General features: G+C 42.2%; 9 protein-coding genes and 1 long non-coding RNA gene across 20 annotated transcripts in view; 5 read left to right on the forward strand and 5 right to left on the reverse strand.

The window, feature by feature from the left end:
• The first annotated feature begins 28,110 nt into the window (after nt 1-28,110).
• On the forward strand, nt 28,111-63,889 carry LOC147163549 (methylated-DNA--protein-cysteine methyltransferase-like). Of its 5 annotated transcripts, XM_086092451.1 has the most exons (6): nt 28,271-28,534; nt 30,485-30,633; nt 46,193-46,356; nt 52,257-52,396; nt 55,699-55,841; nt 63,740-63,889. In XM_086092451.1, the coding sequence occupies exons 1-5, from the start codon at nt 28,514-28,516 to the stop codon at nt 55,813-55,815; spliced, it is 591 nt and encodes a 196-aa protein (XP_085948577.1). In that variant the 5' UTR covers nt 28,271-28,513; the 3' UTR covers nt 55,816-55,841; nt 63,740-63,889. The 5 variants fall into 5 exon arrangements, with proteins under 5 accessions (XP_085948578.1, XP_085948580.1, XP_085948577.1 ...); XM_086092452.1 differs by lacking the exons at nt 28,271-28,534; nt 63,740-63,889 and adding an exon at nt 28,111-28,185 and having other exon boundaries at nt 55,699-56,470; XM_086092454.1 differs by lacking the exons at nt 28,271-28,534; nt 63,740-63,889 and adding an exon at nt 28,120-28,137 and having other exon boundaries at nt 30,488-30,633; nt 55,699-56,470.
• Nucleotides 63,890-63,916: 27 nt separating this feature from the next.
• LOC147163550 (transcription factor COE3) lies at nt 63,917-158,164 on the reverse strand. 4 transcript variants are annotated; one of them, XM_086092446.1, is made up of 16 exons: nt 157,415-158,164; nt 157,087-157,243; nt 156,940-157,003; nt 156,779-156,834; nt 155,245-155,318; nt 149,940-150,008; nt 95,006-95,087; nt 92,603-92,720; nt 87,063-87,196; nt 86,855-86,981; nt 75,980-76,068; nt 69,587-69,652; nt 69,227-69,398; nt 68,701-68,886; nt 66,980-67,147; nt 63,917-65,925 (listed from the first exon to the last, which is right to left on the reverse strand). In XM_086092446.1, exons 1-16 carry the CDS (start codon nt 157,543-157,545, stop codon nt 65,894-65,896), a joined length of 1,725 nt encoding a protein of 574 aa, XP_085948572.1. In that variant the 5' UTR covers nt 157,546-158,164; the 3' UTR covers nt 63,917-65,893. The 4 variants fall into 4 exon arrangements, with proteins under 4 accessions (XP_085948572.1, XP_085948575.1, XP_085948573.1 ...); XM_086092449.1 differs by having other exon boundaries at nt 67,058-67,147; nt 87,063-87,193; nt 157,415-158,163; XM_086092447.1 differs by having other exon boundaries at nt 87,063-87,193; nt 157,415-158,163.
• A 16,524-nt stretch (nt 158,165-174,688) lies between these two features.
• Nucleotides 174,689-181,568, forward strand: LOC147163551 (serine/threonine-protein phosphatase 2A 55 kDa regulatory subunit B delta isoform). The gene is made up of 10 exons (XM_086092951.1): nt 174,689-174,883; nt 175,137-175,211; nt 177,368-177,465; nt 177,565-177,730; nt 177,797-177,909; nt 177,999-178,176; nt 178,255-178,419; nt 178,506-178,675; nt 178,784-178,875; nt 179,847-181,568. Exons 1-10 carry the CDS (start codon nt 174,877-174,879, stop codon nt 180,124-180,126), a joined length of 1,344 nt encoding a protein of 447 aa, XP_085949077.1. The 5' UTR covers nt 174,689-174,876; the 3' UTR covers nt 180,127-181,568.
• Nucleotides 181,569-181,609: 41 nt separating this feature from the next.
• Nucleotides 181,610-185,477, reverse strand: bnip4 (BCL2 interacting protein 4). The gene is made up of 6 exons (XM_086092952.1): nt 185,286-185,477; nt 184,854-185,028; nt 184,715-184,772; nt 184,149-184,252; nt 183,746-183,895; nt 181,610-182,029 (listed from the first exon to the last, which is right to left on the reverse strand). Exons 1-6 carry the CDS (start codon nt 185,326-185,328, stop codon nt 181,987-181,989), a joined length of 573 nt encoding a protein of 190 aa, XP_085949078.1. The 5' UTR covers nt 185,329-185,477; the 3' UTR covers nt 181,610-181,986.
• Nucleotides 185,478-193,175: 7,698 nt separating this feature from the next.
• On the reverse strand, nt 193,176-194,827 carry LOC147163553 (alpha-2A adrenergic receptor-like). The gene is made up of 2 exons (XM_086092538.1): nt 194,646-194,827; nt 193,176-194,513 (listed from the first exon to the last, which is right to left on the reverse strand). The coding sequence occupies exon 2, from the start codon at nt 194,458-194,460 to the stop codon at nt 193,333-193,335; it is 1,128 nt and encodes a 375-aa protein (XP_085948664.1). The 5' UTR covers nt 194,461-194,513; nt 194,646-194,827; the 3' UTR covers nt 193,176-193,332.
• Nucleotides 194,828-195,803: 976 nt separating this feature from the next.
• smndc1 (survival motor neuron domain containing 1) lies at nt 195,804-202,745 on the forward strand. Its single transcript, XM_086092540.1, has 7 exons — nt 195,804-195,960; nt 196,323-196,442; nt 196,979-197,121; nt 197,793-197,957; nt 198,041-198,194; nt 198,964-199,841; nt 201,526-202,745. The coding sequence occupies exons 2-6, from the start codon at nt 196,323-196,325 to the stop codon at nt 199,099-199,101; spliced, it is 720 nt and encodes a 239-aa protein (XP_085948666.1). The 5' UTR covers nt 195,804-195,960; the 3' UTR covers nt 199,102-199,841; nt 201,526-202,745.
• Nucleotides 199,940-207,369, reverse strand: LOC147163555 (max-interacting protein 1-like). The gene is made up of 6 exons (XM_086092539.1): nt 206,939-207,369; nt 205,800-205,905; nt 205,343-205,372; nt 204,218-204,332; nt 201,876-202,047; nt 199,940-201,792 (listed from the first exon to the last, which is right to left on the reverse strand). Exons 1-6 carry the CDS (start codon nt 207,180-207,182, stop codon nt 201,629-201,631), a joined length of 831 nt encoding a protein of 276 aa, XP_085948665.1. The 5' UTR covers nt 207,183-207,369; the 3' UTR covers nt 199,940-201,628.
• On the forward strand, nt 204,189-224,404 carry LOC147163556 (uncharacterized). Its single transcript, XR_015096834.1, has 3 exons — nt 204,189-204,407; nt 204,993-205,173; nt 223,590-224,404. It is a non-coding gene; the product is annotated as an uncharacterized LOC147163556 (long non-coding RNA).
• Nucleotides 211,788-229,587, reverse strand: add3b (adducin 3 (gamma) b). Of its 2 annotated transcripts, none has more exons than XM_086092537.1 (15): nt 229,178-229,587; nt 227,961-228,202; nt 225,968-226,112; nt 223,657-223,808; nt 221,246-221,326; nt 220,485-220,634; nt 220,145-220,288; nt 218,900-218,998; nt 218,571-218,744; nt 217,409-217,675; nt 215,406-215,522; nt 215,246-215,335; nt 215,056-215,179; nt 213,957-214,052; nt 211,788-213,789 (listed from the first exon to the last, which is right to left on the reverse strand). In XM_086092537.1, the coding sequence occupies exons 2-15, from the start codon at nt 228,147-228,149 to the stop codon at nt 213,566-213,568; spliced, it is 2,052 nt and encodes a 683-aa protein (XP_085948663.1). In that variant the 5' UTR covers nt 228,150-228,202; nt 229,178-229,587; the 3' UTR covers nt 211,788-213,565. The 2 variants fall into 2 exon arrangements, with proteins under 2 accessions (XP_085948663.1, XP_085948662.1); XM_086092536.1 differs by having other exon boundaries at nt 229,203-229,586.
• LOC147163558 (VPS10 domain-containing receptor SorCS1-like) overlaps nt 229,458-288,358 on the forward strand; it is a 120,930-nt gene continuing 62,029 nt past the window's right edge. Inside the window, exons 1-2 of one of the 3 annotated variants that reach the window (XM_086092535.1) lie at nt 229,458-229,567; nt 230,173-230,243. Coding sequence is in view for 1 of the 3 variants with exons in the window: in XM_086092532.1 (XP_085948658.1) it covers nt 281,407-281,985 (579 nt within the window). In the remaining 2 variants the exon portion in view is untranslated. Of the gene's footprint in view, nt 229,568-230,172; nt 230,244-281,250; nt 281,986-288,358 lie in introns of those variants that run through there. The other 2 variants (XR_015096833.1, XM_086092532.1) reach the window with 2 other exon arrangements.

A 288,358-nucleotide genomic window follows, 5' to 3' on the forward strand; every position in this document is an offset into this window, starting at 1 on the left:
ATGGAGGGGAGGGGTGGCTTTGGGTGCGTAAGAGTTGGAAGGTGTTAAAAGTAGGAGTGCTGCTGGTGAGTGTGTGAACGTACTGTATGTGTGTGTGTGTGGGTGGGTGGGGGGGGGGGGGGGGCTCTTATTTGGCTGGGTGTAAAAAAATGCCCCTAGGTCTCCTGATGGAAGAGACAGGTATTAGCTCTGAGACCTCCTCAGTCCCAGCTTGCCATTAGTTTCCTCTCCAGCTGCACCAGGATCCGGACTATGAATCTGCCATGCTTGGTCATTCATCAGTTTCACAGTCCGCACCAGCACACACACACACACTTGCACACACTCACACACACACATTCCAATAACAACACTGTGAAATAGTGAGTGAGTGGCGAAGAGACAGAGTGAGAGTGTGTGAGCAAAATAACTCGTCATATCCGCAGACGTGCCGATGTTTACGGCCACGCATGTTGTGGAGCACATGTTGTGGAGTGGCTCGGCCGCTCGTCTCCACCTGATTGTGCACACGTGTGCGCGCAGTGGTCCACAAAAAGAGGCGATGAGACATGATATAAATTAACTCGCGGCGGGCCGTTTCGCACGGTTGAGCTGCTGCCGAGGCTGCTCCCACAGAGTGATGTGGAACTTCCTGGCAAACAGGAAGCATTTTAAATGTTGGTCGGAGAGTTATGGAATTGCCTGTGGAAACATATCGGCCGGGGTCAAATGAAGAGGTCACCACTCTGAGACTTTCCGTGTCAAGGTCTCGTCTCCGCAGACCGGCCGTGTCTTTTTTTTCTTTTCTTTTTTTTTGTGCGCGCGGTTTGTTTTATTTATAATCTTCTGCCTTTTGAGATTGCAGTCACATTTTTTGGGAGATACTGACACTGAAAGTTTTTTTTTCTTACACAGGAGAAATAAAACTGCACTAAAATTGACCTCCACCAAGAGCCAACAAACTTATTGTGCACTTTTATTAAAAGAAAAAACAAACACCTGCTATGGCTTTTTAGCATTATTAACTGAGGAAATAAATAATTAAAATGACTTCAGATTATAGGAAACAAACACAATCTGTTTTCAAGGATTATGTTCAAAACTAAAAATATACACATTTTGTAATTTTGCAGTCGTAAACTGTATGTATGTCCTTGAAGTGAATTCTGCAGCACAATGGTAAATTTTGTTTTATTTTATTTGTATTTTTTTTAATGTGCTCTAGAAATCCATTTAAGTTGGTTTAGATAAGTCACAACTCGCCACTACAAAAATGCAGTAGTAAAGCCATCATTACTGTAAATGTTTGTATGGAAAACATTTCTACGCCATATATATGAAACTATCAAATTAACTGAGCGTGCTTTTTGTGTTAAGAATAATAGCTTTGCGTTTAAAAAGGGAGCAAATCCTTAAGCTGTTATTTCTATCCTCGGAAATGCATTGGGAACGCTGCACATTCGACTCCAAATCAAAACATGATGTAAAATGCATTAGATTTGTTATTCCTTTGCAGAAAGTAAAGAAAAGGGACTGTTTTAAAAAAATACAAGTATGAAAGTCAAACATTTACTTTATAAACTGAAAAGATTTAGTTATCCTGTGAATCACTGGACTAATATTTAGTTTAGCTGAATTGCTATTCCAGCCCGGGACGATATGATATTTTGAATGCAACATGTGGAAACATGTTGACTTTATAATGGTGCAGTGGAACCAGTAAATGGCCTTCCACTGAAGTTCCAACAGGAGACGGAACAGTCTTGAGTTTTTGTAAATGTATTGTTTTTCCATTTCCACCAAGGTTGAAGACATTTTAACAAGAACAACGCACGAGGTCGACTTGCCTTCAACAATCCCGTGTAGGCCATCACAAGTCATCAAAGGGGTGAGTAGTTTAATTTCAGCGGTTTCACCTGCAACTCTAATAGGGACGAGCGCTTTAGAAAATGGAGGCTGTTTGTGTAAGAATGGTAAAATGTTGCAACTTGAAACATTGCCGTCATTATTTCCCATCCGGGGTCTAAGGTATATCTAAATATGTCAGACTTCAAACATAATGGCAAATATTAGGTTTGAATTTAAGGTTCCACTGTATATTATCACTATGACTAAATATTACAATAGGATAGAAACTGCAAAAAAAAAAATCTAATCAAATTAACAAAGAAAATGTTTGTTCCAAAAAGGTACGAAGTGTGCTTGCGTCAAGCTTTTTATTGCCACTCCTAATTAACATTTATTGCACAACTAAACATCAAAAAGAGAATTTCACATTTTGAATTTACCAAACCACATTTCTTTCGAAATTCTGATAGTTTATTGCTAACTCACCCATGATGCAAAATGCCACAGAAAGGCGAAAGAAACTAGCACTGATATTGTGGAGGTTATTAACAACTGATACAAGAATATTACTGTAACTTACTTTGTGGTCTTCTTCTTCATACGTCTTACGTTCCAGACCAACCCCACAGTAAGAGAAATCCACAATAGAGAAATAATGTATTTAAATAATACCATGTCATGGTTTTTTATAGCATTTACGTCGGTGTAAAATTTAGGATGGGAGAGACGTTCAATGATCTATTTCTAATCTCTTCAGCAAAACTGAGGCTGAGCTTGAAATACTTCCTGTTTTCTTACTCTTTTTTTTCTTATTCCAAATTGATGTAGAATTAAAAACAATAGAGTCCCGCCACCCAGTGGCCAAAAGTTGAATTGCACCTCAATATAATGAACAAAGTTAAAGCTGCGGAATGCAGAAAATTTTATTTCGAAATGCTACTGCCACCTGTGGCCAAAAATCTGTACAATTCCTTCTCCACGCACACGAAGCACACATTACATCATATCCGCAGACAGAGGGCGGGAAATTTGAACCCAAACTTTTTGATTATTGGACAGAGGCTTGTAGTAGTAGTACAAAGCTAAAATGTTTATATACAAAATGATAATAATAATCCAAATACATTCACTTTGCAATTAATTATGTTGCTATAGAACGAGCTATAGAGCTATTCATTGATTTGATTTTAATGAGCGCGTTTTGTATAATTCTGCTAGCTAACAAAAACAATAGCAAACATGCATTCATTCATTCATTCATTCATTCATTCATTCATGATGCTCGTATAATGCTTTTCCTCCCCCTCCTCCGCCTCCTCTGAGTGAGTGAAGGCCACAAGCGCTGTCGCGCGGTGTGTATGCTAACTCAAAAGGAAGGACAGGTCGTAGCGATGCGGTCGCTTGGCTTGATGTGACCAGGACACGGCCATGGCAGCGGTGAAAGCCCGCTTGAGCCGTAGTGACACGTCGTCTCCATCCATCTTCAGTCTGAAACATTTTACGCTAACTGACAGAGCGTGGCGCTTGCTTACCCGCCTCCCAGAGGAAATAGTCCAGACTGGTGTCTTTTTGACATGCACTAAAGAGTGAGCAGTCCACAGGTCCAGAGGGGCATTGTGTATTCAGTCCGAGACGAAAGGTTAGATCCTCTGCAAGGAAAAGAGTACTTCGGTATATATTGTTGAAAGTGACAATGACTTTTTTTTTTTTTTATGTATGAGTGTGTGGGTGGGTGGGTGTTATTCAAGCAAATAAACAATTCAGTTGACATTTTTTTTCTTCCAACTTACTGTACATCACCTTTTGCAGTGTTCCCCAAACTTTATTTTTTTTGTTTAGTTTTGCATTCGAACAATCTCATGGCCTAACACAAATGTCACAAAAAGTACACTGAAATAATGATTGTCTCGTAATAACAAAATAAATAAAAAGAAAAACTAAGTGTGAAATCTGGGCCTGTTTAATTGAACGCAAAGTTATGATTCAGTTGGACAAATGATAACAGGTTAATCATACCATCTGCCATCTAATGGAAAAGCGTTTTTTTTCTGCGTGACAATATGCGTCATATATGTCGTAAATAAAAAAAATTCAGACCAATTAAATTAAATTGGATGATTTCCCAGTGGTTGGGAATCACGTATCTCGTGTGTGCAGGTACATAGTCAATATATTCGGTACACCTACACAATCGTGTGACATCCAATACATCGATTCTGACTTTACGATGGTAATAATGCTGAGTGTTGGCTTAAAGTGCAGCGTCATTTGTTAAATAGGTATCGATCTCACCATGTTGAGCAACATTAATAAAAACTTTGTATATGCTTTTTTTTTTTTTTTTTTCTGCATGTACAATATGTATATTTTTACAGCCAAGAGTACTCGTAGTGTGGACAATATTTTCACAAAAGTATTTTTGGGAGCTGGAAATTACACAATAAAGTAGAACAAACCCTGACAAATTTGTAAAGCGATATTAATACGATTTTTATTACATTTTGAGAGTTATTAATAATATTTGTATTACATTTTTACCAATAATACTACAATTGTAATGTTTTAAATATGTTGCAGATTATAATGGTCCACATTATGCCACATAGTATTATTATTATTATTGTGGGCATTTATTTTGGAAGAAAAACTAGATGAAATTGCTATTTTCTTCTCTTAAACAGACAATACAAGCATTTTTTCCCCCACTAGCACCCTTCTTAACATTAATTGAACAATGGCTGTATACTTAAAAATGTGCTTGCTACAAAGACTCTAATAAAATAACATACATTTTTGTGGCGTTCATAGTCCGACACTGTAAAAACCCATAACTGCCCTAGTAGATCAAAACAATACTTGTTTATCTTTGCTTTCATTTAACACCCAAATAAGTCACTTTTAACAAAATCCAATCAATTTAACTCAATATTTGGATAACTGTATAGCCTGTACTTATTATTGCCATTGTAGTCATTCTGCTAATATTTATCTTCCTTTGTTCATACTGCAAGGAGCAAAAAAAAAAAGAAAAACATCTGAAGATGATGCAGTACAACTACTGCAAAGCCCAATAATAAACACATTGTTGCCAATCGGAACTTAGCATCATACATATTATTCATCCTTTTAATCTTGGAGAATTTCTGATGCAATTCTTGCACTGGATCGCATTACATTTGCCAAGAAGTGTGCAGCGGGTGTTAGGGGGTGGGGGGGTGGGTGAGGAGAAAAAAACACCCCCCTAATTTGATAGAAATCAGAATAAATATTCCACGTGAAGACGTAACCTGCGTGCTGACATGCAGAATTTTTGTCAACACTTTGCTTTACACGGCGTATCTCGGTCAGGAAGCAAAAGCGAGGCGGCGGGCGCGTGCGGGTGGGGGGGAGGCAGAAAAGCAGAATTGAGCAGTGGCTGTAGTAATAAATCACAGGATCGCTGGTGACATTCATACAATACGGATACAGTGTTAACTCAATGAGTCGGACAGCCCTAGCCTGTTCCTCCATCCTGACCTTGCCTCCCTGTCGTAATCAATCATGTTGGCACGGCACACACGCTCCTTATTTATTATTACTCTGGACCTGCATGTACAGTAAACAATGAGTAGTATACGTTGGGAAGGCTTGCTATTATAAGGGGAGGTGGGAAAGGTCCAGTGGAATAACCGGGGGGCATGAGTGTCCGGCGTGCTGGTTGAAAGACGAGCGAACAGGACGGCGGGCCAATAAAGGCCAGTGTGGAAATGAACGATACTTAAATCTATAAGGGCCATTGTCACATGTTGAAATTGACTATAAACGCAGTCCTGTTTATGGGCAGCCTTCTTGTGGTTGCTGAGGAACAACTGTTAAAGTCTGTAAAGTGAAAATAAATGTGCCTTGTAAATTTGACACACCACAGGGAAGTGTGGTAATAACAACCGATTGAAAACAATTGCCAAGTGTTTCAAATGAGGCTTCAAAATCATGGAAAATTAAGCTTTTGTTTCTTCTCTCAAATGTTGCGGTCTAAAAGTATGTCCCACTCAATTGTCAACTTTCAAGTAAATACCACTGCTACGACCTCAAAATTGTTGCTACTTACTTAAAGTCTCCGGTGGCTGGAACGTATCCCGCCTGATCATCACGGGGCTTTCCGCGCCACAATGTGAGGTGCTAGCCAGCTAGCTCACGAGCTAAAAGGCTTGGACCTAGCCAAAATAACTCAGTAGCTTGTCCATGTTTTCAGCAATTATCTTCATTTATGTATTTAAGAACAAACCTCTGAATTCACTTCACAGAGTTTTTAAAATGGGTTGTATCAGCGACGTTCAAACATTTTTCACTTAAGGATATATTCAGAAAAATGTAAGAAGTGAACCACTTCTTATTGTATTTGTGAAACATGCTAAAAGCCAATTCAGTATGCTGAAGGTCAACATATGCTACACAGTTTAATGTGACAGAAAAAAAACAACTGTGTAAATCTCAGCTTCGTTTCATTAGCAACAAAGCTAAAAGTTGCTGTTTAACCGCAAGGAGTTTTTTTGCGAGACAAGCCACTGCAAACTTTACAACAAGCTTCGCAACAACCTTCAAACTGTTTATTTCCACTCTGAGTAGAAGTTTATGGTCAAATTAAATATAAAAAAGAGAATTACACGCACAAATTACATAATTTTGCCTCACAAATGTCCGCTATCTTAATGCTAACACACGATGAAAAACACAATAGAAGGGCTAACAAAACTAGCACCGATGTTGTGCCAGTTATCACAGTTTAAGCAACAGATAGGGTGCTATTTTTCACCACTGTGTTTAGTATTACTATATTTTTTTGTGTGTGACATCTTAAAACATTTTGAAAACATTTTTTGTTTTTGTTTTTAAGTGTGATGTATGCTGTGCTCTTATTGAACATTTAGACTTTTCCTCATAACATTTTAATGCAGCCCAGGTTTATTTTATTCTTAAAATACGTAGCACGCCAATTAAAAAAAAAAAAAATCTGCATCGGGCCACAAATGGCCCTCAAAACGGACTTTGTCCACCCCTGTGCTATATGCTGCCTGGATTTCACATTAGCAAACCGTCAGACGTGGTGTCACCTCATAGCATGACTTTTGACTTCCTCCGCCATGCAATTTGACTTGAGTTATTCTCAGGTAGCAGGTGTATATCCGGAGTGACAAACCGCTTTCTTTGTCAAACTAATAGCTTACAAAGTCAGTGTAAATTAACAATGACCTGATGTGAGGGGCTCCCCTAACAGCCTCTGCGAGTCAGCCCAACCTCGCCATGGTATAGTCCCATATGCGGCCCATGCAGGGGGCCTGTCTTGGCAACAAAGCCCGGGCCCCCGCGCGCAGGCGAGGGCCCCTGAACTGCTCATGAAGGATGGCTGGCCACGAGGAGGGCCGAAGGGGAGTCGCTTTTAAAACACATACCATATGCAGCTCGGAAGAGCCTCATTTATCAGCCCGCAGTTTGCTTGGTTTTTACACCTCGGACCCCCCAGCACTCTCTCTCCTCCCCCGAGGGGTTAGTCACCTCCTAACTGAACAGTGCACATGACAGGGCGCTGAGATCTGGCCTTAAGTGCATACCGCATCGCTCTGATTTGTGTCTCTTCCCTGGAATAACAAGGAATTGATTATGGCAGGCATGGCGCTGAGATATAATAATTCCACTTTGAGAATAGTTTTTAGGATTTGATGCGATGATTTTGTGGATATGAAAGTAAAGCTCAGAAGCTATCTTGACTTGAATTTTTCCGCAAATGTGATCTTCATTGCAAATCTGTGACAATCATTCACTCTCATTTAACCCAATGGACAATATAGAGTTGGTCGTGGACAGCTAGTAAAAAATTGCATATATTTTTATTCAGATTTTTTTCAAAACAGTTCTGAGGTGCACCAAGTTCCCACCCTCTAAAATAGTTGGGTCAAAAATGGACCGATCCTCTAATTGACCCAACTTTGAGTCAGGAAATGGGTCTTTTAGTGTAAAATAACTCCTTTTTTAAGATCCTTTACTTGGGTCAAAAAATTGGGTCATTTTGTACAAAACAACCCAGAAAGTTGGGTTAGAGTGCAAAGTGTCAGGAATTGTTACTCACTAGCTACTCTGTATTTGTTTACAGAGCTCAGCCTTTGGCTATTGGATGTCATAGCTAATAATATGCTTTTGGCGGTATGTCATACTCATTTGAAACTGCGTTTAAAAATGTAACATACTGAAGATGTCTTTTCAGAGGCGTTTTTTTAATTTAAAAAAAGCTTTATTGTTAACTTCTATAAAATGGGACTTTGCAACAATAGCACCATGCGGGTTGCACTGTGACAGTATTTGAGAATCACTGCATTTTTTTTCCAGTGTACTATTGTTGTTTTGTATACACAGTGGACATAAAAAGTTTACACAAAAATTTCATAGCCAGATTTTTGTGATATAAAGTAATGAGACCAAGATTAACTTTTTCCACCATGAACGTGACCCACAACCTGAACAACAATTACAAAAATTTAATCTGTTAAAAAACAGAAAATGTGGTCAGCACACAACTACCATTATTTAAAATGATCCCTGATTCACCCCAACTTAAGTTTTGCTGTTCTAGTAGGCTTTCCCTGATTTCTTGATTTGATTTCTACCAGAATCCTGAATATTTTTTGGTAACACGGACTGCTATTTTTAACGGTTCATAATTCCGTCCCTCTGTAACCATCCATCCATTTTCTGTCCAGCTTATCCTGTTGCGGGTTGCGGGGAGCTGAACCTCAGCCCGGATGACTTTGCACTCAAAACAGTTGGGTCAGCATTTTTACTATGGATCAAAAATGGACCAATCCTCTCCTTGGGTCGATTTGACCCAACTTTGAGTCAGGAAATGGCTCATTCAGCGTAAAACAACCCATAAAGTTGGGTCAAATTGACCCATAAAGTAGATTGGTCCATTTTTTATTCATAATTGGGTTACTTTTTACCCAACTCTTTTTAGAGTGTGGTCAGAGGCAGATTACACTTGGACCGCTCGCCTGCCAGACAGACAAACAATTGGAGTAAGTATACATTTCGGAGTCCAGTTAGTTAGTCTCACGATACACTTTTAGTGGTACCAGACATTAAAATGAACAAGTCATTGTAGACAACATAGCGGCCCCTCAGTTTTTCCCATATCTCTCTCTATAATGTCGGACCCAACAAAATAAGTTTTTCTGGTATCCGGCCTATAGTACGTATTTTTAGTACTGTAAAAGAGACAGGTCGTATAAATCGGAAGTTTCCAAAGTCCATCAGGCTCACCTGTCTCTTTTGCCCTTCTGCTGCCCTTCCTGTCCAAGCTCCGCATCACAGTTGGACATCATCTGGCCCGTGAATGGCACATTGTTATGCCGGCTCCTCAGCGGCCGTACGAGCAGATGCCGCGAGCAGCCGCAACGCCGGTCCCCACGCAAACGGCTTCAACGCGGGGCCGTAAATTACATCCCGTGAACACACAAACAACGCCGCGCTCCACTGAGTGTGTGCAGTTTTGAGCACCATTGAAGGTGCAAAGCATATCCCGATGTCGGTTTGAGAGCGGGGCCGGGGGTTTTGTGGCGGCGGGGGGGAAGTGGCCCCGCGGCATGCGACCGTGGCCCAGACGAGCAGATCACACACGGACAGCTGGGCTTTGAACTCCCTACCCCGCCGCTCCCGGGGTCAACAGCTCGGTGGCCGCAAAAGGTCACACGGCAATAAGAGGCCTGACTTCTGGTGAACTGCAGAAACTGTTTTGACTGAGTCCCCGTGGCATCATTGCGAGGCGATACTTTTCGGCAGCGGCGGCAAGTCGTCCAGGACAATACTGCATTACTGTCGGTTTTTCAGGTATCTCTACTGTGCAGGATACCTGTACCAAGGTTATTATAGTTCAGAAAAACGAATGAAATAGCTCAAAATAAATAGAAAAATATTTTCGTTAATGCAATAGAATAAAAACGAAAATGCTTTTAAAAAAAGAAAGCGAGCTGAAACGATTTCTTAACTAAAATTAACCATAATTATAGCAAAAATGTCCTTCATTTTCGTATTAGTCAATTAATATCACACATGAGCTTTTGGAGTTGATTTTAAATGTATTTATTTCAGTATGTCCGTACAGGAAAGTTAAATAGTAGTTTGGCAATTTTAATTTTACTAAAGTTTACTTTACGTTTCCTTTTTTATATTACACTTGACAAATACTTTATGTATTAAAAAACAAAAATTAATTCTAGAACTAAAAAAAAACTAAATTAAGGCGAAACATTTGTAAAACAATACAAATGAACAAACCTGGTCTAAAAATTAACTGAATTTAGAAAACAAAAGTCAAAATGAAATAAAAACTACCGGTAACTAAAATGAAAAATCCAAAACTATTATAATCCATCTAGCAATGTCTCTCATCTGTCCAGAGCATTCAATGCCAGTGCTGACCTATGATCTCACATATAAACTATTTTATTTATTTTTTTTCAGATTTCAGATCCACCCCTCTTGTTGCATCTTCTGATTGGTCGAGCTAAATAATCTTGTGATGTTCTCAATTGGTCACAGAGGAGGACGGATTTCGAACAGTATTAAAAGTTAACTTTCAACTCGAACTTTGCAAGACAAACTGGATGATATGAAGATGGTTTGGCCAACACAACTTCTGGCTAGCTCCTTTTAACTCGGCAATGTATTTCTTCGGCACTTTCAAAGCAGCAACAACTTGCGAGCTCTGACTCGAACAATACAAATACAAATACCAGGTACACTACAGCGCCAGCTATGCAACGCTGAAGTGCAGATGAGGATGGATTGTGTCTATAAATAATAAGAATCACGAGATAGCACAAATATTTACACGTTTTTATCATGTTATTAGCCACATTTTGATTGAACTGTTATATTGTAGTGAATAGGTTTGGAGTTTTTTTTGGGGGGAGGTGATGTATGAAAAAGTAAAGTTATTATAAGTTATAAGTCTATTTTAGACTTTTTAATTCTTTACTTAAGAACATTTCAGTTTTGTACTTGTAACTTTTTAAGTACAGGAAATCTCTACATTTACGCTGACCAGTTGCTTTTTTATTATTATTATTTATTTATTTTTAACAACATATCTGTTTTACTTGACTGCAGAGCGTGAGTACTTTTGCCACCTGTGCTGTTGGGAGGGATCCACCGAAGCAGCAAAGTTTAGCAATAACATTTGCTGTTTGTATGCGGCGCGCGGGAACCGGAAAACGCTGCAAATACCTTCTCGGATTGGGGAATAAGAAAAAGGTCAGTCCATTTAACACAAAACACTTCATTTTAAGACCCGCCGACAGCGCCGGCCTTTATCCGAACAAAACAAGAAGGACTTGCCGAAGTACACAAAATGACTCCATAAATCTGGGATGAGACATAATAAAATATGATTAGCCGCGGTCTTGGGAAATACACGGCTCAAAATCCAATCAAACATATCACCAAAGTGTGTTTGAGGAAGAATCATCCTTGTTGCAACTTGCTACAAACAATATTTACACAGTCAAATCCCATGTCTAGTCAACGGACGCGTTGTGGCTGGCTAAGATATATGGCTTACTTTATTCATAGCTCTTCAATTACAAAAACATGTATTGAGAAAGGGGGTGTTGGGAATAAATTAATAATAAAACCCCTATCTGAACTTCTAATATTTTGCTTGGCGAAGGGAAACGAATTACCCTTTTCAGAACTGATGATGTATTACTAGCGTTTGATCCTTAGAGGTTTGCCCGTGCTCACATTCATTACTTTCAAGTGCTGAGGTGTATCTGCAATTAGAAGCACCTTGCAGTGGATTCCTGACAGTCCTGCAGACTTGAAACACCACATCATAGGATCATCGCGGCATTATACTGCACGAGAGGGGACGGTGTCTCCTTCCAACTGAGGCAAAGACAAGAGTGGAGGGGGGGGGGGGGTAGTTGGCGGGGAGGGGTGCAGCGCCTAATTTAACCATGTGCCCGTAAGTGAGCGGCGCCGGTAAGCAAATGAGGACCTTTCATTAAATCAAAGGTGATTTTTGTTCTGCTAATGGCTGCCCCAAAATCTAGTACAGCGGCAAAACATGTGATCATTCTCGGCGGGGCCCGCCGCACGACTGCAGACCGGTCAGGTCTATTCTTAATACGGTATGCATAATGTAATGAGCGCGCTTGTTTAATTTAATCACACTGAGTGGACCGCGCTAGTATTTCTTTGAAACGACAAAGCCCAGAGTCCGATACAAAAAGCGAATGAATAATACAATCACTCAACCGGCTTGTGGAGTTAATGCACTCGCTGTTTCACAAATGGCTGCTATTTACATGCCGGTGGCGAGCTGTCGGGGCGAGCTCTGACTTCAATTTACAACCTACATTTTCATATTTTTGGATGAAATTATATTCATTAGTTCCCAATAGTCTATTCGCTTCGTTTTGTAGCGTTTCTCGTAGCTGCACTGTTTCCTGTTGATATTTCACTTTTTTGTCCAATCAGATTTCAGACTCAATATGTTGCCAAACTAATCTGGCCAGGACGTTCAGAACAAGTACTGTAAATCAATCCTAGTGAGGATAAGCAGTTCGAAAAATGGATGGATGCCATTTATCCATAGCACACACTCTAAACACTATAATATTTTTTTTGTTAAATGCCCCCCAGTACACCTGACAATTTGGTGACAAAAAAGTAGACGTGAGCTCAGTGTAAAAACGGACTCGTTTTCGTGTTGGGCAAGTTTACTTTTAGGGCGTTTGTGAATTTGGTAGACCGTGCTACACCTTGAGAGGCATATAGGCATATTCTATTACATGCCCTTGACGATTCTAGAAATTTGGTGACCAAAAATTTGAGATAGATTATAGAATATTATATTCCTATATTTACTATAATCGATGTTAGACTACCTAAAACCAGGTCTAAGTTGTGTCGCAGGTGGTGTGACATGACTTTGGTGGATTCTGAACAACGGGGAAGTGTGAGGTGCATCGTATTTCATTCATAAATATGATACCAGGGTAGGAAAAAAAATATTTTTATTAACTTCTTAAAAAATATTTTTAATAGCACACTAATGTGGGGTCAGGTGAGACAGATAATAATCGGTGTGGCATCCACAATGGCCAACTTTAAATCATCCGCAAGTGGAGATCTTCTTGCAGTTCATTTTAAATGTACTACAGAACATTTAATAAACAATAGACAAGGAAGGAAGACAAGAGACTTAAATGCTTTTTGCTCACGAGAACGGACAGAAATGTGCTCAGTTACAATCTCCTACCCGCTCTGAAGCACACTCCGCCGAACCTCCTCTTTTTATTGGGTAGTCCCTGGTTACATAGCCTATTGCTGCTCTAAAGTGTTTGGGGAAGCATGAGTCATTGTGCCGACAATAACGCAGATGTGTGTTTGTTTTTTTAGCGCTGAAAGTTTTAGTCAAACTTAGTTCAACAGCAAAATGTTCCAGCCGCTATCTTGTAATAAGGTCACAATTCCTGTGTTGCAACTGCAGCTTCTGCTCTTCTGCTGCTAAATAAATGCTTTGCAATACATAAGAGTAAACATGGGATAACTTAACAAGAGGGATTGAGGAGAGCCACTTCCATTGTCTAGCAAAATACCAAAAGAAAAGTTAAACTGCACTAGACTTGCATTGGGCATGAAAATAGAGCCTTTTGTCTTGTTTAATAAACTGAAAGTGCAATGGCAACTGCGGCTGTGTCCTCGAATCGGTTGGTTCGAGCAAAACGCGTCAATTTCATAATATCCGTCTTGGGTTACTATGATAAAGCCTATTTTCATTCAGATGTTTTATGTATCTTGTCAATATTTGTAAATATCATTCCCGCACTATTCCAGGTGATGTTCTGAATGTGGCACAGTTGTGTGTTTTTGCATAGTACTGATGGGTTCTATCTATGCCACGTGATAGTTTTACGAGGTCCGATAAATCCCCAGTGAGTGGCCATGTCTTAAATGCACCAGCCGCCACTGGCGCGCTATATTCTTATTGCCCATTTCACCTTTGAATGCTCTCAAAGTCTCCAATGACTTTGGAAATGTCGTTCTCAGAAATCGTTATGGTCCCGAAGTCCTTCGCGGGTCACGCGTGACCGGGGCAGCGGCGGCCGCGGCGGCGCTACACTTCGGAGAAGGCCGGCAAGTTTGGCCAAAAAAACCCGCTGAGCCATTATGTTAAAGTAAACGACAGCACTTCCTAATGCCATTTGGCAGTGCGAGCGCGCGGCAATTAGGGCCTCTCTTAATGCGACGCTGGGAGCATTTCTCCTCAAGGTTAGCGCCTCATTTCCCCACGATGGGTCTGCGGGGCCGCACCAGATGCATTGTGGGAGCTGTGGGGGCTGCGCGTTAGGACAGGTGTCCGCCACCTTGGATATCTCCCCTCGCAGCTGGCACCAGCTGGCACCCCCAGTGCCCCATCCGGACGGTCTGCGCGGAGGAGGAGGAGATGCTAAAGGGGGCTGGGGAGGGGGCGTGTCAAGGGCAGAGCTGCTACAAGCTCACTCACAGGGCACCCACGCCATGACATGACCCGGCCACTAGGGGAGCTGCCAGCAGGAGTAATGTGGTGCAGCCGTGCCCGTTCGGAGACCGGCTCCTGCATCCCTAATGGAGCGGCAATGATGAGGCCCAGCAGTGCCAGAGGGTCAGAGGCAGCTTCTGTGGAGGAGAAGAGGCTGCTTGCTCTCTTCCCACTGGAGAGCAGAGCATGTCATGTCTGACGCCGCTCTCTGTGGGGGCTCACGCGGCAGACTTTTTTCTTTTTTTTTTGCCAAGAGGTAAATGGGAGACGAATCTTTGAATTAGAGAATCACTGGGGTATGTAATGTACATTTGGACATACTCTCTCTTGTCCATTTATAACATACCGAGGGGTCTGGGATATGTACATAGCCAAGCATACGTGCAGCTAAAATGCATGACAAATTGCAATAATTACAAGGGGGTCTTATAAAGTCGAATGCCATGAAGTCGTACCAGACTCGCAAGGTCGAACCATTATCACAAAGCAAATCAACTTTTTTGGATGTGTATTCTTGATGCCACCAAGTCACACAAGGGTACCAGAAGTAGATCAATTTAGATTATTATTTATTTCTTAATAGAATTGTTTTACAGAAAAACATGCTTAAAAAACAACCAAAAACATGCATGAGTGTCCGGCTGTGAGGTGTAACTGACAGCAGCTCCTTGCAAGTGTTCTCATAATTGTATTTGTGTTGGACTGTTTGTCCCGTTCAATAATCGGCTGAAAGTGCATCGGTTACTATGGCTCTCCTTGCCCACATGTGAGGGTATCGTAGTTAGGACCTTGACCAATATGGATTTTTTTTTTGGCTGATGCAGATTACGATATTTGGTAGATTCATCAACCAATTAAAAAAAATATGAATAAAATAAAATAACTTTTTTTTGGCCCCTTAATGGTTAAAACAAAGATATGAATCAGAGGCAGAACATTTGACCGTTTTACGATATTTTGTTCAATAATAATGGCTTAACTTAATAATTAAAATGAATTAATTGTTTTCTTTTTTCTGATTTCTGTCATTATTTTTAGGCGAAAATTAACCATATTTATTTATTTATTTTAGAAAGAAAGAGAGCTAACATATCCCGTATATATAATATTGAATTGGCCAGCCGATTAATTGGTTGGGCCCTAATTGCAAAACCTAACCCTAACCCACTTATTGATCCATATGCTAATGTTTTTTGATTGATTTATTTTTTTTACATTTGTATGTGACATTCAAAAATGGTCTTTATGCAAAGAGACTCCCCTCCAAGGCACACACACCTTTCCCCCAGTGCAAATTATTATATATTTTTTAATAACATATAGCAGTTCACTCCTTTTGAGATTTGTATGTGATTTTTGCAAATGTAAAAAACATTATGACATTTAAGAATTTTAAAAGTAGTACTGTCAAAGTTAAAGCATTAACTAATCAATTAATCACAAAAAATTATCGCATTAATCATGTAGTAACACGCAAATTAATCACACTATTAATAAGATGATCCTTTCGCTGACTGGATGGTTACGCACAGGTTGTGTTTGAGCAATAAACATAACTACATGCTTTAAAGTAAAGCATTTATTAAATGTTTGCGTATGACATTAAGAATATTTGTTCATGTCAAATGATTGCGGTCATTTTATTTCCATTTTAAATGATTAGAAAAAGACAAGGAGGAGCGTGTGCAGTGGATACATTTTTTTTTGAAGACGTCCGCATAACTTTAAATGTCGGAAAAATGAACACATAACAGGTGCTCTTTCAATTTGGCGGGCAAAAAATGTTGATTGGTAAAGCCTTTTTAATTAAGCGATTAATCGTGATGAATCAAAATTCTAAAATGTGATCATTTGACAGCTCTAGTTAAAAAATAAATGAATAGTTTGACTCTGAAATGTATTCATTTAATTACCAATTCATTGGTATTGGAAAACTGCATTCTCTGTTCTCCCTTTTCTTCTGTAGTGAGCCCGCTACGAAGCGGGGATTTACTACAGTGCTGTTGTGTTATACTGTCACTTTTATCCGCTCATCTAAACAAAACGGCCACTTTATAGTGTCACCATAAAAAAAAAACTTGAAGACAATCTGTAACAAAACACGTAAAGCAATTTACACGTCTCTGCTTGTATTTGGTTCTGCATAATTACAGTAGCTTTGACACAACATTAGAGCGGCGTTATTTACTAGCCGTACAATTACGCTCGTTTAGCGCCACATATGTTTTATATGATGTTTACGTCATGTAAGAAGCGTAATGACTAAATTAACATATACAATGCGCCATCTGGAAATAATCACCCAAACGTTGTATTGTGTGTAAACAATATACGGCAAATGTTTGCCTTGGAGGAGCAGGTCAGGTGTCATTTTTTTTAACCGAGATAATGAGAATACTTTTGTACGGGGCTCGCCATGCAAATTGTTATGAATGTAAATGGGAGTTCGGGGGGGGGGGGGAGGTTGAAGAGAAATGACTTCACATGAAAAGCGTGTTATTATTGTTCCGAGCAACAGCGCAGTACACTGGATGTGAGTTAATTCACTTAATATGCCTTTAATGGCGCCAGGGCCCCTCTTTGTATTTGCACGCTGACCATTATCTGAAATCAAGCCTAATGATGGCTCCACTTGATGATAATGACCATTATCACACAGACCACCGTCAGCTCTGCCAAATGATCAAAATGAGCTTGCATTTCTTCACTTGCTTTTTTTTTGTGTGTGTGTGTGTGTGTGTGTGTGTGTGAATTTGTTAGTCATGTAAATTAAAGCCCTTGATGAGCTTCAACTCCCTCCCCACACCCCCCCCCCCCCCTCCTCCTCTGTCTGCTGCTCTTGTTCAGACCTCTTATTGAACTATAACTGCTTTTGAAGTTGTTATCAGCGTATAGCACATCACTGCTGTCCTTATCAGACCTTAATACAGGGATTCTCAACCGCTGTGTTGCTGCACACTAGTGTGCCATGGAAAATTATCTAGTTCAACTTATTTTTTAAATAATAATAATTTACAACGGTGGCACTTTATTTTTAAGGTTATTATTGGAATTACTCAGTTTACTCCTGTACGAGGTGTGTCAAAAAACAAATTATGGATCAAAGATGGACCGATCCACTTTATGGGTCAATTTGACCCGACTTTCTCGGTTGTTTTATACAAAATGACTCTTTTTTTTTTTTAACCCATGTAAAGGATCTGACCCATATTTATGAGTTGTTTTACGATGAAAGAACCATTTCTTGACTCAAAGTTGGTTCAAATCGTCCCAAGTAGAGGATCGGTCCATTTTTCAGTGTGTGAGAAGAGGCAAAAGTTGTGGTACGGTAACGCATCTTCTTGCAATGAACATCTGAAACTTTCTGGCCAAGAAGAACATGGCCGTGCTCGAGCAACCTTAAGAGGGCATAGAGGGGATCCCAGAGGAATCCCTCCAGGAGTGCATGAAGGGGACTCAATGGGAATTACTTTAAAAACTTGTAGTTTTATTTTTTATTTTTTGTGATACCAGTCCTTGAAGTAAATTAGCTGAGATGAATTGAAACATCATTAATCCATTCCAGAGCCCCAATTTTGCTACAACTACTGACTATTTGATTCGATTAAACTGTCAATTATTTTGTCGATGAGTCAGATTTCACAAAAAATAAAATAAAATCATTTTCATCCCTACATTGAAAAACATGACATTATTTCAAATTGGCAATTAATTAAGATTCAGTTATGAGTTTGTTGTGTAACATGTCATAAAATTAACAAAAATGTTGATCATTGTTTTCGAAAGTAAAATATATTTTATTTAGATTGAACAGCAAGGCTACTTTCATGGTGGACCACGGAAATGAGAGAATATTTTTTTAAATTAAACGAGACAAAGTGCAATTTCTGCAGAAATTGCGTGGGAATGCTGTAAAGCTGAATGCTAAGATTTGAATGCATGTGCTTGTGAATTCAATTGAAAGACAAATTACTAAAGTACTCAAATGTTGTCTAAGCGGGGTTTCAACCCAGGTTCTCCACTCTACTTTTTAATCAAGAAAAATAGTACTGTATTTTTAAAACATACCGGAATAAAAGTGAATGTATATAAAGTGTAATTAGTATGCAAGTCATAGCTTCCTGTGAGGATAAACTAAAACATTCCCAAATTTGACACAGATTAAGCCAATTTGATAGTAAATTCAGATGACATCATCATTTCAGTATATATTGTACAGTTTTGATCGGTGGTGCGCTGTGATATTTTTTTTGTTTGCGTGTGCTTTTGCTCACTTCAAGTCGGCAAACATTACCCTAATGGGCGAAAAACACACACGCTCAAATCTCGCTCAGTCTCCTTAGTTAACATGGTCGTCATCTGCAGTGTGTATAGGTAACTGTGAGGCAGTAATAATCATTTGTTATTAACACACGCCGGCTCCCTCTATTTGATGCCACATGAATCTTTTGAAGTGCAGACTGTTGATTACTGTAAATGAGAGCTGTTTCAGGGTGGATTGTGGGTAATTATATGCAGTGCACCCCAGGGAGCAGTGTTGGGCTGGGTGGGGGATGGGGGGCCCAGGGGACAGCGGTTCCACAGGAGAGCGGAGCGCAGACAGAGCAACACATGCTGGGCCGCCGATTCCCAGCATGAAACGAGTCAACAGGCCCGTCTTTTATTTCTAATGCCTGTGATTTACATGAAAGCAACACTGTCACCCAACCGCAACAGAGTGCGCGCCGCCGCTTGAGTGACAGCATTTCCTATTCCACATGTTTTGCGCACGCAGCCAACCTGACTCCCCTCCCCACCGACCTCCCAGAAAAACTCTACTGCGGCAGTGTTAATCGCATTCGCATTTCTGCGCGGTGCAGCTTCTCTCCGTGGTGCAGGTGGAGCGGAAGCAAATTACTGGAAAATGATGATCTCAAATCAAGGGGGGGTGTAGTATACAGGGGGGCTTAATAACAAACGAGAAAGTTTCACATTGTTTAGATGTTTACCAGTACCTAAGCAGTGCCTAATGATTGTAAAAAAAAAAAAAAAAAAAAATTCAAATCACTAATTTATCGCACATTCCATACACAACGTAACTCAATATGCTTCACATTCTGTAATTAAAAGTACAACATTTAAAAGCAGTTACAGAGTCAGCGTTAGTTAATTTTGTGTTCATTTAAAGTTCCTTTAACACCACTCTTCTTCTTTTTTTTATGCGCAATTAATGACCACTTACTTGGAAAGCCTGTACTGGGGGAATTCATTGTCAAATTTTAGCAGTAATAAATGGAATAATACATTTGTTTAAATGTGCAGAATTTCACAAGTTACTTCATGTTAAATATAGATAGCTCTTAATATGAAAAGAAAAATGCACTGAGCTGTCACCGTCTTACAAATGCACTTATGCCATCTAGTGGCAGAAAAATGACCAACACAAATCAATATCACACTCATTTTTTACAGTACAGTACATCAGTTTAATTTTAACAAAATTTTATGATATTATGAAATTACTCTAACAATGACTAAAAGATGCAGCCATATTTCTGTTTAACATTTTTTTTTAATTTTTGTTTAAAAGACTGTAAGTCAAAGTTTTAGCAAGTTAATGACTAATTATAGGGCCAAAACATCAATCTGATATTGTTCATTCTAATACAGATGAAATTATTCCTTGTATTTGTTTTAAAAAATTACACGGAAAGTGGAACTTAAAAAAAAAAAAAAGCATATTAAATTGTGATCACAATATTACGGGGAGAAAAAAAATCACAATGAAATTCTTTTTCAAAATCATTCATATCCCAGTTACAGATAAATCAAAGGTCGACCGAGTATATTTGTCCAAGCTCGGTTTACATGTGAAGGCTGTAAAATAAATAAGTGCATATTATTTCATCGTCTTGATCACTTTGCGTGTGCGCATTCCAAATGAGGATGCAAGGCAAAGAAGCAAAGTTCCCAATCACGCTGGGAGCCCGCAATCTCTTCCTCCTCACTTGAGCTCATTTCTCCACTAATGACTTTGCCCTCTGATGCAAGCCACGGGATCATCAAAGGTCCTTGAAACAAAAAAGGAAATATAGCAATTACTGGGACTTTCATGGGCAAGAAAGAGATTAAAAAGCTCGTTGTTGTACAAGCAAAAAAAAAAAAAAAAGAAACAGGCTGGGTTTCACTATTAAATATATATATTCGGTGGCGCCGTCCTACTCATCCAGGTCTTCCTTTCACTCGTCTTCATTCATTGCAAGATAATAGAATCAAATGTATTATGCATTACTAATCGCGTGATAAAAGCCTGTGGTGCCACTAATGCATGTAGATTCCAAAATGCTGCGCGTGTACAAGAAAAGTCATTGCCTTTTTAACAGTGGCCTGAGGGAGGGGAATTGTCCCTTAGCCTCTATAACCACTGACACAAAAGGTCCCCAAACAATTTCAAATTACTACTTTATTTCTCTCTCTTATATAATCCACCCACATTATTAAATCTGCCACCTTCTGGGACTGTGCTGATACAATATTACAGTGCTAAGATGTTTACATTGGAGACAGCACAGTGCTTCCTTGTTATAAACATGTATGCCCCCAGGACTTGTACAAAAGGCGCATGCATACTACTCGGCCTAAATGAGGCGTAGGTCATTTGCTTTTTAAAAGGGGTCAATATTACCTCCAGCGAAACGGGGGCCAAGGCCAACGCCGACCTGACTGAGCAGAAAATGGCTCCTGATCCTCACAGATGAGCTCTATTATATATTAAACACGCTTGTAAATATTCACTAGTCGGACCATTCAAATGGAAAATATGGTTTAGGTCAAAAGGTCTGTGAAAATGTTGTCTCCCAAGGAAGTCCCCGTAGAATTACAGAGACGGAGATAACAGGGTGGAACACCCAAAGGGGACTGGGAGAGAACATTAAGAGTTGTTTTACATGTTTGACTGCGGGACAGCTATGATAGCGGCGAGATAAATGACGGGCACTTATCATAGTAGACTGACCTGGAGTTATGTACCATGCCTAATGGAATGTTACACTCCCATCAATTACATACGGCCCGGCAGAATTACAATGAATTAGCAGCTTATGAAGCTCTCTAAATAATTCTGTTCAAGCATTTTATTAGCATACAAGATGATATAATTGGCAATATAATATCCGCCGTATTTATTGAAAGGCGCGTGGCGACGTGATTTTTATTAGCGGTTTGTCTCGCTGGCAGGGATCACATGGCCGGGAAATGATTTCATCATGTCGGAGTGCAACGGCGGGACGACGACGACGTTATCTTCTATTTTGGTCTCCCCCGGCCGTATATTTCACGGGGCGGGAACAATGTAGCCTGACAGACATATTCTTTATGAGGGGCTCGTGGTCGCTCTAATTTGACACAGTTGTCAGAGATAAAGCTCCTTAGAGAGCGTGGCCATGCTCTGGGTGCGAATGGGGATTAAATTAACACCCCCACCTTCACATCTTCTGACCCCAATAGTCCAGGATAAAACATATACACGGTGGCTAACTTGAGCATCCGTCTCTCGATGACTACTTTTTTTTTTTTTTTTTTTTATTGCAAAAAGCAAACAAAAGAAAAGCCTCAGCTCAGCTGTTTTATGTCCAGCGCTAAGAAGGTATATTCCCAATAAATCCATAACGTGATGCAATTAAAACGCACCTTTACTGTAAATGTGAAATGTGCTTACACAGTGTAACATTACACCCCCCCCCCCCCCTCCAACCCCTTTTCTATCCCCTTCTTCATGGCAGCTTCCTATCAGATGACCCGAGCGCATAAAATCAAATCAACACTGGAATGGATCATATCAAATTCTAATGAAAACATAATGTGCTCTTAAAATGTGTGTTGGCCCAGCAGCCAGTCATCCAGCAATCACCCCCCCCCCCTCCCCCACCCCTCCCCACCCGCCTCAGATGACGTGATGAATAGGGAACACGGATGGAATATGCATCAAAGTCGAGCTCATGATTTATGTAATAGCAGTCACTTGGACACTGATTAGCTGCTCTGTCAAGCGTGTAATACGAGAGGCACAACCCCTGGTTTATCAGTCATTTATCTGAAGTGCGTCCTGATATTATCACTGGATTCTAATGTCATCATTATGCCGCGCAGCATGTGCGGGCCAGTGTGTCATGGCGTCGGCGACACCGCCTGTCAGGAGTTCAAGCCTCTTCATTTGCAAAAGTGCTCGCGCATTCAGAGTAGCGTGTGTCAACAGGACAAAAAAAGGAACGAAAAAAAAAACAGGGGAGGTAAAAATCACATCAGACATGGAGGGACACAGGCGCGCTAAGTAAGTGGACACTGGAGGCGGACGCGGGAAATGTGCCGCCTCTTTGTGGCCATCAGGCTAATTCTTTGGAGGACCCGGGAAGGAAAAGTGTCCAAGTAAAAGGAAGAAAGTAACATGTTGTGGTTTTACAGGTTGGATTCAGAGGGCATAACGGCTATTGTACACTTGGTAGATGCCACAAAAGCCCCAGATGTGCAGTGTGAGGCCCAGAGAGCCACATTAGCTAATATAACATGGCTAGCTCAAGCTGTCGGGACTTTTTCAAATGGCTTCGACTCTGCCAAGCAAGGCAACATTAGAGCCAGATTTAGTGATGTGCACGTACTTCTATATTCTTTCGATCCAAGTTAGAAAAAGTCTTCTTCTTTTTTTGTCTTCGCACAGATCTGCTCATAAAACCGTAGAAGCTGACAATCGTAAATGTTAAACCTGCTTAATGTCCACGATCACAAATCCTTGTTTGTGATCAACTTTGAATTTGGACTCCACAATTGCGAAATATACACGCATAACGATAATCTGACCAAATTTGAGCTTTTTCCCTCCCTACACCCTACAGTTATGGATTAACAAAAAAATTAATTTAATGGACCGATCCACTTTATGGGTCATTTTGACCCAACTTTCTGTTGTTGTTTTTTTATACATGACCCAATTTGTTTACCCAAGTAAAGGATCTGACCAATAGTTATGAATTGTTTTACACTAAAAGACCCATTTCTTGACTGAAAGTTAGGTCAAATTGACCCAAGTAGAGGATCGGTCCATTTTTTACCCATAATTGGCGATGAGTGTAGCGATTAAAAGCCCGATTATCAGATGTTTCTAAAAGATTAACTGGACCGATTAGTGTCCCTGATCTGTTTGGAAACAGTCAGGGCAAAGAATAATAAAGTATATCATAAAGAGTATTTTCCCTTCCGATCAAAGTCAGCAAATGCTTGCTTGTCAGATGTATTTTGAAGAAAATATCCTGACTGATTATCCTGTGGTTTGGGGTGTATAAGGACTGATTTTTACCCCCCAAGCCTGCTTGGAAAATCGGCACAGCCGACAATCATAAACGTTAACCCCTGTTCAATATTGGTGGTGTCTGATTGGTGCTGGATTTCACATAGTTTCATTTTTCTTTCCTTTGATCCTTCCTCTGGTCTCATGATAACTTCACGACTCTGGCGGGACTCTGAAGTATCCAGTTAAGGTGGAAGGTTTGGGATTTTTAACAGTTTTCAGTTAAATTAAAGAGCACAAACTCGCATGCAATCACAATGTAGCTACCAAGGAAACTAACAGTTCGCCAGCTTCTTCTATTTTTTCTTCTTTGTTTGTTCTCTCCCACAATGCTGCCTCTGACAGGTCAGTCTTGGTATTATGACAAAAATTTGGTTTGGCGCAGAAAACTCGCAATTTGTGTGTAAAGTATTGTGGTGTGCCGTGCTCGTCAATTTGAGTCCACACACGTCACATTTTTTTTATGGAGTCGCTCACATTTTCAACATCTAAAGATCGGTGTGTGTCTTACCCGGCTTTAGGAGTTCAGGAAAAGGGAACAGGACACATGACGGAACTCTGACAATCACACACAGCAGGTTGGACAAAGATGCCAATAAAGCCTTTTTATCAATATATGACACAAAACGCCGGGGGTTGTTATTGTCGCAAACATCTGGCGGCATATGCCAAAAGGAAGCTATAAGTCCGTCAGCACCTGACACAAACAAAAATAGTGAGGGAAACTGTGCAGGAAAAGCAGCTCTGCGAGTCTCAAACAAAAGAGATCAGCACAGACAGGCACCACACCTTGGCAATGATGCGGCTCACAATCAAAGGAACCGTCGTCATCACTGGAGTCCTGTTTTGAAAGGATATCTTAAAAAACCTTTAAATGTGCTCGGTTTACGGAAAACAATCGGAGCCTTTGATATACGGCTTGTTGTCATTCGCACGTACTTATGGCTGTTTGTTACGGCACAAGTTCCTGTCGTGAAAGACAAATGGCCGTTACTGTACAAACAACTTGTTTCATGCGTGGACATGACATGTATTGACCCATCTGCTGTCAAGTAAATATATTATTCCAACAATTCTTTTATTTTCTATTTTCTATACTCTCATCAGTGTCACGGGTGACCTGGTGCCAGTCCAAATTGCAGGCCACTTGGAGACAAATAACTACTCATATTTAGGTTCGGATTGAGCGGCTGTGGCTCAAGAGCGACTAAAGTGACCAGAGGGTCGGCGGTTAAATTCTTAGCTCTGATTAGCTCCAGTCGAAGTGTCCTCAATTGCCTCCAGGTTGGTTCTTAACTGCCTTTCCCGGTTATCTCGCAAGCATTCACATTACGGACATTTTAGAGTCTTTAAGAATCTACTGACATGCCTGTTTTTGTAATGTGGTTCGGAAGCTGAAGTAAACCAGAGCAAGTGAAATTCCACAAAGGAAGTCCGCAGCCGAGATTCAAACCCAGAACATCTCGACTGTGAGGTGGACATGCTAACCGCTATGCTGCCCCAACGTCAAAAGTGAAAAACAATCAATTGCTGTGTGTCAAGAGAGGTGAGTCACAATTGCACTTTTTTAACTGTTTAGCTTAACTCTAATTTCCTCAATCGATTCGATTTCAATTCACAAGGGTTCAGTTCGATTGGATTTAGATTTTTCATGATTCGATTTGCTTCAATTCAATTGATATTAATAATTGTGGAACACCTTAAAAACTACAAATTCCAAATTAAATTTTGCAAAGGCAGTAACTGGTTAAATAATTCAATAATTGTAAATGAAGATTCCGAATGGTCTTAAAGTGCAATAAGTCAGGTATTTCATTAATTTAAGATTATTATTTTTTAATTCATGTGAACAAAAAAATGTCAATAAAACAGTAAGATACAAAAAAATTGCCTTTAAAATTCTATTTTCTTATGAATTTAAGGGGGAAAAAAGAGATATTAAATAAAATAATCGATGGTTTTATGAATCGATATCAGGCTCAAAAAGGAACATTTATTTGATATTGATTATTCGATTTTTTTAAACCTGGTTCTATGCTCATCACGACAATTGTCTTCAACTCTGGCATTATCTGTCAAAAGATGCAAAAACAATTGAAAAAGATGAATTCAAACTTACAAGTTCTGTTTTTGACTTCATAGCATGCGCCTGTAATTGTCCTTACAGCATGTGCAATTTGTCGAGCATTTGAGCTATATGCCTATGTACACGCTCCCCCCCTATTTTATTCTATTTAAAAAAAAAAAATCAAAACTGCTTTAAAAAAAAAAACATGTCTTCATTAAATCTAAAACGGGACATGAATTGTTTCTGCCACATATGGTAATTTTTCCTGGCCACCAAGAAGAGCCGTCCTAATGATTTCAAAAAGTGTGGCTCCCAGGCTCCAGCAGAGGGGGCTGCTTACTGCAATCATATGCTGATTAATTGGGCCTGATTCTCCCCATGCTGGGAACATAAGTTGCGCCACACTGGAGGCTGCATGTTGGTATGCGGCTAAAAGGTCACAGGGCGTCTTGCAGTCACCTTTCAGCAGAGGCGGCCCTTCACATCACCTCTGATGGACATAAAGAAAAGAGCCATTTCCTGATTATCCCTCATCAAGCCTATATCAAACTAGGCTATGTTCATTTTTATTAATTGTGCATGTTGCTCTCTAATTAGCTAATGAGAGACAAAAAAGCTGGGTTTTCGAGCAAGAAAAATGCAAATGGCTCTTAGAAAACTGCACCAAAAAAGTAAATGGCAAGGCTGAGAATCATCCTTCATTGAAATGTCAGAGATAAATGGCTCAAATGTCACATCAATTAAAACGGGGGACAGTTAGTAGTTCATTAAAGAGAGAGCCATATTGCACCGTCGGGTACCGTTGCCAACCCTTACTATCTGGGGCAGACTGGCAGCGGGTCCAGATGGCACAGAAATCCTCACAGATTTCAAAATGGTCTCTGCAGGGGTGGCGTTTTCTCCCCTCCCCTCTACCCACCCTCACCACTGAGATGGGGTGTGGGCCACCGGCCCACGCCGGCCTCCGCATTCCAAACGGAGGCGGCGTGCGGAGAGCTGAAAGAAGACCTGAAATTAAAATAAGGCTGCCGAGGACAAAAGACATTTGGAAACAATGCAAGAATGACTGAAATATGGTGCTGGAGTTAAATGTACGACTGCTCCAGGGGACTGGAGAAAAGTCCGCTCCACTTTAGGCTGCATAAAAACTGCAATAAAACGAGTGTGCGCTGCCTCGTGTGTTGTTTGTAGTGACATGCCAGATTTATTAGTTTGTCGTGCATACATGCATTCACGCGGATATTTTTTATTCACAGGCATTATGCGCAGGACCCCCATAGACCTCGTTGAGGAGCCACGGGAGACAGAGAACTGGATAAATGTCTTTGCTATAAGTGGAAATATAACATGTCGAAAAATGAATACGGATACATGTATAATCGTATTTCTCCTGTAAAACTATCAAGCAAATCAAATATCTAAATCATTACTATTACTTGTCTGCGGTGTGCTGGGACCCCCTGCAAGACGCCAAATCCCAACTTGAGACCCATTAGCCATATTTGATAAGCCTGGTGTTTGTCTCTGACAGGGGAGGAGCTTAGATGTGGATGTTGGCCAATCGTTGTGAGAGGGATGATTTCTGCTTCTTGTGATTGGTGGTCTCTCGTTGCGTTTGGGAAAGCAGGAAGTTATGAGAAAGGAGACAAAAGTGAATTATAAGGAGGTTCAGTGTTATTTGTAGGGGTTTGTCGTGCTGTGTGTATTTCTTCTTCTTTTTTTTTAACCAGCACAATATAGCTCAGTGTTTGGTGGACTCGATGCTGTAGTTTGCATCAAATCGTAGCTTTATGTTTAATTCCCTAATTTCACTGGATGAAACATGAAATGACAATGAAGGTTTTATATTCTATTTTGCATTATTTATCTTTTTATGGGGGAGGGGCTTAGAATAGAGCGGACGGTGTGCCAAACCTCAAAACGTCATTTCGAGTAATTTAAGTCGTTTTAAATTAGTTTAAACATCACAACGTTGAATGGAATAGACTTAGTAGTTTGCGTCAAAAATTGTCTTTGACGCAAGAGGGGCTTAGATGTAACGTTGTCAAATCACTGAGTGGGAGCCGACTTTTGCCTCCTGTGATTGGTGAGCTCCTGCGCGAGCTAAAAAAAAAAAAACTAGCAAAAAAAGGAAGGCAAATGAATGTTAGCCTTCTTGTTCAAGTTTTTTTTAAACAGACATTTGTTTTCATTATTTAATGAAATGGAAGCTGTAGTTTGCGTCAGTGTATTCTTGTACTTTTTTTTACTTTGAGAGGGGAGGGTTAAATGCGATGTTGTCCAATCACTGAGGGGAGCTAACTTTCACCCCCTGTGATTGGTTGACTCTGTCATGCGCGCAGAGAAGCAGGAAGTGCTCGGAAGAAGGCAAGTGTGTTTGTGTTGCATAGATGCTGTATGGACGCTCCTGTCATTGTAAGAGTTTCATTTACTGTGTCAATGTTGCTTTCGAACAAACACGGGTCAATAATTCATGCATTAGGGGATATTGTAGTTTGCTTCAAGTAGCGTTGTAGCGCTACCTCGTTTGAGGTACAACGAGTGTAGCATGTTGTCAGTTTGTGTACGCAAGAAGTTACACCACGTTTGAAGATTCGCCTTTACGTACTGCGCAAACCAGGACACATGTTGCGTTTCCCTACACCGGCTTGTCTCCACGAGTAGCATCATGATGGACGAGACACCGGAACGCCGACGGTGACTTTAAACAACACGCAAGCTGCCTTTTGTTTGCCTTGAAGAGATGGGTGAACAAACAACGCAGGTCTCCTCCTCCGCCGTCGTCGTCTGCTGCGCGCGGCGAGCCGACGTGATGGCTTTATTTTTAATCAGAGCAGACTATTAGCCGGGACATAATTGCCAAAGTCCATTATTCTTTTTTTTCCTTCTTGTTCTGCGGGGTCTATTAGCGGTTTGCTAAATGGCAGGCAGTCTGCTCGGTGCGTATCCAAAGTGCACGCTGTACTACTATTGTTTGGCTCAGAAATGTGCTCGCCTTTATTGTCAGTGCAGGCAAACCCCTTGTGAGATCTGCAAGAAGAAGAGTAGAAACAAGAAAGTTGAAACGCACACACACGGAGTTGTGATCACGTACCATGACAGATGTGTGTGCTTGTGTCAGGGAGGGGGGGTTGTGCAAGTCTCAATGTAATAAGACATTGCCTCTTCTAGTAAAATCACCGATAATGTACATAAATTAGGCTATATGCCACAATTTCCCATGCAGGACCATTAATTAATGCAGAGCTAAACCATAAGAAGGTTCTCTTTTTCTACAACTAATTTGACAGTGTTAACATGCACAATTTAAGCCTAGAATCAGCATTGGTAGACTCCCCCCTAATCAGGGCCCATTAAAGTCCCCCAAGGACCCTAGTACATTTGTTAAAAAATGATGATGTAGCGTACAAGGTGTTCCCAAAATTTTGACATCATTTGAAATATGAATATCTGAGTTACTACATTTTAAACTAACGAATAAAGGGTGGGTTATTTAAAATAAATAAATAAACCAAAACGTGTTTTTGCAGAATTTTCGTTTGACTGTGTTCAAACATATTGTAACTCACAAAATATATTGTCATTGCTCATGAATGTTCTTCAGAGCAAAAGAAAAAGTAAAATATTAAGATAAGATTAGTTCAACATGAAATTAGTTAATTCCCACATCTTATTAAAGCAAGAATTGGCTCTGTTTTTGACAATGAAATGTTTTTGGGAACACACTAAATCGGGATATTGTGTTTTGAAGTTTTTTGTATTATTTATCAATTTGTTCATTTCAGGTAGTCATTTGGACAGGATCAAATACTCACATGGCCCCCAAGCCTGAGGTTCCCCACTCCCCGCTTTAATTAGTCTACTGTCAGAAGGAAGCTGTAATAAAAAAGATAAAACCCAATTTTTCCCAATACTGTCCAATTCCATGTAAATGACAAATCTTCTAAGGTGTAGATTTATGCATGACTAAAATAATAGACTTAAGTTACAGGGATAACGATACAAATATATGTGTTTCCAGGTTTTACAAACTTCCCAAGTAAAGGTTATTGGATGGAAAAGGTCTCCTTGGTTAAAACTCCTTCAAATCAATGTGACCTTTATTTGTCATTACCCCCATCGCTCAAAAAAAAAAAATTCACATATAACGTAGTCAATCATCTCTCGCTTCCCCCTCAAAGTAAAAATAAAAAAGCAACTGCTGTCTGGTTATTGCCAGTATCCATCTCAGTCGTCAGAAAAGCTGCACGTTTTTGCTGTTGTTAAGGGCTGGAAAGCAGAATCCCATTGGAGTTGCACCCCAAGGAACAAATTTAATGCTAGAAAAACATCCCGGCCATCAACCAAAAATGACGGATTGAAAATAATGTCGAGCTATCTTGGGAATCCCCCACCAGACAAGGGAACAGACTGCATTGTTTTTCTCATTTATGTGATATATAGAACAGAAAGAGGGGGAAAAATGGGCGATTTATTGGTTAGATAGGCGTATTCCTTCCCATGCACCAAAGAAATATTGGATTGCAATGTCGGGATCAAGCCACATCATGACATTGTTTGGAGGCGAGGTGCTCAAACATGTAAGCCATCATCCGTTGGGCGGCCCGCTGCGCTTTTTCCGATAGATCACTCAATGCAAATGCGTGTGGGAAATTGCGGGAAGTGGCCACGTGCATATGTCAATGACGTGAGGTGTAAATTGCGCTTCCTTTAGCAGGGCGCCCGCATGAAGAAGCGGAGGGAGAGCCCGTGTGCTCCTGAGACCGTCGCGTTGCTCAGTCCCCTGGGGACCATCCGAGTCGACGCCTGTGACAATGGCGTGCACGCCATCCGGATCCTAATGGATGTCGCACCTGCTGAAAGGTACTGTACAACAGCCGGCCCGCTCACGCCATAAACAAAGGTGTGAAATTTCAGGCAGACAGTATCCACTCGTGTGATGGAGTGGCGCCATCGCTCATCGCGAGCGGGGGGCCTTTTTGTAGATCCCACAAGAAATATCCGGCAAGAAAGTTGGGCAAATATGAGGAGGCGCTAGAAATATGAGGGCCGCTGGAATACGGGCGGCCTGGAAATTGGATTTCCGGCGGCACGCGCGCTTGTGATTTCTTTTTCTTTTTTTTCCCGCTCAGCCTTTGAAATTTCACCCAAGTAACCGGTTTATTACTCACGCGGGAGTCGATTAGAGCGCCGTGTCTGCGGGGGTCGCAAAAGGCCACGCTGGGGAACGCGCGCGTCGGGCCAACGCTCTTCCTGTTTATTTATGTTTCCCAGCAAGTTGAGCGCAGGCACTTTTGGCGCGTGGAGCCACGGTGGCGGCAAACGTAATTGCATTTCACGCCCCGGCCATCCCTCAAAATTGTCAGAATGTCGACAGTCTTACTGGAGCGATTGAGACTGATTAAACCCGGCGCTAATACGTAGTTCTTCCTTATTTCTGCGGGTCCACATCCCGACGTCGCAGATTAGTTGTGATTAGATTGGAATTAAATATCCATGTATCACAGATTCGCATTTGATAACCTTGAATGGTTTGGGAAATTAAACCATTTCCAAATGCACCCAGATAGGAAGTTCTATGTTTAAATTCTAATTTATGGAAACCCATTAATGACCTTGTATATTCTACCTCAACATGTGTTTCCTGGCTGTGTGTGACGGCCTCAAATTCATCAAGCAGTAAAAACATTCCACTTGTTGTTAATGAGTTGAAGTGAGGAGATTAATAATATGGAATTTTGATGATGGGAGATGTCCTATAACCATGCCCGGGCACCTTTCTCCCATCGCTTTGCGAGCAGGCTTTAATTTGTGCGTTCAGGTTCAGTAGGAATATGCAAATGAATTTAATGATTCGCACCACTAGATCATCTCTCGGTTTAATATCGTTTGCGGCGTCGGTCATAAGTGAAGCCCGGATCACGTTCTCAAAGGTGCGAGGGAGAAATTAGGAAAGAAAATGTTTGAGTTTGGACGTGTGGCGAGGAGTCCGCAGTAGCGCCATGGAAAGTGCCATTAAAGAGAAAGTCACATTACAAAAAATGAAAATCTTGCGTTTGTGAAATATGAATTAAGCAGCACAATCCACCTGCTTTTATTTGTCACTTGCCGTCCACTAAAAATGGCGTTACAGTGCCCAAGGCATGGAGTGGACAAACAATTAATTCGCTCCTTGTGGCCGAAGCCAGAGGGCAGCCATCTTGTGTTGCCACTGTTATCGGTACATGTTTTTACACTGATCTGAATATATGACTGGATAGCCGATAGCCCATACCCGCCCGTGCAAGTCGTTGAAGCGACAGGACGGCCATCTTGCGCCTCCCATCTCGCGAGCAGACTACTGTATAAACTATACGGTATAGGTAAAGATAAGACATATGCAGCCCGTAGGCAATTAGTATAGGGTGGGAGGGGGGGGGGGGGGGGGGGAGAGTTGTGGTCACTAGTAAAAAAAAAAGAAAAAAAAGTTAAAAATAAAAATAACATTACGAAAAATAAGTGGACGGTATGTGCTGCTCTGAGTGCTGCTCTGAAGACCCCCTTTATCTTTTTACCGCTAAATTCCTTAGACCCCAATATTAGATTTGGCAGATTCGTCTTTTGTTTAATTACTTTTATAATTCTTTAATAAAAAAAAAAATACAAATTTCCTCCTGTAAACATCATTAAGCATATAATTTATACATGTATTTAAGGCAAGTTCTAAAATGTCCTGTTTAAAACGTCATAAATCATGCTGTTTCTACCAAGTAATGTCTCTAATGTTCTCCTATTTCGAAACTGTAAATGTATAGGATCGTATGGCGAGAAACGTTTCTTGGGAGGAGCAATATGGCGGCTATCCAGTCATGCATTCAGATCAGTGATGTTTTACGCTAGCATGCCGTAACGAGAGCCTCTCAAAGAACGGTTTACATCGGTCATTTAGAGTATATTTATGTCAATATGTTGAATTGTTACTGATAGAGGTTAGGTTTACATTTCGCAGCAAATTTTTTTTTTTCTGGATGGCCTTCGCTTTCATTTCATTGTTGATGCTTCTAACAACACGATGTAGACGAATCTTTTGAGTATCAATCGTAGATATACCTTGTAAGAGAAAATTAATAATCACATTCTTACTGATGAAATTTGCTGGTATGGCTTTTTCCAGACTTATTGGTACAACCATACACCACACACTGTGGCATTTTCGCCATAAGAGACAGCAACTAACGTGAAAAACGCTGTGGAGAAATCAATGTATTCATTAGGCGCACTTAGCGAGTGGCAACGTAAAATGCGCACTACTGGTTTCATAAGCAGCATTGTTAAGGCATTATATATTAGTCTGTGGTCTAGATAAATACAAGATAGCTTGTGAACATCACATGACCAAACCCAGACAACTGGTGAGCCATGATTGGTCGTTGGGCACTGTGATGTCAATTTCAGTCGACAGTGAAATGGCCGCCTACTGAGCTGGATAAAAAACAGCCGGACTTTTCTGCTTAATTCATATTCCGCAAACACAATTTTATTCAGAGCGCCGTATTTCGTAGGAAGTGCTTAGAACATATTGTTGTAAAGAATTTTTTTTTGTCTCGACTTTGCGTTTAAGGCAGGCCTGATAAAGTGACAAAACACAGGCTTACCTATGTAGATCTCACAAAATCCTTCTTGTTGCTTTAATAGTGGGGATCAGCCATTTCCATTGATTTATTTATGACATACTAAACAAGGCTCTTGTCAGCTTTGGATGTGTTGTGTTGCGGGCTTAGCGAGTCAGGCTGATAAATGATCTCGGAGGCCATATTTTGGATAAGGGAAATACATCTTTGCATGGCGAGAAGACAACATGTGAGCGGCGTGCAAGTGTGCTATTCGTTCTCCTCGCTGCCAAATTTGCCCGAGCAGCAGCAGCAGCAGCAGCAGCAGCAGCAGCAAAAGCACCGGTGGCATTGATAGATAGTTATTGATAACCACCATTATAGCCACATAAACGCCCTTGAAGTATTGCTTACGCACCATGACCGTCAGCTCTTTCTAATAGAAACGTCTCAAGCCCCTTTTGCTTCCTAACTGATCTTCGCAACGTTTCCCGAAATCAACCTTTCTCTCTGCCAGTCTTAACGACAGCCCTGAAGGCACCATCACATGAACAAATTCATTACATCTCCAACAACCCCAGTTGGGGCCCCACGTACCAGCCTCCTGCTAACCAGCCTCAAACCCCCCCCCCCCCCCCCCCCCAACCCTTTCTTTTTTTCATGTGTTTTTTAGCATGGCCATACTGACGGAAAATAATACTTCATATTTTGTTTACAGCGTATTACTATTGTATGAAATATAATGCTGCTTGAGTCTTTCACATAGATGTAATACTGAGGAAATCTTATTTTTTTTTATTTATTAGGATGAAAAATGGAGGGGGAAAAAGGCCGGACTCCTGCCCCGAGACATTTTGTGAGCATATTATTTTACAATGCTTTGATCAATTTGTCTGTCAAGCGGGCTGAGATGTGAGGAAGGGTGAGGGGGGCAGACGGCGCTGGTGGGGAGGGGGAAAGCAATTTAGCCTGTGAGGTCCTCAATAGAAATGTACTACAGGAGGCTGTGTATGACATGTTGCATTAGAACCTGAGTAGCCTTTATTGCCTGATAATGTCGCAAGGCAATGCCGATATCAATCACCCTTAAACAGCCTCTGTGATGTGTTTTCGAGAGCAGCAGCGAGGGAAAAAAAATAATGCATGAAACATTTCTTGCAAAATAATTGATTTAATTCCGAGCTCAGGGATTCCTTTTTAACAGCGTAAAAAAAAAAAAATGGTGCTAGAAGCTAAAAACTGTTCGGAACAAGCTCCTATAGAAAACTGTAATTAATTTAACACGGATAAACATTCAGCTTCATTTGCATATAGATATAAACAATATATTTGTGCATCTGAATTCCCAGCACGCTCAGGTCACATGATCTGCCTAAAATCCTGAGTGGCTCCGACCGAAAATGATCATTGTACTTTCCAGGGCCGCAAATCCGCCTTTTCATATACACACGCACACACACCCCTCCTACGACACAAAGCCACATAAATCTGTGTCTGATTTTTCACATTGCTCATTGTCTTTAGTTAATGATTTTCATCTGTTTGTTGTTGCTGTGATAGCGGGGAAATGTACCATATGCTCTGGCAAAAGACAAATGATTAGCAAATGAAATTCCGGACAGCTGTCTGACTGAAAGCGCTCGGTTGATAGCATTCTGCTACCATAATTAGCTTAAGCTTTGGGTTAATTAACTTTCTACCTGGATATGCATAATAATGGCGTTCCGCAGAATGCCAAGCAGCCGCCGGTGTATCAGCGGCGCGGGCTGGCTTTTTATTTTGGATTTCCACAGCATATTTCAATTTCAAGAGGCGATTTAGCTCGGGAGCGTCGTCAAATATTGTAGATTTTCCTCCCCGAGCCAGATAATTCTGAAACAATAGGGGTGTATTATGTGGCAGAAATGCCATTTCTGAATGTAATTAAAGAGGATGAAAGCAATCACGGTTTTTTAAACGCTTTTGTCTCGCGCCAGGCCCTACTTGTTAAAAAATACCCATCAAGAGGAGAAAAGAAGCAGGAGAACCCCCAAGTCCTTCTATAAGAGGCCTTTTGAGACTCAAGTGAAGTACAACAGTAATTAGTCTTTTGTATGAATTTGCCGGCCATGGTCATGATTAGCTAAGCATATGAGAGGACTGCGGGCCTGCATTGCTTTTAAGGAGGAGGGTGTTAAAGTCTATTTATCACCAGTTATCCTCACAGCTTTCCATTATCGCCGGCAACACGGGACGGGGGCCCCGAGAAGCACCTAATTGTTCCGAGGCGGAGTGTTTTTCTGTCAAAGCCGTCACCCCCGCGCGCATTTGGCATTCGTACGCAGCCAGGCGTCCTCCATCCAACGCAGCCCCAATAGCCAAGCTGTCACAACAGCTTTTTACACACTGCCGACGCTGGTGTGAAATATCTGAGGGTGATGCATTTATCGTTTTTTTTTTTTTTTTTTTTTTTCTCACGCGCGCGTGTAGTGTTGTGAATCAATCCCGGTTCACGCTGAATAGCACTATGCTAAATGTGTTCCCTGTTTGGGGCCTGTTTACATGATGTGCTCACACACCGGGAGGAAACATCAACAACGTATGTTTTTTTTTTTTTTTTTTTTTTTTTTTTTTTCTTCCTCTCCATCATTTCTCTCTCGGCCTGTTCATACTTAGCCCGGTGCGTCCTTTTAATCACCCGTAATTGTTATGTCGCCGGCGCCCGAGACCCAACCGTGTCCTAAATAAACTGCTTACATTTGTAACTTAAACTGCTTTGTCATACAAACGGATATCTGCTGAGATCTTGAATGAAACCATCAGACGGCAGGCCGAGGGACTTTTTGACGCGGTCTCCCTAGAAATGGCCATGAATAATTCATCGCGTAATGATATTCAGATCATTTTTGTTCCATTTTTTTCCACCGCGGCCGCCCCGGAATATTGTTTTGCATGTTGTGAAGTGTAGTACTCAGCTGTGTATTCATTAAGGTGCTGCTCCCACTGGCCCCTGGACCCATCTGTGCACTATGTTTATGCCTCGCTCTCCCGGGACCGTCCCAATCAAGCTCCGTGTGCCACTTCCTGTGCAGAGCAGCACCTGTGTAACGCTACCTGTGACGCTCCACGCACAGACGGGCGAGACGCTGACAGAATCCTGCAAATGTTGCGTTTTTTTTTCTCCCAAACGCATCCTCAAGGGTAAAGTCAGGAGGCGCGGCGAGCGAAAGTTCCTGCTAAATGCAGCTCCTCTGCACTTTTTTTTTTTTTTTTGCCTTTCCCCCTGCTGTCGACCGGGAAGTTTTTCCCCGACACGAAGGGGTTGAACTAGTTTGTTTTGCAACTTGATTGGATTCTGTATCTGCAACATGCAGAAGTACGCGGCGCGCGACATACTAAGGCAATATGCAGCGAGATGATTTCGCTCTGACATCTTGGAGAGGAGTACGAGTCAATTATGCCCAAGTGTTGTTCTTGCTTATCTTCCTGCGGCACCAAACAAGGATTTAGTCAAGGATTTAGGGGTGAGGGGGTGGCGGTGGGGATCATGGTAAGCGGTTCACAACAAAACACTCAAAACTCCTGGGAGCGGGCACTGATTTAAAAATAAATTACAGAAGACGAAGCGCTAACACTCAAGGGCCCTCAGCAGTGCTGGCGTACACAGGTGAAGATTAGCCTCCTCGCTAATCAGAGGAACAAGGCAGTAATTTGCTCTGAACACAGACAGTAATTAGGACTTGGTGACACTGGATTCCCATAATGCCTTTGTGCTTGACGTGGTCAAGTTTTGACAGAGGCTATCCATGCAGGGTCACCGTCCCCCTCCCCGCCCCACCTCCCTTCCCCGGTCTCTCGGCCCTCTTCAGCGGAGCCTCTAAAAGGTCCCCGCAGTTACAGGGGATCCCTAATGTACTTTATGCCTCCCTCGCTGGCTCCTTACCATTCGGGTAATTGGAATCTCTTACTGTGGCACTTGAGAATAGGGGCTAAAAATGCGATTTGAAACTGCTCAGTAGTCTGTTGTAGATAAACATTGCTGCTTCGGGCTGCGGATACGCTACATAATGGAGTAAGAGTTAAGGCTGTGGTATTACATGCCTTCACTGACTCCTGTGTCTCGCCAGCTGGGAGAAGGCCTAATTGTTGTGTGCTTTGTTGCCGCCTCTGCACCTGCCGCCGCCACCTTTTTATGCATCGCCTTGAGTCCGTGGTGGTCACTCACTAATAGGAGGAGTTGGATATCTCCAGAGCCGTTTATCCTGCCCTGTTGTTTTTTTTTTTTGTTTGTTTTTTTTGCACACTAAAATAGGAATTGGCGCCCACAGAGAGGGACAACAAGGAAGCATCCTGTCCCGCCTGCCACTCTGAAAGCTCTTGACTCTTAATGCCGCAGTAGCTAGATCGGCATCTGAATGATCCTCAAATGGTTGAACGAGCCGCCTTGAGCAAGTGGCTTACGATTGTATCACAGCTTCTGCTTCGGAGACCATCAGGATCTTGACATTCATAGAGACATGCTGTGTTTTGCAACCCCCCCCCCCCCAAACCCTTCCTGCCTTTTTAGACAGTCATTTTAGGCTTTTTTCATGCTCTCTTGAGTCCTTGACGTCTCCGAGTTAAGTATGTGCTGTTATAAGGCCGGGGAAAATATTGGAGCACGCTTGGCCTTTTCTATTTCATCCTCTGACCCGCCATGTTACCCATGATCGGTGAAGGAGAACCCTGGCAGGCTGTGTCAAAAGTGACAGCCGATCGAGTCAGGATGAGCGCCATCACGCTTCACAGGATGGAGGCATGAGTTCAGAGTTTTTTTTTTCTATCCCCCCTTTTTTTGTGCGGTACACCCATTACACCCTTCGCCAGATTCCTTTCAATTAGAGTTTGTGGCTAACCTGTTTCATTCTGCACTTGATAGAAAAAGTCTGACTGAAGACTTGTGCAAGAAGAGACCCAAAGTACAACTGAGAAAATTGGTAAATTTAAAGTCGACAGCCTTTTTGTCTCTTTTTGTCTCCTTTGATTGTTTCCTCCTGGATGAATAAAATAACCTGCGATATTATACAAATGTGCAATTCATTCTTTATATTAGGAAATAGGCTGCGCTCCAAATGACTCCCACTTTGCGCAGCAATGATTTATGGTAATTGGAAATTGATTGTGACAGGAGCACAATATTAGAAATTTTCTGGAATCACAATCTGCTATCAAGGGAAATATTCTTTTTAGTGCAGTGCATCCTGGCTAGCCCTGAATTATTTGTTATTACCTGTGATGGAGTCAAAATATGATAACTAGCCGCGAGACTTGTATAGATGGAGATATTTTTCTTTGTCTGAAAAAAAATAAGTGTGTGGAGGAGCGCTTTGGAAGCAATTACTGGATGGAGGGGGAAAAAAACAATTCCTTGACCTCAACCACAGGTTGCATGTGGACAAAAAGCCAAAATGAAAAATATACTGTATACAAAATTAAAATAAAATACCCATTTACCAAGGTTGAAAATCAATTCTTACACACCTCCGTATCAAACTCATATTAACTCCCAAGTGTTAACCACTAATGCACAGGTGTCAAACTCGAGGCCCGGGGCCAAATTGTATACCTCTTGAAAAACGTTGATATAATTCAAGCGTTTTAGTTACCAAGTCACACTTTTAAAATAAATGTAATATATTCAAACAAACAGTTTTTATGGGCCACTGATTTCAAAACTAACTATTCATAAAATAGGGACATCATACATTTATTTACATTCGTAACGGCCCTCCGAAGGTCTGTCACGTTTTTAAGCCATCGTACCAGCTCTCCTGCTCGTCCGGGGGAAACGCCTCTCAAATGTCGCTAGCGTACGAGCTCATCTTCATCATCATCATCATCTTCATCATTCTCTGCAACCGGCCTCAAACCATAGACGAATGCCCTCTTGCGGCTCTCAGCTATTTTCAAAGTATGCGGTGAGCTTGGTGGAGCTACAACGATGAATGGCTGAATCCGAAGCTCAGCGGCTACATGCTACAAACACTCAAAGTGCGCATGCGCAGCTATTAACGAGCACGCACGACATCGTTACGGCAGATTGATTGACAGGATCCAGAAATAATCATTAGGATGATCTACCCGGAAGACGCAGCGTCAAAAAATCCTTGAATACACCTTTAACGATTTTGATCACAACTGACCGGCAGCGTGCTAGCAAGTAGCCTCAAACGTAGCATTCTAGTACATCTTCACTGCTTCGTACACATGGTACAAAGTGATGTTACTCAAATGTACTACACCAGTGGCAGTTACTCAAGATCCATATTGTAGTCCCGGCCCAAAATTTGTATGACAGTTAAGGCACCTTTTGAGTATTAAGACATGTCGGAACTGAGTATTTGATCTTTAATGTTCGCGAGTTAGCGTTACCTGGAAAAGCACAATACTGAAACGACAATACTGTAAGACGTGTCAAAAGAAGGCTATAGTTTTCAAGTCAAAAAGACCTAAAGATATCTATGTAAAATATAAATTGTTTAAAAAAATGTGTTCATATATTCTTTTAAGCTCACTTGCAGCACAAAGCAAAAAAAACAAATGACTCAAAAACTCAAGTTGTGGCACGTTTTAATTCAAGATACAGTGCAGCTCAGCACTGATAAATTAAGTGTCTGGTGTTTTTTGGTTGATGTTTTACTTGCAATTAAGACAACCCATAGATGACATCCCCTCATGAGTAGTTTAAAGTCGACAATGTTGTTGTGTTGCCGGGTAATTTATGAGTCACTGAGGAGAGTGGAAATGTTGCCTGCGCCGAACATACATCTCCACTGCCCTCGTGCTCTTTAGAAACAATCCCCCATCGCACCTGGAGGTGACAGACTTCAGCTCCACTCATGTTGTTCCCCCCTTTTATTTATTTATTTGGCTCTTGTTTACCAGCCATAACATGTGCTGCATTGCATTAACTTTTACTACTGTCAATGTTGTATCACTCACGCCTGCACCTTGAAAGCGAGGCGCATCCGTGACGGGAGCGGAGAGACGAGAGAGGGTGGGGCTTTGGGGGAGGGGGGGGGGGGAATTAACCACGGTGACAAGTGTGAAGTGCGAACCGGGGGGGGTCAAAGGTGATGCGCCTTAAGCAAAGGTGCGCTAGCCTTTGTCCGGTAGATTGTAAGGGCCTGCGGGTCCAACAGGAACATTTCCACACACAATATCCCCAAGCTGTCAGTGTGCAGCGGCTGGAACATCCTCTCGCAGAGAGAGAGGGTGTGTGTGTGCGGAGGGATAGAGGATGTTGTGAGGGGGGGGGGGGGGGGGGGTTTACCGAGAGGTGGCCTGGAGATCCTTGCAGGGAGAAAGAGGTGGTGAGGGGGAATGGTGGGTGTCAGGGCAGAGAAGTGAAAGAGCTGGAGTGGGAGGATAGAGAAATGGTGAGGAAGAAGAGGGGAGGGGAGGGGAGGGGAGGGTGGTGGAGGGGATAGAAAAGAGAGACAATGACAAGTAGGGGCTGGCTGGGCACTCACCCATGCCGACAAGAGATTGCCATGAGCCACGGCCATTGTTTGAAAGGGTCTCGGCACAGGACCCCGCTGGCGGGCCTGCGACTTTCCAACTATAAACTGCTGTGTGGTTTATGTAGAAATGAGAGTATTCACACCTCGGACTGTATTTACAGCCGCCGTTCAACGGCACCCGGGAGGCTTTTCATCGCACGGCCACAAACTATACCAGGCGGAGATGCTCAGTCGCAGTCCGCCGCTTAAAGCCTGGCATCACGTGTCAATTACTAGAATGCCACTAGTGGAGCACGGACCTCTGCCAATCAATCCCAATTTGGATCAGCACCAAAACACAGTTGAATCTGCCCTCAAGTCATATTCTTTGTTTGACCCAAATTGTGGGGGAGGACAAATATGCCTGTTAAGTCGCACAAAGAAGTCTACATATGGAGTAATGTAGTTTAGCAAGTTTTACTTTTATGAGACTTTTTTTGTGACATTTATCTCAAAAGCAGTTACGAAGTATGCAGACTACACGTTCAAAGCTGTAAGATGCCCGCGGTGTATTTTCAGTTCACAAACCAGTTTATTAGCTTTTTGGTTTCTTATGTGCTATACTTGAGTGCAAAGTAAGAATATATTAACAAAAACAATACAAAATGCAAATGAGATGCATGCTATGTGTAACAAATTCCTTTTTTTTTTTTTTTTAAGGCCTTTGGTTGGTTGCTTTAATATAACACTGATTAACATCATTTTTAACTTTTGTGACCAGTGAAAATGTGTGAGGTGCTTGTCGTTGCTGTCAGGAATAATCCTCACGTCTCCAAAATCACTACTTTTTCAGGAAATCAAAAAATGCCATCTAGTTTGAGTTACCAGAACATTGTAATGTTAAAGTGTATATTGCTTTTATACACCACTGTGCACCAACATCAACAAAAGACCAGCCCAAAATCATGTTTAATCCATTGCTTAACTCATTCACTCCCAACCATTTTCACTGAAGCAACCCTCTACGCTCCCGGCTGTTTTACTGGATTTTGACAGAATATTTTGTTCTATTACTATAAAAACATAGACCTACCAAAAGAAAGATTAGAGTCTCTTCTTTCATCAGGAAAAAAGTATATTCCTATCTTTTTCCGTTTTGCAGCAAATAGCATTAGAATAGAGCTAAGTTTCATCATTATTACAAACCTGTTGAAAACAATGGGGAAAGGAGCTTTTTTGCAACATAGCCCTGGTTGATCTTTTATACTCTGCTGACACCTTTTGGCCGTTTTTTGTAATAACTACCATTGATTCAAGTGACCTCTTCAGGTCAGAAGCTGCATCAAAGCCTTCTGTGTGCTCGAACATAAAAAAACAAAAAACATCTAAATACGTTTTTGTGACCATGGCAATATTTAAAATATAACTTTGTATACGTTTTTGGGAGCAAATTAGTTAATAAGATAATAAAAATGGCCCAAACACATTGCCGGCCGTCATAATAAGATGCGTTCACTACAACCACCAGCTGAACAAGAAAGACTTTAATTCTTCACAAAAGCAAAATAATGTGATTTGATCAAATTCCCCAAACTCTTTTTCAAGGGTCTTAACGATGAGCAATGCAATAACTAAAACAAGGTCACAAAGCAGTGTAATAGGTGGTAATTAATTTGCAGTCATTTACTGAACCTTGGCTGCTGCCCCGGTCCCTTCCAAACCAAAGTATTGCAGTGATCCATTTTCTAACCAAAACAGGCTCTCTTTAAATTTACATTCACTCATTATTCTCTCTTAAAAAAAAATCCAGACTTTCAATATTGAGGAAGCATATTACTGCAAGTCTCCCGTGAAGTGAGGATGAAGCGGACTTCAGAAACTTCAAATGTCCAAGAGAATTGAAAGATATGAAATTGACCTCATTGTTGCTAACCCATATAGCGATATTATGGTGGTGAGGTGAAGGTTTGATGCTTCCCACAGGGGAAAACGGTATCAAAGAGTCCCGGAAAGGATCGTGTTTGACATAAGAGTATCGGTAGGTACCAAGCTCTGTCATAAGTCTATATTCAGTCATTGGCATTTCATGCTTTAATCAGAATTTAGTCGAGAAAAATGCCCTTTAAATGTTAACCAAAGTTGGAAAGTAAGAATCCCCAATCGCTACTTATTATTTATTTTCTTAATCTGGATCCACACCAAAATTTTAATGATATGTTCTTTGGCCCATGCGCTAACCCTCCACAAAGTTTCTTCGAAATCATTTTGATAGCTTTTGCATAATTCTGCTAACTAACGAACAACAAATGGCATGAAAAAGCCCTCCTGCCTCGCTGAGGTAACAAGATGCTTTGCACATTGTGACCCGCACAAGTGTGAAGACACTTTGGCGAGGAGGAGAAGGGGACGCCGCGCTGTGTGTTTAACAAAGTAAATGTCTATTATTAATACTGTACAGGATAAGCCAATTTTGAAAGGGAGGCACTTAAATGGTGATATTATTTATTTATAAGTGCTGTACACCAGTTAATGGAATTGGCGGCCCGCTTTAAGATCCGCATCACAGCTTGAGGTCCACTTTGCCGTAATGCACAGGCTAAGAGAGGACCTTCCCAGTAGGGTCTTTAAGTGTCAAATATGGGTCAGTCTGCTCACGTTGACCTAGGGGGTGGTCAGCGGCAGAGAGAAATTCAGCTGTTAAGTGATGCCAACTCAACCGTCGGCAAATTCCTCCAAGCGTCTACTCATGCTAAGATGCACGTCCAAGTGCAGCGCTATGCTCGCCAGTGCGGCTCTGGCCCAAAAAAAAAGAGAGAAAAATCCATTTATTCTTGTCATGAACTCTCAACTAGACCCAAGCAGAGTTGAAACTCTTGTTAACGCTGAGCTCTTTAACTTTTTCCTCAAACAGCTGCAAGACTTTTAGCCCCCTCCCCTAGAAATGACTCCCACTTCCTTAATGTTGTTAAACTATTACCACTGTTCCTTTTGGCCTAACAATGTTTTCTTTAATATTTCCATCGTTTTTGCACTTAAGGGTAGGACCACACTAGTTTAAGCATATTTTAATTTCATTTTTTCCCGACACATTATGTCAGAAAAAAACAAAACTGCTCACTGTTAAAATGTTAAAAACAATCTTGCCACATGCAAACACATTTCCAGGCCATCTATTGTATGTCAAAGCAACAAGTAGTGCTATTATCATAATTCGGATGATGAACTATTGCACTTTAATGTCATGTTATTATTACCTTAGCAAATTAATTAGTGGAAAAAAATCTTTAAAACTTTGACATTATTGGCATAGCATAAGTCTGCATGTAATTTATGAATACAACAAAAATAAAGTCATGATGATTGGCTGACTTTAAGAAGTTCTCGTTTTCCCAGTGTGCATATTATTATAATTTTTTTTAATATTTCATCCTGGCTGCAGTGCAGTGTTCCAAAATTATTTGGAGTGACCTAACTGCAGTTTGCATGTAGCCAAAACACATAGAAAGAAAAAGTATCGATTGTAAAAAGGACCTCTGTGTATTTTCAAAAAAATTCCTTTCCCATCTGAGATCAGTAAAATATGTCAAATGTGAGGTTATTTGAGCCATTCACAATCTTTAAGAAATTCATTACTGGAAAATGCCACTGAGACTTTACACCAAAAAAAAGAAGCCAGTCTTAAGGTCTTATCTTTTGTCTTAAGATGAAAGGCCTGGAGACAAAAATGTGCTGTATACAGTTATGTATGTGTGAACATGGTATATGTTGATCTCATCTGTATGTATTTAATGACTAAATACATTTTATGTTAAGTTATTTTAACTATAATTGTGATGAAATAATAAACACAATCTCACGTCGTAATATAACAATGATTTCAGTAAAAAGATGAAATGTTCCTTCACCGTGCTTGGAGTTTTGCAAAATAAGTCTTTCCAGTGACCTAACCGCAGTCTGCATGTGGCCAAAACACATAGAAAAGTATACATTGTTAAAAATACCCATGTGTATTTTTAAAAACAAATTCTTTCCTCACTATGGATCAAACAAAATGTGTCGTATGTGAGGTCATTTGGCCCAAAATCCTGAAGAAAGTCATTCCTGGAAAAGGCACACTGAGTGACGTTTTCAGTCATTTAAACTGTAGTTAGCCTTTGCATGAAAGGCCAAAGACATCTACTGTATGTATGAAAAAAATGCATGTTGTTAAAAAGATCTGTTCTCCAATTTCCAAGTGCCTTCAATGGCTGCAATCAGAATCCCTAAACAGTCACTTTTAGAGAAGGCACAATCAAAAAAAAACTGACTTTAAGAAATGCTATAGGATATAAACCCAGGAGGGCTCTGAGGTCTGCAGACTCGGGTCAATTAGTGGAGCCCAGAGTTTAAAGCAAACATGGCGCAGCAGCTTTTAGCTGTTCTGCTGCATGCAAATGGCATAAGCCGCCAACAGAAACAGAAGTTAAATGTAAAGGCTAAAAATATGCTCCCCCCCATACTTATGATTGAGGTCTTAAAGCATTTTCTCAAATAGATGTTTTCAAATGTTTTTTTCCCCCCTTATATTTCTGTACTTTGGTTTTACATGTATTTGCTTATTTGTTTGTAAATTATTTTGTTGTACTCAATTATGTAAAGCACACTGCGTTACCTTGTGAATGAAATGTGCCTTGCAGCATAAGATTTCGGTGACTTAAATGGTGCATTCAATTTATAATAAAGCCCATAAGATGTGCAAGTATGAGACCCTTTTTTTTTTTGTTAAAAAAACAACAACAACAACAACTGAAGGGCCTGGGTTAATATCTTTGTATTTTTTTAGCCAATCAGAATCTTGAAGAAAGGCAGGAGAAAAAAAAAAACGTTCAGTGACCTACAGTCGATGTGAACGATTCATGGATTAATTGGCAACTAACAGCCCTAGTGTGACTTTACATTTCCGCTGTCAGTCAGACTCTTGAAAAAAGTCATTCCTTGAAAAATTCTAGTAATAATTCAACAGGCTTGGCCAAAACGGAGTTTTCAGTAACCCGTCAATTCCCTCCGGAATAAAGGCCAAAAAAACCACGGATGTATGAAAAACGTATGCTGTTCAAAATATCCGTGTTCCAAGTGACTGCTTTAATGTCTTTACATTTCTCCAGCTTGTTTTTATTCTTTACCTAAAGCAGAGTGACAGAAGAACGGTGTAACTTTGTATTTGAGCATGTCCCCCATAACAACTTACATTTCACTCCGTAAATTATGTCATCCTGCGCCCGCGTGACCCCGCGGGCATCCAGTTACACCCTCGTGGCGTATTTTAGCGCAGGCTCGAGCAGGAATGTCGTATTGTGATTGCTCCTCTGATCCCCCACCTCGTCTCCCCCGCAGGAGCGGCCAGCCCCCCCCGAGCTGCCGCGTGGTCCGCGACGGCCGGGCGGAAACGAGCCCCGAGTTGCGGCGCTGCGTCGAATGGCTCCAGGCGTACTTCGCCGATCCGCGCAGCACTGGGAGTCTCCCGCCGCCCGCCTTTCACCACCCCGCCCTCGGAGCAGGTCTGTCATGGATAAATATTTGCAGAGCCATGGCCGGGATCAGCCTTTCACTCTTAATTGTCAGTTACATCACTTACACTCACTGGCGCTCTGTGTTTATAATGAAGTATTTTATAGCTGCGAGAGAGCGGGAGGGGAAGAACAGAACACAGAGCTGTAACTTGGTTCAGTAATCTGTGGCGGCTCTTACCACGCGTGTTAGTCTTGGCAAGCTTTCCCATGATTCTTGGCACATTCTTTGAAACTGATCGAATTCCACTCTTGACATTTTCAGACAGGAAGCGCCTTTTTTTTCCCTCTTCCCCCACACTCTCTTTTAATGAGAACATGTGAATGGTGGTAAAGTTTGAATGAGCTTATTGTCGGCGCCGGGCAGCCACCTCGGCCCTCGGAATGAGTGCGGCACAAAAAAAAAAAAAAAAAAAGGACAATTAGTGTCCTTTCACGCCGCGCGTGTGTGAATGATGCGGGGCGGCGGGTAAAGACAAAAGTCTTTAATTGTGCTTTTGTCGAGTTGGCAAACAATGCTAGTAGAGATAGTCCGATAAGGTTTTTTCATTATTAGTAGTAAAGGACGCCCGATAACCGATATTTGGAGCCGCATCAAAAAAAATTAAAATACCAACTCCAGCTCTTTTTTATTTTTTTTATTTTAAGCATATGTTTATTGAACAATGTTTAGGGTTTGTAAAATAGTTACAAATCAAACAAAAATTCAGGGATCTTCCCGGGGTAGTAGCATGTCTTCAAAAGTTAAATAAAAACGAAATAGCTCCCTGTTGTTTGCTACAGTAAATAAAGTTTTTTTTAAATTGCAAAATATCTGAAGAATTAAAATTTTACTTATTTTAGTTTTAATTTCAAACAAAGACAGAAGGTGAAAGAGTTCTCAGGGTCAGAGGCATCTATGAAAATGTCAAGGGATGCTGGCTCATTGAGCCATTTTCAGCATTAAAAAGTTAATATGTTGTCCAGAATGAATTTGTTAACGTAATCATTTCTCCTGTACAATTCAATAACTTAAAAAAAAAAAAAATTCCCACTTGAAGAAGACGTCTTGTGCTGAGGAAGTAGGTAACGACCAATCATGGCTCAGTTTGCTGACCAAACTCAAAAAAACAGGTGAGCCATGATTGGTCGTTACCTGCTTCCTCAGCACAGGTGATGTCATCTTCAGTCGACAGCAAGTGGAAAATTTTGTTTTTAAAGGTATTAATTGTGCATGAAAAATAATGAAGTTACCAAATTAATTCTGGACAAAATATAAACTTTTTGCTGCTGAAAATGGCTCAATGAGTCAAGTATTCCTTTAAATAAGTGATTCCCTGATTTTTTTTCTTCCCCTGAACACTTTTTTAAAGAGATCTATTATTGGCCGTATGATTGTACAAGATGGCCGATGGCGATATTCGTCAAAATGTTGAATATCGGCTAAATGCTAGCCGTTCTTGAACCTGGAAAGTTCATAGTGTCGCATTAAAGATTTTCCAAAGCGCTCATTTAGACGGCGAATCACACCTACACACACGGAGAGAAAAAAAGAAATCCCTAATATATGCATTTAACAATTGTGTCTGCCTTCCCCTGCAATCAGGCCTCACTTTCCCTCTAATTTCATGCAGACCCGCAGTGCTTGAGTGATGGCATTTTCAATGAGCAGGTACTCCGCGGAGACCCCCGTATGCAGCTACACAGTCCCACGCTCCCGCAAAGGCAATGCAGAAATACATCAGGACCAATTACGATATCACCTTTCAGTGCGATTCCCTTCGCCACCAAGTGCTTGTGTACCAGCCCCAGGCTCTTTCAAATCGCATCTCATCTCAAGTCTTTGGGGTTTTAATTAAATTTCAGGATAGATGGAATTCTTCATTAGTACCTGATCTGAATAGGTGATTGTGCTGTGTTGCACCTCGCCTCCCTCGCCTGTTGTTTTGGGGCTCGGTAAATACAGGGTTTAGGGCCCGATTGCTCTCAGTAGTGGCAACCACGGGCCATGCGTGTATAAAAATGTTAAATGTTTGCATCAAGAGTATTTGTCTTTTGAGGAAGGACAATGGAGGGATGCGTTGTTGTTTTTTTCTGCTTAATTCATAAATATGAAGCGTTGCGACTCATGCCTGGGAAGCAAATGAGCGAGAGAAGAAATATAAAACAAGTTTAATCAGGTCATTACAGTCTGTGACAAGCAACTTTTGTTTGCTCAGTTATCTTGCGGGAGAGCCTCAATGCGACAGCGCTCTCGCTACACTTGTCATGTAATATTGAGTTGTGACCTTCGCTTGAAGTGTTGCCATGTTTATTTACACGTTTCTGACAAAACAAGCCACTTTTCATATTAGCTGTCACCATATACCTGAGCCGCAGAGGTGACATGAAAGGAGAGCCGAGGTGCCGGTTTTCCGCCGCGTCTTGACTGATTGTCAGACGCAACATCACACGCAAGTTTGGTCCTCTGAGGTACCGGGATGGCGAGTGCGTGCGGGTGTCATTCACGCTCTGTGTGCACACACGTGTGTGTGTGTGTGTGCACCACCTCCAGGAAAACACAGACACTATCGTGGGTTCTTAAAACGATGCATATTCTTATCTCATTAATTATACATCCATATGTAACAGACGAGAGGATCTTAGTCTCGGTAAGCGGCGCAGGGAACGTGCGGAAAGGTGGGGGGGGGGGCTACGGGAGGTTGGTGGTTGGTTGGGGGGGTGGGGGGCTTACAGGGGCGCTCTTCAAAGCCCAGATGACTGCGTTCCTGCAGGAGCCTGAACCTCCCCCTGTGCACAGCGCAGGCCGAGATGAGACACTCACCAGGCCCGGCCCCTGTGATGTGGAGAGGAATTAGGGAAATGAACGTTTTCAGAATATCGAATAATCAGAGAATCATCAGCACCCCGTCAGCCTTCAAACGCGCCGATCCCTCAAGACTCCAGAGACACTTTGACTGGGAGTCAAAGTCTTCCCTCCCATTAGACACAAAGGATAATGAGGTAGCTGCATTTCCACCATTGTCGTTTTTTTTCTTCTTTTTTTGTGTGTGCGCGCGCGCGACGAGGTGACTGTCAGCTAGAAGTCATCGCACTCAATCCATCATTAGCGCGCTTGATGGAATTCACTTTTATTGTGCGTCCTCCCTTCCCTCTTCCAAATTGCTTTCATATCCAAAATAATGAGCAAATCAATCACAGGAGTCGATAACTTCATAATCACCAGATCCCTTCGATCCGACTCGGCCCGCAGCCTGCGCGCTCTATTACCTGGCATCCTGCTAGGTAATGACCTGTGACATAATTATGGGCATGTGTGTAAACTTTTATTTAAACAATTGACATCACTGCACCCCATCTAAAGAGGGTCCTGACCTCAGACGCAGCTGTTTATGAAGTATGGGGCTGAGGGAACCCGCCGCTCTCCGCAGAGTGACCCAAGCGGAGCTTCTGTCACCGACGCCGATGAAGGCGCACACCGCAAAAAGGACAGTAGAAATTTTAAGAAAAAAAAAAAAAAAAGAACATTATAGCTCCAAATAAGCACAAATATCTGCCAACAGAACAAGAAAATGTGACTTGAATTTACCTGTAAGATTTTGACAAATAAGAAAATAATACGAGGCCCCATATCAACCACAGCGGTCCTGAAAATAGTATTTTTAGACTAAAAAACAAGTAAAGTGTCAAGCAGGGATGTAACAAGTCCCATTTTTTTTTTATTGTTTTTGGTATGACCCAGCTAGGGATTGAACCCACAACCTCCCAGTCTCAAGGTAGACGTTCTACTACTATAGAACCACTGAGCTGCTACTGTATTTACTGGAAAGAGGAAAAAATAAGCTTGTTAAATATAACAAAAGAGCCACAAACTGATGATTTTTTTTTACAAGAAAAATAAATGCTTACAATAAAGTTCTACATTGCACTTTTGTTTGGTTGTTTTCACACGTATTTTCCCCATTTATCTTGTTACGAGATTATGCAAAATCTTATCGAAAATTAAATTTATGAAACCCCAGTTCAGGGCCTTTGATGTTGGTTAGTCGTCTTAAAATGTGGAAAATGTTTGTTTTAAGCCTCACACTACTTAAAACTGGCTGTTAACACTCAATGCCAAGACTGCTTGATAAAATAAGATAATTAAGTATCTTAAAATAAATAAATAGAATGATCTTGTCTAACAATCTTAACTTGTCAGAGCAAAATAAGCAAATTTAGGGGAAATTTAACAAATCATATCTTACTTAAAATTTCAGTTTTTGCAGTGCAATTCTTTCACCTCTGGAGGCGTCTCTTCTTCCTGGAAAAGAGGCTGACTGGAATTAGTTGTGAGGGAGGGGGGGGGGGGGGGAAATAATAATGTAAACAACAGCAAGAGCTTGTTGCTGCTTTTGGGCAAAAAGGCCAATTTTGGGTTGTTTGCGGGGAAGCGTCGACGCGGGATTTGTCACCGCTAAAGTCTGGGCAAACTGTCGTCTGCACATCAGTGACAAGGCGATATCAATATGCACATCATGCAGGGCAAAAGTGACTTACTTTTGTGTGGGGGAGTAATGCATAAAAGAAATTTGGGGATGCGGCGACAGGAGTGGTGGTGGTGGTGGGTGTGTGGGGGGGGGGGGGGCGTATCTTCCCTCGTCATAACATTGGCTCTGTCTAAGAGCCCGTCATCTCGTTGACAGCGTGATTATTACCTGAAAAATTATTAAACAGTACCTACGGGCCTTGTTCAAGACAAAGAACTCACATGGGTGCGCATCAATCAAACGTATCCCCTTTAGGTTTTACACTTATTCCCCCCAGTTTAGGCAAATTGCCTTGTTCGCGTGGCTTTGTGTAGCAGAGAGTGACTATGAGGTAGCGAAGGGAGCCTGGGGAGCAAAAGGATGTTCACTCTGTAGAAGTGAGACAGGGGTGTGACATGTTTTCACACAATGCCAATTTAGAGGGATTTCTCCTAGATCACTTGTCATGTGCTCTCTTAGACCATATAAATGAGAGAGAATGGGAGATCACTAATTGAATTTTCATGACTGAGTACACGCGCTTGTGTATACTCGACAAAGTTCACCCCCGCTTGATAACGAGACCATTGTTCCCGCGCCGTGTTCGCTTGCGCGCAAAGTGTTGTTCGCTCGCTACAAAAGCTCGCCGTCGGAGCGTCTCAAGGTTTTTTCAAATACAGCGACTCTCTTTTTTTTTTCCTCCTTTTTTTTTTTTTATCAATCGCAGCCTACACAAACACGCCTCGCTGCCACTGTCTGGTAATCCACGAGAAAAAAAAAAAGAAAAAAAGATAAAGCTACTGCTAAAGTGCTAATGAAATCAGAGCTGTTAATGTGGCCGGTTAAGCTGCGGATGATTTGAAGAATTCTGCCATTTAAGTGGAGATGATATAATGAATCTACTCTGAATAGAAAGCAATTAAAAGGACAAATTGGTCTGATTAACCTCAAAGTCATCCCGCTGCCACAAATGGTATGCAACATTCAAATTATTATTATTAAAAATCTGGAGCAGATTTGCCGTCTTTTTGGCCTCTCTTAATCCTTTTAAATGAAGGAGCCAACTTTTTTAATTTTAGCTGTGACCTTTCAGTGCATAACCTAGATTTTTTTTTTTCTCCTGCCATGGAAATAATTTTCCCACATCAGCTACTGTACCGCATTATTACTGGTGCTAAGGTCAAATGGAGGGACTTCCATGTGTTTAGCTGGGAAGCGGGTGCTTGATGGCAAATTAAACATAGATGAATGTGTCAAACTTTTGATTTGTGTACTTCAATGCAGCTGTCCATGTTGCTGTAAGTGGTTATTTTCCTGCTCATTTCTTGTCAACTCACATTGATTGATGAAATGAGTAAATCAGCTTTTCGTGTTTTTTTTTTTGTTTTTTTCCCTTTCCTGCAGACACGTTCACCAGTCGCGTGCTGCACGTCCTGTTCAGAGACGTGAAAATCGGGGAGACGGTCTCTTACAAGCGCCTGGCTGAGATGGCGGGAAACCCCAGAGCGGCGCGGGCAGTGGGCGGGGCCATGAGAAAGAACCCGGTACGTGTGATTGACGGGTTTGCCGTTCCCACACATTTAGTGTGATTATAGCGAGGATCTGCAATCACTCATTGCGTGTGTGGACAAAGTTACACTTACAAAAGAAAATGAGTGATAGTGAGACATTTTGACTAGAAATTTTAAATGATGAGCCAGTTATAGCCAATAATGAGTAAGTTGATTGATTCGTGTGGTGGTGTGATTAGTGAGACATTAGGTATGATGATGAATAAGATTGAATGTAGTTTTAGTCATATTTGAAGAGCATAGTTGCAATCACACACACACACACCCAATAGGCACAACTGTATTAGATCCTTCAGCTGGTAATTTAACAATATGCTATAGTAACGTGTCTGTTTGTACTCTTTACTGTCTCATAATTTGGAGATGTTTCAAATGTTTTATTTTATGTACTAGCTAAATATATGTTCTCAAAATAAATGGGGGGGTCAGGGGTCATTTGAAATGACTACAGTACAGCTTGGGTACTGAGAAATGGAAAGGGCCACCAGTTTGATACGCGCTTCTGAAATAACAAATTTACTCAAATTACTTTTCATTAAAGGTGCAACAATTAATGGCAACGAATCGATTTTCAAATAAGTCGACTATTTTGAGGAATTTTCCGGATCCTCAGCAAATGTTCTCCGATTTTTGTAGCAGCAGATTGATTGTCTTCGGCAAATATCTGTTTTTTTAAAGGAAGGCAATGATCAACATTTTTGCCTTTTTTCTGACATCTAACAGACCAATTCATGATTTTGAGGAAAGAGATGGAAAGTAAAAGAAAAAAAGTGTTTGTTTTTTCCAGCAAAATCATCAAATAATTGAAAAAATAGACGTATACATCCAATATTAAAATAACCAATAGTCAGAGCCATATTTTTAATGATGTTATTGATTATGAATGACATTCATCTATGCCCTGACCATGATTCCGCTCCATAATCAATGATTTAACAAGGTAGGAAAGAGATAAATATCAATATCCAGCACTTTTATTTACTTTGTTACAAATCTCTGCAAGTGTTTACAATTTCAGATGAATGAAATCACATGTTCCATCACTGGCAAGCTATTTTTATTGCAGGTTTGCGGGCTACTCATGTGGCCCTTGGGGGTTAAGTGCGGCCACCATGTTGGTAACCCCTGATATAAAGTAAAGCTATTCTACATCTTCAACCACCAAAATAAATAAATCAGACCTTTTAAACTCAGCATTTGTAACGGCAATACTGTATATTGGCTCTCATCAGTTTATCTTGTAGCTAAACATTTTTTTGTGGCCATACAACATTTTGTTTTAATGAGCATCCACAGATAAAAACAGTGCAGGAATAAATTCAAAAAGTATTAAAAACTGTAACTCAATACGACACTAGTATTTCCAAGTCTTCCCCTCATGCAGGATGTGTTATTTAACAAGCATCCTGTTGGAAGCCCAGTCCAGGCCAGGCAAAGTAAACGGGCCCCCTCAGAGAACGGCAGACGAGGGAAAAGGAAAAGAAAAAGCCGACCTCCAGCACGATTTTAAGCCCACACCTTTTGTCCCGCGTTACACGCCGGTCTTTTTACCTTTTTTCTCCGTAAATCTCACCGAGGAAGCTCGTCCCCGCACGTCTTTGGGCCGTGTGTGCCAAACGGAGGGCCAGAGGGCAAGTGGCGTGTCTCCTTTTGATCAAACTCTTTGATCAAAGGCCGTTTAGCGGTGCCCGTGTAGCGCTGTGGGCACCGCCGGTTAAGACAGAGAAAATGTCTCGTACACAAATGTAGCCCAGCCACATCTCCTTCCTGTCTTATATTATGTAACTTTTTTTGTACATACTTTATTAGGTACACTAGCCAGTGGCATTGCTTCTGGATGACTGAATAATATTCTCTAGTCATTTTTTTTTATACACACACACACACACACATTCACACACTTCTTCCCCTTTTGCTGAGGGAAGATGGGAGCCTGAGCCCTGAGCCACTGATACTGATCCAGAGTCAGATTGTCAGTGTCAATTACTTGTCAGCAGCGCCGCTCGGCTCGGGCTTCAGCTGCGAAAAGCTCAGTGTGCTCAATCGATCCTCGCCTTCTCCATGGCACTCGTTCCTCACCAGGATTTGAGTATTGATAAAGCCCGGTGTGGAGCATCCTCACACATCCACCGCTAAAGCCCCCACCCCACCCCCAATCAGGAGGCAGATCCGAAGGCCTTGAGGGTACCCTGCTCTCCTTCCAAACCCGGGGAACAATATTGATCTGAATACTGGAGCAGTATTTCTCTGTCTGCAAGGTTAATCTGGGGCTCGGAAAGTTTTATTGCTGTTGATATGGGAGCGGGTTTAATGATGGATCTGAAGCGAAGCGCGAAGCACATCCAACTTTTATATGCAGCGGCAGCCATCAAGTTATGATCAACCAGAAATTACAGCCACGCCGCCGTGACATTTTTTTTTACATGTAACACCAATCAATGGAGGAGCTTTTGACGTGAAATAATTGCCGTGATTCATGGCGAGCGTCGCCGCCGCTCTTGTTGTGAATTTACAATGATCGAAGTCTTTTAGGCTGGCTTGTTTAATCTTTCTCCAGCCATTTAGTTTACAAAGAACCCGGGAACCCCCCCCCCCCCCCCCTGGCAGTCGCCTGCAATAAGTGTAAACGCTCCACCGACTTTCTCTTTTTAATGATCACAGGGTTATCAGATCTTAATGTTGACACCCTCTCGATTGAATATTCATCCTGCTGGTGTTTTTGCCCATAAATTTTTGATTGCTTCTTTGCTTTACGCTTTTAAAGAGTGGGAAAACATTTATCGCCATAGACTGAGCCATCACCCCGAATGCGGGATTGTGCGCGATCAAACCAGACGTTTGTGTTGTGGCACTTTTTTGTTTTTGTTTTACCGCGCTCACAAAATTGCAGATTCACATCGCCGGTTACTTGAAAGTTGCACCGTTTATGCGGTAAATCACAGGCGCTTTCATACATAATACATTTCTACCAGGAAGAGCTTGTCAAAAGGAGCGACTCCTACCCGCCGATGTCGACTTTTTGTTTTCGCGTATTTCCCTGTATTTACACTTCTCAAAATTCAATTCTCTGCAGTGAATTGTTATATCGGGCTGGTTAAAATAAATACCAAAAATAAATAAATAATAAAACAGGAAATATAATTGTACCTTTCCAGAAAAAGATAAGACATCAAAGTGTCTGGGCTTTGCGTGCGGAGATGTGCTTGCACAACATTTGCAAAAGTTGCACGTCCGCTTCCTCGGGGATGAATTCCTCTTTTGTTTGCCCGTGCCAGATTCCGCTCATCATCCCCTGCCACCGAGTCATTTCGAGCAGTGGCCAGAGCGGCCCGTACATGAGCGGCAGGGGCGACCACCTCAAACAATGGCTGCTCGCCCACGAGGAAGGCTGACGCACGACCGACGCCAACTCTATCAAGTATGAAGAGAAAACACACACACGAAAAAAAACACATGCACCAAGTTGAGTGTAAATATTCAATTTAAATTCATTTTTAAAAATCTAAGAATAGAGATGCTTGCATAGTTAATGTGCTCGCGAGTTGTTGCCGAATTAGAATGTGCAAAAATAACTTAAACAGAGAACAGTAGGAATTACAAACATATGCTCCCGTGGGCCTCGGCTGCGTTTGCCAGATAGTGCTTGGAATGGTTTTTCTAAAGAGTTATTATTCCCTTAAAAATATGTCTCTCGCATTGTTGTTGTTGTTGTTATTATTATTTTTTTTCCTGAGAGCAGAATTAGTCTTTGTACCTCTCGTTGGTTTTTTAATTTCCTGCCAAGCGAGTGCTTTGTTCGACATCCAGTGATAAAGGCTCAGAATTTTGCCGCTACAAAGCTTTGTAGTGGAGTATTTGTTTAGTCTCCATTTAGATCTCATTGTTTGCTCTCGTCTTACTATCCACCTCCAGTGCTGATGTCTTATGCATTATATACGGCGCCTTTCAAATCAACGCGTCTCCACGTGTCAAATTAGCGCCTTTCATCATTTTTAATTGTGTTTATTTACAATAAAAAGTTGACTGCCTTGGGCTCATTTCCGATTAGGCTGCGTGTCTTTCTCACGCGTGTCTGTGCACCGCCGCTTGCTCGCTTGCTTGCTTCTCCTCCCTGCTCTCTCCGAGTGGAGTGTTTTCCATTAGAGGGCAGTACAGAACGGCAAAACTGACATGCAACATTTCAACCTGGAATTCATCCTTGTACATTTGATCCGCAACTTACATGTTTATATGTTATTTTATTTCCCTGCATAAGCGTGTTTGATCCCTTTTGAGAGGAATTATATTATCTTGGAAGGACCATATGGAGGGGGCAGCAGGGAGTGTGTGTGTGTGTAAATGTGTGTGTATGGTTTGACTGAACATTTCCAATGCTCCGCCACCCCCCCCTCTGGATCTTTTGTTGCGTTGACGCTTTCCTTCTTTTTTCCCCCCTATTAAATAAATTCTTGATTCTCCTCACTGTCTAATGCAATTCCGGAGTGACCCTGACATGTCCATAGTTATTCCGACTCTGTGCGGCGCAGGTAGCCTAATAATCCACCCTCCCAAAATAACCTCGGCTCTAACCTTTCCTGATCCAATTCCAGTGGCCCTCCCCTTGAATACATTTCAACTTTTTCTTTTTTCTTTTTTGCCGCATTTCTGAATTCCTCATCCAGACCGGCTCGCGCTGCCGCTGGAGCGCCAACGGTAAGCGTGGACGTCGAGGCGGGCAGACAGGCAGATGAAGAATGAGAGCCAGTCTGCGGTTTCACAGAGGGCTAATGATGCCTGTGGTGACTACAGGCTACAGTCAGCCCCCTAACGAAGGGAGTTGTGACACAGCCACAAGGGGTCCCATTTAAGCTCGGCACACTCTGAAGTGCACTGTAAGCACCCTCCTTTTCTTTTCTTTTCTTTTCTTTTTTTTTTCTCGTCTTTTTGCTTGTGGCTAACTAAATTCGGTGGAATGCTACAAATTTAGCAAGCAGAGTTGCTGCTGTCTCGAGCTGCCGAAAACAAGTCCAGCATCAAAGCGTCAGCCATGCTGCCAGTAATTGGCCGTGTAATTGCTCAGGTACCCTAGGCAACGCTTTATATTAAATATTTCACACCTCCTTTTTTTTTTATTTTATTTTGAGTTTTCTTTTTCTTTTTTTTACATACCCTCTGATATATTGGTACTAGCAGGATTATTAGTGTTTTATTATTTTGGATATCCAACATTCAGAATTCCATTAAAGGAGGCTGAGTCCATCTCATCATGCCAAAGCTTTAATTTTGCCCTAATATCGGCCCCCCGTTTCAGTGGGTGCACGTGCGCGTGCGGCCACGCGTGCTCATGTGCGCACATGTGCAAGTCCATATGTGTGTGGGTGAAGTGGATGATATTGAGTCTGACTTCATAAATCACCCAGACACTGATAAACTCCCCATGCACCCACACACCGCTAATGGGCAACCCTTAAGGAGTGTGAGTGTCTCGTGCGGCGTTTGATTCAACATTTATTAACCCCCCTCACACGCACACACATGGCATGGCACACACTCATTTGAGCCCCACAAAGAATATATTTTGGTGGCGTTGCTAGTGTGAGTTCATAGTTTTGACCCGGCCGGGTTGCATTAATCACCGGCGGCCGTAGTGAGGAATATTTCAGCTTATAGCGGCCGCAACGACGACATTTCCCAACATTGGTTTCCTTCTCATAACTTACATCCTGTCTCCAACTCCCCACTTCCCATCTCATATCCTGCCACCCCTCCTCATTATAGAACAATTTTCTCCCCCACATCAAATACAAACACACTCCATGCTTCCGTGTCTTGCTCCTTATACATGTTGGCTCATAACTCGGCAACCTGCTCCCCCTCGGTAGAAAACGAGCGAGCCCGAGCGGGGTCCTGCAGCCACATCAGTGATTCATTCATAGCCACTTTTATTATTTCCAAGAAGTTTGCCAGCTTTAGAAAAAAATAAGACGAAGGAATTAGAAACTTTTTGGGAGCGCATTAAGGCAAGCCGAGATCGGCGCACTGCTGCCGGGAAGCCGGAGGAGTGTTTGACATGCAGATAGTCAGCCAGTCAGACACAGGAATAGATAGCTCGCATAGACAGACTGAGGCTTGGCCGCGCTATCGGGTTTCCTCCCCCTCTTGTCTGCCTGCCGGGACCGGATGGCCTCGGAGGCCCTGACACCGAGGCAGCGTGCGGCCAGCCGCGACAGCTGCCGCAGCAGCCTCTAATACCGATTCGCGCCGCCATGCTACGCCGCCACTACAAAGAGCAATATCATCGCAAACATGGCATCCTTTGATGCCCTTGTAATGATCTTTGTGTTTTGAGAGGGAAAGCGCCACGATTGGAGACGTGTCAGGCGTCTTTTTTTTTTTGTGTGTGTGCGTGTGTGTGTGTTATTCTCTTAGAACAAAGAGCCCCCTGCTCTGTTTAGGATGCTCATGATGAGATGGAGCCGGATTAAATGAGAAAGTGGAGGAAACCCTGAGAGCTGAGAGTGTGCCAGTAACCTTGTATCAGTATGTCATTGTAACCTTGTGAACCCCAGAACAGAACCACGGTTCTCTAATTAGGACCGGCTGATGAAGGGCCGCATTACGTGGGAGCCTCTCGCGGCACGTATCAATCTGAGCGTGCGGCACGGGAAGGAGAGTGTCTCAGCCTGGAGAAAGTGCAGGTCTAGCCTTGGTCCTGTTGACGGAGGGGGCGGCACTTCAGAGGCTCCAGGACCCCGTGGCACCAGTCTCTCCAGTCCCCCAGACAGACTGGGAGCATCTGGGCTCTGTCAGCGCCTCTGGCCCCCGCAGACTTGCGATCTATATGACGGGGAAGGACTGGATCAGGGAGCGAGAGAGAGGGGGGGGGGGAAATATGAGCCAGATTCCTCAGCCTTGTGCAAAATGCATGCCAGTTAGCATCATAGGTAGCGTGTGTGCGCGCGCGCGCGTGCGTGCGTGTACTCGTGCCGCACTGATAACAGGTCAGAGTGATTAATTTTGCATGATGGGAGATGGAGGCTATTGATTAGAGGCTAACGCCGGAATAAGTCCTCTCTATAAATTGTCCAATTAAGTATTAATTAAAAGTGTGGCGCTGGAAATATTCAAAATAAAATAAATAACACATCACGGCGTATGCAGATTACATTGACAGAAATCATTCCAGAGATGTTTTTTGAAAGCGCCCTGTGATGTGAAGGCGGAGATGGAAGCTGATACGCGCACTTGCCAAGACTAATTAATCCATACACTAAATTAGGAATATAAATTGTGGTCCCGATTTAACAAGGTCAGTTTTAACTTCTCACTTTACACTTTATTTAACTGTGCGGGAGGGGGAGGGAGGGAGGGGGGGGGGGGTGAAAAGATGCCCTATCAATGTGTTTCGCTTATTATGATTGACGATTGATGATTAAGTCCTCCAGCTGACACACACCAGCAAAGCCGGTGAGTTGGAATTGGATGTGACACATACACAGTTCTGCGTGTTAGGTAATTCGTTGACGAGGGGCCAAATTCATTTATGGAACAGCGGTATTGGCAGGCGTGGACACTCTCTGCAAAAACAACGATAATCACAGAGGTTTGGCGCGGCGTGACAAGGACTCTTCAGGGAAAGGCCCTTACACGCCGCTTTGTTGGCCGAGACGTGGGGGGAAACATCCGCCGCTGTTCCTAAAATGAGAGTGACTCAGAGCGGGAACACGCTCGCTGCAAGGTGTGCGTGATGTTTTCAAGATGGAATGTGGAATCGAAGAGCTTAGACGGAAAGTATTGTACGGCTTTCTGTACATTAAAAAAAAAAAAAAAAAAAAAACTCGTGAGAAATAAAACACAAGGGGGGAGCCATTTAATCTCCTTCCGCATTCCCCATTTTTCCTGCTAATGAGCCTTATTGACAATCAAACAGAAGCTGTCATCCCCCAGGATGCAACACTCCCATCCCCAGCCTGTTTGTCATAGTGTCCTGGCAATCAGAGGCGCCTGCAAGACCAGGCTGGCAGTTAGCGCTTCTCACAGCGGCGCTGCCTGAAAATGGCACACTTCCTGTAGAGTTGCAGCTGCCACCTCTGCTACTTCCATTACTTTCTATAGCATGCAGATGTTGTATCAACATTCCCTGCCAAGGGGACTGCAATAACTGCGAGATTCATGCCATGTTTCAGAGGCACGTCAATTTCTCAAGTGGCACAATTAAAGAGGGAAATGCAGCACCGGCTTTCTCACAGGCGCCTCAAATCGGAAAAGAGCTTTTTCACTTTTTTCTTCTTCTTTTTTTTGCGCTTCATATAGGTTCAGAAATGCACCCAGATTTTTTTTTACTGCCCTTTTCCTGAGTGGAGCAGTTCTGTGCGCCTTTGTGCGGCGGACCTGTCGTGACCCACAGCGGATATGGAAATGGGGCGAAGGTTTTATGGGCCAAACGGATTGGACACAGTCGAGCTCAAGGGGCATGAATATTGGATGTTATTTCTGCTCCCTTTTTATGTAATCCATTGCCAATACATTATTAATAGATGATATCATATCCAGAAGTACTGGACAAAGCACTACAGAGGGCCACTACGAAAGGAGCTCTATTATATATGGTGAGATCGAGGCAGTTATTTTATCACCGCGCCCCGACGCTCCCCCGGCCGGGCAACATTTCGGGAGTCGTTTTGGGGATGAGGTGACGTTCATAAAGGGAAAATCGCTTTGAACGCCGCGCTTCTGCCGAGGTTAAATTTTGCGTTTGTGGATTTGGAATTCACTGCAACATTAATGAAGTATCAAATGACACCCAAATTCAAGTTTAATGGCTCTTCCAACGCGCCGGGATACTTTGCTCATCCTTTCTTGACTGCGCCGAGTGAAGTGGAAATCTTTGCACGGATCTAGTTTTCGCTGCAAAGCTCGCGTCCCGGCGTGTCGCTGTAGCAGGGGAGGCGTATTATCAGACGTTCCCATTCACACACAGACTATTTAAAAAAGGGGAAAAAGGGTCAAAGCCCTTGTTTTGATGCGGAATTGTTCAAAAAAGGTCAGCCCTCTTCATGTCGTCTCAAAGTTGTGATCCCAGGTTGTGCAGTCAAAGCACTTGCATCCCACGACAGTATCTAAACTCCCACATACCCCCCCCCCCCCCTCCCCCAACTTGCCCTCACTCAGCATTTAACAGCCAATCCCTAAAAAAGACCTCCTCAGCACTGCCCACCCGGCAGCCAAGATTAAACTATTGTCATGCTATTTTAGTTTGATGGGCCCTTGTCTGGACACGCATTGGCACAAAGGTATGACCACAGCAACATCCATTAAAAAGTCAACCTATAACCTCCTCAATAACGCCGACACAGGGAGCGGATGCGTAAACTAATATTCCCGTTTTAAGGTCAGCTGGAATTGTTTTTCCTCCTGGGAAAGTGCAGATTGATAAAGCGCAAACAAAAAAAAAAGCTCTTTTCTGAATGCTTGTCCTCCATGGCCCGGCTGAAGGTTTCATTCCTTTATATCACGCAGCCCAATTCCCAGCATGCACGGCCATTGTGGCTCTTTCAGCTGGCGCTCTCCATTGACTGGCTCATTGTCCGGCCGCCCTTTTGTGTGCGAGCTATCACCCCAGCGCAATCTTTCACCTGAACAGCCCCGCCGATGGTCACCTTAAAGCGGCCGAGTCACCCGTGGAGACGCCGCGATTAACCCGGCCGCTAATGAAGAAATATTTATTGTCGTGGATCGGCTCCAGTAAATCTACTGCCGGGCTGGATAATAGCGTGGCAGATTTCTATTTCTGCACAGAGTTCTAATATATATATATATATTTTTTTAATTGTTATTATTTTACCTCCCCTTCTTTTTAAATATAACAATCCACGGGCAGATGTTTGAAGCGTGGCCCTCGGCAAGTCTACTTAAGATCGATATTGCTTTCAATATTTCTCTCCTTTGACAGATAAGCACTACTGAGGCGAGTCTTGATAAGAGTGGCAAACGTACGGACGTGGCGAGCCGCGCTCCCTTTTGATTGCGTGACCCCTTCACCTTTCGCCGGCGCGGGGAGGGAGGCGGCTGCACGCTTACGGCGGAGAGGGGGGGTCTGTCAGGCTCTGGTTATGGGGCATTATTGACCCGGGATTTATAAATATTTAATGCACACATTAAGATCATGGCGGAGGGTGGCCATTAGAGTTCTCCAATAAAGAGGCTCTCAGAATGATTGAGTGGCGTGGCCGAGCTCGCCGGACACACAGAGGAAACCTGCTGAGACGATGGAGTGCACCTCCAGCCTGCCTGCGAGCGCTTAAAATTGGCAACAACTGAGCAAACATGTCATTTTTGATTGTACTTTCACCCTCACAACTTGTCTGTTTTTTTTTTTTTTTTTACCTCCTCCCTCCTCCTTTTTCTGCTCAGCTGGCTGGCTATTGTTCCCGCCATGGCAGTTGGTGCCAGGGTTTAATTTACAGCCACGCTCTGGCTAAATGTACAGTTTGCGCATTTTCCTGCCCGAGCAACATTTTTGTCATGAATAATAGAGACAGCGGTAAGCAAGGCGATAGGTCCGACGCCGTATCCGAAACAGATAATGCAATGTCAGGACGCTATTGTTATCAGACACTTTGGATTATCGAGGGAATGATTTGAGGCTAGCAGGCGATCGCGGCTGAAAATTAAATTGCTCTTTTGAGGGCGTCTGTCCCTTTTTTTTTTCTTTTTTTTTTTGCGCTATCAGCAACCCCCCCCTTTCTGACTATCTGCACGGCGGCAGCGTCCGCGCACGCCGCTTGACATAATAAGCTGCGATATGCTGATTGGCACTCAGGTTGCCGGCACTTAATTGTGCATTAAAAGGAGAGGTGGCCGAGGACAATGTTGCCTTGATGGGAAATTGACATTTTGTGACCTGCTTCTCGCTGCATGTTAGGACGCCAGATAAGACGCACACTTGTTTTTAGGGAGAACAACCCCCTCCCCTCGAACCACTCCTCTCCTCCTGTTTGACCCACTTGATGAGTATAGATTTCACAGTGGTCCCCCCCCCCCCCCCCCCCACCTCCTTTCAGCTCGCAAACTATAAGGGTTTCAAAACGATACCAGCTCTTATAGACAAAGGATAACCTTGCTCTTTCAATGTATTGATTCTTTATTAACTAGGTGGCTTAATGCAATGAAATGAGGGATTTGAATGAGCCCCATTTGGGGTGCTTTGAATAAGAAGCTGCTGCTGTTTATGAATGACTACAATGCGGCTTTGAAGCAGCGGGAGGATCTCACAATGTCAGACAAGAGCGCGAGTAAGAGCAGTTTTTTTTTTTTCTTCTCTTTTTTTCGGTGTAGGTGACACCTTTCCACATAACACGACATCAACTCAGCTGTGCGCTTCGTCCTCCTGGTAGTCCGTTTGAGCGCTTGCTCACGCTCAAGAAGTCTACAGCGTAGGGCCAAAGTGTGTGTTTTTTTGTTTTCTTTTGATTTTACTGCAAAGTTTTAATAAAACATCATGTTTCCATTCCAAATGTTGACATTTTTAATGTTTCTCCCCTGTAAACACGTGTAAGCTATGTGGCAGAGTCATAAGTGGTGAGTAAAAATGACTTCTTTACATTCTACAAAACAGAAAAATAATACAACCACAAATGGAGCCTGTGATTTTTTTTTGTTTTTTTTGTTTTTGTTTTTTATCTCCAAGGTTGTCCCTCATGCACATTAGTCTCTATTGGATCTTAACAACTATCATATGGGTCACAAACAATTTATTTGACAATACAACCAACAAAGTTTTCTCCAAAATGGTCTGTATAGATAATTTAAAATCAATATAAAAATAAACAATGAAGTTTGACTTCCCCTTTAAAAAAAAAAAAAAAAAAAAAATGGACAAGAGAGTCTCGACGGAGTAACACAAGTTTTGGAGAATACACATGAAATATATGCACATTGCATTTCATCAAATACAAAAAAGAAAAGAAATGAAGGCAACATTTCTTGGCTGAATTATCTGTGCTGCATCACTATATTAAGGGCAATGACGATTAATACATACATAATGAAAAGCAATATACAAAATTTCAGAGATAAATACATTATTTATAGTTGATATGTTACAAAATTTCCCTCAGTGAGCGCAAGTGTGTGTTGGAACAGAAATATGACAATGAACTACTATACGCCTACTTTCTCAATGGATTTGCTTTTGTAACTTTTTTTTTGGGACATTTTTTTGTGTGTTGATCTAAAAGAACATGAAAAAGACAGATGTATAAATATTTAGCACAAGTTTGGCAATATCACAATAGTCTACCATTTTTTTTTTTTTTAACCACATATAAAACACATAAGGGAATTGGAGCTATAGAAGGGAGAGACTGCTCCTCATCAACAAGAAACAGACTTCACAGTAGCCTAGGAATGCATTAATATACAGTGCTAGCAAAAAAGTTGAAAAACATGGCAAAACACACTTGCTTAAAAGGAAGCTCTAGACATGGAAGTACATCATATTCATCAACAGAGCAGTGTTTTGTACACGTCAGTGTGCTTGTTGAGTCAAAGAGGATTTTTTTAACCATTTGAAGATGATTTTTTTTTTTTTCTTCTAGCTACAATAAATTACAAAATTTAAGTTAAAATGCAGGAATGAAACATGGTACAACTTCAACCGCCCAGCCCCGCCCCTACTTTCCCCACCCTCCCTTGTCACTTCAGGATCAATTAACTACATTATATATCTCTTATAATTTCCAGTTGAAACTGTCTTGGCCCCTGTGTGTGTGTGTGTGTGTGTGTGTGTGTGTGTGTGTGTGTGTGTGTGTGTGTGTGTGTGTGTGTGTGTGTGTGTGTGTGTGTGTGTGTGTGTGTGTGTGTGTGTGTGTGTTGTTGTTTTTTTGTTCCTCACATTTAAAAATACAAAAAAAGTCACATTATAAAGACGCACAACTCTTGTGTGTGGATCTATTAAAAGAGAGTCGGAACGAGAAGAAAAAAAGAAACGAAAAGCAATTTTCTGAGGCAAACAAGTTCATTGGCAAATGTACTGTACATCAGTGTTTTGAACTGTACAACGGTGAGTCCACAGAGTCCCTTCCAGTATTGAATGCTGCGTGGTCGATCGGACGGATCCAAGGCCGAAGCGCAAGCCGACAGGTATACAAAATAAACCCTTCATCATCCCGTGTCCTCGTCAAGGGTGATAGAATGAGGGGGCGGGAAAAACAAACAAAAACAAACAAAAAAAAGTCCCACAGAAAAAGAAAAAAAATATGCTTCCTCGTGAGATCCTTTTTCTTCTGCGGGGTTGTTAAAAGTCATTTTGAAAAGATTCTTTTTTTTTTCCCCCTCCATCTTTAAAAAAAAAACAAGCAGTCGACTATACATGGCACAAGCGCTTTTTTTTTTTTGGGCTGTTGTGTGCCAAAGGGGGTGTGGGAGGGGGGTTTGGGGGGCGTGTCCTGTGAAAGTGGTAGACTGGTGCTTGAGATGATGAAAGTGCATTTACATTGGTGGGACGACGAGGCCGGACATGGCTGAGAAAAAGAGGAAAGAGGCGATTAGTCTATCAAGCTTCAAATAGTAGCTGGAAATAAATGCAATGAAATAGTGCATCTGTGTATGTGTGCATGTGTGTGCGGATGGATGCGTGCGTGCGTGCGTGTGTGTGTGTGTCCGCCGTTCCTGCGAGTGTTTGCCTGCAGCTGCGCGCCCTCCTAGTGGGCGAGACTTTGTTAAGCTCCCTCCTGCTCTGACATTTCAGCCCCCAGCACGCCGGCCTTGCTTACGTGTGATATTTCCACTCGGGCGTCGGGGCGACGGCAAACAAGCGGCCGACGCTCCGGGGAGGTGAAGACCAACTGGCGCGGTCACTTCCCACAATCCCGCGCTCCTCAGACCTCCCTAATCCCAACCTTCCTCTTGATGTACGACGATGCGTCGTCTCCGAGAAAGATTAGCCGCGATCAAAGGTAGCGTCGGCGATTGTAGCGAGACCATCTGCTCGAGGCGTCATTAGCGACTGCACCTCACCCGGAGAGTTTATATATGCGCCACTTTGCGCACGTTTTAACAATTAGGCGACTACTGAACTGCCGGGAATGATATATTATTATATTGCTGCGAGTGTATTTGTAGAGTCATGCTTGGAATGCTTTTAAGTTTGCCAGCGCAGATGATGGCGAGGCATTGCTCATTAATTTCTGCACAACATGTATTAATAAGTATGAACGTGTTGCGAGATGAACTTTAATTTCCCACTTCATTAAGCCCAATGTTATTAATCTTGGGGCGCGCACGCGACGGCTTTGCTTGTTTTCAAACCAATCACGTCGGTGGTGACGCGCGCACTCACAAAACCTAATAAACATAATTACCGAAAACAATTCTGGCGAGCGTCTTCGTCGGCGGGGATCATCCTTACCGAAGGGCAGCGAAGGGTCTGTGTCGTGTAAAATGAGTCGTGTGTGTGTGTGTGTGCGTGTGCGTGGGGGTGCGTGCGTGCGTGCGTGTGTGTGCGTGTGTGCATATGTTCGTGATGTGTAAATTGGCCTGTCAAAATGCATATATGTGTAATGATTAATCCCTCACCAAACCGGACAGAGGCCTGAGCAGCAGTATCTGACCAGTAGTCCGTAGGGAAAGGATGAGGGGGTGAGGGGGGCTCACCTTGCAGTCCGTTGCCGTTGGCGCTGGTGCAGGAGGGGGGTGGGGAGGCCTGGGGTCGGACCACAGGGGCGAAGGCGCTCTTTTGTTTAACTGCGGAGACGACAGGGAGGGAGAGGGCAGGAGGGCGGGTGAGAGTGAGAACGTGCTGTGAGTAGTGCTTAGAGAGGGAGAGGGCAGTTGAGGTAAGGCTGGGGTAATGTTACTTTGGGGTCGGGGCAGGGAGGTGGGAGGGGGGGGTCAAATCAGTACTTACACGCTCCTACTTTCCTTGGCAGAACAAGTTTGAAATACATGTGCCAAATATAAATGGATTGACCAAGACTGAATGATACTTACCTTGTGACTATGGTTGAATTGGGTCATTGAAATTAATACATCATTCGCTGGAAAACTAAGTGAAAAACAAAAATCCAGAAGCTCGTTCTTCAACAACACACAAAGTAGAGAGACCGATAAAAAATAAAATAAAATCACAACCGATAATTGAATTAAATGATTTGGAGCCAAAAATAATTTTCACTTAACAAGAAAATATTTGAAAAAAAAAATCTAACTCTTAAATGGGTTGACATTTTTTAAGCATATGTTTATTGAACAACTTTAAATATTTGCTAAATATTGTTTTGTTCATTTTTTTCATCTTAGTCAATAGACATCTTTGTTTTAAAGGGGTACTTGACTCATTGAGCCATTTTCAGCAGTAAACAGTTCACATTCGGTCTATAATTAATTTGATAACTTCATTACTGAAGATGACATCACCTGTGGGTAACAGCCAATCACGGCTCACCTGTTTTCTGGGTATGGTCAGCAAACTGTGCCGTGATTGGTCGTTGTGGCAAAAATAGTTCTTAAAGATATTAATTGTTCATGAAAAATAATTAAGGTATTACATTACTTACAGACAAAATCTTATATTCTTACTGTTGAAAATGGCTCAATGAGTCAAGTATCTCTGTGGCATTAGCATGTCTTGAAAAATAAAATAAAATCTTAAACAAGTAAATAGTTTCCCAAAATGTAAACATTTTTGGAATGTTAAATTTTTACTTATCTTAGTTTTAATTTCAAACAAAAACATTACCATGGTCAGCAGCATCTGTGATGAAGTTAACTGAAAATATTAATAAATAGTTCCCTGAAATTAACACAGTTTTAAGTTGATCTATTATGACTATTCGAAAAGGCCGATATTCACCAAAATGCTGAATATCTGCGCCGACAATCGGCGATAATCTATCCCTAATGGAAAGTATTTTTTTGTGTAATCCTAATCCCCAACTAACAACAAAATTTAGCCACTTAATTATGCGGCAGTTATCGATTAGTAGTTAAAGAATGCGACTTGTGGCTGAAAGTCGCCAGATATGCCTTCCGATACTGAACACACAAGTTGAGCAACCCAACAGCGAAACATAGCAACCGTCCAATTTCGGGCATTGCATATAACATTGAAATCAATAAAAAGGTTCTTAATCTTAACTATGTGTGTTCCGAGAAGTACTTGGAAAGGGGTGGTAATACATTAACAGTAGCGGCAACGTTCTAACCCTGTCGCCAATGATTCATTGAGGCGAAAAAACGAATGTGGGAACTGGAATTCAATCAGCGGCGCTTTAGTGCGACGGTGGCAAGCTACTCACTTCCATATGGGGAGTTGGCAGAGGATCCGTTGAGGAACCCCGGGGAGCTTGGCACTCCCAGGTTCATGCCGGCATTGCCGTAGCCATTCATGCTGTTGCTGACGGTGTTGTAGCTCGACTGTTGTGGGGTGCTGCTGGAGATGTAGCCCCGGGGGGACACGCTGCTGGTGTTCCGGCTGTAGCCCACTGCATAACGAGGAAGAAGCGGCGGGGGCGGGGGTAGAAAAAGGATTTGTTCATTGTGCTTTTAGCAGTGAAATTTACAGCTGCAATCAAATACATATATTTTTTTTTATATCAGCTCATACTGCAGATGGCGCTTTAATAAGAAGAGAGGTTTGGACTTAATTGGGGCCTTTAACAGCCTATATTGTTGTGAGTCGGAGCAGTTATTCAAAAATGAGGATTTCTATCCATTTGATCTTTTTAATGAGAAAAAGTAGTCGGCATTTGTCTGCCGGAGACCCTTGCGGGAACCTCCCCTGACCACGCGTTTGGGAGCCGCCGAGCAGCCCATATCACATACCTTGGTCGTTCCCTTGTGACTCAGACACGTTGACTGCTAGCTGGCTGCTGAAAGAGTTAACTCCCATCATGCCGTGGGAGGCTGAGTTGGCGAGAGAGGGGATCTGGTTGTGGTTGCGGGGAACGCTGTACAGGGCCTCGGCGATGTCAGCTGCCCTCTTCAGAATGATCTCCTGAGAAGCGCAGGGAGAGGGAAGGCAAAGGTTTTTCAGTTTCCTTTTTTAAAGCAGCGCCACCGCTTTGATGCCTGCTTCACGGCTATATGCTTGAGCTCGCATCTGGCGCCAGATATAGTGGTGCGAAAATCCCCTATGGTGATGCTCTCGATAAATTTCTCATTTATTTACGTACGGATACTGACCTGATTGTTGTGGGGCATCCCATACAGGGCCTCCACGAGGTCAGCCGCCCTCTTCAGTAGCACCTCCTGGTGAAGGGAGAGGAAAAAAAAAAAGTCCATACAGTAATGAATAGGGATGCACGATAATGCTATTTTGCCAAAACAAAACAGTCATGTTTTAAAAATGCAACAAAAAACTCAGGGTAACATTTTAGGGAGACAGTAAAGAAAGCCCACACTGGCGACTGCCATGTCGCCATGATGCATCTTCTGTTTCTGTAAACACGAGGTCGCGCGCATTATGATGTCACAAATATGCGACACTACCATAGGAGAGGGAAGGGGTTGAGCAGTTGGGCACAACGTGAGCCTCAACCACAACAGATGGACCAACGTGGCATGTCTATTATTTGCGGATTTCTTTATTATCTGGTTTATCTGTTTGACGTCAAATTGGTCGATAATTGCCGATTATTATCGGCCACCAATATCATCGCGCAAGAGCACCGGAAACATTACACAGCAGGCCGCGTCGGTTTTTCCTGGCCGGCAAAAATGAGGAGCGGTGCTGTTTTAAGAGGCGGCGCGCCTTCATTTACACACTACTTTACTCCTCCCATGCATGCAGAGCGGTGAATAATGTTCCCTATCTTAATTAAACCGGCATAGTCCTTTAAAAACAACACCTCACGCCTGATTCCGGGCTTCCAGAGTTCAGCGCCGAGGCCCCTCTCCTCAGAACAATAAAGTGAATTAGCTCTGAGTTAATCTAGTTCTGTTGTAATGACATTAAGGAATTTTTCAATTAACCTCTTTGACTGGCTGCTGCAAAGGACTTCACAAATGACTTCCCATCCAGCAGGAGCTCTGGGTGCTGGTGCTGGTGCCGGTGCCTTGGGGACACGGATGCGCAGGATGTGGTCTTATCCATGTCTGCACGCTTGCCCCCGCTTGACAATGCGGATTAGCTGTGTTGCTTTGGCTCTTAACACTGAAAATGAGTTGGCCCCGGATCCCGTCGGCGCCGCTCCGTTCCGGGCTGCGGGCTAGGTGGCGGGGTTTTTGGCCCGCTTGTCGTGTCTTTATCTTCTCTTTGAATTTGCCACTTACAATTAAATCCCTCTCAAGCAAGCAGACTGCTCTCTTTGCTTTTATAATACGGGAGGCAATATGCTGCGAGAGAGAACCCTCTTGTCCCTTTTCGAGTGCATTCAGTCGTCCGCCCCAAAACGTTCGCTTGTTGTCACCTGCTGTAACGCGGAGATTTGTTGACCGGGCTCTTAGAACCCCCGCTTAAAAGCGATGCAAATCTGTCAGCAGAAACATCTCAGATGGCGCTTGTTTTCCTCCCACATTCACTGTGTTTTCTTTTGCGGGCCTCGGTAATTTGTCTGAAGTGTTCCATCACTTGGCAATAGCGGTTGCGGGATTAAGACGGCAGCTGCCGTAAATGAATGTAAACACAGCCTCGGCGCCTTCAAACGCCGGCCTCCAACGCTTGGCCCTGCGTTCGCCAGCCGCCGCGTATGTAGTGCGCGCGCCGCCGCCGCCGTGTTTACGGCGCCTTTCATCCTGAGAAGCATATCTCGCGCAGCCCTTGATTTATCAAGATGAATCACTGTAGAAGCCACTTCCAGCATACGCCGTGCTTTCTTATAGAAACATATCGCTTAATCCAGCCCAAGTTACCGGATGGGTGGTTCTTAGAATGGGCATTTACCTCTGAAATTGGTGTGTATGCTCAACGTTGCATGCATCTAGTTTGCATACAAATAAAGAATTACGCTTGTCGTGAGGCAGGTAGGCTAAATGAGAGGACCAGCTGTCTTGATGTGTTCTCATCAGGCAGAACAGATTTCTCCCGCGCTCGCTGAGTGAGATAAAGTGGCTTTCTTTCTCTTTTTGTCTGCAGTTAATAATTACCAATAATCTATTCTATCATATTTCAAGCTCTCCTACATGGCTCTCAATTTTAAGCAACAATTAAAGCAATTAAGAGCGTCTCGTACGCGAGCCATGTTTCATTCCCTGTTAAAAACGTCCTCCCGCTCCTTGTCCATATGGCACTTTGCAGCAGTGACATAAGGACAGCTTGGGAGAGGGGGAGAGAGAGAAAAAAAAGAGGAGGAGAGGAAACGATATTGCCTCTCATCCTTAATCTGTCGTTTACCGCGTGGTGTCTTAACTAACCGAGCCGACTGGCAGGGCTATGCTTAAGTGGCAGCCCAGTCATATCCGAGGATGATGAGAAGTGCTGCACCCAATCAAGGACGAAGTTTGTTGTCTTCCGACGAGACGCCTTCATGCGGATCAGCTCACGCTGTGAATACGATTAGCGCGGAATAGTGTTCCGGGGGCATTTCCATGTAAATCTGAATGCTACTCCAGAATAAGTGTAATTGGCTTTCATGTCATGGAGACATATCAGAACACGCCATGCTAAATTGAAACAATTAAAGGCCTCAAATGATTCCTTTTGTTCGCTGACAAACGCGTGACCGATTTCTGCTGTTCTTCGCCTCGCTTTGCATAAAGGTCTCGTGCTCAACAACTGTTTGAATGGAGCCGCTCACATGACAGATCACCCAAGATTTAGCCGCCGCCGCCGCCGCCGCCGCCCGCGTTTGGTTCAGTTCGTCTGGCGGACGGCAAGTCATAACAAATGACGCGTTGTCATAAAACAAGCGTGGAAAAAGAGCCCCAATGTGATTCTTGCAGCAGTAGATTAACATGGATGTTGTATTTATATTATCGCAGTTAATAAAAGAGGGCCTAGGTTATGTAGCTTGGAGTGCTAATGCCATTATAAAACTGTAAGGCAATTACTCTGTTAGCTCTAGCCCGAGGTAATGAATGCATTTAGAAGCATAGGGCCATTAGATGAAGGTACTTCAAAGAGCACAGGAAGAGAGATTCATTTAAATACATGGGTAATTGCTTGACATGAGCACATTTGTAATATTTTCTCCTGGCGGATTAGGCGAGGAATTGGAAAAGAATGGGCTTATGCTCATTTTGGGGGGGAAAGTAAAGAATCCAAAGCAATCAGCTTAATAATAAAACAATATTGAGTTTCCACTTTTAATTTCATAATGAATCTAATTTGTTACAGAAGAGAGAAATTGAGTGTGATATAATGTGATATCCAGTCTATTTGTCCATTACTGCCAGAGGGCACAAAATGGTATTATAAATTGTCTTTTTTATATTATGAATAGAAAATTGTTTTATAACAAGATCTTAAAAAGGGGGGTGAATTCCAAAGTCTCTCTTCACTTAACGCAATGCCCGCAAACCAATCTCCTTTCTCATCACTTGACTGCTCACACTTATTACTTTCATATTCACCCTGGACTTTGCATTGAATTTTTATATCTGCACTTCTCCCACAGGGTCAGACTGTCATCTACGATGTTGTCTTAGAATTACGAGGTAAACTTCAATCAGAGGCAGCCCCCCCAAACCCCTCCATCCCCCCCACCACCACTCACCCGCCATGTTTTTTTTTTCTCTGTGTAGCAACAATATTAGCGTGCATCCCTCGCTATCCATGAGCACTCCCATATTGGCTTTCTGTCTCCTTACAATTACCACGTGTCTTACTGGTCCCAGGGAGAAGGCTGGTGGAAATCAATAGCGCAGTAATATTATCAACTGGAGGGTGAAGTCATGGGCGGGTGGGGGGTGGCTGGATAGGGCGCGGCGGTGAGTGGGCTGGGTGTCGATTTGCCTTTCTGCTAATGCACACCCTGCGTCCTCCAGCTTTATCTCCTTTTTATAGAGTTTCCCCCACCTCACCTGCAGCCAGTAATGGCCGCTCTCTATATGCCGTTTCTGTTCTCATTCCGAATGTACATGCAGCCGCCGCTGGCTCTTTTATTGGGAATGTGCTTTTGACCCCCAGCGCTGACCCTCGGATGGCAAGCTTAACAATGACGAATCACTTGGTGGGATCATTTACATGCCCCCTGAACCCCATATTTGGGTCCATTAGAGAGCAAATCAAATATTTATGTTGTTTATTGGAAGTGCAGGGTTTCATCTCACTCTGTGATTGTTTCATGCAAAGGCTGGGAGACCGTGCTATATTAAGTATACACGCACCCAGGAAACTAATCTCGGGTCCGGTGTCAAGAGCTGTCTCACTGCCAACAACACTTTGTATTCATGGAAAGAAGTCTGCTTTCTCCGTAATAAAGCTGTGTTTAACAATGTGCCTGTCTTTTCGCAAAGACACTGTGACTTTATAGAATAGAAATAGTGCACCCGCATTGACCAGGAATGGCCGCCCAGTTAAAGAAAGTGGATATTAAAGGTGCTCTAGCTTATGGTCAGGCTTCACTAGCTAAAATTAGAGTCACATTTCATGTCAAGGTGTTGTGCCCCGTCTCTGCGGGGACCGAGTCTAATTGAAACACTTCATATAGCCAAGCAAGGGCTAGCTTGCGATGCTCTACTTCTCCGCATCGCCTCGGTCAAACATCTTTAGCGACCGCACAGCCCGGACTTTATTAAATTGGCCCTTGGACGTTAATGATATTGCTGTGTTGCATGCTGGGATTTAATAGATAAGGTCTTCAAAGGTTTTACAGTGTTATTAAAACTCAAAGGTGGCCACTGCTTTACTACGCTACTTTGAATGGACTAATCAGTCATATTATTGCGCTTGACACATCTGGAACGTCAGCCGCCCAAATGGTTACCGGCATGGTAGCAATTAGTGACAGCGCACAGATAGATTTTATCAATAGGAAATGGAAGGAAGGAGCGAGAGAATCAAAAGACAGGGGAGGAAAAAAAAGTGTCAAAGAATCAAAGAGTGATCTTCCTGCTCCAAGGCAGCGGCGTCAATATCGCGACCGGTTTATGTGCCACACAAGAGCATCTCAGACTTGACGTGGCTTTCAACTGCCTCGCCCGGGTTCAAAAGAAAACAATAAGAAAGCCAAAGCATAATAACATGCGGTCTTTGTCTATTAGCGGCAGTAAGACGAGGGGGTTTACGGCACAGGGTTCTGTAAACAAAAGATTAAACCAAATCGAGCTGCAGAAAATGAAAGGAAAACATGAGCGGGGTAATGAGGGCGCAGACGTCGTTTCTGACCAGATTACCATCTCCACAGACTACTGGAGAGGAAAACGCCTGATTGAGCTATTTTACCGCACAGAGAGTTTACGCCTCTCTCCTCACACTAAACCAATGCAATTACCACGCTGGCTAGTGGCTAAGCCACATATGTGAGGCAAAGCTGTTCCTTTTTAAAGCACTGTGTGTTGGTGCTAATGTTGCTTTGTTTAATTCTCACCTTCGTCAGTCATCGTAACGTGTTTTTTCTAGGACAGTGGACTCGGACTGCCAACGAGTCGTCAGGTAATTCAGAAAAATGCTCTGCAGTTTTTGTTTTTTTTTGGTTTCGGATAACCGCTTATTTACATGTATACTGTTCATGCCGCCAACACGGTGAGAAGGCCATCGTCAAAATAAACCTTAGCATACCAAATGATATATGGAGGTCAATGCCTTGGAATGCTTTTATTTTGAAGTTGCTCGCGACAGCGTGTCACAACGCAACGGCTGGCTTGACTTGCCTTTAAAATGTGTTTGGGACATTCATATTGCGGTTGCAAACTGTTGCCACCGACGTCAACAACACAGGTTTGTCATAAAATCACGTTCAATCGCCAATTATCACTAAAAAAGACTTAATTACACTGACATTGTATTGTACGGCTAACAGTGCTAGTAGCGTCTAGCAGATTACTTTTCAAAGGCAGTTTAATAGCGGTGAATGACAAACCGGGCTGTTAGAATAAATGTACGTAAGTTATCCCATATTTACTCTTACAGTATTGCAAAGCATGGCTCATGTTCCTGCAGCTGGAAAACAGGAACTGTGCTTGTGAAAAAAAGAGGGCTAGGCAGAAAGTGTTTCAGAGCGGATAGGAGATTGTAACTGAGCACATCTCTATCCGGTTTTCCTTGCGGGTAAATTTAAATCTCTTGTCTTCCTTCCTTGTCTATGGTTTATTAAATGTTCTAGGTTGGTTGAACCTGACACCGGCTTACTCAAATGTGTTGTTTTAGTCGTCAAAATAGCCACTGTGGTTCTGATGTCACTTCATCTCGTAGACCAAAATCTTTGGGGGAGATTTGTCTAAAATGTCACAAATGTTTCTAGAGAGGAAAATAGTGTGCATAGTTAAAGCACACACAAAAAAAGTTTGTCTAAAAATGAAAACGACTTTGCTGATGATCATTATGAAGTGGAAATGTTTTATTGTCTTCTGTATTCATATTGGTTCTCAAACCAAACAAAAATAAATATTTGCTTATTTTTATCCGAATACCTGATTTTTGATAGAATTTTCAGAAGATCAAAATATTCAACAGCTGCAGCCCTACAGTGAACTGACCTTTGGTAACCTTTCGGGGTCGCCGGGGTGTCTGGGGATGACCTTCTGCAGCCTCTGGAAACCGTAGTCGATGGTGGGCTCGTTGAGGGCTGCACGAGAGGGGAGACGAGCGTTACAACGTTACAAGCAGTCATGTTTTGGGGCTTTCACGCAGACAGGAAGAAAGTAATTGAGCAATCTGTTAGCGTTTACAGTACAAAAGTCATTTCGGAATGGCTAATTTCAACAAAACCTCAGGGGTGTCAAATCGTTTCATGAAAAAAAAAAAAAAAAAAAAAACGGCGGCTCCGTGGGTGGCAATGGAAAATGACACAGTTCCTTGTGACACTCGTGTCACAGAGTGTTATTCCATTAACAGCTGTGATGACCTACATCAGTGCCGGGATCCATGCGAGGGACCCTCCCCCTCCCCCCCTTTTTTTTTTTTTTCATCTACTGTAGAATATTGACTACAGCTAAACTACAGAGCGGGCCTCTTTTAATCTAACAGAGCTTTAATAATCTGTGAAAGGCTGTCCACACATTGATCTAGTGTAAGCCGCTGTCATCTCACACTTCGCCACCGACTGTACCGCAACAGAGCGCCCGTGAAATACGGCGCCAGATCCCACGGAGCCATCAATCTTTCCCACCCCTCAAATAGTAATCTGGAGCATGAGGCATATTGGGCGATGAATCAGGGGCACAAAGTAAATGAATCATAACCAAGACTTTGGTGAGAGCGGGGCCGCTTTATGTCTGACAGTCCTAATGGGTAATTGAAGGCTTCCTCACAGCACCGCCTGCTTCTAAACAATCATGTGTACACTCATAGGCAGGGTCGGGTGTAGGGGGGTGGGGGGGGGGTTGAAGTAGGGAGGGAGGAGAGCAGTGCAAAAGGGGAAGGAATGACTTAATAGAGAACATCACTTCTCAATGTAGATATCATTTTCAGGAGAGTAACTCCGCCGAGCAAGGCGCTTCATAAATCAATGGCTTTCTATGGAGACTAATAAGAAGTGCCTGCCTCTATTCATTGTTCAGCCTGTAATTTGGCCCATCACTCATTACTCAGCATGTAATTTCGGCATTAACGCCGCACAGCTCGCTGAACCTGCTCCACACCACAGAAAGGGAAAGCACGCCAAATATGGAGTCACAGTAGGAACATTTATTGCTCTTGCTTCCTTTTGTCCCCACCGTTTCCCCTTCATCTTAATACACAACACATACACTCTTCTTCTCTGTACCTTTTGCGCGCAGAAGCCCGGCTACAGTAATTGCCGGCTCGAGCGTGATCAAATGCAGCAATTACGTGTTCAAGCATGGCCGATGCAGGGCGCTAATCGATAGCAAGGATGTAGCGTAGCCCGCGAGTACAGTAATATGCAGCCTCATTTTGCCAGCTCACCTGAGTAACATACACCGCTGGAAATCTAATTTGGCAGCTCATCATGCGTACCCAAAGCGACAAAAGGGCCCGCCTCACCAAGTGGACAAACGCCATCTTCCCCTTAATAAAGGATTGATCGGTTGTATTGATCGTACATGACAAGGCGGCGGCGAGGAATTTGCCCCCCTTTCCTTTGTTATTTCCAACCTCATTCTTATCTATGCCTTCGCACGCGCACGCGCACCTGCCCCGGGAGTGTGCGGGCGAACGAGCGCGCGTCCGCGGCCCCGCCAGACCCCGCCGCTCAGTGTGATGTAAATTGTGTATGTGTAAAAAGCACTCCATAATCAGGCCATCCATCATCAGAGGCTGTCAGTGGGCGCTCTCAGGGTGATACATCACACTCTCCTGTCCTCCGCCTCAGCTGGGGCCTGCTCCAGCCGCCAGGCATGCTGGGAACACAGCCGGAATGGCGCGAGACCTCGGCTGGGAGAGCCGCTCGGCGTGATGTGCCTTTGCCAATGATAATGATGCCCAAATGGCGGCGGAAAAGACTCGCGAATCGTAGGATTGGGACGATAGGATATCCTTAAAAGAACGCGGTCGAGGCTTAAGTGCTCACATATGTGAACGAAAATAATATGACGCCGGCCCGCCCGGTTCGCGCACGCGGCGGAGCCAGAGTCGGGGCGCGGTGCCGGCGTGACGACGTGACGCTCTCTCATCTATCATGGAGATGATCTTTGTAACAACCCCGGCGTAATGAAATTGGTGACACAGACCGCCATCTGCTATTGATTTCATGCAAATGCTTGTGACAGCTGATGGAGACTTGCATTAGCGCTAAACGGCGCTGTCAGTTGATGAGTTGACAGTTTTGTAGTCGCGGCATGTACGCCGGCGCAGACAGACACAGACAATGTCAATAATCCTGTAAGAGCCGCTGATGATATATACTGAGCACTTATATGCAGCCGGGGAAATAAATGCCGTACCTGCACGTTCGTAGCGCTGCGCCGCAGATTTTTGTCCTCTGTACAAAGATTTTCTTTCATCTTGATTTCTCCAGAATGATTGTGGACTTTACTTTTGAATGCCACACACATTGACAGCATCCTCCTTTCTCCTCAAATAGTACTGTCTCTTCCACCGGAGTTTTTGGATAGTTTCCCATGCAGGACTGCAGAGAATTTTTTTACGACCAGTTTTTCGTGAATCTTTGTGAAAGGGGTAGGGTTTGGGCCAAGGATAAAATTTGGGAGTGGGTCCGAGACTGATGTAAATAATGGAGAAACCAAGGTGTCAACAGATCCTTCAAAAGTCTTAAATTAGATTTTCCAAAGTTAAGGCCTTAGTTGTCCTTTCAATATTGCACTTAGTCCTTAAATATACTCTTTTAAAGTCAAAACCTGCTACATTGTATACTGCCAAAAGTGCTTTTTGGTGCTAAAATAGTAATAGTAACAACTTTTTTGTTTTTATTTATTGAAGTTTTTTACCTTTTAAATGTTGAGTTCAGCCCCCCCCCCCTCCCTTTTTTTTTAACCGTGGAGTCCTATTGTGTTGAAAAAAAATTATAATATGAATCAATATTTAATTTACTATAGCTGCATGCATAGAAGATATATTTAATTGGACTCGTAATAAACGAGCAAGCTGCAATCACATCAAATATAATCACATTTCTTAAAATATTGTATTGAGCCCATATCGCCCGCTCCAATTTGTCGCAATAAAACGTGAATGAGAGAGGTTCTTAAATTTGATCAAAGGGGTCATAAAAATGTCTTTAAAGTCTTAAATTTTACTTTCTTAAACCTGAAAACATTTTTTCCCTGAATTTGTCATTGAGTAATGCATGAAGCTCAATAGCAAAAATCTGGCAAAAGCACAAAGTGGGTATCTATGACTGTGAATATTTACTTTGGCCTTGGTGGAGGTTTGCGCTCCACTAAACGCCATTGAAGTTTTATAAATAAAAGGAAAATATATGTATTGTCGTTATTTCGCCATATGATGACCAAAATGTGTTTTGATAATATGGTCAAAGAGGGCGGAGGGTGAGGATGCCCATCCTGCACCCCCCCTTTCTGTGAGGGCTTTCAATCGCTGCATGGAAACATGAAACCCTCCACAGACATCCCATAAATCCTTCCCTGGGTGGGGAGTCTAGCCAAGGGAAGGGGGAGGCTGAAGAGGGCAGGGGATAGAGGGGAGCTATGATACGGGTGGTGGCGGAGGCGGATTGTTTAGAGGGGGTGGTGGGGGGGGCTGGTGTTTTGCTGGCACGTTCCAGTCACGCCCGCTTCCCGGCCCGCGGCCAATCAATACCACTTTCCTGTTTTAGAGGTGGGTAATTATGAGGTGGAGAGATTGTGTGACCTCTCACCCCTGCTGCATTACTCGGCTGATATTAAGATAAATTGCCTGATTTTGGGTAAACATATGCTGCAATTCAAACTGTCAGCACTGGTTTGCTCAGGGATAATTTGTATTGATCTCCTGGCTTCTTCCCCATTTTGCTTACTGACCTCACGGATAATTAGAGAAAAAGAGACACGGGGAGGTAAGGCAGGACTTGCATTTGAATACTTTGTAGAGCAGATGAAGAGCACAGGAAAGCTGGCGGGGGTGGGGCCACATTATGGACTAATAGAATTTTCATTTTCTTGCTCATCTTCTGTTCAAATTTAGACAGGTTACACGGTCTGTTCAATTACGTCGCTGATGTTTTTTCCCCCCTGCTAGTCATACAGATAAGCCATTTAATTGTTTAACAGAGCTTTTTCCGCAGTTTAATATCCGTGATTATTAGATTAGAAACATGTCTGTCACATTCAGCGTATTATTGCAAAAAGAGTGAGTGTCATTTCCAATGATTTTGTCTTTGAGGAATGCTGTTTTGTTAAAAGTTTTCTGACCTCGCTCATATGCGAGCGCATGATCAAGTTTCAGAGAATGAAGAAATGGAATGCATGACTCGGTGTGCAGCTGCGACCATATCGCTTCCAATTTTCAACGTTGCGCGTGCGTACGAGCGCCTGGTGGACGGGCTCCAGTGGAATTCCTCAGACAGGAATGCGCACTTCCCGATCTTGTTTTGATCGGACGCCTTAATCGACTCGCTGAACATTTCCCTTCAGAAAGCTGATTTGGTGTGTGCTAAAAACGGAGTGCCCATCCTGCCCACTCTCCGGCGCAACATGGCCGACTTTGGCAGCCCGACGTGCTTGCATGGCGATCCGCCGCCGTGCCTGCCCCCGGTCCATATGGAGGTGAATTGAGCACATGTTTTGACTGACAGTATCAGGACATAAACATAGGGAAATGTTTGAGCAAAGCAGTAAATTTAAGGGAAATTGTTCCTTGTTAAGTCTATGAGCCTGAATGGAAGCTTGCACCGCGTCCTAGCATTCCTGCCAGCCATTACAGCTTATTACGATAACTCTATCTTTCCAGGAGATAAAAACCTAGCCTTGTTGCCATTTGCCAGCTATTACTTTCGCTAATTATACTTAACTGCTTCGAGCTTATCTCCACTCCTCCTACACCATTGAGCAGTTATTTTTTTTTCTTTCCCCTTAACACAAATTAGAGGTGGAGTGGGAGTTGGAAAGGGGGAGACAGATAAACAGCACAGGCAGAAGTTCATTCAAGTGTTATTGCATTTGTGACTTGTCAAACAGTGCAAGCAAAGCCTCGGAGGCACCTGCACATCTGTTAGGAGGATGTGGCTCAGGAACAGCGTCAGCAAACATACCGTAAAGATCTCATCTTATTGGGCTTCCACACAAACGAGTGCAAAGGCTCTTTTACTCTGCGTTACTGGCGAGGGAGAGCAGTCGGATGTTGGACATAAAAAGATATCCAGATGCCATGCGTTTGGACTCCACAGCAGGAAACGGCATTGAGAGAGCAGAAAACACGCATGCAGATGAAAACAGCGTTTCAAACCCAAGCCAAATTGGAATTCTTCACTGCACACCCACGCAAAGCAAACCTCATCTGCTTTGACACTGACCATATCATCTCCATCCACTGTTGCCAGTTATCATTGAGTGATTCCACCTCCAGCAGCCTCAAGATGAACAGGAAATTAAAATTTCAAAGATCTGCAGTTAAGATAAATCAATGGAGAGAGATCAATGTTCATTGAAATTTCATGAACTTTGAGCCGATACAGATGGAAATACCAAGACAGTTACACTCTGCTGCAGAAATTGCTCCTGCAACAGATAAAATGTAATTAACACGGTTAAAAGGGAGCAATGATACAGATTGCACATCCATAATTTCGCACTGCCTTCATTTCTCTCGTATTATTAGAAAGGGCCAAAGACACCTGTTCAATCCTCTCAAATGACATCTCAAGTATGTGTGCCGCCTCTCTAAGGACAACGGCGGACTTTCACACATTACCGGCCAACAGAAATCAAATGGGTTCCCTTCACAGCTGATTGCAAGCGCAAATTAATATTGTAAAATGAAGATCAATACATGGACGGGGCACGGATCGATGGCGGCTAAATTACGACTGCGTTTTCCCCCTCATTCAAGATGAGTTGTGTTTTCCTCCCAAAGTCAATACCATGCTGCCTCCCTCATTCATTTCTCAATAAACTTGCCGATGAATTTCAATCAAAATGCGGCAATGGAAGAGAGGAGGGAGGTGGAGTTCTTTTAAAGCCCGCTGGGTGTGGATCGCTGCGAATATGGGGCAAGAGGAGGAGGACGAGAAGGAGAAAGATCCTCGTCTATCAAGAACCCACCCCCCCCCCCCCCCCCCCGTGCCTCCTCTGTCTGTCTTTCCAATGGCAGGCGACTGATGCTGTGACTTACTGAGGACAATCCATTCTCGGAGCCATTACAAAACACACCTCCAACGACACTGGGGGGCAGAAAGTGTGTCCAATTAAAATTAAATCAATGAATACCATCCTTTAGTGTGGGAGAAAACATACAGCCATGCTTTCATTTTCCTCCCACAATGCATTTCGCACAGAGATGTATTAAAAAGGTGGGGGGGGGATACACGGCCAAGTACTTATTTCAATCAATTTCCTGGAGTCGGATTTCACAGGTCACTTGCTGATAACATGCGGTGGAATAATGCCCGCAGTGTGCTTCTCAAAGCCTACCTGACAAGCTGCCTGACAGTGGGGGAGTGCGGCCACGTGTCACGTCAGCCCCCTAATTGGACACAAGGACCTTCCTCTGTGGGACCTTGTCGCGCTCCACGCAAGCTCACAAGGCCTTCAAACGACGCCCGTCTAGCTTGGCAGTCGGAGTCCGCTTCGCTCCCGCCGAGCCGGTGCTAAATACCCCGCTTGTAATGAGACAGGCAGGTATGGCTATTGGATAACACGGCTTGACACATGCTACTAGGCTGGTGCCAACTGGTTACAACCCATTTGGCTGTGGCGATGACTTTTTATAAATGCCTGTTCAGTCCACTCTCATGGCAGCAGTTCATCGCCTCCAGTCAACTTCTATAATAATAATATTGTAAATGCAATTATGCATTACCCCACACCCACCCCCGACCCCACCGGTGCATCTGTTTACATGCCTTCTTGAATGCCTTTGATTGAGGCATATCTTTGTAAAAGGCCCCCCACCCCATCACTGAGCGGCGTCTGATGGGGTTCCGAACCCAACCCTCGCAGGACAGGAAATGAAACGAAAACTCCGCATCTGATCAGCTGCTGAATCTGGGACTTCAAAGTGTCGGCAGGGTGGAGAGGAGTCCTAAGGATAGGCCTGATTCACAGAACATCGCAGGGCTCCATCAGATAAAAACCGGAGGAGTGTCCAAGACCGCATAAAGTTGAAGAGTGAGGCGGAGTTAATTTGAGTTTGCCAAAGTATTATACCATAACACGCTCTGACTTTCTTCAGCTAGACACTTCTCGAAATAAAGACCTCGTCCTCAATATCTATCTGCACTCGCTCCATCTTGCCTTTCCATCCTTTACTGGACTGACATTTCCTGATCCCCACCTCTATTGAATGAAGCACACATGACCCCTTTGTCCTTATGTTGATGAATGACTGCCTCATACCCATTTTGTCAGATTTTGGTGCAGTGGAGTCGATAGCGTCACCTTGACGAGTAAAGTTTGTGATCCATCAGCCCTCAAGGCTGTCTGGGCTCAACTAAGGCCTGGCAAGAGCAGCTCGCTGCATGGGGCATCTGCTCCATCCAAAATCCTTCAACCAGTGTGCCGCCAGCCTGTGAGGTCGAACGAATCGCGCCTCTTATTACTGCCGCTTTACAGTGAAAAGGGGAGGGGAGGGGAGGGGATGGGGGGGAAAAGAAAAAACACTTGACTTGTACTAATAGCCGAGCAGCCATGCTGGTCACCAAAGGTCTGAAGACGAAGCACCCTGTCAGTGCCCAGCTTGGGAAATTAGCAAATAATGTTCCCTTCTCCCTGACAAATGTGTGACAGCTCGCCTTCGCCAATCATCCTCTCCTAACGTTATGATGCATGTCCCGGATCCCCACTGGAGGATACAGGCGAAGTTTACTGACCCTCAATTTACCCATGACAAATGGGGTCCTGGTAAATGTGCATTTTCTAGGGCGCGGAAGGGGTTCATTTTAAGCAATCCCGGTTATGTGGATGTCACTGATTAGGATAAATAGTGGCTGAGTGTGTTAGGACTGCTTGCAGAACCATATTACCATGGGCCTGCACTGTTGCCCCTGGAGGGGGGCTCTCGTGAAAACTTGGCCATGATAGAAAACCAAAAGCTTCTGATGCAATTAGGAGATTAAATTGGATAAATTGTACAGTCGTTTTTATTTATGATTTATTCGTTGATATAGGGCAGTAACTGCCCCGTAAAAAGGTAACAATGCTGCAAATGAGGTTGAAAATGTTTTAAAAAACAAGGGGGGAGTGAGGGGGGGGGGGGGACCTCTTGATCACACCAGGCTGCTCTCTTTGCGGTGCTTGATAGAGCATAATAAAGTATCGACTGGAGGTACAGCTTGGACTTTCTCCTTTTGATTTTCTCCAACCTTGCTGACAGTCAGTTCTACCGGTCCTGTCCTGACCAATGGATAACCAATACATGGATTAGACAGAGGACAAGCTCGCAAGCTCTGAAGGGACAACACTTTGTTGAAAGGTAAAAGTGGGTAGACTGTAAATTAGCCCGCATGACTTTTCTTTTAGAAACATATGGGGACATATGAGCTCCTCCGTGTCAGAAACTGCGACCCAGTGAACGTTTATGCCTTTTGTCTGTTTGTCTCGTTAGCGTTAAAAACGTCCAAGCGGAAATGCCAGCAGGAACATTCGACACTGCGGGGTGCTCTCTTTCGGAGAATGGATTGTGAGTTTTGGAAGTGGTTTTCACGGTAATAACCTGAGTGAGGACGTGCCCCTCCGCTATTCAATTTGACTCTGGGTAATTTGTGGTAATTTCTTTGAATTGGGTGACTTACATTTCCACAATTAGGGAGGCGGTGCAAGAAGAGCCAACTTGGAAAAGAAAGTATGAAAAGGGCAATGCGCTAAAGCCACAGCTGGGGCTATCTACGCTATTATTATGCACTTCCTACCCCCCCCCCCACACACACCAGATCATTTTTTTTATGCAACTCGGTTATATTGAATCTGCACATCACTGACGTCCGACATTAGCAAAAAGCTCAATTGCAGCAAGCCCAACAATTAGTGGAGCCGGTGGAAAAATCAAGCAGTCGTTCACAAGTGTCAATCCTCGTGAGCCACACGGCGACGGGAGGAGCAGAAGAGCTGGACCTGTTCATTGGTGACTTTCTCTTTTAATTCGCTAATCAATTGTACCTCCATTGCCTCAAGGGGCAATTGTATCCTTATACTAACTGGAAGTGAGTAAGTACTGAGGGAAGATGGAGTAAGAATCAGGGGGAGAAGAGAATAAAATCAACAAAGATAGAGAAAGGGGGACACGTTTCCTCGGTAAAACCTGATGGTAATCATCCCAATCCGCTTAGCCTCTGTGACTAATGGGGTCTGTTCTTTAGGGACCTGCCACTTTCACCGGGGCGCTATAGAAGCCATTAATGTCTTAACTTATACACCTTCTCAAGGCTGCGCGGCAACACATGTACACACACACACACACACACACACACACACCTCTCTCATGCACTCCCAGGCAAACAGGCACACATGCACTATGCCGGGCACACTACACTCCTGTTTCATTATCCCGGTGCCTTGTTGGCCTTTGCTCCACTCCTGCTAGGGAGGTTAAATGCAGGAGAGCTGGGCCAGACTGCACGGTTGGAGGAGAAGGGGACGCATGGCTGAAGGAGGCGAGGGGTTGGAGGAGCGAGGGGGGTCTGGGGAACAAGAGGAAAGGAGGGGAAGGGTCTTGATGAGAAACAGCTGCCCCAGGATGGAGGGATCTGGGTGAGGGGGTGGCGGGGCCCCACTTTGCAATTCTGCTGCGCTCAAGGCCAGGGCTGCGCTTGAGGCCTGGGGGTGCTGGCGGCAATTGGGTGGTGGGGGGGTTCAAGTGAGAGTGCCTTGACGCACCCCTGTTTCATTCTGTCCATCAGAGCTGCAACAGACAGAGGCTTCCAGGTCAGACAGGCTCTGACCCCCCGCAACCTCTTGTCTCCTCAGCAATGATGACAGATAAGACCACCACTTCCTTCTGTTAGTCAAGATAATCACATCCCCTTACTTTTTGGCGTGACACACTCACACACGGCACACACCTTACTTGCCTGTGTTTGTCTTGTTACATACTCCTTTCACACCACCCGAACCAAGGTATTGCATTTCCAGTCTCATTTCTTAAAAGCAGAATGGCTTATGAAGACTTCTGCCAACATACCAATAGTCATAATTTGCATCAGCCCTCCCCAAAAAAACATGAATTGGGACAAATTTCCTGCTCATCCCTCCACAAAGCTGCGTCAACTTCCTCCCAAAATTCTGCTCACAAACAAACAAGCAGCGTTGAAAACATGAACCTCCTTGGCAGAGGTAACTGGATAGGCACGCAATAAAGTGTGACGAATCCTTGGATCCTCACCTTTATCCTCATCTGCACCAAAATTTAATGGCAGCTTATTCGGCCCATTCCCCAGCCGTCCACAAGGTTTTATGCTAGATTTAGTGTAATCCTCCTAACTAAGTGACAGCAAAAACGTAACCACCACCACCACCACCTTCCTTTTTGCAAAATCGGCACAATTAGCAAAGCCGAAAGCCCGATCTGCCTCGTATCAATCCAGATAAAGACAATTGGCAGAATGAGTCATCCTGACAGCTTGAGTTTAACAGAGCTCGGCAGCGACCTTGTACCGCAGAAGGTCAGAGGGGGATCGGGTTGCAGCCCCTCCATCAAACAGCCTTTTACTTTAAAACAGTGCAGATCTTGCACATTTTACATCCAGCCAGGCAAGACCTTGGTTAGTTCATTACCGCCAGGCTGAGGCTTTTCCGTACGACAAAAACGAGAGGAAAAAAATAAAAGAAGAGGTTCTGACTCACCAGTGTACACAAATCTCCCGGGAGCACCTTTGCAGAACTGCTTGGACTTGTAGGACAGCGTGACTTCCACCACGCCGGGGATGTGCCGAGGCGGAGTCTGGACGCGGATAGCGTGGGGAGTTATCAGCTGGATTAGAGAGCAAGGAGAGAAGAAATAATGAGCACTCCTGCAATAACGAGAGGAAGTTCACCCCCCCGCGCCGCGCACCTCGCTCCATACGAGCATGGTGCCGAACACCACTTGTAGGCCGTCAAAGAAGTTGTCCCCTATGATGATGACGGTGGCTCCTCCAGTGGTCCATCCCTCGCTGGGGCTGATAGCCTTGATGCATGGGGTGGCTGCTTATCCAAGACAAAAGAAAAAAAGAGCAAATTCAGCACCCGGGCTTTGACGCGTCTCGCCCGTTTCCCGCACAGGCGCGTCACTGCATCGCCTCCGCGTCCGAGGCCTCACAAAGACATATCATGGAGGAATGATGGATTTGTCCTTTAAGGCAGGAGAATCAAAATCATTTATCAGCGCGCCGGAGTGGTGTAGTTAAGCAGACCCTTCAAATGGTTGACTTCACAAAGGCTAAACGCCGGGCTCGCCAGGAAAATGATTTGATGTTGCAAATGACGTGTCAGGGCAAATGTAGCCATCGGAATTGATTAGGCGCGCGCCGGCGTGTACAGTTAAGATTTCAAAGTTGGAGGCACGTCGTAAATTAGTCGAGAAGGGAGGCCGTTAAAGTGGAAATGACAAGCTCAAGCTTTGCTGCTTCACGTTGTTTCATTACCTTTTGTTCTGCATACGCAGTACAGTGCCGGCGCAGTCGGAGTAGTTTCAGGTTTCATAACGCCGAGCGCGCTCATGAATTATTCACGCCGAGGCTTTTTTTTCCCCTCCCACCCTTTGTTTTGGTGATCGATTCAATACATTTCATATTGTTTATTATTACAATGCTTTTCATCTGGCGTGACTTGGGCGACACGGCCGCGCCATACATCAACAGTCGGGGGTTGTTATTATAATCTAATTTGAGTGATCTGGCGCCTCACATCCACTGTCATTTGATGCATTACCTTAATATGGCGCTCGGCACAACACCGTGTTTACCACAGAAATAGCATGACAGCTATCCATAAAGCAGCCACATCAAATTTAATCTATTTCCGTCAATATCTTTGAATATACAATGAATTGTGCATGCGTTTCCTCCCCATTCCGGCTGCTGGCTTCTTTTTCTTCCCGGGCTTCTAAACCTCTATTATCCTTTCCATCCAGTGAGTAAATCACAGTCGGCCCCTTGTTGTATGGATCACCTCCGACAAGACATCTCCCTTTGTTTGCCTTGCTGTTGGGCCTGTTCGGGTCATGTTTGCCGTCTCTCCCGGCCCATAAAGTGCACGCACACACGTGGTACTACAGGGAATCTGACTTTAACAGGCGCTGTTGACTTCATGCTAATCACCTCGTACAGATTTTCATTTGTGAGGCCTGGAGGAGTGACATTTGCTTTCCTTAATTGCGAAGCGCGGCGTCTGAAAGAGGACCAACCCTCTGCGGGCGCGCCGGGCCCCCCTCTGAGGGCCTGACCTTCATCAGTGCGGACGATTACAGCAAATAATTCACCCTTCAAAATTACTGTAAACAAATTGACTTTGGGGATGAGAGCAAACGAGGAGGAGGGAGGAGGAAGAGGAGGAGGAGGAGGAGGAGGAGGAGGAGGAGGAGGAGAGGGGACCTGATGGTGACTGTGACTGTTCGGGGGGGCAGCTGCAGCCTAAAGCCCGACCGAACATGTGCGCGCACATACAAACGCACCTTACGCCGCCACCCACGCGCGCACACAGAGCGACCCGAGGAGAGACAGTGACTCTTAAGCCGTCCACCCTTCTGCCTGCAAATTTGCATACGTCTCAATGCGCAGACAGAGCGGGGAGCATGTGCTGAATGAGGACCGTGGCAAAGTGGATTACACAGTCAGCGCCGGCGATCTGATGACAGACACGCACAATAACCCCCCCACCACCACCGCCGCCGCCGCCGCCACACCCACCCCACCCAGTCCTCGGCATCACGAGGAGTGGAAACTTTAGGTTACAGCACAGGAAATGCACCTGTTTTCATCCCCTCAATCTGCTCGAAATTAAAGTCTTAACTTCCAAACCATCCCGCCCAGACCTCTCAGTTTGCCGCACGAGGACGTCAAAACTGATCCGGGATCTGAGCCTGGGAGGTCGCGCCTCCGGTATTGTGACACTCAAACAGGTCTGATGTAGCCCCGTGAAGCCGTCCTTTGTTCTGCCTGCTGAAATGTGTTGTAATTGTGCTGTGGGATGTCCAGATGGTCGGTTGATAGTGCAGCTGATGGGATTATACCTTTTACCTCTCCCTGGGCCATCTGTTCCCTTTGACTCTCTCTCGCTCGCTCTCTCTCTCTCTCTCTCTCTACATCCCTCTGCCTCTCAACCTCTCTCTGCCTCTCCTCCTCTCGTTTCTCTCCATCATTCCTCCCTCTCTTTCTTCCTCTTAGGCCCAGCAGTCTGGATTCACTTGTCTTTATTGCATAAACCCTAACAGCATTACAGCCACTTGGCATGCAAATGAGGCAGGCGCTGCAGGCTCTATGCTGAGTCTCCTATATTGTCTGGGGCTCTATAATGGTGAGCTACGGAACGTGTGCGCGGATGATGACGACGATGCCGTGTGTGTGTGTGTGTGTGTGTGCAAAATAGTGTTTGTGAGCATGTTTATGCATCTTTAAGCCTGAATCTATACATGTTTTGAGTGGCAGGCAACCGCAAAGCGCATTTGTGTCTGAATGCATCATTTGCTTGTTGTGTGACGGCGTGCACACAAGTGGGGGAAAATACCTAGAATGGCACTCAGCAGCGTGCAGGACCTCCGCCAAGGCCCCACAGTCCTCGTTTGGATCGCCCCCAAATTGTTCATAGATCCACCTCCTCCATAGGCCTGGATTTTGTCAGCTAGATTAATTATTGGCATTATTGTACCCCACTGGGGGGATGCGATGAATTTTTTTGGCGCGCGTCCCGATATTTTTTTGGATCAATTTCAGATTTTGTCACAGTGGTCCAAAAAAATTGGTATCTCTCGCTACAATTTTGATGTCATATTTCCTAATTCATTCAGTGCCATTCATAAGACAAGTCGAATTTGAGATGCTTTGCACATTTAGCGACGAGGGACTCAAAATATTAGAAATAGCAATAAATGTCAGTTTTGTTGAAAAATATTATGTACAGTTTAAATGGATACTTTACTTATTTAGCCATTTTCAGAAGTAAAAAAAAAAATAATAATAATTTAATTGATAATTAATTTGATAACGGCATTTTTCATGTCCAATTAAAATAATAAATAAAAACGCATGTTGCCTCTTGCTGTTGACTGAAAATGGCATCATGTGCTCACGGCTCTATCAATAACCAATTACAGCTCAGCTGGCAAACATCACATGAGCAAACCCAGTACACAGGTGAGCCGTGATTTGTCGTTACCTGAGCTCTGAGCAACTGTGATGTCATTTTCAATCTACAGCAAGTGACAAAATGCGTTTTTAAAAGGTATTAATTGTACAGTACATGAAAAATTATGAAGTTATCAAATTAATAAATAAAACAACATTTTTCTGCTGAAAATGGCTAAATACGTTAAGTATCTCTTTAAATTGTGGCGGTGTCCATAAAGTGTATTTGTATGAAAATCAAATGAAGGGAAACTGGATCTGACGTCACAATCTGATCGTTTTGTGTACATACACAGTATCCAAAAACATTTTAGAATGCCTGATGGGAAGAATTTCTGCTTGTGTAAGGAATTTTATGGAAAATTTATAAGAATTTAATTAAAACCAGTAAACGGCTAAAAGCATAAGCCTCAATGTCACATGGTGAGATGCAGGCTATCCCGCATTTGGACCAATAGGGGGCAGCACCTCTTGATCAATGCAAGAGGCACAGATGATGCAGGCAGAGGGAGAGACTGACGCTCCTCTGCCTCAGCCACAAAAGGCTCAGTCACTGTGCCAGCCGCATATCTGAGGCTTCTTGCCTATAGTGAACTCTAGAGGAAGAATGTGTTGCTATTTAAAAAAAAAAAAAAAAAAAATGCTTTAAAGCCAAATGCCTGCCCACGAGTGTCACGGCGCCTTTCTGGACATGGCGGGAGTCTCCGAGAAACAAAGCCAGCTATCGTTTTTCCGACGCATTTTATATTAGCAGAGAGGGAAGAAAGAAGTGGGGCGGGGGTGGTGTTGTGAAGTAGAACACACACACACACACACACACACAGCTAAGCATCGGGAGGGTGTGTTAAAGTTATTAGACAAAAGACATGTTCAACTGCGCGGTTGACAGTCGCTTCTTTTCTCGCGTTTACAGGGTGTCACTCTGCTGCTTTGAAGAGTGTGGTGAGAAGAGGAAGAAATCATGGGTTGGGTTAACCTGTAAAGAACACACACACACAAATACATTGACATACACACACATACACACACACACACAACGCAGGGGGGGTCCCAGGGGAGTGGGGGAACATGGAGGCGAGGGCTCAACCTCTTTAATTGCTCTCCTCATTAAGAAACTGGTTGCTAGGCGATCCACACCTATCGTGTCATAAACGCGAAACACACAAACAGAACGTCAGCGAACATAATGACTTTGCTGCTCCGGGCAGGACTTTAATTATTTGATTTTGTTCTCCAGTAGAGGAGTCATTAATAAAGACAAAAACAAATAGATTAGCTTTTTGCCCCACCAGGACTGCAGAGTGCACCAAGATATATTAATTGTCTGATGTGTGTGTGTTTTTTTTTTTTTTTTTTTTTTAGTTTATTAGTCGTCATTGTTGTATTAAACATTACATTTGCTTTTGGTGGTAGAAGCATTAATGGCCATTAATGTGTCGAGAAGCTGGGTTCACTCAGTGGTGTATATAAACTGTTTGCCCAGCCATAATTGGCCCTTGAAATGTGAAGATAAGCAATTTGCACAATTGCCTCTAGTCTGTTCACTCCTCTCTTTTTTTTTTTTTTTTTTGTTCTTTCTTTTTTCAACAAGCCTTCAACCGTATGCGAGTGGAAAGCATAGAGGTCACGGGGTTATGTTTTGTGCATTTTGCTTTTTGAATTTCCCATGGTTTGGTGGTCCTTCTCTCTCTCTCTCTCTCTCTCTTTTGGCTGTGCAGGCAATCAGTCTATCATATGGAATCAGTTGGAAGAAAAACAGTAAGTTCTGTTTTTCTCATAGGTCACCCCCAACACGCACACACATGCTATTCACCCCTCCCTCCCGCCCCCCCCCCCCCCCAACCCTTTCTCCTTCCTCCCCCTGTTTCTGCTCTCTCACAGCTAAATCTGCAGAACCCAATGACAGGAAATTGACCTCACAGCCAAATTCTTAAGCAATTTGATCATGTTTCACTTGAGCTTTTAGGACAAATGTAGGTGCATTAGCAGACCAGGACTTGAATTATCAAACCGTTTGTGAAATAATAAATACACCAAGTAACGCTCGCTGTCTCCAAACATGGCAGTCGGTTGACAAAAAAAAAAAAGATATATATCTAAAGGGTCTAAAAATGAAAGTGATGGAGGAAAAAGCTAAAAGACGCTAATGTACTAGAAGCTACTCGTGGCGTGCTGGTAGGATGGGAGAAGATTGGAAAGAAACGGCGAGAGGTTGAACAAACAAAAGATGCAAACAAAATGCGCCTGCCAATCTCCAGATAAAGAGGCGTACCTTCTGAAGGGTCGAGTCTGCGAGCCCTTCGCCCATGCTTGGAATTGTTGTGTACGAACATGTTGTCGGACACGGCCAATACGTGGCCGTCCACGTTGACAGTCGTCGATACGACAACCTGCGAGAGGGGAAAGAGATTTGTTGGATTAGAAAATGTCAATTTTAGGACATCATCGCCGGTAAGTGGGCAATACGCGTTTGCATGTTTGCTAACCGCACGGCCGCTTTCAGACGCTTGTTTTGTTTGGATGTATCGTGTTACCGTGGGCAGCCATTTTGCTCTTCGGTGTCTGGCATTTGTGTACAGCTAATTGACTTTTGAGCCTCCAAAATACATTTCCGTTCAGCCACTCCGCCAACTGTCATCACGGCTCAAAGCTCAGAATTATTGATCAGCGTGTGTGCATCTGTTTGAAGATGGAGGGTGCCCACCCCACTTTTAAAATATTACTGGAGTCATTAGGAGCTGAACCGTGCTCTCTCCCATCACTCAGCAAACATTTTGCTAGGATCGGATTCCAAACCACACTCCATATTTCATAATGCTTATCTTTGTTGTTGTTTTTTTCACCGACCACATCTCCAAACAGTCAGGCCACATGTGAATGGCTAAAGTGTGTCTGAGCCGGAAACAGAGAGCCCCTCTCAGGTTTGCCTCGCCGGTAAGTGACCTCGCTGGAGCAGTGGAATTTAGGGGAGCGCTTTTTTTTTTTTTTTTTTTTTTTTGTAGGTGGGGTTGGGAGGAGGTGGGGGTAGTTTTTGGGACTGCTGAAGGTGGGGGTAAAGGGAGAAGGGGAAGTGAAAGAGCTCCATTCTTTGGAGCAGGTTCAGAGCTGGGCCAAGCTGAGAATGATGGATTGGGCCCTCTCTGGCCTCCAGCTGGTTTTTGGGGGTAATAAGTGGACTTGAAGGCATTCAGAGTACACAAGTTTGGCCAAAGAAACACCTATGGAGGAGCATCTGGCAAATCTATTTGGGAGGAAGAACACTATATTAACTGTTGGACCCGAGACAAGGGGAGACATGATGTACATTTTTGCTTCTCCGAAAAGTGCTGTGCAGCTTCTTCTTGCGGACCCTTTGACACGCAAGCGAGATGCGGTGTCTGTCATGCATCAGTCCACATTCGCCCTCGGGGAATACGCGAGGAGGCGGGGGGAAAGGGGGGGGGGGGCAGGCCTGATGGCAGTGACATCAGGACGGGACACCCTTGTCTTGTCTCTTGCATGTCTGGCCTTCCTCGCTGGATCCAACCTGAGTGCCTCTCACCCAACAAGGCGCCCTCCTCTCGTTTGTCCCCCTCCAATTGCTCTAAAATCTACCCATTTGTTCCAACTCTATACCCAATTGTTCTAAAGTCTACCCAAAGCCTCTAAACTCTACTCAATCACTCTAAACTCTACCCAGTTGTTATCAACTCTACCCAGTTGTTCTAAACTCTACCCAAAGGCTCTAAACTCTACCCAATTGTTCTAAAGTCTACCCAAAGGCTCTAAACTCTACTCAATCACTCTAAACTCTACCCAGTTGTTATCAACTCTACCCAAAGGCTCTAAGCTCTACCCAATCGTGCTAAACTCTACCCAATTGTTCTAAACTCTACCCAATTGCTGTGAACTCTACCCAATTGTTCTAAACTCTACCCAGTTATCAATTCTACCCAGTTGTTCTAAAGTCTACCCAAAGGCTCTAAGCTCTACCCAATTGCTGTGAACTCTACCCATCTCGACTGGATGTGACGGTGGGCTGGACAGACAAATGCAGTGTTGGGATAAACCAATTATCAGTTGGGGGGGTCGACCATTTCAAGGCTGGACTACTTGACACATTAGACGCGGCAAGGCTGAAAGAAGTAGTAAAAGTGCTCCGTGGTCATGTCCTTTTCGGTGTAAATCGCCACATTTTGCCTGCCCACAACAATGATGGTTTTCAGATGGCCGCAAGTGCTACATGTGTGCATACTTAAGCGTGCACACATGTGAGCAAGGCTGCTCGTCGGAGGGAAATATGAACGCGTGTGTGAGTGTGAGAGAGAGAGTGCATGCCCGCGCATACATGCAGGTATGAATTTCCGCTGTCAGACGGATTGTGAGTTAACACTGTTGTTACATGTGCTGGGATGGTCCCCCCCCCCCCCTGTGCTGAGGCTCAGAAAGCTGTCAGGAACACAATTGATGGCGCTGCTAAATCCTATATCTTTATTTGTGTCAGATGCGATTCCCTTATAAATATTCCGTCCAGAGTGCATAAGACACCAATTCCCCGCCCTGGTTTTTTTTTTTTTTTTTTTACCTCCCCCTGTGCCAATAATAGATTTAGATTCACGTGTGAGTGCGTGTTGATTTATTTGTACGAGAGGGCGGCAGTAGACGGAACATAACGTGTGAAGTGGGTTTCAGTCACCTGGAATCTGCGCATGTCTCGTGGGTTCCCCGCATTCTTCAAACAGTTCTGGTTGCACTTGAGGAAGAACTTAAGGAAGAATCTGGAAGAGAAGACGCGACAAGAGAAAAGAAGTTGAGTTGTGTGGAGTCTCTTAAGAGAAGTTACACCTGAGATCCAGAACAAGAGGCAGTATATAAAATAAATAATAGGGTCCAGTTTTGACAGATGCTGTCAGAGAGGTGATTGTTTGTCGAACTGCAAAATAATGCATCCAGAATTCACTGTTGATGCAGTTATATCGATAATAAGCACAATGTCGGTCAAATTGTAGAACTATTGATACAGCTCTTGTATTGCATCTCATTAGACTAAGACGACATCGCGTCCCAGCGAACGCACTTGATCAGTGCAATCAAGCGTCGGTTCGAGGCGCCGTTGGGAGATCGATCCATTATTTATCCCCTCAACATCAACACCATCAGTCTCTTTGTCATCGCCTTCACCTGAGTTCACGGGTCTTTCCCCAACACCCATCTGCCACTAACACGCGGAAAGTCACTTGATATTCCGCCCACCTCTTTAATCCCAGGACACTCCTGTGCAATTAAAGTTCTCCTGTTCAATAGGGAAGCAAATGAGGCCCACCTGTGACCAGGTCTTGTTTGAAGAGCATCAGGGATAAAGGACCTAACAAGGTGAGAGCGCGCCACAAAACTTATAGTCCTGTCAGGCAATTAGGCGGACACTCCTGGGACCGCCGTATGCCACGCACACACACAGACGCACGCTTAACGCATGCACACACAACCCGTGCACTTGTGGGTGGGTGAGGCAATTATGCCACAAATTACAACCTGGCTAATCGTCTCTGAACAAATGTCACGTCTGAGTGAGATCTGGGCCGGGCCGGTTTGTTAGCCCGCCTTGCAACGCGCTTTTCTCACGGCTCTGGCAGAATTTATTGATGAAGCCCCCCCCCCAACCCCCTCCGCCCGAGACTGGCGACGTGGCAACAGTTAAAGAGGGGGGGAAGATTAACAACAAGCCGATGAGAGAGGCGCTTCCCAGTGACAGCCTATTGTGCGACGTTGCGCAACTGCGCAGAACAAACAATGAGATTGACTTATTTTTTCGCAACGTCCCGCCGCAGAATGGCGACTGATGTCGCTTTGCTTTATTGCTGTCAGAAATGCTGTGATATTTACCCCCCCCCCCCCCTCCTCCCCTCCTCGCATTGTGTTTGCATCATAGTTACTGTGGTTTCTATTGTGCTCGCGAAGCGGGACCACACAATCGCAGAGGCTCATCGGATTACCAAAGATTGCGCCGTAGGTCGCCGCTGCCATTTCATTGCGCTAAATACGGTGGCTTGTGCGGCTCGTGCGGACGCTTTCCCAACACTTAAGGCTTCCCGTTTTCGCCCGGTGGGATGGCGGCCAGGCCGTAAATCAGCATCTGGAATGACCCTCCTAACCCCCGGCCACATTAACACATGCGCCGGTCATTTCCAAGCGTTCTTCGATAGACTCCTATACCTCGTGCTTGGCCCCGCAGGGCCCAGGAAGGGGGAGAGGTGAGGTGAGAAAATATTTTCCCTCCACATCCAAGGAGCTTTGGCTCGGACATCAATAAAAGACGTTTTAACCCGTGCCAGGATGCTGATTGCCTGTTGGTGTGCGGTGAGGCCATAAAAAAAGCTGACTTGTCATTAGAGCATTTCACTTGATTGTGTTCACTGTGTTTTCGGGTTGCATCTGTTGGCTGATCATCAAAATGACCATTATGTACTCTAATTCCCTGACCCTGTTTTTATTTCCCCAAAGAGTCATAATGTAGAGCAGCAGACATCTGTGGAAAGCAGACCTGAAATACGACTTTTATTTGTCTGTCGCCTCTCATACAGATTGGGTAAGGCCAGGCGGTGTGTGCTTGCGAGTGTGTGTTTGTGTGCGCGCGCCTCCTTCACACACACAATTTATGTCTGAACAAGAGATGGAATACATTTGCCAAACAATGCACTGACTTCATAAAACAAACACATTACTTTGCGAGTTGGACATATCTTGGATACTTTTTTTTTTTTTCTTCTTCTTCTTCTTCTTTACACGCTGTTCCCGCTACCAGGGAGCAAAAAAGTAACAAAACAATAAACGCGAGGAATCGGGCGCGCGTGCTCATAAAGAAGCTCCTTTATGTTTACTGTTATGAAGGCAATTAAGCTCAATTTTGCCGCTAAAAAGATAAGCTTAATTTTCATCGTCCACGGCGGCGGTCCTATAGCATCCATTAGGTTTGAGTTGGTTAAGATTCTCCATGAGCGCGGCGCAAATTGGTCCTCGGTGGAAAGGAGAGCAATTAAGAGCAGGCCCCTCTCTCTCTCTCTCTCTCTCTCTCTCTCTCTCTCTCTCTCTCTCTCTCTCTCTCTCTCTCTCTCTCTCTCTCCTGCTCTTTTACTTCTTAAATATCTACAGAAGTTTGTGCTCTTGTTTTGGCACGCGCGGAGACAAAAGGAGCTTGTTTAATTGTTTTTTAATGGGATATCAAGTCGTCGCTGCCATTAGATGTTGGCAATGGAGGGCAAAGGGGGATAGCGAGAAAGAATGAACTGCAATTAGGTTTGATTAAAGCTATCCTTCTCAATAATCAGCTGTTCTGACAGGACAGGGGGGCCCTGGTGGCCGCTGAGATGGAGGAAGGTGTTGAGTGATATTAAGGCCAATGAAGGGGATATTAACATGGCTAATTAAAGCTCTTCCAAAGCCGGCAGAGGAGGCTCTCGGCGGACCTAGGCTGGATGAAATAATCGGCCCAGGCAGCTATCAGTTGGAGGTGAGAGAGAACAGAAAGGGGGGGCGGGGCGGGGTTTGGCGTCCATCTGAGAAAAGCCGGGAATCGGGCGAGAGGGGGGGGGTGGAGCGCGAAGATCGACAAAGAGGAAGACATCGACGAGAGTCGGGAGGAAGACTTCCAGCACTGGAGCTCATTTTGACATCAAGCTTGTGTGTGTGCGTGCGCGCGCCAGTATAACTAAAGGGCTGACATCAGCTTTTATGTCGGCCTGCCAGTCACGCCGCTCCACAAATCAACATTAGAACAATCCTGCTCGCGCCCCAGTCTGTGGCAATTAATACGCTTCTGCCGTTGTACCTCCAATGCTCGCCCACTGCCGAAGCTACTAATCATGCCATAATGATTTCTCTCCCTCTGGTCAAAGGGGAAATAGATTGTCTCTTTAGTAATGCAGCAGGCTCGGCGCCGTGCACTCCCCGGCTTCACACAGCCGGTAATTGAGGAGAAAAAGGCCGACTTTGGCACTTTGACTGATTTGAGGGCTGCTAGACCCTCTTATCTTTACTCTGATCATTTTAGGCTGACACTCAAAGGAAGACCCATCGCCCTAATTCGAGCTCGCCCTCTCCTATCATCAAACAGAGGGGGGGGGGGAAGAGAAAGTGAGTCAAAAAAACAAACAAACAGATGAGGTGAGGTGATGAGGGCCTCCTCTCATTTATGTGGCCAACGTTGATGTCACTCGTGCAAAAATGTCCGTCTCTTTGATTGGAATGACGAGAGCAAATTATAGGATAGTGTTGCATTATTGAGTGAGCGGGCGTAACGCCGTCAATTTATTTCATTAAAAAAAACCAAAAAAAAAACAAGAGCTTTTCCCTGTCACACAATACACCGACAGATGGCCAAAAGTATCCATACGAGTCAGGTATTGACAAGGCTAAGCTCCCGCCGCTAATGACTAGCTTGCAGTGTCCACAGCCGGCAGCCATGACAGTGAGGTCATCCATTGCAGGGTGCTGAGTATCGATCACCGGCCAGCCCCGGCCCATCAGGCCCCAGCTGCCTTTCCCAGACTCAATGGGTCCCTGTTACAGGAGCCCCCCCCCCCCCTGTAGAAGGAACAGCTCCCGACACCGCGCTACAATCTGCTGACACCAGATCTCTGCGCTGAGATAGTTGCGCGCCGGTCAATAGCGTATCGGATTTCCAAAACGCCGGGGTCTTAATGTCAAGCCTCCCGCCTACCCTACCGACTGCTCCGGTTATTAGGCACTCCACTGAACTGCATTCAGATCCCTGTTGTGACAAGGCAAAAGAAGAAATAGAGACACTTAAAGATCTTAATCTTGCCCCTTGAACACTTACGTATGCAACTCGAGGTACCCTGGGAGGCGGGGTCGGGTAAGGCCCGCCGTTTCTATCTGGGGTCTTCCGCCTGGCCCGGTCGGTGTCTTGAAGGCTGTTTTTTTTTTTTTTTTCCTCGCCTCGGCCCAAGTCAACCACAGCAGCACATTAACAATATTTGCTCGAACCCGTGTACAAGCGCCCAGGGAGCGACCCCGGCAGATCCTATCGCTTCTTTATCAGCCAACAAGTGCCCCACTATCCAACCTTATTGGGTTTGGGAGATTAACCCCTTCCGCTGGCGGCCCCCCCGGCGCATCTCTTCCGGGACGGTGGCGACAGATGTCACCGCGATTATTATTGTTCGACATCAAATATCTCAAGTGCGTATCTGCCGCAATTTATTGGATCTTTTCGAGCACTTTTTTTTTTCTTTTCTCTTCCTCTCTCTCCGAGCCGCTGCTGTTGTCAGTTCATTTTGTTGTTTCATATTTTTTTCAGTGCTGCGTGTATGGCGCGGGGGTGTCACAAATAATTGATGCGCTTCCTGCGCGCCCTGTAGATGTAGCTGTGTCCCTCCATTCATCCCTCTTTACCCTCTCCTCCACCCATCCCCCCTTTTTCCTCTCTAATGGGCAGAGTGGCATTGACATTATTTCACTTGAGGATCCCTCATTCTGTCAATCCCTCTTCATTTACTCCATGGCTGCAGGACTCATTATGGAAGCTCCTTCTCTCTCTCTCTCTCTCTCTCTCTCTCTCTCTCTCTCTCTCTCTCTCTCTGCTACTTTCAGGCATCCTTCTCACCTCCTGCTCTCTCTCTCTCTCTCTCTCTCTCTCTCTCTCTCTCTCTCTCTCTCTCTCTGCTACTTTCAGGCATCCTTCTCACCTCCTGCTCTCTCTCTCTCTCTCTCTCTCTCTCTCTCTCTCTCTCTCTCTCTCTCTGGACACTGTTAGTCTCTTACTTAAGAGAATCGCTTGTCTTCACAAATGGCTCGGTGTCAGGGCCCGCCCGCTCCTTGCTCGCTCCCTCGCAGTCTCTGAGCGCGAGGTTTAGTGTCACAGATTAAACAAAAGACGCGCAGCTCCCGCTAAGTATCCATCACGAGCCTAACACCGGACGCGGAGGCTGCGCGCTTGCGCTTGCGCTTGTGCTTGCGCGCCCGCCGCCTCTGTAGCTCCGGCACGCCGAGCACCGCTGCAATGTTTAGCCCCGAGCTCTTCGCCATCCCCTCGCATGGAGATGCTGCTGTGGCTGTGTACTGTTGCATGCTGCTCTTTGTTTTACTCTCCGCCGCGTACTTTGAACACAATGTAACGGGACACAAGAACATCAATAATTCTGCACTATTTAGTCTCGCGTAGTAGCAGAAAAATTCCTCTCGCACACGAGCACACTGCTTGCTTGCAAGCAAGCATTGGTACGGCACCCAAAATATGTTTAGTATTCACACATAAACAGCACATGATGATGATGCCAATTAAAATGATCAGCTGTCAGTCAGTGGAGTGCAGACCTCTGCCAAGGCTGAGCAACCCTCATTTGGATCAGCACCAAATTGAATACCCGCCTTCTGAATAGATGCCTGGATTTTGTCATTAACATCCATGCATTATTCACAAACACCTATATTTGGATTAGCACCAAAATGCAGCGGGTTCTTCCTCAGCCAATCCCTAACCCATCTACATTTCTTGCTGTACAATCCTGAAGATAAAAAATTAAAAAAAACTTAGCCTTTAGCTGATGTACCTATTAGATGTAAAGTATCTACGATATCGTTTTTTTAAATGACCAATGAAAACATGTTTGAGGGAATTCCTTTCTTAAGACAACATAACCCAAATGTGTTCATGCCCGAATGCGCTGAACTGCGCTAATGCAGTTGCAAAGTCCATAATTACAGTAAATATTTGTAAGAAAAACATTTTGAAACCCTGAATATAAAAAACTGTCAAATTGATTCATGTGACTCATTATTACCAATGAATCAATTCTTCAAATTATGCTACCGGTCTAAATATCACTGAATGGTTTTGGTCCTGAATAGACGAAGGAAATGCTAAGGTCTGCAGAATCGGGTCACTTAGTGGAGCCCAGGTTTCAAAGCAAACATGATGAAGTGGCATTTAGCTGTTATGCTGCACACAAGTGGAATAAGTTGCTCACAAATGGTTTGTTCCCAGTCCTTTGATTATAGTATTTTAAGCATTTAAAAATATATATTTCTCCGGTCTTTTAGCAACTTGAGAAAGCTACTTTTTATCGATAACCTTTGCTTTTAAATATCTTTAAATCTTTGGATTTACATTTTGTCAATGGACGTTCTTTCAGGAATTTTAATAAGCTACCTTTTGTTCTCTTTGCAAATGTCTTCAGTTGTTCTATTTAATGCTTTTTAGATGTTGTGCTTTTGGTTGTGTGAAGCACATTGCCTTGTGTATGACATAAAGTGCTTATTATGCTCATCCCAAATAGAAATGGCCGCATCATTTCTGAACTGTTGGCAGCAAAAACATTGCGATACCGAGGCCGAGTTGCTCAGCGACGTACGTAGCTATGTGTCGAGCTGGAAAGCAAAGAGGCAAACATCTCCTGGTTATTTTTTTGGCTCCGGAGCAGAAAATATGGTGCTTTTGATTAGTGGTCAGCTCTGGAGCTCGGGGCCCTGAGGAAATACCAGTCAGCACCTCCGACGGAAGATAAGCACGTGTTAGAGTGAGCTGCCCGGGTGAATAGTTGTATTTAGGGTGTCGGACGTGGGGGGGGTTCTGGAAGGCTCTACAATGAGAGCCATACAACGTCGGTCTCCTGTGGTCGCTGGGAGTGATCAGTCCCGGGCGCGAGCAGAGGAACGCAGCTGTACAGTCAGCCCCAGCAGGGGGGCTGTGGACATTTACTCAGCAGCTATTTTGGACGCCGCTCATATTTGCATGTGCTTGTATGCGCTCCGGTCCCGTGAGTCAGTGCTTTTTTTTTTTTTTTTTTTCCTTTTGCTGCTGCTGCTGCTGCTGCTGTCCGTCCATGCATGCCCAAACGTGTATGAGTGTATTTCGACATCATATTATTACTAATGTATAATACATACATCCAAAGTGGCTGTCAGGACTGGTCAGCCATCATAAAACATGAGGCAGCCACTCTTGACATTGCCGCCACATTAACGCATTCTCGCAAGAGTGGGGGGGGGGGGGGGGGGGCTGTGTTTGGACTGTCATGTAGGCAAAAGGGGGGTGGGGGGGGGGCGTTTGGCGATAGAGACAGAAAGGCAGTGAGCGGCTGGGCGCTTAAAGCTAACAGGTAACCTTTCTGTGCACCTAGGACAAAGGCAGGAGGGGGGGGGGGGGAGAAAATGTCAAATTAAGAGAGGCCAGGCAGAGAGACGTGGCTGCCATATTTGTGTGAAAGCCCAGTGCTGTTGGCAGCAGAGATGGCTGCTTTCTGATTCATCTGGGGCCGTATGGCAAAGCTTTGTCAGTCTGTGCGAGGTATAAATAATTCAGGGTGAGAGATGGCAATTACAGGGCCCTGCACAACCAAAATGAATATTTTATAAGGACTAAAACTGCCCTGGAATGAATCACACACATGGAGTCACACACATACACACCAGCACGTCACCCATTTGTGTGCACACAACATGGAAGTGAATGTGCACACATATAGGCACAGCCCCCCCCCCCCACCCAACCCCGCCCCCACCCCGCCTTGCCCCTCTAACATAGATGTTGTATTGTTGACATTACAACTATTATATGATCTAAACCCTGCGTTAGGACTTAATGATATTTAATATGCTTGCACGGTGGGATAAATTTGTATTTCTGCTTCCGCCATCACAAATATGTTTGCAATTTCTGCCAGCTATTTTGTTGTTGTTGTTGTTGTTGTTTGTCCTTAGCCCTTTGCTAAATTAATTAGCAACAAATGAAAGCGCAAAGTCCTGTCAATGAATCAGCAAAGATCAGCATAAAGAAAGTCTCCCGAGACGCCTCGGATTTACTTTTGACCCTGTAAATATGCTCTTTGTGTGTGCATGCGTGTGGGTGGGGTGTTGTGTTTTGTTGTGTTGTGAGGGGGGGGGGGGGGGGGCAGCTAAATGCTAATGGGAAAAGATTAAACCCACTAGCCGCCTGGAGCATTTACCTCCAAAAGGGGTTTTGTCTGTCAGGTTTCCTGCAAAAAAACTCTGTCTTTATAATGCCGGGACAAAAAATAACATTGTTCCCCGCTCCGGAGGAGCGCTGCGACTTGCTTGAATGGCCATTGTGTGCGCCTCGTAATGATACCTTAGCTTTTGTGCGCGGGAGGCCAGGTAGGGCTGTGTGACATCAGCGTCGCACAAGTGCCCCTCTGTACCCATGTTTGGGGGGAAGGATTTTGTCGACGGTGGGAAAAAAAGGGGGGACAGATAATAAACAGGAGTTGGTTTTGTGGCCCGACGGCGAACACCGCAGTGTCAAAAGTATCTCGTTCAGGAGTCATTAGAGGAATTTTGTGCAGGGGGGGTCCACAGAAGTCTTCGATTTGATTTGATTATTTTGACACGTATAATATTTAAAGTGTACATTAATAGGTCTTAAAAATATTTCAGTCGCAGGAACATTATTTAGATATTTTAAGAATTTAGCTTATTAGCCAACTCTGCATTCGCTATTGAAAAAAGTTACATTTATTTATTACATATATATTTTTTTATGATTAAAACTAGGGATGGGCGAGTGGGCCGATACGCAGCCTGATTTCAAGGTCTTGAAAGGGCGGCCAATACTTGGGGTCGTTTTGCAATCAGTAACTACAAATTAGAAATTAATCAAATAGAAAATTGCCATTCATTTTGTGCAGTTATAAGGAAACATACTATATTGGGATATATAGGTCTGTATTTAAAATTGACTTTTTCTTCTTCTTCTTTTTTACTAGTGGTTCAGTACTTGGTATCGGTGACTACTCGAGTTGAGTACTCGTGGTATTGAACGTCCCTAGTAGTTCTGAAATCAGAGGTCAGTAAAAACGTTTTGTTCAATATATCAATATTTTTATAAGTGAAGACAATTTGCAATTTATACATTTTAGCAAGAAACAATGAAGTCAACGCACATAATTTTGCTTTCACGGGCCACCTAAATGATGCGACGGGTCTTACTGAGGATGTAGCAGTTGTTAGCATAGCATTTGTCAACGGGCATCACGTTCTGGAGGGCTGACGTAATAGCAGGATTTTTTTTTTCTCTCCTCTTATCCGAGCGGGGAATGCATTTGTCAGTCCAAAGGGAAGATGGCAAAGCCTCAGAGGGAGGAAGACACCCCAAGCATGAAGGCGCCGACCGCATGTGTTGCCCAAAAAGTGACAGGCAGGCAAATGCTAAGAGAAGGCTGCTTCCGTGGCCAAGTGCGCTGTTAGCGATACAGCTAGCTGCCGTGTGAAGACGGCTGACAAAGCCGTAGCGTGGCGCGTCTCGCCCCGTTTGTGACTTTTCAAAGAGTGTGATTTGCAAATCACATGAGTCTGTGGGCATAGACCGGGCATGTAAGTGCGGTGAATAAAAGCCCCCCCCCCCCTGCTCCACCGAGGGAAAGCCTCGCTTGTCAGCCCGCTTCTTTGTCAGGAAGCTGACACATAAATAGACAGCGTTTTGCCACTTCACTCCTCCCCGCCCCGCGTGCACACAAGGCACGCGTCTGCCTCTGCCACATCCAGGTTGGGTGGCTTTAGGGGAGGAAATTGTTGAAAGACACCCTGCCGCTTCTTGGGGCGATGACTGCAAATATCGCGGGCCACTTCAGAGCGCCTCCAACAACAAACAATGGGGGTTGATGTGTAACCAGATACAAAAAAAAAAAAAAAAAGTCGATCGGGTAGCTGGGTCGAAAGCGTCACTACAGGGCCTATTTTTCATGCAAATTACTACTAATGAGCTTCCTGAAATCTGACTAATTATATCAAAGTGATTTCTTTAATTAGTTTGTAATAACTCCGCACACACACAAGCTCGGCAGTAAACAGATTAAGCTATATGCAGCTAGCAATTTGTCACACTTTCTACGAGGTTGCAGTGCAGCTGGCGCTAATGTAGCCTCTCCAAAAGGCCCAATAAGTACATTGCTTTAAGAGATATAAATATGTGTGTGGAGAATTTTATGGAGCGTTTCCACAATGGGAACATTTGCCACTGGAGTGGCTCTCAGTACACTGAGGACCTCCTCCAAGGCAAAAAAAATTCTAAGGTCGAGAATGAAAAGGAAGTCGGGTTTCAGCAGTGAAACGTTAATATTTTGTCCAGAATGAATTTGATAACGACATTATTTTTTGTATACAATACCTTTTAAAAACAAATTTTTCCACTTGCTGTCGACTGAATATGACATCACCTGTGCTAAGGAAGTAGGTGACGACCAATCATGGCTCACCTGTTGTCTGGGTCTGAGCTATGATTGGTCGTTACCTACTTCCTTAGCACAGGTGAGGCCATCTTCAGTTAACAGCAAGAGGAAAAATTAGCTTTTAAAAGTATTAATTGTATGTGGAAAATAATGAAGTTATCATATTATAGACAAAATATCAACTTTTAGTGCTGGAAATGGCTCAGTGAGTCAAGTATCCCCTTTAAGACTATTTAGGAAATCATTACGCTACGACCTTGAACGAGCTGACATGGAATCAAAATTCGCTAGCATCACAAACGTTCATCCCTCGGCGGGATACGAGTTTAACGAGTTGATTGCCTGCCGTTTGCAAAACAAGTCCCAATCTGTGCTCTTTTAAAGGGGGCACAGTATGGACCTGGAAAAAAAAAACTTTCCATATAGCAATACAGTAATGATTGTGAAGACTTGGAATATGGAATAAATTTAGTTTATTTAGGGGGGGGCACTTATGAGGTATAACTATTTTGTTTTATAATGTAAATATATATTGGCACTGAATAAAAAAACATGGATTTAGTTATTTTTCTCCAAAACAGTACAAATGTGTTTGGTTTGGGATTTCAAAAAGTCACAAATGTTTTTCAATCGACAGCTTGAAAGTCTATACTCCTAACGTAGCCGGTATTGTATGAAAATGCTCCCTTCAAGCAATCACATGTGCCTCATGACCGCGTTGATTTTCTTAAACCGAGAACCCAAAGTGCAAAACCCACCTCATATATGACATCACAGTGCGCCTGAAACCAAACGCAATTTTGACGAGTAACAGATCACAACGCGGCGTTTATCGTCCACTTTGCACCTCTCGCTAATCCCGCAACATTCTCCCAGATCCTTAAAAGTCAAAACATCTAATACGCCGGCGGTCACAGGAGAACGCGGCCGATTACGATCTTTCTGATACCCTCAATCTACACGCCGATGGATTAAACATTCAATTTGTTAGCCGCCCGGACCACCGCCCAGGTCGGCCACTTACCATACAAATGGAAAACACGCTAGTAATCTATTAGCCTGCCCGGCCTGACACTGTATTATGTTGTATTTGTATTATATTTACTTCAGGGAAATTAGGATTCAAGTCATATTTATCTTAGTGTGGAAATGTGTGTCTAAATGGAAATCACCTATAGCGTTGAGGCAGGATGCAGAGCCATACTAATGTGATCCGTGAACCGTGCGATTTAGTCACCCTCTCTGGATGCACTGTGGGCTCATTCTACATATCAAACATGCTCTCCCCCTGTTAAAGCCCCCCCCCCCCCCCACCACCACCACCACCACCACACCCGGAGCCCCCAATGCTGTTTGATAATTATTACACTCACATTACAACACAAGACCTTGCCTGTGGAGCTGGAGGAGCCTCGCAAACCGCCAACCCCCACCCCCCCCCCCCTCCATGCCCCCTTCGCACGCACGCACTCACGCACGCTCGTTGTCATATACAGTAGTAAACAGCTTCCCAGTAAGCTGTTTGCACTTGACTGCCCGCTCTAGGAAATAAAAACAAAGAGCAAATTGGGGGTTTCGCGTCTGAGTGAATAAATAAGGTTGTTTTACTCACAGAATGCATTACCTTTTTAAAGCGTGCGCCCGCTAATGCGCCCAGCCTTTTCATTTGACAAACAAAAGCCCAAATTAGGAATTAAAAACACTCGTATTGAGATAACGGCATTAGCCCGGCGACGTCAATGAGGGGGGGGGGGAGAGAGAAAAAAAAAGTTGGACGGCATCCACGTCGTTCCCATGCTTCCATTGTTACGTTAAATTGCAATATTAATCCGGGCTCAAGGCGAGCTACTGTAGCTTTGTATGCGGCGCACTTGAATTATGCCATTGAAGTAATTGATAGTGATTCAGCCATTGAAGGTACTAATCCCACGATTGGGTTCGTCTCGCGCCGTGCCATTTACCTCCAGATGTTTCCAGTTTGGTGGTAATCAATAAAGAGGGAATAAAGATTGGCATTCACAATACCCCCCCTGACAAGCTCCAGCCGCATGTTTGTCAAGCAAATTAAACACACTTAGACTTTTCACCTGCTCCGCCGACGACACCACATATGGCCGTGAAGTTAAAAATAAGAAAGTGTGCATACATTACCATGCATAATGCACAACTCCCTCCATTTAATATGCAAATTTTGTAAAATATTACTGAATACCTTCTGTTCGGAATGAATAAATTTGAATTGCAATTAGAATAATCTTGTATAATTAATGAAAACTGTCAATTTTGGTTCCCAAGTAATTTGATTAGCATGTTGATAGGACACTTATCAAGTTCAGTAAACTGTTAGATTAGGACGGCAAAGAGAAAGAAAACGGAGATATTGGAAGGATATTTTTTTTCTCAGCGCTTTTGACATTTTCCCTCAGCATTGTAAACAAAGACGGCGAGCTGGCAAACTTCCTGATCTGAGGGAGGGAGTGAGGGAGGGAGGGCTGGAGATGGAGATCGCCCCCCCCCCCGCCCCCCCTGGCCAAGCCCGACTTTACGGGCTCCCTCTCACGCGCCATTTGTAGTGCTCACATCACACGAGTTTAAAAACAGCTTTATAAATGTTTGCGGGCTATAAATGTCGACTCCCTTCGACGGGAATCCCCCCCCACCCTCGCAGACGGCCCATCCCGGCCGGCAAATTCATCTGAGAGTAGCGATCTATTAACGATGGAGCGAACAACAAATTGATGCGCGCCATTGTTGTCGGGTATAAAACATAACCATCTGTACCGTCTACACATGAACGGAGCCGCTGACCTCCTTTTCCCCTCTTTCTCTGCTCATTAGCGATCCTCAACCTCTTTCTCCGCTGCTTTCACTTTTCAAAGCCCCAAATGAGACCTAAATCGCTTGCAATACAGGTTTGCTTGAGGAGGGAGAGGGGGGGGGGGGGTTGTGGGTGAGGGGGGGGGGGCAACATCTGTCGCGCTAGGTACCCGCTCTCAGCTCGGGGTATCTCCTGCGAGGAACTTTGGGGATGTTTAATTCATAAACGCTGTCATCCATGTAAACCTCCTGATTTCATAATGACTAACTCTTGGTGGTTTAATTAATTTAATAATGCCTTTCAGAAGCCATAAATGAAAGGGCCTCTGAAGTGGCGCATTAATTAGCCGGCGCCCGCGCTAGTCGCTGTCAGACTGGTGGCTGTCAAGATGCGAGGGCGAGGGGAGGGGCGGGTAGGAGGACGGGCACGGCTGACGCGCCGGAGGTCGCGGGGGTCATGCCAATCACGCCTCCCGCCACGCGTAATGAGTCATAATGTGAGCACGCGGAAACACACATGAGTACGTTGCTGGGGGGGGGGGGGGGGGGGTCAACCTGTGGTCATGTCCGTAATTCGCCGGGACAACAACATATTTGCATTGGCGCTAATAAGCTGCCGTACGGCCGCATTATGTTGCCGCGTGTATTTACACGGCCCTCGTTGGCTTTAATTGCAATCTTACGGTTTTCCTTCCTGGCCAGGTTGCAACGTTAAATAAATCAAAGTTCATTAAAAAAAAGAAGAAAAAAAAGGAAGCCAGTCTCGCGCTGAGATCATCACAGAAAGACGAGATGATATCGGGCGCGCATCTCATAAGGAGCTTGTTTTCCTTTCTCGCATTTCGTAAACATGAAGCGGCGGCAGAGGAGGAGGAGGAAGCTTGTGTCTGTCCATTTATTACCATAAAAAATCAGCTGACTGAAGTATCTCACTATCCGTGCGGGCAATTAACTGTTTTGAGAGAAGGCGTAATACGGGACTTTGTAATGGTATCATTTGGAGTCAAGGCACAGATGCGCCGTGCCGAGCCATACTGTAATTAGAGAGAAACGCTGTACAGGTTTTCCACTAATTAGCAAATTATGCTGAAAATAGCATCAAGCTAATTAACAGTTATTATGGCATTTTTGAAAGTATGACTTTAATTAGCAAAGTCCTGACGCAGGCAATTTCAAACTTGTCTTGGAGAAGATGAGGAAGAAGGCGAAGGGGTGGGGGGGGTGGTAAAAAAAAAAAAAAAACGAACACGAGGGCATGATCAAGAAGATATACCCAAATTATTATGATGGCGTCAGAAAGTAGAAGGGGTATGTTGGGGGCGAGCTGGGGGGTGGGGGGGGGGGAGCTTTTGTGTGTTGCGTCTGAATCTCCATCCAAATGAGGGGACATGTGTTCCGTGCCACATTTTGCCAAGAGGAGCCCGGAGCCTCTCGCCTGGTGCCCGGTGTCAGGTGGCAGCAGCGAAGACGCCGGCGAGCTCAGCTGGTGCCCGCAGCCACTCACTTATTCTCCTCCGCTGCACATTAAAGGAGCCGTCGAGTGTAGCCAAGCCACGCCGGCCTGATGACGGCGCTCCACCACAAGCCGCACTTCCAGGCGGGCCGGCCCGATCAATCGCTCTCCGCGTTTATTTATTTTTTTGTTGTATGACGATTTCAGCCATTAATTGTTGATACAGTGCGCGTGTGAGGTGTTTGGTGGTGGGAGGAGGCGGAGGGGGGGGGGGGTGTCTTTAAAGGCACCTGCGCGGCGGCTTTTTGAAGAGGGGAAGTGTCACAAATGGAAGCGCCGGGCGAAGAAGAAAGAGCGTGCGAGGAGCGTCGGAGCGAGGAGGAAGAGAGGAAGAGGAGGAGAGCGGGTCTGGACTGAAGGCGCTTTGAAGGGCCGTGGTGCGAGCGAGAACAGAAGTGTGCCTAGCCCCAGGCAGCCCGCAGCTCAGGCCCATTAGCTACACTGACCTTGCCCGCGCCTTTGTCTTTGTGCTCTCCTCCCGCTGCTTCCCCTTCTCAAGCATTCCCTTTTTGTTGTCTCCGAGTGAGATTGGGAAGGGGGCCATATCTTTCTGCTTTCTAAACCCCCGCCGCACTGCCTCGTGCGCCACCCATCAAGCCCCCCCCCCCACACCCCCCCCCCCCCCTTCCTCCAAGCAGACACATGCACGAGGTCGGAGCTTGTGACACCACCTCTGTGTGCCCTGACCACAACTTGGCTGGAGTGGTCCGAGACCCCCCCCTCCTGCCCCCTTTACCTCCCTCCCTCCCTCCGTCCCCCCCCCCCTCCCCCTGAAGACCCTCTGGAGGAAACACCAGGGGGGAGGGTGCCGCATACGTGCACCCACTCTGGGCAGCCTGCCTTTTTATTGCCTGCCTCTCATTTGAGAGGATGGCGCCCGTCTGCCAAGTTTTGACACCGCCACATATGGCCTCCTCCATCAATCGGACTAATCAAGCATCAAGGGGAGGCAGGACCGGCTTAATTGCCAGCCAGATATAGCTGCTCTCACTTGACGTGCAACTGAAATAGAAGCAGGTCTGAGGAGGCTTGACAAGAGATGAATTAATACGCGGCCATTGTTCCCGTCGTGGAGGAAACGGTGCAGAATTGAAATACCAAATTTGGACGAAAAAGTCACAGCGCACCAAAATCTGTGCTAGCGCAGTCAATATTTAAATGGAAAAACAATTATAGAAATATACATTGAATATTAGAATAATTGTATCCTCAGAACATTGTATGTCCGGTGAAGAGAAGATCTGCTGTATAGAAGTTTTTTTAAACAGCATTGAAATTGGGTGTGGTCCTTGGGGTCTTTTTATTATTTATTTATTCATTTATATATTTATTTATTGACTATTTTTATTTTTATAGTTGGTTTTACTAGAGTTTGTGTATGATAGTGTGCGGATCTTAATGTGTGTTTGTAAACGCTTGTTTATAAAATGTGCTATAGAAATAAAGTGGATTGGATTGGATTAAAAAAAAAGTAAAAAATAAAAAAAATATTTTACGTCTATATGATAGCAACAGGCGGTAATAGTGTAAACTGCCAAAACGGGGAAAAAAATCCTTCACACCAAATTTCTTCTTCTCTGGTCGGAGTGACTGAGGCTTTGCAAGTTCATAGAAAAGTTTGCAAATGTGCCCCCTACTGACTGTGAGCAGCATAGCGATGACATCGTAGCAACGGGACTGGACACTGTGCTCGGATCATTTAGTGGGAAAATATTAAAGGAAGGTTTTAAATCCATCTGTGGTCTGTCGTACCCGCTTAGCCCCAGCCCAAGTATTTACTATACATACTCGAGCATTTGGGTGTTGCCTTTAAGGGGCGTGGCCTAATGAGCGACATCAGAGTGTTCTCATTTTGTATTTGTCTTTTTGACTGACTCTCGTTAAATAAACGATGTGCAGTGATTTTGGCTCTCCTTGTCTATATGCGACACCTTAATTGCTTCATTATTTTTTTTGCTATATCTGACGACTAATAAGTCGAGCTGTAACTAGTTAGCCAGTGTTTTGTTTCTCCAAAGATGTACGTGCCTAACACTAAATTATTACAGTCCATAGCAAGTATCAACGCTGATTTGCATAGTACGGGATGTTTGAATCATCGTTATCTCTTCCAAAAACTGGCCGCGAGTTGGTATAGATGTTTCCCCACTATTGCAAATATTGCCTTAACGTAGCGTCATCCACTCGCTAATAAGGTGCGTTCTATCTACGTGCGCAGTGTTTGCTACCTCCGGTTAGAGAAGTGTTCAGTCAGTTGTCGGGGAGTTTGATTTTCCCATGCAGGCTGCAGCTCTCTGCTCCTCCAGAGTCCTTCAGGCATTCTGTCTGCCTCTCTCAACTTCCTGTACCACCCTCCCCTTGCCGTACCCACCCAGCCAAGCGCACCCCCCCCCCCGCCCCCCGCTGGGTTAGCAGCCACGGAATAACTTAGCACACAGAATGAGGAGGCGAGATCAACAGCGGTGATCCATTCATCTTGAGTTTCTCCTGTCACTCTCCCGCTTCCGTTTGTAAACACCGAGGGTCCGCGGTCAGAATGGCCTTTTGTCCGGCGTGTACTTTCGCCGCCGCTCCTCTTATTCACTTCAAAAGGTAACAAGTGACAGATGTCTGTCTTCGGGCCGCCTTCGCCGTACGCCGAGGCGCTGAGATAGCATCTGGCCTGAATGTCAAACTGTGAATGTTGCCCGAGAATGCGCCGGCGCTTATGCCAATCTCATTGTTATTAATGTCAGGGACGCTGCCTACAGAGGTGTTTAAGATACCGCCCGCCGTTCGCGTCGGGGAGCGCTCGAGGAGGGCGCCTGTGCCAAAGTGACAATTCATAAATGAAATATTATTAGAGGAACATGATAAAAAGCCAATTAAAAAGTGATTGGCTGATTTAGCTTTAGGAAGCCTGTCTTGTGTCGCCTCTCCAAACTTTGAGTCAGACCAGTTTTTATTAGGCCTATATTTGTTACAGTCATGCAGAGATTCAAAGCTGTCACCACAAGTGGTTGTTTTTGTATACTTCTTTTGACTTCTTTTTTTTTTTTTTGCATTGCAAATTTTTTGATTCATTGAAGACTCAATAAATTGGGCATAGGTGTAAATGTGAGTGCGATCGGTTGTTTGTCTATAGTATGTGCCCCTGTGAAGGACTTGGCGACAAGTCCAGGGTCTACTCTGCCTTTCACCCCAGTCAGATGGGATAGGCTCACCAGAAACCCTAACGAGGACAAACATGATCAAAAATGGATGGTTTACACAGATGTACAATTCCGGATTTGTGGTGTAATTTTATTGTCGACCATTAGATGGTGGCACGCTTTTTAGTTAGAAACTCCGTAAAGTTGAAAGAAGAATGAAAACAGGAAGTATTTCAGCACAGTCTAGTTTTTGTTGAAGGCGGTTGAACATCAAGTTCTCTTTGATCCTGCCTTTTACGCCTACAGAAAGCAATGGGATTTGAGCATAATTTATGCTGTATATTGTGAGATGTTCCATTTTGTTTCTTCTCAATATGTGTTTAACTCATTTGCTCCCAAAAACGTATAAATACGGTATATTTTAAATATGGCCATGCTCCCAAAAACGTACTTATACGTTTTGTATGCTAGAACATACAGACGGCTTTGATGTAGCCTCTGAACTGAAGAGAATGCTTGAAGCAATGGTAGTTATTTAAAAAAACGGCCAGCAGGTGGCAGCAGAGTATAAGAGATCAACCATGTTGCAAAGAGCTATTTTCCCCAGTGTTTTAAACGAATGATGATGAAACGTAGCTATATTGTAATGCTAATTGCTTCAAAACAGAAACAGATAGAAATATACTTTTTTTTCCTGATGAAAGAAGATACTCTAATCTTTCTTTTGGTAGGTTCCATGTTTGTATAGCAATAGAACACAATATTGCAAAATCTAGTAAAACAGCAGGGAGCGAAGGTGGATTGCTTCAGTGAAAATGGCTGGTCGTGAACGAGTTAAATGTGTTTGTATTATTTTGAAAGTGCATGTGTTGAAAGAAAGCTGCTACGTGTTGATGAATATTGTGAGATTGGAATTAGCCTGTCATCTATTTTGATACCTTTTGAGGTGTCGAGGATCAGCCAAATGTGAAATGTGGGTCACAAGCTGAAAACGTCTTAAAGAATCATGACTACATTTGGCCGCAGGGCATGATGGGGGAAAAGCAAACCGGCAGTAAAGCAGGAGTTGAGCGGGATTAAAGCGGTTCATTGGAGTTGAAAAGCGGCAAAAGGTGGTTGCGTTTTTGAGCCGCTAATCACAGCACGCCGCCGTGTTTATTTAACGTTTTCTCATCGCCGCCGCAGCCTGCTTGTGCTATTTACATGTTTAATTGAGAAGTGTGCCGGCGTTTCTTCTGCCCATCTGCCGAGTCCCTTCCTCTTATCAGCCTCATTCCTCAAACTGACAGCCCTCCCACTCTGCATATCTCGCCTCCACTCCCGTGCCACTTCTGCGCTAACTCCTCTCGCCCGCCTTCTCCCTCGTCCCTCTGCAGCCTGTCAGGGCCCGGATATGAGTAATGACAATGCGTTTTGCCTCAAATCAAACACATAAGTAGAGGGAAATAACCGTAGTGAGGAAATACTACACGGAGGCGTCATGAAACTCTCACTTCCCGCGGTCCGATTATTTTTTTTTTCTCCTTCGGTATTATTATTCCTCCGCCTTTTTTAGCCCACATCTAAATCACCACCTGTCACATGCAACATGTGTGTCATTGTGTCCTCATCAGCGTGTTTCATTGTACACACAACCACCTCTGAAGAGCTGCCTCTTATCAGTGGAGTGTCAGAAAGAACCCCCCCCCCCCTCCTCCTCCCCGCCGCCGTTTCCTAAATGCTTTTCTATTAAGAGCAGCGTTGTGTCCCCGTGATAGCACCAGCTTCTCCACTTCATCATCCATAATCCCAGTAGGCATCAATGGACTCTTTAGCGACGCCATCCACACCAAAGGCTTTGTCGCCGGGCGCAAATGAAAACAAGCTAAATGAGAGGGGACAATCTGAGGAATTCACGCAAAGTGACAGGAAATGCTCCAGTGGGGCCCCCAAGCGATGGCGTACGTCGAGGGCTTTTGATTGTCCTATAGGTGCTGCGACAATTGGCAAGTATTATGGTTCGTTATACTAATTAGGCGGGAATATTTGACCGGTTCAATTAATTGTCACGCCCTTATTGTTCTGAACTCCTGCTTCCATGCCTGCGTGTGACACTGTGTGGAAGTAGCTCAGCAAAGTATTGTGCTCCCATTTTGCCAATTAATCAATCAAGCCATCCACAAACACGCTTATTGTGCTAATCCCTCATACTAATAAACATAATAGTGTTAAGTCACTTTTTTTTTTTTTTTAACAAACAAACAAGAGTCCGCTTGCCTCGATTTAACCTTGATGGATTACCATAAATAACCTGGATGACTGACAATCTACACAGACATTACGGGAGAAAAAACATTTTAGCGAGCATATTTGCAGTTTCCATTGATATTTTGAAAGTAAGTAAAAAAAATAAAATAAAATAAAAAAGTAGTAAATGGTGATGTTGGGCTAACATAATAACATCATTGCATTATATGTATTATCTACTAACTCATTACATTCTGTATTAGGGTTGCTTGATTATGAAGAAAATAATCACGATTATGTTAGTAATTATTGAAATCACGATACATTTTTGGTACAAAACAAGGATATGTTTAAACGTAATAAAATTATTTGAAACACTATTATGCAAGTTCCTTTTGGATAAAACAAAATGTATTAAATTAGTTATTTAAAAAAATGTAATAGCTGCAAATGTATAAATGTACTCAAAATTAGTATTAATAATCCTTTTTTTTTTTTTTACGATGATGCTGGTTTTGTAATATTGTAATTGATTTTTGATTAATTGCACAGCCCTATTCGATATCAAACAGATACACTTGACAGTTTTCATGGGTTTGGGTATATATTTAATATGTGTAATAGACGCGACAACAGATCTGATCAGCTGGATCGGATTGGCAGACATCTATGCAAAATTGGTGATGTGATGTCATAATTTGCCAATCGATCAATGACATCATTAATCATATCCGCAAAATAAGGCATTACAGTTTCCTTCACTTTTCCATTTTTTCCCCCTCAATATTTGTATTTATTTATTTTTGGGTGGGGTCAAGGTTTTCCCCCCTCATTCCCATGTATTGAATGTTTTTCTGCATTTGTAAGGGAGAATTTGTAAGGTTTAATTGTTATTCCAAATACCCAGCGACTGGCAGGAGCTGGCTGTACAGTAAATGAACAAGTTGTTTAAATAGATTGGATCAGTGATCGGTTGTTGTTGTTTTTTCAACTCGCCGATCAGTCATCAACTCTAAAATTCTGATTGTGTAACTGCAGTCGAATTTTGTGCAAAGGTGTACAGTGCGTTTTGAATATTTTGCGCAATAATGTTTTGCGAGCGTTCTCCATGCCAACGGCCTCCGTCTTCCTCTTTCAACCCAACCGAAGGGAGGCAGATGGCCGCCATGCGCCGGTTCAGTTCGCGTGGAACCTGCATGCCCTTTCTTGCGATTTGACGCTCTATAAATAACGCGCCTTGAATATAACAGAACATATGTAGGGCATTAGAGTAGAATGATTTATTTACGCTAACCGAACGCCATGACAGATAAAAACAATGTTAAAAGCACTGAAGGTTGACAAGTGCGCTCTGTCTGTATCCGTCTCTCGCGCGCAACAAATCGAGAGATGAAAATTTCTAAGCGAACTTTCAGCAGCTCCAAAAAAAAAGTCTTAAAATGATGTTTCCGCCCTCCCCGGCATGCCGGAGCCCCGCTGGGAGCGTGAATGTGATCAGCAGCATCCCCACCACGTCTCCTCATTATTGAGTAAATAGGTTTGGGCATGTCCTCAGTAAACAAAGCCAAGACTGACAGTTAAGGGAGTGAGGGGAGTCGGAGGCAGCCTCGTTCCCAATTAGAGTCGCCTCAGGCAAAACTTTAAAGAGGAGATCAATCCTACAGATCGCTAAACTGATCCTGTCACAGGCTGGGGATATTTAAACCGTGGCGCGGAGCGGAGCGATGCCGGGCACTCCTCCGTACACTTTTAGCGCGCGCGCTAATGACTTGGGGGTAGGCTCTCTCACCAGGATGCGCACCCCACCGCGCGGCGGGCTGTGATTGACGGCTGAAATCGGACCTCAGCTGCAGTTCTCGACGCAGTGGGGGCCAGATGGGGGAAATAGTGATTTACTTTTTTTTTTTTTTTACCCCCCCCCTCTTTTTCCTTTTTTAGTATGCAGCTCCTCAACGAGCAGATATTCCCTAATTGTCTCCCTCACTTACCTGTGAGCTCCTCTCCCATCAAAGATACAGAGTGCATTTCAAATTAACCCGAGATGTGTTGATTTATCTTCTTTTTTTTTTCTTTCTTTTTTTTCCCCACCACGACTTATTCAAATGTGCCGGGTTCGAGCTGTCCGTCTCCCGGTGTTGGAAAAGTTCCGCGAGTGATTTTAATCACCTGGTCAAAGCGTGACATCCTGCTAAGGCAGCAGAATATCACATGTGCGCCGACAAGTGCGGAGCGGGAGGAACCGAACATTTAAATGAGAGGAATATGATGCATTATGTATATCAGCCGGCTTCCTGCGCGCGCGAATTAATCATGATCATAAAAAGACAAAACAGGAGCGCGCCGCTAAATTGCCGCCATCCAGCGCGACGGCAATCGTTTCGTGCCGCCGACGATAAAGAAAATCTTAAAAAGGTTTTCGGTTTCGCTGGCGCGCGCCTCTTATTGGGAGTCGTTCACTTTCAACTTTATTTGCGGATTATTGCAAATCCCCCGTACAAATCATATCATGAAATCATGTAGCTGAGACATTGGATGTGTTCTGCTAATGCTCAAGGAAGATCCCCTGAGGGAGCCATCGAGTGGAAGGAGAGAGGCGGATGGAGGGTGAGAAATGGAGGGAGAGCCGGTTTGCGGGACGTGGCGGGAACAGGAAGGGGAGGGAAGGGGAGGGGAGGGGAGGGGACGGGGAGGGGAGGGCGGCGGCAGTCAAGCTGCACTTTATCCTGACAGATCTCCTTTACACACTAATTTCCTTGTTAAAGAAGAGAAAATGGCACTCAATCCGGAGAAATCCCCTTCTCCGGGAGCAGGCCTGTCAGCCCGAGAGATGAGTGGATACGAGGCCGGCTTTCCCGCCTCCTCCGAGCCCCACGGCGGGCCGGCGCTCCCGTAATTAATACGCCATCGGGATATAACCGAGCGTAGCCGGCGTACATGAATTCCGGCGGACGTGGCGCCGACAGCAGTCATTTAGCCGGCTCGCCGGAAAATCAAGCGTGAGGCCCATTGATTTTTTCATCATGTCATTCCCCGTCGCAAATGGCAAACAAATCATGTAGCAACATTTCACGCTCGCTGGCTGCGTAAAATCAGAGCGTATTCATCACGGCAAATTTAGGAATTCTCCAAAGTGTCTTAGCTGGGATTTGAAGGAGGAGAGAAGGGGGGGAAAAAAGCCTCTTATTTGAAGTCAGCCGCTCAGTCTGCATGTTTCTCCTCTCCCCAGATTACAATTCGGGTTTGGCTCAGATGGGGGGGGGGGGTCGCGTCAGGACTGCTTTTGAGAAATCTCGGTAACAATTCAGATGCGATCGATAAGGAGTGACAGTTTATTCCAAGGCTTAGCACGGGATACCGAGCGAGGCATCCAGTCTGGAGGAATGAATTTGTTTTGTATTTGATTTTCCCATTAAATTTATTACCGGCGCCCTCCCCCCCCCCTTTTGCTCCCCTCGGCTCTCTTTTTTTTGGCTCGCCTTCTCACTTCCTACGGCCGCCGTCTCCGCCTCACCCTTGTCACTCAGCCGTAAACGTCCGGCAATCTCTCGTCCTGTGATTTCCATGTCCTCACTTTTCATCCGCTTTCTGATTGCTTCACACCCCCGTGTCGGCACGCTCGCCGCTGACCTCGTCAGATGACGGGAGAGGCCGCGAAGGGGGGGGGAGGGGGGGGGGATTACGGAACGTCTTTTTGGTTGGCGGAGTGCTACTCGCCCTTTGTAACACTTCATCATATCGGCTGAGGACAGAATGGAGTTGAGAAACATTTTCTTGCAAAATGGCGGTTTGGCGCACAATGGTATGGTAAATCTATTACCACTCTGTCAAGGGAAACCACTTGAGGGTTCTCTCAGGCAAAGTGGGAAAGTGCAAACCCGGAAAGTAGGCTCTGCTTTCTCTTGTTAAAGTGTTTTCCGACCCTCCAAAAGCCCCCCCCCCCCCCCTTTCTGGATTTAAGGGTCATTGAGGAAGCCAATCGGAGGAGGCCGGCCAGTCAGGGAGCCAACGGCGCGAACAGGACACAAGCCAGCTGATGAAATTCATCCATACTTCTCACTTATGATGACATGATTGATTTTCCCTCAGAGTGCTCAAATGTAGGATTGTCTTCCCAGTCCCCCCCCCCCCCCCCATCTCCTCTCGCATCCCGCCTCAATCTAACCCGCCCACCCGCACGTCCATCCGAGCGCCACGCCGGCAGCTAATGGATAAAGCCTCTGTCTGTCTGGGCCCCGGCGCGGGCTTGACGAGTGGAAGAACAACTGCGGCGAATGAAGGGTGAAATCTGAGAGTGCAATTTTCCGTCTGTCAATCTCCCGTCAGGAGAACAAGTTGACCACCAATCAGCTGAGTCGATTCGGGGCTGTCGGGCTGAGTGACAGCCGTCGCGTCGCCACATTAGCACGGCCATGAGAGACGCGCGCCGGCGGGGAGAGGCGGCAAAATGTTCACGCTTGCGCCCGCCTCGCTCATTCGATTTGGAGATGCGATTCGCATTTTTCCGCCTTAACAAATGAACAAAGTGACAGGTTAATGCATAACATATCACTCCATAATTCATGCTTGTGAATCCCGGAGCCTCCTATCATCCACTAGGTGCTTCAAAATACAACCAATTAAACAATATTTAATTATTAAAGGTAGAAAGTGAAGGAGAAACATGCCTTAAAAAACTCTTGCTGGCAGTCAATTATGATAAAACTTTAATGAGGCTGGATAGAGAGCCATAAAAACTGATAGCCCCTCCGCCATGAATTATATATCCATATCGATTTTGTTTCTTTGCTATAAGAATCGCAGGTAATCGTATGTTACCACATGTAAAGTGCACTTCCCTGGCGAGGATAAATATTAACTATCAAATATATATGAGGGCGCGTGTGCATTTATGACCGGGCTCATGTTGGAAATGAAGCGGTGATGGGGATGGGATTTGAAGGGGGGGGGGGGGGGGGTCCGCTGGGAACGGATGAAGGGTGCCACGTCTGACAGGAAGAGAGACCCTTAGTGGCGCGGCCTTGATATGTTACCTAGTTAGCGTCACAGAGAGAGGAATAAATAGTTCTTTATTATTTGTGGTCGCCATCATGTCTCTCCTAATAGACAGGCCATAGTGAGTTTAAACCACATTATCCTCGGCGAGACCGTCGCAATTACTCTTGAGAGCCGCCTCTGATGTGTGGATAAGGCAGGTCGCCCGTGTCTTAATGAACACAAACAATGTGAAATGGAGGAAAGGAGCGGTGGGGGGAACCATAATGGCAAGGGAGGCCTTGTCTTAATAGAGACGGCGCTAAGTTGTTTGCTATGATCTACGGCCATGTTGAAAAGCGCCAACGTCGGACATCTTTCTCCATGATCCCATTACGCGATCAATCTGACACTTATTTATTTATTTATTTATTTATTTTTGGTGATGGTGGTGGCCTTCAAATCGCATTTGCCGCGCGCTAGAATGCGACTTGTGTTTGGTGCGCGCGTGGCTGTCATTGTCACCGCGTCCCGCCTTGTTGGACACCGGCGAAAGGTCAAAGGGCGGATCAGCGTGACATCCGGGGAGAGAGTGAGAGAGAGACCGAGGGAGAGCTCGCACCAACGGCTGGCTGCTAGGTTAATTGATAAACTGCCGCTCCACTTCATTAGTCAGACAGAGCGAGCTTAACGAAGGAACACAGAGAGCGTGTCACTCGGAATATGTTAATCATGAGCGGCCATTATGGGGCTTCCTTCCCCTTCACCTGCCGGGGCGGGCCAGGCTGTTTAGGTCGATACAGATTTGTGGCAGGGAAAAATACTGATTGCCAATTAATTTAAAAAAAATGATATATATATATTTGGGGGGGGGGGGGGGGGGGGTTCCTCAATGCAGAATAGCCGGTGTCAACTGTAAATATGTTGTTAAAAAAAACAAAAACATAGCTTTTCATTTCCCAGTATTGCGCAATGCATTCCCACAATAACAAAACCATAAATTTGTTAAATCAGGAGTTTCAAACAAATGGCCTGTGGGCCAAAACTAACCCGTAACACAACCTGCAATTTTCACTCAAATTAATTTTGTTGTTAATTTTGTCCGCTGGGAGGCGCACTGACGACCACTTGAATGACATTCTGAAACGTAGCTGTTACGCAGGTTTTGATGCAAAAATTGTGCGCTCATTTTTAGTAGGAAATTTCAAATGACTGCAAGTAAGATGGGAATAATTTCAGAATGTACAAAAAAAAAACTGCAAATATTTTGACCTGTTATTAGCTAGGGGGCTAGCTAGCTTAAAGGTAAACAACCTTGGGAGCTAGCTAGGGGGCTAGCTAGCTTAAAGGTAAACAACCTTGGGAGCTAGCTAGGGGGCTAGCTAGCTTAAAGGTAAACAACCATGGGAGCTAGCTAGCGGGCTAGCTAGCTTAAAGGTAAACAACCTTGGGAGCTAGCTAGCACCTGGGGCTAAAGCTAAACTGTGGCAGGGTTTTTACTTTCTGGACCTGGATTTGCCATCTCTGCTTGAGATCAATTTGGGTGAAAGTAGCCCCTGAATTCACCCCTGCTGTAAACGGTTCAAGGTAAAAACAATCTGCAAACATGTTTGAAAGGCCATAATCGTCCGATTTAATCAGTCAGGCCCTAGTTTATTTATCCTGGAAAAAAAAAGAAGAAGATAGACAGACACAAAGAGCTGTCCCGGGTGTTATTGAATATAAATATGTAATGAGCATGTAAAAAATGCATCATTTGTCCTCTTCACAAAACGGCGGGCGGTAATACAGCGGGGCAGGTGAGCGGCGTACTTGACGTTACGTCGCGGAGGTGAGCGCGTTCGGGGGAGAGCCTGGCCGAGCGAGAGGAGCTTTTTATTGTTGCCCGGCCCTTCCGCTTAAGTGCACAGGGCTGGGAGGGAAGCCGGGACCTCCAGCTCTGACCTCTGCGCATGTATATTTAATAGGCCATCAGTTGGCCGGGCCAGCGCTCTGATCAGGATTCAGAGAGGGGCTTTGAACACCCCTGTGTATTCCTGAGCGTGCAGCCTCAAGCTGCTCTCCCCAGCTGTGTCAATCCGACAGCACTGTTACAGGCACCCAGACAAGGCGGCGGGCTCTCCACCGCCAGCGCCTAATGACTACGGCAGCAAGAAGAAGAAGAAGAGGAGGAGGAGGAGGAGGTGGGGAGAAAAAAAAACAAAAACAAACAATAACATTTGGCGCGTGGATCTCTGCTACCATCTAATGAGTGCTTTTAAAAGCTGAAATATTGCAGCAGCTGATGTGCCGGGGGTTACATCAGCGACGCCACCTCGCTCGCATGTTGTGTTCCTCCTTAATAATAACAAAACAGGCAATCACACGGCGAGTGCGCCGCACGCACGCACGCACGCACGCGCGCCCGTAACGACTGCAGCAACAAGATGGCAAACGGAGAAGTGCCACTCGTGTGTCTTTTCTTCTAACAAGGTATCACTGCGCCTTGAATCAAGACGGCTCGCTCGCTCGTGTGTGTGTGAGAGAGAGAGAGAGAGGGCAGCTTAACGAGGGTGGTTCATTTGACAGGCAATTAGTTTGCGGAGCTGCTATTGACAGGCCCGGCGCTTGTGTTTGTTCAACAGCTCTGGGTGAGTTCCACGCTCCCCGGGCTACGTGACAAAGCACCTTCGACAGGGAGCTCCTGATCTCCACCGAGGCTGGGAGGGAGGGAGGAGGGGGAGGGGGGGAGGAGGAGGATGTGTGACAGCCTAGCAAGAGGAGAGAGCGAGGGCGGGGAGAGATCCAGCACCCACAAGGGTCTATTAGGGGGTTTTGTTGCAAGTTAATGTCGCTACAACACATTTCTTGTGTTGTGTTTCGAAAGGGGGCCCGAGCGATGATGTTGTCATTTGTTGTGTGATTGCGTCGGATAGGGCAGGCTAATCTTTGCAGATGCAGCCGGGCGGGAGGAGAGGCGAAATATAACAAGATCCAAACACTCTCTTATCCGGGAAAATCCCGTATTCTAATGCAAAGGCCCATCCCTCTTTTAGTTGCGAGCGTTTGGTTTGTAGAGCCGCAGCGCCGATCAATATCATTATTTTCACAGCGGATCGAAGCGCCTTCACCGAGTTAATGGGGGATTGAGGTGGTAAACGTTTACCCTCTCGCTGTCAGCAGAGCACTGGGCCATAGTGGGCCCAGATGACAGCGCCCGCCGGGGCCCCGCTGCGGACACACTGTGCGGAGATGTCGTGCCGGGGTTCGACAGGCTGCATGGACTGTCAAGCGCCTGCCATGCCCCGGATGGCCCCGCATATCAGACGCTTGAGGCGGAGCGGCGGCGGCGGCGGCGGCGGCGGCATGGATGACGGTGGGTGGCAGACGCACCCGAGTTCGTTTTGATGTCGGCGGCACCGAAAGCTTCGCTCGCTTTTCAATGCCGCGTTCCAGAAAACATCAGCACTTTATAGTGGACCCGTTTACGTGGGTGATGTGTTTCACACCTGCACACAATAAATCCCCACAACGAGGAACTATATTTCAAACTTTGCGCACGGTTTGGCCTGTTTTACTCATTGCAACTATAAAATGTATAGAAAATACTGCGCATGTTGTGCCTTTAAGAGGCGGGGCCTAGTAAGGTGTAAGGAGTCCATGTGACAGTTGTGGCTAACAGCAGCTTGCGCATGAGTGTGCTTATTCTGTATAAGTCCTGGTCCGTGTGGCTCTCCTTTCCCATATGCGAGGGCATTACAGTAAGTATACTGTAAAAACCCTTTAAAACCCAATTGTTTAAAAAAAAAAATGCAATATAGAAGGGGAAAACTATATACTAGGGATGGGTGAGTGCCAATGCCAGGTATTAGTATTGGGCCGATACCCGTTTTTATTTCAAGGTATCGGTTCTCGCGACGGCGGCCAATTCCAGTTTCAGCCGCCCTCTTGTGGCTGTTTTGTCAGATCCCCCATATTTTGATTGGGACCTTTTTTGGCCACTGGAGTATTGGTTTCGATTTATTTATTTATTTATTTAAAATCATTTTATGATGTGTTCCACACAAAATATGTACGAAATTGCCAATCATTTCATGCAATTTTAAGCAAAAATGCTAAATTAGGATATGTAGGTCTTTCTCTAAAATTATCTATTGTGTGTGATTTTTAATATATCAAAATACTAATGGTACTTGGTATTAGTATCAGTGACTACTCAAGAGTTAAGTAAATCGAACATCCCTACTATATCGTGGACTCTTCCAAATGTGAGAAAATATGCCTCGGAAATCGTATTTTCAAACCGCCAACTATCTTGTGCTGATCATCTGCGGTGATCATCCAAAAGATCAAAATCAAATTGGTTTTTCAGTTTAAGTTTTGAACACAACGTTACGTGGGATCGTCAGATGCAAATTCCCACGCACTCGGGATGATTGAAATCAAACACAACACGTCTTTCATGTGGTTGTTGTCTTCCCCCAAATTATCGGCGCAACAGACTGCACTCTCCCGCGGGGAGTTTGTGTCCCACGATTGTAAACGCACACATTGTTTGAATGAGCAAAGCTGTGTGTGACTCAAAAGGGCTCATAGCGAATGTTGTGGCAAAATATTCACACTTAACACTTCATTTTGAAAAGCAGCAGAGCTTGCTAAGTGCAAAACCTTCATTGAAATAGGTCAGTTGTCTGTCACCAAGTTTTGAGAAAAAAAGTCAATCAGACCGTTACTCTCATTGTATCATTTCAACACACTTCCTTGACACCAAATGCTGCTTTCCTATTAGCCAATACGTTTGTAAGCTTGAGCCTGGAATTAAAATCAAAATTGGATTGTGTTGAACTTTGAACTTTGGTTGTACTCGAGATCATCAATTTTGCCTCATCCTTTTACAAGTTACAAATTAGTTTTCAAAACATGATGTGTTTTTGTTACGTATTTGCTGTAATTGACTGTACTACTACATTAGCATAGGTTAGTGATCGACTACACATTTTATTGTAATTGAATTTATTGCTATGTTAGCGATAGACTACAGATTTCATTGTAATTGACTTTACTGCCATGTTAGCATAAATTAGCGATAGACTACACATTTTACTGTAATTGACTTAACTACTATGCTAGCATAGGTTAGACTACACGTTTTACTGTAATTGACTTTATTGCTATGTTAGCATAGGTTAGCAATAGACTACACATTTTATTTCAATTGACCTTACTACTCCGTTAGCATAGGTTAGCAATGGACTACACATTTTATTGTAATCAACATTGTGGCTACGTTAGCATAGGTTGTCAATAGACTACACATTTTTGTGTCGTTGACTTTACTACTACGCTAGCATAGGTTAGTGATAGACTACACGTTTGACTGTAATTGACTTTATTGCTATGTTAGCATAAGTTAGCAATGGACTACACATTTAATTGTAATTGACATTGTGGCTACATTAGCATAGATTTGCGATATACTCCTGGCGCCTTCAGGTTACATCATCACCAGAATTCTGTCAAACCACGGCCAACCTATAATTTGCCGCTGACAGCCAACCAGAGCAACCAGTAGCTCATCAGATTGTCAGTCATGTTTTTTTTGTTTCACCCAAATGCTAATATGCTGGCTGGGTAAGCTCCGTGCGCGACACTTCCGACTTCTCAGCAGCCGTCTCTAGCTAGCACGACATAACAAGCCCACTCGGCGCGATCCATCAGCAATGATAGACGCCGTCCTCTGACGCGTGGCACGAGCGTAAAACAATATTTCGGTCGTCGCCGAGCCCACTACGGATCAGCTGCTCCGTCGGCTGTTTTTTGCGCAATGACGACGCTCGCCGCAGCTGGCGGCGGCAAAACAACTCCTCTGCTACGGCAGCATATGCTAAATAGCTCTTCAAGTGCGCAGATGCGTGGCCGTAAAATACTTCCCCTGTCTGCGTATCTGCATCTCCCAGATGGGTCCCAAGCTGTGCCAAACTGCATCTCATCAGCTGCTGTGAACTATGGCATCACATGACCGCCGCAGATACGCGCACCGCTATTCTGTCGCGCCTTGGCAGCGCACCGTCGGGCCATGCATCATCGGCGGCGGCGGCGGTGGGTGGTCAGGGCCAGGAAGGCCTTCTCTGCTGGCCAAAACACTATCAGAAGCACTGACCTGAGTAATTTACAGCCCCCATAAAAGCTTTATGATTGCCCTATAGATGCCACAAGATGGCGGCCAATCACTACTTGTTGTCTAATTTGACCTTCTCAACTCATTTCAACATAGTTCCAAGATGAGCAATTGTACTCATATAGTCTCAACAGTCTTTTTCCCCATCTTGTAACATTTCTTTAGGCTGCACTGCTTTCAGTACCTTTTTGTTTAGTTTAGTTTTTTCAGGGTCGATACCGTTACCAATTTTTAGTTGCTGAGGAGGCCGATAATCGGTTTTTGGAGGGAAAATATTGGTGTCAGTTTTCAAAAACAAAACAAAATTTTTTATTGTTAAAATGTCTTAAAGCTTATGTATTGAACAACTTTTCCAATTTGCAAAAGTGATTTTATTATAATCTTATGCAATGACAGCTTTGTTTTAAAATTCTGTCAAAAGCTTAAAATTTTCAAAATATCTGAAATTTTAAATGTTTGCTTTTCTTGGTTTTAATTTCAATCAAAAGCAGAAGTTTCAGAGAGTTCCCAAGGTCAGCCATATTTCTTATAAGGTTAACTGCATTTTTAAATAAATAGTTCCCTGAAGTTAACACAGTTAAAAAAAAATATATATATATATATATATATATAATTTAATGACAAATTAATTTAATTAATAACATTTATTGACATTTTATTTGCCTTCAGATTATTATTATTATTTTTAAATATCGGTTTACCTATTTGTTTTAAACTTGTCCAATCAGATTTCAGCCCCCGTGTTTCCATGTCAATCTAATCTGGTCAGGGCCTTCGAAATCAATACTCCGGGCCAAATACTTCAACTAAATGAGCAATCGGACTCTTTCTTGTATCTGTGGCGATTATGATGTTTTTCTGTACTTTGCGGATGAAGTCGGTAAGTCCCCGCTGAGGGCCCGCGTACCATACGTGAGTCCACTACTGATCATCGGGAGTTACGATGGAAAGTAAGTAGCCTTGCTGTTAAGTGTTCTCCGGACAAATGCTTTTCTTCCCCCGCATTTTTTTGGGGGTCGAAAAAGACTAATCAGGCGAGCTGATTTTGTGTTTTCACGAGGGGTGTGACACAGCACTGAGAGATTTCATGGGACCTTGCTCCATGACTCAATGACTTATTGGTTTCCGCCCTATTTTAATCGCCGCAGGGCTCGGGCCAAAAGAATCTCGGAGGATTCCGGAGAGCTCTTTTCCTCCGCCGTTTCAGCAGAATGGAATTTGCTCCGCGAGCGGCCTCACGTCATCCGAGGCGTCCTTCACAGTTTTTCGGGGGCCCTAATTCAAACCACATGCCGGCCGACGTCCGGTTTGCGGACCTCTGCGGGAAGGAGGGACGCGCTCTCCCCATTGGCTGCTCGGGGATGGGAACCGGGGTGTGTTGGCGGAGAAAGATAACAAACACATCTAAGTAGGAGCCACAACATGGCCAAAGCACACACACATGCGCATGCGTAAATATACAGCAACATGTTTGGACGCGCAGACGTACGCAAACATACACGGACGCACGCAAATACACAACCACGGGGCTGCTTGCTTGACAAGATGGAAGAACGAAGCGGCAGCCTCAGTAATATTGCCGCTATTCTTCATTGACAAGCATATATTCTATTTTATTTTTTATTTTTTTTCCCGTTCCCAACTGACTTTGCGGCGCTGAACTCCATTTATGAATTATCTGACATATTTCCCGCAATTTTTTTTGACAGCCGTACTCAGAGGAAATTTCAAGGCACCTTTCCGGTGACATGCAGAAATATCAATATTTGAATAAATTGCAGATTTGGATCTCCTTACGTGGATGCTCTCCAGCAAGCGAGCGCGTGTGTTTGCGCGAGTGAGTGAAGGCGACGGGAATGGGTTTGTTTCATTCTGTTACCGCGGTCTTATCCCCCCGAGCCCGCAGGCAGAAATCTGTATGCAGCATTTCATTAGGAGCCAGCTGCAGTGAGTGACATGTGAAGCGCACCTCGCCGTCGACCTGATGAAGTTTACTTCTCTCAAACGACAAAAAAAGCCACTTTGTAGACGAGCCCTTTTTTTTTTTTAACTCCCTCCTCGTGCTAGAAGAGAAGTAGCAATAATAAAAGAACCATGACTGTTGTTTCGCAGTATGACAGGCCGATGTGTAAACAAATATTTCACTTGCGGAAAAATGTACGCTTCAGAGCCTTTTTCTCCTCCAAAGCGGATGCGGCTCGATAGAACTGTGACACCGTTCAAAATTCAATCGCCTCCGTTTGAAAAGCTCGCTTGACAAGAAGCCGAAAAGAGAGGCCGAGCAAAAAAAACACATAAAGCGGCAAACGTTTGTCACCTGCGAAGTCGCCGAGTGAGCTTCTCGTACGTTAATGGTCCGAGAGGGGAAAGTGAGGTCTCCATCCGGATGCAGAATGATTCCTGCACCCGAGGGAGCCGCGTGCACAACGAGGCCCGCGTGAGGTCATGAGAAGTTACAACCTGAAGCGCCTCAACATGTTAAATGGGATTTTCCGTGTTTCGGCTCAAATTGATGCCAAGCGCGCAATCTGGATCGGATCGGAATGAAAGTCGCTGTGACATCACAGCGTCAACGTATGGACTATAAAATACATGCGATGACCCCACTTAATTTGATTCTCCTTTTTTAATCGAACCTGCAAAGACAAGGACTATTTTCCGCTTAGGAGCTACTGCGGTACTTTGCAAAGTTCAATTGGTTCCGTGACCAGAGTGCGAAGAACAGGTTGAGTTCCCAAATTTCCCACAATCTTGAAACTTCCTGTTGGGCGGAAGTTTTACTTTGAAGGGATACAGAAAGGTTCAAACAAAGGTTTAAAAATACTTAGCTCAGTTGAAAGTGGCAATAAGGCAAATAATCCTGCTTATCTGTCTGTAGATTTATGTTTGTGATTAGATTTTGAGTTTGATTAAGTCACCAGTGTGAGGTGGTAAGAAAAAATCACTTACACTCTAAAAACAGTTGGGTCAAAACTAACCCAATTATGGATCATAAATGGATCAATTTGACCCAACTTTCCGGGTTGTTTTGTACAAAATGACCCCATTTTAAATTGACCCAACACAATTACACTCTAAAAACAGTCGGGTAAAAAAATCACCTAACTATGGGTTAAAAATGGACCGATCCTCTACTTGGGTCTATATGACCCAACTTTGAGTTTGTAAAACAACATTTAGTGTAAAACAACTCATAAATATTGGTCAGATCCTTTACTTGGGTAAAAAATGGGGTCATTTTGTATAAAACAACCCATAAAGTTGGGTCAAATGGACCCAAGTAGGGGATCGGTCCATAATTTTAACCCATAGTTGGGTTATTTTTGACCCAACTGTTTTTAGAGTAACCAGTTGGGTCAAAACTAACCCAATTATGGATCAAAAATAGACCGATCAACTTTATGGGTCAATATGACCCAACTTTGAGTGAAGAAATGGGTCGCTCATAAACTCTTAAATATTGGTAAGATCCTTTATTTGGGTTTGAAAAAAAAAATGGTCATATTGTATAAAACAACCTAGAAAGTTGGGTTAAATTGACCCAGAAAGTGGATCAGTCCATTTTTGATCCATAAATGTTTTTATTGTGTATCTGCCATTGTGTTTTTAAAAATGGCCGATGCCCACATGCACCAAAACGCCAAATATCGGCCCTGACTGACAATCAGTCAATCACTACTCGTAACAGAATCCCGCTTAATTTGTCAACGACTATAAACAGGAAGTGGCGCGCAAACGAGGTCATCAAACACGAGCGGCGTCGTTCCTCTCGTTCACGGGTGACAGGCGCGGTGTGAGCAAAGTGGCGTTTCCCCCCCCCTGCCTGCCCGCCCCGTGGAAATGGCCTGTTGTTGTTGTTGTGTGCTAAAGCGGTGATGAATACGCCGGCGCCGTACACGGGGTCAATGTCAAGCATCCATAACACTCAGCGTTGTCGTCTTCAAGCTGCCGCCGTTACGTATGAGGGACTCCCGCCTATCCGTCTCACTCGCTTTAGCCGCGGTAGCTGCCATGTTGTCTGCGCACTTGATAGATCACCCTCTGGCGTGAACCCCCCCCCCCCCCCCCAAACATCATTTTAGGGAACCTGAGAAATGGTTTCCCCATGTGAGGCTTCTCAGGTACCCACCCCCTCCTCTCTGAGAAGGACCTGGTGACCCCCCCAAAGCTAACCTCCCTGACCCCTGTGTGGTACTTTCTCCCGCACAAAACACAAACAAATCTTATCACGCGCTCGGTGGCTCGAAAGGGGGGGGGGGGGGGGGGGTGTTGCGGGGTAAAGAACGAGAGGCCCTATATCAACGTGGCGCTGTGACAATCATCTATTCGCATGACCCGCGCTTTCTCCGACAGGGTCTGCTTGACACCTACAACGTGGAGGTGAGCGTGTCCCCCCCCCCCCACCACCCCCACCCCAACTCGCCGTTGTCCTAACCCTTATCTCCTCTGCTCTCCATCTCGCCCCTCCACTCCTCTTGTGTGCACAACTTAATAAGCAAGCATGGGCTAGATTGCCATTATGGAAACCCTGGAAAATAGCCCGGACATTTCCCCCCGCCGTATCTGCCATCTCCATCTGGAGAAGGCGCTCTCGCTGCCCCCCTCGTCCAATCTGTGTGCGTGTGTATGTATGTGTGTGTTTTGGGGGGTGGGGGGGGGGGGATTCTATGTTGCAGTGATGGCTTTCACTCTCCACTGGCTACAATGAGATTGGCCCACCAGGGTTGACTCTATTCGAATCGACAAGCCATTTCAATAACGTAACAAAACAGAACAGAGTGGTGATGTTGAATAAAACATTTTTGGAGGAGAGCCCAGGGGGGGCACGAGAGGCAGCGAGGGGCTCCCCAACACTTAAGAGGAAACATCTCCATATGATAGGAGAATGATAGCATAATTTTTTTTTTTTTTGTGTGATGTGTTATTACGCAAAAGGACACTGTTTTTGCCAGGTTTCCGCCAGTCAGCGGAGTTAGCGATGCTACATTGCTAGCGTTTACATATGGAACCTCTAAAGTTCAACATGCTTTCCCAATAGGAAATAATATGGTATGATGCAATGACTTTTTTCTTGTCATTTTACAAATATTTTAGGGGTGGGAATCTTTGACTGCGATTTTTTCATTCAAAATGATTTTTGCTTCAATTTATAGATGTACAAAGAATAGTCATTATCTACTCCAGTCTGACTCGCTAATGCTAATTAGCGCGCTACTCACAGCACTTTTATCACTCAAAAGAACGTCTATTCATACAAAACGCTTCAGGAATGTTTACAAAGAAGCATCTTAACATTACTCACCGGCATATGCTCTTCCTACGCTGCAAAAAAAAAACACGTTTTATTGGCATAACTTGATAGTGACTTTTTCCTTCTACTCTCTAATGTGACTACAACTTAATAGTGAGGAAGCACACTGCCCCTAAGTGGTCAAATCGTGTACAACATGAACAGCGCTCCCAATAAAGGCACACAGAAACACGGGCAAGACAGTATAAAATCATTTAAATAAAATCGATCGTGGGACATTTAAAATCGATCCTGAATCGTACTAAATGAGAATCGCGATTCTTAGGAGAATCGATTTTTTGGGGCAGACTGCTAATACAATTGAATGAATGTGTTATTTCCCTCTAAGATATATCTCTCCATTTAAAAATACGATTCGATACAAAAATCTCGTTATATTTTAAAGCGTAATGATTTGATTGGGTTCAGTTCGATGCGCTGGCATCTTTTAAATCAAAAATCTATTTTCCGATTCAAACCGTTTTTTTGTTACACCCCTTGAAGTGACGCAAGTAACCCTCGTTGTGCATTCTACCGTTAAGTCTTGTCTTTCACAATAAGTGTCGACTTCAGATATATATTTGGCCACAAAATGTTGGTCTAATTCCGCACTCTGGGCCTAATAAAGATTACACTGAGGTCAGCACGTCACTAATCCCTGACGTTATTAGTCAAAACAAAGCCTACAGCTTTACGCCATGCACCTCGTCATGCATGTGCATAAGGTCCGAACATAATACGCTGTGACTTCAAGCATACAATGAGAAGAGAAAATAAATATGTGAAGAGCAGCGGGGGGTGGATCGGGCCAGGCCGCCGCGGACCGATGTCATCACTGCCCCTCCCACCACCCACACCACCCCCCCCCCCCCCCAATGGGCAAAAGGGCTCAATGATTACGGAGGCTCAGCTTCCCTCTAAGAAAGCAAACCGGAGCTGCAGTCCAAACAAGAGTGAGCCGGCAGCCAGAGAACGCTGACTGCTGCACCAGGCGGCTCGGGTTCACCCGCCGCCTCCGACCCGGCTGGCCCCCGGGCCCGCATTAGTCCCCCGGCCCAGCCTCTCCAGGACAAACAAACAAGCAGCACTTACGCAGTCGAGGACGGGCGGCGGAGGCGGGGCCGGCCGGTCGGTGCCACCAGCACTGTATGGAGGGGAATTTGACCCAATTGGATTTGCTTTATCACCCCGTATAATGACTCCCAGCCTGGCTGGGTCCAAAAAAACAACAACTTGCCATTCTGACTTTGGCCCGAAAAGGGGTTACTCCCCCCCCCCCCAAAAACAGATGGGGAGGCATCTCAAAAATGTTCTCTGCCTCTGGGGACATGTGGTTTTCCCCATCATTATATAACTGTAAACTCCTGGATGTCAGAGATTGGGGATAATAACTTTCAGATGTGGACGCCGGGACCTGCTGGATGGGAACAGTTACTTGGCAGAGAGGAGGAAGTCCGAGAGATTAGGACTAAGATGTGACAGGAATAAAAGTGGATCTGGACTGGATGTGAACGGGGGTCGCCTCAGGTCCGTTCCAGCGCCGCTAATGGCGACGCGCTGGGTGGCACGCGGCAAATGAAACCTCGGGAGACGGCGTCACGTCACGTTTGCTCGTCAACACGCCGGCGCGCACTAATTCTCCTCCCGTAAATGAGTCCTTACACAAGTGTCATCCTGTAAAACCGTTTTTTTATTGCTCCGCCTCACACGGCGGGCTCGCATCATCGCTCGCGGTTCAAGGTTTGCTCACTTCAGCTCGCCACCCCCCCCCCCACCCCCGCCACCACCTTGTCGCTATTTCGACACCGGGGCTCGGCAGTAAAAACCTTTTCTTTTTTTTTTCTTTTTCATTTCTTCCTCCCTCCCTTTTTTTTTTTTCTTGCTTTAAAGCATCGACCGCAATGCTGAACAAGCAGAGGAGGGTTTTTTATTGTAAATCAATAGTGATCGATTAGCAGCCTGGGTGTTGAATATGGATCAATATCACACCGGGCTGTGGAGGAGATCTGATTTCAATTGGCAAGAGAAGCCCGCAGCAGGTTTCCATCAAGCGGTAATTCAAGACATGGGAACATAAGTCAGATGGATTGATATAGACTAGCCAGGACCTTTCTTGCCACTGAACCAGCACAAGGAAATTTCTGTCATATATCATTAACGCAGTTTGGGGTCGGCAGTTAAAAAAAAAAAGAGGGGGAGGGAGGGGGTGCTGTGCTGAACACCCCACTGACCCTCTGTGCAGAGCAATGGTCAAACGCTGTGAAAACACGCCATTAATAGCGCCAATGTAATGCATTGGAGCCGAACCGCTTACAGGGACGCACGCCATAAGATGTCCCGTTGCGAGAGCGAACCCATGTGCAAATATTTTCCCTCCTCTTGGATTTTTTTTTTTTTGCGCCTTTTGTTTGAATTCAGCTTCATTCATCATTTGCTTGTGATTTGTGAGTGGGGGCCTGCGGTTACCGTTCCAAACGACAGCATTGTAAACCAATCAAAACACGGCTATAGTTAGAAATAACTTGTCACTTGTAATAAATGACAGCGCTTCACGGCTCTTTCCATCGGGACCTCTGCTCCGATACATCCCGGGCGCCCCTGGGGGCCCCGAGCGGAGCAGCCGGCGGACCAGCTCGTTTCCCCGAGGTAACTGATGACCCTCTCGCTGAATAACCCCCCCCCCCCCCCCCCCCCCAATCTCATGTCCTGTGACCTCACGCCAGCGGGAGCATGTCCGATGGAATCTTACGACTGCTCGGCCCGTCCTAATCTCCACCGTGTCACACTACAAATTGCCACATTCAGAAAATGGAAATAGATGGAGGGGAGGGAGGGAGCGGGCGGGAGTGGGGGGGGTTGTTGTACGTTCTGCTGTCACATGAAGACAATAAAATAGAACAATATTGTACAGGGTTTCCGCAGGTCATTAAAAAGCCTTACAAGTCATTTTGTGGATTTGGGTCAAATTGAGCCTTAAATGGCATTGAAAAGCAATAAGATGTCCAGAGGCATTAAAAATTTAAATACAATTGATGTAAAAACCTCCATGCTTTATTTTTACATACATTTTGCAAAAGAGTCACTATAACACAATATAACAATAATATATGTGACTAAAAAATGAATGTGGCGACTGTTGACTAGTTGTAATTTACAATGAACAAACAAATTGCTTCATGTTCCACATACCAATTCCTCTGAATTTGAAAAAGAAGAAAGGAAAAAAAAAAATGCACCAACGTTCAACATGAAACACTAATGCAAACTAGTGGCAGAAAAATGACCTCAACACAAATCTATGATTCCATTTTTTTCATCTCTTTTTAACTTCCAATAACTATGAATTACGATCAAATTACTGTATCAATGAACGAAAAGATACACCCACATTTTTATTTGGAAACCATATTTGTCCACTTTTATGTTAGGAGTATGGAAAACTTTGAAAAAAATATTAGTGTACATTTAAAGCAGATATAATGTGCGATTAATTTGCAATCAATCATGAGTTAACTATGGAATTCTTGTGATTAATTGCGATTAAAAAATTGTAATCGACTGGCAGCCCTAATATATCAACAGAATGTGTACATATGTATGTGTGAGTGCATGTGTCTATACACAGCACAACATTAATTTTAAGAAGAATGGCATATCGATACCCGCAGAAACCTTTTTTTCTTTTTTACTAATTTTAATGTTATTTAAAGGAGAAAAGGGACCAATTTTGCATCTGCATGACAATTTTTTGTCATTGAGTTTTTATTCACTGTTTGGAATTGGACAAAGGTGTAATTGCATAGATTTTTGTTTTTTGTTTTGTTGGTGTGGATATAGACCCAACCAGTGCTCGACACAAGTCCAGCGGAAAACGACATCACACTCCAAGCTGACACAATTGCGAAAGCGTGAATAGACAAAATGAAGATTGGAGCTTTTGTACCGAGTTCTTAACCACTTCTGCAGACTTGTTGGCTGGTTTCCCCCCCCCAAAAAATAATTTTGCATCATCTTGTTAACATCACAACCCAAATCCAGAAAGTGGAAATAGACGGAGGGGGAGAAATGCGGAGGGGGGGGGGGGGGTTAGAGGTTCTCATTGACAAGCCCACCCCCCCCCCTTTTTTTTTCTCCCCCTCAGGAAAAATACTTGAGGAAAGAACAGGTCGGGAGATCCCGGCAAGCAATCGCATCTCGGCGAACATATTGATCTGATTTACAAAACCTCCCGTCTAATGCGAAACAAATGGCATGGGCGTGAACTGGTACTTAACCATAAAACCCCAGCATTACTCCGCCTCCCATGAAATACCGCATATATCCCTCAGCGTGGCCCGATGTGCTGTTTTACGGCCAGATACGACTGAGGTTGACCCAACAGTTTGTTTGACAATTAGGGGAAACCTAATAGGGACGGAATGGGGAGCGAGAACACGCCAAGAAGAAGAAGAAGAGGGGGAAAAAAAGGAGGGAAAACAAAAACAGCGGTGGCTCTTTACAGACTCTGTTTGGCAAAGCGTCATTAATGCTTCAGGGCACCAAACGACATCCGCGTCAATTATACAGCAGCGCTAAATATTTGAGGAAGAGTGACATGTTTTATTTACTCCAGCTTTAATTTCAATAATGTACGATTTCCACCGCGCCGACTCCTCTCGGTTGCGGAGGGGAAGGAATCTTTTATCGGTTGTTTTCTGTCATAATATCCCAATAAATCACTCGCCCTCGCTCGGCAGCTGGCTTGTGAAAGCCGCAGAAGCACAACAACGAGACGGCGGAGGCGACTTTTAACAAGCCGTCGGAACGCTGCGGGGAAAAAGAAGAAGAAAAAAAAGGACGACTTTCAGGCAAAAGGGGCCGACCCGAGAAGCCGCCGTCATCAACTCCTGCGTACGAATCGAGCTCGGCGTTTTGAGACGTACGGAAAAAAATGTCACCAAATGTCTGACAAGACTCAAAACAAACAAACATATGCTCGCGTATGGAAAGTATTTTACGCAAGATCGCCACAAAGATCCATCATTGCCATGTTTTGCTGTGCTATAAATGAACAATAAAATATAACATAACAACGTAGATTATATATGAATGTTGAAAAATTTCCAATCAAAGCAATAGGAGGTCAAGTTTTGATATCTTGTAATAGGATCCCAGGCACCAATAAAACAAAAACAAACTGTTCAACCAAATGTGATCCGCTAGCTTAATGCTATCATATAATGCAAAACACTACAGACGGGCTAACAGAAATTAGCATAGACGTTACGGTAATTCTAAACCTTAAAACTACTGCTAAACATTATCCACGCACAACTGTCAGACAGAAACCTCCTATGTCTATATTTTTTTATCAATGTCTTATTTTTCACAAATCGACACTCTTGGTCAGTCTTCTTGTGTTATTTTTTGTTTTTTTACAAATTTTTCACCAATCTAAAAAGCTTGCAATGTCAACATGTTTTGGAGAGATGAGGATTCCGGCCGATGCAGCGATATATGACGATTATTGTAGTTGAGTTGGGGACCTTCTTTGCCTCTTTCTCGCATTGTTAATTATGCGGCATCTCTTCCTCCTGGCATGTTGTGGCACTGTCATACTGCACTGAAGTAATGCTGCAATTATTTTAGTAATTAATTAATTAATCTTTTAAGAATTGATGAAAGATATAAAAAACATTTTAATTTCCATTCCTTTATTCAAAATTAATTAATTATGGTTCGTTTACTGGTTTGGTCTGCAATGTGTTAGAAAATGAAAAAAACATTTTTTGATTTTTGTTTTCAAGTAAATGCAAATATTTTTATTTTTATTTAACAAACATAATCACTCCACAGAAAATTGGGGAATATTTGGACAATTTTATATTAAATTAAATATTATATATAAAAAAGAATTAGAGCTGTCAAACGATTAAATTTCTTAATCAGATTAATCAGGTCGTAAAATTGTGATTAATCACGATTAATCGCTTAATTAAAAAAGCTTTTTATCAGCATTTTTTGCCTGCCAAATTTAAAGAGCACCTGTTATATGTTAATTCTTTCGACATTTAATGTTATGAGGACGTCTTGAAAATTTTTTGATCCACTGCACACACTCATCCTCCTCTTTCTAATCAGTTAATTACTTGCATAATTTAAAATGGGGGGTAAAAATTAGCCCGATAGTTTGACATGAACAAATATTCTGAATGTCATACACAAACATTTATTAAATACTTTACTTTAATGCTTTTAATTGCTCAAACACAACCTGCGCTACCTTTAAACGTAACCATCTGCTATCACGACAAAGGATAATCTGTGGCCAAAATTAACGGGATCCTTTTTTTTTTGTGATGAATTAATTAGTTAATGCTTTAACTTTGTCAGCACTAAAAAAATAATCTAAACGATTAATCAGTGACCAAAAAGAATTAACAATACGATGCGCGATGAGTTGTCGATGAATCGATCACAGTAATCGTTGCACCTCGACTCTGAATTCTGACTTGCAAGTAAAATTCGCATGAATTGGGTGCGAACGACGAAATGTGATAACGAGCGTCCAATTCGTTGTTGTTGTTTTTCTTTTCTTTGTCGTCTCACGACAGACAGACCATGGAAAAACCTCCTTGGTGGAGGTAATAACTCGCTGTAAGCCTTTCTTATTCCCCTCATGCAATGCGTGTTGCTTTTGGCCCCGCCGTCCGTCCCATCAGCCGAGCTCTGGCCTTGTTTCTGTCAGCAGTGAAAGTGAGGGAAGGAAGGAAGAAAAAGAACGAGGGGGGAAAGAGAAGTGGGTGGCAGGGAAGAGGGGGGGGGTGTTTGGTGGTGTGGGGGGGGGGGCGTCTCCATGGACAGATGGACTGCTCTTTCTCAACACATGTGGAACCATGTTTCGTGTTTCACTGCCGTCAAGCCGGGGCCCAACCCGCGGTTCTGTTGGCCCGCGTGCACACCTCGCTTCCTTCTCTTTAGCGCACGTGCACGCAAACATTCCTTGTGCGCACACATGTTAAAGTCATCACCCCTGCTCAGCGCTAGTAAAACACAACACCCCCGGCTCCTCTGCTGTTGTCAAGTCTTGCCATTAGCTGATGCCACTGGGGAATCCTACCCCAGTGAGGTGGGCGTCCCCGGGGAGCGCCAGGCACCGCGTTTACGTGCAGCCGCCACTCATGCGAACCCAAACATGTGAGCGTAATTTGGAAGAAGAAGAGGAAGAGGAGGGAAAAAAATCCTTTTTACGCCGCCCGTCTTTTGTGCGCGTCTTGACATTTACAAACTGCGATAAAACTGACACGAGGGAGGAGGGAATAGAAAACAGGGCGAGGATAATTTGAGGTAATGTTTTGCTTAGCGAAACACTATTACCCAATCCCGCGTGTTGGAGCGCTGGGACGGAGGTTCTGGCTGGCGGAGAGAGAGCGAAAGGGGTCTGGGTTTCATTTTTCGCCGAGCGGCGAGCCAACGGCGGCGCGCCAAGTACATCTTTTCGCTCTCAACACTTCCTGCTCTCTCTCCTCTGGCGCGAGAGGAGACGGGCTTCGCTCAGACGTCACGCCGACCTCCGCCGCCCTTAACGCTTGGCTCGGCGTTTCTCGGCCGTCCCATCGGAGCCTGCTGCGGTTCATCGTTAGCTATGTTTTTAAAAGCTTATGGGGTTTTTATTGTATCATTTCTGTGATGCCCTCGCATGTGGGAAAGGAGAGCCACACATTGAGCACACTCATGCTGGAGCTGCCGTCGGCCACAGCTCACACCCAGACTCTCACGTGCTCGCCGATGTCACATACCGGCCCACTAGGCCCCGCCTCGAGCAGGTTTCCTATTGAGTCACTACCGGCCGTATTTTTAGGTATCAGGTACTTGTGGAGGCTGCCGATACCAGCCACTGATGCTTAAAGGGGGGGGATATTAAGTCCTCCTCTGCAGCAGGTGGCGCTATACGGCAGCTGTTTGACGCACTGTGTCAGTAAGAAAGATTTTGTTCACAATGTTTTGTCATTGTGATAAATGAAATTTCATGTATCAAAAAGTACTAGAAGTATTGTCTCGATACTCTGTATCGGTGAGTGCTCAAAGGGTGAATACTCATATTGGTATCGGTCTGGGGGAAAAAAGTGGTATCACATCCCTCGTATTTTCTATACATTTTATACTTGAAATTATTTTTGGGTGTTTATAATGTGCTTAAAATAGTAAGTTTACTTTTTCTTTTTTTTATTAAATTGTTTAAAATGGTAACTGAAAAAAAGTTTTTTTTTTTAATTATTTTTATTTTGTAGGTATTTGTTTTAATTATTTTCGTATTTTAATGTATCTACATTTTTTTCTGATTGCTTTGCATTCATTGTTGAAACTTTTTAAAATAAGTATTTTTTTGATTATTAAAATGTTTTGTTTATTTGATTGTATTTGTTTTGAGCTGCTAAGTGCCATGAATTAAGACCTACATTTATTTTTAAATAAAAAAATTGTGAATCACTTTTTCATTTATTTATTTTTATTTTGCAGGTTTTTGTTTATTTTGTAATGTCAAATGACAATAAAGTTACACATCCTTAAACTTTCATTTTTAAAACATATATATATATATATATATATATATATATATATATATATAATTTTTTTTAATCCTTTTTTTTTTTAGGAAAATTCACACTTATGGACAGTTGAGTTTTCAATGCCTGTTTTTGGAATGTGGGCAGAATTCCACACAAACATCGTGGAGAAAATGCCAACTAGATAGAGATTGTGAGATTCGAACCCAGAACCGCGGAAGTGTAATGCTCACATGCTAGCATAGCGGATGTGTTGATTAGTGGAGGTGCACGCAGGTGTGTAAATATAGAAAGAAGGCACCTGCAGCAATCCCAACAACACGAACCCTTTCCTCTTTTATGATTTTCATTAGGGAGGCAGCAGATTATCACCGGCGACTGAGTGCCATCTTAATTGCCTCCGTGCAGATGCGGTGCAAAAAAAAAAAAAAAAAGTCATTTGGCCGCTTCATAAACAGAGCGGCCGTCGCAGGTTATCAAGACGCCGGCCGCAAACACGCCCTCCTCTCCATCGCGCAATTAAAAAGGTTTTAGAAATCCTCTTTTGACAGAGCTCGGCTTAGCCAAAAATGTAAATGACATTAAAGGAGACAATGAATTTAATTTTGTTTAATGTCCCCTTTCGCTGATTCTCATTTACATCACATTTCCACATAAAGGCCTGACCTTATAAATACTGGCATTTGTTCAGCTTTTGGAGGTAATCACGCTTTTGCAAAAACCAGATGGGGAGCGCGCAAATTTCACCAGATTTGCGCCTGCGCGAGGCCGACGCTGAGGTGGGGGCTGCCGCGCATCCCGGCGGCCCGACCAAACGCCCGCCCGCCTTTTGTTTCCGGTAAACAACTTGACAACAAGTCAAGTGCACTCTGGGAAATGACCTCGTAGGTGTTGCGCAAATGAACGATAACGCAAAGTCATTTGGAAAATACGGGCTGGCTAATGAGGGACATAACGGGGGAGGGGGGGGTGCGGGGGGCTAAGCAAAATGTACATTAGGCCAAAATGTAATTGCATTAACACAAGAACAGGTGTGCTGAGGCTTTTATAAATGAGCTAAATGAATAAAAGCCTCCCGCCGCCGCCGCACGCTCGCGTGCGCGCGTGCTTGTGTGTGCGCGCGTGTGCTGACCAAAAAGAAGACAAGGGGAGAAAATAACAAGTCAATGTCATGAATTATTCAGCGGCTGGGCTGCTCTCCAGAGGTCGTTGCTCTTTGACCTTTGTGACAGGAAGTGAAAGGGAGTGCCGCGGTGGCCGGAATGAAAGGAGGCAGCGTGGGTTTGGATTCCGGGGTGTTGTCGGAACGGGCGGACCTTAACGTCATCTGGATTCCCCCCACAAAAAAAAAACACCCAAGGAAAATAGCTATATATTTGTGCGTGTGTGTGTGTATTTTTTGGTTCATGCAGAAAAATAAGCAGGCTAAGTGTTCATATAGCTAATGAAATAAACAACATCCTGTATACAATTTATATATAAAAATAGTGTAATGCCCTCGCATGTGGGCAAGGAGAGCCACAGTCATCGTTGCACTTGCAACCATTTAATAAACAGGACAAGCATTCCAGTTTTATTTATATTAGTTTACCATGTTTTTATACAAGTTGCTGTAGCTCAGGATTAATTTTTTAATGTACAATTATTTCATTTCATTTATTTATTTTTTCTTTTCTTAATTGCGTTCTGAAATATACGGAGGAGGATTAGGGCCAGTAAAAAGAAAAAAAGGGTTGGCAGGATTCTCACTTCATACTTTAATCTCAGAATTCTGATTTACTTTAATCTCAGAATTCTGACTTTAAAGTGAGAATTCTGAATTTGTGACGTCGAGCTATGAATTGTGGCGGGAAGTCAGAAAGTCAAAAATTTAAGTCGGAATTCTCACTTTAAAGCCAGAATTCTGAGAATAAAGTGAAAATTCTCACTTTAAAGCCAGAATTCTGTGATTGAAGTCAGAATTCTCACTTGAAAGTCACAATTCTGACTTTAAAGTCAAAATGTCAGAATCATGCCAACCTTTTTTCTTCTTCTCTTCACTGGCCCTAATCCTCTTCCGTAGTACGGAACCGTAGAAATCTACTGTCGGAAAGTGGTGTGTAAAAAAAAATCATCATATATCATCATATATATCATTTTGATATATTTTTTTGTAGAGACCAATGAATAGTACGCTATTAGTTTGCCCCGCCCCCCTTCTTCCGAGCGCATATTTCTTGAAGGTGAACTTTGAACCGGGACGCCGGGAATGAGTCATTTTCTCTCGTCTTTCGGCGGCGCGCTGTTGTCTTATTACAAAATCCATGCGTGAGCCACAACAATGTGTCTAATCTTTCACACGCGAGGAGACAAAGTCAATATGCGAGCGAGCGAGGACGGCTAGCAAGCGCGCCCCAGTCGCGGCAAATTGAGTTATGCGCGCCATGCTCGGCGCGCACTGTAGACTGGCGACGCATCTAATCACATATTGGCTATCTCATCACTATCATTCTAAAGACTCAAATTACCCACTGAATAAAGCTACACCCCCACTTACTTTAAGGCACCATTAACTTAGAAATGTGACATCTGCGGGGCTCTGCTAAATCCGCTTGCCATTATTGCTCAACTGCGTTTGTGGATAAAAGTATGCAGCCGAAGCGTTCTTTGCGATTTGGTTTTGTCCTCAATATTTGCGATTTAATACCCCATTAGTTTTTTCACCGTCCTCTTCCTATGTGGTTTTTTTTTAACAAATACAAGCAGGTAAACGTATTGGATTTTTTTTTTTATGCATCAATGATTACGAGTTACTATAAAATAAAGGCAAGTGACGCAATATGAAAGCCAGCCACTTTATCTATTGTTCGCTTACTAAACACTTTGACCCACATTATTTTTAAGTGTTCACTTTTTAAGTACTGAAAATATCAAGACACTAAATAAGTCAGACTTAACACCGATCTTAGATCGGCCGATATTTTTGCATTTCATGCGAAATCGGTGATCGGCTGCAAAGTCTTCATTTGACCGTTCGATCAATGACGTCATTGATCGGCTCCACGAAATAAGAAATTAAATGCTATATTCAATGTTTAGCCTTGTTGTTTTTTTCTCCATGCATTACAATTGATGTCAATTATATGTGGGTTTTTCGCTATTCATGGGCGGGGCCAGTCCCTGTCCTTCGCGAATGGCGGCGGTTGACTGTAGAGTGAAAGTTGTCCGAATGGATATCATGCTGCATCTTCTGATCAAATGGATTATCTTTTCTTTTTCTTTTTTTTTTTACTCTGTGATCATCTGAAAAATCCTGATCATGTAAAGTCTAATAGAAATCAATAAAATATTCATATAGAGAAAAAAGGCCTATTGACTGAAATTAAGGTTTTTTTCCCTCCCCAAAATGTCGCTTGAAAATAGCATTTTATTACTTTGCGATGTCAATTTGAATTCCCGAACAAAAATGACTTAATTCCACGCTAGTGCCGCGACTTAGAGCATTTGATTTTTTTTTTTTTTTTAATGCACGAGAAAATGGGGGCACGATGGAAACTATTCGTTTTTCCCCGAAGACATAAAAAGTCACAAATCCACCAAAAAACGCGACTTGCCTTCATGTGAAAATGCGTATGAATAATGCAAAGGCATCAAATTTAACTGTTGAAATATTTAAAGAGCAAGCAGTGCTGAAACTATGGGACAGCTGTTGGGTCTCTATATCTAACCAACTTGTTTTTTTTTTTTTTAAGAGAATCCTTCCTCTTGTGTCGAAAAAAATTTTTTGTATCAGAACTCCAAGGGAAAATAGGGTAAACAGATGTCTGGCCTGACCGCAGGAAAATAGGACACATTCGGAATGATAAGTTTCCCAAACTCTGTCGGACATGCCAGATCCATGGGAACGCCAGTTAATGTCTCGCTAGATGCCAGCTAGCAGCACACGCCTCCCCTTCCCCTCCTCCCCCTCCCCTCCCCTCCCCTCCCCTCTCCCCTCCCCTTCCCTCCGCCCCCGCGTTACCATCTGGGAAAATGTTACAGTGCGTGAACGGCATCAATGATACAGTCCAAGGAGCCTGTTCTCACGAGAATTTACTCGGATTTTGTACGGGGGGAAAAATAGCGAGCGACTGAGGAGAAAAGTGACATTTTCTGGGTTACTTGCAAACATGTTATGGAACTAATGCGCCCCCAACTTCAACCTCAAAACCGCAAAATTAGTTGGATTTGGTACTTTGACTTACAAAACCCCCACAAATCAAAGCGGTGACATCATTGTAACCACCTGACTGCATATTACCATCAATATGACGTACCCCCCCCGCCCCTAACTTTTTTTTTTATGGCTCATGCATGTGCCCTTATTCTAACCCCCAACTGCTTCTAACTATAAATACAGGAACATAAAAGTAAGATTTGGTGCAAAAGGTAAACACACTGTAATTAGTAGAAAAGTAAACTCCCACCACTTTGATCATGACAATTACAACATACTAGGATTTTGTACCAAAAAAAAAATGATGATCTGTATTTACTTAGTGGATTATTGACATTTTCTGAATGACTTGCAGACCCCCAAATATTTTTATGAGTCACGTTATGGAACAGATGTGCCCTCATTGTAAGCCGCTAACGACATCGAACGAGAAATATGACGCCATTATTAGTGAGATTTTGCACAAAAGGTTTAATTAGTAGATTATTGACATTTCCCGAATGACTTGCAAGACCCCCAAATATTTTTATGACTCGTTATGGAACAGATGTGACCTGACTGTAACCCCCCCCCGTAACGACATAAAACTATAAATATCACAAAGTGTGCCAATAGTAGCATTTTATACAAAAAGTAACAAAACAAAGTTGCCCAACTATTAACCTCTTTCCCGCTTTGATAACCGAGAAGTTGCTAAACATATATATACAAGTTCAACTCCAAAATGTTATGACTGACTTTTTGTGACCTAACTCTTAACTCCTGTCCTGATCAGTTTTTTTTAACATTGCATCGTCATAGAGCATAAGCCATTTTCAACACTTTGATTGGTCAATAATTTGATGTGAAATTTGCCAAATTGCGACATAGGAGGTTCCAGCCCAATCGCCACCAGTAGATTAACTCGCGTCCCGCAATCATTTGATGATATGACAAAACATATCGTTAGGATTTTGTACCAAAAAGTATAAAGTCGACTTTTATAGGCTCATTGCGGCTCAAAAAATGTTTTGCCACATCCGTGACCCCATTTTGAAAATTTGGCCAAAATAGTCTAATTTTAAAAAAAAAGAAAAAGTAATGCACAGTAGTTAGTAGTTAAGCAGCATTTTGTGGTTTACTTCCATGAATGAATTCTAACTCAAAGTTCACATCGAAGTGGATAGTATGATTTTGGACTAAAATGTATAAACTAGTAGAAAAAGTGACAATTTACGGACTGAAGCATTTGTAACACGTGACGGCCACTATGTACTGTGGCCACCATTGTTTCCTTCAACTTTTAATGGCGGCCCTGTTTCTGGAAAATCATCCAGTTCGAACTCAGTTCAGGTGCTTAACTTAACTGTACTACCCCCCCCCCCCCCCCTCAATTCCCAGCGGAGCCGGCGTGTTTCCAAAGGTCGGGTTTCCGCGGCGTAATTGTACACAGACGCGGCTGATTCAGGCTGTCGGACCTCAGCGGCCGAAACCTTGCGTCAGTCAAGTGGATTGGAAGTAATCAGGCGGCCGCGCAGGTGCCTCGTAATGGCGTGCGTGCGAGGGCGACACATGTAACACAAATGGCAGTAAAACACGGCAGTTTGGAGCAGCCGTGGCGAATAATTTAACACACCGGTGTAAAAAGGAAAAAGAAAAAATAACCCAGTCCCGCTTGGGCTGTTTTTTTATTTATTTTTTATTTTTTTTTACGAGCGAGCCTCCCCCGGTCACTGGGAACCTGCGAGGGTCCGCGAGGGCGCGCTGACAGGCTCATAGTTACGACATGGAGACAATGGGAGGGTCTAATGAGGAACATATGCTTTTGTGTTTCAACAGAGCCGCTCATTGTGCGGGGAAAGGGATACTCCACTCCCATTCAGCGCGGCCACAATGAAAACCCGAGCCCTTCCCTGAGCCGGTTGAGCTTACAATATCCACCCCCCGCCTCCCGTTGCTTTTCTCTTTCCAGCTCCTTCTCGTTGCTTGACTTTTTAATTCTTCCTCCTCCCCTCGCGTTCGTCCCGCCTCGCGTTGCGCTTAAGTTACACGTTTTGTCCGTTCCGATTGCGGAACAATGCGCGCGCGAAACTCTTGAATGACACAAAGCGGAGATGAAAGGGGGGGGCCGTCGCCTGCTTTTTTTTTTTTTTTTTTTTTTTTGCCAAGAGCGCGTCGCATGCGGCATCCCCTCTGCCTGTCTGCCTGTCTGTGTCCTTGTGTGAGAGTGAGTTTGCCCTGCAGACAGCAGTAGCTGTGGTAATCCATCCCGGCTCCCAGGGCAGCCGGCTCCTACTTCCCCATGCATGAGAAGCGGCTGGAAGTGGAGTGGCAGCAACAACTGCTCAGCCCTATTTGATTACTAATAAGAGAGTTGTCCCCTCTGTCAGATAGCAGCCATTCGCCGCTAAGCAAACAGTGATTCCGCCTAGTCAAACATTAGCATTGCTGTCTCTCCCTACGACGTGGTGAGAGTTACATTGAGATGCCCCCCCCCCCCTACCCCCGCCCTCTTTTCCCCCCCTCTCTGCCTCACCTCCTCGAGTCGCATAAGACTCTGGTTCACGTGACTTGTAAATGTATTTGAGCATTAAAATAAGTCATTGCAAATGTAAAATGGATAGGAAAATACTGTACGTATTGTGGTGTTGTGTCTTTAAGAGGCGGGGCCTAGTCGGGTGGCGTGAGTGTCTGGGTGAGGGCAATTTTTTTTTTTTTAAGTCTTAAGTCGAATTTTGATATTTGGCAGAATAAAATTTGGATAACCGATTATTCATAATAATTTTTTTAAAGTACCTATAATGAATAAAATATTACCTACCACAATAAACATATGAATTACAGGTAGAACATTTTAATTTTTTGGAAGGGGTGTTCAAAGGTCATTATCTCTGTCTCATATCGTAATGTGTAAAAAAAATAAAATAATTAAATGGCTTAAAATCTGACATTTTTTGCTGATTTTAAAAGAACAAATATTAGCCGTTGTAGGGCAGTGGCTCTCCTTTCCTACATCAGAAGGCATCAGAGTACGCTTACTTCAAAAAAAAATCTTAAGAAATTGGTCGCTTGGGGGTGGAAAATTGCACTACAGGGCGAACAATGAACTATTAAACGCTGTCGATTTTGAGCCGTAACAGAGGTCGGGTCACGACCTGTGTTGAAAGCAGTTGTTGCTGTCTGACAAATATTTTGCACTAATGTCATGGAATTGTCACTCCGGTCCAGAAACTTTTTGAGGGATGTTCTGAATACGGCCGTGCCTTGAGATAAGACAACATCCATCCATGTTCATTTGACATTGGTTTTGTTGCAGTGGAAGGACATCATCAATTGGTGGCAGTAGTGGGCCAAGCGCCAATACACACCATAGAAGAAGAAGAAGAAGAAGAAAGTGCAATACATGAGGCACAGTCTGGTATGTACTCACTTATATGGAGAGAAAATATTATTGTTGTTGGGTTTTTTATACAGTACGATACTGTTGAGTGCAACATATTTATTTAAAAAAAAAAAATTAAAAAAAAAAAATAAACTTTTTTATTATTTATTTTTGGGGCGGGGGGGGGGGGGGCTGGACTGGATATCTCAAGCCACCACTGATGTGGCAATTTTACTGGGTGTACAAAAGAGAATTAAGAATCTGAAGGAAATGTAAAATAACATGCTGAGTTACATTGAGAGACCCCCCCCCCCCCCCACTCCGCTCCACACACACACACGCCTCTTCCCTCCCCTCCTCAATGTGCACAACACATATTCAGCATGACTTATCCACGGCGGGGGGGGAGAGCGATGCGTTTGTTCGCCCACTTTGGCTGGGAAAGGGAAGGTCACAGATATGTGGCGGCTTCGCTCCAGGTGCGAGCAACACGAGAAAAAGAGATACACAACAGCAGAGAGAGCACAGACCTCCCCTAAGGTGAAAAAAAAAAAACAACAACAACAACCTAATTTTGGATCAAATTTTACACATTCTGCTTAGATTCATGCATGAATCACAAATGAAGGGAAATCGCTTGTACAGTACTGTATTGTGCAAAAAAAAAGTCTAATCGTGGCATTCACAACGGTTCGATTAACCCTGCTGCTAGGATAAGGCTCAAATTGGCCCATTTTAGTGGGTCAGTTTGTGAAATTTATTGTTTATTGGGAACTTAAATAATTACTTTCATCAATTGATCAATTTTAGCAGTTAAAAGTGTACATTTGTAAAGCGGAGTTCGTCAGATAGAGGCAATAATGTGTATTGGAGTGTTTTCACTTTTGGATAATCAAACGTGCCCCGGGTCAGATTGACCCATTTCAAAAGTCAAAAGTAGTTTTTGGTATGAAGCATAAGTAGAATGGACATTTACAATGGGAAAGGTTCTTTTCACATCGCGTTTGGAAGTTGACTTAACGATAAAATATCAGCAAGATTTAGTCAATATTTTCATTTTTGGATGATTAAACAAAACTGAACCATTTTAGCTGTTAAAGGTATTTTTTCCACACCATGAACTATAATCAACACATACGATAACACATTTTTACATATTTGTAAGTTTAGTTAACAAGTCGATATAAACAATATTTACGAGTTTCTGACACTTTTGGATATTGCTACAGGTCAACTTGACTTGTCAGTGCCAATTATTATCAACATATATGTTTGTTTGTTTTGCTGTATACATTTGGAAGTTTGGTTAGTAATTACATACAAAAAATTTATTGGGATATATAGTTTCTGAAATGTTTGGAGAATTAAATATGCCTGAAGATGAATTGGGGAGTTTTATAAGGTAACATTTTGTGTACGTAACAAAAGATAACAATTAACAATAAGATGTAAGCAATATATTAATTGATTCATTAAAAATGACCCCAAATTGACCTGTTTAAAAGCAGTTAATAATGATATTTTGATTTTTGAAACACTTTTGCATAAATAATCATGGCCCGGGTCAAATTGACCCGGTAACATTGTTGTCCTGTGAAATAAACATACCAGGAGGGTTAAATGTCACATTAAATGTTCCACATTGAAGCCCATTGAATATCTTTTCCTTTTTTTTTTCTTTTTTTTATTGCCGCTATATAGTCGACTTTTTTTTTGTCACCATCCCGCACTGTACAAACGCAAACCAGCACCTTTATCTTGCCAGATGAATAATAAGTCTGGCGTGGGACGTCTCGCTCCCTGGCAAACCAAAAAAGCCGCTTTGGTGGAGGTAACGTCTGACGGCGCGATCGACGAAAGGGCGCGCGCCAGCCAAGTAAACACCAAGTTGCCCAAGCTAATTAGCTGTATTCCCAGTGTGATCCTCTAGTGATTGAACCACCTGCGACTGAACAAACCCGCCCCTCCCCCCCCACCACCATCCAGGTGGTTGACCGCCCCCTCGGCGCACAGGTAGCTGGGAAAGACCCCCCTCAGCCACTCCCACGCCCCCCCCCTCCACCCTCGCTCGGAAGATCCGAGTCAGCCCGAGCGGGCGCCGTCTGGCGGCGCCGAGGGAGGGGAAGGAAGCTCGTTTGTTCGCCGGGTCTCATCCCATCAGCCGTTTAGTCGCTCGTTTGACCCTCCCCCCCCAATGAGAGAAGGCGAGCAGGGGGTTCTTACCTGTCGATGATCACCGGGTCCGAAGGGGTCTCGTTCCTGTTCCCGCAGCTTTTCTTGTCGCAACATCGGCTGTCGGGACACACACGGTACGGGTCAGAATGATTGAGCAACATGGCAAGACCTCCGCCAAGGCACAATAATTTGCTTTGCATGAGCACCAAATTGTTAAAAAAAAAAAATATTAAAATCGAGTGCTACTTTTCCAGAATGAAACAAAATCCGCTTTTTAACACACTTTAAACTTTTTCAAACACATATTTGAAAACAGCAAACAAATTGCAATTGTAAAATTGGGGGGCTCATGCTTGAGCTTTTGAGAGGCGGAGCTAGTGTGCGTGAGTGTCCGAGTGAGAGCTGTGATCGACAGCAGCTTCTGCATAAGTGTGATTGTTGTCTTTGTGCTCACCTAGTGTTCAATTTAGGCAAAAAAAAAGTGCACTGTGGCTCTTCTTTCCCACATTCGAGGGCATTACAGTACACTCTAAAAACAGTTGGGTCAAATATGGGCCGATCCTCTACTTGGGTCGATTTGACCCAACTTTGAGTCAAGAAATGGGTCTTTCAGCATAAAACAACTCATAAATATTGGTCACATCCTTTACTTGGGTCAAAATGACCCACTTTTTTGACCCATAAAGTGGATTGGTCCATTTTTGACCCATAGTTGGGTTACTATTGACCCAACTGTTTTTAGAGTGTAAGATACTGTAAAAAAAATAATAATAATAATTATAATAAATTGCTTGGGAAAAATAATATACAGCTATGTAGTGTGAAACCACCGTCCAGTTTGTGTTGAAAGACTACAAAGACTACAATGCAAACACATAATTTTGCAAAATCTCTGTATCAAAGGGTTTATTTGGAAATGGAGGAAATTAAGAAATAAGTGTAATAAATAATTTGCACCAAGATTTTGATGTTGCCACACCTTTACAATATTTTTTTTTTTAACACACATTATTGTTCCATCAACTACGAACCAGATGCTGTTCACGACCTTGCAAAGGTTATTCCGCAATACCGGGACCAGTTTGTGAAATTTGAATCATTCCGTTTGTGTGTTTGTGTTGTCGTACAAATATTTTGCAAGCTGTGTAAAAGTGCTGCTAGTTACAGAAATATCCCGCCTCCACATTCTAGAGCTGCGGTCACCAAGTGAGAGCTACTGATTATTGCAAAGGCCTACCAGTTTCATACACACTTCTGAAATAACAAATTTGCTAAATTCCCTTAAAATGATATGTTAACACTAATTATGTTCATGATTCCTCACAATAGTTATCAGTAATAATTTAACAAGATACCGGTAAATATCAATATGCTACATTGAATTTCTATTAATGTATTGTATCCAAATATAATATTTCAAAAATACAAAAAAAATTAGCAATGTATGCAAATATAATATTGGCATACATTGATAGAAATATATTGTATTTTTTGAAATATTCACATTTTCATGATGGTCACTTCACTGGTGTGAGCTATTTTTAGAACAGGCCTGCGGGCTACTCATGTGGTCCTTAGGGGCACCACGTTGGTGACCCCTAGTAAATCCTGTGTTGCGGCTCTTTTTGCAGGATCTCTGTGTGAAAGAAGCTATCAAGAAATTTTGAGAAAACTAAAAAAAAAAATATATATGATTTTTACTGCCCCCGAGATTACGGAAATGAATAACTTGTCGAAAGTATTGGGGCTAGTAGGAAATAGAATTTTTTTTTTTTTTACATATTTTAAAATGATCTTCGACCCCCACCACACTTGTGGAAAAGTCTTTTTGTCCTGCCCAAGCCCAGCGTGCGTTTATCAAGTGGCTAGCATGCATGAAGCTAGCTTGACTGCTTGCATTGATGCTGATAGATAAAAAAAAAAAATGTGGAAAAACAACATGTTGTGTTGTTTGGCTTATAGCGTTGCAGGGGAGGGGATGCATGGGTGTGTGGGGGGGGGGGGGGCGTGTGTGGGGGGGGGGGGGAAGCAGGGGAGTCACTTTTCACAGCTTCAGCTTTTGTTTACCTCTAATTGCCAAGCTGCTATTTCTGAGGGAGATGCAAGGTGCCACCCTCAACCAATATTTCTGCGAGGCATTTATCAATTATGACCTCAAAAACACTAATCTATCTTCCACCACATGTTTCAGACACAAACACCAACCAACCAACCCCCCCCCCCCCCCTCCCTCCTCTACCACGCCAATCCAGAGCTTGCAGCTAGCTGACTTTCACATCCTTTGATTTGTACATGAATTGAAAGAAAAAAAAACTGAAATAAACAAATTCATCATCCGGGCTTCCATTTGAAATGAAAACTCCTGAGAATCAGATTGATTTACGCCATATGGTGCAGGAAGCCAAACAAAGATTTGTGCAAAGATACTGTCTGTCGAGCTCACTCATCTTAAAAAAAGAAAAAGACAAAAAAAAAAAGTCTGATTTACAGCAGCAATAATCGAGCTAACTTATTATCATCATTTCCGGAGAACAAAAAAAAAGAAAAAGTGATCTATGACTTAAGAAAAAAAGAGAGCGAGAGGTGACTGCAAGTTCTGTAATGAAAAGCCAAACACTTTTTTGGGACTAAAAGATCTTTTTAAGCACTTTCTGTACTTGACGCTGCACGACTAAAATGCAAAATGGTGCCTTAAAAAGACAATCATGCTCATTTTTGAGATGTTTTTAAATTATTATTATTATGATCATGGCATTGTAGTAGCCCCAATAACGCGCACACACATTGCTCAAATAAGTGTCACTCAAAAGTCAGCATTTATCTGCCTAACTTCACTTGTGACTGCATATTCATCAAAACAATAATGATCAATTTCATGCCTGCAGCGACACCACCGGTCCTAATATCAAAATATCCCATAAAGATTATGAGAGCAAATGCAAATTAAGCATAATCCTCTTTTTTGTGGCCATTCTTTTGTATTGTTCAAGTGTCATTGCTGATATTTTTTTTTTAATCCCAGCAGCCGTGGTGATGAAGCCGCGCATATCGCGACAACCAGTAGCCCCCCCTTCTCAAAATCCGCCCTCACTCGCAAACAATGCACTTGTGCACCACACACTTGACTAGTATCTTTTTTGCACTAGCTACTCGTAATGCAACTTTCTCCGTCCGAGCAAATGTTTTTTGTTTTTTTTTGAAGAATGATAACGATAAAGCAATGCAATGTGTAATAGTGGCTCCAAAATAATTCTAAACAACTCACAGGATGATTTAATACACATCCACAGACACAAATAATGAGCATATAGTCAATAAGTGTCCATCAAAAGTGAGCATTAATATCATCGCTAACCGCTTCAAACTATAATAATAAACATACAGTTACAGTCAACGTCAATCAAAAAAAATGGCAGCTTTGTAAATTCTATTGGAGCACCCTGTGCTGTATATAACAGTAACTTCCCCGTCGGGTGGTATTCCCGGCCATATTGTTATTAATAGCAATAATTATGTGTGGCCAGAATATTAGGGACAGCTCTCAGCATTGAATCGATACGCGCCGTGAACAACTCTCACTGCTCGCCTATCGACACACGACTTGCAAACGACAATAACAAAACATGTTCAATCAAGTCCACATCTCGCTCGTGCGGATCGTCGTTATTATATTCGTGACCGCATAATTCAAAAGCAAATACACGCCGTAATAGGGTCACCAAAGTATTAGGAATAACTCATTCAAGAAAGCCACGTACAGTCAAGTGACAAAAACTCCCAACAGATCAGAAACGGCATTTATATGCACTGGACAGTACATTGGTGAGAATTGTGGTTCTTACGGTTAATAATAACAAAAATATGAACACTGGGTAAATCATCAAAGACAGCCAAAATATTAGGAACAACTCTCAGCGTGATGCAAATCCTTTCCGCAAACGACAACAAAGTATGACATCAAAAAGTCAGCATGACTTTGTCATCTAACTATTGATATTAATAACAATAATGATCAATCAATGCAAATCATAATATTAGGAACGTCTGTCAGCCTCATGCAAATACACTTCTTTACACACACACGCACACACAAATTCTTAAATTAAGTGACAATTAAAAGGTTATTGGAGGATCCATCACTAATCAATCAATTGAGCACTGTGACGTTCGTAGCAACAATAATGTGCAAGCAATATTAGTCCATAGGCAGGCAAAATATTAGAAACTGCTATAAGAAACAATATTGTCATGTAACTACTCTCAACTGGATCATTTGTCATATAGTTATTAAAACCACAATATGGGCAGCCAAAAATATAGGAACAGCAATATACGCTTCAGTCGTCATGTATTGGATTTCTGGCCATATATGCTTATTAATATCAGCAAGCAAAATATTAGGAACAGCTCTCATGCAATGTATTTGTACGACCAATAGAAATTACAATAATTAACATGATCCTTTAATGACATTACTGCCATATATAGTTTTTTTTTTTTTTTTATCAATTAAAAGAAAGCAAATTATTAGAAACAGCTGGTGATGAAGTGCATTTCTATTACCAATGCAAATTCCAGCCCTTTGCTGTAATATAACGACTCTCAAATGGATTACTGGTCAAAAGTATAGTTCTTTAAAATAGCAAACAAAATATTAGGAACAGCTCTCAGTGCGATGCAGTGTCATAAACCTATTGTAAAATGTGCACCTCTCGCACAGCGTCAATTATTTTTATTTTTTTTATTTTTTAGGAGCACGTGTCGAATCTGTAGTGTGCCTAATGTTCTGTCCACGCAGGATATTCCGAGTGTGACAAACAAAGTGATGGATGCGCGTGCAAATTGAGTGTGAGTGATGAGTTTACGCAAGGGGGGGAGGCAAGGGGGGGGGGCAAAAAGAGCATATGATGCATGCGCTTTTCAAATTGAAACAATACAACAATAATAATAAAAAGGGGGGGGGGGTGTAACCCACGACTAGTATCCGAATTCAATGCTTGCAGAGCTGCAGTCACACGCTTGGGGGGGTGAATCAAGGAGGGGGGGGGTGGTGGTGGGGGGGGGGGCGACAATAACAACAAAAGGCGTTTGGGTATCGGTGACAGCGCAACGTGAGACGCGAATGCGCGCGCAAATTGCTCAAAGGTTCGCTAAACGTCGCTGACAGCTCCGATCAAGTGTCCCAAAAAAGAAATCATACAAAATATATCTTCGCTACATTACAGCGCGCATGCGGGGTTATCCTTCAAAACTTCGCACCCACTCTTCGTTGTGTATGTTTGAGTCACACGTCACACGAGACGACATTTTAGAAATTAAATATAATAATAATAAAAACAAGTCGTCGTCTTACCTGCACATGATTTCATGAGTCAGAAGAACTCTGCACATTTCCGGATTCTTGTCTTGGCCCTCATAAATGATGGCCTTTGGAAATAAAAATGAAAATGTCAACATTAGAAATACATCATAAAGGAATATGCAGTCATCATTTTCAGCACGCCATTATTATTTTAAAAATCACATTCAACATTTTACTATCAATTGTTTATGTATGAAATTATTTCTAATATAAGACTAACACATAAAATGTATTTTTTTTCTCTTTTTAAGCTTATTGATAAAATTCCAAATACTAATAATTCCAATGTGTATTGTTTTCCCTCCCATTTAATCCACTTAAGACGGACAGACTGACAGGGGTGTGTGTGTGTGTGTGTGTGTGTGGTGGTGGTGGTGGGGAGGGAGAGGGGGGGTGTATTTTCGCTCCAATAGAAGTGTCATCAATATGCTTATAATCTGGGGATATTTGGGGGAAAGTGTTAATGGGCAATCTGTTGTTTATTTTTGAGCCGCTAACAATGATCTTTTCTGTGGATAAAACGCGCGCGCGCTTGCGAGTGAGCGAGCCGAGCGGCTGTCTGGCGGTGCACGCTCGAGTAATTTTTGAGCATTGGCTGAAACAGATGGCGTGGAGCGATCACTTCTGCCGCCCTCCCTCCAGCCCTCCTCCTCCTCCTCAGCCTCCTCAGCCTCCGGTTTCTAAGGAGACTCATCCCTCCTTACTCTACACCGCAACACTTTGCAATGAAAAAAGTATAGCGATCGTAAATAAAAAAATATTTTTAAAAAGTAGCGATCGGAATAAATCGAATTGATAATCAGAGTTATCGTCATATTTTTGGGGTGTTTTAATTTTATTTTTAAAGTGGTGGGGAAATATAATCAAAAGTGATATTTTATTTTATTTTATTTTAACATTTTTTCCTTATAGGCCGACGATCCCTATTGCTTGAGATTGATGTGGCCATTTTGCAGCCGAGGAAACCGAAATCCATAAATTGCTTGTTCTGCGTCATTGACTCGGATCATTGGCGGAGGAATGTGAGTGTGTGTGTGTGTGTGTGTGTGTGGTGTGTGTGAACGCCGTCAAGTCACGGCTTTATTTCTTCAATTAAAAATAATAATAATGAAATAAAATAATTAAAATAGAAACATAATAATTTGGCTTCGCAGGCCAAATAGACGGCGTGCATTTTATGTGTGTATTTCGATTTCTCCTTAAAAAAAAAAAAAAAAAGACAGCAGGTGATGAATATAACATGCATGGTCTGCATTTATTTTTCCTCTTTCTTTTTTTTTTCCTGAGATGGGTTTCACCTCTCAACCTGGGTGAGAAAAGGGATCATATGGAGCAGACGTCCTCTTTAAATTTTTAATGCTGGACAAAGTGAGTCTCGCAGGCTTTCCGCTTCTCACGTTACGTCTTAAATTGAGTCTTTTTATTATTATTATTATTATTATTATTATTTTGTTGGTGGTAGCGTTTGTTTGTTTTTCTCCCACGCATGCACGTGCGTGTGTTTTTACACCCCCATGCAACTTACCTGTTTCGTCATGGAATCGATTAGCCGAATGTAAAGATCCTGTTCTGTCCTGACGCCTGGATCAACACAGGGAAATTGATTTTATTATTATTATTATTATTATTTAATACATATATAGTATTATTAGAAATATCATGTCAGGTGGTGTTGAGTCTACTCACCGTTACTGTACAATAATTGTAGTTTGTAATGTATCCCATTGTTGGTTTTTTCACTGGTTGGCTCCTGCAAGGGAGAAATCAATAAAGCAATAGACAAAAAAACAAAAGTGGATAAAAATTAATATTTTTTAAGGGGGCATCTCTTACTTTGTCTTTCTCCACAAAGTCGACAAAAGCCGTCCTCTCGATTTCCACAGGCTGCCCCTGTCTGTCGTACAAGGCCAGCACGAAGTGGAAGAAATTGGACTTCCTGAGGTTGGACGGGGGCTGCTTCTCGTAGTGCGCCCGGGCCAGGCCGACTCCACTGCGGGGTGAACAACAAGGACACACGGGGGGGTCGCTCTGGTTCTCGCCTTCCATCTCGGCATTTGGATTCTTAGGAGTCCAATTGCCGAGATGGAAGCCGAGATGGAAGTTCGACTCAGGATTTTTTTTAAGGCGTTGAGGGGGGGGTCACAATGATGACCCTCGGTACCTTTGCGCGGCCGTGCCGGCGTCCACGACGCCGGCCGTGTGCATCCACGAGCGCACAGAGTTGAGCCCGCCGAGCGGTTCCTCCTTCATGGTCGTGCCGCCCCGCGGTATCGTCTCCTGAATCCCAAACATCGAGCTTCCTGCGTGGGGTGGGAAAGATTACAAAAAAAAAAAAAAAAAAAAGGTAGCGGTGGTGGGAGTGGGGGGGAATCAGGGTCCACGCCACGCGTGTCGGCTTATCCGTCCAAAAGTCCACGCAGGTCCGCTCTCCCTCTTCTCACCGTCCGCTGTGAACAATTCTCAAAAGTGCTCGAGCGGGTTAAGAGAGATATCCACACACGCGAGCGAGAGAAAAAAAAGAAGCAATATTATTGTTTTGTTTTTAGCGTGGAGGAATAAAAAAAAAGGACTGTTCGTAGGTGATGCTGCTCTCAAAGTGGACACATCCCCGAAGCACCCGGCGTCCAAAACCTTTAGGACTTGACGAGGGGAAAAAAATAGAAAAGCCCCACTCGTGGCGTTGAGGAAAAAAAAAAAAGGTAGCCTCTTCTTGTTCTTCTCCAAACACTGCTCGCCAGTGGAAGGAAGGTGTTCCACGCTACACGCGAGATGTGGAAGTGGTGGCGCTGGTGGAGGAGAAGAGGGGCCCCGTTCGCGTTCGCGTCGCGTCGGCGTGGTGGTGGCGTGGCGCACGCTGGATGGGAACATGCAAAACTAAGCCCTCTTTCCCCGAGGACTGCACTCTTTCCCGGGAGCCAAAACTCTAAACCCACGGGAGAGGAGCCGTCACGGGATGACGCGGGCGAAGGGGCGGGGCTTTGCCCATATACGGAGGCGTGACGCTTCCTGTTTCCAAAGCGCGGAGCGGAGAGAGAATTTCGACTCGTCCACTTTTCACCACCTCTTCCATTTGTAGGCCCCTCCACATGTGGTGAGTTTTTTTTATTTTTTTTTATTTTTTATTTTTATTTTAATCACATGGAACGAGGGGGAAAAAATAATACATTAAAAATGAACAAAATGTAAATTTCATGTAATCATTCAGTTTGCAAATCCTAATCGTGTTAAAATGACACTTCCATATAATATCTTCTTTTATTACACGCAAGTGCCGGAAAATCAGTAATAATAAGACACATCTTCATCTTTTTTTTTTTTTTTTTTTTTTTTTTTGAGGAACTGTCTTGCATGCTTCTCGGTCCGAGCAGTTCGCTTCATTAGTGGTGAAAAGGAGGATGAGGAGGAGTAGAAGGAGGAGGAGGAGGAGGGACGCCTGCTCCATCCTGAGCAATCTATCTAGCCGGTGCTGAGGGTTAATAGCTGCTGCCAAAGATAAGTGAATTATAAGCTGTTGCTTTCACCTCCGCGCAAATCTATTGCCAAATTGAGCTTTTCGCGCACGTGCTAAAATCATAAAAAAAGAGCGCGCGCAAATTGACGATATTTTGCGCTTATTAAGAAGTTAACCTTGCTTTTTTTTTTTAATCTGTTTTGTTTTGTTTTTAAAGGCAAATCCTCTTTAGGGATCAGATACTGTTGAGTGGAGAGAAGCCGCCATCCGCACACGCGCACGCACGCGCGCGCGCGAATACACAATGTGTCGGTATAACGACGGCGTCTTTTTAAAGCGTATTTGACAACAAATGCAGCTGGCCCGGCTCGTTGTGGACATATTAGCGGTGGAAATGAATGCAAATCTGTGTGCTGCAGCCATCTGGACGTGCAGAGACGGAAAGAGGGGCATCAGCTGAGCCCCCTTTACTGGGGTGGTCTTCACATGCGAAAATTCAAGGCAAGAAAAATGTGCTTATTATTAATATGTTAGTGGAAAGATGCACAAAAAAACTCTGTCTCCCACTCCCGTCTTGTATTGACCTCCACTGATATCAAATCAAACTCCCAATGAGGGCTTCCGGTGTGCACCCCCCCCCCTTTCCAGCCCCCCACACCCCCTTCTGTCTTTGTGTGTGTGTGTTGAATTTACGGGGCGAGGCCCTTCATGATCTCCCCCAAATTTGCATGTAAATGGCCGACATCAGCCTCCACGCGTGCCAGGGGCCAGCGGGCCTCCCAGATGTCACGGCAAAGTCAATCAGCCGGCCGCTGCCCAGCTGTCCACATCCACGCGCGTCCCAACACTTCACGTGCAACATCATACCAAATCCGTTTGATTTGATTCGATTTTTAAAGTCACTTTTTTTGTTGCATGGGAGCTCACCTGCATTGTGATATTTGCTTGGATGATTTTTGTCCAAGCAGCCCATGCAGGCTTAGCTTTATTAAAGGGATCTTTTGTCGATTAATTATTAATTACATGCACGCCCACAGTGCCTTGCAAATTCTTAATGATTAGACAAGCAGCCCACGCAGCAAGCCTACATTTTTTGCTTGCACTGGAAACTATACTTTTGTTATTGATTTTTTTTTTATGGTAGCTCTTTGACTGCAAAGCACGTTTTAGATGCATATTAATGATTATTTATTTCATTAAAACATATTCTAATATCATTAATTATGATTATTTAGACATATTTATTCCACCCCAAATGCATTCTTCTTCTTTTTTCTCATTGTACCTTTCAGTATAAAACATTTGAATGTTTGTTATAAAAAACACATATTTTCAATTATTCCTCAACTAAAACACAATTTAATTGATTTGTAATGATTGGCACGTTTTAATTGAATCCTTACAGATTCGAAATGCCACCAAAAATATTTTTATTCTAACATTTGTATTGATTTGTAATGATTATTTCCCCGTGTTTCTTTCATAAAAATATCAATTTGAACATCATTGATGTATAATGACTATTTCCCCATGTCTAATCTTTTCATTCGCTCATAATGTTGTTTCCCTCAAAACACATTTTTATTTTAAGATGTTCATTTTTATAATCACGTTCCCGCGTTTGTTTCGCCACAAACACATTTTATTGCAAATAATCATTTTCTCGTGATTATAAAACACGGTGTGGTTTTTTTGTTCATTAAAATAAATGCGTTCACATTTAGCTGAAAATTAAAATGAAAGCATCCCCATTTCACTCGCACCAAACACATTAGAAAGAGACATAAAAAGGACAAATTATGGATTTTTTTTGGCCTTTTTTAGGATGGTAAAAATGCATTCTCGCCATGAGGAGTGATGGGATCGATTTTTGTCGAGCTGATAGACGGACAGCGCCCCTCTTTGGCAACACTCATTTCTTTTTTTCCCCCCTTTTTTTCCCCACCCTCCCACTTCCACGAGGAGCCAAAATCTCGACGTGGATTTTTAGTGGGGGGAAAAAGACCGCCAAAAACTGACGCTAATTATGCTTACGTGCTCATTGTTTTTATTAATATTATTATTATTATTATCATTGCCATTTATTACACGCTTGAATTTTTTTTATTGATGAGTAGAATTAATGAAAAAGCCTAATTGTGTTTAGTGAGACCAGCACGCGTGGGTAATAATAATAATAATAATAATAATAATAATATATGTAGAATTGTGTAGTGACGTCACATTGGTTGGCCAACTTAATTGTGTGCAGTGGCGAGTTGTGTCAAGGGCATCAATGTGTGTGTGTGCGCGCGCGCGTCATTTGCATTTCCATTCTGCTGTGGAAATGAGAGACTTTTTTTTTTTTTTTTTTTTTGAACCCGCGCGCGCTTTCGAGCCTCGCGGCGCAGTCTGTGGGCGAATTACATTTTAAAAGAAGGCGAGAGAAATTAAATAAGAAACCGAGACCACTTCAGGGCTATTAACATCTAAAATATCCCCTGGAAATTTCCACCGAAATACACATGACCAAAAAATAAAAAAAAAATACCCAGGGTGCCATCACTCTCATGCAGACCCCTCCCTCCTTACCCCCCCCCCCCCCCCCCTCCAATCCAATCGCGGTGGTGTCCATCACGGCTTTGTGGAGCTATCCGGGACTGATTTAAATAAAAGTTGGGCGCGTTCTTGAGTGGTGTCAAAGAGGAAGAAGGCAATAAAATGTGATTATTCAGCCATAAGTGGAAACATATTAACGGGATGGACAAATTAAGACTTCAAAAAGGTCACATTTGAAATGTCATTAGTGGGCGGGGCTGTGGTTAAGAGCCTATTGGATGTAATAAAAGCAAAAGTGATCATAAACATATATAGCATGTGCCATAAATGAATTTCAATCATTTTTGGTTAGGAAAGCAGTGTTCCTCCCCTCAATTAGAAATTATTACAATTTAGGGAGGGGGGGGGGGGTATCAGAAAAGTTCCATGCCTGGTGTCAAAAGATGTTTGAAACTACAAACACATCCAGTTGTGTTTACCTTGTTCAGTGCTTTAGAAGAGGTGATCGTCATGACAACACAGTTGCTCCCAACAATCGGAATGTCCCACACTTAAAAACGAGAACACAGCCATGCTTGCCGCAAACTTTTTAGTCACCCCACAGTTTTTTTTTTCTCCCTCGTTCCTATAATCAAGGGAACCATTTTGAAAACACCGACGATGTTACGATCCAAGGAATTTGAAATTGAAACTTTTCTGACCCGCCTCAATGAGACTTTTGCTAAGTGAGAATCTCAATCTTTTACACCACTTTTGCTTGTTTTTTGTTTTGTTTTTTGCCGCCACAGATAAACAGAAAATGTGACAAGAACACAGAACCAGAAATCGTTAACATAATAGCATCATTGCCAAAGTCAACATTTTCCCAAAACAAGAAGAGTCCAGTTGGCTCGATTCAAGCGTTGCCGATTATGATGACCTTAAAAGATTAAGAATCTAGACAAAGCACCCAAAAAAAAACCACAATTTATTCTTAATATTTTACAATTTTAGCAATTTAATTAAAAAAATACAAATAGCTAAATATGATTATTTTAATAAAACATTATTATTATTTGAGGTTATAATTAACAGAATACCGTATGTTAAAATGACTTAGGCAACTATGCTAGTAGGCTAGCAAAACGAATAATGCTAATACACAAATCACACAAAAAAACAGAACATTTACTGAATGTACCCAGTAAAGTTCTCGGAATGAAGTCCTTGACTGCTTATTTTACACTGTAATGTGACTTTTTAAATTTTTTAAATTTTATTTTTAATGGCATTCGATCCCACCACTTAGTCGCTTTATCCACTCGCAACAGTGACAAAATATTCTCGTGTCAATACATTTCATCACGATACGTCATTAACAGAAATGTGGTGCTAATGAACCCGCCTCCTCCTGAGCGTGTGTGTGTGTGTGTGTGTGTGTGTTTTATTTATTTATTCCCAGCGATAAAGCGCGACTTCTTGCACTCCATCAGTGCCAAACGCCGAGGTGCGTTGCTATTAACAGAAATGTTAATTGTGATGTCACGGGAGCGGGAGTCAAGGTGAAAGCGGCAGAAGACGAAGAACAAGTGTACGCTAAAAATAATCCGGCAGCACACAATGATCCTGCAGAGTCGTGTTAGTGGCGAGGGACCTTTTTTATTTTCAGAGGTGGAAAAAGAGGAAGTCAATGAATCGGAAAGCTACATTTTTTGTTGTCTTTGTTTCAACAGGCCTTGTTTCCCCCCCCCCGCAAATTGTATAATGCTGCTCTTTGTTCTACACGCCACATGAATAGCATGTCCTGAGCGAGCACACACACAAAAACACACACGGACCAAGTGATCATCTTGGAAAAAAAAAAAAAGGAGAGAAGAAGCAACGCCCTGGTGCTCACTTGGCCTACTTTCCAGTGGGAAGGGGAGCGCCGTTCCGGGGAGGGGCGGCCGCGGGAGAGTGCCGAGGATGTTAGCGTACTCTGGGAAAGCTAGCGAGAGTGATGCGAGTCAACATCGGCAACCTTCTTCCCTCAGCTCGTTTGGCCTCTGTGTGCTTCCTGTCCTCGTTTCGCGGCGAAGTTTTTCCCTTTCTACGACGGCGATGTAACCCAAATTTGTACCAACTTGTATTATGTTGTCGTCTATCGCTAAGCTATGCTAACACAGTGGGTAAAGTCAGAATTGACATGAGGTGCTGCGTATCCAAACGTAGAGCGTGCCAACGCATATTCACGGCGCGACGAGCAATTTTTTTGTGGGCCTAACGTACAAAAACTCACTCAACTCAGGCCTGGCACAAAAAAAAAAAACATAACTGCTCACTCATGGGCAGCGGAAGTTAGCAGAGTCAGACGTTAGCCGAAAGCTAGCGACTCGAGGCTAACCACGATTTATTTTATTATTTTTAAGAAATTCGGATCAGCGGCGAGAAACAAGGACGGTGGCACAAAGTCATCATTGCCAGATTTTTATGTCCAGGTCACTGAAGCAACCACCTTCGCTCGCGACTGCGTTCCTGGATTTTGACAGATTTTGCAAGGTCCGCAGAATATTGTGTTATATTGCTATAAAAACATGGAAACCTACCAAAAGAAAGATTAGAGTCTCTTCTTTCATCAGGAAAAAAAAAGTACATTTGTATCTGTTTCTGTTTTGTAGCAATTAGCATTAGAATATAGCTAAGTTTCATCATTATTCACAAATCTGTTTAAAACAGTGGGGGAATAAGCTTTTTGCAACATGGCCCTGGCTGATCTCTTATACTCTGCTGCCACCTGCTGGCCGTTTTTGTCATAACTACCATTGCTTCAAGCATTCTCATCAAAACGTTCTGTATTTTCTAGCATAAAAATAAAAAAGTATAAATCGTTCTTCGGGAGCATGGTCATATTTAAAAGAGAAGAGATTGGGAGCAAATGAGTAAATAGCACCATCTGGTGGACTAACCTGAAATCTTATAGAGTGGTCGATTTACGGCGCAGTTCCTTTTCAATGTAAAATGCATTTGTACACAAGTTGTAAGAGGTTTTGCTAACACAGTGGTGAAGTCATAACAGTGCAGGCCACGGATATAAAACAGTCCAATCAAAAACAGAAAGTACGTCCCTAACCACATGAACCTCCTAACCTGAAAATGTCACTATCGTTCTAAACCGCCGAGCCTCTTGTACTCTTGTTTGACTTTGCAATTGAGAATCCTACAGAAGCTTAACGGCCGGGGCTAAAAAGGCGGCCAAACTCCGGCGCGGGATTTCACTTGTCAATTCCTGTTGGATTTGAGCAGCATTAGGAATGCGCGGCGCAAGGCCATCTGTTTTAATCGATAGCGCGACAGGTCCGCGCCGCCGCTGGTTCGGGCCTTCAGGTGGCGGCTCGGGTTACACAACGCCGGGTCGCGTAGGGGCGGGACGGGAAAGGGGGAGGGGGGAGGGAGCGGGCGCTCCTGAGTTTGCCTTGACAGACTTTGGGCGAGGAGCGGTTCTAATCTGGGGCTTGGTGTACAGCGCCTAACCAAATGTCGACATCTGCGAGGGTTCGCGCGAGGAAAAGCTCCTCGGAGGAAGAGGGGATCATCATCTTAGCTCTCCTCACCTTCAAGCGCGCCCGTCGGGCTTTAAAAGGCAGATGAAGAAATCCTAACGTAAACATGCCAAGTCCGGTTTTCAACGCGCGCGCGACACGCGAGGCGAAGGGGCAACCTTGGCGGATCGCTAAAGGGCTTGACTTTTCGCTGCCCCTGGATGTAAACATTCATGTATCCACATGCACCTGCAATGTACGTCAGGGGGTGTCCAAACTTTTTCTTCCAAGTACAGAAAAATGGAAAGATGACGTTCTTCACATTTGATTATTTACAGTAACACGCTAAAACCAGTCCTTCATATGCTCGGCAAAAGCTATACAGTGGTCCAAATGAAGAATTGTATCTTGAAAAGCATGTAGGTCAGGTCACTCGTATCTCAAGGCAACACTGTACTTATTAATAATAATGATAATAATAATAAAAGAAAACCAAGAACAATCTGTAGTTAAGTGACGACCCAGAGCAGAAAATGTAGCAAAACAATGTCATCCATGTTTCCTGCTTGTGGAACTGAATTATCTTTTTTTTTGTCGGAGCATTATGAACGGAAATGTTGTCACTTTTTTATTTGCAAATCGTTTCTTTGTGCTTTTGAAAATCTAGTAAGGTCTGTTAAAAAAAAACGTTGTGGTAACAGTAGTTTTCATTTCATTTTGTACCCATTTTTTCTTAACACTGTGTGTATTTCAAAGAAGAAGAGTGAAAACAGGAAGTATTTCAAGGCCAGCCTCGTTTTTGCTGAAGACAATCCTCTTTAATCCTGCTTTTTACGCCTACAGAAAGTGATGGCTGTAGGTTCATTTTATAATGTACATCTTTGGGCATGACTATTGATGTAAATTGTGAGATGATAAATGTGTTTGTTTGGAAAAAACGGGTTTAGTTTACTGTAAACACAGTAGAAATATCAATACACTGTACAATATTTTTGTCTTATCCTTTGCTCTTGCTCTCTCTCAATATGTTGTGTTGTTATTATCTTAAAAGTGTGTTTAGAGAGCTTTAAAAAAAAACTGTGCTATAAAAGCATGCATACAGAATATTTAAATAGGGCGTTTCTAAAGTGCGGATTTCATAGGTTAAATATGGCGGGCTTTACTGCCTACGCAATCGAATGGACGAGGAGCTGATCCCCAGGCCATAGTTTGGGCACCCTCGATATGTCTGAGCAAGTGCCCGCACAAATGTTTCACTTGGTCTTTTGCTCCGCGGCGTCTGTGAAAGTGACTTTGACTCTCCTGAGGAAAAGTTTGAGCATCTGTTCCGCCGTGTAGTCTTTGTCGAGGAATGAAATATTGAACCGATTGAGTGCGCCATGAATGTTTCACTCGCACGACGCCGATGCCGATTATACGGGGAGCGGCACTTTACACGCACGACCCCGACATGTTGTTTGTTGCCTTTAAGTGCGCCAGATTAGCGCGCCGCAAAAGCGTTCCGTTCAGTTTAGCGGCGACATGTTACTCGCACAACCACGACGACGACGACACGCGTGACAGAAACACACGCTAAAGTGTTTGTGGTCATCGTCTGGCGCGCAAGAGCTAATTGCTAACATCAATATACAGACATTAAAAATGGAGGCTTTATGAGAGACACTTGTGAAAAAAGCAACAATTGTAATTTCAAATAACCACTCATTTGTGGTTATTTTTGACAATTTCCTACAAAAAATAATTAGCGGCACTAGGATTTCCCCCCACAAAAGTAATTTGTAAACATAGACTATTTTCATACCATTTCCTACAAAGGTAGTAATGGAGTAATTTCAGCGCTATTTTGTTAAAAATTATTTGTGAACAGAAAACTAATTTTGTGTTACTGAGTAGGACTTCTTACAAACAGTCATTTATAGAAAGGATGCTCATTTTTGGGTTACAAAGTAGGATTTAGGAAACGGACTCATGGATTAAGTTAAAGTTTTATTTATTTTTTATTTTTTTATTTTTGTATGAATTTACATAAGATAGAAAAGAAAAAAGTAATCAGCGAAAAATAATTAGCACCCCCCCCAGTAAAGAATGAAGTTAGTGAATTACTCTCCAAAAAGTAATTCGTATAAACTTGACTAAGTTTGGGGTTACTTAGAAAAGTAATTAGAAGAAATCGGACTAATTTGAGGTTAACATTTAGTAAGCTTTATTTGGTGGAAATTGGCCCACTTGTGGTTGTGATATCTTACAAAAAGTAATTAGGAGAAACCTGACATATTTTGGGGGGGAGGTTACTAACAAAAAGTCATTAGTAGAAAATGGACACATTTTTGGCTTACTTATAAAAAGTAATTAGTAGAAACCTGACTAATTTAAGGTTAGCATTTAATAGGATTATTTAGGTGAAGTGAAACACATTTCTGGGGTTACTAACATAAAAGTGATTAGTAGAAAACTGACACGTTTTTCAGGTTACTTGTGGAAGGGTGCTGATTTTTGGTTACTAAAAAGTAATTTGTCGAAAAATGACTGACTGATGATTTTTGGGGCTACTTACAAAAAGTAATTAGTTACTTGTGGGTTTGCAGGATAGCTTAGAAAGAGTAAGTTGGGAGACAAATGACAAATTTGTGTTACTTAATGGATTTCTTACAAAGCGAATTCTTGAGACAAATGGTCAGTTCCGTACCGTTTCCCGCGTGATTGTCCCCGTTCTGCGGGACGCTAACCGCTTTCTACTCACTAGCTTAGCTTGAGGCGCTCACGTTTTTGCTCTCCCGATATCTCGACTGTCGGACGTTAGCATGCGGCTATCGTGGCGGAGATGATAAAATGGTGTCGTGAGTAGCCTTTTGTGCGCCACGCTAGGAGAGTTCCGTCGCTAAAAAGGGAGGAACAAAAGCCAGAAGGCGCCACGGGTATAAGGTTCCGCCCGGCGACAATGGCCAAAGTTTCAACTTGCAGCGCGATGGGTGTAACTTTAACTGGAATGGCGTGGATCAAAGCCCGGCGAACAAAGTGGGTGGAAATGCCGCGGGAGAGCGTCTGCGCTCCGGTGAAGGACAGCCTCAGACCCGGAGCTCGCCGACGCGGGCTAATTAGCGACACTGTTTTTGGTTAAAGGCCAGGCCCCGACTCAACATCGCTCTGCGTCTTAACGAGAAATCCAACAAAGGCTGATTAATTCACAGCCGCCGCGAAGACGGTCAATTTTGTATCGCATGTGAAACATTCATCGGGCCTGTGCCGTCTTCGGGAGCGGAATTATTCAGTGGCACCGGTTCAAATGAGAAAGGCGGCCTTGGAAATGCGCGAGGCTTACGGCGAACCATCAGGTAAGCGCCGGTACAATGCCGACGTGTAACCTTTACACTGCGCTTGAACCCGCACATACAAGTGTTATGAAAGGTCCCTGTGGCGCCGCGCTCTTCTCACACGGATTTGACGACTTGCCACTTTATTAGCTGCTAAGCCCCCCCACCCCACCCCCCCCCATACGTGTTCTGTATAGTGTGTGTGTGTGTGGGGGGGCTATGTTATGAGCCGGGATTCTCATTGTCTGCTGGCGTTATTAGAAGGAAGAGTGTGCAGCACTCACTTGCACCCGCCCTCCCAATCCAGCAAACGGCACCCCGAGAGAATAGGCCGACTGTTTGAAGGCGAGCTACAAGTGCAATTTAACCCGTCTTATTTACAATGTGATCGTTTTACAAGGACATGCTTTCTGCAAAGGATCACCATCTAATATTTCTCCTCAGTGTGATTCATTGATTTTTTTTTCTTCTTCTTCTTCTTCTTCTTTTTCAGAATATATTGGATGTGATGTCCAAATAAGCCTGTCGACAAAAAAAAAGAAGAAGTGGAGTTGTAGAGAAGCTTAATAGATTGGCAGCACAGTGCAACAAAAATGCAATAAAATGAAATTAAATGTTAAATCAAGTGTAATTACAGAGGTGCTGGGTGACACTTAAACCGGGAAATAAATAGTTGGTGGCCTTCAATGTGTCATCATCACATCTTGCAAAAGGGGAACTCGCGGTTGAATAATAATAAGTGTCATACTGCCATCTAGTGCACACATTAGAGAACTGTATGTAAAAGATGCACGCCACTCAGTTGATGCGACAATAATAATAATAAAAAAATGGTGGTGGGCTGTGCAGTTGCTAATCCACCTTTTCATACTTTTCACGTCAAAATTAATAGTCATCTACTCAAACATATCAATATAATACATTATTAAACATAGTATGTGTTGGAACAGTTTTGCTATGACCAACCAATCAGAGGACGGAAAAATGATGACATCATCGAGGGCCAGTGCGGACAAATGTGAAATCTGGTTAAACAAATATTGATAACATAGATGAAGCTACATCGGTCAGCATTCTGAAGGACTTGGCCACTTATTCTTAAAGGAATACTTAAGTCATTGAGCCATTTTCAGCAGTAAAAAGTATTTTTTCATTTCATTATTTTTTGTATCCAATTAATATCTTTAAAGCGTCTTTGAGTGTCCTGAAGATGACATCACCTGTGCTGAGGAAGTAGGTAACGACCAATCATGGCTCACCTGTTTTCTGGGTTTGGTCAGCAAACTGAGCCATGATTGGTCGTTACCTACTTCCTCAGCACAGGTGATGTCATCTTCAGTCGACAGCAAGTGAAAAATTTATTTTTAAAGGTATTAAATCTACGTGAAAAAATGATTACTTATTCCTTTTAACACAAAAATATATATAAAAGACGCTTTTAGAAGCGTCACTTAGCACAGTTTCAAACACTTAACTACAAACTCATGTCGTATAAAGCTCGAGGACAAGTTGTTGTTTTTTTATGCAAGCTGCTACACAAGTTTCAAACTAAGGTCATTTTGAAATTTGTGTTCCATTATGTGCTGAAAAAAAAACATTTTGTAAGTAGGTTAAAGCCATGTCTAGTATAAAAGTATTGCTTTGGCGCCATCTTGGTGTTAAGGAACTATGTTGAAGTGAGGGGAGGAGCATTATTTAAAACAATCTCATTGACATGTATTTACCTTATTATTGTTATTTTTCATATCAATTCATTTTCATTCATTTATTTAGCCCTCTCTAATAGAAAAGTTATATTTTGATGCCATCTTGTGCCATCTATCTGCATCATCGATTTTTGTTTTGTTTTGGAATAATAAAGCTTGTAAAAAGCCAAAGAAAAAGCAGAAAAAAAACATTCTGAGTAAATCCTCAGTTGCTGCCAAAAGAAGTCTCGCATCATAATGATGACATCATACCTGATGACACCTTGACTTTTCTTCACACTTACTGCATGAAATTCTCCTGAAAAATGAACGCGCTTGGCTTCGTCGGCGTTTGGGGTTTAGGAGTGAGTGGGAAATGGAAGAAAGCATAAAAAGACAGCGGCTCACATGAAGGGTGGAAGCAGCGGCGCGTCCTCGCCGTCTGACCTCCGGTGATCTGCGCGTGCAAATCATATCAAGGACCTCAAACTCGCTCATGTGCGGGGCCCTCCTGGCTTCCAGCTCGCCAAGGCGGACGGATGCTATAGAGACAACGCAGCCAAAATCTGCCAGGAAAAAAAAACAAGAGTGTTGAATAATTAATTGTGTTTGTCTTTTGCTGCCTTGCGTGTGTGTGTGTGTGTGTGTGTGTGTGCGTGTATCTGGACACAGCTTCATGCCCCTGAGCGCAGCAATGGTTAGTTTTAAAAACTGTCTGATGGACCAAACATGGGGGAGGGGGGTCTGTTTGTGTGTGTGGTCTTTTTTTTGTTACAAAGTGGGGCCAAGATTTCGGGATTTCACAGAATTTGTGGGCCCCACCCGTCCATGTGGAGCCATTTTGCTGGGCCCCACAAGTTTAGACCCTTTTTTTGAGGGTCAAGACTTGGTTTTAGAGTTTGGGTTTGAATTGGGTTATGGTTGAGGTTAGGGTAAGGAAAAGGGGTAGGCAATCATTTTTGATGGTTGGGGTTTGGGGAAGGGGCTAGGAAATGCATTGTGTCAATGAGATGGCCCCACAAAGATAGTAAAACAAACTCGTGTGTTTGCAAGGTGTGTGTGAGTTGTGTGTGTCTATAAAGTCAACCAACATCATAAAGGGAGCTACTTTATATTTATATTTTTGTGGGTTACCATTTCTTAAATAAATAAAAAAGTACATCATTTATTCATTTTTAGTATTTCTTACACAAACCTTGGTAGCAAAAAAAAATTTTTTGTTACAAGAAAGGTAAATGATGGGAAAGTAGTTTTAGAGTTTAGAGTTTCCTAGCATGATTTATTTTCTTTTTTTTATGATTAATAGAACACAAATTTGCACAACATATTTTTCCTGGCAGAGAAGTGACACATTGAATGGTTTAATAATATTTTTTGAAATATGGCCCATCAGTCTGAATTATTATTATTTTTTGCTTCGTAGCTGAGCAATTTGGTAGCTAGTGAGAACCCCCCCCCCCCCCCAGCCAAACTAAAAATAATAAAAAGACGATTACACGTAATGTCTGTATAGCTTAACGCTAACAATCCAAAAAGTCATAGACCAGCTAACGAATTGCATCACATTTATGGTGGTATAACCCTTCAAGCAATGGATATTTGTACACAAATAGTGAAGCAACACATAACAATACTCTAGCATATGTTCTTTATCCCCTGCGAAGAACAACTAATATTACTATGGCTTACGGGGGCAGGACAAGCCCCGTGTTTTCGTGGAAAATAAGTTTTCCCTGTTTTAAAAATGTGAGCTAAATATATATATATATATATATAAAGAGAGAGAGAGAGAGACAGTCAAACTGATTATTTCTATTATATTTTCCTTTACCCTGCGTATAACAGATACCACTGATTTCACAATATATTCATATCGCTGTATTATACTGCCCCCAGGTGGCTAAGGCAGGCACACCAGGAGGAGCAGCACAATAGCCATTGAATTGATGCTTGTTTTTTTTACATTCTATCTATTAATGTCATAGGTGCATGTTTTGCTGTTTTCCTTGTGATTTTGGGGGGGGGGGGGGGATGCTGGAACGGATTAATGACATTTCCATTCAGTTTAATAGAGAACAATGATTTGAGATCCGCATGTTTTGTGGTATGAGCGTGGTAAGGCTGTAGTAAAAAGATAAGTCATTTGTGGTTAGTACTATTACTTTAAAAAGGCAAATAGTCCAAACTTGGCCTGCTTGTATGTTAGTAGAAGAGCACTGTTTGTTTTTAAAGAATAAATAAACAATACATGTTGAGAAATGTGAAAGGTGCCTGGCTGGCTTTTTTTTTTTTTTTAACCAGTACATAAAACAAACAATAGGTGTGTTGTGTGTAAGAGATGCTTTCAAAAAAAAAAAAAAAAGTCAATACACCTTCATTTTGCCCGCGCTGGTAATGAGCCATATTTTCCTCGGAAAATGGCGTCTTCTCCGGAGGCGGCGTGTCTGCTGAATGTGGCCCTGATCCTGGATGAAACAGAAGGCTCACCAATCAATCTCTCCAGGTTGCCCACAGCCAGAGAAAGCAGCTGCACCACATGTTTGCCCGGCGCCACAGCGACACGTTAACATACGGCCGAGCGCGGGAAGCGTCCACAAGCAGCCTCTAGCTGTCTTATAATGAATTCCCGGCGGGATCGGGAACTATCAGAGTCAGTGGTGTTACTGGAGGCTCGGAATAAAGTCAACACCTCTCCTTATACCTGATCAAGCCGCAGTGAGCCAGCCAGCGAACGCGCGCACACTCACAATACACACTGAACTTTGGAGAAAAGTGAGGACAAAAATCCAATAGACGCGGCAATTAGGACGGTTGCGCTCATTAAAGCGCAACGTTTTACAAAAATGTGCGCTTCAGTCAAGGTTGCGATGCTCCTCGTTCTGATTGTCCAGTCTTCTGTTTTTGGCAAAGACGTTCAAAACAATCATTCATTGTTTTGTGCGCGGTTAACTCGCAAGTTTGGAAATAGCATGTGGAAACCTTCTCATTCCTGATCTTGCCTACAGACTTCTTTTGTTAGCCAATTCAAAATGAACATGTTAGCCAAAGGAGGAGTTGCTTGGAGCTTCTGTTTAAAATTACAGTTCCTGGTAACAAGAGTTCCTGGAACCAAAGAGTTCCTGTGGTTTGTAAATCCCTCCACGCCTCAAAGTTCAGGATCATTTATCCAAATGAGAGTAACTATTAATGGGAGAATGGTTTAAAAACAGAAACGGTAAAAAAAAAATGAAGCGGCAATACCCCTCCAGTCCACTAAGTGGCGGTAAGAAAAAACTGAAGGTCGTGATGTCATAACTGCGTTAAGTATTATTATTTTTGTAATATATATAATTTGTCATGACATACATTAATTCAATAAAAAAGGAATAATCCATTTTTGTCACACTTTCTTCTCACAACATGCTTTCCTGGATTGATGCAGCCTCGGGGTCCCAAAATTGAACCCTGTGGAACACCATAAGACATCGGGGCAGAGCAGCCAAGGCTAACACAAAAAAAGTTCTGTCTGCTAAATGAAAAGAAAAACAAATTGACTCAGTATGAGACTCAGCAACTTCACGTAGAGAATAGCTGTGGAGTCATTTTGAAGTGATATTATCTGAGAGAAAATGTGCTACCTGACATGGGAGCAAAAGGTTCAGCATTTTTCGTTATGCCTTCAACAAAACTCAGTGCAGCTCTGCTTACCTTTTACAACAGTGTTTCTACATGATTGTTTCAGACATTGAAGGTAAGCAACTGGACTCGATGTATCACTTGAAAACCTTGCAAAAAAGAATATTTACTATTTTTGGAAACGTGAAGTTCCACAACCTTTTAGTTCTTAGTAATTTCTGTAAATAAAAGGTTTTAATCACTTATGTGGTTTTATAATATACATTTTCTGTGTAACAAAGCGCAACATATTGCACAATGTTACTGTCTGTAAATAACAATTTTCCCCTCTCATCTGGTGCATTTGAATCATTCTTGTACGTTTTCATTAGATTGCGTAATAATCGTTGATTCGTAAATGTTACCGCTGTGACGTCACATCAAGAAAGATATGTACACACATTTTCTGCATTGTCGTCATTTTTCCACTAGATGGTGATCATTGACCGTGAAATACAAACGCTTGCAGTGTGTCACTTTTATGTATTTTATGTCACTTCTTATAAATAGAATCAATAAATCATGAACTCTAAGGGAAATTAAAAACAATATAAACGTTTATTGATGTTTTTTAATACGGTACTATATTTTTGAAATGTAACACGTGCATCACATGTCACGTATGGTAGGTCGTTGTTATTATTATTATTAACATAATTATTATTATGTGTTTGTTACTGCTGTAGTGATGTTATTAAATTTAGGTTGGTTTAGCGTTGATCAGAATCATCACACTCACGCAGATGTGTCGTCACTGCAATATCATTCTGCGTTTTTGTTATTTTTCCACTAGGTGGTGCTCATTGGCCCATGAAATACAAACGCTTGACGGTGTCATAATGATATATTTTATGTCGCTACTTAAATTGAAACAATAAAGACAACTGGCACTTAGGGGAGGTAATTATAAATAACACTTTGAATAAATTTTTAAGTACTATATTTTTAAACATTGTACTCACGTGTATAATTAACACTTTTCAAAATGTATTTGAATTTACGAAAATGGATGATGCCGCTTTCGGGATGTTTTTGTAGCTACATTTTGTTTGTTGTACTGTCGTAGTAATTAAAAAAATATCACATTCTCATGCAGATGTGTTATTTGTGTTATTTTGCATAGACCTGAAACGAACGCCGGTGTACATTACAAGGTAACGTAAAATTTACGCAAAAAAAATAAAAAATAAAAATTACATTCCAAACTATAGAACTTTCCTCGGCGATGATGCTAGAGCAGGATGGACAGCGAGGGTGAGGGTGGCATGCGTGCATGACGTCACCGCTCCATGTCCCGTGCGCCATTTTGGAAAGGGGGAGAGGAGGGGGGGAAAAATCACGGATAATTTGTGTGGTCTTGACAGATCCCCAAACCCCGGCGTTTCACCGCGATCGTGGATGTTCACCGTTAACTCCGAGCGAGCCGCGCGCGTCGTATCGGGCATCGGACGCGCCGTGTACAGCAAAAAGCGCTGCTAAATGAAGCAATGGCGGGTGAGCTACTTTATAGGGAAGAAGGGAAGGAAAATGATCCACCACCTCGCTTAGCTTGTGTGTATATTTGTGTATGCGTGTATATGTGTGTGTGTGAGAGAGATGGCCCTGAGTGTCTGCAAGTTAGCCGGCTAAGCTAACTAGCGTGCTAGTTGTCAAAACTGTGCCACTGTCACGTCTTTTTTTTTTCTCATCGAAACGCAACGCGCTGTCGTGACAAAACTGACACTTTTCTCTCCTTTTTACTTTCCAGGGGTTGCAGGAGGAAATGATTTTCAGTGGTGTTTCTCTCAAGTGAAAGGAGCGATAGATGAAGATGTTGCGGAAGGTATGTAGCTAACGTTAGCGCGGCTAGGCTAGGCTAGAATGGAGAAGAAGGTGGTGAGCAAGCCGCTCGTTTGGGCTTCGCGCGGGTTAGTTAGAGGCCGCCGCCGGTGTCGCCGCGGCTCTGCTACGGTGGCAGGATGAAGGGGGGTTGTGTATTTGTGTGTTGAACGTACGTTTGTCTTGAAATGGAGACGCTACTGTGTGTGCGGCTAGCTAGCCGAATGCTACACACAGGCTAGGCTATTGAAGGGGGAGCGCCTGTCGACGTGACGTCATTGCACTGCGCCCATAAATTGTCCTGACATCACGCTCGAGTTCATTCATTCGATCGCATGTACAGTTAGTAATCAATCGGCTTTCTATATATGGATTAGAATGAATAAGCAGGTTATGTTAAATATTAATATAACACGAAAAGATAGATACATTAAAAGAGTAATAAAGTAAGACCACATTATTTACAAAAAAGTAGGGATGTTTGCTTCATGTGGAATTTTAGGATGAGCCTAAAATGCACAATAAACTTTATTTGACCTTCTGTTTGTTAGATACTCTAGAATTGGATTTCCACAGCAGCAATATTCACATTCAGACAAAAAAAAGAAAGAAAGAAGATTAAAAAAGGTGTTGCCTGGTGGGTCGTGGCAATAATAAATGGAAGTATAATTATTATATAATCAAATTGCCACATGTGTTTGAAAGCAAGTGCAATGAATATTTAATGACATGTTAATGAATTAAATGCACCAGTATGTATTTATAAAAAAGGAGAACTGTTTCATGTAGTAGGGAAAAAGACAAATACAAAAACAGCATTTAAAGAGGCACCCAAGGAAAATTTACATCATCATCTAATATAAGATGGAAGAAAAACAGACACGGGATTTTAAGGTGTTGCCTGTTATACTGTAGCAAGTAAGAATTATGTTCGATGTTTCAGTACTTCTGGCACAGCTCCATCAATTCCATTTGTACCTGTGTCTAAGCGGAGTACGGAGAGCTTTTGTCTCCAAAATGCATGATTGCAATCTATGAATGGGGGTGACCATTAAAAAAAAAAGAGAAAAAAAGCCGGTCACATCCTTTCCTTAATTTATCTCCCATTTTATGTATTTTTAAAATAGAACAACAGTCAGTGCAAGGGCAATCCGTTTCTTCCTTGACAATCACACCATGTTGCTTAAGTAAAAATAATGCTATCCAGTGTATGTTGTGCTTCAAAAGGTTCTCGATAAGAAAATCGGTGTATGCAACGGTCACTCGGCAGGTGTGCAGTTGAATAGCTGACTGTCCAGTTAAGTCACGTTGGATGTTCCCAGAGGGAAGTGGTGGCCACTGACCTTTAGTGTCACAGTTTCCATCCGAAAGTTACTTGCAACAGGAGACACAAAGACTGGAAGAGTCACAGAAAGGCAAATCAATAGGCACCATGGAAAATGTAGTGGACTGATTAAAATGCCAGTTGTGAATTTTGTCTTTAAAGTGCTGAAACATGACACAAGCGCATTCAAAAATTTCTCCAAAAAGAGACTATTCAATGCGTGTTTTAATACATTTCGTTTTAGTGGAACAGTTTGGTTTGTCGCACTTGAATCTTAATAACGGCCTCTGAATTAGTAGTTGTGATTGTTCCGCCTGTCACTACGTTGCTGGCATGCATATATGATCAAAGATACATTTAAAGTAAAATACATGATAATTTTCCGACCAGTTAAGGGAAATTGGACAATTTCCTGCGGTGGTTGGGGAATCACTGCTATCGAGCGGAGTGCAGTATGCTCTGAACAAAGGCAACTTTATTTAAAAATTTTTTTTACATGTAATCCGCTTGTGTTCAAGGATGTTCGCTTGTTTATGCAACATGCCACGCTGGCTCCACTTTTGTCGTCGTCATCCGCTGTTTGATCTGTTTTAAGAGCAGCGAGATTCTTGACCTTAGTACAGACCGTGAGATTTTTATTCCAACATTGTGAAGTGGGGGAGATGTTGACGTTTATCTTCTTTGGTTGCACGAATCATCATCATCATAGATGAAAATGTGTTCTAGTCAGTTTATGCTTGACATGAGCTGTTTTTGTTGTGATTTTTACAGCATGTGACTGTAACTGAATGCAGATATTTTTACACATCACCACAGCTTGTTGTTTCTATTTTTAGCTGACATAATCTCCACGGTCGAATTCAACTATTCCGGAGAGCTGCTCGCTACTGGAGACAAGGGCGGCAGAGTAGTGATATTTCAACACGAGCAGGAGGTATTTAAATGTTACCTAATTTTAAGAGCGCTTTTTTTGTGTGTGTGTCATCCAAGAAGTCACTAATTGTTGAATTGTGTTTTTGCTTTTACTTGACAGTCGAAAAATCGTCCACACCTGCGTGGCGAGTACAACGTTTATAGCACTTTTCAGAGTCACGAGCCTGAATTTGACTACTTGAAAAGTTTAGAAATTGAGGAGAAAATCAATAAAATTAGATGGCTTCCCCAACAGAATGCTGCTCACTTTCTACTTTCAACAAACGGTAAGAGGTCACTTTTTTTCTTCTGCTCAGCCAAACTTCGTCTCATCCAATTTTTCCTTTCATCAGATAAAACTATCAAATTGTGGAAAATAAGCGAACGAGACAAACGGGCGGAAGGCTACAACCTGAAATATGAAGATGGCCGTCTCATAGACCCCTTTAGAATCACCTCTTTACGGGCATGTCCACTTTCAATCACTTGTCTGGTTTTTTTTGTGTTTTTTTTGCCTGCGCCTGCCTTGACGCGTTCCTCATTGTTGCCTTGCAGGTACCGGTGCTCATGCCGATGGATCTCATGGTAGAAGCCAGCCCGCGGAGGATCTTTGCAAATGCGCACACCTATCACATTAATTCCATTTCTGTAAATAGTGACCATGAAACGTACCTCTCTGCAGATGACCTAAGAATAAATTTATGGCACTTGGAAATCACAGACAGAAGTTTTAGTATCCTTTTTCTACGTTATCATCCATATGGCAGCAGTTTGTTTTCTCGTGGTGGCCTTTAACTCCGCCCCCTCCCAGATATTGTAGACATCAAGCCCGCGAATATGGAGGAGCTGACGGAAGTCATCACGGCGGCAGAGTGCCATCCCCACCAATGCAATGTATTTGTGTACAGCAGTAGCAAAGGCACGATCCGGCTGTGTGATATGCGAGCGGCGGCGCTCTGCGACCGCCACTCAAAGTGTGAGTAGCCGTCATCACCGCCATATTCTGTTAAAAAATAAATAAAAAAATCCTATGTTGAAAGTATATTTGATTTCCGATTGTAGTCTTCGAGGAGCCCGAGGATCCCAGCAGCCGCTCCTTCTTCTCCGAGATCATCTCGTCCATCTCCGACGTGAAGTTCAGTCACAGCGGGCGCTACATGATGACACGTGACTACCTCTCTGTCAAAGTTTGGGACCTGAACATGGAGAACCGGCCAGTCGAGACGTATCAGGTGCAAGTGAAGACGGTTTCGTCGTCAACAAAACGTCAACAACTCAACATGTTAAACGTTGTCTGTAAATGATTGCTCATTTGTATTGTGGTTTTGCTTTCTCTTCAGGTCCATGAATACCTTCGCAGCAAACTGTGCTCTTTGTATGAAAACGACTGCATCTTTGATAAGTTTGAGTGCTGCTGGAATGGCAGTGACAGGTCGGTACGCTTGTTGCAAATTATCCAATTGGCCACGTTTATTTTTCATGAGACTTATCATTTATGCACTACAATTCACATATCTTCGATTGCCTATCTATACGAGAGACGTATAGTGACAGGCAGAACAATTAAATGCTCTTCCACTAGATGGCAGAATGTGCAATTAACTTGAGTATCCACACATACAACAGAATTTTAACTCATTCACTGCCATTGACGGCTATAGACGTCAAAAATTAATTTGAACTATTTCTATTAGTTAAAAAAAAATTCTTAACAAGAATATAAAAACCTAGAAAAAAATTATTGTACATTTTGAACAGATAAAAAAAATTGTAATTAATCATGACTTAACTATTGAAGTAATGCGATTAATTACAATTTAAACATTTAATCACCTGATGCGATAAAAAAAGAATAGAAAAGATTATTAAAAATTAGTGGCGTCAGGCGATTCATTTTTTTAAATTGTAATTAATTGCATGACTCTACTAGTTAACGCACGAATAATCAAACATTTTATATCTGTTCTAAATGTACAATATTTTTTTCTCCCTAGGTAGTCATACTCATGTTAACAAAAGTGAAAACAAATGTTAAACTAATAGAAATAGTTCAAATTAATTTTTGACGTCTATGGCAGTGAATGAGTTAAAAGAGAAGTCAACCCCCAATTATTATTAGTTTTTTTACAATAACATGTTCTATGCAGCCCCACTAGTATAAATGTGGTATTCTATCAGTGCAATTAAGTCGATTTTTTTTTTGTTTGGGTGGGAAAAAATGGATCTCAGTGCTGCCTGGTGTGTTGTGGCAACACTAAATCCAGACTTGGCTGTGTAATATAAAAACAATTAGTTAACAAAAAAATTTAAAAAATTGCGCTATCTGTAAATGCTGAGAAGCGCTAAGCCACATTGTCCGATTCCCACACTTTTTGTTGTAACAATCCCCTCCCTCTCTCCCAGTGCCATCATGACGGGCTCGTACAACAACTTCTTCCGAATGTTCGACCGCAACACCCGGCGGGACATCACGCTGGAGGCGTCCCGGGAGAGCAGCAAGCCGCGGGCCACGCTCAAGCCGCGCAAGGTGTCCACGGGCGGCAAACGGAAGAAGGACGAGATCAGCGTGGACAGCCTGGACTTCAACAAGAAGATCCTGCACACGGCCTGGCACCCCAAAGAGAACGTGATCGCCGTGGCCGCCACCAACAACTTGTACATTTTCCAGGACAAGATCAACTAGAAGAGCAAAGACGGGCTTTGGGGCGTCCCTGTTGTAGTTCAGCCTACTACGTGTCTATCTGTATAAGAACAAGAAGAAGAAGAAGAGAAAAAAAACGGCCTTGTCGTCCTCCCGGTGAAGAATTTTCGAAAGCACGCGTCTACTTTTTTGGAGGCCGACCCGTAGGTCTGTTTTATTTTGAATCTAAGCTTAAGGTTGTTTTTGCCTTTCGGCATCAGGGCAATCAACACGCCACCCCCTCCCCCTCCCCCACCCCCAGTGACCCGGATAACCCAATCCGGGTCTAATTGACGGAGGTCAAACTCTTGAACGTCGATGTTTGTGTTGACATTTTTAACCTTCGTTTCACCATTTTAAAGGCTCAAAAGACCCCCCCCCCCCCCCCCCCCCCCCTCCGAGAAGTGACGTCGTACCGCCGTTTGAAAGGTTCCCGAGCCCCCGAAGGGCGGATTAACGGCCGGTGGAAAGAAGAAAGAAGAAAGAGAAAAAAAACTGTAACATTCCCTCCCTCCCGTCGGCCGCGTATCTGCTGGTGGTGGCGGCCGTGAATCTGGAGAGCGGACTTTCTTTTCTTTTCTTTTTTCCCCTCCTCGTACTTACTTTCCCCCCCCCCCTCCCCCCACCCATCAATACAGTGACCTGATTTCACTGACTGTATCTACTCAAGTACACCTTGTCATCCACATAATAAAAAGAAACTAAAATGACAGATGTGTTTTTAAATTTAGAAGTATGTATATTGCTTTGCATGTTTTTTGTAGAGAGGTGGAACATGTCCAGTCGCACCACTGTCTTTTTTTTTTTTCTTTTTTTTTTTGGAGCAGAACTCAAGCAAAACGTGTTTATTGAACTACTATTTTGGGGCTACCAGTCCGCAACCACTGTTGGAGACAACTAATAATGTGTGTGTGTGCGTGAGAGAGCGAATGTGAGTGCATATGTGTGTGTGTGTGTCAAGGTCATCTTGATTTCTGAGCTTTTTAGTGGGCTGGTAAAGCACACGGCACAAGACGGACAAAGGGAATCTGCAGCCTTAATTCCGACATTCTATGAGTGACAGCTAGAACTTAACGCCCTCCCGCCACCCGAACCTCATGTGCATTATTTGTAATTCCTATTTTCTAGCGTGATGTCATCGTACGCCGCTGCTTTGTGTAGCTGTCTATGAGTAAACATTGCACCACAACATACACGTCGGTGTTAAGAGTGCCTCCCAATTGAAGGAGGACTGACGGCCCTCGTGTGTGTTCTTACGAATTCGGGAAGTTTCTCTAAACGCGTCACCACCCAACACATAAAATGTGAATGCAGACACGAAGGTTCCAAGTACATTCAGAGAAAAACACAACGCATTGTCTTTGTCCATTGATTCCTAACATGGTGGCAATGTATTCACTTGTTTCTTATTTTGACCAAAGTTCAATAAATTTTAATTGTGTTCATCTTCTGGGGGATTTTCTTTCACTTAAGTGACAAAACCGCATACGTTTTCAACTTTTATTGAACATCATGGATCATATTTGTGCATCACATTTTATTTATTTTTTTACTACAAGTATCACAGCACAATTTGTAGTGAAGTAATCACAGTATACATGAATGATCCCCTGGATACAAATGACAAAATAGTTATTCACAGTACAAATGACCAACTCTAATCAAGTGATTCCAAGCAAAGACGTACGATGGATGAGTTCTTAAAATCTTGAAGGAGCTGGAGAAAGCAGCAGGAAATCGGGATGGTCTCGCCAGTCCTTTCGTGATTTCAGTCATATGACCCACAGTCACTTGATTTTTCACATTCCATCTTCTCATTTCAAGACAAGCCGAGGTCTCATCGAGGTCCGAATGCAACACTTCTCAGAAGGTGCCGTGGGAGCTCAGACGCTTGCCGATGTATATCCTAAAAAGACAACATGAATGATATAACTAAATTATATAAATTTGAAACCCTAACACTAATGTGAACCCTTACTTTGAAATCCTAGTAATCATAGTTGATGTAGGAGCCTCATGTTAATTTTGCTTGCATTTGCGGTATATGAGCGCAGGTAGGTGATTACGTAATGGGAGTGGAAGGTTCATGCGGTTTTTACCACCCACGCTCAAAACAGGCAGTTGCCTGGGCCTCGTGTTACGAGAGGGCCCCATAAAATTCCTCATACACTAATGGGCAATATAGTTTTTACTTATTTACGCACGTTAATTATGTTTTTGATCCAAATAATGTCGCTAAAATGCCAGCAGAAGGCTTCTTGTATCGTATGTCTCTTGGGCGCCCCCTCACTTTCCACTAATGGACCAGTCCATCTAACTGCGCATGCGCATGCGTAAAAACAGAGCGGAAGAGCGCGAAGTGACGGCAGTGAGCAAAAAACTGAGAAGGAGAACTTAAAAAAATGAAACGAAGTTATCCCAGTGGGGCTGAAAAGAATGAGGAGGAAAGCAAAATGTTGATTGCCAAGTGACCAAAAACGACAAATATTTTCACTGCGTCTATGGCGACTTACAGACCGCAGCCGCAACAACAAGATCGACGCCTGACGGGGACGCAAAAGTCGTGAGTAACTGTACAGCTGGTGACGTTTCCCCAGTAATGATAAATATTTCTACATCTCATTGAACTCGGGAAGACCCGTTATCGTTGCAGCTTAGCATCCGCACGACGTTTGCTATTTTTAAGGACAAGACGGGACATGTAGGTCGCTACCCTGGCTACGTGACATATTTAAGATCATTTTTTAATTAATTCATGTGCTGTTTGTTGGGACAGTTTAAACAATGTTCATATATTTGTAGCATCACTTGTTTCTCCTGTGAGTTTTTAGGCTTGTCAGGATGCATTTTCCAACCTGCCCCAGAGTGATTTCTTTTTCTCACCTGTCGACGCCTGTAGTCTAAAATTTGGGCTTTTTCAGCTTTGCTCCAGACACGTTCTGTGGGGTGTACTCATTTTTGCAACACCCTTATTTGAGTATAACTGAAAATGTTGCTCCTCTAATTCATATTATTAACCTTATTTTAATGTTATCAGTCAAACATATGTTGTATACATTTAGTCATCATTTTAAAAATAGTTGTTGTCTTCATTGACATTTTGTTCAAAGTGTTACTTTCCAAACGGGGTGTACTCACTTATGCTGAGCACTGTACAATAGTGGAGTGCAAGAGATACAGCGGAGCAGACAAAATCCTTTAATTTCTACATTAGCACTTGACAATACCACTGAATAAGAAGCCTTATACTGTGTTGCGCATGTTTGTTTCACAATGAGACCGGGATCTGCTGTGAGAGTTATTCAAATGATGTCATGCAATTTTAAGGAAAATTACTATATTGGGATTTATAGGTCTGCTTTTAAAATGATCTGTCTTGTTTTGGGGAGGGAATTTGTATGTACTAGTGGAAACCCTAAACCTATGTTAAAACCCTACTTTAAACCCCTAATCTTAATTTCAAACCCTAACTTTCAAACCTAACTTTGAAACCCCAACACAATCAACTTGACTTTTATGATTGGAATGATAGTTTCACTTTTTTGAATTAAACTCCTGAAATGAAGGCAACATTTCCGCAACGTTCCACTCCGAGACGCTGATGTACGGCAACGAGTCTTACCCGAGGCCGATGGCGAGTATGTGCGAGATGATTAAGGAGGGCAGGAAGAGCTGCAGGAAGTCGGGCGAGAGGACGCCGCCCTCCTTCATGACGCTGCTGTTGCGCATGCTAAGCGGGGTGGAGCGCTTGGGGTGCTTGAGCAGGAACTCCCTGCGGACGAGCACATCAAACTTTCATCGCCGCCGACAGGTGGCCTGTCTAAGGTCACCGCCATAATTATGAGACATTACATTTCCTCATTGATCATTTTGCAATAACTGTATGTAAACAAAAGGCACCAGTGCACTTCATCTAATTTATTTTTTAATGACTATTTCTTAATATTAAATCATGACCTCTCTAAGCTTGTGTACCTAATATTGTGGCCACAGTGAGTGTAATTACATAAAAAGCTGAACCGTACTTTGGCGGATTATTCTCGGGTCGACTGGACCAATCCCAGATCCAGTCTGCGTTTTTCTTCATCATCAGCTCCACTTCCTGTCTTTCCTGAAGGTCCTCTTCCGACTAAAAACACACATTGTCGGTATGGTCAAGGTAGGTTTGATGTTTATCAAATTAAAGCATTGCTAAAGCAGGGTACACGCATACCGAGTGATTTTTTTCCCAACGGTGATTGCTAATGGTTAGCCTAGCCTAGCTACTTGAACTACTACTTTATTTTTGTGTTTATATTGAAGCAGTGTGGATGCCCCCCTATAACCATGCTGCCTCTCAGAGGTCAGTCCTGGTACTACAGCAGACATTGGCAAGACGGAGTATTTTTTGATATTCAGTCAATGCACTAGTAAACTTGTTGGCATACTAGTGGCACTACTGTGTTACTAGTAAGGCAAACGTGCACTAATTAGTTGCCTTAACATAGTGTCCGTCTTTTTTTCTTTTCTTTTTTTGTCCTCATCATGTGTAGGGTTGCGTGTACCCCGCTTTCGATTAAATCATGACAATGGATCAAGATCGTATTACTACCTGCAAGCTGCTTCCCCCAGAGCCTCTCCACACAAGGGGGGTCAGTGCTCTGCGCGGGCTATTGTGAAAGGGGAGCAAAGGGTCAGAGTGACTTTGTGCGTTTTGCAACCATTTCAGTTTCCCCTTTCCGAGCGCAAACCTGTTGCACTGCGAGCTTCCGCTTGAGCTGCTCCGGCCAGACTCGTGTTGGGCGTCCAGCAGCATGTTTTCCACGTCATCCTGCAGGGTGGACGTGGGCATTACGAGCTCTTGGCTCCCGTGGCGAGTGTTGCTTTGTGAGGCAGCCCCGCTGAAGTGGAGCTCCACCCACGAACCTGGAAAAATCACGAGGACAGATATAGAAACTATTCACGAATACGCTAATGACTATAATTTATTAGAAATCAGTTGAACGTACTGCAAGCACAATACAATCCTTAACTTGCTGACTCGTCATATTTGCAGAGCAACTCGCTAAACTTTAAGCTAAAAACAAAATATATTTTAGAAGCTCGTCGTGAGGTTTTCCAACTGTTTTTTTTATACCAGCTAGTGCCATTTCAGAACAAAAGCAGCCATTTTAATACAATACCTTGCAAATTCTCCTCCGAAGAAGCGTCCTTTGGTATCGACATAGCGCCGCTTGGTCTCCTCCTTCGTTTTAAGTGTTGAACAACGTTGCTAAATATTTGAAATGGGCAAAACTGTGGCGAAATATCCACAGAACCCCGAGCAGCTGGTGCTCCCTCCGTGCAGCACACAATAACAATGACGCAATCAAGTGTTTACCTCGACGCTGATTGGCCGAGGCGAGGGCGCGAGCCGCGCGTATGAAGCCTGCTCAAGCTGGACTGCGCATGCGCGTCCACGCTCGAGGGAAAACAGACTCCTTTATTGCGTCCCTAAATGTCACAAGCCGGGGTTTTGATAGCACACCGTGACATTTACGCAATACATCACAAAAAGAATGTTTAAACGGACCACGTCGGGAGAAATGCTGTGGGTCAATGAATGCAGGCAGTGCTGCGCATTTGGCTGCAGGTGGCAGTAAAAGATCAGAACCTCTCACAGGAAACACATATTTAGCAACATTACACTCATCCTTGGCCAGAAGTAGTTGTTTGTACTTTACTGTTGAGGTTGTGACTCATTGCTTGTATTGAGTAATGCTGATGGCAAGGTTACCGTTCAGCTAACATTTCAAAATTCCATATTTATTCCACACCCTAATAATTAGTCAATTTGTGAAGTTTGAGAAAATGTGCATCATGTAAACAACTCATGTAAACTGAGCAAGAAATTTGTAATTTTTTTGCCCCCATTTTTCTTAAAATATGGCATTATGTTACCAGATAATTTACAAGAAACTGTGGGTATGTAATAGCAGATTCAAATAAATAGTGGATTTACCTTGCCTTGTGGACTCAATAAATGTCTCATTGATAAATAATGTATCAATAATAATAATAATAATACAAAACATAATTCTCCTAGAAATAATATGTTGTATTGTATTATGTACGGTAAATAACTAAATTAAACAAGCAAATAATTTTTTTGTTTTATTTTTGTGACTATGTATGGCGTAATGTCACCAAATAATATCCAGAAGACTGTGACTGAGACTATGTTTTACAAAACAGTACAGTGGTAACAATCTTGCAAATATAAGTATCTGTCCTTACTTTTCCACACGTGGAATTTTGAAAAAAAAAAAAAAATCCCCACAATACCATACTTTGGATACTTAGAACATGAACTCCACTTCTCATTGTTGACTTAACAACGTGCATTTTTCTGATTCATGGTGGCCATATTTACTCATCCAGTGGTCGGCCTTTCATTCATTACTTAATTGATGCCGTGTTTACACATGCTCAGTGGTTGTCTCTAGCTGTAACGTGTTTAGAAATGCACACAAGCGTGTAAATACTTGTTTTAGTCCAACAGCCAGCGTATTATAAAGTCCATATCACGCGTTCTATCTCGCGGAGGCGACTCCCAAATTTGAGGCGGGCAAATGAAATTACCTTTTCCTCGCGTGGAGATTAGCGTGACTGATTATTCCTGGGAAACTCAATTATTTCCGCAATTTAGGGAAGCTATTACTTTGAAATGTGTCCTCCTTCCTGCCAGACATGAGCGTGTTCCTATTGTAATCTAGGGGGGGGGGGGGGGCATTTCCTCCAACATAATATCTAGTGACCAAGAGAGAAAAGGAAATATACGAATGAATCATGTTTCTCATACAAAAGACCGCTTTTGAAATGTCAATATTGTTGATTCAATAAGCAACGCATGCACGCCCCCCCCCCCCCCCCCCCAAAAAAAAAACATTTATGAAGCTGTAAACCCCAAGCAAGCAATCTCATGTTGTGCTTGCGTAAGTGGTTTAGATTTTCATAAACTGCTGTCAGGATGTGTTGCCGCTGACAATAATCGTGTTAAATGTTACGGATGTTTTGTTCATCTCCTCATTCTGCCAACAGACGCCAGTCGAAGCGCGGCTCGTAACGTGTATTAATATGATTTAAGCAAAGCGAAAAGTGAAACGCAGCGAACGGGCAAAACAGTATATGGGACGATTAGATACAGCATATAAATAGGTTTGGTAGAAAGAGGGGAGACAGGAAGTTTTAGTCAGGCAGGAAGGCATTTAGCATCTGTTCCATCCCTGATGAGCTGCGACAATTAACCTCCATTGGCCACATCCTGCTTTCGATCAGCCACGCAGATTAATAATTGGAGAGATACAATTGACTGGTGACCTAAATACTAAACACTATGGATGTTCAATACCACAAAAAAAAAATCCACTCGAGTACTCACCGATACCAAGTACCAGTGCCACTTATGATCCGTAAAAACTTCAATTAACACATGACGCACATGATGATTCGCCGATGTGTCAAACAGCCGCAGTGTTGCACAAATGACTTTGTCCTTTTGATTCCTTTCGGCTTTAGTATAATGGCTGGTATCGGCAGATTAAGGCCAGTATCGGTACTCGCCAATCTCAGTCAATTTTAAAATCGTCACCATCTACATGAAAAAAATATAGATTATGACGATGTATGTAAGCATTGAACCAAATTGAACCTCAATATGCTGATAATTATGCTCACAAATATTAATGCAACACAAATTTTTTATCCCATTTTTCGTGAGCCAAATTCAAAGCTATAAGACTACACATGTCCATGTACACAAAAGTTTTTTTTTTATTTTTTTTTTATATTGTTCACAAATGTGTCTAAATCTGTTAGTGAGCACTTCTTCTTTGCCGAAATGATCCATAATTCCATTCCAATACAGTAACAAACTGCAAATTTTAGACGAGCCTTTTATTGTGGGCAACCTAAAAATGTGCGGGGTGACCTGAAGGGGGCAGTGTACAAAAGAGGAGCTTGCAATCTGACATCTTGGAAGTGCTCCTGTCGGGAACACTGGGCAGTTAATGCTCCAAAATACTGAGCGTTGTCATTATGTGGTAAAAGTGAGATACGGGTACCACTAGTGGTACTTGAGCTCCCTCTAGTGATACGTGTAAACTTTTGTTCTAACTTCTAATTGTGGGTAACGCTACAGTGAGTGGTGTATAATTGTTTTTATTTTTTATTATAATTTTTTATCCCAGTGAAGTACATTTGGACAGTTGAGTATTTTATTTTTAAGGTCCTAATGACATAATCTGTCATCCATCTGTGTTGCACACGCTCGTTTACATGTTTAACCCCCCCCCCCTTTCCCCCAACACGTGTTAATTATGGATTAACATTACAAACCTTCAAAGCTATATTTAATATTCATAAGCCATTATGGGGCCACATCAGGCCTTATGTAGGAATTTCCTCATACTGTAATGGGGGAGATTTTTTATTTTGTAATATTACGAAGCTCGGGGTAAGATGCCATCAATTAGACTCGGCTCATTCTGCTCGTGTTAACTCACTTTAATTGTTGTTTTTTTTATTTGAAGTAGGACTTCTCTTAAAAGTGAATTAGCTTTGCCGAAAGGAATCTGCGATGAATAATTGAACAGTAACTTCTTTTTGCACGTAAAAAAAAAAGGGGTGTACTGTAATTAACGGAAAGAGTGAAAGAGACTAGAACGAATCTCCCTGGAGGATTACTTAAAAAAACAAAACAATTTTTTTTATACGTGTATAAACATGAGAGTTATGTTTGGTAAATTCCACTTCACGCGTGTGGCTTTCTTAATTCCACACGGGGGGTCTTGGCTCCCCTGAGTCCTTCACATTGGTTTGTTTTGCAATGGATTGCTCTGTTCACACACAAAAATCATAACAACCCAGTGGCCTTATTTCATGAGAAAGAACAGCTGTTTGCAAACAAAAGCCCAAAGACACAAAATAGCGTGTACACATGAATTAATTTCGCAAGTGAATCACTAAATTGTGTAGAACATTATATTGGCTAATGGTGTTTATTTATTCAATTGCAGGTATTAGCCATCTATTCGTGGTAAGGTGTTCATTAGGAAGTAATTCTATAACAATAATAAAAGTTAAAATAAGGATGTGAGTCATTAAATGTTTACTGTTTTTCCCCGACTGCCAGTTTGGGGAAACTTACAGGTTACTTACTTATTTGGTTATTACTAACATAACTTTGAGATAAATTTTTCAAAAATCATTTCCAGTTGAATACATTTTGTAGAAACTTTATTTGGACATAGGCCGCCATTGCTATTTACGTCGCAAAGCATTCAGTGCGTAGTGAGACGCCTATGAAGAAAGCAAGTTAAGCCTCGTCGCGTTCCTAAAGAAACAACATGCGATCGGGAGAGCCACTGTGGACTGAATTTTCACTTTGAAAAAGAAGTGATTGAAGCAAGTAAACAAGCAATCAGTGGTGAATCGGAGAGAAAATGAAAACCGCAAAATGAAGCTGGATCTCCCCTTGGCTTGCACGCCGCAGAATCTAAGTTGATTATCCGGCATCTTTATCAATCCGAGCAGGAGGGGGACGTATCATGCACTCCAGCGGCTCCATCCATAATGAATGAGCCAACATTCAATTAAAACCCCACTATTCATCTCCAGCTATGATGTAAACTTATTAGTATGGTCTCGGGGTCTCTGTCTGACACTGCGAGCCAGCCTTAATCATCCCGCATGTCTGGGGTGAAGTCGGCGCTCGGCGCTCTTTAATTGCCTCAAAGTTCAGCCGCCCTTTTGAGAGACATGACTAGAAGATTTAAAGAGACGCCAGCAACGAGCAGAATGTGGAGACGGCCGACTGTGGGAACTTGCGCCAGCAGCAACTTTTTAAAGCCTCGTTTTTATCGACTTTATATGAAGACCTTAAACACTCTGAATAAATCATATTGGATGTGCACACAGTGAAAGTGGACATGTGTGAATTTATGATGTACGCGCAATCAGCGCGATTGGTTGGAACATAAAATAGAAAGGCATCCATATTTTAACACATTTGGTGAAACAGAACACTAGTTTTAGACAGTGGACAAAAAAAATGGACACTAAGAAATGAGTTAGTGCCACAAAAAATACTGTAAATTATGAATCGGGTAGAAATTGGATCAAGCAGTCCGGATACTAAAATTGGATTTGCTAAATTCTTATCAATTCCCAATCATACTGTTGATAGCAAAATGGGTAAAATAAATAAATAAAAATACTTTGATTAGGTGCAGGTGGGAGATGCTTGGTTTCTAATGTTGACATCATACTTGTCTCTTTACCAACAATGGTGACATCACAGAAAAATACAGAAAAAGCACTTGAAGTTGAGTTCAGTCTATGCGATGCGCACACACAATATTTAGTGTTCACACTTTAGTTTTTTTGCTACTTTTTAGGGGCAAATTCTTTACGAATATCTATTCATTTTAGTCTAACTTGCCGTGCTTCAAAGAATTATACAAAACCAGGGGTGGCAAATCCAGGTCCAGAAAGTAAAAACCCTGACACAGTTTGGCTTTAGACCCTGATGCTAGCTAGCTAGCTAGCTCCCTAACGGGTAAACAAGCATCATGGTAGCTAGCTAGCTAGCTAGCACCTGAGGCTAAAGCCAAACTGTGGCAAGGTTTTTACTTTCTGGACCTGGATTTGCCACCTCTGTACAAAACTAAAAATACTGATTTGTAACTTGGTAGTTAGTTAGCACCTCCACCTCATAATTCTGAGGTTAGGGGTTCAAATCCAGGCTCCAGTGACACAGTCGGATAAAGTCAGACAGGCACAGTCAGGACATATTAATACATTTTCACTTCACAATTGGCTTCATCTGTACTAAATATAAAAAAACATGTTGGAACTTAAGCTTTTTCCGTTCTCCTGGATATATATAATAGCCTACTAAAACAGCTGCTATTTCTTTGGGGTTACTCAGAGGCCCTTTAAACTATGTCAGACATGTGCTAATTTAACATGAGTTTGAATGTGATTGGTTAATTCAAAATTTAGCAACATTCCCTAGTTATGATTAGGGCTGGGTTTTAAAAAAAATCAAATAATGAATATCAAATCCATTTTCCTTTTCAAGAATATCGATTTATAAAACCATGAATCGTTTATTTTAATATCTCTTTTTCATCATTTTTTATTTTTTTTTACTAGAAAAAGGATTTTAAAGACTGAGTTTTTTGTTTGTGTGTTTTGCATTTACTGCTCACATTAATTTTAAAGTATTTTCTTACATTTATGAAAGATCTGACTTTAAGACAATTCAGAATATTTTTAATTTATATTTACACTTATGGAATTAGAATTGTGAAAATATTTTCATCTCATCCTTGCTGATGCCAAATGTTTGAGTGCTGTGAAAAGATTAACCTGCCCAAAAAGAGAATATGTACAAGGTCAGATTTTAAATGATTTATTTTGGTTGCATTTTTCATATCGCAAAAACCTGCCAATTGGACAAGGGTGTGTAGACTTTTAAGATCCACTTTTGACAAATGCCGCCATGACCCAATAAATGTTTCCCATGTAAACATATTAATAGCACGCATGAGCTTCACATACCAGGGTGAAGTACAGCATTAATTACGCAATCTTTCTCATGCTGCATTGTTCATGGGAACTCCAGCAGAGAGACATTTATCCGGCGCAGATGACCGTTTGTGGTGACTGATAGCGATCATATTTTAAGCCTCACAGATTGAGTCCAAACATGCGTACCGCAGGAATCTCAAACAACAAATTTCCACGGCGCAAGTCATGGGAATCGTTCACTTTTGACTCAACAGTGGCTTCACCTTTTTATGCAGGTTGACGGGATTGTAAATGTGTTGAAATGCGTGATGAAAAAGCAAAAACGCTGATAAGCTTGTGTGCGCATATGAAAGTTAATTGTGTCATTCTCATATTTCCATTGCTTTGTTGGCGTACTGTTTGACTCCAGGGGAGGATTTAATGACATCCTGATATGAAGGGCAATAATTCATGATAAGCTGCCTTCAATGATGCAGAGTCGCCCACACACCTCCTAGCTTTAATTTTCCCTTCATATAAGTGTCTCCTGCTGCCGGAGAGAGGATGACATAATTTAGCTACAATTTGATTTTCAACTCATCAGACTTGTTGCTATTGTGCCGATTTAGCGAATCATCTCCCGTATGATGCCAGTAGCCAAGATGAAAATAATGCACTTGACAATTCAGTGGCAGAAGTGATTAAATAAATGTAGACATTTTTTTTTAAATCATGCTGAAATATTGACCCCCCCCCCCCAACAGCCTGCACAACTGAAGTGATTAAAAATAAACTGAAATAATGTGATTGCATAAGTGTGCACACCCTATAGTAACTGGGATGTGGCTGTGTTGAGAATTAACCAATCACATTCAAACTCGCGTTAAATGGAAATCAGCATACTCCTGTCTCCATTTAAAGTTTCTAATTATCCTCAAATAATATCCGAACATTTATTTTGTCTTCTGGCAAAAGCCTGAGAGTTTTGAGGTCACGACGACTGCTTATTTGAATTGTTAATAATTCGCTCCACTTTGTCCAAGACAAATTATGTGAGAGACTTGCTGTGGCGGCCCCTGACAGGACAAGCCAAAAGTCACAACCTCCTATGGATTTTTTGTTTTTAAAATTCAATGGTCTGGATTTTATATATACAGAAGTGTGTGATGACTTTTTTTTTTAATAATAATATTTTTCTTTTTTGTGTGTGAAAAGATTATTAAAAAATTAGGGGCGTCAGACGATTACAATTTTTAATTGTAATTAATTGCATGACTGCACTAGTTAACTCACGATTAATCACACATTTTATATATGTTCTAATACAATAAAAAAAATTCTAGGTATTCATACTCTTAACAAATGTGGGAAAAATGTTAAACTAATAGAAATAGCTCAAATGAATTTTTTACGTCTATAGCCGTCGATGGCAGTGAATGACTTAATTTGAAGTCAAAATGTAAGTGTACAAAATACTGATATGTAACTACTCTAATAATAAAGATTTCTTCATGTTGTATATATGATTTAATGTTTTGGAACGTGTACCCAATGAAGTGACAGATACAAGCGCTACATCACCGACAACACATCAAACAGTGACTGATAAAGCATTCAATAAATACTGAAGAGTTTAAATGTCAACACGCGTTATAAAAATAGCTTCGAATTGTGTCCTTATAAATCTGCCTGGGTTTTCCTGCAAAGGATCTTTTTAAAGGACCTCCTGAAGTCGTTATTGAATATGGTGTATATGACCGGGTTTAGGGAGCTGTTGCAGTATCCCAACCAGAAGAACATCTTGAAGAGCGTCTCGGGCACGCAGCACGCGCAGACGGCGGTGAGCGTGTACGTGAAGAAGAAGGGGAGCCAGCAGAGGACGAACACGCCCACCACCACGGCCAGCACTAACGTGAAGCGCCTCTCTCGGCGCTGTCTTCCTTTCCAGCGGCTGCAGTTGGCCTCCGACTTCTGGGCGGCTTCTCCGGGCTTCTCGTGACCGAACTTGGGCGCCCGCCTCTTTTTCAGGGAGCACAAGGTTATTTCGTGGCCGTCGGATGATGATTCATCCGCCAAGTCCCCGTTGACCTCTCCGTCCTCACGCTCCAAGCCGCAATCTGCGTCACACGGGCGCCTGTTTTCTCGTGACCTTTCACCCGGCGGGGTTCTTGTCCTCTGCTTGGCCACCTGGTAGATCCTCATGTAGACCAGGACCATGATGGCGCACGGCGCGAAGAAGGAGGCGGTGCTGGAGAAGATAATATACCACTTCTCGTCGTTTATTTTACACTCCGGTCGGTCCTCTTGGCCCTCGTCCTTCTTCATGGTGATCAGCGGCGGGAAGGAGATAATGGCCGCCAGCACCCAAACAATGAAGATGGTGCATTTGATCCGGTGAGGCGTCCTTCTCAGGTTGTACTCGATGGCCCGCGTGATGGACCAGTATCGGTCCAGGCTTATGGCGCACAGGTGGACGATGGACGAAGTGCAGAAAAACACGTCCAACGCCAGGTAGATTTCACACCACACTTTGCCAAAGTACCAATAACCCATCAGTTCGTTGGCCAGCGAGAAGGGCATCACCGACGTGGCCACCAGGATGTCGGCGCACGCCAGAGACAGCAGGAATAAGTTCTGCGGAGCTCTGAGGGAGCGGCTGGTCGTCACGGCGATGACCACCATGACGTTGCCAAACACGGTCATCAGGATGAGGACGCCCACCAGGAGGATCAGAGGCGGCGAGGTCTGAGCGGTGTACGGATGCCGGGCAGCCGCGGACTCATCGGTCAAGTTCAGGCAGTCCATTGACACGTTGATTAGCTGCACTTTGCATGAGTGGAAGCAGTCTTCATTTTGCTCTTCCAGGGGGGGGGGGGGGGGGGGGGACAAATCAAGAAATTCGACTCAGTTGAAAAGAGGAAGCGTTCCCGTCCCTCCGCATCCGAGCGCTTTAAAAATAGAAGCTTCAAATGAATCATTCATCCACTAACCTTTTAAAGGATGGCACAAAGATGGAGTTCAAGCAGATGTTTTAAGCAGGTGTGGTAGACTGGAGAGGGGCTCTTTTATATGAGATGGATGTGACGCTACAAGCGAGGGTGGGAGGGCTCCTCCTGCTTCTGGAGGCTGCCACCAGACTCGGAAGCCCAGTAATGACACTGACAGTCATTTTGATATATTGGTTTAATATTTATATATAGTCACCGAAATGAGACTCTAATGAGCTCCAATACTAAAAAAAAAAAAAACTGCCTCGAACAAGCTCTGAGTCAAGTTTTCATTTAACAGTCACTGTTAAGTTTTCCCATTGTAGATTGAGGAAGCTAAGCCAAATGCCTATCCTTTTTAGTATTAATTTAACAATGTGCTTATTATTGTCAAATGGAAGTTTATTGCATTATACAGAGAGACGTTTTTAATATTTCAGTGAGCTGCAAAAGCACGGCGACCGAGTGGTTATCACGTCTGCCTCACAGTTGTGGGGATCAGGGTCCGTATTCTGGTCAGGCTCCTGAATACATGGTTCTCTCCGGGTACACAGACACAGTTGGTCCAACTTTCCAAAAATCAAGCATTGAAGAGTCTAAATAATCCATTTGTGACAACTGGGATAGACTCCAGCTCACAATGAGAACAAGCGCTGCAGAAAATGGATGGATGGTTATGTATGTTTAGACATGTCCCTCTCACCAAAAACGGAAGATTTAAAATGGTTTATAGTCTGTGTGTGCACAACTAGCTCTTTGTCTGCGAATAACATGATGACCAGTCCAGGGTGCATTTCACTTCTCAACAACAACAACGCTAAATTGTTTGTCTGAAGATCATATTGCAGTTTATGCAACTGTGAACCTCAATAAATAAATAAAAAAGCATTTAGGTGGTGGTTCTGTGTTTTCACGTTATTTATTTATTTTTTTTATCAGAAAATGACATAATTATCACAATGAGGTCTACCTGTAGGTACTTTGGAAGGACCAATTTAGTCTTGTTTGGGTGTTTTTTGCTTGAAATAGTTTGGGAAATACAACTTCATACAGTTTTAATTGGTTCGTACATTTTCAAAACAGAACCATCACCAGGTGTTTGTGGAAAAAAACAGTGAGGCTAGGACTATCATGGCCGCTGGAGACATCCTTGAGCGAATCGAGATTTGCGGTGTTATCGCGAGATTTCAATCGACAGGCTCGTACGACCGACGTCCATTATTATTATTGTTCTCCACAGCGGTTGCATTTTTGCCTTATTGAAGCCGTGAGAGTTGAATGCTTACGTAATTTACATTTCAGACGCAACCATACAGAGGTAAGTTTAGTTTTGGACTACGGCGTGTGTAGAATTATAACCAATATTTATTATTTTTCTGCCGTTTCTGTCGACCCGCTAAATCGTTAGCATTAGCATCCAGCGCGTTGGTTAAACGTCGGCTAACGAAGGCCGAAGCTGACAGATACAAGCATCTTTTTAATCGCACTGTGACGTCGTAGCTAACATTTATTTTTAGTTTCAGCCCCTCGCGTAGTCTCTGTGTTTATGCGAACTGAAACCACCACGTCGAATCGCTCGTCAATGCTATCTTTTCCGGCCCCCGTACTGTGTGCTAACGAACGCAGCTAGTTGACGCAACTTGACGCACAGCGGGTGAATGTGGTGTGCTGGTTCCGCAGATGTCGGAGGACTTGGTGAAGCAGCTCGGCAGCTACAAAGCTCAGCTACAGCAGGTTGAGGTCGCCTTGTCCACCGACCAAGAAAATGAGGATCTCCTCAAGCTGCAGAAAGACTTACAGGTTGGTGTCTATGTCTGTGTGTAAGTGAACCTTTGCTTTGCCGTGTGGACAGGAGTCACAGGACAAAGACTAGCCTAGCCCCTCTCAAAGTGTATATTCATGACTACATTAATCATTTAAACTCTAGTTATACTCCTATACTATGTTACGATGACTAAGTTGAGTGAAGTTACTATTGTATATTTAACTACCAAAATGTTCAACCAAGCCATCAAAAATTTCATCTTAACAAAAGGAAATGACCTTATGTTGTAGTAAATGTGAACCTTAAACTGCTGCTTTAACACACGGTGCACAACACATGCGAACAGAGCATATGACTACTACATATTAAATGTATTACACTGAAGGTACTAATATTTGAATTAAAAATTTCCTCTGTTAAAAACCTATAAAATAATCACAAAAAACTATACAATATAGCTTGGAGAATTATTTGTGATATAGTTGGAGTTAACTTTATACATGATTGTTTTTATAATCCAGAATTGGGGTTTAACACCTGACCCGATGCTCAATTATGATTTCTCCTTCAGGAAGTCATCGACTTGACCAAGGACCTCTTGGCCTCGCAGCCCGCCGAAGCCACCCCCAGTGTCAATGGCTCCGCGCCGGCACCCATCAGGCACATCTGGAAAGTGGGCGACAAGTGTTTGTCCGTGTGGAGTCAGGACGGACAGTGAGTGTCGCCTGTGCCACCAGAAACAAGCCTGTGTCAAGTTTTCTTTGGTTTTACATGTGCCTTTTGCATATTGGTGCATCAAAATCAGTTAGAATTTGGTGGAAAACATCCTTTAATTTTGTAGTTTAATTCAAAATGTGGAACTACCGAAAGTTCCATTCACTACATTCAAAGTGCAATATTTCCTGATTGCATTTCCTTTTTTTTAATATATAATTTGGGATAATTAAATCTTACTGCTAAAAAACAAATTCCTCAACTCAAGAAATTTGGATGTTACATAAAACCCAATTAAAATGATTTGTAATGTTGAAATTAGGTGTGGATTGAATTGAAATAAATGACAGTTTCCACTTTCTACAAGATTGTAATTTGTTGATGCACCTGCATTTTTAAAAAAATCCTGAGTGGGCACTACAGGTAGTATTTGAAACAAACAATGCACATATAGTATTTGCATTAACTGTTGATTTGTTTTGCCATTTTAAACGTGCCAATTCCTTCCACTGGCTAAACACCTGCTACTCTGTCATTAAGTAAATCAGCTGTCACTCTTTTGAGTCAATAGAGTAGTCTGAAAAGTATGTGTCGAAGAATCGGTCGTCACTTGTGATCGTGGCCCACCTGTGAACCGTACTCACCTGCTTACAGACGTGGCTCTTTTACAGGGTGTATGAGGCCGAGATCGAGGAGATAGACCACGAGAACAGCACGGCCGCCGTCACCTTCACCGGCTACGGCAACGCCGAAGTCATCCCCCTGCAGAACCTGAAAGCGGTGGAGGACCGCAGGCGCCTCGAAGACGACCTCGGCTTGTCCAGGAACAAATCAAAGTGCGGTCAAAAACGTGACCTGCGTTACTGTGTTCGACGTGGCAGCGGCTGCTTGATGCCGTCTTTGTTCTTTGCGAGTGTAGAAAGGAGCAGATAGCTGAGCAGCGAGAATACAAAAAGAAGAAAGCCCAGAAAAAGGTGTTGAGGATGAAGGAACTGGAGCAGGAGCGAGAGGACCAAAAGTCCAAGTGGCAACAGTTCAACAACAAAGCTTACTCAAAGAACAAGAAAGGACAGGTAAATGATAGATAAATGGAGAGATAGAGGGCAACAGTCTTTTTTTATATACAATTTTTTATTTGCATCAATTTTTGAAGTATGATTTAATATATAGTTGTGTCTAATGTTTGTCAAATAATAGTGCATAATTAAAATGACACTTATTTATACAAATTGACATCGGGTGGAAGAATCGCATCTCCAAAACTATTTTATAGGATATTTTTTTTATGTTGTATTTGTAAAATAATAGATGCACCTGGGGACTGACCAATGGTACCGATTTGTGGGGGCAAAAAAAAAAAATAGAAATTGAGCAAATTTCCACTTAAAAAAAATTAAGGGTAAAAGGACAGCCCGTTTACATTTGTAAATAAAATTGTAAAATTTGAAGTATATAGTAAGGCATGTATTTATTTTTTACAAATGTTTTGCTAGAATTGTGGATATTTTTGTTATGAATTATACTACTAATAATAATAATAATGATCCATAATTCAAGCAAAATTGTTTTTCACGATATATATTTTTTAATAACGGGTAAAACTTTTATTTATGTACAAATGCCGTTTGAGATAATACTGTATTTAAATATAGATTTTTTCTCTCTCATCAAATTAACAATTAAAATGATGCATATTTAAATATAATTGATATAATTGGAGGTGTGGCCTCTAATTTTTTTCAAAATTTTATGTACTATTTATTTGGTGTTAAAATGTTCCTCTTTTTGTTGTTGTGTGTACAGTATATAATTTACCAACGGCGATTGTATTTGTTTCCTCAGGTAAAGCGAAGCATATTTGCATCTCCAGAAAGCGTCAACGGCAAAGTGGGGGTGGGCACGTGCGGCATCGCCGACAAGCCCATGACGCAGTACAACGACACATCCAAATATAACGTCAGGCATCTGATGCCGCAGTGACCCCCACGTCTCCTGTAAATACTCACCCACCACCCCCAATGTTGTATACTGAATGTTACAGTGTTGACAATGTTGTCCATTTTGTGTTCTGCACACGACCGGGAAAAAAAAAAGAAGGTGGAATCACTTGCACACAATTGAATTGAAGCATTGATGCGTTTTTTCTTTTCTTAATATTGTGCAGGTCGAAGAAAAGATGTCCAAATTAGACAGGAAGCCACCCTGCGTTGTAATTGGGTCACCTGTTATATACAAACGGGAAGTTAGCTGCTTGTGCCCTAATTCCACACGCAGGCCAAATACACACCGTGCTGTGGGTCAAGCTCAAATCCTTCTGAGAATTGGTGTGAAAGTGTCAGGCTGTTTTGTTTTCTTTTTTTTTCCCATTTGGAGTAAGAACACCAATAACCGTGCTGATAAAATCTGATTTAGCTTTGTTTTTTCCCCTTTTGAGTTCTGTAATTTATAAAAGTCAAATAAACATCCATTTGTTGAGTTTTATAAATGACTGCCTTCTTATCATTGGGGAAAAACAACTTTGCAGAGTTTAAACCGCCGTCAATGAGACTGTCAGCAAATCAAGCCGGACTTCAGGTCAGTGAGCATCTGATGGGCTAACCAGTCTGTGATAAACGAACACTATGGCCAATACAAATGTCAACATAAATTAATAAACATATTTCTGTGAATTGCAGTGAAACCTACAAAACGCTTCGTCTCATAACACCTGTCATCAAATGGTAAGTAGTCTCTCCACTTTTAGATATTTCATGCTAAGCAATTATGTTGGGCTAAACAGTTCAATTAATGCTACAAATAAACGGTACAGACAACTGTGTTAAGTTAAACACAATTTTGGTGGAAGAGATTTATTAGGATTCCAGGGAGCGTCGTCAGGAACCGTAACAAAGTATCAGCAGGGCACCAGCAGCATGTTTTGCAAAAAAAAATAATAATAATTACATTAAACCCCTAATCAAGCACTAGAAAACATTTGGGCTGTGCTTTCCCCCCCCAAAAAAAACACAATTCTTCTTTTTATAGTGCATTTTATACATTTCCCCAAACACGTTGTGTGGGTTGGGTGAGCAGGGACTTGTGCAAGAGTCATACACTCACATTAAGACACAATTTGGTGCTGATGGATTCACTAGCAGGGAATAAAATGGAGAGAGATGGTCGTCATTGTTGCGGTAACGGCAGTTGATGATTTGGTTTGATGGAGTGACAAAACGGTCCATTTTGAATGTAAACGGGGGGGAAAAAAGTTGTTCATGCTACAGACATAATTTTTTTTTTTTTTTAAGCTTTGTCAATCCAAAGCACGTTACAACATTCAACACGCATGCACTGTAGCTTTTGAAAATCATTTACATTTCTTTTTTTTTTTTTTGTACTTCAATCACTAGTCTTGCAAGTTGGACATTAACAGGATTAGTTTATGGACGGACAAAAGCAATGTTGAAAAAATAAATAGATGCATTATTGCTTTTTCACCTTGTGCTCGGACAAGTACTGGATAGCTTATTACTTTCTAAAATGGGCTTAAAATAAATATCACAGGTTCTGACACAAATGCATTTAAAGGGGAGGTCACGTCGTTTTCTACGTGTGTTTTTTTTTCTTTCTTCCACCACTCAAGCTGCAGCGCAATTGAATAAAGCAAAAATAATAAATACTATGCAAAATAAATTAGAACAACTAACGTGTAAAGATTTGATGCTTGTGGCTCCGACGACTAAAAGCAAATTTTGTGTTTACGAACACATTTTGGAATGCAGACGTCGCGGCCCTCCAACAGAAAAGGGTGACGTTTAATAAAAACTAAAATTAAAATGCAAAAGAAGCAAACGTCAAGCTGGTATTTGGCCTTTTTTTTTGTTTTTTTGCTGGTTTTAAGAGGATCAATTGGATTCGTTGAAGGGTAGACTTGAACCCCTTCATGCTTCTCCTTTTGATTGTGGCTGGTCACGGGACAACAGACATTCAGGTTTAGGTTGGAGTCAAGCTTAAAGCTTAAGGCTGGTTCTTAGGTGGACATGTTGGGTTTGTGGAACTGTAGGCTGGTGATTGTTAAAAGTCATGGGCGGGGAACCTTTTTCCTGTCGGACCATTTTGAGTCCTCGGGCCTGATTTAATAAAGGTTTGTGCGTGGGGGGGAAAAAGCAGCCAACTTGATTGGGGGTTTACGTTGACTTGATTTCTATTGTGTAACTCACTATTATGATTCTTTGCTTCTTCCACTTCCACTTCCAATTCCATCACTGCAAACTTGATTTCACGCTTGTGAATGTTTCATGGTAAAAACATCATGATATATGGGATCATTTTTGTATTGCTGTGATTGGATGGCTGTTTTGATCTTTTTTTCTAACAGTTTACACTCCCCCCCCCCCCTCTTGTTTTTCCAAATTGCAACGACAGGCCGAGTTGGATTGTGACCCGCGTGCCGTAGGTTCCCCACCCCTGGTTAAAGCCATAAAACAGCGTGGTGTCGGGGGAGGGGGGGAGCACAGTGCGGCCGACCTCAAGCGGAGAAGGCCACTTTGAGGCTGCAGGTGGAGTAGCCCTCGTCGCTGGCCGAGCTCTGCCGGCTGCTCTGGTCGTCCAGGTCGCTGGCCCCGCCGCTGCTCGCGCTGTCCATTTCTGCCAGCGAGAAGTCGGTGCACTCCACGTCCACTTCGATCTCCTCTGCGAGCACACGCAAAGTCACAATGAAATCTGTCTTTGATGTACTGCAAACGAAACGACCTGCGTTACCAACGTAGCCTAACCTCGGTCCGACTCGGAGCGGTCGGAGTCCGCGGGGGAGCTGAGGCTGTCCATGCGGACGCGGTCCCTTTCGCCGAGCGTCTGCAGCTGGGCCAGCTGCCTTTGCAGGTACCTCTGCTCCCGTTCAAGAGTGTCCAGCTGGTGCTGACTCCTCCGGTCCGCCTCCTCTAGTTTCTTCGAGGGAAAAGTAGGTGAGTCAGTCATTCCTTTGCATACCACTAGAGGGTGCAAGTGTGTACTGTACAGGGTTATTATAGTTTTGGAATTTTCATTTTACTTTTAGTTAGTGTTTCTGTTAGTTTTTTTATTAGGTTTTTTTAATGCTTAGTGTTAGTTAGTTTCATTATTAGTTTTCATAGTTTTTTAATGATATCAATTGTGCACAATATTTAATGAAAATGAAAAAAGTGTTCCTTTTTTTTTTTGCCCAGCGTTGCATTTTGGCTGAGTTAAATGAAAAAGCAGGCGAGTCGAGCCAAAAGTCAAGCAGGTAAATTTGTCGACTTGGAGCGACGTCATCTAAAGATGTTTTTCTATTCGCTGCTGCTCGATGACATCACTTCTGTGTGACGTGCTTTCAAACGTCTTTATTCCGGGTAACCTCAAAATCTCAATAAATCATTTTTTTAAATACATTTTTATTTTGTATGTGGGTGTGCATGTGCGTGTGTATGTGCATTCATTAGTTCGCCTAAAACCTATTAAAAAATCCCATACCGTTCACCTAAACCGAACACTTCCAGCCAGAATCGTGAGGCCGTCAGGAGAACAGAGGAAGGACCAAAGAAAGGAAAGTGAAATCCAGCACCAACCAGACACCACCCACCACCCGCTGGGCCACCAACCAGAGAATATTGTGTTCTATTGCTATATATATATATAAAAAAAAAAATTTGAGTCTCCTCTTTCATCAGTTTCCATTTTGCAGCAATTAACATAATATAGCTAAGGTTCATCATTATTCACAAATCCGCTTAGAACTGTGGGAAATCAGCTTGTTTTCAAGATGGCCCTGGTTGGTCTCTTATACTCTGCTGCCACCTGCTGGTCGTTTTTTGTAATTACTACCATTGCTCTGCAGTTCAGAGGCTGCAGGCCTGCATCAAAGCCTAATGTATGCTGTAGCATAAACAACATATAAATATGTCTTTTTACTTAAAACGTTTTAAAATAGAATGTTTTTATACATTTTGGGGAGCAAATGAGTTAAAAAATCATCCCCAAAGGCTCATGTGTTAAATTAATTATCAAAGACTAAAACAAAATAAATTTTCACTAAAATTATAGCTAGTTTCAGTTCGTTTTGTAAACATAAAAAAAAAAAAGCATTTTCGTTTTAAATGTAAGTTTTTGTTTTTTCGTTAGTTATCGTTAACTCAAACGACCTTGGTACTGTAGCACTATTCAAGCCACGTCGTGTATCTGAAATCAAACTTGTTTTTGTTCTCTTCCTGCACGCCGATCGCACCTGCTCCATAAACCACATCAGAGCGGCACACAAGAACCACATTTGCAGGACTTCAAACAGTCAACTGTTGACTTTAGAAGGTACTACATACTGTACACGCATTATCCATAATGCAAAACATGCCCAACCACCGTGCCGAAACACCCCCACTCAATTGTCATCCCCTTTGAAAGTAGACATTCAACATTAATGGCATCTGCTGCGCAGTATGTTGCGCAACCATTTGTGTCCCGTCACTATTGTGCAAAGCAAAAAAAAATAAATAGAAACAGGAACGCGGCCACTAAAACATCCCAAGCGCCGGCTGATGATGCACTCAGTCGGCATGAACACGAGAGTGCACAAGGAGGTCATGGGAAAGTCTTTTTGTGAGCAGCCATTATAAACTTGCGTAAGCAAGACATACATTTCTCAAGTGGCTGAAGTTGGAACTTTGCTCGCAGTTGGACGTTGTATAAAAATGTCAGTGGTGGGCTGTAAATTTGGTCTGAATACCTCATACTGTACTCCTAGCCCATTAGCTTAATGCTAACACATAATGGGAATAATTCATACATAATTTGTTTTAATGGCGATTGAACACTTAGATTTTTTTTCTTTGTTTTTACTGTGTACTCGTGTATTTGTCCAAAATTCACTCATTCATTACTTCCTTTGGGAGCGTTTGCTTTGGAATGCAAACCATTCAGAAGTCAACAAGCGTCATGGAACACTTTTGTGTTCCAACGATTCATGTTCTGCTGTGTACAGTACATCCTGTTAAACTTGTCACATTAAATGCGCTGGTGTACCTAATGTTGTGGCTCAACATTGAACACACAATCCAACTCTGTTTACTCTTCACGACAGTGCAGCACGACGAGGGTACCGCCACACCTTGATGTGCACTTTGGCCTTGTTGAGGAGTCCCAGCGTGGTGTGCCGACTGCAGTCCGGTCCCAGAGGGATGAGCGACTTCAACCTTTCCAAGCACAGGCGGAGGTGCGCTCGTCTGCGGCGGGAGGAAATTCGCAAACACGCACAAAGCAGGAAGTCAATTTCCCCTTCGCGGATGCGGCTAAATAAGGTAACCAAAAATATTCGATGCAACACTAAAACATTTTAACATTGTGGCATTAATACCTATCTTGCGGTTTTGAGTTTGTCTTGGCTACACCGCTTCAAGATTTTTAGATTTTTTTTTTTTTTTGTCCAATTAGATTTTTAGTGAGTGTTGCCATGTCAATCTACTATGCCAAATGTATTAAAGATCAGTAGTACTGGCACATTTGAACTTAATGAAATCAGCATTTCTCTGCCCTTTGTTTGGTTGATAATTCACATCTTTTGTGAATATGATCTATTTCAAAGTTTTTTTTTTTTTATGTTACATTGCAACTCTATACAGTTTATTAAATTGATGGTTCCTGTCATCGCGAGGTGGATTAAGTTATGTAAAACCCCCACTAAAGGCCCAGGTACCAAACTACATAGTACCAAGTATACATAATGAATAAATGTTGTATATAGGTCAATCTGTGATGTAATTTTCCTCAAAGCAACAAGCACCACCCCCCCCCCCCCACCCCCACGCTTAATTTGTTTAGCAAACATTAACGGGCCGTTTAATTTTGGACACAAACGCATCCTGACATTTGTCGTCTGCTCGCAGCCACGGTCGCCTCGTCCCGCACCAGAGGGAGGAGGAGGAGGAGGAGGCTGTGCTTCTTGTTGTCTAGAAACAGATGCTTCACATTTGCTGACTGGGGAAATGTCTGCAAGTCCTCCAGGAACTGTCAACTCGCTCATCGAGGCAGCGTGAACACGTCGCTAAAGGCTACGCTTCGTCAAAGGTGAATTTAAAAGCTATGGGCAACAATGTCCTTGCTAAGGATGTAGTGATAATTACATTTGGCATTTATTTAGATTAGAATCATTTTTTTATTTTTATTTTTTATCTCGCCCTGATAGAAAAACAACTGAATTCATACATAAAAATTGCTTTAATCTTTCATTACTCACCTATTCTTTTCCAGTTCATTGTGGGCTGACCTGCAGTGACGACAAATATGTAAAAATGTAGAAAATAGGTGACTTAAATAGTTACATAAATTATAGGGAAAAAAAGACACATGATGCATTTTGAAAGTGGGAATAAAAAGGGAAACTAAATCAATAATATCCATCCCTGTGAGGTGGTGCTCACGAAATGTTTGTGAACAATATTTGAGAGAAAGATATTTGAGCAAAAACAAAAGTGGTGTATTTATATTTTTGTTCGGTGTAGGTTTATTTTTATTTTTTTTTACGTCATCATAACCCTCTGGTTCATTTTCAATTTTAGACAAGAGAACAAAAAATATGATGTCATAATACATAACATGACCACTTGTATAACAGGTTAAACAAAAGAGGCAAACTTATTTTCCTTTACTGTATTGAACATTTGTTAATCATTGTAACTGTTTCTTGAACCCACCTATTGTGAATATTGTCCATTTTCCTGTTCTTGTTGAATTTACGATGTTTCTGTGGGTGCGCCACATCATTGGCGGGGTACGTCGAAGCATAACCATGCTCACATTCTGTGCAGTTTCAAAAAAAAAAAAAAATACATCAATAAATTAGACTTTACAAGTTCATATAACTCAGTCTGACATATATCCACCTCCGTAGTTATCTAATAGCATTAGCGTGCGTGTCATGACCTAAATTCTCAGCAAGGTTAGAGTGCAAGAGGAAAACAAATGTTGGATATTTCCATCAATATTCATTACACAGCCAGTAAAAATAAAAAATACATACAATTTTAACCGCCATTTACTACTTTATATGCCGCTGTGTAAAGACATACAAATCCCATAATGCATTTTTTTTCCGGTATCACGGCAACGTCACGATTGAAGTCACATCTGATTGGCTTAGCGGCGGTGGTGAACTAGAGTGCGAGGCCAATCAGGAGGCTGCAATATGTTCCATGTGGAACACATGTGAATAACACATTACAAGGAAGCTTGGCCATGAAAGTGATAACCGACATTTATAATTGAGCATAAGTACTTAACAATACGTTTTTTGTTTTGTTTGTTTTTAAGCATTTGGTTATGATTGTGTTGAATGTGTGTGTGTGTGGGTTTTTTTTTTAAAGTAGGGTGAGCAGGTGGATCGACATAGTTAATTCATTAGAAGGGACGATTGGTGTCGTATTTCACATGTATAAAAAATATATATTTATTATGTTTTAACGTGAGGGTTTAAGTGTACACTTGGTGCGTTTGAGCTCTCGTGGCCTGGCGGTTTAAATGGGGCCAGATTGCCACAACAATCCAAAATAAAAAAATAACGCAGCAAATTGAAACAAGAGCGATGCATTATCTCGTTCTCGAGCACCATTTCCACTTTGATTTATTTCTAATGTGTGCTAGTATTACTGCCCCACAAGACGCAGGTGCCGTGGGGAAGAAGAAGAAGAAGAAAAAAAAGAAGGTTATCCGTGGCCCTGTGTTGTGTTGTCGTGCGCGTCGTCGCCTCTATTGTTGTCTGCCCTCGGATCCGACCGAGGCGCGTTTTAGGGGCACGCACGCAGTCGTGTCTCCTCGTCGCACGTATTCCACTTACTTCCGCTGTTCTTATCCACGCTCTCGATGTAGTGCGCGGCGTCCAGCAACACTTGCACGTTCTTCATGAACGCGTCCATGGCGGAACACTTGGCGTCCGACGCGTCGCCCAGCGAGCAGTCGGACGTCGCGTCTCCCGTATCCCGCGGTTCCGTGAACGCACCGCGCTCCGACACCAGCAGCTCCGGCTTTTTCCGCTCGCTGTCCGGCTGCCGTCGTTGCTGTTGTCCCGCGCACTTCACCATTTCCGCGGAGCTGTTATTTGTATTGACGGGGAGGGGGGGGGCGAAGAAGCGGCCCCTGGCTCGTCGTCCGTGTGTGTGCACTGAGCGGATGACTTAGGCTGGATGGAATTGCAGTCCTTAGCCTCAGCCACTTGCCCTACTTGGTGGATAATCCCTCCCACTGAACGCGTGCACGCCGCATCCGTTGTCAACTGGGCCACAGAACACATCCTCATGATCAATGCTGCAAAAAGGGAGGGGAAGCTGACGGATGAATTTATAACAAAGCGTCATTTGCATTTTATTATCGCAAAATACATCAAGTGTTGGGTGTATGGTAAACTGTTGGAGCGGTTAATCTATATTTTTTAATATCCAGTTTAAAGCTCCATGTACTAATACACTTTTTTTGTCTTTTATTAGTAAGACAAATCAGCGCACGAGTAGACTGTTTTTGACTAGTAACCCCCTGCCCACTAATGTATATCCAGTTGAAGGTCCTTGTACTAGTGTGCTATCGCTTTAGCATACTAACTACAGCGGTTATAAAAAGTCTACACACCCCTGTTCAAAAACCCTGGTTTTGTGATGACCAAAAGAAATCCTCTCAAAACTTTACCCACCGTGTATGTGACCTAACCTCTGCAACTCAATTTGGAAACAAAATATTTTCCAAAGGGTTTTAAAAAAATATACACTGAATAAGTGTAGCATAAAACAATTCCAAATAGCAGCACATAATTTTTTTTAGAAGAATCTCAGTTAAATCCTACTAGAACATCTGAAAGGTATATGGGATTAATCACAGGCAGTATAAATGTTGGCAAATATCCAGTGACGTCTATTTAACATGAGTTTGAATGTGAAGTCACATTCAGAAGAGGGTGTGCACACTTATGCAAGCACATTATCTCAGTTGATTTTTTTACCTGCCCTCTCAAAATGATTTACAATCTTTTCAATGAAGTTACTTTGGTCTCAAGAACCTTGCATTTGAACAGGGGTGTGTAGACTTTTTATGTTCACTGTAAAGACGCAGGGGGGAAAAGTTGTGATATTTTATGAGAATAGTTATAAAGTTGGCAGAAAAAGGTAAGACAAATGTAATGAAAAATTATACAAGTAGAGTCAAAACCAGACAATACAAGAATAATGTTTTGTTGTGACAGTAACATCGTAAAGCTGTGAGAAAAAAGGCATAATGCTATGTGAATAAAGTTGTGAAATTAAAACGTAAAAGTATTTTTTTTTTTGCGAGAAGAATTATCTTTTTATTTTATTATGAGAATAAAGTTGTGAAAAAAAATTGTTGCTCATAATATTACTGGAACAAATTCGTAACAAGTATTAAGTGATATTTTCCTTGGAAAAAAAACATCTAAAAGAGAAATAAATCATGAGAATATTCAGAAAATTACTTGCAAAATTTTTTTTTTTGCCACTTTATAAGAATAATATAGTTGGTGACTTCTCGTAAATTTGCTTCTTTAATCTTATAAATTATGAAATGTATTCCCATTAACATTACAACATTTTTATTTTTCTCTTCAACAACCTGTCTTGTCATATTACAACATTATTAATAGCTAGGCAACAAAAGTGAGTACACCCCTAAGTGAAACTGTCCAAATTGAGCACCCTCCCGAGTGGCAGGTGACTATTTAGGGTTTCAAGGTCTCGTGTGTGTTTGTGTGTGTATAGTTAGCAAATTTGTTAATTCTACAGGATTGCGTAATCTCCTAACTCCTCCCACAAATGTGTTTATAAAGAAATCACGTTGACATTGAATTATGACATTTCGATGATCTGCTGACTCACTCACATCATTCTTCACTCTTGGTGTGTTTGGCATGCTGTCATGCATTTGAGTCATTTTGGTGCATATTGTCACCAGATCCACCCCCCCCTGGCCCCGCCCCTGGCGACTTCTCAAGCCAGCGTGGACGTTGAACCTTAACCTTTGCGGCTAATTGCAAAGCGACTAACCTTGAACGTGCTTTGCTTGTTGTGCCTATTGGTAATTAAGTAGTCATCTTTTTTCTCTTTTCTTTTTTTTAAGCCGTGGGGGCAGAGTAAGGACAGGAGGGTTTTTTGTTGGGGGGGGGGGGGGTCTGTCTCGTCTCGTCTCTGGGGGTCTTTAGGAGGCCAGCCATGCGTGGCGGTCCCGGGCAGACAATAGGTGCAGATGGCCGGCCTGCTGCAGATGTGGCCCGCCCTGTAACGGACGCCTGTGAGAGAGTGACACCCTCGCTGAAGGGTGGGGGGGTGCTGGTTGGTTCAGGGGGGCGGGGGGCTATATCAGCTGCCAGGACGGGTCTGTGTGCTCTGCAAGCAGCCCGTCGCAGGCATGGGTGTAGAATGTGACCCCAAATGGAGTAATCTGAAAAGCTGGAGGATTACAACAGCGGCTCGACTATCGCACACGAGGCAAAGTCAAAATTTGTGCGCATGTGTGTGTGTGGTATTGACTTTGGGTGACTACACACTCGTCTCATAAAAATGAATGGAAAGGCCATTCTTCCATAACAAATAACCCAAAATTGACATTTATTTACTTATTTATGCTGAGGATAAACTAGCACTCTATGAAATTGTGTTTTATAAAACCATACAATAATGACATCACAGTTTTGGTCACACTTGTACATGCTTTGGCCATCGGGGGCAGTATAAAGACCGATTCTTACTTACTTTTCTACATGGACGCAGCAGCCAATCATATTGCGGCAGTGCCTAGAACTCAAGTGGGATTTATATATAGCCATTCATAGGAGCGGTGGTTTATGAATTAGTACTTTTTGTATTGTCGGTCTACATTGTGTTCAATATCCATTGCTTAGGTTAGCATCAGCTTTAAGCTAGCAGACTGAGAGGCAAAAATATGTGGTTGTTGACTCAAGTTGAATGCCTTTTCCTTATTAAAGTTTATTTATGCTATGGCTCGAACTGCTCATCAGCGTAATCTACCTCCGTGCAGCAAGTGCCAATCTGCATATTACAGCTCACTTCACCTCTGTTATCTTGGCATCGCTCGAGCGGCAGCGGGGTTGGGCGAATATTTGTGCTCCAGCATCACATTTGATTTTTAAATTGGGCAGATGGGCCAGGTCATCTCATTTATTTATTATACTGATTAGAATCCCTCAAGGGAACATTCAATTTGCACTCTGCTGTATGAATTTGGTGTCGCATGCCACACACGTAGTAACAAATCATAAACGTGCTGAACCCTATCTATCTATCTAGCTATCTATCTTTGTATCTAGCTAGCTATCTTTGTATCTAGCTAGCTAGCTAGCTATCTTTGTAGCTAGCTAGCTAACTAGCTATCTTTGTAGCTAGCTATTTATCTTTGTAGCTGTCTGTCTATCTAGCTCATCTATCTAGCTTACCTATCATGGACAGAAAAAGCCCAACTGTTGAAATTTCAGGTTTTTGTGATATAAAATAATGAGACCGAGAATTAATTTATAAATTGCCATTAATAATTTGACATATAACTTGTACAACCCAATTGAAATAAAAACATATTTTCAAAACAGGAAGTAAAAAGACCTCAGATAATAAGTGTGATATACATTTTTTTGACAAAACCTCCTGGCTTTTGCTAGACAATGTAAAAAAAAAATCTGAATTATCTTTATTGGCCAAATTTGGAAAAACACACAAGGATTTTTTTTTTCTCCCATAGTACGAGCGACACTAGTAGCCTATTGTAGCAACAAGCAAAGCAATTCTGACAATGACATGACACACAAGTACATAGGGAGTCTTTCCTTAATGTGAGGGTGTCAGGAGTGCTGTAGTACCAATCAATGACAGCTGTGCAAACCATGCGGAGAGTCATCTAGCAAAGATAAACTGCCCAGTAGGTCAGTACAGTAATTGCAATACCATGAAAGTTGTGCAGATAATTGGCGCAGAATGTTAGGAAAATCCTATTGGTCTCATTAAAAAAAAAAATATATATATATATATATTTATATATAAACCAGGCATTTGAACAGGGTTGTGTAGACTTTTAATGGTCACCCTCAACCTATCTACACACATAACAGGACTCTTGACTCGTCTCCTGCTCTCCAGACTTTATCTTGTTGTCAGGAGACAATGGCTGAACTTTGCCCCGAGGTCATGGTGGCGTTTGCCCCCCCCCCCCAATTCCCCCGCCTACTGTCCAGACGTGCGTCACCTGCTCCCAATGCAGCTTTTGTCCCAACAGTCTCCTCAACTTTTTCTGAACCACAAAATCAAGCAAAAAAAAAAAAAAAAAAATCTCAGAAACGAGCCTTTTAATTGCATCACATCTTCTCATCTCTTCCTTGTCATCTCATGTGCAGGCGGGGGGGGAGGCGAAGGTATCGAGACCCCCGCCCCCTCCCAAATGGAACACCTGTTGGAGACACCAAATCCCTTCTTTGTCTCTGCAGACCCCTCTCAGCCGGATTGCCATGACAACGAGCCATTCATATCATGGCTGCGGGTTTATTATACCGCCTCGCACGGCTAATTATAACTCAACACTTGTTTCAGGGGTGGGGCTTAAAAAAAACATCAACAAAAAAGGACAAAAGCTTTGTAAATGGTTGACCCCCCCCAAAAAAATGTCACAGACAAAACTGCAACTATTTCTAGAAAGCTTTATTTCATACTGGATGTGTTTGCATCGTTACCAACATCAAATATAAAGTGGTATGAATCTCAAAATATACGCACACAAACCAACAACAGTGCCTGTTCAGAACAAGTGAATAATAATAATAATAAAAAAGAGGAATAAAAAGAGTTGTTAAAACGACGTACTGTATTAGGATTGTACTGTCACGTTTCATAGTTTTAGTGTAACAAAAATGTATTTACAAAAAATAAGTCACTCCCTTTGGGTGGACACATTCACATTGTACTGCAAACAACAACAACAAAAGCCTCATGGCTTTGTTAAGCTTCGTCAGAGCAATAAAGCAGCATATATGACAATTAGTACTTCCATAGAGTTTCTCACAGCATGGTGTTTTTTTTTTAGTTTAGTTTTTTTAGTACAAGAGTTAGTGGGTAAATATTGGCAAACTTCATTGAACAACAGCACACAATGATGTCATTGCGAAAAGAGAAAGCAGGGGATGGGGAACCTTTTTCTGAGAAAATGCATTGATGTAAAGACTTCAATGTTAGAACTAGATATATTTCCACGTAATTATTGTAAAATTAAGATTTTTTTCCTGGTAATATGAGGTAAATTATGGCAAAATTTATATAATATTTTCTCATATTTTTTCAGCATATTTCAGCCCCCTCCCATGTAATATAATATGTTATTCTGGTAAAACAACAACAACAAAAAATGCTTGAGAATCAAGTTAAAATATTTTTCACAAATTGAGAAGAAAATAAAACACAGAAATTGTGTTAATTGTTATCAGAGTATACTTTAAATTTTACAAGAAAAAAATAAAAAATTTATGAGTGTCAACAATCAAGCAGTAATAGAATTACACAATATTTGCTGAGCGTTATACCAGAATAAATTTAAAAGTACATATTACTCGAAATTAGTGATTGTTTAAAAAATATATTTTCATTTGTATCCGTTTTGCAGCAATTAGCATTATAATATAGCTAAGTTTCCTCATTATTCACAAACCTGTTGAAAACACTGTCAAAAAGAACTTGTTGCAACATGGCCCTGGTTGATCTCTTATACTCTGCTGCCACCTGCTGGCCGTTTTTGTAATAACTACCATTGCTTTAAGCGAGCTCTTTGTGTCAGAAGCTGTATCAAAGCCTTCTGTATGCTCTAGTAAAAAAACAAAAAAAAACATAAAAACATATAAATACGTTTTTGGGAGTACAGGACAAAGTAGTAAAAAAGGTATTTATATGTTTTTGGGTTTGAATGAGTTAAAAAACAAAGCTGTTCAAGAATTAAGTTTATTTTTTTTTAAACATACCAGAATAAAATTGTCATATTAGAAAAGACTAACTAGATACGATACAAAATATCTTCATTTTATTTGACTAAAATGAATATGTTAGAAAAAAAGAGCTCTTAATTTAGGGAGTAATTAAGGAGAAATATCAAATTAGTTTGATTTGTTTGTTCTAGCAGAATGAAGTGTCAATATTTGTTTAGGTTCCCTCCCCCCGCTCCAAAGCATCACAAGCTTCTAATCAGGAATGTCTTTCAAGATACAAATCGTACGCACTCGTTTTACGGCCGAACTATTAGCGACCACTATGACACGCTCATTATGCATACATTCATACGAGCCATTTGTGCAAAAGGGAAAAAATCTTCACAAGTTTGTCTCTCAAACGCCAATTCATAAAAACACGCAAGCACTCAAATCTCGGCTCGTTTCCATCCCTCATTCGCGTCCCGAAGACACACTTTTTTTTGTTTGACGTTAATGTGTGGCCGACACCTGGCTTTTGTCCTTCTTCTTGCTCTTCTTCAGGAAGGAAGGCGTGCGGAACTTGTTCTTCTTCTTTTTCTTGCTCTCCGAGCTCTCGTCTTTGGCGCTCATGGAGATTTCCAGCGATTCCGAAGTGCTCATGCTCAGCTTGGAAACCTCAAGGCTAAGGTCCTCGTCTGGGTCGGACAAGTGGTCCTTGCCGTTTGGTATCGTGTCTGTTGCGGGAAACAGCAAAGTAGGAAAAAAAAAAGAATATATACATAAATACTCAATCTCATAGGATCATAAGTGCCGTGAATTAGAGCCTGACCGATATCAGAAAAAAATAATAATAATCAATGGTCCATCCAAGCAGTTCGCCTGCGAGTCGTTGTTTGCCTACCGAGCTTGGCTGGTGTCATGAGGGGTGAAAAGGAGAGCGAGATTGTGGAGCCGTCGAACGTGGTCATCTCGTCCGCATCTGTGGCGTCTTCGTCTTCTGGAAACGGAATGTCAATCGTTACGTATTTGTCACATTCATATCCGGTCAGCAATGTCGAATGTCTAATAAAAAAAAAAAATGCATATAGGTTAATCATTTCAAGATTTCCACCGTTTTCCTTGACAGGTAATCCATTTTAGTTTGACCTGGATGAACCTGAATGTACACATTTGAATTCAACTCATTTGAATTCATGGGACTAATTTCACCCAAACCTGAGATCAAGTGTGTCGGACCAAAATGTCTATGGCCTAAAAGTTATAAATAACGACAGGTCAAAAATATTTCCATTAAATTTTTTTGGTGCAAATAATTAATTGCATGTACATTCAGAAAATATCCCCATATACTTATATATTAGTATCTTATTGCAGTCATCTTCAATTTCTTTAAAATGAGCGCACAATTTTTGCATCAAATCCTGAGTCCGAGACAAATTTCAGAAAGTCATTTAAGTGGTCGTCGGTGCACCATCCAGTGGACAAAAACAACAACGGTTCAATTTGAGTGAAAAAAAACGACATTTGTGTTCTGTCCTCCAAGGTTATTTTAGTTAACGAAAACTAACAAAACACAAAACGAAATAAAAACATACTAAAATGAAAATTCCCAAACTATAATAACCCCGCTGCCCCCTCACGGGTCAGATTAGACCCCCTGACAGGCCGGGTCTGGCCCGCAGGCCGTTTGTTTGACACCACCGCTGCTCTCGGAAAAGTGAAAGAATGACATTGAGCATATTTTAACTGCTGCTTAATGTCAAAACGCGTCAAATTTGACCCAAATAATGTGTAAAGGTTAGCAGAAAGCTATGCCGCAGCAGTTTTTCAAAAAAAAAAAAAAAACTATAACACACAGTGTGTGTTTAATTAAATAAAGCTGAAGAATGTCCCTCCGATTTTTCTATATGAGAAAAAAAAAAAATAGGGACACAACGTATTGCATATGGATTGAAGCCCATGTAAACCTACAAAGAGGACATTTTTTTTCTTCTAAGTACCGTCTTGGCCCAGTTGCTTTCGCTCCACCAGGCTCTTGTACTCCTCCAGCACCTCCTGCGTCAGATGGTTGAAAGGATTGGGCGGAAGGGAGCGAGTGTGCTCCTCGTCCTCCGTGATGAAAGCCTGCACGAGGATTGCGGAGCGTCAAGAGAAACGTCACAAAGCAACAAAAGCTCAACGTTCGCTCACCGGTCCCGGGACGGTGTCCACAGCGATGCCCGCTAGTAAATGGGACTTGGGGCCCGACGTCATTTGGTCCCCTCGGTGTTGCTCTTTTATCTGAATGAAAAGAAGGACGAGTGGTAACGCGATTCGGGGTTTATTGTGGTTGAAATCAATCTGAGCTCACCCGGTTCCTCTTGTGCAGCACTTCCGTGGGGTCCGTGTTGAGGGGGACAAACTGGTTGAGGTCTTCGATCTTAATCGGGGTTCCTATGCTTTTGCCCGGTTCTGATGATTTCATCCACTGAGAAATGAAGAAATCATGTTTATGCTCTTTGTAAAGTGCATCGTGTAAAATAAGTTCTGAGTTCGAATCCCAGCTCAGAGTTTGCATGTTGCCTCCCACATTTCAAAAACATGCATGTTAGGTTCATTGAAAACTCTTAAATTGTCCAAGGTGAGTTTGAAAGCTTGTCTAAAAGTAACCTGAGATATTTAACAATGAGAGCAAGATGAATTTCTCCAGTTATCCACAAGATGGCAGGCTAATCCCAAAAAAACAAAACAACAACCTCTCATCCGATCAGGCTCATCCTGTTGAGGGTTGCTGGGCGCTGGAATCTTTCCCAGCAGACTTTTTTGGGTGAGGGGCAGGGTACACAATAGACGGGTTGGCAGCCACCTACACAGCACATTCACACCTTTGTCTCGTTCACCTGCCTTTGTTTGCTGACGTCTTGACTATTGCAATTCACTTTCTCTTTCATACTTTGCAGATTTGATTTTATTGTCCTGTTCTGTCAATGCGGTCTGCTGACTTGCCTTTTACAGAATGTCCTTCACATGAGATTATAAAGGTTATGGTTGCAGTTTGTTGTCCTCAAATTGTGGACATTTTTTAAAAAAAGTATTTAAAAACGATTTGGTTATGCAGTTTTCATGGGGAATAAACGGAATGAAAGAACCAGGGATTTACTGTTTAAAAGTGAAGGCTCTTAATAGGGACTTTAAATCCAGTTGACAGAAATATACGTCATCTTAATCCTGACTAAAACAAGAAGATTTCTTACAAGGACAGTTGAATGTGAAGAACCACTTAACAAAAATGCAGTGTGGAGAAGCTGGAGGAAAGATGATTATTTTATTTGCTTTGTTGAATAGGCCTTTTTATTTAACATTTTGAATGAGAACTTGTTGATATTTTGGGGATTTTTTTTTAATGGTTTGGAACTGTGGAATGCATAAAAAAATGTGAAGCACTTTGTGATTGCTCTCTGCAAAAGTGCCATACAGTTACAAATTAAATGTTCTTACTTACCAATGAGTAATTTAGTCTTCATCATTCAATATCCACACAGGAAGGTCTGACCCGAGACTCGAACCCAGAACCTCTCGACTGTGAGGCAGACGTGCTACCCACTAGTGATAGACTGATGTTTTTTTCAAGGCCGATACAGATACCGATTATTAGTAGTCAAGGAGAGCGATAATCGATATTTCAAGCCGATATCCCTTTTCAGTAAAAGAGAAAATATCGTCAACATTTTTAAAATGTACTTTTTCTTTTCATCTTAAACATACAAAGAATTGACAGCTTTGTTTAAAAATTTTAACAAAAATGTAGTCATCAGCATGTGTTACGCTAGATTAAAAACTAAGCAAGTAAATTTATACTGGAGATAGTTTTTCAAAATTTCAATATAATTTTTTTATATTGTTATTATTTTTTATTTATTTTAAATATAAAAAGTGTGGGGGGAGTTCCCAGTGCCAGCATAGTTTTTTTTTATAAAGTTGAAATTAAAATATTTCCATAAATGAAAAGTTTCCTGTATGAGTGACAAATGCATGCGAATGCAGCTTATTTGAGGTTTTTGTCAGGGTTCATAAAAGGTTTCAAAATATCTTCACAGACAGTAAAAAATATGTTTGAAATAGTTTTGTGAAAAGTAAAAACTGTCTGTGAACATCTTACAAATCATGACGAAAACCCCTAAATTTCGCTACATTCGTAAGTATTCACCGCTCGGTGAGATACCAGCGTTATCGGCCTTCAGATTCGTAAAAAGGTCAAAATGGCAAATATCGGCACAGAAAATCGGCCCGGCCGATAATCGCTCTATCCTTGCTTACCCACTACCGCCACCGTGCTCCAACACCCTCATCAACTCTTATGTAGGCTCAACACACCATTGTTTTGGTTCTGGGGCTGACGTCTCCGCTGGGCGAGCGTTCGGGCACGTTCACCCTCAAGTAGCTGTTGGGCGAGGTGAGCCAGCGCGTCCGCTCCCGTTGCTGCTTCTGCGCCATAAACTTGAAGGGACTGCGTAGGCCCGCCGCCTCGCCGTCATCAACCGGCGGGATCGCGGATACCATTGCGGGGATTTCCACGTCGTTCTTGGATCGGGGCTTTTCGCGGACGATGGGGTTTCTGTACGAGTGGCCCGTTCTGTATCCCTGTGGGGGGGAAAAAAGGAAGTTTAACCCTCTCAAACGTCTTTCACAAATAAACTGAGTGGAAGTACAAGGATGCTCGGCCACCCAAGTCACAATGCTGCCATGTGTCTAAATATTGAAACACTGCATATACAGTCAAATATAAAAGCATTTTTGCTGTCATTTCTAGTTGTAACAGGAAACGTGTGGGATTGAAAGTATTTGAAAGTAGCTCCGACATTTTTGAGTGGGAAAATTATGATTGAAATAATCTGAATTTAATGAGGACATAGAATACAATGTATAATAAATTACATGCATTTTTTAAAGTAAAGTAAAAATAAAATAAAATAATATATATATAATGAATAAATAATATACAGTATAATAACTTTTATCTTGTAATATTGCTACATTATTCTCACACTCCTTTCGTTATGTCCCTTCATACACTGTGTGGGATATTTGGCCATTATATAACTCCAGCTGAAAAATTTAAAATATGGAGTTGGCGTCCGAATTGGAGCTTTAACAGTTAAGATTTTGGGGATGGTATATGATCTTAAATGCTCCAGTGCTAAATCATCTTCATGCTACAGGACGTAATAGTATCCTCAAGCCACCTAAGCTGTTGCCGTGCTGACAGCATTGACAAGTCTTTTTAGCAGTTACTAAATCCCATGTTGAGACGGGGCACGCTAAATCCAGTCCGCTAAGTGACTGTGAGGTCACTTAGCGCGGCTGCTTGCACCCGCTGTTAGATTTGTCATCTGGAGCCTACGCCTGCGAGGGTGGGCGGACGGCTCGCGCAGCTGCAGCCCACTCAACTGCCTCGGCTGTCCATCAGCAACGCGCTGGTGCGGATGCAACCTAACATTAGATGGTATTCAATATACACGGTCATAGCGTCACTCACCAGGTTGTCCAGCATCCTCATCAGGGACTCAAACTCGGCCTCTCCCACTTTCCACTTGAAGTCGTTGCTGACGGGCACCCCGGCAGCGGCCACTCCCTGTGTAAGGGGTTTGAACTTCGCCCTGTCCAGGAGCACCAGGTTTTCCACGCCGCCCGAGCACGCCAACGCCTGCACCTAAAACATGAGCCAGACCACGATGAGATGTAACAAAAAATACATTTACTTTATTAGCGTGGAGGCCACGATTTGGCAAAATACAGGTCGGTCCCGTCCAAATACTAATACATACGTCTCAAACTGTACCGTACTAATGATGTCATTCAATGTACCTGGATTTCGCACGCTTGCTGCGAGTGGTACATGTAGTGGAAGGCTTCCTCGAAGGTTTCTCCCAAAGCAAGGAGCCCGTGGTTCCTTAGGATCATCACCTGGAAAATACAATAGAAATTCTTTAAATACAATTGCACCAATTCAAAATAGAGACTGGGGCATGTTTTGATCATTAACTCATTCACTCCCAGCCATTTTCACTGAAGCAACCCCATTCGCTCCCGGCTAGATTTTGACTGGTTTTACAAAGCCTCACAGAATATTGTGTTCTATTGCTATAAAAGCATGGAACGAACCAAAAGAAACATTAGAGACTCTTCTTTCATCGGGAAATAGAAGTATATTTCTATCCGTTTCCATTTTGTAGCAATTAGCATTAGGATATAGCTAAGTTTCATCATTATTCTCAAATCTGTTTAAAACAATAGGGAAAAATAGCTTCTTTTTTTTTTGCAACATGGCCCTGGTTGATCTCTTATACTCTTCTGCCTCCTGCTGGCCTTTTTTTGTAATAATTACCATTGCTTTAAGCGACTTCTTCATGTCACGGTCTGCATCAAAGCCTTCTGCATGCTATAGCATAAAAAGCGTATAAATAAGTTTTAAATACGACCATAGCAATATTTAAAATAAAATATGTATATGTTTTTGGGAGCAAATGAGTTAAAGAAGCGACACACTCTCTGGACATTTCATTAGGTACACTTATAAGGTCCAGTGACATCCAATACAAGTGCTGAATCACAAAGAGTTGTTCCGTTTGTAATATTATAATTTTTTATTTTTAAATCCACAAGAGAATATATAATATTTCCAAATTTTAGTATTTTTAGGAGAAAAAACAGTTATGAGATTGTATTTTATTTTATTTTTTATCAATGAGTGAAGTTGAGGTTTTGATGACAAAAAAAATATTGCTTCACATTTTGACAATTATGCTTGTGATTTTCTAACATTAGAATTAGATATGGTTAGATGATAAGTAGTTAGATTGCGAAATAGCTGTACTGCAAAGCTAAAGATGCTTACTTCCCATGACGTGTTTACTCTTGCACTTTGCAGTAGTTGCGCATTGAACTTAGTGAACGAAAAAGAAGGTAGCCACAAAAGGCAGAATTCTCGATAGAGTTCTTTGTAATGGATCTGATTAGATGGTGCACCTGGTGTGACTGGAGAGGTAAAGCAGCTGTTGAAAGCCGTGAAACAGCCCCTTTCACTAATGGAGTCTCTCAACTTGACAGTACCTTGGCAGTCGGGCCCAGAGCTTTCTGAAACTCCACCTTCTCCTCTTTATTATCCAGGCTGCCATGGTAACCGAAGCAGCTCACGTCTCCAAGGAGCAAGGCCTCCTGGGAAATGGGCAGTATTCCACACTTCATGGAAGACACCTGTTAACATAAACAGTGTCACCGCCACGGCGTCTAAACAGAGACACGTTTGTGCTGTCACATAAAAAGCCTTTCCAGTCTCAGGTTCGTCGCACGCTGTGAATTTTACGGCCTGGCTTTAAAGTTTATGGCAAAACCGCACTAAAGAGCATCGCGCTGAAGCCTTTGAACGGCAGCTTTGCTCGCGGCGACTCACGGCAGCTGTAGCCGGCGTGTGGACGTGGACGATGCATTTCAGATCGGGCCGCATGGCGAAGATGGCGGCGTGAGGAGAGAATCCGAAGTGGTCGATGCCCAAGTCGGTTGAGCCCTGGTCCACGATGTCACCGATCATGTTCACTTTCACCTGAAATGAAACCTCAGTGTCAAACAAAACAGTGCAAAAAAGGACGTGTTTTGGGAAATTGACAGCAGCTTCTGTATGACCTTAATCTCCCATTTCTAAAAATACGTGTGTGAGCGAACCGCTCTGCACATTCTTGTATACGGTTACACTACTGTAACTTTTTGCAAGCATCATTCATACATATTTATATAAAAAGTTGCTAGTTTATATTTTTGAAAAAATATTATAGTTCTAGAGGGGTCAGATAAGTCACTAAATGTAGCAACAAAGTCACTCACGTCAATAAATGTCTGGTCGCCACGGTAACAAAAGCTACTCTGCATTTGCCTGATGTTATAAGAATCAAAGTGAGACATGAGGATATTAAGTGTGCTGTAATTCTTTATACTTTATGTGCGTGGACCAAAAATGATAGACACCTTTTATGAAGACACCTGCGAACTCTTTTAAATTGGAAAATAGGCAAATAAATAAATACAGCTCTTATCTCATTAAATTGCACATATGTACCAAATGTCTGAGGAAGGCTCACAAATATCTAAAACCTCTCACTATGTATAAAATATTCAATTAATGAGTCCATACATAAACACAAAAGTACATTCACTTACCAAGGTTGCTGCAGTGACCTCAGCAAAAGACAGGCCTCTCGGACTGATCAGAACATGGTCCTGTTCTTTGTTTACACGCACCTGAGATGAAAAGAAACACGGCTTAAATAATTTTAAAATGCTAACCTCATTCTGGTTAAAATCATGCGGCAAAGCCTTCGAAATTCAGAAAGCATTAATTATTTTGCAGGGGGAGTTGGGGTTAGCAGTCTTTTATGTGCTCAGAAATGTTGGCTGTCTGAAGGTCAAGTAATGAACGTTTGAAGACGAGGAAATGTGCAAAATACATTAAAGCCTTTGAAAAGAGAGATGCACATTTCCGATGCTAAATCGTGTGTTCATGAAAGACTTAGTGATTCGGTTACACAGATATTCCATAAGTTCTGAGGGATAAGTTAAACATTTTAAAACATTAATGGCAAACGGTCTGTGGTGCCAAATCCATCTTTTGATAATGTTGTTCTATCCCCCTGAAAAATTCATTGCAATGGGATTTGTTATTGTTCTCTGACATGATATGTTATTTCTATGAGAGAAAGTGCATTTTTTTAAATTCACTTAAGTTCTTTAAAGAAGACATTATTGGATTGGTTGACGTTTTAATTACTAGTATACAAACAGCTGCATCTCTGGAGGGCCCGCCTGCTCCCAGCAAGTGTGAAATTTAACAACTAAGTTATCTTTTGCTATGTTCCTCTTTCCAAAAATGCGCCTGGTTAGCCAGCCGGTCTATATTTTGCCAAATTACGACGCTACAGATTTTATTTTCCAAGTAAAGTGACAGCCAGACTCTATAGATTGGCAGTGCCAGACTAATATTAGCTAACAGCATTTGGCAAAATTGTCCACATGGGGTTAGGGTAGGGGACATTTGTGTCCACTGCATGAGCAATATACTTGAATTGCCTCTGGAGTGCTGCCTCCACAACACAAGTGAAGTTGTCTATCATTCGCTGCATTTTTGGTCTCTTTCTGCAAGACCTTTCTCTTCAAGCTAGCTGCAACATTCTAGCGCCGCCGCTGGTTGCCATGGTAACGAAAGCTCAGCACTGCCCCCGCAACAACAGTAACTTCAGGTGGAGCATCAGAAGTGGAGCTAAGTGTGCAGATTTTTGTTGGTTTGTCCATTTTGACTGAAGAATGTTACCTTTATTCCTTTTACCTTTTATAAAGACACATGAGAATTGTTTGAAATTGTGGGGATACAAACCCTAAAATGTTTCAAATGCATATTATGCAGGATAACTGTTTCTGTTTGTGCCTTCCTCATTTATATAGATAATGTGACACAATACTCATTATGGCATGTGATACTATTGCTATTTAGTGGAGCTAAAAGTGGAAGTCAACCTTAAACATTTTTGACAATGTTATATGTGACCTTACTAATCTAAACATGACATTCTGATTAATATTACATTTGTGGAATATGAGTTATGAAACAAAATCCAGACGTTTTTGTCTATCGCAGGTGGCGGCCATTTTGTCACTTGCTGTCGACTGAAGATGACACAGTTGCTCAGGTCTCAGGTAACAACCAATCACAGCCCGGCTTCAGAAAACAGGTGAGCTGTAATTGGTCGTTGCCTGAGCCCTGAGCAACAATGATGTCCTCTTCATTCGACAGCAAGTGGCAAAATGGCTGCCCCCTGAGATGGATAAAAACGGCTGGATTTTGCTGCTTAACTCACATTCCAATTTTTAGACGAGTGAGGTCACATACAACATATTATTGCTAAGATTTGGGGGGGGGGGGGGGGTTGACTTCCCCTTTAAATGATGTTCTGTTTTTGTCGAGAATGAATTTAATAACTTCCTTATTTTTCATGTATAATGAATACCTTTAAAAACAAAATTTTCCACTTGCTGTCGACTGAAGATAACATCACCTGTGCTGAGGAAGTAGGTAACGACCAATCATGGCTCAGTTTGCTGGCCAAACCCAGAAAACAGATGAGCCATGATTGGTCGTTACTTAGTTCCTCAGCACAGGTGATGTCATCTTCAGTCGACAACAAGTGGAAAATTTCGTTTTTAAAGGTATTAATTCTACATGAAAAATAATGAAGTTATCAAATTAATTCTGGATGAAATATTAACTTTTTACAGCGGAAAATGGCTCAATGAGTTTGGTATCCCTTTAATGTTTTGTATGCAGGAAGACCTGCGCATTAGGCATATACATTTCTGTATCTACAAAGATAATGTGACAGAAAATCAATTATGTCACATGTAACAATTGTCATCAATGGCAAAACATGGTATTGTGTGAGTTCCTCTGTGTCCCCAGGTTTTTTTCTTCTGACAAACTGACACACAAAAGAAAGCCACATTTCTCTTTAAGCCTTCAGGGTGGAGCTGGAGAACGTCTCAAGAAGACGGAGAGACGTGCACGGGATGTCAACACTCACGGTGATGTAGGAACTGGTGAAACGAGACCAGCTAAAAAGGTCAACGAGCCTGTAGAGGCTGGCCAGCTTGCAGCGGCTCGACTTCTCGCCTTTGGCAAAGGACGGGGACTCCACGGCGTACAAGTCATTGATCGGAGACACCATTCCCAAGCCTGCAACGGGACAACACATCATCTTGTAAGGAGTTTGCATTTAACTACACTTACAGACATAACAAGGATGTTTACAGGCTTTGCCTTCACCGCTGATAAAGTCAAAGTCTCCCTCGGGGAGCATGTGAACCTTAAAAAAGGCTTTCTGAAAATTCCCAGTGAGGATATTTTGGACTGCGCGGCCATATAAGGACATTTAACGACGCCATCTCTTACAGGCACTTAAGCTTTTTAAAAGGGCAAAGCTCGGTTTGACTTCACAGCCATTTTCCTAACATGAACGCGTTTAACTTAAAGACAAACAAGGTGATATGAGCTGGAAGAAGCCTACAGTAAAACATGAGGCCCGCAGGCAAAAAAGGGGACGTTTAGGGAGCGTGACTGGGAAAACAAAGATATCCCCGTTCCAAAAAAAAGCAAAGTTTCCGGAAAACTATTTGGATTGCAGACTTCTCAGCATCGCTGAAGTGCATTTATTTTGAACTTCACAATGTTACTTCAAGCCCATCTCTTCGTGCATGCTTTTGAGTTTTAACTGTGCATGTGTGTCTTTTGGATGGCTGGCTATGCGTGTGTATTGAAAACAGTGTCAAATAGAGTTGATCTCTTGAGGAACATTAAAAGGACTAATCTTCTTTTGGGCCTTTGAGTGCAAATCAAGTAAAACACATCTGAACTGCTTGTGCTGTAGGAGGAGCATCAGATGAATATTATTTGCTCTTGGGATCATGGTAATAAATTTTAAAATAAAATAAACTTTGAATATTCTTGCAAATTCAATCATGATAACTGTCTGCAGTTATGAATATTATTGAGGGCTAGGCTAATGAATTGAGCAGAAAATGAAATGCCATACCCTTGGTCATAATAGATGTAGCCTAAAGGTTATTTCACTGTCAGATGCTTTTTGTCTTGCAATCTGTTGGACAGTAGACAATTAAAAAATGTAAGCTTGCTGGAGCTTGCGTTTTCTGTTGCTTGCATTAATGGCACAGACGTAGTACACATACTCTGCTTGACATTAACTCAAATTGAACTTGCCATGATGATGGCATTTGGTCATCAGGCTGTTCCTGTATTATTCCACCCACAGGCAGTCTTTCTATCTTCTACTAGGGCTACTAAGCGACAATGGGAAAAATAATAAGCACGTTTATTTTTGATTGATATTGAAATCAAGATTAGGAAACAGGATTATTAGTGTCTCAGCGTCTCCATGCCTTTTGATCAACAATTTTTGCCCACCAGGCTTAAAGAGCACCTGTTATGTGTAAGTTTTTCTACATTTAATATAACGAGTAGGCCTGCAACCTTTTTGATCCACGACAGCATTCTCATCCTCCTTTTTTCCCTAGTACAATTAATTATTCATTGATTTCAACATTTTGCATTTATTCAACTACCGAAAAATGTAATTGAAAAACAAAAAACAGAAAATAAATCAGTAACAAGTAAAATATACTAAAATAATAGCAATAAAAAAACAATAGATAAAAATAAATACCTGCTGTGTGAGCTTTGGCCTCTAGGGGCAGTGTGGTGCAAGCATGTAGATATACTTACCGGGTACAATTAAGATCTGTGAGTACTGTGATGATTAACTGTCTGTATGTCATACAGCATTTGTGTGTGAATTTCCTTCAGTTGAAGGTAAACTCCTAATCGTAATTTTTGCTAGCCTGGCAATATAATTTTCCAGTGATTACTAGCATTAAGATAGCTATTTCTTGTATTTGAATATGCAATGTAATTTTTTTCTGTTATGTGTTTAGTTTTACAGTAAACATTTTTTTTATTATATATATATATATCTGTGCGGCACATTACCAATGTACCAGTTCACGGACCGGTTGTTGGGGACCACTGCTTTAAGACACGTTTAATCAACTCCACAAAATGGATGATTATGTCTATTGCTAGTTTGTATAGATGCTGACGTTTGGACTTCTTCCACAATAAAAGTCAATAAAAACGATGGCCAGCAATTGCTGCGTCCAGAAGTGAGGCTAATATAATTAGCATTCCAAACTGCTGCGATTCACCCGCTCGAGCGATCATGCGGGTTCTTAATGGACACATTGACAATGCCCTCCACAACTTTTCTGCTGCTTCAGGCTGACAAGAACGAGTGGATTCATCCTGCGCGCACAAACACTCACTGATGGGTGACGTCAAAGGCCCGGCCCCTCCCACCGTGCTGGCCATGACCAGGTCAGCGATCTGCCTCAGGGCCAGGAGACCTGTGGGGTTGTTGCCCTTGGTCATCTGGTCCTGGATCAGGCCTTCCAGTTCGTCTTTGAACACCTGCAAACCAAATAAGAGTTATTACACTGTGCTGAAGCTTGTAAATCCTGCAGCTCATTTATACGCGCTTCTTATTACGAGTCACAAATCTAGAAAAAGCTCCTTGTGTGAGCGCCGCAGGGGTCGGTGGTGCTGTTATTTAAGCCCAACTTTTACTTTCTCGCCTTCGAGGGGAGCCTGTGAATCTCCGAGCCGCACTGTGTTTGTCATCCCAGCGCCAGCATTCTGCTTCATCTCAGCGCCGTAACCATGGCGATGAGATAAGTTCCACTTGTTAGGGGCCGTTACGCAATCGCGCAGGAGTGTGGGCTTGACTTATTTCTGTGCACTCCGCTGGCATGTATTCACTGTGCCTCCTTGAACTGAGCTGCTGAAATTCTATTCCACTTCCTTTTCCATCTTATATCCCAAGGCCACATTTAACAGAGTTGAATTGATTCTTATAATGCACCTGAACTTTTTTATTATGCATTGACTGACCACTTGGGTAATCTAATGTCCAATACACAGATACTGTTTATGAAAAAATGGTACTCAATTTTTTATTATTGCACAGCTCAAATTTCACTCATATTTTTTAAATATAACTTTCAATGTGCAATATCACGCATATAAACTGTTTCATACACTGTACATATTTTGTGTAATATACTGTAATGTATCATATCACTGCCAATGTTTTACTTTACACTTTGCACTAATTGTACAAATATTACTGTTGTAGTAGACCAGTGGTTCTCAACCGCAGTCCTCGAGTACCCCTATGCAGCCTGTTTTCCATGTCTCCTACAGCCAACACACTTGTTTCCAACGATCAGCTCCTCAGCAAGCTCTGCATGAAGCCTAAAAATTATCCTCAGCTGTGTTGGCTATGGGAGACATGGAAAACAGGCTAGATAGGGGTACTTGAGGACCACGATAGAGAACTAGTGTATTAGACTACCATAGGTCTCAAACTCCGGTACTCGAGGGCTGCAGTCCTGCATGTTTTAAAGGTTTCCCTCCTCCAACACTGCTGAATCAAATAATCAGGATCGCTATCATCAAGTTTCTACAGAGATTGCAGATGAGCTGATCTTCTGAATCAGACCTATGGATTATATTAGAATTTATATATTATAGCTATGTTATATAATTTACCACATACCCACATGCATCTTTTTTTCTTCTCGATTAGGTGAGATTTCTTTTAATTCTTCCTAAATTCTGCTCTTTGTGCTTTGTTAGTTTGCCTCTATATTATCAATACACACACAGTGTATATAAAGTGGGATCAGGAAAGTATCTTTCTCAGGTGGCTATAAGAAGTCTACACACCCCTCTCCAAATGCCAAGTTTTTGTGTTGAAAAAAACAACAACCTGAGACTAAGAAAGACCAATTCAAAGCCTTTTCCATCATTAATGTGATAAACTGCACAATCAAATTGATTAAAATTTTTTTTTTAAATGGGATGTAAAAACAAAACAACTGAGATAATGTGGTTTATAGCTGGGGAAGTAGCTGTTTTCAGAATTATCCATCCAGATTCAAACAAATTGGAGTCAAATGGGAGTCAGCACACATCTGCCACCACTTTAAGTTCTTCTGATTTACTTCAAAGAAAGTTTTTTCTTCTTCTTTAGAGCAGAGGTCTGAAGTTTATCTATCTATACTCTGTGATTGACTGGCGGCTAGTCCCTCGTGTCATCTGATTTTCACTCAGTCAGCTGGGATAAGCTCTCGCACCCTTGAACAGGATATTCCTTATAGAAAATGGATTCAAGTATTGGATTAAATGCATGTGTACCTAACTTGCAACCAGTAGGTGAAATCGTTTTTTTTTATATTCTCTTTACTGGCTACATACTGGACTCTGCAGGATGTGGGTGACCCTCTTCTTCTGCTCCATCATGTTGAAGTCCTGCCTCAGGTCCGGAGACAGAGCCCGGCCGCGGAGGCTGTCCGGGTCGCTCTCGCAGAAGCGTTCCTTGGAGTCATTGCTGGACAGGGACAGGGTCAGCGAGCCCGCCAACTGCCTCACCTCCACCAGACTCATCCTCCAGCAGAGCCTCTTCTACCACCGACGGCCTCCTACGCTTCCTCTTGAATCTGACAATGGTACCAAAAAAAATAATAAATAGATACGGCGGCTTTTTCCACAGTCAGGCTGTCAAGGCAACAGGCGCATTGGTGACTCATGTAATAACTGAGATTTACACTAGTAATCCCCAACCACATTAGTGTGCAGTGAGAGCTCATCAAGTGTGCAGCAGGAAATGATCCACTTTCTTGTAATTTAACGTTAAATGTGCTTGACCCTAACTCAGCTGATTTAGGGTGAAAAATTCACACTCACGTTCACATCTATGGAGAAATTTGAGGCTCTAATCAAACACGTTTTGGGAATGTGGGAGGAAATTGGGGTGGACATTAAGACTTCACACAGGAAGCCCAGATTCAAACCCCCAACCTGGGAACTGTGAGGCAGATGTGCTAACCACTCCCTCACCATAATATTTATTGACTACAAATAATGTATTGTTGTTCAGCTATCTATGTTAGCAACGTATAGTTGCTGTTCCCCTAAAACTTCTGTATCAATATTTTTGTTTGGTAGTGTGCCCTGTTTTTTTTTTTTTATGTCTTATATCAAATATGTGGCTTGCTTGAAAGTTGTGAAATATCAGCACCACAAAATGGAAGTTCCCTTGGATTTCTCAACACTCTCCATCACTTTTCCCCCCTTTGAACAAATAAAGAGTGGGAGGAAAAGCTCTTTTAAGCCAAAAGTCGTTAACAGTAAACAAAAGGCGGTCTCCTTTTTTGTGTGTTAAGGAGCTACTTTTGAATAGCAGTTAGCACCTTTGGGGCTACCTGGATGTGGGGGTGGAGGTCTACACACAAATACACACATCACAACCGCGACTATTTTACACATTAAGTAGTTCCCCAAGCCAAATAAAACTTTGTTGCGTAGCTTTAGCGACGTTTTGTGTCCGAATAAAATTCAACTCGTTAATGTTTATGAGTAGAATCGCAATGAAGTCATCGTAAAAGAAAGACAAAAACGAGAAGCTAACCCACCGTGAGAACACTTCCCAAAAGTTACCTCAAGAGTTCTCCGGACGGCGTGGAGTCCCAATGCTTTCCCGCCCACAGAATAAGCTCCAAAAAAGGTGGCTAAAAGTAAGCCTTGGTGGATTTTTAGTCCTGTTGTGGATACATTGCGCACACTTCGTTATCCAGAAGGAGGCGAGTGGCGGCCGCGCGTCGCGGAGAGAAGCAGGGAGGTCGGCGGGGAGGGGAGGGGAGAGAGGAGGGGAGAGTGGGTGAGGATGTGGGTGGGTGTGTGAATGGGAAAAAAGGAAAAGTGACCACGTGACCTGACTTCATCCACCCACGAGGCCTCTTCGGAAATCACGAAAAAATGGCGGCCACGCCAGGACCATACAGCGGTCCTACTCCAGAAGCGAGGTACTACTAACTAGTCCCATCTCCGAGTTCTTGTTGTTTTAAGCCTTTTTCAGGAAGGCTTCTTCCCTCCAACTGCTCGTGTGATTCATTTACGTCCGCCTCTTCATCACACAAATAAGCAGAGCTCATGGTATCGCTGAATCACAAGCAGAAAAAGTACTCACACTCTTTACTAAAGCTATCTATCTATCTGTCTATCTATCTGTCTGTCTATTATATGTTTGAAAATAATTACTGAATAATTGATGAAAACATACAAAGTCTCAGAACACTTTTCAGCTTTACTTATTTATTTTGCGCTGCGTGGACCACTTTGGAGTCAGTTTTTTTTGTTTATAGTAAAATGATCACATTCATTCTTAACTAGCAGATTTTTTCATTAATGTTTATTGGAATACATTCATGTAAGTTGCTGCAGTGTACTACTTTAGTGATACAAATGTAGTCACTAATCATGTTCACAATGCTGTTACCATGGCAACTTGCCCCCAAACAGCAGAGAAAGGATAGGAAGATCTGGTAGATACGTTGTGTGAGTTTATACATACTAATATTTCAACTGATGCTAATTTATTTTGAAATAAATGCATTTTTTTTCACCACAGTACTGTAGCCATTGTTGCCAGTATGAGGAGCACGTCTATGCATCTACTGTGGAGAGCAAAGCAGTGGCCTGGTATGTTACGTTCATCTTTGTCTTCATTTTATGCAACAGGTTAGAATAATGGCAATGCAATCAATGGTTGGATGTCTCTTATTTTCATGACTGACTACTGGGAAAAATGAGGAAGAAAAGTGAGGAGGAAAGAAAAGTGTAATTATTGACTTCTATCTCTACCCTATTTGTTTACCAGAGGACATCCTGCTGGGATCACCTGACACCTTGCTCACACTGTTTGTCTGACTAACAAAAACAAGTCACTAGAGGAAATAATCATTCATCTACAATGAAAGTCATCGTTAATTACATTCCTTCCTTGGTACGAACCACGGTGTGCACTCACTTGACTGTTATGATGTTTAAAGCAGCCTTCAATATGACATGATTGAAACAAATCATCACGTCTCTCTATGAGGATAACTGGGCATGAATAATTCATATTGTTGGAGTGTAATCAGCGAACGTAACGAGCAAACATCATTCACTACTCGTGTGGTATTTAATCAAATGTTGTGCTTTCTTGGAAGTTTTTAAGTTCAGTTGAAGATCATGCAGCGATGACAGCAAAATAAAAAACACACATACTTGAATGAAGCGTGTAAATGGGGGGGGGGTAGACAAAGATCTGGTCTCGCTCACCTCCTTGCGGACACTTTTCCGCTTTTCTGGACAACCTCTGTGGAGAGTTTTTTTTTTAAATTATTCAAAAGTGACGTAAATGAATGCAACTCTAAGAAGTTTCTCAGCACCATTATCCCTGCCAACCCGCACAGAATTAATCACACACACATACACAATCACACTTAGGGGGAGATTTGGGGGAGTGACAGATCGAAGGATTGTGTCACTGGCTGACCATTCCAGGAAACAGAGTGTAGTCTGGTGGGTGGGTGGAGCAGATACAATGACATATGACTTGATGTAATGAAAAGCAGAGCTCGCACCCCTCCAGAGCGACGTGACCACTCAAACCTGAGATACCTTGGCTCCCTCCCATCAAAATCGCATACGAGCTTGTCAGTCAACCGACACACGCAGATGTAGAACATCCTCCCTCCCAGCCGTCTGCGCATTCTTGCTGACCATTTGACGTTTTCAGCGAGGTCGTTCTGTCTCGGAGCCATCGACCAGATGTCAAGCGTTCTTCGTAGACGTCTCTTTCTTACAGATTAGCACAGAAATCAGATATCGACGTCTTGAGTCCGCCCTTTGCCTTGTCGCAAAACTAGCGCTTGAAATAACCTCCAAATAAAGTCAAGCAAACGCTAAAGGCCTGTTCAATCATGCTATGCTGTTGATCTAGGGCAGGGTCAGTCCACCCAGGTTACTCCCTGGACAGATAACATCTATTTGTGCAATAAATGAGATTTTGCACTTACGGCTGATGAAAATCCATGTTTGCAGGCATGAAAAGGATTTCCGTATTGTTATTAGACTAGTTTAGATTCAACCCCCCCCCCCAACAACCCCCCCCCCCCCCCCCCCGCTTAGATTACTCTACTATGGAGCCTTTTGAATAGTGGCTGGTTAGTCGTCACTAACTCCCGTGATTCTGGCCCGTCGCTTGTGACTTTCTGCTTTGCTTTTACTAGCTTGTTTTAATTTTTAAAAAATTTTTTTACTAGCTCCTTATGCTAGCCGCTCGTTAGCCACTCCAGCCTATGGCTCCAACTATCTCCCGCGAACCACTCTTGTTTGCTGCTCTGGCTAATTCCGGCTTACTCGGCCTTTCACTGCCGTCGTTCGCCGAAATGTTCGTTTGCTCTTGCAAAATAATAATTGGTGGTAGGCTTGCAAAATGTGGTCTCTCTGAGCCACCGTATTGTGCGTGCTTCTTCGTGCTTCGAATGCTATTCCTTGACCACTAGATGGCGCTAGGGATTGCACACTGGGTCTTTAATCATGTTTTCATGCATTTTTCATGGATCGTACCTTTTGGAAGCCCACTACTATTAGCCTCTGGCTAGCGGAAATCATGGGAAGTGATGACTATGTTAAACTTGTGAAGTCATTTGTTGTTCATTCATGTTTTGTGTTTTCTTCCCTTTCCATTCCAAATCTAAATCAAACAATGACCTTATGCTGCATTCGAGGACGGTCGGAAGTCTGATATATCAGAGTTGTTTTTTTCCCAGTTCCGACCTGAAAGCATTCAAGGCGAAAGTAAACAACAAAAATGGCGGGTAGTGATAAATTGTTTTTTATTTTGGCCCTCAAAACTCATTTTGACCGCCAGCAAACTTACCTTCTCGCAATTTTGTTTAATTTTTTGTTTGTATCTTATTTCATAAGCATTCCATAGAGTTCAGTAGTTCACCATATAATTTCATGCAGGGAGATATAGCGGCATACTGTCACGTACGTTGTGTTACGTGAAGTTATGGCGAATATTTATGAATGAAGAAAGCTATCTAGTTTTCTACTCAAGTAAATTGTGTTTTACCATTTACGGTCTGTGTTGACGTCACTTATAGTCTGTCAGTGAAGTTGGGGTCCTTTATTTTTCCGACTTCGCAAGTGGGATTTCCGAATTCAAGGGGGCGTTCCCGTACACACTTCCTGTTTTGAACTTGGAAAAGTCTGACTTCCGACCATCCTCGAATTCAGCATTAGAACTAATCTACCGTACATACCGAACTGTGAACTTTGGCATGCTGGTTTATTGGTGAATGCCAGCTCAATCTTGTCTGGTTGGAAAAAAAAGTCCACAAACAACCAAGTGGAGAGGGTTATAAATGTTTTCAGAGTATTCAATGATGTCATCTTGTTAGAAATCCCATAAGATGCTGCCATTTAAAACATCATAGCAAACAATCAGAGAAGGACTTCGAAGCAATTTTCTTTAAGCCGACCTGTTTGGATCTGATTTAAACAATCCAAACTAGATGTTAAGATGTGTCAGTGTGTGGGATAAAGTAGAAATAACAAAACTGGCCCGAGTTGGCAGGCCCTCAACATTAAATTTCATATCTAATAGTGTGTCAAGGTAAGGGGCCCAAGGGGTTTGCACAGCCCCTGAGCCTACACACAGAGGGGCCTTTCATGAATCCAGCCGCGAGTCAAAGAGATGAGCGCAGAGGGGTATCACAACGAGGTTGCACTCCGCGCTTAAGGAAGACGTCAAATGTCAACTAACATTCCAGTTAATGCTGTGTAATAGCCACAAGATAACCATTGTATGTCTTGAGAGCAAGTCGTAAACACAGCCAAAAAGACTTTATCTTGTGATGATTCATTTGCCGCGAAACAGAGAAGCTTTGTCCAACATCTCCATCAGCAGTGTTGTCATGGCAACGGGGCTCTCATTTGAAGCCAAGTGGGTTGCTTATTAGTGCATAAGTGAAAAAAGACAAGATCGCATCTTATGTTCTCAGGGGTGAAAAATAATAACATGAGGGTACCTTGGATGACTTTGCTGGCAACATTTGGTCTCACTGCCCCCTTGGAACTAGAGGCCTAAAGGTATGCCAGAAATCACGATTCGGTATGTTCTAAGTGTCATGATGGAATGTAAGTGGAGGAGGGATGGTGGACCCAAATGCAGGGAAACAGGAATCAAGTGCAATGCGCGGTACTTTTATTAACCATAGGGAGAAAGGTGAGCAGACAACCATGACTGGACGGGACGTGAGTAGACTGGTCGCCATGGCTGGAACGAATGTGACATGACAGGATCTGATTTGCCTTGCCTTGCCTTGACTTGACTTGACTTGACGTGGAGTGGCTCTGACTTGGCTGGGGCTATTATGGCTTCTTGGCTGTGACGAGGACGACTTAGAATAATAAGGAATAATAAGATAGTTGTTTATCAAGTAGTGTGTGGCTAGAACGCGAAGCAGTTAAACGTCAATCCCTCACCTAATACGTGTGGGAAATCAATACGCCGACACTAAGTGAGCCTTTCAACTAAAGCATGATAAACGTCAAACTTGTTCGGGATTTTGAGCAATTTTCTGCAGTTATCGTTCCCCATACCAGCTGCCTCGTACATCTGGACAAGATCACGCAGAGCTTATTTTACCTTTGAGTATGACTCGCCGGGCGTTTTGCTATTCAGAGGATGAAAGTGATGTAAACACACACAGCTGGGCGCAGACGTCTTAAAAAACACAAGTAAAAGCCACAGCGTGCGGGCGGGATGTCGCTGCTGCATCGCCTTCCCCACGTTGCTTTCTAGGAGTATTGTAATTGTAAGTGGCACATCAGCATGAAGCCAAACTCAAAAGCCTTATGCAGCGACCTTGCCGGAAAAGTTGGATGACGCTGGAAAAGTTTTACCTTTTTGTTGTCGTTTTATTTCATACAAAACAATGCTACTGTTTTGACAAGTTCCCACTCAAGATATCTGACGCGACGTTCTATAAATGTGCACTGGCACAGCGGGGGCGTGCGGCAGCTACAGAGGCCACTTTGAACCTGAAACAATTTACATTGTTACAGTTGGATCTGTGCCTTTCGGGCGTGCAACGACACATGCACCTAATCAGACACACGCACACACACTTTGCAGTGGTGTGGAAAGAGACAGGCTTTGTTTATTTAAGAAAGGGAGTTGGCTGCAGTCTCAGCTGCGGTTGTGTTTGGATGGCCTCCATGCTGTGGAGATCCAGCTGTGAATGTGTGTGTGGTTCACTATAATTATGCTGTACTGTACAAGTCTGGTTAACCAAAAACTGCCTCGGTATGTATGTTCACACTTCTACGTCTGGCTCATTTTTGCAACGGAGTAAGCACTGGAGGTTTAATTTGCTTGCGATAAAAAAAGCCATTCATCATAAAATTCATTAAGCGGGGGAGGTGATGATTGGCTAGTGATAAAATTTCATCGAACATAAAATGAGTAATTTAAAAATGAAGCGTTCAGAGTACAAACTTGCCAGGAAGAGTCTTTCGCAATGTTCAGGTCGTGGCCCGTGATTTTTTTTTTTCTTTCTTTCACTGTAATAGCTCATGCAGCTCACATCGCCAGGCACGCATATGATGAAATCCCGCTCTCGGCCCCCGGTCCCACATCTAAAGTCAACAAATGCGTTTTTGAGGTAATGTTTCTGCAGGATGACATTAATAGAAAGCAGCTGTTGGAGACCTCAGCAGCTGGAATCGCATGGCAGCTAAGCAATGGAGACGTGCGATAATGACGTTCGCCATTAAGTCATACTGCAAACATATATGCTTTGAAACAAAAACATGCTGCGAGATATATAATCAATAGTCAAGATAACAAAAAAAAGCAACGAGCTTTGAAAGTTACAAAACATGATCGTAGACTTCCATAATGCGTCCTACTGGACATTGCCAGAGCATTTATTGTATTGGTAGATTACCATAAAAAATAAGTTGTTGAACAGAGCAACTAAGTCCTAATAATAAAGTTAACAAGAGTTTCCTTCCTGTTGTGCTTCCATTGCATAAATATCAACTTTATTATTATTATTATTACTTCGCTTGAGCCCAGGAAGAAAGCATAAAATTTTAATGCGGATCTAATCTACAAACCACATTACTTTTTATCATTTCAATATCATATTACGAGGCAGAATTTGAAGGCAGATAATGTTAGAGCGCAATTCGAAAGCTGTCTTATGCTACCTAAAATTTTATATTTTTTGCCAGTTTTTTTTCTCTTTTCGCAGCATGCTACATATAGCACTGCTTTGATCCAATTACAGAAACCGCATTACTTTTTATCGTTAGCTACGTCCCAAGTCAGGGGCTGCATCCTCAGGAGACTACATATGAAGGCCAATAATACAATAGCGGTGCATAAATTCTATCACAATTTGAAAGCTCCTTCATAATTATGCATCTCTACTGTCCTTCATAGCCACTATCCTAAATGTAATTATTGTGTTTTTGCTGTAGCAGTGTACACATATACAGATTTTTGTACTACGGAGCCCCATAAATGACTTGGGGGGAAAAAATAAGATATTATAAATATACCCATTGATTGCAAGGGTGAAAATGTGTGTCGGTATGTGTGTATCCCGCTTTATTTGATAATGTAATGCCTGATGGGTTGAAGTTTATGGGGAAAACTTTGCTCCCCAAAACATATAAAAATGTTCTATTTTACATATTGCCGTGGTCCCAAAAACGTATTTATACATTAAAAAATTCTTCTTTTTTTTTAAATGCTAGAGCATACAGAAGGCTTTGATGCAGCCTCTGACCTGAAGAGGTCGCTTAAAGCAATGGTAGTTTTTACAAAAAACGACCAGCAGGTGGCAGCAGAGTATAAGAGATCAACCAGGGCCATGTTGCAATAAGCTCTTTTCCCCAGTGTTTTGAACAAATTTGTGAATAATGACGAAACTTAACTGTATTGTAATGCTATTTGCTGCAAAACGTAAACCGATAGAAATATACTTTTTTTTCCTGATGAAAGAAAATCTTTCTTTTGGTAGGTTCCATGTTTTTATAGCAATAGAACACAATATTCTGTGGGCCTTGCAAAATCAGTCAAAATCAGGTAAAAACAGGAGCCAAGGGGGTTGCTTCAGTGAAAATGGCTGAGAGTGAATGATCGAGGTAAGCAATGCTAATGTGTAGCCACCTACTGCTACTTATGGGTATCATCCCAGTTAATAAGAGTTTTGTAGCCGAAGCCGAACCTACATTGTAAAATTGTCCAATCAGATTTCACCATCTCTGTGTTGCCATGTAAAATAATCTTCCCAGAGCCTTTAGAAATAGTAGTGCTGGTTAATGTAACTTAAACTGTATATTGGTAATGAGACTACTTATTTAATCATTAGGATTTAAAATTCATCCACACAAGGCCACAGTGCTAGCCCTTGTTGATATCAGCATTTTTTTGCCCTCTGATTGGTTGTTCAGAGCAAAAACGCATGAATGCGTTTAATAGTCAGCATCTCTGATGAGTACATTTGTATTTTATTTAAAGTTTTTCTTACATTTGTGTCATCTTATTAGAGAGAACTTGTTGTACTCCAGATGACCTTCGTGGCAGTTTGTGTTGTTACATTGCATTTATTTTTTGTATAGTACTGATTGATGGTTTCTATAATTGCAATGTGATAGTAGTGGATTTAAGTCAGGTTTGTCCCCATTGAAGGGAGGCCCACATAAAAACAATATTCAATATCAACCCTCCCCCACACACTCCAAATAATCACTTCATATCCAACAAACCCTCCCCCCTTGTTGCGTTCCGATAAAGCCAGGATACAATTTACCCCATTGCCGGTGGTTGTGCACGTCTACTGAAGGAGAACTCAGCACGTCAAGACTCCCACGATTCCCGCCGGTCACGAGATAGCTGTTTACATGATCACTTTGATGAGGGTCACAGGGCTCCCCTGATGAGCGCCAATTGCGGCGGCGCCTGTCATGTTCCTGCACTCCCTCAGCTCTTCTGTGACGGCGGCTGCCTTTTTTCACAGCAAGCCAAGTAAACTTGTCAGAGGAGTTTCTGCAGATTGGGGCTGGGGATTGCGGGGGCGGGCCGGGAGGAATTGGACTATCCACTTCCACTGACACACCCGCTGAATTACAAGTGATTGGAAACAGTCTGGTAAATGTATTTTTCAAAATTGAAATGGCGTTCTGTGTTTTTCGCCGCAAAATGGAGCAGAATGCATCTCCATTTTGCAGCGGAAGAAGAGGGGACAGCATGCTTGCTATATCGCCTCCCTCCCACACACTCTCCTGTGAGCAGAACAGGCTGCTCTGCCTCGGCTCTCAACTACCTGAACACTTGAAGCGTCTGCACAATGCACACCGTTGCCGTGACGATGAATGCGGGCAAACAATTGCACCACCGTCTTCTTTATGTTGTGTTTTTGTGGTAATTACAGGGCTTTGTGAGTGTATATACACAACGTATATGAGAGCTATTCTAAGCAATATGCATCCATCCATTTTCTTGCGTGTCTTAGTAGGGTTAGGATGAGCCTGAGCCTATCCCAGCCGGCTTTGGGCAAGAGGCGGGGCACACCAGGGACTGGTGGCTAGACTGTACCCGTTGGTGGAAATGAGCCTTTAGATTCTGATCTGGTTTCTTTGGTGAATGCCAGCAAGGCACGTACAGTATAAACAAACAAGCATTCACCTCACATTCACGCTAATGGGACAGTTTAGAGCAGGGGTGGGAAAACTTTTATGCTCAAGGACCACACGAAATATTACAGATGGACCAGGTTATTTATAAATAAGGTCAAATAAAATAAATTTAAATTGTGTTATAATTATATTTTTAAGTAATTATATGTTAATTAATTAACCCAATATTTGACAATTGAAATAAATGCAATATTAAATGCATATAAAAATATTTGTTTGACTAACATTTGAGTTGCAATATTGACAATAAAGAAGTAAAAAATTTTTTTATATGAGTTAAATATTGCGTATATATATATATAAATTTTATGAAAAAGGTGCTAAATTATTGCAACAAATATTCCAGGTCTATTAAGTATGTATTTGAAGTTCCTGTACAGTGGACCCCCTTTATTCAAGTGCTAAACAAGTAATAGCAAAAATCTGCATATAACTGTATGACTGATGACCATTATAAAGCAATGTTGGGGAAAAAAAGTTTTTTTTAAACCTCAAGAATTCTTGAAAAAACTAAGCTAAACATCCAACAAGCTGAGTGTTGGCTAACAAAAATAAATGAATAAATATTTTTTTTTATTTAAAAAAAATCCGCGAATCCGCAATAGCCAAACTACAAGTATGTGGGGAACATATCGTAATTTGTTTCCAAATACATGATACATGTTTGAAGATAGGGTAATTGCTGACAACATGTCCAATGGCTGAGAACTATGTAGTCGTGAATTATGGAGCTATAGCATTAAATAGTTTTTCTGTTTTTCCTGACTCTTTTTGGCCGGAGGCTCGAGTTGCTGCTCCAAAAACTTAAGCAGCCCAATGACGTTGTTGGCCAGCTAGTGTGCAGTCACATTATGTCATATGACGCTAACATGCATTTTGTTTGGAATGTGAGAGACAGCTGGAGAACATGCAAACTCCACATTGCAAAGCTCAGATTCGAACCCCAGACTTCAAAACTGTGAGCCAGACATTCTAACCACTATCCATTGTGCTGCTTGTGGTGCGTACATGTTTAAATCTGCTTTTGGGAGCCCACTAATGAGTTAAATTTAGATGTGAACCCCCGCCCAACACCCCCATCTCACTCATCTGTTGTTGTTGACGTCTTTGCACAGCCTGATAAAACATTCATTTCCTGAGTGTTCTGCAGTCGTGGAGCCACGCCTGTCGTTCGCGGACATCCTCTCTAAAGCCCAATTCACCCGGTCAAGGTCAAAGGTAACAGTCACACGAGGACAAGTTATTAAAATAAACATGAGAAGGTCAGATATCTCCTTCCTCATGCACATGACATGTTCCCATCCCATACAGTTCGTGTACAGGACCTGACCCGCATATGTAACTTTTGCTGCTCAATACTGCCATCTAGTGACATAACAAGATGTCTCCCTTTTCTCTTGTCAACTGCTGCTTCAAACGCTTCTGTGCTCTCTCTGTGCTCTCTCTTGTTCATTTCATCAAGCTGAGGCAGAGGCAGCTATCTGGAAAGATCAAGAAAATAACGAGTTGTGTGGGGGAAGTGTCACTCTGTTGGCTGGTAGCTCTGGGCCCCTCAGATTTCGTGCATCAGATTTGGGACAAATCATGTTCTTTCCAGTGATGAGTTGTCAGCGACTTAACTGCTGCAGGGACATGTTAGGAGTGAGTGCAATTACAGGTACAAGTTGGTCAGTTTTGATTCATAGCATGTTCCATCCTCTCAAATACTTTTTAGTTTAATACCTCAGCCAACAAGGTTAGCTTTAATTAATATTTTTGTTTTGATTTTGTTAAACATTTTTAGAGGATATTGGCAAAAGAGGAGCTCAATTAATTTTGATTCCAATTCGTCAATCTTTTGTTTTTGTTTTTTTGTGATGTTGTCCATTTTCTGAACCATTTTAGCTGTAAGGGTGGAGATTGTTGCCCGATTTTGTAATTTCCAACCACCAAATTTTTTATACTGTTTACACCAAGTTGTACATGTTGGCTGTATCATGGCCACTTTTGGCCAATTGAAACTCATGATTTTTTTAAAGTCCTTGTTATTTACTCTATTGAATCAACCAATTTGCGTAAATTATGCTTCATTATAGGGACCTAACACAGATTATTATAAAAAAAAAAAAATTACGTTTTCTACCAGATTGCATATTTCATACAATTTTGTACAGGGGAACGATTTTATGTAATCTTTAGTTTTCAAAAGTGACGTTCTATTTAATATTGCATTTGTGCAATAACAAGCAGAACAGTCCACCCGTTTTGAGCCAGGCACGTCTTCCGATTGGCATTCTAGTTGAATATGCATGCTAGCTTCAAAGTTCCATTTCCCAAAACGGATCAAACAGCACGGAAATCTACACAAGATACGACACCATATCAAAAAATGTATATATTATACAATAGATGGTTACCGGGGTTCAGAGAAACTGCCTGCTTTTTTTGCAGATCCAAAGTTTTCCTATCAGAACCTTGACAGGTTGAGGATTTGTGTTCACAGCAACGCTGGCACTTTCAAATAGATTTGAGATTCCCCTTCTGGATGTACCGTACTCGATTCATAAAATTTAAATATGAACACTTTCTCAAAGAGCCAGGGATCGTCTTTAGGTCGCGGAGAAAAGTAGCGACATGATCACAAAAATTGCCTACAAGGAAGCATCCTGTTAAGGTGTGTTGATGGAACAGATGGGACAAAGAGAAGGCGACAACTCCTCAGCGCTTTTTTGCCTGACATTGACTTTAATTAAGATGCATGCTACGTGAAATGACCTTGAGATGTGTAAATTAAATTTCAGACTTGTCTGTAGGCTGAACTGTCAGAGGAATAGATGGTACTTACTGTAAGTATGCGGTGCAAGCTAAGTGTCTCAAAAGTCGTACAATTTGGAGTTCAACCAAACCTTGGGGGGGGGGGACTATACTGGATATAGAATTTATTGTAAAATGAGCTGGAGCCTATCCCAGTTGGCTCTTGGCTAGAGGCAGGGTACACTCATGACTCGGCGCCAACCAATTGCAGGGCACATTTAGACAACCAACCATCCACTCACATTCACACCCTATAGGCAATTTAAATTTCTTAGTTAACCCAACTTTTATGTTTTTTTAAGCCGGAGTTTGTTGAGAAAAACTCAAATGAGTTTTGCCAAGCAGAAAATATCGCAAAGGCCTTCATGTTCCGTCTGGCATTAATGTTATTTTTGTTTTATTAAAGGCTTATTTTAAACTTGGATGACATTTCAGAATGTTAAAATATTGTAGACTAGAGTTAATAAAGATTTTATGAGGGAGACTTTTGGAGCCTGACAAAAATGAATGAGATTTTAAATATCGATGTGTTCGTCCATTTTTCTGGACTGATTATCCTGTTCAGGGTCACTGTGAGCTGGAGCTTAGCCCAGCAGACCTCAGACAAAAGGCAGACTACATCCTCGACTGGTCGCCGGTCATTCACAGGGTACAAAGAGACAAATAACCACCGTCACTGTGGGGGCTGAACTCAAGCTGCTAGTGCAGAAATCAAAGCAAAAAATCGACCAAATGATGGCGAGTATCTCGACAAACTCACAAGTTGGGTCACTTTCAAATAATTCCCACACTGCCAGCACACTAGACAGGCTTAGTGAACCACTGCACCACCAGTGACTTACACTTAAAAAAAATGTTTTGTAAAATGCTTTTTTAAATTCAAAAAATGTCAACCAGCATCCTGCAGCAGTGTGTGTGCTGAGTTTAATAGGTTCTGCTGTCCTGTAAAGTAGACTAAAAAGAGTTGGGTCAAAAATAAACCTATTATGGGTCAAAAATGGACAGATCCTCTACTTGGGTAAATTTGACCCAACATTGTGTCAAAAATTGGGGTCATTTTGTATATATAACGACCCATAAAGTTGGGTCTGCCCCTCTACTTGTGTCAATTTGACTCAACTTTGAGTCAAATAATGGGTCTTTTATTTATTTATTTATTTATTTATTTTATTACTAAAACAACCCAGGAAGTTGGGTCAGATCTTCTACTTGGATCAACTTGACCCAACTTTGGGCAAAATAATTTATTCATTTTGTATATAACGACCGATAAAGTTGGGTCAGCGCCTCTACTTGGGTTAATTTGACCCAAAGGTAAAAAATTGGGTAATTTTGTATAAAACAACCTAGAAAGTTGGGTCAAATTGAACCTCACAGTGGCTCGGCCCATTTTTGATCCATAATTGGGTTACTTTTAACCCAACTATTTTTAGAGTGTAGAGTGGCAACAATGTGTAACGTGCAAGACCATTAAAATGAAAGAGAAGTGCACTGCAAAGCTTATTCTTCCAAATCTTTTTGAAGGCGTCTGGACTTGTGACAGCGACTTGTCAGATGCAATGGCGTCAAAGCTGACACACAAGCAATCATAAACTGCGAAGAAGGCCTCACATGTGCACAGCGCGCCACCTCAAGGCGGATTATCTAATAGCTGCTGGCACAGACGGTGTAGGACAAATGAGCTGCCTCTTGTCAAGATGCCAGTTGCTGCTTTTCGTGTTTTTGGCACAGACACAAGCGTGCACCTCCACTGCTGCTCCTGAGCGCGCAGCCCGGGCTGCTTGTAAATAAATCAGAGATTCTCCCTTGCGGCGCTTTTGCTCTTCTGTATTCCGAAGCCTTCGCAGCGTGCAGTTCCTGTGTGGTTCTCGCGGTTGCTTTTGGCGTCGCTGCCGCCAACTGACACATTTATATTGGATCCAAATGTTAATCAGTCTCCCTTTATTGAATCTCACCATCCGCTGAGCTCGCCCCGGTGAAAGGAGAGTGGCGTTGCAAAATAAAGTCCAGCTGGATGAGGACAGGTGTGCTCACAGTGCTCCTTCAGGCACAATGCAATTTACTGGCATGGCTTGCTAAACTAGGAAACTGTCAAAGTGTGTCCGCGCTTCGCTAATCGCTAATTAGCAGTGAGGAGACCCAGTTAAAAGTTGCAACTGACGAAGAAGCGGCGCCCTTCTCTCCATCTCCGACGTCAAAATCAGCAAGGGGGTCCTGCTGTGAATTTGTTCATGATCATTGAATATGATTGAAATTAGGAAGCGGTACAGTTAATAATGGCATGAATCAAAATGGTGAAAGCTTGTTTAAACGTGGTGAGGAATGACAAAGAACAGATGGATTTTACCTGAGAATCCTAAGAATAAGAATTTGTATGTTGAATATCATTCAAAATGGACAGGATTATTGCTTTGAACTACAGTGAACCCCTGCTATATTGCACAGCATATGTTCATGACCCATTCACAATAGCTGAAGATCCACCATATCAAGAGACCGTATAACAAAAAAAGTTTGTTTCTGAAAAGATTCCCAATCAATAAATGTACTTCTTCTTAGACCCTCGTACCCCCACGTAGGGCATAGGTCCCCAATGAGGTTCCTCCACAGCTCTCGTTCCTCGGCCAGGGCCTCAGTCTTGTTACAGGAAAGACCCAGTTGCCGAACTTCCACTTTAGTGCAAGACGGGTTATGTTGTGGTGGTTTCCGAAGGTTTCCAATTTTTTCAAGTTGCTAAAAATAACACCTGGGGCGACTTTGGCTCAGTGAAGGAGCTAGACACCCAAAGAGCAGCTTTCAAAGACTACTCTGACAACTACTATTATCCTTGACGGCAGGTGTCAAAGCTCAGCTTCCCCTCTTTATAGTTCCCATGATTCCCACTCCACTCTGAAAAGGGCTCGTTGTAATTGCTCCACATGAGGCAGTCACGTTTGTCTCTGCACTGTATGCCGGATCTATCAGTGACAAGTGAATTAATTCAGTCTCTTAATACTATTAAAACCTGAGAATGGGCGCCATGGTTGATTGAGGCTTTCTCATCAATAACGTTATACGTTATATGAAAGATTGTTTGGTCAGCCTTATCCTTACAACTTTCTCCTTGATGTCTAAAAAATGTCATCACAAAAAAAAAAAATGGTCTGGATGACCATGTCTTCCTGTGTGAAGACCACAAAACTGCACCACTGACTTCCAGAAATCAGCATGCGGTCCTGATATCTTTTTCACAGACTGTGTATGCTTTCTGTGACATGTACAGTCCACCGACATGACTCAAGGCCACTTGACCTCAACGAGCCTGAACACTGGATGTCCGTTTGGATCAAACACTCTTGCGTAAGTGGATGAGGCTATCCATAGGGCATCAGGATGGATGAGGAACTTGCACGAGTAATGATTAGCATCCATCACCGCGCTGTGCTCCTTGACTGCGGCAGGCTCCAGGTGAAGCCGACTTCTGCATGTCTGATGTCTGGGTCTGAAAACCCTCCTGGCAAGAACTCTTAGTTGAACTCTCTTCCCTGGTGTCGCAGACGTCTCTGAATTTTGTTGTTCTTATGCAAGGCTGTCTGAGCCGATGCCACTCACTGTCTGTAGGAACACTTTTTTTATTGTCTCTTTTTCAGTCTTGCGGGCCATCTCTAGTTTTGAAGGATATCATGTGATGTGTTGGTCGTGTTTTAAGACAGAGGAAAAGGCAGAGGGATCAAGCTTGTGCTCAGAGAGTGGCAGTTGTGGGGGTCCAGTTGGGGATGCTGCCATCTTATAAGAAATGACACTTCTCGTCATGAACAGTGCCAAATAGGGAGTCAGCTAGTATTGTATGTTGGGTAATAGCCATAGTTCAATCACTTTACCACTCCGCAATGACAGTTTCGAACTAGAAGTCGATGAGTTGGCGATCGTATTTTACAATTAACGACACAGATGCCTCCCTTAAAGCAACGGGTGGTGGTTCCGTGCATTAAACTAGCAGCAGTGCCGCAGCCGCGTGGAAATGTTTGGGCAAGCACTTCTTCCTCCTTCCAGTCACCTCACGCATCAAATAATTGTATTAAAGTCTGGCAGGGGTGGCAAATCCAGGTCCAGAAAGTAAAAACCCTGCCACCGTTTGGCTTTAGCCCCTTGTGCTAGATCGATAGCTCCTTGACAGGTAGACGAGCACTCGGGGAGCTAGCTAGGGAGCTCACTAGCTAGTACCTGGGGCTAAAGCTAAACTGTGGCAGGGTTTTTACTTTCTGGACCTGGATATGTGACCTCTGAAGTCAGGGGTTTGACTTTGCCAATCCAGAGTGTGAATCCTCCTTCTCTGAAGCCATTCCTTTAGCATTCCTGGAGTGCTTTAGGTAATTGTCTAGTTGCTAACCTATTTCCGTCCTATAGCTTCACCTCTGTGACTACTGGCAGGAATTTCTGGTCAAGAATTTCTTGATTTGCCTGAGAATTCATGTCTCATTAGAGGACATGGTGTGGGTCCAAACGCATCCACCATGCTTCACTGTTGGGAGGTTCTTTTCTTCATATGACGTGTTGGACATTCTGCAAATTTTATTTTCGACTTGTCTGCCTAGATAATGGACTTTCCCAAGACTTCTGGTTTGCACAAGTACTCCCTGGCAAAGTTAAAAGGTGCAGCTTGGCTTTTTGTCAAAGTAGTAGAGGCTTCTTTCTACCAACCCCTTTCATGACTGTCGTGGCTATTTCTTTTTTGTCTGATTGTAGACACATGCAAATGTGTCCCAGATGCTACCAGAAAGGTCTGCAGCACTATAGAGGTGATTTGTGGATTGACCTTAACATGATTTATTATTTCTTTTGGTGATCATTTTGATGGGTGCCCACTTCTAGACAGCGTTGCTGTCATGTTGAAGCCCCTCCGTTTGTAAATGATTTGTCTTCCAGCGGATGGATGGAGCTGGAATCTTTTGAGAATTGTCTCATAGCACTGCACAGATGGATGGCACTGTCAATAGCCTGCTTCTTTGTTTCCTCGGCTGTCTCCTTTGCTCTTGGCATTTTTGATTCGTTCTGGACCACAGTGAGTTTTGTTGCTTTCCTCTGTCTTTTTATTAGTACAGAGTCACCATTTAATTGGTCTGCTTAAATTATTAAATAACCAATTACATTTTTAGCCTGTAATACCCACTTGAAAAATGACATCATTGATTAGTTAACGCCGACTCGACTATTATCACCTTAGCAACTGCAAAAATCAGTGATTCAACGCCTAACAGTAACAATACAAACCTCACTCTTCTGATAAGTTATTTTTAACCACGGTCGGGCAGTGAAAGAACACGTTTTTTTTTTTTTTTTTAATTGAACGATGAACACATCTGTAGATATAACGTAATCTACTTAAACAGGACGGTTACCATGCTTCTAATGTTATGCCACCGCTGCTATGTCTCTGTGCAGCTGTGCACTGGAGGAACAGAAGTGTGAAATATCTGAGAGTAGTGAGCCGTTTGGTCGAGAAGCGCTGCCACCTGATTGCACATCGCGGTGCCGGCTACACGTACACTGGCAGCTCTCAAATTCCACAGGATGAGAATCCCCGAGTACAACCTGTTATAATACATCTGTGTTAGGAGAACAGAAACCATTGCACAAATAACAGGTGCCGTGAGTAAATATAAGCAATGCGTAAACAGATGACAAATGACAAATAATTATGCAAATTGTCCACGACGTTTTTGTCCTTTTTCGATCAAACCCTTGGCTGTTATTGCATCTCTTGTCTGTTTATATCACTGACAGTAACAATATTGTACAATAAGATAAGTCATTCTTCTGCTCGGGTCAGATAAAGAAGTCAGGTGAAGTGGGTTGCTTCAGTGAAAATGGCTGGGAGTGAACGAGTTAATAATGTCAAACAACCCTGTTAGGTAGTTTTACCTTCATTTGGGCTGAGCTGGAGAAATACGTTTCATACATATTTGATGTTAATGGCAGTGATATAAACAGATAGGAGATGAATTTCGTTGGAGAACAAAATTAAATATGAATGATTCTAAGTTCCTATTGGCATACTAATAATGAGAAATTTAGTATATATACATTCTTTAACATTAATAAAGAGTAATATAAAGATTGCCAATGTTAGCCAAATGACTTTTTTTTTCTTTTCTTCCCCTAACTTCAGTCCGTGGGTGTGAATTGACAGATGTAAATTTCCAAAATATAAATACTTATACAGTACACTGAAGCATACTTTAATACAGGGTTTTTCCTGGCTCAAATTGAGGCAGAGGTGGTATCACCCTGACTATGATGGGCGACTACCGATACCAGGTATCGGTGCCAATACCAGTCTTATTTTAAATGGTACTGGTATCGGTCACCGCCGCAGGTATTATGGGCCGCCCTCCTTGCAGCCATTATTACGATCAGGGACTAGAAATTCGAAATTATATGAATACAAAGTTGCCATGAATTTTTTAAATGTTTTAAACTACAGTCATAAAAAATCATTCACTAGTACATATTAAATTGTAAATATAGTTCAGCGTTGTTGTAAAACACCATTATGTTTATGGTATATACAGTGTTTTTATCACTTTGCTGATAGCCAGAGCGTGCCACCTCTGCCTCGCAACCAGGAAATGGGCATGTGCAACGGTTGCTCCATGATCTGTTTCTTCTTCGGTTGTTGCTTCAGGTCTTTCCGTTGCACTACTGTTGATATAGCGCCTCCATAATGGCGCAACACTGCAACTGCAGTTAAAATGCATTCCTGCCGTGTTGAGTGATATCAGTGGCTCATGCAAATTAGGTGGAGGTGGGCGCCTCTGAATTTTGTACACGGGAAAAACTCTGCTTTAATAATATGAAATTATTAAGACAGAACCATTACCGAAAAGGAATATGTTGATGTGAAGTTTGGAGGGGATAAATAGCCAATAATGTGCGCATGCATTTCATGATTAGCCTCACTTCTAACTCACTCAAAATAAATGTGTTATCGCAAACTGTAAGAACTCAGAACTCTGAAGGAAATGTCATTTCTACTTCACCGCATACTTGTCAAAGCAGGTGAATTGATTAGTAGTGTCACATATGCACATGGCATGTCTCATAAAATCTTAATGTAAACAATTTGTTTCACAGGAAATTGAACTGAACCTGCTTGAACCCGAAGCACACGGATCGAACAGTAACCCCTGTTGAGTGCTTGTTTGAAAATGATATTAACATATGATTAGAATTCAAAACACTTATCACAGAAACACCAGGGAAATACAATGATAAAAATAAGATAAAATAATCACAGTGTTAGCCACTCAAGTAACACCAACAAATGTAAACGGCATGCTAACCATGCTAGTGTGTAGCTAATGTCAGAAATTTGAATTTGAAACTGACCGTCATAGGTATGAATATGAATATAATTTGGCACACAGGTTGAAGCCTTTGTCCTTCCTGGCAGCTGACATGGATGAATTTTCTTGAGTGTATGAAATCGAGCTTACTAAGTGAGTACAATAGAAGTGCATAAATTGGAAAAATACTCACACAAATACAAAATGAAAACACTCACAAGGAGCATGGAGCAGTTGCTAAAAGAACCACATGGTAAACAGCTAATCCAAACTGGAGTCACAGCTCCTGACATCACTCACTAGGCCACACCCCTTAAAGGCACACGTCGTCATAAAAATACCACAGTGTGTATGATTTTTTACTTAGACTTAATGTCTTTAAATTATCTTATATTTGTTATGATTATATTTTACTATACGGTGCTATTTTGCTTTATTCCAAAAATGTAACAAAGAAAATTACGGTAGGTGTTTAAGGGGATTAGAACAGATGAAGGACATTTCAGTATTTGTAAACTAAGGTACAAACTGAGTCACAGAGCAAATTCAATTTAAAAGTTAAATTACCACTATAGATGTGTGCTAGTGTGTTGAAAATACAAATATTGTTTTTAAGAATACAGAATCTTTGCTACTGGCGCTAGCAACTTGAATCCTTACTTCGAACTAGCAAAAAAAGTTAAATAAATAAAAAAGACTTCGGAAAAAGCACCTGTATTGGTAATAGTTTTTGCTCTGTCGTGCATGTGGCATGTAGATTAATTACACTCTAATTTGTCAATGTTGTTTCTAAACAGTGCTTTAATGAACATTTGTCAAGAATATTCAATTACATTAATTCCGAGTCAGTTACTAACAAAAGTCCTCTCAAAGCACTTTCCGTATGACGTAAGTCACCCACACTGAGAAAGCAGAACGCACAGAACCAAGCAACCAAAATGGGATTCATTACCTGCGTGCCCCAGATTACACAGCATTATGATCCCGCTGCTGAAATTGTACTAATGCTTGTTGCAGATATCGGGTCATTTCCTGCCGCACTGCCATTAGAGAGACAAAAATAGTCCATCACTTTATTTTAAATAATTACGCTTCATCAGCTGGGACATTACCAATAGGCTTTGACAGATTTCCTCAGGAGAACTCCGGGCACTTTTCCTTACTTTGGTGCTTCGCGTTAGCCCGGGTTTGAACTTTGCCCTCAAAAAAGCTTTTCATTTCATCACCCGCGTCACGTCACACGTGGGAGACGACCTTCAAGCGCACAGCTACACAAACACAATCTCCTGCATTATAGAGCGAGCAGGCACACTGTTTGGGGAGCCACGGGTATCTCCTGGGGTGTCTCCAAAACGTAATTACCCAAAGAACAAAAGGTTCAGGTGGATATCCGAGGCGGGGTCTCACGGAGTGCATAGTCTCAGTTGAGTTGAGAATACACACTTCGATTTAAAAAGAAACATAACACCAACGTCGCTTTTTAATTGTCATGTTCGTCTGCACTGCGTCTGCCATGTTCACCGTATGATTAGGTATGTTTTTGGATCACTGGCTGATGATGTTTAACCTCTGTTTTTGTCTTGTCAAAGAACCCAATGCTCCTCTTGGTGAACTTTTTCCCCCCCCATTCATTTTTCAAGGACAGCTGGCATCCAAACTGTAGCCCGGGGGCTATTTGCGGCCCACCATTCATTTTTCAGCGGCCCGCGGCATAAACGAAAAATGACATTTGATACAGCCCGCAAGGCTTGAAGTGGAGCAGAGTGAGAAGTCAGGGTGTCAAAGAAATCGGTGCCACTACTACAAATAAATTGGTTGGAAAAAGGTTTTCTAGATATGCAAATATTTGCAATACAAATCAATTACTCATGACTAAAATAATGAAAATAATAATGTGGTGAATAAGAATAACTCCATTTTAGAAGCAAAGATAGTTTCTTACATTTTCTGCTCTGTGTCGAGGTCTGATTTATGGATATTAAAGATTCTTAAGTACCTGTTTAAAAAATGGTCATCTTACTACATTTTCCTCTTGTTGTGGTTCTGAATGTGAAGATGGTTGTTAAGTCTTTTGGCCACTCCAAATTCTTGAAAATCTTATAAACTATTTTCCTTATCACTTTTAATAGAAAGCTTTTATGAAGCAGGTTTTAAACAAAAACTAGAAAATATAAAGAATTGCTTGATTTATTGATTTTAGTGCATTTAGTAATTAAAGCCACACAATTTCAAAGCGGCCCTTTTTCTGTAGGCGGCCCTCAAATGAAAAAGTTTGGACACCCATTAAACTAAAAAATGCCTTATATTCATACAGAATAAAAACATAATTTGTTGTATGTTTTTATTCTGTATGAAATAAAGATACTGTGTTGATAACTGAATGCACGGTTGAGGTCTGTTATTTAAAAAAAGGACGCGTGGGGCTAAAATATTCTAGATCAATAGTTCCCGCCTTGAGCCACGGATAAACTGTTTGATAATTGTTTTTGTTTTATGTGGATATAATTCAACTGACCAGTGTAGGTACATAATAGAAACAAATGATTAAATATTCAACTCATTATTATACCGTTATGATGAACTTAGTTTTTGCATCTTTGTGTAATCTTTTATTTTCCTAAAAAAAAAAAAAATCCAAAGGCTTGTCTTTTATTGCCGGCATTTACCTGTTTGAAGTTCAGCTCAATGCTGTTTGGAATTGTTCCTCACAGTTGGAGGTGAACCTCATAAACAAACAGCAAAACAAAAAGAAGAAGAATATCCGGCAATAAATATAGCATCTTAAATGCTTTTAAGCTGACTCTCTCTCTATTTCTCATATGCGTGGTGTATACGGGGGACTTACTACTGCCTCTAGAGCATGTAAGAAAAAAAACGCGAGACTACGCAGAAAACCAGTATGACAAGGAGTTGCCTACATACCCAGTTTCTGCCTTCACCATGTTTGAGCTATGATGTAGTATGCTTTGGATTGTGAGCCTTTTCCCTACGTTTTAAATCTCATCATAAAAGTAGCATTAAATAACTTTTCAGCCTTAATAAAATATTTTAATAACTCTTCTGATAAAACATCGACTTAAAACTAGTTGAATGTTACCTTTGCCATGGCCTGAGGGGGTTGGCATCATTTTTACTGGCACTAAGCAACTTTGAGGAGGATGGTAGGAACACTGCCACACAAAAAAACTACAAATGTGCTGACTGCTTTATGGCATACGTCACTTTTAGCAACCTCTTTTAGCCATTCGTTACAAAGATGGAAATCAATTTGAATGTTGGCGCACGATTACCGCTTTCCTGGCTGATGCTACAAAAAAACTTAAAAGTTTTGTCTGAGGAGACAAAAAAGAAAAATGAAAAAGGGAAGCTACCCAGATAAAAGGACAGTCAAGGATCAACACTGGCCCGGCTTTCACTGGCTGGTGTGAACTCAAAAACAACGTAATACACTTGTCCTCATGGGAAATGTGGTCTTCCTTCAGGCATAACATTACCACTTTTGTCCATGTGGGGCCGCCATAATCAACATAAACTGAAAGCTCCGTAGTGTTGCTTTAACCTGCAATTCAACCTTGGTTTTATTTTGGTCGAACACTCTAATGCACCTCTTTGTAGACCTTTTTTTTTTTTTAATTGTCTTTCATTCATTTAGTTTCTCTCGTCTTCCAGGTCCTTTGAGTCCTGTGCACTTTCTTTTCAAAACTGTTGATGATCTTATTTTTTCATTCTCTCATTTCAACATTGACATCGTTTTCAGAGTATTGACAATCTCCTTCACTTGCATCGAAATCTCCTTGGATTTCAGATTGGTAGCTGCCGTCAAAACAGCTGCCAAATGCCAACTCGATAGCTGGCCTTTGCTGGCTTCATTTGTCTGCCCAATTAACCTGTTGTGAGTCCATTTCCTAAATACTTATGAGGCCCTGAATTTAGACGTACTTTGCATAAAGTGGCTGCAAAGTGATAAATGGCAGATGCCACCTCTTAAATTTGGATGGAATTCTTCACTGCTGTCATATCTAAATTATTTCTTGATTAGTGGTGCTTAAAAACAACGTCATAAAAACAAACTCACAAGGTGTAAATATTTTTCACTAGTTTATCAGTATGTATGGTACCGCTATTGTAATAAAGTAGTAGAATTCCACTGGTGCTTCAACATAAGCACTCTTGCAAGGCTGCCCACTGGGGTGAATAAAATGTCCTCCACAGACACTTTAATACAACTTTAAAAATGCAGAGAAACTTACTTTCTAGGTCAAAGGATGCTTTTTAGGATTGAGTTTCAAAATCTAATCATCTCATATGTATTTCCAGTAAAATAACAGGAGAACACGCAATTAAAAGTTACTTTCCGTGACTTTTAATGACCGAGACGATGATGGCGATGGTCGGCCCGTGAGATATTTCAGCTACTTTGAAATAACATATAATTTAAATAATCTCATTTATGAACAGAATTTACTTATGGACTGTTTTACCTTTTTATTCCCCCTCACCGAGTTTAAGTCTTTCATCTACCTTTCAGGAGCATTTTTATTCGTTATTGGAAAAATTCAGATATGAATGCTTGGTTTCATATTTGCATGATCGCACATGTTTTTTTGATGATGTGTCAGTGGGTGGAAACAGACTTCTCATCAACATTTAAACAGCCTTGTTAAAGTGGTACTCATCTCCCTCCCCCCTGTCAAACTTTTCCAAACAAGCTCTGGATCCAAAATGTCACTGACCTGTTACAATTAGGACACCAGTTTGCACTGGAAAAGCTTTGTGGCTTTTCTAAATTTGGAATTTTCCTTTATTGAGATTTTCTGATACTATAGTACTCAGGGTGAACTTTGAATCTTTTGACGTGACAGTTTTTTAAATTGAAATACTGTACTGAACTTCGAGAGTCTTTCTATAAGATGATCATAATGTGTTTAGGATCATTGGCTTGAGAGCATTCCATATAGATGCAAATCATGCAAAGTATCCTTAAACAGGAAGTTTGAAAAAGTGAGGAACCCAGAAAACAAATAAAAAGCCCTTTCTTTTGTTTTTAATACATTATATGCAAAGGTATGTTTGCAGATAATTGCTGAAATCGTGCAAAGACTGTGTAGTACTCAATTGTGAAACATGCGCGAGAAGTAATTCCCCTCCATACCATCGGCGGCGGTAGTCATTATTCCTAAAAGCAACCATAAACCTCTTTACGGGGTTGGGATATAAAAACGTAAACAATGCATACCGGTTACTTTTTCTCTCACGATGTCCTCCCACGTGAATGAAACCCTGCGGCTTTTTGCACAGTATCGTATAATGCTGTCATTGTCAACCCTCGCTTTTGGGATTGTACGAAGATTAAGGCAGCAAAGACGCAAGATAAGGAGAAACCGCACAACATGGGCAAAATCCTGGATGCTCCAGCGACCTAACCGTTCAAATGCAGAGGGTACAGCAGGGTGACGATGCGCTAAATGAGCAGGAAAAAAATGATCCAGGTTTTCCATCAGTACTGTTTATCCGCGTTCGTCACTTCCTCTTCTTGCCCCCGTGCGCTGATTCGCTAGCTAACAGCTAATCACAGTGATCAAATGCCCCAACGCCAATTCAACAAGTCGAATTTGCTGAAAACGCCCCCCTGACGTATTCCAAAAATGCATCTTCCCTTTGGATAGTCACCGCAACTGCTTTAGAGCGCCTCGTTGTCAGCTGTGAGTGTGCGCAAGTCACGGAGAGAAGGCGAAAGAGCTTTGGTGAGTTGAGTCTGACTTTGATACCCAACATATGGACCGGGCTTTGTGCTAGTGTGACTCCGTAGAGTGCCTCATTGTTGTTCCGCAGGATTCAAATTTTCATTCATTAATTCAAATTTGGCCGAGTTGTTAACAACACTCTTCTTTGAGATGTGTCAAATTTAAAAGACATCTACTTTGCAGGGCCTCTGAGCAGCTTTTATTGAACTATTGAAGTCTGGATGTGGAAGCGGTTGACCAGCCAAGAGGTCGACACATCCCAGGGGGACGGGCAGCGAGGGAGTCTCTCCATCTAACTGCAGGGGTTATTTTGATATGAGTTGGTGTTTTTTTTGCCACATTGCCTGCAGGAGCTCCGCTGGCGGAGATGAGGCGCTGGATTTATAATCAAATGCCGTCTGACTTGTGTACGGCTCTTTGCCCGTACTACTGTACAGATTCAAGGCGAGCGGGGAGTCACATAAAGTAGCGCGCGAGAGACCGTCAATGCACAATGAAGTCGGTCGGGGTTGCCGAGTTCAAACTTCTCTACTCTAACTTTGCTTACAGCTGACAGTTGACATTTTTTCTTTACACACAATTCCTCTTAGGGACGAAACAGCTTTGCACGCACTCAACAGGAGATGGATAAGAGGTTTTAATAATCCTTTTCTACATTGGACTGAGTGATTAAAAAATGTTTCCGACCTTTTCAGTATCACATTTTTCGAGGTTTATTTCCATTCAAGTCTGATGAAACACTTTTCTGATATTGAAATAAAATGCACTTACTCACCACCCCTCGAAGCACTGGCACTTACGCAGCAATGATATAGCTATATTGTAAAAAAAAATTGCAGCAGCCGAAGAGACTTGCAGCACTTTTATTACAACCAGACAACATATAGCCTGGAACTGCAGTCAAAGCTTTATTAGCCTCTTTCACACTAGCCATCTAAGATGGCATTTTCACGGCTCTTACCCTGCCTCGCTGTCTTGCCTGTAAGGTACAGATGTGGGGTGGGGTGTTGCTGCTGACCCCAGTCACCTATTTGCTGAAAAACTCAACTATTCATGGTTGTTGTACTCTTTCTATTATGCTCTAAAATGCCCAAGATGAGCCCTGAAAGTAGTAAAGGCACTTGACTTGATTTCAGTTGAAATCAGGTAATCATGATATACATTAAATCTCTTCACGATAACTGTATGCATCGTAATATAAACACAAACATCAGTAAAAAAAAAATATATATATATATAATTGAAGTATTCTGTGAATGTGTTATGTAGTCCTTTAGGTTAGGTTAAAAAAAAACTACAAAAAAAGTAAGAACGATGGAATGTAAATGGGACCACAAATCATGCGAACAAACATAAATAACATTGTTGATATTCTAAATGTTTAATCTACCATATATTCAAATTATTTTGACCTTACAGACATGCCCTGGCTGTCATATTCAGTAATAAGTTCTAGTTTTCGGATGTGTGCGCTTGCTTTGTAGCTGTTCCAATAATGGCTCTTTAACTTCTATAGCCGTCAATGGCAGTGAATGAGTTTTTAATTGACTGTTCATAATTGATTACTCTTCACTGTTATATCGTTCCAACCAGACCCCACTAAAGCCTAAATCTGTTGTTTTGCTACTCTAGATTTCACATTATAGCTCAGCAGTTAGCATGGCTTCTCCGTCTTCTCTTCTTCTTCTTCTTCTTCTATTCTCTATATTTGTCGAAAGTGTAGCTTATTCGCGCCCACGGAGGCACTTAGCTCCGCACTGTGTGAGAGCAGTGTTGACTGTGTTAGCTAGCTTGATACAACTCGTAGCTGAGGCAGAGCAAGTAAGCTTAGCGCTTAGCATTTCCCAAGTCCCAAGTCAGACACTCTTGCAGCCATTTTAAATACTGAGGTAGATGTATCATTAACATTATTGCGATTCGCCAGTAGAGTCCAAATCCCACATGTACTGTATCTAGTTTAAACCATGAATACAAGCAAACAGAATTATTTTTAGTGGGACGTGTCAGTTCCTGGAGACTTTGAGCTATTCACAGTACAAATAGTAAGGGTTGTCTGTATTCACATTATGTGCTGCCTCATACCCCGTCGTACTGTAGGTTTTAGACTTCTGTGGCTGAGCCAATGAAAAACATATTACTTCAGCTCTTATACGCGCTCCCTTAATGCCCCCTCTCTTTGCGTCATTTCCTCCGGAGAAAGGACAGATGTAAAGAGGAAACCTCCGATCGATCCTTACACATAATTCACATTCGTAATGGTTGTACGTGGACATTTTGTGATCTTGTGTTTCATGAAATATAATATATAGTAATAATAGTCATTATCGGAGAGGAGGAACACGGTTAAATGAAAGGGTTCAGGTCATGACTTCACTATCTGGGCTTTTGATTCATGTCAGCCTGCTGTCTTGGGTTTGAACTGTGGACCAACTTCAATCACATTAATGAATACTGCCGCTGACGGAGATGGCCAAAACTATAAGTATTGCATTGTTGTAACCATTGATTTTTTTTCTCCCCTTCTCCAACTGACACGCTTCCTTTTAATGAGCTGGGTTGTGTTGCTCCACTGAGAGAATTGAAATCACACATGCGGTCCAATTCGCAGTGGTGCACCAGTAGGACACGGTTCTCGTTTTTAAGACAGATAGATGGATAGATACTGTAAGATGGATAGAAAAGCAATAAAACTGGCTTTACTTCAATGACAAAAGGGTGTGATGCCAATGTGATTTTATTTTCTTTCAAAGTCTTTAAAGTAAGTTATCACTACTGTTAATAGTAAAACAACAACAACCAAGCAAGGTGTTTTTAACAACATGTAACATCACACATGATCACGCCGGGGTTTTTCCACTCTGGGTTGTGAGTTTGATTACGTCATCTATCCTCCTTGTTGAGGTTGCTCCTCCTTTTGAAATAGAGTGCAAAAGGGAAAAAGCCACAAAAAGCAAAACACACTCGCTCACATGATATGCTGATAAGATGCATTACAGTGGTTTAGTTTCTAAAGCTTTGCAACGAAAACGAAAAGCCATTCAATGTATGATGCATGACGGTAGTTTAGTTTACTCGCCGCTGGCCCAGCAGTAAGAGAGGGTGGAATGAGCAGAGGTTCATTTTCATGAGGCCGCACCGTTGAAAAACAGGGTCATTTCAGCTAAGCTCAAACGCACAGGTGAAAAGTGTGCTGTAAATCTTGATCTTTACGCTATTTTGACAAAAATATGTTACATACTTTTATTTGAATTATGCGCAATTCACCAAATCCCAAAACAATTCTGCTGAAAAAAATGTTGAGTATGTGAAATGAAAAATCAAATTTGACCATAATTGTGAATGGAGTGCATTTATATAGCGCTTTACCTACACCATATGTTGTCTAAAGCATTTTAAGAAGCCTCATATTCACGTTTTTAAAAACATAGAGCTTACCAAGACTACATGCGGCCGACGCGCTAACGCAGCTGTCTCAACCTACGGAAACGTTTTCCTTTTTAGTTTAAAATAACTTATTTAATTTGACCTCCAGGATCCTTCGCTGTACACTGGCTAGTGGCAGAACCCTGGGTGTTTTTTTTTCTTCCGCTTTTGGTAACGATTTAAATCTATTTCAGACATTGATACTAAGCAAAGCTTGCCGCTGATGTTGAGCATACAGAATTTAGCAAATGCTAATTTACAACCCCCGCCCCTGGTTGAGTTTTTACATTAGATATACGCAATCTAAAACACATAAATACAAAGCCACCCCTTAAAAATAATAAAATCAATTGTAATAATTGAAAGAAATCACATATGCTGATCAGTCAATCACTCCCCCCGTTTATGTTCATTCACTACTATATGGGTACAATATTGGTTTAGCTACGTAGATAGCGCTAAGCTAACCGAGGCGTCCAAGTTTTCAAACTCACTGATTTCACTCTGCACGTCAATCATATTATAGGTTTGGAGACAGAAAACCATTCACACTCGCATTCACCCCATCACCGAGTGGGAACTGCACCAAGCTGCCTGAACAGAAATCTGCCGCGTTAACCGCTACACAGAACAGCACGCTAATGGCATTTTCTTTGTTGCCCTTTGCTCATTGTGATTGGCGGGTTACAGTATTATGCTGCGGTGATGACAGTTTATTTTGGTAATTTGATACAGGCCTAATCTTGATGTTTTAATGCAACCCTTTCTATAGCTACTTATTGAGTTATCGAGCAAAGTAAGTGCACCCTGCCCTACCATTCGCCACGTGGCATAACGGCGGCAAGTGCATTCACACACAAAAAACCTGTTGGCTGTTTGGGATTAGGAAGGCATTCCGCCAACTTTCACAGACTCTGCTGCCTATTTAACTTTGAATATGAGGTGGAAAGGTCAGCTCCATCCTGAGATAATGCTCTCCCATGCTTTTTTCCCCCCCATAGTGTCGGAACACACTTTTTTCAGGCGCTATGCCACTTTCAGACAGGAAGCAATGACCTTCAACAGGCTTGTGACAGAAGCTACAATGTAGCCAGAGCCGACATTAGAGCACTTTCCACTTGATTGCAACAATAGCTCGCACTGCTAATGCCAAAGAGACAATATAGTACTGTATCTACCATAGTGAATTATATAACGCCTTCCACTCTTCAGAGAAGCCTTTCTACTAGACTTTTCATCCATAAAAGAGGCCCAGGCTCACAAGCTCTGTTCCTCCCAAAGGTGTTTGACGGGGTTGTTAAGTCAAGTTCTTCCGCACCAGATTCAACCAAGCATGCCTTCATGGTTTGCTTTGTGTCATTCTGGAGAAGAAAAGGGCCTGCGCCAAAATGGTTCCCACAAAGTTTGAATTATACAATTGTCCAAATGGTCTTACTATTATGACCAACCTAACGGGACGTATTGTGGAAAAGTGACTTTTTAATGGCTTACAAAATAGCTGGGTCTCTGGAGTGTCTGCTGCATACCGATAGGCGGATCAGCACACTATTTTGTCAAATGTAATTCAGCGGCTTTGGGATGAAGTGCTGAATTCATGAGTGAAAATACAATCCACACATTTACTGATTTTATGGAGGTTCTCGTTTTTAATACACCCCAAGTCGTTTTTGGAAAGAAATGTTATCGTTGGCGTCGCCCCCTCAAAATAAGCTAATTACCGCTTATCTCAAATAAATAGTGTTGCATTTGTATTGGTCTACAGTGTTTCCTCATTGTTTGCAGAGAACGGGGATTCCTGCGAGGTAAATGAATAATTGACACCTCAGCAACGTTAAGAATTTCCTGAAGATCATAAAAAGGTGGCGGCAAAGCACTTTTTTTTCTAAATGAAGCTCCTTAGCTTATTCAAACCCAAAAATGTATAAATACGTTTTTTAATACTTTGTCCTGCACTCCCAAAAACGTAATTATACGTATTTTATGTTTTTTTTTTTTAATGCTAAAGCATACAGAAGTCTTTGATACAGATTTTGACATGAAGAGGTTGCTTAACACCACACAAAAAAACAGCCAGCAGGGGGTAGCAGAATATAAGAGATAACCCAAGGCCATGTTGCAAAAAGCTCTTTTCCCCAGTGTTTTTAACAGGTTTGTGAATAATGATGAAACTCAGCTATTTTCTAAAGCTAATTGCTGCAAAACGGAAACAGATACAAATGTACTTTTTTTTTCCTGAAAGAAGAGACTCTAAGCTTCCAAAATCAGTAAAACAGCCGGGAGCGAAGGGGGTTGCTTCAGTGAAAATGGCTGGGAGTTTATAAGTCAATGAACTCACTTCACCATAGTTCATTGGCAACAAGATGGATGGATATTCACGGTATTTCTTGATGCTTGTTATTATTTTTGACATGTCACATAGTTTTGAATTGTAAAACGAACTAACTAACTAACTAACTAACTAATCCTCCTTTAGGATTCAAGGGCACTCATGCGATCTAGTTTTTTTTTTTTCCAACGCAAAACTGTATGTCTTCTTTATGCTTTTGATCATACTATATTTCATATTATGTTCCTGTCAGAAGATTTTAGTAAGCCGTGGTAAATGCTTATCTATTCCTTCCCGCATTAAGTCAGACTCGTGTCAAAGCAGGCCATGCATGACTCGATAATTTGACATTTAATGGGCATTGAGCGCGCCTCATTAAAGCGTTGTTATTTCCTCTATCCTGACATGCAGTGTGTGTGCGTGACAGTGGTCGTTACCAATACTTAGATGAGATGACTTAATGGCTTCCCCTCGTTTAAAATGGCTTCATCAAAACAACCATAGCGGAGTTGGGCTGGCCTGGTTAATATGACATGAATCAATTTCCTGCGCATCGCAATGCACTTTCAACTCGCAGCTTTCACAAAACGTAACTGCCGAGTGATTGATGCGGGGGCGTTACGCAGAGAGATGGCGTGATCGTATAAAAGAGAATAGCTCGCTTTGAATGTGACAGTGAGTTTTGTTTGTGTTGTTTTTTTTTCCCCACCACCACCCCTTGCAAAAAGATCTGCTGGAAATCATTGTTGAACAACTCAGACATCGGTTCTTTTTGTTGCTTAAGCACGCCCATCTGAACATCATATTTTATTTATAACGTCTGAAAAGTGTGCCACGCAAGGCTTTGCCCAAAAAAAAAGAAGAAAAAAAGATACCCGCCCATAAAAGTTTCACATCCTTTCAAGATAGAAAGGCGAGACGTGATAACTGTAATTATTACTTGGCATATTCTTAGTTTCAAAACATTGCCTTGATACTTCAAAAAAAAAAAAAAAAAAGATTGAAAATTATGTGTGTGTTTTTATTACATGGCCTCCTACTTCCATTTATGAAGAGGGCAAAAAACAAGATTTTGTTTTAAATGGGGCTCGCAAGTTTACTAATTAAATTAACACCAAGTTCTACGGTGTTATTGAGATGTGAATGTCAAATTCAGGGACTAATATCTAAAGTTATGAAATTTCAGGTTGCAGTATGATGAGAATAAAGTGTTGTCTTTCTAGAAAAAATATATAATGTAATGATTATAACAACCTTAAGATAAAAGTTATAATAGGGACAAAAGTATTAACATTGGAAATAAAGTCAGAAATTACAAAATGGTATTTGTAATTTTTTGTGAATAATCATCTGAGGAAAAATCGTAAAAAAAGTTGTACCTTTTATGAGGATAAATTCACAATATTTTGGAAAAAAGGAAAAAAGTATGAAGAAAATAAAGTCGGAAATTAAAAACAAAAACACGCACATGCATGCAAAATATGTAGTAATGTTACGGACAGTGAGGGAAATTCTGAAAAAAGTTGAATTTTTATGACTATTAAGTCAGAATATTATGGGGAAGGAAATACTAATATTATGAAAATAAAGTTGGAAATCATGAAAACCAAATTGAGAAGCTTGACTTTATCCCAGAAGTCATATGAGGAAATAAGTTGTAATGTTATGAAAATAAATGTGTAAATTAGAAATTAAGTAGAACATTTATGAGAATAATTATGAAAACTTTTTTATAACTGCAAAATAGTTATTTGCATTTGTAAAACATTTTTAATACAATGTGATAAAATATGGAGTATTTCAATGATTAGGATCTCAATGTTCTTCAGTTTAGTGCATGTATACACTTATGCTTGCTTTTTGAACAAAGCCTGGATTTTTATCATTAAAATGTATGTATAAATCTTCAAGAAAATGTTAAAGAGGAGGAAAAAAAACCTCACAACTTTAACCCTGATATTAACCAAAATATAATGAATGAAAAATGTGACGATTGTCCACAAAGCCACAAAATCTCTGAAACCGCACTCCCTCTGAAAAACGAGCCGAATCCATTTCAGCAATGTTTCCAATATGCTGTCACATCAAAAATGTTCTGAGCATCAAGTGAGTTCTCTCCCACGTGGCGTACATTCCCCTCTCAATCTTGACAGTTTTTTTTCATGAGAGTCAAAGTGTCAGCGACGGCCTCGTCATGCAGTTACGCTGCATACTGATGCCTCCATAAATAGCCTTACTGGCGTCACAATGCAACTGGCACGCAATAGACTCATCGGAAATAAATACATTTCTAATAGGCTTGACAGCTCTTGCGTTCTCACACCTCTGATAAAACACCAGCCCGGAGCCTGTAAAGCCTTTGTGTGCGCTTTTCACCGAGGCGGATCTCAGAAGAGCGGCGGTGAGCTCTGTCATGACAGACGGGCGCGGCACGTCGAGCTCTCACGCTGTTCATCGTCTTATTTTTTTTCATATCTTTTTTTTTTATCATCTCTCGGAGTAGTCAGACTCTTCCCAATTAGCAGCTTTCTGACAAGGTGTTGTCAAACTCCGGGAATACAATTTATAGTAATGATAGCTGATCTGAAGCATTGTTTGCGCTGGATTATGTTCCATACGAACCATAGTATGGCGTTAGGCATCAAAGGGGATCTCATTTTGATGTGCGCATCCCTTCAGAACTCTGCTGGCAGATAATACGACCCCCGCTACAAATCACATGTGCTTGCTTTAAGGTGTGCGACCTCAGCGACGTCACGAAAGGGAGAGAATTATTTACAACAGGGACGCGAGCATAACAAGAATGATACTCGGTAGAGCATAAACGTTCACCGAGGTGGCAAAAGCAACATTGAGCTTGTAAAAATGGGGACGATTTATTTATTTGTTTTTTTTTAAAGTTTCATGCACATAAACATTGCGCTGGGGACTGAGCCCTGCTTTGAACTCTGCGAGTAATTGATAACCCAGATAAGACTTATAATAGGCATGTGCCAATTACTGGTTTGACGGTTTACCGTAATTTTAAAAAGTCAAGGCTGGTGTTTGTGGATCTCACTCTGCTTCATCTAGCCTTCCTTCCTTTAGTCTTTCCTCTGGTCTCTTGAGGTCTCCTTAATCTGTTGGAATTTATATGTTTCTAGGGTGGGTGAAAGGTTCTGGTTTTGTAACTGTGGGTGGTAGGTGGTGTCTGTTTGGTGCTGGATTTCACTTTGTTTCAGCTGTCTTTCCTTTGATCCTTTCCCTGGTCTCCTGACAATTTCACGACTCTGGCAGAACTTTGAAGGGTTTGGGATTTTTAACAGGTTTCAGTTGAACTATCCCTTTAAGCCTGAAACTCACACACGCACACGCACAAAAAAGAAAAGAAAAGAGAGCGATTATGATGACTCAGAAATGCCGCAGAATACTGAGCTGTAAAAAAGAAAAAGAAAGAAAAGTCAAGGTTTCAATAGGTGGGTTTCCATCCACCTATTTGTATTCAAATTTTCAAGAATTGTGAAAAAAAATAAATTGAATGGAAACGCTTGGAATTCAGAAAAAAAAGGCCTAAAATTAGCAAAAAAGTTGGAGGCTTGGAGGTGTGAATTTCACAGTATATCGATTAAAGGAAAGGAGGTTTTGGATATGGAAACAGGTTTTGCGAATACAAAAACACGTTTTGACCGCATATTCGGCTACAACACACATAAAATGGCTTGTACGTTAAAGTAAGGTATGTTTGGGGGCGGGGGCAAAGAAATTTCATTTATTTGTATATATGTCACAAAAAGCTGCCATTTAAACAACAGGGATGCGCAGATTCTATAGAAGACAAGCAACTTGCAGAAGGCATTCGTAGACTATAGAAAGTATAATAAACATGAATATTAAGGCGATGTCACTGTGACCGCATAAAACATCTGGCGAGTTTCAAAGAAAATGAGCACTGAGCAATTCAAAAGAGTCATTCCAAATGATGGCCTTACTGACAAATGGCAGCTCTCAGTGAATGTCGTTTTCATGAAAGCGGCTCCATCAAGCCCCATTGATTAATTTTGTGTTTTGAAATTGCAGTAGCCGAACATGAAAGTGAACTTCTTTTATGCTGATGCAGTCAATAAACGGCCTTCTTGACTATTGTTCTCAGCTATTCAAGTCTCTTTTTTTTTTGTTTCTCTCCTGTCTGCCTTTTCAGCTGGGTCCGTGTGTTCGGTGATGATGCGGCCACATAAAACGTGTCTGTCGAGAGAATGCGCACTGACACGTTCTCATTAGAGACCTGCCCTCTGTCTGGGCCAGCCAATTGATTTGTTACAATTCCCCTTACCCTCGTATGCCATTCATGACAGCCGCCTGCATAATGTCGGCTTTCTTGACATTATTGGGGGGGGGCAGTACATGTCAAAATATGCATGGCGAAGACTGTCGCAGTGCAGGTCAAGTCTTCATTAAATCCGCCGACAGTATATAATGAGCTGTGTAGTAAAATTAGTAAACAAGTGTTGTGTACGGTAATGGTAGGATTTTGAGCCGGACACGTCACAGTAGGTTGATAAGTGGACAGAGAATCGAAACTTCGACAACAAATGAAATGGAAAGGACGCAGACCACTCGTTTAGGTTGAGTGTCTGGGCTTTATGCTGGACATTCGTGGCCACCTCTTTTGAACCATTTTAGCTGTATTAATGCAAATGTAATGAAACTTCCAGAGTTTAAAAATGTTGTCTGATTTTTGTAATTTGCAAGTCCAGCTCTTAAAAATACCAATAATGTGTGCTGTTTATGTTGTACCCGTTGGCTTATGGTGGCCACTTCTGAATCCCATAAATCTACTTTTTTATTTTTTATTTTATTTTATTTTTTTAGTTCGGGATTGAATCGTACAATTGGAGTAAAAATATATGTACATTATCCATTCTTTAACAAGGAAGCAATTTCAAGTAATATTCCTTAGTTTCCGTTTAAAGGACTTTTCTCATTGCGTGCCGTATGTTGCCACGGCAACACAAAGTGAGGGATTTTGCCGCTACGTCTGCAAAGGCACTCAATCAAAAAGTTGTCAATTCTTCTCTGACGTTAAATCGCACATTCAATAAGAGAGATAGGCGTCTATTTCACAAAGCATGTTCAACAAACACCGAGACTAACCCTGAACAGCGAGTTGGCATACGCTGAGAGTGAGAGGAAACTCGGTGAGTTTTCGGTTCCAGGTCAGCTGATTTGAGAGTAGTTTTAACTGGCGTTACCACTACACTAAAAAGACCACATCAATGGAGCCCTTATTCGTCGAGTCACCATGGCAACGGGGAAGCAGAGCGCGGCGCCGCCGTCCGCATTTGTGACTTAGAAGTTAGGTTTATATCCCCCCCCACCCCTCTGGATAGGCTTTACTTTCATTTAAATGTTGATGGTTCTGAAACATGATGCAGACGAAACTTTGAGTAGCACTCAACGATTAGAGCAAAAATAGCATCACATTCTTACCGATGAAATGTGTATGTCGCCCTCTCCCAGACTTATTGTATGACATACACTGTGGCATTTTTGCCATAGACAAGACAGAAATTAATGTGTACATGCTGCGGAGAGAAATCAATATAAATGTTCAAGTTAGGCAGGCTTAGCGAGTGGCAACGTAAGATGGCCGCCAGTGGCGTCACTTCTCTCGAGGGCGAGTAAGCAGTATTATTAGTCCATTCATATTTAAATCCTGTAAAAAAAGATATAACAGAACATTGTGATGCCTTTTGGGGGGCTACAATGCATAAATGTAATTTAAGTCCCATTTCAACAGGGAAAATTATTTTCCGTCTCACATTTACAAAACGGTAAGATGTTGAAACTCTGTGTGCCGCACTCCACTTTACATGTGCGTTAGTGAGCGTGCGAGGTCACCCTGAAGCTGACGCGCAGGAGTTTAGATTGCAACGTGTGATGAGCGGCACTCTCGCTGACTCTGCACACCAGCAACAATGCGCGCAGGTCTCTCAGGCTAATGAGCTCTCAATATAGACAGCCTCACATCGAACCTATGGTTTCTATCAGCTATCGCATATCTGGGGGAGCGGAGTTTTTTTTTTTATTTTTTTTATTCCGCACATGCCGGTTGGCGGTGGACCAAGAAACCTGATAGAAAATGTAAATCACCATCGAGCTACTCATGTGGGTCCGGGAGGTTTGTGTCACCGGATGAGAGCGACACATTCCCCAAGGGGCTCGCGAATGTGAAGATGGCGGAGTTATTTCTGTATTTGACTTTCAAACAGTCACAGATTTACAGGCAAGACTTTTCACATCGCTGCCTGTGACTGTGTATGACATTGTTAAAATAGACGGCGCCGAGCATGAGTGCAAATCTCATCCAAGGGATTCAATGCGGTGTGAATGTGTTTGTGTACATTGTCACTGGCGACTTCAGGATAACTTTGGGCTTCACTTCCTTATTACTGGATACCACTTGGACAACAGTTTCTAAACTTTACATTGAAGGCCAATAATTAGACCTAATGATGGTGAGGGACAAAAGTGGATTCTACATTGCAGTGCACCCTCAAAAAAAGTACACCACTTTAACCTTCGGTGGTGCCTCAGCACTTGACTTTTACGTCTTGGCAATAACCTATACCCTTTAGGAATTTGCTGTTTGCTGCGAAGGTCATAACTCAAGATAACCTGACATTTTGCACTGGGTAAGAATCGATTCTGAGTGGAGACCTGGCAATTGAAAAATATAGAAAAGCCTTCCAGTAGTACAATTCCGATAGAAGTGCATATGTGCAACTCTCTTTTTTACATATCAGCTTGAAGCCTGTTGAGATTTTGAACTTTCTTAAGTTTAGGTCTAAACATAAGTTGACCTTTGCTAATTTACAGATGTAAAAACAATAAATCTGAATTTACTGCTTGAACAGTGGTTCTCTAAATGGGGTCCGCAAAATAATTTGCAATAAACAAAATACCAATGCATGCACAAAAAGGAATGTAAAGAATGAGTTAAATAATCAGTTTTTGCCACTTTATTTATTTTGTATTATATATATATTTTTTACTTCAATTCAGTGGGCATTGTGCTGCTCCTTCTGTTGTTCATGCCTTGGTCACCTGGGGGCAGCACAATGCAGACAACAGGGGGAGTTTCATTAGGGATTAAAAGGAACCCCAACTGTCATGACAAGTTTGCTCTATGTTAGTTATTTATTTGGTTGCTACTAACATAACTATGAAATTCATTTTTCAAAAATCATTTTAATACATTTTGTAGAAACTTTATTTGGACGAACACCGCCCATTGTTATTTACGTCGCAACGCATTCAGTGCACAGTGACGTAGAATGGCGGCTGGCTCTCTTCCGAGCAATTTGAAACGCCTATGAAGAAAGCAACGTAAGCCTCCGTAGCGTTCCTAAAGGGACGATCAAAAAGAGCATAGCGTGGAGGAGGGTGGCAATCCCGATTGCGTGTTGTTTCTTTAGCGTATCGACAAAAGAAGATTGGGAATTTTGGCTATGGAAACAGGTTTTGCAAATAACCGCTGACAAGACCGGATACACGTCACACGTTTTGACCGGATATTACGTCACACGTACGTTTGTAGCCCCCAAAGCAATGGCGGGCAATAAAGTAAGGTATGTGTGGGGCGACGACACAACAGAAATCTTTTAGAAATTAATTAAAGAAGCGAATATTAATGCAATTTTAGATGGAAAACAGCTTAGAAACACTATCGGTTGATCAAGAATTACAAAAGCAAACTGCGCAGTCGCTTCCTGGTCTTCTTCTTCTTCTTTTAAATTACTGGTGGATCACATCTCTATGGTGTATACTGCCACCTACAGTGCTGGAGTCCCCTCTCAATATTCACAAAAGAAGAACAGATGGAAACAGACATAAGTCGCATGTCCGTTTGTGTATTTTCAGTAAATTCGCTTAAAAAAATCAAAACAATTTGGAAGGAATCCTGACTATAGAGACACACATGAAGAAGACTTTCTCAACTGACTCAAAAGGATCAAGATTATTTTCCTAAGTATTGTTATAATATCTGTATTGCCCAACAATTTGGGCTCAAATATCCATTGTTGAAAGGGTTAAATCATCTTTGTACAATTTGTCACTTTTTTACTCGCGACTGCCACCTCTGGCCCAAAGTGTAACTGCAGCATCTGCGCCAGGCTCGTTCATGGTGCGCGTGCGCGTACGTGCACGAACTTAAAGCGACAAACAAAGACATGACTTCAAATGAGGTAAGAAAAACTCCGCTCCTCCCCAAAGAAACGGTGGAGTGTGCAGGGACCGCACACTCTACTATAAAGGGAAGATAAAAGCGGTACAGTCAGGGCTCTTCATACTCATCTGGGCATTGGTGGAGCATGCATGATGTAGAAAAGCTTTAATATTACGTTTTTAAACGGCACAATGCACCTTTAGGTGACACCAATGCTATCCATTAGCCTGGTCATGACGTTTTGCATCATTTGTTAGCATCAAGCGAAACAGACTTTACGAAAGCAAAAACAGTAAGCAATGAACCTCAATTTGGAGGGAATAAACTTGAACCCTTTTTTTTCTTCTTTTTTTTACATTTATGTTTTAACGACGTTAGGATTATGTTGAGGTCCTTGTAAAAATGTCTTGATCCCAAAAAGTTTGAAAACGACTGCCTTGATGATGACGCCTATGTGGACAAAAGTATTGGGACAAAACTGAAGTCTTACTGCTTCGAATACGATTTACGTCACAATCTTCCAGCATGTATTCTCCTTCCTACCTTGTCACATTCATCTTCTTCTGACTCGTCTTTGAGAATACGTGTCACAAAAAAAGCTCCCAGAAAAGCCTGAGAATTGAGAAATCTGCTGAAAATGTCTGCATGCGACAGAACTCAAAGCAGAACAAGATCAGCACCTTGAGACGTCTCAACTATCTGAGAGAAGCTGACAAGAAAAATCAGATAAAGTTGCCAGAATTTTCTAAAAATAGATCTTTCTTTTTTTTTTTTTGTTGTCAGAGGGAAGGAAGTGAGTGTCTCCTGACTTGTCGACGCGCCCACACGGAGAGGAAGAGTCTCGTTATCACCTCTCGCATCATCTTGCTGCACAATGAAACAAAGCAATGCGCTGACGTCTAAATATAACTCTAATGAGTCAGCCAGTCTTGAGGTTATTACCCGAGGACATGTTTACCTGCTTTTTTTTTTTTTTTAAACGAACAGATGAATGTTTTTTGGCCCCTTTCGTAATGCCCTCCTAAGTTTTGCCGATTAATTTTATGCACGACAAGCAGTTTTGGAATGCTAATGCGATGCTACCGATGGTAGCCTGGTAGCAATGTCATTAAATATTCATTCTCACAGGAACCCTACTTTGTGGTGGTGGTGCAGCAGCATCCTTATGCCTGTGATGGAGAGCTACAAAGATAGACTCCCATAGCCTACAGTGTTCGTCTGCCACGTCGTGTACCTGTCAGGGAAATTACAAAGACTCGCAAGCTCGGCGTCACATTTCAAACGCCTAACCTTACTGTGTCTCGTTGATGTCTCTCTGGCAGCACTAAATATATGAGATGCCCTCTAGTATCGTACAAGATTTCTGTTTTGATCTGCGTGAAGTTGTGATATAAGCTTTGGTTAATAATTGATGTCTGGAAGGATGTCTCTCCGGCTCGTTCGCGCGACTCAAAAGTGACATTCTTGAAAATAAGAGGGGGTCCTCCGCAGGATGAGCAAGCGCACTTTGTGAATTCTTGATGCGCCGTGTAGGAATTCGCCGCCCTCGCCCACCCCTCCCCTCCACCTCTCGGCGCTCTTGTTATTGTGGAGAAAGTTCCGTGTTTTTAAGTTTTGCCATGCGTGGCCTTTCCGCTCGTCGAGGGAAAGGCTGCGCTGACCTCATTAGCGCTGGCCGCTTCACACCTGCAGCGTGTGATCTGGAAGTTTCTTTTCAGCCGGCTAAATTACCTAAATGACCTTCTCTTATTCACGCCCTGGCTAATTAAGCCAAAAGGCGATGGGGGGGAAAAGGGGGATATGACTGCTTTGCATGGGGAAACATGGCAACAGCACGGCGTAATCAAAAGCTAGCATGCTGCGAACAGAGGGATTGCATCATTTATAACGTGATTTTTTTTTTAGCAATCTTTTTTTTTTTTTATGGTTTATTTACAGGATACAGTGTTACCATGACTTTCGAGTTCAATTTATTCTGTGAGCAGGCTAGTAAATCAATTTTCCCCTAGTTTGAAATGACTGGACCATTAATCTTTTCCAACACCATTTTTGTTACGTTTTTAACAAAGTGTACAGTAATAGCACTGTACTGTTAAATGTAAATTAAAAACAAAATACAAAAGAATGTAAAGAAATAAGCTGAACATTAGGTATAGTGAGTTTATCATATCTCTCGTCGCAGAGAGGCTGCTAGCTAGTTTCAGGCTAAAGTTAGCTTTTGTTGTGCTAACGTCATTTCATTAGCTTATTTGCGTGTTCTGTTAGGCAGCAAGTGTAACGCGTTGTCAATCCTATTCACCCGTGTCACCCCAGGGAATACAGTATACATTAGATGCATGACAATTTTAGCAATTGTTGAGAAAGAAAGATCAAAAAGCTTAATACAGGGTTCGTGCCAGTCATGTGGTCAAGAAGCTTTCGTTTTGTAGTTAAGGCCATTCTATTATTATTATGTTTTTTTTTTTTTTTACCATGGCAGTAGGCCTATTTAGTCAAAATAATGTGTCGAACTTGAAACACATGATGATATTTGTTTGTTTTTCGTCGACTGAAACTAGACTAAAACTATCACATACAGAAATGACAAAAATGAAATGTTAACCAACTCAAATTGTATCATCGAATTTCATTGAAACCTAAAGTGCCTACCAAAAACAACACCGTTTCAATACATTCTTAGGTTTCCAAGTAGGTTTGAAGCCTGAGTTAGTTTGCGTTGAAAACGCGTCATGAGCCTCAAAATAGGATTTAAAATGATGATTTCAAGCCTGGAAAAAGGTATGATCAAAAATGTTATAATGCTTACAATGTTAGGTTTTCATTTAGCAATAATGTCGAAGTGCTGCATTATACTGAGATTTATGTATAATATTCAGCTCCTCCCATCATGTAGCCGTCGTGCTTGCTTAGCTTAGCATGCCAACGGGATGCGTGCTGAAACCAACTAGCTCGACTTTAGCTTGGAGGTGACTAAACACCTCTGACAAGTGCCTCACCTTCTCTACCTAACACGCCATCTCATTTGTTTAATTCCAACTAAAGCCAAAATGTACAAAATGACTCGTTTTGACACATTATGCCAACACGTCTCCCCAGATAAACTAGCACAGGTTGCAAAAAGTTCTCACACTCTTAAGTGGCATGCACAAAATATGTGTAAGTACAACTACTGATTTGACTCCTTAAATACAAGTAAAAACATACAGTCTGAAAATCACAGGGTACAATATTAGGTACACCTTCACAATGTTCACTTGGTTCATTTCTTATATTTTCTCATATTTGTTTAAAGCGATTCCAATCTTTCTGCTATGGATGTTGCCCGTCGCGTTCAAATAAAAAATCTGAGTTTGAAGAGAAATGGTGAGATTTAAAAAACAAAATGGTGACATAATCAGAAAGCTCCCCCGGCTTTTGTCAACACAGCCTTTGTTGTTCTCTAAATTGATAAAATAATCATAAAAGACAATACGTTTGTATTTTCATTTTCTACTTCACACCTGAACTCATATTTCAGGATGTATTTTTGCAAAAAGCTTTAACCATTTAGTTGTGAAAAGAACCTGTGATATATTAATTACTTTTCTTTTCTTTTCAAAAAGATACATTTTATCAGGTCACGTTTTTTGTGTTTATTGCCTTTCCATTGCAGTCGTAAAAAAACAACAACCTTTAATTAACTTCCGCATCAGTTGAAGAGTTTTCCAATTAATATATTTAAACTTGTCATGTTTTTAATTACGCAATGTACCTGGTGCATGGATCAACACAAACACAAGCAAGCCTCGGTACGTGTTTGCAAAAGCGTAACAGGAGCGTTAAGAAATCAATCAGTTTCTATCATGACTCAATTCTCCAAATCAATTATGGAGGCAAACGTTGGAAAAAATCATAGCAATTTAATATTTTTGCGACAACTTTCAGGCAAAGGAAGATAAATCAGACATCTGTTAAAAACTTAATTATGTAAATCATGAATCAGTTATGAACCATTCTAAGTTGTAGTAGGATGTATTTTGCATTCATTATAATTGGTGACATAGGAAAATGTTTTTTTTCCTCAGGAGGATTGCGTTCATTTGTCCTGAAATTGGTGTTGAAAGTGACCTGGCACATCTGTCCTCTCAAAAATCAATTTTGACTCTTGAGCACAAAAGTATGCACACCCCTGCTGTAAACCTTAATACATGTCAAGACTCAATACATTTTAAATGAAGATGAATAGCTTCATAAAAATAATAAGCAGCTGCTTGACCGAGAGCCGCCGTGAGGCGAATTCTCACCACTTCAGGTAACTGTGCGAAAAGGAGCCATATTACTCCAATTGTGAAGCGATCATTTATCGTTGGAACATTCAATGCTAAGAACAATGCTCAAATAATTACCTTTGACTTGTTCTCTTTTGTACTTGTGAGCTCGGTTAACTCACCCTTTGGTTTGGTAAGAAAGACTAACACAAAATACATCCAGCAAGAGAAGCGAACCCAAAAATCTCACTATCTCTCCTCCTCCTTTTTTTCCTTCCTTTTTTACTCGCCTTCAATTCCGCATATTAGGGGCGCAAATCAAAGATTTGCTGTATCAAATGGATTCCGCCTGCAGCAACATTTGGCCGGCGTGTGAGGATTTAACCTGCTTGCCTGTATTGCATTTAGCTGAGCCTTAATAGCATGATTGAACTCATTAGGCGTCCCTCAAGTGTGTTCCTCACTGATTGAAGTGGATGTCGTAGTCGTCCATTTTGACAATTGAGTCTTTGACTTAGCACTTAGATGCCTTCTTTGCCTTTCTTTGCTTTACACTTGTTTAAGAGTACGCGAGCTTAACATGCAGAATGAAACAGAAACGTCCAGGGAACATATGGAAAAAATTATATTCATATGTATAGTAACAAGTCTCTGGATTCTCAAAATTTCCTCTTGAAATGAAGTCAAAGTGCCATTTATAACATCCATTTTACAAACCGCTTATCCTTTCTAGATCTGGTAATATAAAGTGTTATAACAATATGTTTGGACATGTGGTGTCACAAAAACAACAGTTGTAATGTCAGAGGTGTGCCTTTAAGGGGTGTGGCTTAGGAAGTGATGATGTAAATGATAGGTTTACGAACCACTATTGTGTCAAAGCCAAAAGTTAAGCAGAGCTGCAATCTCTGATTACATACACTTTGTAAGTATCCAATCCAATCCACTTTATTTCTATAGCACATTTTATAAACGAGTGTTTCGAAAGTGCTGCACATTGAGATCTGCACACTATCATACACATCAAATCTAGTCAAACCAACTATGAAAATAAAAAACGGTCAGTAAAATAATAAAATACAACAGGTAAAATGAAAAACATAACATTAAATAAAAACATTAAAAATAATTCAAAATATAAAAAAATAATAATACAAATTAAAATCATTAAAAAAAAAAAAAGTACAGGCCATGGAGTATATACAAACTCCACACAGGAAGGCTGAGGCCCAGATTCGAACCTGCAACCGGATGTGCTCACAACTCATCCACCATTCCAGCTCCACACTTATAGATAACTGATGATTGCCACTTTGGGGATGAAGTGCTGCTTTCACGGATGAAAATGCAATTCATGCTTGTTGCTGTCTTTATTAGCACATGTGTTTGTCTTCAAACTCTGGGCTAGCTGTAGTACCTTGTTGCCTTGGTAACAAAAGTCATAATCATAGCCCCAAAGTAGAGAAACATGAGTATCTCATTTGTATAAGACAAGACCGCCCCTCATAACAGAGGTGATTCTGATGAGAGCACCCGGGAACTGCCTTAAATTATGTAATAATTGCATACTGTCCCCTTTAGATAACATTTAGACATTTTTAACAGCAGTACAAGTGTATAAATAAGAATTTAAACACTATTCATGGGACAGTGTCACTATAAAGGGCCTTTGGTGTAAATAATGTACAATACAACGTAGTAACTCTGAGATTATAAGTGGCCAAACATCGGCACACATGTACACTGATGTGTTTCTTTAATTTTATACCGTATATATTTTTGGGTCATTTCATGTACTGTACATGATTTTGGCATGTTTTAATGTCCACATTCTATTTTCAGAATCATATTGAACAGTTTGCATGTTGTCCACCCTGTCATAAAGGAGTAACTTAGTAGCCCCCTTTCAAATGTTTTGAGTAACATTACGAGACGACCAACTTTATTTTTTCTCCAATGGAGAATTAAGCAGTGGATCGTTACGGAATAAATATTCACACTTATATTTTGGAACTTTCCTCATATTGTGTGGAGTTGAATGTCTTGTCGTCAAGTGTCCACTCTGTCATAGTGAAATCTCAATTGATAAAAAAGAAAAATCTCATAAATTCATAATATATTTGTTTAACGGTACACAATCAGCTTGTTACCACGTGCTCGTTGAATGGTAACTAGTGCTGTCAAATTTAAAGCGTTAAGTAATTAATTAATCACGAAAAATTATGAATTAAAGCAGATTAATCACACTTTTAATTTTGACTGCAGATGATCCTTAAATTGACATTTGATGATTACATTAAAGGTAGCACAGGTTACATTTGAGCAATAAACATAACTACATGCATTAAAGTCAAGTATTTAATAAACGTTTGCATATGACATTCAGAATATTTGTTCATGTCAAACTTTTGGGGAATTATTATTATTTTTAAATCATGCAAGTAATTAACTGATTAGAAAAAAATGTGGATGGATGTGTGCAGTGGATACATTTTTTAAAGACGTCCTCATAACATGAAATGTCGAAAAAAATGACACATAACAGGTGGTCTTTAAATTTGGCGGGCAAAAAATATTGATTAAAAAGCCTTTTTAATTAAGTGATTAATCGTGATTAATCAAAATTCTAAGATGTGATTAATCTGATTTAAAAAATGTAATCGTTTGACAGTTCTAATGGTAACATTAATGAAAAATGTCCACCCTGTCATTGTCCACCCTGTCAGCAGGCTCACATATTTGGCTGTTGTTATCTCCATCATCTACATACAGTTAATTTAATTTAGTTTAAAAAAAAAAAAGAGTTAGATACGCATTTCTAAACATCATTACATCTCTTTCATACAATAAATGTTTTGGTGAAATATCCTCCCTGGCTGAGGCAATCACTAATGCACTATGGCTTCATTCAATATGTGGCTTTTGTTATGTACGGAAGCTGCGAGCTGAAGGCAAGCAGTCTTTTTTAGACGTGTCACAAGGGCGACGATGCACAGCGCATGACAAATGTCCAAAGTGGTTTTGATCCCTTTTAAGACTCGACACACACACCCACGCACCCACGCACCCCACACCACCACACACGCACACACACGCACCGGAGTAATTAGGACTTCCTTTTCTTCCCTATCTTATTTAATCAACAAATACAGAGCAACCTCCATACATGAAACTCTCCTTTGGTTCCTTTGCATACTTTTTTGTTTTGTGACCCCCCCCCCCCCCCCCCCCCATTCCTTCTCGCCCACCGCCATACCGTCTGCTCACAAGTTTGCCATCAGAGAGGCGAGCTGTGGGAGCAGCACGCGGTTTGTATTCAGCGTGTGTGACAGGCGGCAAAGCAGCAATCTTGTCTTTGGAGAGAGACAATGATTCCACAGCTGCCATGTTGTGCACACAAATGTGCTGCAGGCATCAGTCCTGAAATCTGTCACCTTGCGGTGGCGAGTCAGAAAATGCGAGAGGAATAAAATACATTAAAAAAAATAAATAAATAAAAAACACATCCTGCGGTGGCTATTTGATTTTTAATGCACACGACGCGCATCTAAAAGTCTGCTTGCGCTTCTTCATCCTCCCAATGCGACCGCGCGACAGACAGAACGCTAAATCACCACCCAAAGAGGTTGTACCCGCTTGATTACGTATTTAATCATTTGGTGTTGTAATGACAAAACTTGCATTCCCTGTGTAGCAGTCATAACTCTGAATAATGCTACTTGTGTTATCTTTTCACCCATGAAGCCTTTGGGCTGTCCCTGCTGGATTATGCCATTTCGCCTCATTAAAAATTGTGGATATGATGTAGTAAGAATCACTTTTTTTTGAAAGAAAGAGGGAAAAAAAATCACGGAAATCTTTTAAAGGAAAATTTGGGACATAAATTGTCAGATTATCCTTGCAGAATTCTCAAATTTATATCTATTATCAAAATTCTAGATATTAAGTACTCGATAATGCATACAGATGTTAATTTGCAAATAAGCATGGGCCGATTACCTGTTAAACAGTTTACCGTGGTTTTACAAAGTCAAGGCTTCAATAACCACTAATTTTCTCACTAATAATGACCTGTTCTTCTAAGCAGAGCATAATATTCCTCCTTCTCAATGAGCAGAGAGGGCAGGGGTGAGCAGCTGCGCATGGAGGAGGAGGAGGGAGTGAGCAAGATGAAAGAGAGGCAGAAAACACGGATGCCTTTTTTGCTCTGGTAACGTGCATTGTCCTAAAACAATTTAAAAAAAAATAATAGTGCCGCCATCTACTCTACTGGTTAGCCCCAAGGACAACATGAGTAGTCCACAGGTCTGTTCTAAAAATAGCACAACAGTGTTGGGACACTGTGACTTACTAAGAAGAATTTAAACTGAAGACGTTAAAGAACAAATATGTTAACATTTATTTATTTATTTAAACGTAACATGGTTCTTATCTCTTGATGTATCAAATATTCTATATTCTGTTGAAAAATAAAAATATTTACCCTAAATATTTCAAAAGAGGACATTTTAGAGATGTAATTTTAATATTGTGATATTTTTGCTCTATCAGAATCTAATATTTGGAAACGTGCTTTGCATTTGAAGATTTGAAGATTATTGAACATCTTAATGCTCAAAAGCACATTTTGGGAAGAAAAAAGAAGCACAGTTACAAAACTATAAATGAAATACCAAAATATTTTAATTTCTAGTCATGAATAAATAATCATGAACATTTAAACGATATAAAGAACAAAAATTGAAAAGTACATATAATGTAACTAAATATTCTAATTTAACAAAATATTTAAATACTACTGCTACTAGTAGTTGTACTGCTAATATTAATACTCAGCTCGGAAAAATTAGATAGATAAATGAGCAGGTGACAAACTGTGAATATGTGTTGGCACGCTGTACTTTGTCCCACAGTATTTGTTTATTTTTACAACAGAGAGAAAAATATACAAAAATCTGCAGATTTTTGAAGAGTGGGGAATTTTTGAATGTCATTATATTTGCCTTAATTGGTCAAATATAATGTAAAAAAAGGCAAAAATCCGCCGTTTTTTAAATATTAAAACACCTAATATAGGCCAATTAAACGGTTGGACGCTAATTATTATCATCATTTTTATTATTATTTTTAATTATTAGTGGTAGTGTTTAATGTTCATTTGTACCTATATATAACACTTTGTTTCAGCTGTGGTTGTTTGTTAAAGTGCTCTATGAATAAATCAAGTAGTTGAGTTAAGATAGTGAGTCGAATCATCAAAACAGGTCACACGCGGCCAGCACGTGCACAACCATCCATGTCTAAGTTACAACGACAGGCGAGACAGAAAGCCATCATGACCGGCGCAGAGTAAAAACACACACGTAAAAAGTCATTATTTCCTGCACGCCATCATCTCCCGTTTTAATGGGCCAGCTCCGCCCCAGCGCCGCATTACAGTCAAGACTCAAGCTTTTTAGCTTAGTGTTCTCCGTGATTGAAATTCCAAGTCAGCCATCAATCTGCATTATAGACTGGTTTCCCCTTGTCTGGCGCGGGCTAACTGAAACAGATTGAGACAGCTCCTGCTCGCTGCATCGCTAATGGCTGCCAATGAAAGGCATCTCTGTGCTGTTGACCCCGAATGCGGAATCGGGATCAGCGACGGGGAGGAACACGACTCAATATAAGGAGTCTCTTCGGCATCGCTCACCAGTCAACAGCATCCTCTATCGACTTCACGTTGCCCAGGAATAGAATCTAATCACGAGATGCAAGCGGGCCACACTTCTCCTAATGGTTTACCATTATGTGCCTGGAACCGAGCCCAAAGCAGAGAAATATGACCGCGCACGGCCGGGCGGGGTATATTGTTTGGCTATAATGACGTCTCAATTATCTTCCTTGGTGGTGCAGACACCGGGATGTTTTACACAGCAACACCGCGGCGAGCTCGCCGAATAAATGAGGCTCACCTCTGACTTCTCGTTATTTTATGCCGGGTAATAATAATAATACCTGAGCGCAGGGCGCAAAAAACAATCAGTGATTTTCGGATGAGGTGTAGAAAAATGCAAAAGTAACAACACATAAAATGTGACCCAATCCATTCGCAGACTCCGTTATGCACTCCAAAGCAACACAATGACACTATAACCGAAAGCAGTGATTCTCAACTGGTGGGTCGGGACCCGTTTTGGGAAGGTTGCGGACAGCTAGTAAAAAAAAGAAAATAAAACAAAAGTTGATTTTTTTTTTCTGTGCAAAATAGAGTGCAGCTCAGTCTTTGGCTTGCACGAGTCATAGGTGGTATAAAACCTAACATACTGTACGTGTATTTTCAAAGTCTGTTTGTATTTGTGACAGCAGATGAGAAGGACTCGCCTAAAGTGTTTAACACTGTAGCTATTTTTTTCCAATCAGAAAACTGAAGAAAAACATTTCCAGAAAAGGCAGAACTTGATGGACTTACTCCTAAATATCACACTTGAACCTGAAATCAAAATGATAAAAAAAATAAAGTACTCACATTCAGTGCTGAAGTGGAAGTACTTAAAATTTATGAAAAAAAGATGTAGCCTAGTGACCCAAGTTGAAGTATGGTTTCGCTTACTTTACTTAAAGGGCAAGTTAAGTCAAAACACTTCACAATAATATGTGCTTTGTGCCCCTACGAGACTAAAAATGGTATTCTGATTAATTTTGAATGTGTTGAATAAGAATTAAGCAGAAAAGTCCACCTGTTTTATCCATTTCAGGGGGCAGCCATTTTGAGCCCATAGGCACTGTGATCAGAGGTGGCAAATCCAGATCCAGAAAGTAAAAACCCTGCCACAGTTTAACTTCGGCCCCAGGCGCTAGCTAGCTAGCTAGCTCCCATTGTGCTCGTTTTCCTGCTAGAGAGCTAGCTAGCTAGCTAGCTAATATCAATAGCTAAGCCAAACTGTGGCAGGGTTTCTTTCTGGACCTGGATTTGCCAACCCTGACTGGGATGTCATTTTCAGTCAACAACAAAGGGAGGTACAAGGCAAAATGGCCGCCCTTGAGATGATTGTATTGTATTGTAAAGATTTTTTTTTAAACTTTATTTTCCCTTAAAAGGAGACAAATACAGTGTGAGACATAGGCTAATTAAGTACAGTAAATTTAAAGTACAAATGAATTTTAACTTTTATTTAATATACAATCCTCATTTTGGCATGATGAAAAAAGATTGCACAGAAAATAGTTTCCCTCTTTTATTAACTTGCATCATACTGAGAAGAAAAACATCACTGGATGCAGCTTTAATATTCCCTGGCTCACAATATTCCTCAAAACTGTTTGTGATTTCAAACTCAATTTACAACAGTGAATCAAAAAAAAAGAAGAAGAAAAGACTTTGCACATGCTGTAATTTTATTTTGAAACCGTAACTTCCATAACAACCAACTTAGCTCCTCCCCCAACTTTCAATCAAGCTGTACGCTTCAGCATATTTCCCTGACATGATGTACTTTATTACTTTCCTATTTAAACAAGACTTTGACATCATCTTGTGTCATCTATCAACATTTCGGGAATAGCGCACACAGAAAAAACGCTTCTAGCTGAATTTCTCAGTGAATAGCTGTGGGATAAGAAAAACTGAGAATAGTTGACTTTGTCAGTGGAGAACTGCAAGTATGCAGAGGATTACTGTACATCAGAATTACTGTCAGGTATTTTTCTCTGTGCTGTAAGTGTCTAAAAATACCGGTTGTTTTTGTGACCATGGCCTCAAGTCATTACCAGGCTGGCATCATCGACGGTTAATTGATTACTTAAGACCCGCGCTAATGGAAAAGAACCTCAGAGCGTCTTCCATAAAGATGACACCTGAGGGAGGCTCAGTGATATTTCCTCAAACGTCTCAAGGGAGGATTGATTGATTAAAGGTCTTTAATTACTTTGTGTGATGATGATGATGTCACACATTATGTCATGCTGGGACCCCGTTGATCCCCAATAGACCCTTTCCGATGATTCTAGAAAACTTGATGAAACACTTTTTAAACCAGTTGTGGGAAATAACGAAGTACAAATTATGACTCTATTTCGGTTTCCGCTAGCTCAATGCTAACACAATGTAAAACGTCATAGACAGGCTAACAAATAGATATGATAGCCGTACCATTATAACCCACTCAGCAACAGATATTTTAACACAGTGCATCAGCAAATTTAGGAAGACAATATAACAATATTCACAGTCATATATTCTTTATCTTTTGCAAAGAACAACTAATCTCCCTGCAGTCACTTACAGCAGTTATGGAAGTCCTCTTTGTTTGTTACTTCACAATGTTATTATACTGCCCCCCGGTGGCCAATTTGCACACACCAGGAGTCATAATGAATCAGCGTGATGCACAAGCTGTTTAATTCTTTACATTCTGTTTGATTATATTATTGCAATATATGGATGATGGATGGAATTAATGAAGTTTTCCTTCAAACATTCTCTTTGTTGTTGTTGTTGTTGTTTCACGTGGCAGCTAGAACGGATGCATTTCCATTCATTTCAATGGCAAAAGATAATTTTTGATATTCCGGTGTTTTGAGTCACAGGCATGGTCTTGCAACAAATTAAATTCGTATCTCAAGGCACTGGTGTAGCATATTATAGGTAATTATATTTGTTGTTTTTTTTACTAATGGACAAGCTGAAAATCACCACATATGGTATATTTCAGTCTGTTTTTTTTTTTTTTAATTCAAGTAAATAAGTTGAGTTAGTACTTCTACTTTATTTGTGACACAAGTATCTGTACTTCTACTAAAGTACAGCGTGGAGTACTCTTGCAACCTCTGTTTAAAAAAAATAATAAAATAAATCGAAATAAATCACCCAGGCTGATGCAGGCTCCAGCCTCGAGCTCCTCCTCTCTCTCTCGTCAGGAGGGGAACACTAGCCGCCCGCACCGCCCCTCCGCACATTCACCGGCTCCACTCCACCAGGTGGATGACACGCAAACGCACCACTGTCGCCCACCCCCTCAAAAATGAAGCCTTTCTAACCCCGTTCCAGCATGGAGCCGCGCTACGCTTTTTGCCTTTTGCTGTTTTTCTCCTCCGAGTGGAAGCGCGTCTTCTCCTCCTCCTCCTCCTCAACTTGCCTGCCGGACGTAAGGTGCAGCCCCCCGGGTCATTCGGCGCACATCAGCGCGCCCCCCAGGGAGCCCCTCGCGCAGGATTTGGCGCATTTTGGAGAGCTTCCGGACGGGCACTTTGGCGGATATACCGCAGGCGAAGCCAGCTCCGAAGTCGCCGCTGCCATCGCAGAAAGTTCTGCAAAAGTGGAGGCGGCGCCCGCGCGGCGAGACGACGCATGTTGTCCCCAAGAAGACGCGTCGGACTATCAGGCAAAACTTTCCCTCCCTGACGACCAGAACGACAGCGAGGAAAATGGAGATGACGTGGATGAGAAGCGCAGGAGGAGAAGCGCGAGGGGCGCAGAGACTTGGGCCGATCTGGGAGGCGAGGAGGACGCGCACCAAGCTTCGTACCCCGACCCGGTGGAGGTCCAGCTGGCCAGCTCCACCTTCGCCCTGGCGGGGGACACCGCGCACAACCAGGCGATGGTGCACTGGTCCGGCCAGAACAGCAGCGTGAGTGTCTCCGAAATTTACGCACGGACGTGTTTTTGACGCAGTGTGCGCGCGATCACTTTTTTTGTTATCTTGATACTTTTAAATGAAAAAGAAGCACGCATAGTTGTGTTATAGGATGAATTAAGCGTTCGGATGTTACTGGGTTATGTTTAAAACGTCAGCACGTTTATGTTTTCTACCTTTTTGGATTGTCTTTGTCTACAGTGTTTACCAACCTTTAGTGAGCCAGTTGAAAACAATTTGAGAATTTCATTTTTCTCTCTGTTGTTATATGTCACTGGCATACAGATAGATAAATAGTATTATTTGCAGTAAGTGTATCATTTTTGGAACCGTTTCCCGCGCCACACCTGATGAACTCTCCTTGCAGGTGCATTGGTTGGGAGTCACTGTAACATATTTACTTCAAGTACTTACAAAATAACCGTTACAAGACAAGTGCTTTGTTTTTATCAGATTAAAGAAAAAAAAAAGTTTCTTATGGTGGTTGCAGTACACCAAACACAATCAAAATGTCTCTTCTGCGCAAACTACAACCACAAAAACCAACATAAAATGAATACCTCTCTCTTGACAATGTCCATCAAAACTGAGAGTTCTTGATTGCGGGTGTACCTAATGTTGTGGCCGGCCGAGTGTTAATTCTCCTCGATGAAGTGCCCTTCGATAACTCGGTGAGTTCCATTCAGTCTGTGTGATTATGTGCTTTTAATAATTCAACAGGCCACTTGAGAGCGAGCGAAGCGCTCCAGTGATGTTGATGGCACAAAAAGCTGCCGCGGAAAGCCTCCTGGAGATTTCCGCACCAGCAGAGGGGCTCAGTTCAAATCAATTTTATGGATAAAGAGCTGTGTGTGTGTGACGTTCAGGCTCAGCGGAAATATGCTGCTGCTTTTTCTTCTTTTTTCTTCTTTTTTCTGTCTTTCGTAAGGAAACCAAGCAGCAGAATCAGGGCAGCAGGTCCCGGTAACGCCCTTAATAGAGTTTTCGTGTCGACCGGTGAAAAGGGCACGAGGTTATCGAGGCCTCTTCAAATATGCATGAATTTGTTTTAAGGCATCTTGCTCGCTTACGACTGACATGGCCTCGCTATTTCGGAAACAGACCAGGGCGGTTTAAAAGCAGAATTGAGTCGGAAGGGCAATGTCGTATCCCGGACAAGTGGCAATCATCCAGATGAGTGGATTTCAAACTTCTTTTTGTTATTATTTTTTATACACCAAATACCACCGCAATGACCAACATGCATTGTACTTCATAGTTAAATACTATACAATTGAAATGTATTCGGGGCAATTAGTGGAGCCCAGGAGTTCAAAGCAAACATGGTGAGGCAGCATTTAGCTGTTATGCTGCACTATAATGTTGTTTTTTTAAGTTATCATGGGTATGAAATGCTCTATGTAAATAAAGCTGTCTTTAAGACTGTACTGTAAGGGGTTAAAAAAAAAAAACAGTTAACGCCACTGTAAGATGGCGGGACATTATTTTCTAGGAATGTTGAAGAAGTGATCATTTGAGAATTTACACACAAAGAGATTTTTAGAAAGAGATATAGTGTTGCATATGACATTTATCTTTTTCTTCATTTTTGGGACTTGATCATATAAAGCCAATTTCTTATTTCAGAAGCGTGTATGTAACTGGCAGCCCTTCGCATGACCTCTGCACGAGAGAATCACTTATCTAATTACATTTGACAGTGTTTTTCCCCTTAGCGACCAATGCTAACTTCTCTAGCAGCAGCTAAGCATTGAACTTTTAGTATAAAAAGCAACACATTTAGAGTTACCTGATTTATTTATTTTTTGTGATGCTTAAAATTCATACGATGAAACCCAGCTACTGTTTGTGGCAGATTTTAAGTATTATTTTAATGTTTTTAATGTACAGTACAGTACTAATGTGAATAGCAAAAATCCCTGAGCAATTGATGCCCCTCCCTCCAAAAGGTTTATAAATGCCTTTATATGGGGGGTGGGGGTGTTAATACTCCATGTACCACCTCAATTTAGTTCATCATTGTTCCTTGCCACTAACATTCCACAAGGTGGTGTCAAGGAAGTATTGCTTTTATTATGGCCAATCACGAATATGCGGCAGATAACTTTTAACAAGACAGTAATCCTCCCTCCATCGTGTGTTCCAGGTTTCCGGTCCTGCTATTTCGCGGATCAAATTGAATGTATTTTGTTCCGCCAGTCGTTTATTTTGGGTGTAATTCGACTGTCTAACGCTAGATGGCGACACACTATTTTGTCTGACACAGTCAATTTGAAAGTAGAGTGAAGACCGCAAGTATTTCAGCTCAATTTAGTTATTGTGGAAGATTATTGAATGTCAAATCCTCTTCCATCCTGCTTTTTATGGCTACAGAAAGGTGACGGCATTTATAATATACATCTTTGGGGGTGGTTATTTGATGTAGATGGTGAGACAGAACCGCCCCTTTCTAAACGCAGTACAAGCACTGTGCGCGGAGCCCCATGCTTCACGGGGGCCCGTTTTTGCGCGAGGGGACACATTGCGTGTCGTTTGATGAAATTTGATGCTTTCGTTGCAATTCTGGTGTTTGCTGTAGGATTGTTTGACGTGCGTTAAAGTAGCCATTGAAGGTTTTATTTTGGCCTCGAATCAATGCTAATTTCCGCCAGCTCCCTAAAAGGAATTTCATGTTATGTTAGTATTAAAATAAACAGTATACAGCAAACACGCATTATCTGTTAACCAGATTACCGCGCGAGTGAGAGTCTTCTTTTCATTTCCTTAAAGTGATGTTATCCAATTGTCTCTCAAGACCAAATGTTTGAATACAACTTTTGTATTGGATCTCATTAGCGTGCGCAGTATCCGGGGATTGCAGCGGTGCGAGCTTTGTCGCCTGTGTATTAAAATGCTATTTGCGTGCGCAAGTGCAATTTTTCACCTCGCCGAAGGGATCATCGCTCTTGATTTTTAATTTTCCTCATCATTTCAAGGTAGCGTTGCGTGTGCACATCTTTCTGGTTGCTCAGTCGGAGCATCACGTCCGATGTTTCCATTTAGTTGCGCCCGATGTGTTCAAAGTCGCTGCACTAATCAAACAACATGCTTCAAGGTTTCACAAGCGAGCCCGCGGAACACAGAGAAGACGACTTTGAGTGTTTTCTTTATTCGCAAGTGAAATGTAAGTTGAGGGTGGGGGTTGGGGGGGGGGGGGGGGGGGGGTGTTCTGGCACAGCCGTAAGCTTAAATGATTTACCAGCAGCAGCGCGTTTCATTGCTCTTCTTGCCAAAAGGGCGATTCTCATCTATCTCAATATTGAGCTGATCTCAAAAGCTTGTGGCTTCTTTAAAACTTTCATGTCGGCATAGTTTGATGGGTTTATCCATCTTTTGGCTTCCTTATCTTGGGGGTAAAAAAAAAGAAGAAAAAATCTCTTTGCCTGTCCCGAGCACCCCTGGAGGAACCTTTGGCCAGATTTTAATAAGCTGCCTTCATCTCCTAGCTTTAAACATTCAGGACCAGTTCTGCTCCTCAATTACTGAGCTGAATTTAAAATGCGTCTGTTTTTAACCAATCTCGCCGGCTTCCTTCTCATCACTGCTTGACTTCTTGTTATGTGATGGATGGAGCATCACGGAGTGTAACACTAACAAGTCTGAGGAGCCTAATCTTTTCTTTTGAGTGCCAACTCGCTGCATTTTAATGCTTTTCAGGCCAATTCCCACCAGGAAAGTTTGGTATGATAATCAGCTGCAAATTTGCCCAAAATAATGCATACTTTTTGCTTTTTAGCACCTTTCGTTAGGAGGATTTTTACAATGCGTTAAGACTCACGATTCTCTCGTGTGAATGTAAAAAAATTCAATATCATCATCACTCACTTTTCACGTTTATCGCACATACAGTGCTCTGCGCTATACTTACTCTTATGTGGGAAAGGAGAGCCACAGTCGCCGATGCACTTAAAGACATTTAGTGAACACCAGGAGAAAAGCGTAGTAAAACATAAATACCATCAGAACACACTCATGCAGAAGCCACGGCTCACACCCAGACCCTCACACGCCACCCCACCAGGCCACGCCTCTTAAAGGTGCATGAATGTACAAATACACCACAATATGTCGTGTATTTGATTTACATTTAATGCTTGTATTTACATTGTTAGCAAAGTGTGTTGGTACGGATAAAGCAATATATAGCAATATATTTGACTGGCTGGAACTTATTTGGGGAAAAAAGTTCCATATTGCAGCTTTAACTACAATTTTTGCCCGAGTCTGCAATTTGAGTGAAACATGAGTTCAAGATGGCAAGAGCGCAAAATGTTACACTGTTGCTTTAAGAGTTGGGGAGGGGGCGTGTCTGTTGCCTTGCTCATTTGAATATACAGTAGTTGCGCGGGGCTTGCGCATGCACAAAGAATACCCTGTGGCATTATGGGAAAATATACTACGTTTTGGAGCATTTAGCCGAGACGTTCGAACGCAATCACGAGTAGGTTTGAACATAAATGCGTTGCGAACATATTTAAATATGTTCAAAAATGCCAATCAAAAATGTTTACTCCACACTGGCAGTTCACAATCTGCATTGATTTTTTTCATTTACATTTTGCACTTGTAAAACGTTTCATTTAGAGTAGCTCATTGTCTGGTAAGTACGTACATTTAAATAAAAACATTTTTTATTATCAATATATCAACGCAAAGTCAGCCTTTTTGGACTCAAACTTTTATGAGCTCAACGCATCTCATACGGACTGAACACCTCAAGACCTCCAAAACACATCATATCTTGACTTTAAATCAGTCAAAGGCCAAATGTTAAGCGATCGATTCACATGGCTCAGCAACAAAGTTAACAGCTACTGTCCAAACGAGGATGAACGATCACTTAGATGGCAGGCGGAAGGGGGAGTTTCACAGCGGATGCAAATGTCATGCGGCAGTTTACCTCAATGCTGAACCCTCGGCACGTAGCGGACATTTGACTCCTCAGGAACATGCTTGAGAGGATGTCGAAAACCAATCAGCTGGCTGGGGTGATATATGGCAGCGCGTGAACTTTAGTCTTACATCATCTCGGGAAGCCAACTTAGACGGTAATGAGGGCTGGCATGGAGGAGAGTGACACTTCGCAAGTGGAGGAAGGCCATTCTGCAGCACGTTTGCAGTAAAGCATTGCGGGTTTCTGATTAGCCTTTCGCTAGTTTAAAAGAGAATTCCGAAACGTCTTCATACATTATAGGTTGAAACATAAAAGGGCAGAACTATGCGATACTGAATTGTGGCAATATATATATAAAATATAATATAAATTTTTTATGGCCATAGCAAGTTTAGCGCAAAGTACAGCCTACGTTTTCTTTCTTTTGGCTTTTTATTTTATTTTGAAAGGCGCGTTTGCGCTGTCGTGGGAAGGAACACAGCCGCTACAACTCGCTGGAGACCATGTGTTCAGAAAAGTATGTTTAGAAGGAACTGCAAGCAGACTTCCACTTAGGGATGATGCTAAATTTGTTCTATACCAGTATACCGTGAAGTTAGCTAGCTAGCTAGCTGCGCCCCGAAAATGCCCGAGGCCACAAGTTAAACAACAGTTAGGTGTCGTTAAAAAAAAACAACTCCCACACAAGAGGGAACAACACAGACAAGACCGCCTCCCATGAGAAGATTGTTAGTTCATGAGCTAGCTCGTTGCTAGCGCCTCTTATCACGCCGTTGAAGACACAATTTCTAAGATCTTCATTTTCACTTTACAGGGACTGAAAGTAAAAACAAATACAGATTTGGAAAGTAGGCGACATTAAAAATTAATTTTTTACTGCCAGTTAAATAACTCGTTTGACAACTTGGCAAGAGTTATTTTAAACCAAGAATTTGCTATCAAAACAACATGCTACACTAGCTATGCTAACATTGTTAGCTGACAAAAATTGCGAAATTAGCCATTGATCAGAACTGAAGAAATACACCTTATGTGTTTTTTTCCAATTAGAGAGTCATTTCTGAGCGCCAGGAGCTGTTGATTTCAAGTTTAGCACAAGACACAACCACATTTGCCTCGAATCATTCAGAATCTGTTGTGTCATTGTTCAAAAAAGCGCCACGGTTTACTTCCGTCCATGTCTCTCCCGTCTCTGTAATCTCACTCACTCAATCAATCAATCAAGTTCCCAATCGCACTTCAGATCTCTCGATTTACATTTTACGTTACATTGCGGAGATTGAATAAAGTAGAAATCAATAAAATACAATAAAAACACTTATTTGGACAAAACAAGTAGAAGTACAGATGTTTGTATTCAAATGAAGTAAAAGTAAAACATCTCCAGAAAATAAATACTTAAGTGCAGATGCCTAGAAAATTCTACTCACAAGG

Source organism: Leptonotus elevatus, chromosome 13, assembly GCF_054856555.1.
Source record: "Leptonotus elevatus isolate MCC_2025b chromosome 13, RoL_Lele_1.0, whole genome shotgun sequence".
NCBI classification, from domain to species: domain Eukaryota; kingdom Metazoa; phylum Chordata; class Actinopteri; order Syngnathiformes; family Syngnathidae; genus Leptonotus; species Leptonotus elevatus.

Bases quoted from the DNA above. Each gene is read 5' to 3' on its own strand.
- LOC147163549 (XM_086092451.1), top strand. From the start codon at position 28,514: ATGGGTGAACAAACAACGCAG. The intron at 46,357-52,256 runs GTCTGTCATGGA...CCTTTCCTGCAG, and splicing joins CCACCCCGCCCTCGGAGCAG to ACACGTTCACCAGTCGCGTG. The intron at 52,397-55,698 runs GTACGTGTGATT...TGCCCGTGCCAG, and splicing joins GGGCCATGAGAAAGAACCCG to ATTCCGCTCATCATCCCCTG.
- LOC147163550 (XM_086092446.1), bottom strand. From the start codon at position 157,545: ATGTTTGGGATTCAGGAGACGATACCGCGGGGCGGCACGACCATGAAG. The intron at 155,319-156,778 runs GTAAGTTGCATG...TTATTTCCAAAG, and splicing joins TCGATTCCATGACGAAACAG to GCCATCATTTATGAGGGCCA. The intron at 69,399-69,586 runs GTCAGTATCCGT...TGCGCTTCTCAG, and splicing joins GGATGCCCCACAACAATCAG to GAGATCATTCTGAAGAGGGC.
- LOC147163551 (XM_086092951.1), top strand. The intron at 175,212-177,367 runs GTATGTAGCTAA...TTCTATTTTTAG, and splicing joins AGATGAAGATGTTGCGGAAG to CTGACATAATCTCCACGGTC. The intron at 177,731-177,796 runs GTAAGAGGTCAC...TCCTTTCATCAG, and splicing joins CTTTCTACTTTCAACAAACG to ATAAAACTATCAAATTGTGG.
- bnip4 (XM_086092952.1), bottom strand. From the start codon at position 185,328: ATGTCGATACCAAAGGACGCTTCTTCGGAGGAGAATTTGCAAG. The intron at 184,773-184,853 runs GTTTGCGCTCGG...CTTTCACAATAG, and splicing joins GGAAGCTCGCAGTGCAACAG to CCCGCGCAGAGCACTGACCC. The intron at 183,896-184,148 runs GTACGGTTCAGC...GCTCGTCCGCAG, and splicing joins CCCGAGAATAATCCGCCAAA to GGAGTTCCTGCTCAAGCACC.
- LOC147163553 (XM_086092538.1), bottom strand. From the start codon at position 194,460: ATGGACTGCCTGAACTTGACCGATGAGTCCGCGGCTGCCCGGCATCCG.
- smndc1 (XM_086092540.1), top strand. From the start codon at position 196,323: ATGTCGGAGGACTTGGTGAAGCAGCTCGGCAGCTACAAAGCTCAGCTA. The intron at 197,122-197,792 runs GTGAGTGTCGCC...GCTCTTTTACAG, and splicing joins GTGTGGAGTCAGGACGGACA to GGTGTATGAGGCCGAGATCG. The intron at 197,958-198,040 runs GTGCGGTCAAAA...TTGCGAGTGTAG, and splicing joins TTGTCCAGGAACAAATCAAA to AAAGGAGCAGATAGCTGAGC.
- LOC147163555 (XM_086092539.1), bottom strand. From the start codon at position 207,182: ATGGTGAAGTGCGCGGGACAACAGCAACGACGGCAGCCGGACAGCGAG. The intron at 205,906-206,938 runs GTAAGTGGAATA...GAAACTGCACAG, and splicing joins CGTGGATAAGAACAGCGGAA to AATGTGAGCATGGTTATGCT. The intron at 202,048-204,217 runs GTGTGGCGGTAC...TTTCCCTCGAAG, and splicing joins AGGCCAAAGTGCACATCAAG to AAACTAGAGGAGGCGGACCG.
- add3b (XM_086092537.1), bottom strand. From the start codon at position 228,149: ATGAGTCTGGTGGAGGTGAGGCAGTTGGCGGGCTCGCTGACCCTGTCC. The intron at 226,113-227,960 runs GTATGTAGCCAG...TTTGGTTTGCAG, and splicing joins CCCACATCCTGCAGAGTCCA to GTGTTCAAAGACGAACTGGA. The intron at 214,053-215,055 runs GTACTTAGAAGA...TTCCGTTTCCAG, and splicing joins AAAGCAACTGGGCCAAGACG to AAGACGAAGACGCCACAGAT.